General features: G+C 37.1%; 1 protein-coding gene across 1 annotated transcript; it reads left to right on the top strand.

Annotated features, from left to right (window-relative positions):
- Positions 1 to 5,709: 5,709 nt before the first annotated feature.
- ZBBX (zinc finger B-box domain containing) lies at positions 5,710 to 118,243 on the top strand. Its single transcript, XM_060100018.1, has 20 exons — positions 5,710 to 5,741; positions 12,837 to 12,954; positions 16,971 to 17,084; positions 19,721 to 19,811; positions 26,343 to 26,391; positions 27,261 to 27,370; positions 33,659 to 33,754; positions 65,758 to 65,910; positions 71,213 to 71,387; positions 79,191 to 79,311; positions 88,332 to 88,441; positions 88,822 to 88,922; positions 90,333 to 90,412; positions 92,041 to 92,180; positions 97,190 to 97,497; positions 100,942 to 101,095; positions 102,047 to 102,160; positions 107,454 to 107,711; positions 116,208 to 116,346; positions 118,117 to 118,243. Exons 2-20 carry the CDS (start codon positions 12,887 to 12,889, stop codon positions 118,241 to 118,243), a joined length of 2,508 nt encoding a protein of 835 aa, XP_059956001.1. The 5' UTR covers positions 5,710 to 5,741; positions 12,837 to 12,886.
- Positions 118,244 to 243,793: the final 125,550 nt, after the last annotated feature.

Genomic DNA, 243,793 nt, shown 5'->3' with positions numbered 1-243,793 from the left:
CTCTGTCCACTAAATCATTACAAGGATGGGCTGGGTAGTGCAGGAAAACATGGCTGCCAAAGCTCACAGATTGTTGCCAGGCAAAGGGGAGGGAAACAAGGTGCAGATTATTGGTGCACTATAGGTGTTTATTCATCTGTGGATGGAACCAAGAAATACTAACCTCATATTAAATTAGAAGATATAGTAAAAAAAAAAAAAGAAAGAACATAATGTTATGTTCAAATAAAGTGTCTTTCTGGCTCACCTGGAGTTCTATCTTTATCTACTCTGAACCTGTTTACCTAAGTTGTATGTAGGTGTATTTGTATTGGCAACACATGTTTCAGGGACCAATGCCAGTTCTTTTTTTTTTTTTTTTTACCACTATGTAGTCCATGCTTCTCAGCGGTAAATATATGAATGACAGTGAGAATAACTGAGGATCACATTAATAAATTCATTCAGGGTGTCATGCTCATTTGTGAGGATCTTGCAACGAACACTGCTGGATAAAAAAGTCCAAGTATGAGTTTCATACCCATCTGTTTTAGCAATGTCGGATGAATGTCTCTCTCAAAACCACCTCCTCCATAGTTTTTTTTTTTTTCCCCTTATTTTTGTGGTACGCAGGGCTCTCACTGTTGCGGCCTCTCCCGTTGTGGAGCACAGGCTCCGGATGCGTAGGCCCAGCGGCCATGGCTCACGGGCCCAGCCGCTCCACGGCATGTGCGATCCTCCCGGACCGGGGCACGAACCCATGTCCCCTGCATCAGCAGGCAGACTCTCAACCACTGCGCCACCAGGGAAGCCCTCCTCCATAGTTTTTTGAAGGCTCCCGGGACATTTTCAAAACAACTCCTTTAGCTTTGGTTACTCTATATATGCTGATGACACTCTAATATACATGGCCAACCCCATCACTTTCCCAACAACTTGACCTATATTTTACTTTTTATTATTTCCAATTGCTATCTCAAAAGTAAAAACTTCAAAACTGAACTCATTTCTGTGCCATCTCTTCAACCCTCACTCTGTGAACTCTTCCCTGTTCTTCAACAACCATGTTTCTTCAGTCTTCAAATCCTGTTGGAGTTTATGAAATCCCCTTGAATCTATTATCTTTGGCCTGTGCCCTCTGCATTGATTTATTCCAGACTCATCATTTCTATCTCAGACTAATATAACCATATTTTAAACGTGTCTCTTTGTCTCCATTTTCTCCTTTGGCTCTATTTTTACATTACCACCAGAATTATCTTTAAAAGATGCTGTTATAAGCATACTGAGATGATTAATTTCTGTTTTAAAACAATTTTGTAATTTCCATTGTGAACAGTGTAATGTCTGAGGTGCTTTTAAATTTGACCCCAGCACAGCTTTTTATCCTATCTCCCTGCCACACATGCTATGTTTGAACCACCCAGAACTTCTGGCCATGCCACACACGTCTTGCTCCCATACTTTGTGAATATAATACTTGCTATATTACATATTAATTATTTGTTATCTCTCACTTCCCTCAATAGACAATGGGTTCCTCAAGGGCAGAGATACAGTCTTTGTTCCTATTTTTGTCCCTCTTAGGGCAGTGTCTGCGATAGAGCTGGTGTTGAATAAATGCTGGTTAAAAACACTATGCCCATCCAAAAAGCTTATACATTTATTTTTCAACTGGGAAAGGACTGCACATTGCAGGAAGCAGGAATTTATCATGTGCCCTGATGATTTTCCTCCACTTTTGAAACATCAGTGATCATTACCTTGCGTTATGGAAATTTATTTGCTGAAGAATTCTGTGTCATAGGTGACAGCCAGAAATTACAATGCTGAGAAAAATTTTAAAAGGACAATCTTACCTCCTAACTACAAGTTTCTTCTTTTCCCTTTTTAAGTTTAGTCCTTAAGGTATATTTAAATATATTTATATCATACTAATTTACATTTTGAGAAATCTTTTTGTAATTTTATGTTGCCTCTAAAGCTTGGCTATCCTTGACAATTTGAAAAATCCCATACATATGTAATAGGACACATAGTCAGTGTCTGCCAGGGCATGAAGAAAGTAGATGCTCCACTTCAAAGTAAAGCTAAATTTCAGGACGTGTAAAAGGGAGATGGTGGAAAACCTGTTTTACAATCTTGAACTGACCATCAACTTCTAACTATAAAAAAGTTTGAGAAGCCAAGAGTGGAGTGAAGATTGAAAGAGTGTTTTGGGCCAGTTTCTGGTCTGTCTTGTGTCCCATCTCCCTTCAGAAGAGGAAGGCTTGGTACCTACTATCAAAATATAATTTCAAGAGTTAAGAACATGATGTTCTATAAATATAGAATTTACATGTTTCTTTTATTCATTAAGGATGGAACTACCAGGATGGTTCAAAAATCTAGATGCAAATGATGTGAAAATTGTAGATGAAAAAAACCCTACCGATTAACATGTAACTTCACAGAAACAGAGCTTTATGATTAGTAAAAGATGATCACACAAAGGTACATTTTCCTAGAGGATAAGATAACCTTTGAGTGGGCTCTTAGAGTGTATCTGAAAAGGCATGTAGTTATTCCTTTAACTTATTTCCAGGTTTTGGATAATGTCTGTTGACAGTCCCTGACTGTCATTTCAAGCCTGGTAAGATGTACATCAATGGGTCCCTGCAGCTGGGGACACAGTTGGCTGTTTTTTTACTCCATCTGAGGAGTCAGAAGTACAATTGTTAGGCTGGTGGGTTGCTGGTGTTTGATCCAAAGAGAGGTGAGCATGTGGCTGTCCTGCATTCCCACAGCGTGGCAGGGCAAAGGATGAAAGAGCGTTTCTATAGGTCTGACATGGGACATGCAAAAACGTAAGAGAAAGTGGGTCATTCATAACTCTCTCCAGGAGGACCACTGATATCCTACAGAGAGAAGTGAGAATGATCACTTGATGCCTAGGGGCTCAGTAAGCAAAGGTCTGAGGAGAATGTGCCACCTGCATCCAGAGTAATGCAGGTAAGAAGTCCCCACTGGATGGAGTGGAGTGGTCTTTGGAGAATGGTCTGCTTTAAACACCTGGGAGGCTCATACCAGGCAAGTTAAGACTGTTCTGTTTTAACCCTCATCCTTTCCTGTGATCCTAACATAGGCAATCAATAAGACTGAAACATGAATGGATGATGAGGAATGGAAACCCAAGATTTTCTTAATGGTTGCTTGACTCCAGGCTTCCCTGCATTCAGGAGGCCCAACCACTGTGAAACAGAACAGCCTTAATGTTAAGTCACATGCAGAGTTTTGACAATTATGTGGGACTGGACATTTTTATTACTCATCTAAGAACTTTTATTACCTGTGAGTGACAAAAAAGTCCTGAGACCAGCCACAGTTGTCCTCCAGGTAGTGTCTACCAAGTACAAAATAAGGTTACTTGATGAGCTGGGCTTGCTTAATGGAAGTTGTGTGTGTGTGTGTGTGTGTGTGTGTGTGTGTGTGTGTGTGTGAGAGAGAGAGAGAGAGAGAGAGGGAATGTGTCTTTTTAAGCATGACCTTGAAGTTATGTTTTTGAATTCAGTAAGTCTGTGCTCTCAATTTCTTCATGGTTAATTTTTATCTCTTTAAATTGAATTTCTAGTTCAGAAAACTTGCATTCAGATCTTGTCTTCAGACTGACACAATGAAGCATGGATTTGCCCAAGCTCTCAGGAATACTGTCCTCCTGATACAGACGTGGTAACCTGTTTGCACAATTGCTGGTGTGCCAGTTAAATGCATTCTGCTTCAGCAGAAAGGATATTTTATCTCTAGAGGTGTTACTGTTTCTACATGTTTCATTTCATTTTGTCACTAATCATGGTCTTGAAAAACAAGCACTTCATATTTTTCACTTTAATATGTAACTTGGCATGGGATTATTTTTTGGCTCTGCTTTGTTTTGCATAAGTATGCATAAACTAAGATATTTCCCTAAATATAAGTATGATAATGTCCATTTAAGGCTTCTGAAAAGTGCCAGAATAATTTATACAATATTTTTATGAGTTTAATTTTCTATTGCGCCAGTCAATGCATTGTAAAAATTCTTTTTTGAAGCAAAAAAAGTACTGTACAGAAGTGATCAGAGTTTTTATGCAACATACTGCTCTTGATTGAGTCAGAATTGAAGTTCGTTTACTGTTCCCTCTGTCTGGAAAGTTCCTTGCTCTGACTGCCCCATGTCTTCCTCTATCCCTGCATTCAGAGACCTCTCTGACCATCTAACCTAAATTTGGGCTCAATTATTTTCTATTTCTTGATCCTTATTCTTCAAAGCCCCTGACCTATAATTATATGTTTGTTTATTGTCTTTCTGCTGGCAGTAAAATTATAAGATGGACAGCAGGAGGGGCTATGTTTTCTTCACTGCAGTATTTTTGGAACCTGGAACAGTGGACTCTCAATAAATATTTGTTGAATAAATGAATCAAGGGATGCATACTGGAAATACCATTCCTGATCATTCAAAGAGCACAGCTGTCTGAGAAACACAGTCTTGCACAAGAAACTTCTAGTAGTATTACACATCCACTTGAAAGTTGTCATTGTATTAGATTTAAAGGAAAGACTTGGTGAATTTATACCATGAACAGTAAGATAACCACCATAGCCTCAAAACCACCATATTTTTCAAATATTTAGCACATACTGTTGGCCTGGCTTAGTGCCAAAGACTTACCATACATTGTTTCATTTACTCTTCCATGTTACACCATGTGTGAACTAAATGTATCCTTACCTCATTTAATCAATTAAACTGGGTCTTACAGCTTCCCCAAGGTCGCATAGTAGGTGAGTTGTGGCAGGACCAGGACTCAAACTCAGGTCTGCCTTCATTTCAAAGCCCAGTCATAGCCACATGACTATCATTGTCTTTTCTTATCCATGCTGGTTATAATCTTATATAGCTGACTGCCAATGGAAAATATTTGATGTGCTCTTAAATGAGTATTGGCAGGCACATTAATGTGGAAAGCAGTGGTGCAAGAGTTAGTGTCTTAACTATAATACTTGAGATTATTAGTCCAGTAACAAGATAGATTCAGTGTGGAGAAGCATAGAATTTTTTTTGACTGACTGACTGCAGAACCAACGAGACATCCTACTTGCAGCATATATATAAACAGACATTAAAAACTACAGCATATTTAGGAAGCCAAAAATAAGTTCACCACAGGTGACACTCTGGAAAAGTTGGAGAAGTGTGAGTTGATATTCTCTCTCTCCCCCCGCCCCTTATCTCTCTCTCTCTCAACTCTTAAACTCACATACCCCCATGCGTCCTGTATTTGATATAAGGAAAAGAGAGTTCTAGGCTTGTCAAAGACTTAGATTCTAGTCCTGACTTTGCCTATTGTGACCTTTGATGAGTGACTGAACAGTATGTATGTGGGACTTCTGAACTACTTGGGTTAATTCTTCTTGCGTCTGCCATTTGCTAGCTTTGTAATTTTGGGTTGTTATTCAAACTTTCTGAAATATGGTAGGGGCTCAGTAAGTGTTAGCCAAGTGTTACCCACTCCAGCACAAAGCTTCCGGCACCTGCCCTTTCTTTCTCTTCTCCTCCTCTCCCTCTTCCTGCTTCTCTGCAGGGCTCCCTTGCTCCCTCTGCGGGCCGAGAGCCGCAGTACCAAGCCTTCTGGTTGCTATGGGTACCGAGGTAACGCGGTAACCAAGGAGACCAAGGCGGAAGCTCCAGGCAGCTCGCTGCGGCGGACGACGGCGACGCACAAGTCGTCTCCGGGCTCCAGGTGGGTCGGCTGGCTGCGGTGGCGGCGGGCCTCGCAGTCGGCGTAGCGGGCAGCACGCCGGGTCTGGGTGGTGCGGGGAGCGGGCCGGAAGGCGGGAAAGGAGACTGGGCCCCAGGGGAGCTGGGGGCGCCGGCCCAGCGGGTGTTTGTTGAGCTCCTGGCTTGTGCCCGACACAGTACCAGGCCCGCGGGCTGCAGGAAGCGGCCTAGACTCCCGGAGTTGGGAGTCTTCTTTTTTTCCAAAGCAAAGACTTCCCAGCCCTTGATGCTAATGGAGACATGAACGAGGGTGAACCCTAAACAGTGAAACCCGGGCCTTCGTCACATCACTTGTACCCTTTCTACAACCCAGCCTTTACGAATAAAGTCTTTTTTTTGAGGTACGTGGGCCTCTCACTGTTGTGGCCTCTCCCGTTGCGGAGCACAGGCTCCGGACGCGCAGGCTCAGCGGCCGTAGCTCACGGGCCCAGCTGCTCCGCGGCATGTGGGATCCTCTCAGACTGGGACACGAACCTGAGTCCCCTGCATCGGCAGGCGGACCCTCAACCACTGCGCCACCAGGGAAACCCTCGAATGAAGTCTTTTTGAGTCTTATTTGAAAAATTTGGTTCCCTGACAAACTATTATCACACCTTCTTTTGTAGCCTTCTTTCTGCCTGGGCGGCCACATGCATACACTTCATTCTAGAAGTCCACTCCTCCCTAAAGGTCACGGTGAGGGGTGCCAGATTCCTGAGAAATCTGAAGCTGTGGAAGTTTTTTATTCTTCCTCCCATCAGCATTAGAGGAGCTTAGATATACTGTATAGGTTCAGTTATGTATTTTTTATTTGTGGAGTTATCAAGACTCATTAAAAAAATCCTATAAAGTTGATGCCTACCCAGAATTAAAACTATGTAAACTGTATGCTTATGGAAGATGAGAAAACACACAACGCACACACCTCTACTTCCCTCTAGCACCTTATCTTAGAGGCTACTAGAGGTCTGCCCTGACCTCCCATAATATTGCCAGTTGTATTACAAATTAATTATTTGAAAGAATCTCGGTCCTTTATTTCCTTCAAAACATTTAATACTTCCTACAATTATTTTATTTGCTTTTAAATTTTTTCCTACTTCCTTCACCAGAGTGTAAGTTTAGTGAGGGTTAGTACTGTACCTGTCTGGTTCACCTTGTTCCTCAGTGCTTAACCTGATACCTGGCACATGGAAAAAAGAAAACAAAAAGATTTGTTGAATTGGGAAAGAGGGTGTGTTTGTTATAAATTTTTTTTTCATGGAGTTGATTATACAGTAAATTCAAAGCAGTAGAAAAATATTAAATACTAAAACCTAGCACATTATTATTGACAGTACACTATGTGTAGATACTCTACTAATTGCTAGGGATTCAAAGATCAATGGTAGGACTACCCTCAAATATCTGCCATACTTGGGGAAATAACATCTATATAAGCAAAGCAGCAAAAATAACACAAGACAGAATATAGTAGCAAGTGAGTGTAATACACATTATGTCCTTAAAGGAGAGAAGCTCGTTTCTGATGGAAGAAACCTTCATGGTAGAGGTGGCCTTTGAACTGGGCCCTGAATAGAATAAAGCTTGGTGAGCTGAGGCGTGGAAAATAAAGCATAAGGCATAATGGATAATGGAGAATCTTAAGTACCAAGCTGAATGCTGGGTTTTTTTTTTTCCTGTGTTTAGGGGGAACTATTTAGAGGCAAAATTCAGAGCAATCTGACACTCAAAAGGGTTTCAATGGTGTTTAAATAAATTGCTGTAAAATTTAGAAAATAGTTTTGGTAAAACAGTTCTTACTCTAAATTTCCTTTTTATGATAGGTTAAGAGTATGAAAGGGGGGGGAGAATCTGAATGATATGAATTAGTTATTTTAAGTATGTAGAACAATTTAGGTTTTAAATCCTAAGAGGAGCTAACAGGACTGAGAATAAAATTGTAATTTCTGGCTTTGCCACCAATCTTGGATGGGTGCCTTAATTTTCCCATGCCTAAAATATTCACAAGAGAGCACCTAGGATAACAGTAGATTGTATGAGAATGGATGGGAGAAATAAACTATAAATATATAAAAGGACTTAGGTTTCTAAAAGGTATGATTTATAAATTTAAAACTTGTATATATATATATATATATATATATATTTTTTTTTTTTTTTTTGCGGTACGCGGGCCTCTCACTGCTGTGGCCTCTCCCGTTGCGGAGCACAGGCTCTGGACGCGCAGGCTCAGCGGCCATGGCTCACTGGCCCAGCCGCTGCGCGGCATGTGGGATCTTCCCGGACCGGGGCACGAACCCGTGTCCCCTGCATCGGCAGGTGGACTCTCAACCACTGCGTCACCAGGGAAGGCCCTAAAACTTGTATTTTTTTATAATCATATAAAGTTTTTAGTTGATACAGAATAATAATTATATATTACTTTATTATTGTGCCTTTCAAACTTTTTTAAGCTCTAGAAGAGTTTCTTAAGTCTGACCCAGAGGCTCATTATGTAAAAATAGATGAAATCAGGGCAGCTGTGGGTAAAGCAGAGCCTTGATGCTCCTCTCATTTGCTTCTCAAGGTAGTTTCTAAGGCTGCCCCCTTCTCTAACCCTGAACTCTCTGAAGCCCTTTATAGGCCACGAATCAGAGAACTTTTGTTCAGTATTCTGCAAATTAGGGAGGGGGAGATCCCTACCTTTTTATACTGGATAAACAAACTGAAGCTCAGAGACCCTCTGACACAAAGATCTTCTGAACTTAAACCCAGCATCTTTTAATATCACCTATCATTTTTATTTTATTTAAAACAATTTTTATTGAAATATAGTTCATTTAAAATGTTTTATTGGTTTCAGGTGTACAGCAAAGTAATTCAGTTATATATATGTATATATATATTCTTTTCTATTATAGGTTATTACAAGATATTGAGTATAGTTCCCTGTGCTATATAGTAGGTCCTTGTTGGTTATCTATTCTGTATATAGTAGTGTGTATACTTTAATCCCAAACTCCTAATTTATCCCTTCCCCCACCCTTTCTCCTTTGGTAAATGCAAGTTTGTTTTCAATGTCTGTGAGTCTATTTCTGTTTTGTAAATAAGTTCATTTGTGTCATTTTTTTAGATTCCACATATAAGCAGTATCATGTGGTATTTGTCTTTCTCTGACTTACTTCACTTAGTATGATAATCTCTATGTCGATCCATGTTGCTACAAATGTCCTTATTTCATCCTTTTTCAGGGCTGAGTAATATTTCATTGTTATTCTCCATGGAACTACTTATCATTTTTAGTTGGAAATTATCTTAAAAGGATATCTTGCCCCTTGATATTTAAAGCCAAACTTTTTCAGTTGTTCTTAAGGGAACTGGCACATAGAAGGTAAAAAGTGGGTGACTTGGGTACCATTTAGTGCCCTGAAGCAGTGTTTAATTATCAAATATTTTGGTTGGTTGAAAGATTGAATGCAGACTGGATGTTAATCTCTGATTTACTTTCAGGGTCTATGGTAGGAGAAAATGACATATATTTATTTAGTAGGGCACTCAAGCATAAGATGTTATGCTAAGGACCATGTGTCATTAGATTAGTCCTTTCCTTAGATTAAAAAAAAATATATATATACACATATATATTTAAAATAAGGATTATATCAGGCAGAGAAACTGTTAAAATTCTTTTATTAATTTAACTATTTTTAATTAAATTCATTTTCATTTAACTTTTCTTGGTTAGGCCTTTGATTTCTAAGTACTATGGTAAATACCCATCCCCCAAATCTTGCTTATTAGACCCCTTGAAAATATGTGCTAAAGTAAAGAAAAATCCTTATTTATTGGCTTTTAAGTTTTCAGCTCTAAGATGATCTGGGTTGTTAGAAGAATCAACTAACCTTAGATACGTTTTCAGTTATATGAAAACAGTGGTTTCCCAAATATCCCATTCTGCCAATGGTGTGATGGTAAATTCTCTGAGTCTAGGGCAGCTCTTGAATACTCTGAGTTTCTAGATTTATAGAGCATAAATTCCTTGTTTCCATTCTGTTGCGGCAGGCCTTGATGCTTGGGTTGCTTTCCCAAAATGGGAACTTATGTAGAAGGATCATTCAAACCGTCATGGGCAGTTCTGGGTCATATTGTGTGTATGTGTCTGGGGAAGAAGAAGGCTGGGGACAAAAATGATGCAGTCTAATAAATCAGGTAACTAGCAAATTTTCCAAATAACTACTGAACTTTTGGTATTCAATTATAAGAAAAAATTTATTGATCAAGGACACATGGAATTATGAGGTTTGCATAACAGAGAGTATATCTGTATTTCCATGGTTCCATTAAGTGACTAAAGTTTTGTGCCTTGCTATTCTTCCTGCTGACATTGTTATATCCTTGCTGTCCCAAGAACGGTGACTAATTCTCTGTTGGTTTCAGGAAAGGAAACAGGCAGAAGAGCGTGACTCACAATTATAATCTTCCTTTTTTTCTTCATGCAAGAAAATTGGCCTTTGTTTGTGGCTTGATAAAACATTTAATTGAGAAGAAGCCTTACTAATTGCATTCAGTGAAGTGAAATGCCCCCTGAATAAGGCTATTTATTGGCTAAATCACATTATCAGCAGAGCTATAAATCTGAATCATCTCATCCTAATGAAATTTACAGATTTTTCTTTCATTCATTTCAGTCCTTGTGTATCAGTTCAGCTTTAAAATTGTATACCTCAATGCATAAATGAAGTTAAGGCAATTTAAGTTATTTTAATTAATCAGACATATTAACTTTGGGGATTCTTTTATTTTACTTTTTGATGATAATGGTAATGATAACATTATGGAACTTTTCAAGAAAAACTTAACTGACAGTAGATGAGTGTCCAGCTGTTGGATTTCCTGATTTAGATCAAAAAGGGATACATAGACTCTCTGTTAGTCTATGTCCTAGAAGTTTTTAAAAGGTGCCTTTTGTAGTCTCTGATAGAAATGAGACGAAGGTTTTACCTACAAAGAAGGGGCAGAAGCAAACCAAATTTTGTTTTTCATTCCTGTGGCATCTTTGACACTGATTTTGGCTTTGAGAGACAGGACTTGGTGGTTGAGAAATGAATCTGACTTAGACGTCTCTCCTAAGTACTTTCTTCTTGCAGAATGTCTCACGGTATTGTCTTTATTTCCCCTTGACTGTGAGTCCTTTGAGGGAAGACACCATGTCTTATTTACCATTGTGACTTCAGTACCCACAATAGGGCTCACAAAGGAGCAGCTAAATAACTGTTGATTGAAGGCACAAATATACTTTGTCCTATGATGCAGCCATTACATTACTTACAGTATAAAATTATTTTGTATAATTCCATTATGGGATTCTCTTCAGAGAATAAATTCCCTTAGAATTTCCTCTAAGGAATTAAACATCTACCCTTTCAGGCTAAATCTGATTTCTGGAGGTAGAGTAATTTGAAACTAGATTTGAGTGAACAAAGTAGTTGCTTCTGCTGGCCACCATCATTTTTAGTTTTGAATGAGGTATAGCAAAGTGGATTTGTGTGTTTGTTGGATATATTATGGACTCTGCAGACAGTCTCAAAAGAGGCATTCCAAAAATGTTTTGATCAGTGGTTGCATCATTGGAATTGTAAAATAATCTCCCAGAAATTCGATTCATTCGATTGTGTTGACTTTAATGTCACAGTAGACTTAACACTTGATTACTCCTGTTCTGATGTCTTCTCTGCTTAAGTCTTTTAGCATACCTTCTAGGCTTATTTCCTGTTCTTCCTTCTAAAAGTTTCAGTGATTCTCATTAGCTACAGAACACATTCCAAATGCTTTAACTTGGGATTTAACGTCACCCATTATTGGGCCCCAGCCTACATTTCCAAGTTTACACCTACTTTCCCCCCTCCATTCAAGAGCTGTTTTCTTCTAGCAGTGAGGAAAGTTCATCCCATCCATATCTTTATATATATTAGCCCCCCTTCACCTTAAAGCCCCACTTTAAATGCTAGCCAGCTTGAATTCTCTTCTTTTGCTCCCCTCTTATATCTGTAAGTTTTATAGCCTTTGTAATTCCTACCTTGTTTTATGGCTTTGTTTATAGGTCTTATATGCCCTATTTGACTCTACGCTATTTGAGCCCAGAGAACAGATCTCCTTGGGCCTTGACTCCTTCATGTCTCTCAGTACAGTGCTGTGCATATAGCAGAGCCTTAATAAATATTTATAGGGGTTATGAGCACATGGGAGCACATATATAAAATGACGGTATCAAATGGTTTGGGCATTTATGACTATGGACTCTATTATATTGCCTCATATTTAAGAGTGTTTGGAAATTTTTATTCATATAAAAATCTAATAGTTGTGCATGTGATTCAGCAGTTCAACATTACAGAGTAAATTATTATAGAACCGTGAGTAATTGGGATACTCAGGAAATAGGGTGTTCTGAATAATTTAATTTTCTGGCTAACTTGGAGTTAGGCAAAAAATCTTTTTTGTTTCATTTCTTGTTGAAAAATTCTTTCAAAATATGCTAATTTTTGATCTTAGGCAAAGAGCATCATTAAATTTTTCTTTGATAAATGAGTATACTTGAATGCCTTTGGGTAATTATTGCATACCTTAATTCCATTTTACATTACTGTATATGTAAAAAAAAAGGTTTTCAAGTTTGTATTGTGTTTCTAAGGTTCTTTTCACTGCCTACCTAGCTTTGGATATTATTTTTGGCTGGGAACAAATACCTGATATATATTGTTATCATCTTAATCATAGAAAGAGCCAGAATATGTGCTCTATTTGTCTTAAGGAATTCATTCTTCACTTTCAGTTTCCACAGTCTTTTGCTATATAATTATTGGTAAAATTTTAGTTCCATCAGATATGTTATAGTTATAACTATATTAACATATAAATATTTGTATAACACAATGCATTTATCATTTATAATTTCTTGTTGTTTAACCATTGATTCGATTTTTTCCCTCATAATGTTTTCTTGTTTAAAAATTTTCCTGAGTTTTATGTATTTTCAAATTTGTAACGTTAACCACTTTATGTTGACATAATTCTTTTGCCTTTGTTACTTTTTCAGAAGTTTTCGCAAATCACGATAATTTTTTAGACAATACTAAGACATTAATCATGAACACCAAAGATTTTGTGGTTCTTCCATGGGGAAAACCTGGAAATTCTTTAAAGCTAAAATATAAGTAAGTGCATATGTGTTTAGTACTTAAATAGAATAGTTGCTAAAGTTTCTGTATTTTATAATTTGAAGTATTCTTTTCATATGAGGCTGTTTAGAGTTGAGATAAAATTTTGTGAATTCTCATCTCCATTTTCTTCACATTGTTCTATTTTAAGAGAGTAGGTTTGAAATATTATAAATCTATAATGGTTTAAAAATGAGGACTAAAAATACTTATGACACAAGAATCTATGCAAATTGGGTTCATCAACTATTGAAGCAATACAACAGAAAGTTACAAATATTTTTGTAACACTTATACAAAATTAGAAAAGAATCACCCTGAAGAAACTGAAAGAAATTGAAATTTAGGGAGACTGTTAAAGTGAGAGACGAGACCTTTAAACAGGGAATAGAAATCACTAACTACCTTTGCACTTTGCATTGTTAAAGGACTTTATGTTGAATTCACCTTTCCCAGGACAGGTACCTTCTGTCGTAGGTTGCTTTGGAGATGCATTCGGCCTGAGTCAAGCAATTCTGGGTATCCTAGAAAGTTCAGGACATGGTAGGGGTACCAGAAGGTTCAATATATCATTTCCCTTTGAGATCATCTAAAGCCACTGGGAATTCCTAAGGCCTTCCTCTCAAATATGATTCAGGGCCAGCCATCATGGGTTGGGGGCAGACTGTCAATGTTTAATTTTAGTTTCTGAGTTCCCTGATCCAGATAAATAGTCCTGTGGTTACTCAGTGTCTTCATAGCTTTCCTAATTCTCCCTTTACTTTTGAGATACTGTGTGGAAAAGCATTTTGTCAACTGGAAAAATTTATATGGCATTATCATTATTAGGTTTACTAGTTTTTGGTAGGGAGGGGAGCTATCCAATTGCTAGTATTACCACTTTTACTTTTTTAATGCAAAAAGAGAAGGGACAATGCATTTTGGTGATAAGTTTTAAGTCTGTGTGTATATACCTATAAACATTCATCCAACAAACATTTGTTAAGTACACATAGTCTATACACTGTGCTAAGGAACAATGGGTACAAAAGAAGAAAGTCACAATCTTTGCCCTCAGGTAGCTTGTGGAGGATGTGAATAAGTAAAATTACATTTACAAAGTGGTGTGAAACATGGTGTGATATTAAAGCACAGGTAGCTATGAGAACATGGCCCAAACTGCTAGGCCAGGGGTGAGGAGGTCTCCAAGCTTTGCCTGAAAGATGCAGTTAGTTGAGTAGTTACTGGGTGAAACTTGTTCAAAGGCACACAGACACGTAGTCTGGGGACTTTCAGACATATCCAGTTCACTAAGATTTATAGAACAAAATTAGTGAGAATGGCAAGTCATGTAGCTAATAAATTAACTTGTATGCCACACTAAGGAGTTTGGGATTTATCTTGGAGATGAGGGGAATCACTGTTCCCTGGCCTGCATGTCTCCCTGGTCTATCCATGAATCACAACCCATAGAAACTAGGGCGGGAACACCCATTTTATGGTAATTACTCTGGAGTTTCTTTTCTTGCCCTTTCCTTGTTCCAAGTCTTTCTTATTTGACAATTGTCTCAACAATTGTCTTAATGTTGTCTTATGTTTTGGTGTTCTCCAATTCCTCTCTACTCTTTTCCAACCTCCACACCATTTCTGTGGGCTGTTTCTGCCTCTTGGATTTGTTGTGTTGACATGGTCCCTGTGGGATCAACTTTAGTTGCCCTTCTGGCTCTGTGTCTAAGGATGTCTCCAGGAAGAATCTTTTGTCTTGCTCCAGACCCATGGAATTGCACCATCAACTTGACCACTTGGTCAGTAGGCCAGTTGCTTTTCTTCAGTTGCACCCCCTTCCTCTACCGTAGTGGGGACTTTCAAAACATCAAAAGTTTTATAAGCAAACAAGTGACAGAATCACATGTGTGCTTTTGAACTCTTCCTCTGGAGGCCATGTGGAAAGTGTTGTGGGCCACTGAGACTTTGAGCCACTAATCCTGAACTGTGTCCCCAGCCCACCCCAGAGTGAATTAGTTCAGGAAATGGCATCACTGCCCTCTTGGTTGCTCTTGGGATTACCTCAGGTTCCTTCCTTGTCCCTTCCTTGGTCAGTCACCTACTTCTGGTCAGTCTCCAAGTTCAGTTAAGTCTATTTTCTTATATTTCTTAAATGTTCCCATTTTTATCTCCACTGTCTCTGTCCAGTCAGACCAGCACAGTCTCTCTGTTATTAGGATTACTGAGATAGTCTCCTAACTGGCTGCCTTGCACTCAGCCTTACACCCTCTGATTAATATTCCATTATACAGCCAGAGTGATCTTTCTAAAGTGAAAGTATTATCAAGTCTCAATTCTCTTAAAACCTTTACAAATTCTTATTGCTCATAGAATACAAATCCCAATTCCTCATCATGGCCCACACAGCTCTTCATAATCTGGCCACTGTCCACCTCAGCAGTTCCAATTCTTGCCACTCTCCCCATCCTGCACTTAATGCCTGGGCACATGGAACTTCTAGTTCCTGGACCCACACATCACTCTCTTCTACTTGTACCCACACTTTTCTTTCTTCCTGGAACACTGCTCTCACCACTTCCCTTTGACTGGCTAAGTTCTTTCATCCCTTGGAACTCAGCTTAGTCTTCACTTCCACCAGGTACTGTTCCTACGGCCCCAGGGGCTGGGTATATGCCCTTTCTGTGTGCTCAGGTATCTCCCTGTACTTCTCCAATGAAAACACCATTATACTATACTTCAATTACCTTCATGCTTGTCTACATTCTTTTCTATAATGGAAACTCCATTGGGTCTCACATCCTATCACTTATGACAGTGCTTGTTTGTAATAGGGGCTGAATTACTCCTTGTGGAACAGATATAATGAAAATAATGCCTCTCTCAATATCTTCACCAGCTTTTCTGAACGCTCTAGACAGTTTTCGCCTCCTGTCACTTTCCATAAATCTTCCTGGACTGTCCACTTGGGGACATATCTTTGGCCCGCTTGCTCTTTGGTGGATTGCTCACCCCCTCTCAATTATTTCCCTCTCTTATCTTCATTATTCTTATTTTGGTTCCTTGCCATGGCACACATACCCAAGTAGCCCACACTACTTGATTATAATAAGACACTAATGAAATAACGAAGGAAGAGATTTAAACTCATGATAGAGAATGAAAGCTAGAGAACTAGGTTGGTTTACTTCTATGAAAGAGAGACTCAGTGACTAATGCTGACAAGGGACCAGAATTGTAGAATGAAGAAAATAGCTTGTGTCAAAAGCTTGATGAACTTCAGATATTATTATGAAAGCTCTTGTACAGGAATCTGTAAGGGGGTTCTACCTTGTCCTCAGAAACTTTTCTTCTTATTGCTTTCCTTCAGTGGAAACAATAGGTGATGCTTGGCTCAGTTCCCATTTATCCCTTTGATGGCTCCTGTTCCAAAACACTTGATAGGTGTTTTCTTCCTAGTAGGCTCCAAGCAGGCCCTTCTCTCTCTTTCTCTCTCTCTCTTTCTCTTTTAGTATTATAGATACATGGCATAAAGGTAGAAATTTATCGCAGTTTTCCAAGATGATTAATTTAGCAAAAATGTGTATTCTGCCCATACAGAATAGTTATTTTAAACACTATGATTCAAAGTATTAATACCTGAATCCTTTAAAGACAGTATGAAAATTAGAAAATAATTTTTATTTTATTTTCTATTTGTGTGTCATGGATATCTGTACATATATAAAGACATAGCTCATGTATAACGTGAATTATGATTTGAGACCTCTAACAATGTAATAAAACAAAAGTCTAAGATTTGAAGTGATACCTTGCTTCAGGAGAATATTAATTGAAGGCAAATGCTAACTTTAGAAACCATATTTCACAGACTACAAAGGAAGTAGTTAAAATAGTTTTTCACATATTTATTATTCATAATTTTAATTAAGGGCAAACCATAATATAAACTTATTTTGCCTTTTATTTTTCTTTTTGAGGGGTTTGTTTGTTTACCCCAAATGAACATTTTGCATTTAAATCTTTTTCAGAAATGCTCAAGAACTGAGAATGGAGAAAGTGCAGTTAGAGTTGGAGAACAAAGAGGTGGAAAAAAAACTACGAGAATTCCAAGCAACAAGGAGTAAAGAAAAGGAAGAAAGAGGGTGGGTGACATTTTTAGAGGATTTTAGAGGAATAAAATGAATTTTATTATAAACTGAAGTCCTTATGTCAAGAACTATTTTACATATTATTGTCATTCCAATGACTATCTGTCCTGAATGAATCATTTCTGGCTTTCTCTGATGAACAAGCAATATTAAATTTCCCCTACTTTTTCTATTTGTGTCCCTTTCCTCTGAAACTTATTTGGTCTTACATGTTCTTATTTCTCTTCTTACATTCCTCTTCTGAACCAGTTATAGTCTGGAATGTTGAGGACAGCAATGCAGAACTTGCCCTTTGCTCCCATAAAATTGCCATCAATAAGAGATTGCCAGTTTATGTGTAGGGCATTTTTATTTATTAAAAGACTTGGGGGGCAGGGGTTAACATGCATATAGATAAGAATCATTCAGACCCTCACATATGTTTGAAATATTTTTAGCAAATGTGCTTTAGCTGAAATTTTATTAATGAGACTTCTCATTATGCTTGTATATCTGTACTAATTTTACTGAGCATTTTGCTTTGTTGTAAAAATAATACATAAATATAATTAAAATCAAGTATAACTGATAGTTATATAATGAAAATTATCTCTTCTTCACTTTAGGCTGACTTCCAGCCCATTTTGTAGTACCACTTTTAACAATTAAAATGTTTCTTCCCACAAATTTCTTGTCTCTGTACAAGCCTATGTATATATAAGTGTTTGAATGTGTGTGTGTGTAGGTTTGTATCTGAGATGTCTTTTACATTTTTCAAATGAGTTCATCTATAAAAGTCTGTGGATGGAGTCACATTCTACTTTTCTACTTGATATATCTTAGTGCTCTTGCCACGTCAGTGCACAGTGATCTCATTCTTTTAGTGGCTGCCTAGTATTTCTTTGTGTGGCTATAATAGCATTTACGTTTCATATCTTTATTAAGTTTTCAGTATTTTGTGATTATATATGCTGCCATGAATATGCTTCTACATATATTTTTGCTTACTTATATAAGAGTATCTATGGGATAAATTTCCACCCATGTAATTTTAGGTCAAAGTATATGGCAGTTTACATTTTGGTAGACATTGGAGAACTTCTTTCAAATAGGCTTCAAAAGTGTATAACTTTCTCCTACAGAGAATGAGTGGGCATATTTCATATGCTTTTGGTGGTACTAAATATTACCAGACTCTTTGTGTATTAAATTTGCTTTTGTTTAGTATTCAAAATGATGATTATCAAATATCTATAAAGTACCCTCTGAACCATTAAAGAAAATTCAAAGGTTTATTATAGTTTTAGTAATGTTTATCTTTAGAGATTAACTCTTTGAAAAAGTATTCATGAGCTATACACACAACCTTTCTAATAACCAGAGTATTGGTTTAATCAAAGTCATCTCAATGTAGTACATCCCAGGTGACAAAGTTTATTCTATATCTTGCTGCTCTTATCCTAATGATCCAATGGCCAGTTCTCTTTTTCTATTGTGTTTTTTTGGTTTTTCCTTTTCTTTCTTTTTCTTATTTATTTATTTATTTTTTTTGCGGTATGCGAGCCTCTCACTGTTGTGGCCTCTCCCGTTGTGGAGCACAGGCGTGGGACGCGCAGGCTCAGCGGCCATGGCTCACGGGCCTAGGTGCTCCGCAGCATGTGGGATCTTCCCGGACTGGGGCACGAACCTGTGTCCCCTGCATCAGCAGGTGGACTCTCAACCACTGCGCCACCAGGGAAGCCCTTTTATTTTTTTAAACCTTCACTAATTTGGATTTAGTTTAGGCTTCTCAGTGGATCATGAATATATCTGTGAATCAGAGTTCCTGAAATCAGCCCCCACGAGTAAGTTTTCATTAGTTGAGGAACCTTTTCTAGATGTTTTCAAAAATGTTCTAAAGATTGACTGGGTTTTCAGAATAGTTAAATGCCTTTCTAAGGTCACACAGATAGTAAATGTCACAGCCAGAATGAGAACCTGCCAGTCACTGGTCAGGAAGATGGAAAGTCCGGTTTTCCAATCTTGGTTTTATGATTTATTATTTCTGTGGCTTTGGGCAAGTTTTTCTCTCATTATTGTTTAAAATGGGAATTGGCCTCCCTGCTCTGTTGACTTCAAAAGATTTTGTGAGGCTGAAATAAAAGTGCTTTGAAAACTGTAAAACGAAACAGTTTGCCTTCTTTGCAAGTTCTGGTACCTTTTGCTGTGGGAGCTAATTTGAAGTCTTAATAAGGAATTCATCACATAGTAGATCTGCTGAATTTGGGGAGGTCTTGTTTTGCTTCCTTTTTCTCTTTACATTTGTGAACACTTAGCTTTTAAAACTGCATGACAATCTGTAAAATTTCCTATAAATCAGTAAAGCTATCTTTAGTCATTGTAAATGTCTAAAAAATGAAATTCTTCATCTATGTTTAGACATTTCACTTTTATTCATTTCTTCTCAAAAGTTCCAAATGTAATAGAGCTATATTTTAGAATTACTGAGGATATTGTGGCATTATTGATATTTCATTTTCATTTTGTGGTGGTCTGTTAAATGTTAACAACTGAATTTCCATTTTCTGAAACAGGGAAAATATATTTGTTTTCATTAAAAGGAGAAATATATTTAGTAATTACATTTTGTCTTCTGTTCATATATATGGAAGGTCAAGTGGATGTCACTGGAAATCTGGACAAGTGGGCAGATTGGGTAATCAATCATGCATGATGTCACAAAATAAAGGAAATGTTATTAAGGTAAGAAAATACCATTTGATTCTTAGGCAGTTTGCTGAGAAGATATAAATTATTTTTTCAGATCTTGCATTCCCTTCCATACTTAAGAAACTCCTATTCTTGTTTTAACAACTTTGCATGTTATTGGATTTCAATTATATTTTATGGGCTAATATGCAACTTTCACTATTCAGATATGTTTTCGTTTTTCATCTGAAAGTTGATTTTTTTTTTTTTTTTTTCTTTCTGTACGCGGGCCTCTCACTGCTGTGGCCTCTCCCGTTGCGGAGCACAGGCTCCGGACACACAGGCTCCGCGGCCATGGCTCGCGGGCCCAGCCGCTCCGCGGCATGTGGGATCTTCTGGGATCGGGGCACGAACCCGTGTCCCCTGCATCGGCAGGCGGACTCTCAACCACTGCGCCACCAGGGAAGCCCCTGAAAGTTGATTTTTAAAAATTCATTTTCAGGTGAATTTTCTAAACTGAATTTTTCCATTCAGTTCTGGTTTTAAGTATGTGAAATAGAACTATGTAGTTCTATATTAAGGTGAAAGCGAAATTATTTGATAAAACAAAGGACAGACTTTTTTCTGCCTTTTTATTATATCACATTTATTTAATGTATTTATGTTCTGCTTGAATAATAATTATTCATAAACTGTTGATTCTATATGTGAAGATACCCAAGGGAAAATGCTTTAAAATTTCCCAGCTATAGAATTGCTTTATCTTTACTGTGTATTGTAAAATATAACATTACATAATATTTAAGGTTAAAGGCAAATGAGTGTCCTTATGTAAAGAAAACTGTTTTGCTTCTGGATTCTTTAGTACAAAATCTGTGACTTTGTAAGTTTTAACTTATATAGCTTTTTCTTTTTTATATGCCTATTATTAAACTTTCATTGGGTCAGTTGGCATCTACAGACATCTTGGGACTTCTAACCTTTTTGGCTTAGAAAAGGCATTTTATTCTTTAGTGTCATTCTCTTACTGAGACATGTTTCTTTAATTTTTGCATTAAAAGTTTTATAATCCACTTTGCGTTTTTCATTATCTTTCTGAGACAATGTTCCATACTTTAGATGTTGTTGTAAATATAATATATTAAAAGTGCTGACTCTTTGTGATTATTGATTTATTTATTCAGTAGAATTTATTAAGTGCCTTCTTTGTCTTATAGTGAATTATCCTTGTTCTCAAGAATATCCTTACCTAATGTAAAAGATTATGCACATATGAAAATATTTATAGGAAAAATCACTATGTAATTTTTGCCATGTAGTGTATGAATCATTTGTGCTTGGGAAATAATAGTTTAGCTCTACAAGTATTTGAGAGTGTACTAGATATATTTGTAAGGAAAAGTGATGAATAAGTCATAATGACCATTCCCATAAACCTCATAATTGAGGATGAAAGCATGGGGGGTTGGGGAGTTACAGAATGTGGGAGTAGAAATAAGATAGGGCAGGAGGGTAGGAGGCCTGAATACCAGACTCAGGAGTGTTGACTTTTTCACCGGGTGAACAGAATTCCCTGACAACTTTGAAGCAGGAGAGTAGCAAGTTTAAGGTAATGATGTATGATGGTTGATCTTGTTAATATCCAGTGCATTTGAAATTTATATAAGTAGAGTATAGAGCAAATGATATTCAAACTCTTTTGATCATGTACCACTGCAATAAAGAATATATTTTGAGCATGGACTTTCTATCCATGAATTTTTTATTTGCTTATAAATATAATTTATTTATATACATACTAATTTACTAATATGTCATGTTCATTGTAAAACAAAATATGGAAATTAATCAAGGATGATATAAACATGAATAGATGCTTCTTTTCCTCTCTTTGATCTTTTCTGAGCTCCCTCAGGCATGCATACATGCTACTTTGGAGGCCACTGATATAGAAGCAGAGAGACTATTTACAAGTCTATTAAAAGCTCAGATGAGAAGAGTCTGATTGAGAACGTAGCAGAAGAAATATAAAGGAAACATGGACCCAAAACAGTGAGAAAGGAAAAGAAGAAGTCAAATATATAACTGATATTCCAGGATGAATTGCTTAGGAGATAGAATAAATAAAGGAGCTGGAAAAAAAAGTTCTGGTGTTTAGATTTAGAGCTAGATAGTTGGCTTCCTCCTTCTCTCCCTCCCTTCTACCCTCCTTCTCTTACTTTCTTTTCCCAGCTTTATTGTATAATTGGCAAGTAAAATTGTAAGATATTTAAAGTGTACAACACGATGATTTGATATACATATACATTGTGAGTGAATTCCCTCTATCGAGTTAATTAACACATCCATATTTACCTTGTTTTTTTAATAAAAACATTTAAGTTCTACTCTCTTAGCAAATTTCAAAGATTTTAGAGTTTTGTTTGCATTCTCATGTGTTAGTTGAAGCTGAGAGAGTAAATGTGCTCCCTAAGAATTTATAAAAAGGATAAGAAAGGTGTAAAGGATAAAGGGCAGGTATGAAGGATAAAGCCCAGAGAATATGGAGGCAAAGAGAACTTGAATATTTATTCACTATCTGTTTTATACCAGTCAACAGTGCTTTTCCTGTTATATCTCATTAAGTGCTCATATCACTCTTAAGAGGCAGTTGTTATTTTTTCCAGTTCCACAAATGAAGTAATTTAACATCAAAAAAGTTAAATAACTTGCTCACGTCAAGGGTCAGGGCCAAGATTTGAAATGCAGGCTTTCAGGCTAGTTCTAAGATAATTTGCCAGCTCTACAGTAAAGGGAGCCTGAGAAGAGAAATAATGGGAGAAATAGAGTCAAAGTAATGTAATTTCATAGGAGATGAAAGTAAAGGAGGACATTTTTAGAAAAAAAATGGAGAAGTCAACCTTGATTGATGTATTCGTAATGAAAAAGTTGGGTTTAGTTTTAGCAGTGTTTCTCAACCGGGGGCAATTTTGTCCCCCAGGACACATTTGGCAATGTCTGGACACATTTTTAGTTATCACCACTGAGAGGGATTTTTTTTGGCTAATGGTGTGTAGTGGCTACAAGCCAGGGGTGCCACTGAACATTCTACAATGCACTGGGCAGACCCCACAACAAAGAATTATTTGGCCTAAAATGTCAGTGGTACCAAGAACAAGAAACCCTTTGCTAGACTATATAGATTAAAATCCTGACTCATCTCATGAGCTTTGTGATTTTAGACAAATGATGTAACCTTTCTTGGGCTACTGTTACCATATTTGTAAACACGCATAACAGTACTTGCTGACTACTTCACAGAGTTTTGAGCAAGGTGTGAGATAATATGTATGAAACCAATTGTAATATTAACTGAAAATCACATTAAAATGTTTATTTATGGAGAATGAGAATTTTTAAAAGCAATATATTTGATTTGATGGTTGGATTGTTATCAGATGTAAAAATATATTTCAAGTGGTTGAAAAAGAAAGGCAGGTGGCAATGAGTAAAGGCTAAAGTTTCAGTAAATGTAAGAACAGAGGGTGATCTCTGAAGGCTTTAATAGGATCAAGGAGACTTTATATATATAATACAAAAATATATAAACAAATACTATATATATAAATACTGTGTATATATATATATATATATATATATATATATATATATATATATATATATATATATAATCAGGGGGAAGATGTGAGCCAATTTGTAGCTGAGGGATAGATTCACTAGTGGAAGAAAGATTGAAGATTCAAATGAGAGAGGTGCCAGTTGCTGAGGGCTTTGAAGAGGTAGCTCCCTGAGGAGGGCCTGACCAAGGGAAGGAGCGCACATTTTCTCTGAGACAAGAAAAATGGAAGAGAAAACAAGTGGCAGTAAAGGTACATTTTTAGAGGTTGTTTTTGACAGGTGGTGAGGCAGGAAGCTATGGAAAAATAATAAGAGGAAGACCTTGACATTCTTAGTAAATTTGAAGGCAAGATCATCTGTTCAGATTAAGGAAAGGAAATGGAGTGGATCTGAGTTTTTTGGAATGGAGAAGATTTGGAGTAGCCAAATCATGTGAGAATCATGTTTGAGGTTTAGTAGCAAATGAATGAATGGATTGCTGAAGAGCCGTAAGAGCCCACGGGGCTTATTCAGCATGGATTTGTATGGGAGCCAGTTGCTATTATTTCATCACGATGGTTGGTAGATAATGGGAGGTCTAAGAGGAAGGAGGTAAGGAGATTGCGGTTTGCACTGAGAAACTCTGAGTTTGGGATTTTGAAAGTATAACCATTCAGATTGCTGCTTAGGTCTAAGGTTTGGTCATCATGGTCAGGTGGCTGAGGAGGCACTTAGATGTTCATAGTAGTCAGCATGTCAGAGGGTTTTCAGCATCAGGATGTCAGGTGAACATGGACAGTAAAGTCTCCACGATCATTACCCAGAAATGTGTTGGAGAGAAATACTGAACAGACTGCTGAGGTTTCAGGTGGAAGAGGATCCTGGGTATTGATAAAAGCAGTAAGTGGATGGTGGGGACCTTCAGTAGAGGCAACTTCGCCTAATGGTGAGAGCGGAAGAGTATTCTGGAAGCAGCACTGGGGAACAAACAGGGAGAACATTTTCCTTCTCTCCTGGTGAGTGAAAGGGGGTAGAAATGGAGCTCTTTCCTCTGGAGAGTTCTGTGGAGAAGGTTGTGTGTGAGGAAAGGTGGGTCCAGTTACTGTGAACTTTTGGAAGAGATATTTTAAGGAAATTTTTAAGGCATAAGATAGTTAAAGGACTCTTTAATAAGGGCTTCATGGAAGGGCAGAGCAGCCTGGACGGAAGGACAAGTAGTGGAGAATGGCAAAGGTTGAGTAGCTAATTGGATTGAGAATGAGGATATTGAAAAGGTGGCTTGTGGAAGGAGTGTGGGCCCAGCACGGTGGATTAGGACATTAGTGGCAGGATGGAGGCATTTGTGAATGCCAGCGAGGCCGATGAATACAACGTAGTCTGACCCCAAGGGCCCAGATGATATATCTGTGTGGTAGAGACACTAAGCTGCCCTGACTCCTGATAGGACCCCTTCAGCATCTCCTGGTGGAGTCATAAGTGGGTTAATAAGGTATAGGCTTCAGTATATTGAATTCCTGGTGTTTTATATATACACACATATGCATATCCATATCCATATATCTTTATGGTGTTTGCCTGTGTGTGTGTGTATCCCTGGTCCAACCCTACTCCACCCTCATCTCTTTCCCCAACAGATAAAAATCAGATTTAGGAGGAAATTCTATTTGCCTAAAAATAGTAAGCTAGCAGTTTGTTCATTGAAATATTTGTATGCAGTTTGATTCATTGGAAGTAAATATGGCTATATTCATAGAGCAGAAAAATATTATTCACAATAACAAGAACAAAGTATAACATGTCCCTAATAATGAATTCATTTTGCTTTGGTATATGCATTCTGCCCAGGTAGCCTATAAACACATAGATCATGTTGCAATTCAGATGTATCATTAAGGTAATAGTATTGCATAATTTGGTTATAAAAAATAGGATTAAATTATCTGCAACTTGTACAACACTGCCAGTTTAAAAATAAAAGTGTGGTTCACATAAAAACTGATTATTTCAATTCTATTTTCTTGTCTGCTGTGTTTGGTACATAGCATCTGAGCAGCTCCTTAAAGAATGGGAACAAACAAATGCCCTTTTGAAGCAAAATCACTAGATTCACTGAAAATAATTAGGCCTAAATTTTCAAAGATGACTGCAGTTGGTACAACCATAGACATAGAGGCAACCATTATTCTCATATTCTTATGTACAAATTGGGCAATTGAGCATGAAAACAGAAAATTGAAAATGAGGCATGAATCGACAGTGTGTGTGTAAGTGTGCGCCATGCTCCGTGAATGTCTGTGTACTTCAGATGTTGGTTTTAATAAGACCAAGGCAAGTATGTGCAATTGGCGAGTCTGTTTCGTTTCTTAAGCTCTTAAGATCCAAGGATTTTAAGTGATCATTTATTTGAAATACCTATCCATAATTGTTACTTACTCAATTTTTTTGGCTACAACTTGGGAAAGTCAGGGATCACAAATAATATATTTGAAGGTTATGCCTATGAAACTTAAACATGTGGTTCTCTAATTTGGGCAATTAAGATAATAATATTAGCTTCTACAGTTATGTGAGCAGAATAGCTTAGTCAGAATTCAGCTTAGATTCAGTCTACACAAATATTAGGCTTTGTGTGTTTCAGAAAGATCAGAGATAGAAAAGGCTTACTGAGCCTTTACAATATTTGAATGCTAGTGCTTTCCTAAAATCATTTCATGGCGATATGTAATTTTTGTTTAAAGATAATTTGTGACATGTTTTTTTAAAAAACTGGTTTATATATATTTCCAAAATATATTTTTCTTTTATGAATTTTCTCTTGATTTAATTAAAATTCCTATATATGCATTAAAGATCTCATATTATTCTTTCAAAATGTTTGTTTTGTTCAAGATGTACCAAAATGTTATGGCTTTATAATATTTTTATTAGTAACTTAAACTTTATTTGAGTTTGTATACCTGACATACAATATCTATTTTATTAATACAGCTTTCTGCTGGAAAAGTGAAATTAAAATTACTGAAGGAGCAGCTTCAAGGTAAACAGTTTACCATTGTATTATTAGATGCTGAAGGTATAATTTCTTTTTTTTACATTTGAATTACATAGAAAATTTAAGTGCTAGAACTGTTCATGCAGCATAAAGATTCTAAACCCAAAAATGGTGACTCTTTATCTTTGATACTCAAAATATATTTTGTCTGTATTTTGGGGAGGGGTGCTTATTTTATGTCAAACATCAACTTAGGATATTATCATAATAATAGTATTTTTGAAAAGTGAGGACTTTCATAGCATTGTTCCTTAAACTCTAGGAAGAAAATGTTAGCAGTATAAAATTATAGATTGAAATTTTACTCTGGGAAATTAAAAGAATATTGAAAATTGCTTTATATTTTAATACATTATTTGAAAACAGCAAAAAACAAATCAATTTTGAATTTACAGTAATTATAAAAGAAATAAGATTTTTAAAATAGGGGATAAACATTTAATTTGGATAGTTAAGATAATTTGATAGAACAAATTATAGAAATATATATAACATTTATTATAGAAGTTGTTCTGTGTGGGCCTTAGTTTGATCCAGAGATGGGGCAGAACGCTATGGGAATTCTATCCAAAGCATAGTTTTTAACATTCTGTAATTTTACATGTCCAGTTCAACTGAGTTTACAGCAGAATGGATATGGGTGGATATGTGGGGCCCTGTGGTCACAGAGGGTGGGAGGGGGACTGTGGGCTCCCTAGTCTACTGGGAAGATTAGACTTGGCTACATGCCATTCTCATTGGGCAACTAATATTTATATACTGTTTGAGAATTTAGAAATGTGCATAATTTCCTTTATCAATCAGAAAACTGAACATCGTATTTTAACATGATTGGTCTTTTTTTTCCCTTTCAGAGCCAGTGAAACAACCATCTAATTATAAAATGGCAAATTCTTCTGAACATGAAAAACCCAAGATAAAATGGAAGGTTTGTGGGCAGTGTGAGAACAAAGCCGCTCTGCTAGTACGTACACTGGAATAAGATCAGACTTTCACATGGGCTCATACACCTGTCCTGACTTAACCTGCTTGGTAGCCATGTCTCTTCCTTCATGACCATTACTAAGGGTGAAGTGTGCAGGCTGCCAGGAAAGGCCAATGCTACACGATACCCTGAATCTCATCATCTCATTCTTGTTTAAAGACACCACCTAACTTTTGTCCTCTCTCCCTTGGATTGTGCCTATCAGCACAAGAACATGCTGCAGTATTTCTTGAACCAAAACTGGAACAGAAATTCTTCTTTGATCCCCACATCTCCCCCTGTACCCCTTTTAGTAACATTTCTAAAGAGTTGTCTACACTTGCTGTCATCACATTATCTCCTCCTATTCTCTCTCTCTCTCTCTCTTTTTTTTTATCGAGGTATAATTTACCTACTGCGAAATGGACAAATCTTAAATGTATACACCCCCATCAAGATAATAGAATACCCCAGAAGGTTCCCTTGCGCCTTTTCCAATTAACTCCCACTACAAAGCCAACTACTATTCTGATTTTTAGCAGCATACATGTAGTGGTGCTAAACCTATTGAAATTTATATAAATGGAATCGTATGGTATGTATTTTTCTGTGTAGGGCTCTGTTGTTTTTCTGTATTCTTGACCCCTTAATGTTGGAGTGCCAGAGGGCTTAGTCCTCAGGCCTCTTCTCTAGTCTGTTTATACTTGTTCTTTAGGTAGTTTCATCTACTCTCTTGGCTTTAAAGCCCATCTTTATTTTGATGGTTCCCAAATTTACATATTTAACTCATATCTCTCCCCTGAACTTTCAACTCAGACTGCCTAATCAACACTTCTACTTGGCTGTCTAACCAAAATCATTAATTTAGTGTGTTCAAAATTCAACTCTTAATATTTACCCATCAAATTTTCTCCCCACAAGGTCTCCTCATACCAATAAAGGTCAACTCAAACATTACCTGTCCTGACAGCTCTTTATAAAATAGCAACAGCTGAGATGACTATAGTTTTGTGAAGCTGCCTCATTCATCTACATAACATTTATCACCCTTTAGTGTATGTTTATTTGTTTATTTTCTACTCACCCACAATGTAAATTTCATGAGCTTAGGGATTTACTTTTGTTCCCTGCTGTGTGCTTACCACCTTGAATTATGCCTGCAGTTTAATAGGTACTCAACAAATGTTTGTTGAATGAGTCATTTCTTTAAAGCCTTTCTGTTATTGAAAACACTGTTATCATTGAAACTAACTGAAAGGAAGATATCCAATGTATTTAGCAATTAAAATATTATACACGGCTTCCCTGGTGGTGCAGTGGTTGAGAGTCCGCCTGCCGATGCAGGGGACACGGGTTCGTGCCCCGGTCCAGGAAGATCCCACATGCCGTGGAGTGGCTGGGCCTGTGAGCCATGGCCGCTGAGCCTGCGCGTCCGGAGCCTGTGCTCCGCAACGGGAGAGGCCACAACAGTGAGAGGCCCGTGTACCACCAAAAAAAAAAAAAAAAAAAAAATTATACATACCTAGGAAGCAGTTTTCCCCAAAAGAATTTAATGATTATAATTAATGTTTGTGGATCACTATAACTAATATTTATTAAATTTCAGAGAATTTAGTTATAATCACTTCTGGTTTAAGATTGTATTACTAGCCTTATTTCATGGCAGTTTTAACTGAGCTCAGAGAGTTACAGTGCTTTAAGTCTAATAAAGCACTAATAATATTAAATGTAAAACCCTGTCTCTTGGTATAATGCTCTTACTTTTACATCATACATCATACTACTTTTCTCCTTACTTGATATGTTGGTGGAATTTTAGCAAGTTATACCTATCCAGAAAAGTTTAGAAAATATAAACAAATGCTAATATTCCTGAAGTTTGAAGTATGAAAGCTAAAAGGGTCTTATGGCAGAATTGAATTGTTGCAGTCCACTGTTCATGATCTGAAAAATCATAGGAGCTATGAGTCAATATTTCTTATTAATCCTCTTCCATGTTGAGCACTTTTTAAAGGCCATGGAATTCAAACAGTATGGCATATGTAGATAAGATTTGACTTGGAAATAAAGGATCTATTTTTCCAGAGAGAAGGAAAAGCAAGCAAAGGACATTCCCAGACAATATAAATGGCATGTGCCTTGGCTGGAAAGCAGATGAGAGTGATGAAGTGTGCAGTGATTACAAAACTGATTTGCCTGAAAACTGTTGTAAATAGAAGTCAGGGTTTAGGCCCTAACCATTCTTAAAGAATTTACTAAGATTTTAAGAAAGGATGTTCTTTGATTTGAAATGAAAATAATATCCCATGATACTTGTTAAAAGCACAAAAATTATTTAAAAATTCAAGCTCGGTAGATGTAATGAACTCTATAGTGTTGAACTCTGAGGTTACCTTGTGTTCTTAGCTTCCACCATTCTAGATGGTCATGCTGACTGGATAATCAGAGTCAACCTTTCTATATCTTATGACAGGACCTTAATCAGGGAAAATTGTACAGGGATGGGAGATGGGGAGTAAGAGCTTACATTTTGGGGGTTTGAATATCAACTTTACCTGTTGTTAGCTATGTGAACTTCAGCAAATGACTTAATCCTTTTGTTTCTGTCTTCTCATTTGTAAAATGGGACAAAACGGGTAACAGTAGTATAACGACCTCAAAGTTAATAAGGATAATGGTTACTGCATGTGAAGTATTTAGCATTGTGCCTAGCACATTGAGAAGAGATAGTAAATTGTATGCCTTTTGTTGTTGGCACATTTTATATATGTTGCATTCATATATGTTGGTGGTAAAAATAAAACCCCAAATTTGCAGATTTCTTATTTTTTTTTTTTTTTTTTTTTTTTTTTTTTTTTTTGCGGTATGCGGGCCTCTCACTGTTGTGGCCTCTCCCGTTGCGGAGCACAGGCTCCGGACGCGCAGGCTCAGCGGCCATGGCTCACGGGCCCAGCCGCTCCGCGGCATATGGGATCCTCCCAGACCGGGGCACGAACCCGTATCCCCTGCATCGGCAGGCGGACTCTCAACCACTTGCGCCACCAGGGAGGCCCAGATTTCTTATTTTTAAAAGAAATTCCAGTGGCTTTAGGCTGTTTCTACATAACAAAAGTGAAATGGATAGTTAAAAATTACATATTAATTTGGCAAATGTGGATAATTTAATTAAACTCAGACGGATTCTGAAGGCTTAGTATAAGTGATCTAGCCTTGAACAAATTAAAAAGATATTTGCTAAAGCAGTACTTTAGTATTCCATCGTCAAAGAAGCATCTGTGGTGGAATGGCGTCCTTATCTACATTTTTAGTATGTTCCTGCCAGTTATACAAACTACCTAAAAAGATTTTCCAGTTGGCAGTCATTTTAACCCAATTTAAATCCAAATATGCTTGTATAACAAAATATATAAGCTTACTCTGTGACTCCAGCTTTGATCTTCCAGTATAACATCCGTTTGACTACTTTCATTGAAAGTCTATTGTTAGCAAATATTTGGCTTAGAATTATATGCTGAAACTGACTCTCAGTCCTCTATATTACATTGTAAAAATGGTGCCGAACATTTATGAGAAATTCATTAAAATATTAGCTGACATGTTGTAGAATACATTTTGAAGTCTACGTTAATACAATAATACTTCCATATGTGTATGTGAAATTATAGCTTTTAATTTTTCACTTAAAAATTATGGATTTAGATTATGTTTGTATCATCATTTCTCTAAGAGACTATAGCTCTTGAAACAGGAGTTGAAAGGCTAGGATTAGTTCCCATACTAGGGATAGTATTTATTTTTCTTCCACTAAAATTATAAATCCAGTTCTGTGTAGCTATAATCACATTTGAAAAATATATTTGGATTTTGATAAATACCAGACCATGCAATCATTTGACATTTTGGATTTATTTTATTGCAGATTTTATGAAGGTTTTCTAATAAATGATTAATACTGAAATTAATGGTCAATGATTATTAGTAATGTGGGTCTTGAGTAAGAGCTTAAGCTTTGAATCAGACTCTGGGGTTGAAATCCTGACTCCGTTAACTGTATGACTGGACAAATTCTCAATCATTATGTTCCTTTGTTGCCTCATCTTCACAATGGAGGTACAATGGTCATGCTAACCTTATGGGGTTATTGTGAGAATTAAATGAGATGGAACATACGAAACCCTTAGAACAATGAGTAAGTGCTCCCTGAATGTTGTGGATATTGTTATTGTTATTTGACCCTTCCTTTTTAGTTTCAGTTTAGTTATGTACCACTTCCTACTCTTTTAACCTATTTTTGGAGTGTTGTCCTAATCATTTGATATTTAATAAGCATGGCTACATTATTGTAGGTAACTGCATCATCATGTGGGAACTTGCAATACAATTTTAAAAAATTAGTGGACTCTTACTGGGTTTTATTTAATTTTTATTGAAGTATAGTTGAGTTACAATGTTGTGTTAATTTCAGGTACACAGCAAAGATATATATATATATGTATATATATTCTTTTTTAAAAAATTAATTTATTTTTGGCTGTGTTGGGTCTTCGTTTCTGCGCGAGGGCTGTCTCTAGTTGCGGCAAGTGGGAGCCACTCTTCATCGCGGTGCACGGGCCTCTCACTATCGCGGCCTCTACCGTTGCGGAGCACAGGCTCCAGACGCGCAGGCTCAGTAGTTGTGGCTCACGGGCCCAGTTGCTCCGCGGCATGTGGGATCTTCCCAGACCAGGGCTTGAACCCGTGTCCCCTGCATTGGCAGGCAGATTCTCAACCACTGCGCCACCAGGGAAGCCCTGTATATATACTCTTTTTCAGATTATTTTCCCTTATAGGTTATTAAAAATATTGAGAATAGTTCTCTGTGCTATACAGTAGGTCCTTGTTGGTTATCTATTTTATATATAGTAGTGTGTATCTATTAATCCCAAACTCCTAATTTATACACCTCTGAGTTTAGTCTCCTTTTCTTCATCCAGTACACTCTAGTGCCTTCTTACTCCCTGTGTGGTCTGCACCCAGCAGCTGCATGGGCATCACCTGGGATCTTGTTAGAATGCAGTATCTTGGGTCCCATTCCAGACTTCCCAAACCAGCGTGTGCACTGTAAGGAAATCCCAGGAGATTTGTATGCATGGTACAGTTTGAGAAGTGTCACTGAATTGCGTATCAGGTCACCAGTGACCCGTACAAGGCAGAAGAACCTGGTCTGTCTCTCCCCAGTCTGCCCCAGCTGCTTTATGCTTATTATACCCTGAGAGAGGGGAGAGGAAGGAGGGGGAGAAGGGTGGTGGGCACCCTAAATGGGGAGGAAATGAAAGAGAGCTAAAGGGAACGTGAGCTCCTTGGCACAGACTTTCTGACACTCTCTCTCCAGGCCTCATGCTTTCTTATTTGTACTACTGGATGTTCTCAACCTAGGCCAAACTCAAGAAAAGGGGGGCTACTAGCCATTTGCACTATTTTTTATCATACTGTAAAGGGTGTTAGAGTGGCTGTACGTCTGCACAGTAGTAATTACTCTTGCAGTAAAAATTCCATTTCCTTTTCTCACTTTCACCCTTGCTTGGCACCATCACAGGTAGAGGTGTATCACATTTTCCAACTTATCCGCAAATTTAAAGAATGACATTTTAGCACCATAGAGAACTTGCGAGACAAATATACACTTGTCTGTAATCATTTCACCAGTCATAAACATTGCTGACATGTTGATGAAGATGCATCCAGTTTTTTTTCTTATACTTTTTTTCCTTTGAGGAATCTTCTAAGAATGCTTTTAAAACCACATTTTGAGAATCACCAGTGAAGTAGTGCCGTTCAAAGAAGACTGTGGGGAATTTTGGACACAAATAGTATACACATCCTTTGAAACTAATTGTGTCATGTAAATCCATACAGAAAGATAAAAGAACTCATAATGAAATAGTTTTGACCCAGAGATATTGCTGTTAATTTTTACCAGGTTAAGAAGTTTGACCTGAGGTTGCCGTTTTTTTAGTGATTTATTCAGAAATTGTACATACATACATGCACCTAACACATATATCTAAAACCTACTTACAGCTATTATATTTATTTTGCTATGAGAGTAATTAAAATTTACAAGTTAATTTTTCTCAAAGTTACATCTTAACTGGGACAAATGTTGTCCCGTTTCCTTGGGCTTCTCAATTCTGCTGACATCTAGGTGTGTAATTGGAGAAGTAAAGATGAGAGCAATGAATTTTTTATGCAAGTATTTTCTCAAAGTCATATTTTATAAGATTGTGTGATTTTTCAATATCTTTTAAGGTATGCCTGGAATGTGGAGAAGATTATTGTTCAGGATGCTTTGCTAAAATTCATCAAAAGGGGGCACTGAAACTCCACAGAACAACTCTTTTACAGGTATGACTTTTTAAAACTCTTTACTTGTAGTGTATTTATAAAATGTTTCAACACAAAGACATATAAAACATGTTTAATTGTCTAGAATTTAGGATGATTTGCGTTAATTGGAAAATTCTATTATCTACAGTCTTTACATATAACTTAAAATTATTTTACTGAATGCTAATCTGGATTTTATTTTGCTGTTTAAACTGTGCTTTAATATAGCTCCTGGAACACTTAGCTTGATTAGAGTTTTTACATTACACATTCTATCTGTGAACTTGACATTTAAAAATTAGACAATATCTTTATCTGTTGTGGTTTCATACGAACACATGATTTGTTTTAAGTATTACTTCTATCTAGTTTGTAAATAGAAATCTCTTGTTTTCTTCTCATGTTTATTTTTTAAAAATTTGTCTTTTATTTGTCCTCCCCCACTATTTTTTAAATAAGCTTATCTTTCAGGTTTCTACTTTTCCTCCTACATATCGCAAACTTTTATTTATCCTCATATAGTTGTTGTTTTTTGAAATGCCTAAACTCAAAACCTGTCAGATGGCTTTAAGATTCTAATACTTAAACAATAAATATGGTTAAATATTGATATAACATTATACCAGTTACGTTTGATGATGCATTGTTTTGTCATAGATTTCATTCATTGTGCAGGGTCAGTGCTAGGCAGTGACCCTACACAGATGAATAACACTAGGATCCTCCTCTTAAGGACCTGGAAATAAAAGTGAGAGTCGAGTACCTTGTATAATGGATTGAAGGATTAAATATTATCTTGTAAATTTTAATATTGATATTATCTGTATTTATAAAGATTACTGGTAGACTTCAATCTTTACATGTTGCTTTAACATATATAAATATTGGTAGCTCTCACAGATGCTGATGACCCACGTCATGATAACCGCAAAGCATAAAACTGACCTTACTTTTTTTTTTTTTTTTTTTTTTGCGGTACGCGGGCCCCTCACCGCTGTGGCCTCTCCCGCCAGGGAGCACAGGCTCCGGACGCGCAGGCCCAGCAGCCATGGTGCACGGGCCCAGCCGCTCCGCGGCATGTGGGATCCTCCCGGACCGGGGCACGAACCCGTGTGCCCTGCACTGGCAGGCAGACTCCCAACCACTGTGCCACCAGGGAAGCCCTGACCTTACTTTTTTATCGGTATTTACCGAAGTCTGTTAACTTTTGAGTGGCTAGTCAGTGTTTAGAGCCTTCTAGCAGAAGTGATGGAGGGAAAACAAAAAGAAATCCACCAACTACTCCCCTGCCTCAGGAAGTATCCTAAGACTGGGCAGTCATAGGAAATGAAAATTAATGTATACAAAAGTGAGTGTAATTGTTAATATGCAAATAATATAGAATTTAACTAAAGGCACTCCATTGTAAGGGTAAGGAGTGTAATTATCCCACTGTGAATTCTTGTCAGAATTTTCCATTCAGTGATTTATTCAGCACATTTTCTGAATTACCGCTCAGTGAATTTAGGCACTGTGCTAGCTGGTGTGGAGGGTACAAAGAAGAATCAGACATGGCTCCTTCCCTCAACTTCAGTATTTGACCTTCAAGATTTATCTAAGTCTGATTCTCTTTTCTCTCTCCCTTCCTTCCCCTCTCTCTTCCAGACCTCTGTCCCTTTCTGCTTCTCTCTCTCAGTCCTCCCCCCCGCCCACATTCAATTTCAAAACACAGTCAGACTTTGCCATGATATGGTTTATTGTAATCCAGAGGCAGATATGACATGGGTCAAATCATGCTTACTAAAAGTAATGTAACATAGCATATGTATAGTAAACGTTGAGTTTTTCTATTCCATGTCATTAAAATGGATATATTCGATATCTTAACATAGAAGAACATGATTTTTGTAAATTATATTCTTATAAAATTCTAAATGTGGAATTGATGCTGAAGTGAGAGAATTAATACTTACTGAGTATAAGCTTCATCTCATCCCAGCATCACATTTTCTAGTTTTGGTTGCAGGGAAGGAAAGGTTGGTAAGCCAGAAATAGCAGAATGGTATTTAAGTTCCTAGTGAATTTCTAATTGTAGAAGATGCATTCATCTCTAGAAATTAACATAAATGAATTTCATAATATGTATACAAATCAAAGAGCATAGCAAGTAATAATGAATCCTTGAGAGTTTTTTTCAAATACAGGGATTCTCTTATGTATATATTTTAAAGTTAAATAATGATAAATAACTATATATCTTCTATATTTATGTTACTCCTCTGGATTGCCCTCTAGTCTGTGGAGACCAAAGTTGCTACTTAGTGCTATCTTGAGGATTTTCCTGAGAATTTCATTGTCTGCTGGGGAAGTCAGATTGTGAGGCTGACCCTTAGAAAAGAGCAAACAGAGACCACCTGTATTGGGAACTAAACATACATGGTTACTACTCTCTTTGTATATAACATCATTTTATGTACCCAGATTGCTAAGTAATGAAATACTTTGAAGGAGTGATCTTTTTTTGGATAATTCAAGTAAATTTGACCCTTTATTTTATTCAACTAAAATTTTAAAATAAAAAAAATGTTTTTTTTAAAGGAAGCTATTTCAGAATATATAACTCCCTCTGATCTTAGTAGTGTACAGTGGACAGAGTCTCACTATATATTGGCGACTCCTGCCCATTACGTTGACCAGTAGCTGTTATAACAGTTAATAGGAGGTCTCAGCTAGCTGATGTAATGTGTGTTGCTACACATTCATCCTCAGAGATTTGCTCTTCCGGTTAGTACTTTATTTTTGCTCCTCTATCATGGCCTTACCCATTCTCTGCCATCCCATCTTGAATTTAATCCATTGTGCCATTAGCTATATGCCATTTTCTTATTATTTCTGTGCACTATTTAGCCCTTTTTTTTTTTTTTTCAGTCATCTTGCTTTTTTTCTTCTTGTTTCCATCATTCTTCCCTGTGCATTAAGGTAAGGTTCTTGATGCTGTTGTGTCTTGGCCTGATGGCCATTGTTCAGCAGCGAGTGGATACCTCTTTCTGTTTAGCTCTTATTAACCAGCCATAGCATTTTTAGTTTTCCATCACTTTGGTAACTGTTAAAGTCATGAGATTTTTTTTTTGTACACCTATAACTTTATAATATTGTAGAGCAACTGTATCTCAATTTTTAAAATATGCAAACTGTGAAGACAAAGAAAAAGAAGTCATGAGATTTTTTTTTGTTGACTGTTGAATTCATACCTAATCTGAGAAGTTAGAGTAGACATCCTATATCTGAATATTAAGCATTACTATATAAAAAGCAAGCATTCTAGGCTAATGATTGCTATACTTTATATTATTTAATCTATGTTGGCATTTCTGGTTATTAGGAAGAATAGCTTATTTTGAGTGTTGTTAATCATTTCAACCCCCAGCCTACGTACCAGTAAGTCTTTACAAAGTTCACAGTCAGTAAGGACCATTTTGTCCTGGCATATCTTGTTTCACTTAAGAGATAAATCCCTGAAAAATTGAAGACAAACTATTACCATTTTCATGTTGACTAACATAATTTCAAAGGGTCTTTCTTTTTATTTATGATTGATTAATACTTGGAAGTGATTTCAGCACAAGTTTTTTTTTTTTTTAACCTTCTCTAACCTCTGTGAAATAGTTAATTATCTGCAAAATGATGTGTAAATTCATGAGGGGAATTACTAAGGATGAAAATTCTACTTCTGTATTTAGAATGATTTTCAACACTAAAGGTAAAACAAAGGGTTTTTTCACTTGGTAAGCCTCACATTGGTGAAAAATAAGGCCTCAATATATCAGGAATTCGTATTTCCTTTTAACAACAAAAGATCAAAGAAGAGACAAGGTTAATCAGAGATAAGGGAAAACGGGTGTGGGGGGGAACAAACAAAAGGCATTTCATTGTGAAGTATGACATGCGCAAGGGGAGGCTGGATTAAGAAAATCATTAATAGATTCTGGTATATATATTTTCTTAATTAGAATGGAGATTTTCTTAACTGGAAAGGAGAGACCTTGGGAAGAGGGGTGGTTAGTAATGAGAGAAGAGATAACTGAGGTGGAATTTCTATGTTTTCCAATATGAGGCATCTATATGCAGCCTCTTCACTTTTTTATCTACGAAGTAAAGTATACCTACATAAATATGGATTATAAGTGGGAATATTTGTTTGCTTGACCATACCTACAGGAAAATAATTACCAGGCAGAACCTCAGTTGTCATAATACTATTTATGCTTTCTGACTTTGGTAGAAAAATGATAGATTTTTTTTCTTTCACTTGACAATGACCAGTATCAGCTTTTAGGCTCACACTACCATTATTCTGTTAATGTTCAGGATAATATAGTAATTTTAGGCCATAGCTGGTCATTTGGATAATATCGTGGTTGCTTACTGGGATGATCCTAATCTACCCATTTTAAATGTTGTGTACACACATAATGTAGATGCTATGTGTGCCACCCAGATCTTCCTCCTTAGAAATGAGATACTCACTACCCTAGCTGCCTGGAATGTTGCCTGCATTTGTATCATAGTTGAGTCTCTCCCCTGGAATTGCCTTTGCCCAAAGAGAACTGCCACCTTCAAGCCTACACTCCATCCCTGTAGGCAGCCCATCCTTTGGGCCAATATCTGGTCTATGTTAGGGTACAAATTCCCAGCTACGTCTTGCCTCAATTGGGGACAACTCTGATGGGCCATCACAGCTCCTCCCTTGGGATTGGCAATTGCATCAAATTCAACTCTCTTCTTTGCCCAGTTCTTCCTTCACTCGCCCACAGGTGTTCTTCTCAGAGAACTCCCCAGTAAAAGTGAGGCAGGCAAATCTCAGAATTTGTTTCTTGGCCAACCTGACTTGTGACAATATGTAATTCAGAATGAGATTACAGTATAGATAATTGTTGGCCAGTTTTAGAGTGTACTGCAATTTTTGAAGGGCAATATATAACATCTCTTTCTTCACTTTCCATGTTCTAAACCAATTGAGAAATAGGTATTAGAGTCAGAAGGTAGAAATCAAAATATCAGTTTTATTATTGATACAATCAGAATTGGTGGTTGTAGCATGGGTGTTCAGACAGATCAGCTTCCTGATATTTCCTGGAACTGAACTTTTTGCCCTCCCCCCCCACCCCAATGTTATAGACTTTTCCCTTTGACAGGGCAGGACCTACCCAGAAAAACTCCTTAATGGAGATCTAGACTGGAATACATCCCTCTCTGGACAGGTAACCCTTGGAGAACCCAGAAAGGGCAGAGGTCAGCACACTCACTTTCTTCTCCCAAAGTCTCACAAATAAGATAGAAATATAAGGATGGGGAGTAAATGTTCCCTCAAAAAGGAATTACCATAAATTCACATGATTTTAGAGTCTAGGTAATGTCAATATCCTAAAAAATTTATAAATTTGCTATTTATAAATATTAGTATTACACATAAGAAAAAATAAAATATTTAAAATATATATAAACAACTGAGTATTGGCATGCTTTTCTTTCTTAAATATAAATAATTCTTTATGATTCAATATGATTATAACTTTGAACTTCTGTCAAAGGATTTTTTTTTTTTTTTTTGCGGCACGCGGGCCTCTCACTGCTGTGGCCTCTCCCGTTGCGGAGCACAGGCTCCGGATGCTCAGGCTCAGCGGCCATGGCTCACGGGCCCAGCCGCTCCGCGGCATGTGGGATCCTCTCGGACTGCAGCACGAACCCGTGTCCCCTGCATCGGTAGGCGGACTCTCAACCACTGTGCCACCAGGGAAGCCCTGTCAAAGGATTTTTAAAACTATATTGTTATTGACTTTTTACTCTTTTATCTCTTCTGATAAATTTCAAATCTTGTAAGGAGAGGAACTATTTCTGTCATGTTCATCACTGTATTCTTAGTGCTTAACATTGTATCTGGCATGTAAAAATCTCATTTTTGAATGAGTGAAAGCATGAATAAAACCTGAATGATATGATCAAGCTCGTGAAATAATTTAAAATTACATTTTAAGTGGCAAAGTTTCTCTCTAAATTTTGAAAACCAAAGATTGGACAATTAAAAGAACGTACGGTATGTTAATATGTTATGTTGGTGAAGGGTTAAGAAAAGCTTTTCCTCTTGTGTCTGAGAATTTGACCTTTAGTTAACTTTCTAGCTCTTTTCCTGGGAAACAGATAAAGGTCCTAATGTCACCTATGTTCCTAGACAACATATTCATGGTAAACATGACTCCTCATTGGCAAATTGCATCTGATGGGAGGATTATAAGTACTTGGGGTAAGCCACAGCTCCCTGAACATGGCGAGCTTTGTAGCTGGCACGTGGGCTGTGGGGCTCTGGAAACCTGCAGATGGGGATTGACTCTGGTGGGAAATAAGGCTTCTAAACCAGGTCTGTCCCTCATCTATCTGAGCTGTACTTCTGCGTGAACTATTGCAAGACTCCCAAGAATAACAACTGATGCCGTCCCATTGATAAACTGTTGTTCTTGTTCTTATCCTTGTAAGCAGACTGTTTCCAAGAGTGGTTTGCTGACAGCCTGGTGAGTCTGAAAGTTTAGTTTACCCAGGTAGACTCCTTGGAGGGCATTGCAATTAAGTCTTTGATTAACTAAAATTTCTAAAGACAGAATGATGGCTTACCCAAAAGATAGATCAAGAGCACTTATAGAGGCATCATAGACAAGAATTTTTTTAAAACAGTTTTATTAAGATATAACTCACATACTATGCAACTTATCCATTTAAAGTTTATAATTCAATAGATTTTAGTATATTCACAGATATGTGCAACTACCACCACAGTTAATTTTAGAACATTTTTATCACTTCAAAAAGAAATCCTCTACCATTTTGCTACTATTCCCATCCCCTCTACCATCCTCCCTGTAATCCCCTGGCAATGACTTATCTACTTTCTGTCTCTATGGATTAGCCCATTCTAGATATTTAATATAAATGGAATCATACAATATGTGGTCTTTTTGACTAGCTGCCTTTACTTAGTATAATGTTTTCAAGTTTCATCCATGTTGTGGCATGTATCTGTGCTTCATTTATTTATGGCCAAATAACATTCCATTGTATGGATATATCACATTTTGTTTATCCATTCATTGTCTGATGGACATTTGGCTGTTTTCACCTTTCGGCCGTTATGAATAATGCTGCTGTGAATATTTATGGACAGGTTTTTGTGGGCATATGTTTTAATTTTTCATTGCTGTATCTCTAGTAGTGGACTTGCTGGGTTGTATGGTAACTCTAATATTTAATTGTTTGAGGAACTGCCAGAGTGTTTTCCAAAGTGGCTGCTCCATTTCACATCTATCAACAGAATATGAAAATTCTGATTTCTCGATGCCCTAGCCAACAGTTATTAATCTCACTTTTTGACCTAGTGGGCGTGAAGTAGTATCTCATTACGGTTTTCATATGCATTTTCCCGATTACTAATTATGTTGAACATCTTTTCATGTGCTTATGGCAATTTTACATCTTCCTTGGAGAAATGTTGATAAGGATTTTCGAGAAGACAGTTTCAAGATGTGAGACATATTTTAAATATGGGACATTTTAATAACCTGCACTTCAGTGAAACCATATCTGTGATGATGATATTTTTAGATGCCAGTACTAGGAAAAGCTAGGGAAAGGGAAAAGACCACATTTGAAAAGTGTGTGGAAAAGTAAGAACAGGGCTTCTGTTACCACCAGTGAAGAACTGGAAGAACATTAATGGTTCAGGGAGTATATTACAGAATCAAGTGACAGAGTTGCAGATGCAGTGGAGAAGGAAGATGCAGTGCTAGGGTTTAATGCAGAGGTGGCCTGAATTCATCTCAAAGGGAAAAGAGGGTGTTTCTGTAATATTTATGCTAAAAGAATCTTTAAGATAAAACTCATATATGCAAGCTCAGAAGCTTGCAGAGATGTTGTGAGGATCTGATTAAATGACAACAAATATAAAAGTATTCTGCTCATAGCAGGTGCTCCATGCATTAGGTTTTATTAGTCAGGATATAGTATTTGTAAAAATTCAATGCAGTTCTTAGACCATCTAAATTTAGAATCTAGAAAACAAAGTATTTTAATGATAATGACTCTAAAGAATTAATTAAATGGTTACTTTTGGTTTTAGGGATTTTTAAAAAGTGTTATAGTAGTACATCTTTTGGAAGACTTTTGTGAAAATACAGTGAGGTAAAATTTTAGAAAAGTACAGACTTCTTCCTTATCCAAATAGAAAATAATAGAAGCTCAATATTAGAGGGGACCATAAAGATCATTAGTCTGAGAACCCGTGACTTGCCAGTAGAATGTGACAAAGGTCAAGAGGTTTTGCAGATGTAATTATGGTTCCAAATAAGTTGATTTTGAGTTATCAAAAAGGGGCTGATTCTGGGTGGACCTGGCTTAATCACATGAAAGCTCTTAAAAGGGAGACTGAGGCCCTCCCTGAGGTCAGAGAGATCCTCTAGTTAGCTTTAAAGAAGTAACCTTCCTTGTAGTGAGAGGGCCTGAGAGAGGGAGAGGGCCACATAGCAAGAAAGTGTGGGCAGCCTCTAGGAACTGAGAACAGCCTCAGGCTGGCAGCAAGCAAGAAAACCGGAACTTCAGTCCTGCAGCCTCAGGAACTGAATTCTATGAACAACCTTGTGAGCTTGGAAGAGAACCCCAAACTCAGGAAGGAATGCAGCCTGGCCCACACCTTGCCTGCAGCCTTCTAAGATCTTGAGCAGAGCATCCAGTTAAGCTGGAACTAGACTCTGACTCATGGAACTCATGAGATAATAAATGTGTGTTGTTTAAAAAAAAATTATTAGTCTAACCACATGTCTGAACCTTTAATCAGTCACACTGATGCTGATTATTTGAGGAGTCTTTATAATTTACAGGTGCTACCCATATTATCTTACAGGTTTTTCATGGAGTCTGACAAATTTTACAGTAGTTTTTTCTTTTTTTTTTTTACTATATTTTATGTTCATTGGTATTTATGGGATAAAAATTGTCAATTGTGATGTACTACTTATACATAGTAGTAACATTACTATGTATAAGAAAATGAATGAAAAACTATTGATTGTTATTTATTAGTGAGTTTATTCTGTTATGCCTAAAAATCTGTTATTCAAATCATTGCATATTAAATCATTTGTTCTTCATGTATCTCAAATATGCATAATTGCTAAAAGCAGCTAACTCATCTGGATGCATTATACATGTAATATTAGTTGAAAACAGTAGTAAGTACTTGCTAAGTTAGTTAATATAGTGCATAATTATATGGCATCAAAACTGCAAATAGAAAGCAGATTGCAGGTGTGAATTTCCTATGTTGTTTTCTTGTTGCTATTCTGGCTCACTTTTAAGATTGCTCTCTAAATAGAATTTTTAAGGTTGTAATAAAATTTGAAAGGCTGAGATCACATTTTGTTATTTTTCTTAATATCAAGTGATTTAAAAATTTTGACAATATATTATTTTTTAGCTATTACATTTATATGCTATATTATCTTATTTTTAAATAGTTTAATGGCATTAAGTGTGTTTTATTTTGTTACTCTCAAGTTACTTTATGATAGTACTAAATATTGAGTCCAGATTACTTTTATTTGACATTTACTGTCTATTGAATAGTCAATTGCATTTATAATCCGAGGCCTGTGTCCAGGTACTTGCTTATTTTTTTATTATCCCTTATGTGTCAAGGAGGAATAATAACACAAATCTTTGATTAATAAAACCTGTGGTTTCCATTAGACCTTTAGAGGAAAGGTAAATCTAAGGGTCCTTTAAGTTCTACTTAAAGTTATATTGAAATGATGCTGGAATAAGCAATCAACTTTAGTCAAATGAATTTCACACTTCCAGGATTTGATTCCTAACTAGCTTGCAATAAGTAGTTCTTTATACCATTGACATTTTTGTACTACTCATGCAAATTTCGTATCTGTTTTTAGAAATATGATGAGCAGAACTGGATTTGAAACATGATTCTGTTGTGAGTTTCTCTGTTGCAATTTTCTTTCATCCTATAAATATTTAGTTTTCTCCTGTTTCTTCATGTATTTATATGGGGACTTTTAGTCAACTCTTTTTCTTTCTGGTGTCTGCTATATGGAAATTCCTGTCCTTTGTTTCTTTACCTTTCAGCTGGCCTGAAGTTGACTTTTTTCTTTCTTTCTTTTGATCCTAACAGTAGACGAAAACTTTGGTCAAGTCCTTTATTTATGGATACCTTTACTTCAACTTTCATGGAAAATTCAGAGTTGACACTATGGTAAAGCCTATTTTTAGGGAATAAATTTGTACTAAGACTATCTGTAAAGGTGGATTCATCAGAAAAGCAAAATAACCATTTGCTCTAAGAATAGAGTATATATTTTAATAATGTGAAAAAATTGAGAGATGAAGCTCTATCTTGATCTCAGAGAGACAGCAGCAGGGTCTTACTTCCCTGCCCAGGAATCAAACCTGTGTAGCCCGAATGAAAACCAGGAATCCTAGCTACAAGGGGCTAGAGGCTAGAAGCAAAGTTCCCCTGGCTCTTGCCCCATTTGAAAAAGCAATTTCTTAAGGAAGCAAAAACTGTAAAAACAGGTACAAAGATTATTATTAGAGACACAGTGCAACATGTGGGGGAGAACACAGAGAAACTGTTTTTTTATTTAAGACAGAAGGCAGAAATACACACCTGGAGAGAAAGGGTGTGGGCGTCCTCCCTAATGAGGAGGAGTGTAGTAAAGAGATGGTTAAATCATTTGTACAGGGCAGTTAGTCCCGGTCTTTGTTTACCTTTGACCAATTATCTCACTTCTCTTCCCACATCTGACCTGTTCTAGGACACTCCCCAACATGCCTGCGCATGTTGCGTTTTACCAATTGGATTCCAGCACAGAGGCTAGTGGGAGGTTTGACAGCACCTATTATGGGGTGGCGCCCCGCCCTTTGGACCCCCAAGGAGCCTTTCTGCACATGTGCAGTTGGGGAGGTCTCCTTGACCTCTAGAGTGGTCATTTTATCTCTTTACTCCAGCAGAGCTCAGCTCCTGTCATTAACCTGGTCCTTGAAGTGTCTAGGGAAAACAAAGCTCCAATTTTACTCCGCTTGACAAATACCATCTGTCCAGCCCGTCCACCTCTTACCTCAGTCTTTTTCATTCTTGTTTATTGAGTTAGGATGTTTATAGTTATGTATTTTTATAAATAATTTTTGCTCTGCAAAGATAGTTTTACTAGGTGGAAATTTCATGGGCTTATTGCATCTTATCATAGATACATGATAATTTGAGAAAATTTATCTGCTTGTTATGTTTAGTATTCCTTCTTTCCTATGTAGCTTCCAACTCAGAGAGATTTAGTCTGGTTTATTATTGTTGATTTTAGTTAACAGGATCCTTACATTATCATCATGCACTGTATTTAATATATATATATATAAATATATAAATAGAAATATGCTAGCAAAATAATCTGCAGAGGTTTCTTTGGATAAATATACCTTGAGTAAATGTTTTGATGAGTTTTAATAAAAAAGTATATTTTACTATAAATTAAAGCACAGTTCTTTAGTGTACATGTATTACTGCCGTAACAATATACAATTTCTGAAAAACTTCCCATTCTGGATAATCCCCTACCTAATAGGGCTCCAGGAAAAATTCGGGTTAGGGGAAGGCCACTCAAATCCCATGGCACTTTGTAATCAGAGCCTTAACAAAAACAGTTAACCATCCTTATAAAACCACTGGCACATGTTCCTTGAGGACTTGTGTTTCCTTCTCTGTGATATAGGTCCTGGTAGTAATTCACTTCTAATGACGTCATTCTTGTCAAAATGAAAACTCTGAATCAAACTGTTGCCTCCTTTATTAATCCATTGTTTTAAATCAGAGAATATCTTTATTACTTCTTTATCTGCACTCACATTTTTTCCAGATAGCTTAACTTAGTGGAATGCATGGTCATTAAAGTCATTAGTCTGTACTTGCACTGTGGGGAGACATTTTTATAGATTTTCAGCTTTTTTTTCCCCCCTAAGATCTTTATATATTGTTAAGATTTTGGCTTTAATTGTGAGACAGCTTGCCCCCAATTGCCTCAAAACAGTAATATGCTGGAAAAGAAAAACTTAAGAATCAATAAAACCCCATAGTTTTATACTGACATAATTCCCCTATTTACCAATTGCATATGAGTTAATTCACATCAAAGAAACCAGAAAAAAACTGTACTTGGGAAAATATTCTCTATATGAGGGGGAAGTGTTTTCTCAAAAGTAAGGCCAAAAAATCCTATATACATACACACATATATATATACATATATATATATATATATATGTATATATATATATATATATATATATTCCTTTTAAAAAAATTCCATTAGTGCATAATTTCATCTTCCTGAAATGATTTTTATAGTTAAAAGCTATCCAAATTCCAACTGTGTTCAACAGTTATTGTAACCAGTGAATTCATAATGTTTCTTGGGTTCTGTGTACATGTAACACAATTTTTTTCTGTGTATGTGTATATGTGTACACCTCTGTCTCTACCTTTATTATCTATTTGCCTAGCAAGTACCAATGAAATAACAAAACTCTTCTACAGGAATTAGAGTTTTCCATTTTTAAAAAAATGTTTATTTATTTATTTATTTTTTTATTAGTCATCCATTTTATACACATCAGTAGAGTTTTCCACTTTTAATACAAGGCTGTGGTTGCAGTAAATCCCTTCTAAAATTTTGCAACTGGAAAATCAGTGAAAGTTAGGACCATGAAAAGAGACATTTCAACATTTTTTTTCAAACTTAGGAAGTAACGTCGATCTAAATCACATGTGAACTTCTTTGAGCTGGAACTTCTGGATCATATAAGGATGCATGGTTATGTCAACATGATTATTAATGTTGCTGGATAGCCAGGGTTTGGGATGATGGTGCTAGAGTTTTGAAACACTGACACCACCATAAAGTATATCATTTTTCTAACTAAGCTAAAACTTTTACTGTTGGACCTTAACTTCTATAAGGTGCCATCCATTCCAAAATGCTATAAAATATCAACCCTCTTTACTTTGATTAATGATACATTGTCAGAGTGATGAATTCTTCTAGAGTGTAATTTGAAAGATAATATCATTCTAGGGAGAAAAAAAAGTTCAGGCGAGAAGTTAGAACAGTTACCAGATGAAATCCTACCATCATGCAGTGTAGTGAAGGCTGTGGGGGACTCTGGAAATGCCAGTAGTAAATCACATTCTTTGGCTTTAGTTTAAGCCTCACTCTTACAGTGAGTTATATGATTTACTATGTGCCCTGAAGGCTGTTTTGTTTTGTTTTTTAAACATTTTTGGCATGTAGAGAAGTTGCACAGGTAATTTTATTCAATTTTAGTCCCCTCCGCCTCCTATTAGTTGCTACCTATGAGTACTGCTATATGTAAATTTTCATGAAGAGGGAAATAAAATTATCTTCGAGTTTTTTTTAATGTTTTTTTTTATTGTGGTAAAAGTCACATAATATAAAACATACTATTTTAACCATATTTAACTGTGCAGTTCAGTGGCACTGAGTACATTCACATTGTTGTGAAACTCTTACCATCATCCATCTCCCGAATTTTTAACCTTCCTGAAAGTGAAAATCTGTCCCCTTTAAACACTAACTTTCCATTCTTCCTCTTCAACCCCACCCCACCCCACCCCCACCCCTCAGCCCCTGGCATTGACCAGTGTACTTTCTAACTCTATGAATCTGACTATTCTAGGTACCTTGTATAAGTGGAATCAAACAGTATTTGTCTGCACCTAATGTATATTGAAATGTATTTCTAAGGTTAACTTAATAAATGTCCTGCAAACAGACTGTACCTTCTTTTTTTTTTCCTGTGCTATACACATTTACCATTGCAACAGAAGAATAAAATACCTAGGAATAAACCTACCTAAGGAGGCAAAAGACCTATATGCAGAAAACTACAAGACACTGGTGAAAGAAATCAAATATGACACAAATAGATGGAGAGATATACCATGTTCTTGGATTGGAAGAATCAGCATTGTGAAAATGAGTATACTACCCAAAGCAATCTACAAGTTCAGTGCAATCCCTATCTAATTACCAATGGCATTTTTTAACAGAACTAGAACAAAAAGTTTTACAATTTGTATGGAAACACAAAAGACCCCAAATGGCCAAAGCAATCTGGAGAAAGAAAAATGGAGCTGGAGGAATAAGGCTCCCTGACTTCAGACTATACTACAAAGCTACAGTAATCAAGACAGTATGGTATTGGCACAAAAACAGAAATATAGATCAATGGAACAGGATAGAAAGCCCAGAGGTAAACCCATGCACCTATGGTCACCCAATCTATGACAAAGGAAGCAAGAATATACAAGGAGAAAAGACAGTCTCTTCAGTAAGTGGTGCTGGGAAAACTGGACAGCTACATGTGAAAGAATGAAATTAGGACACTCCCTAACACCATACACAAAAATAAACTCAAAATGGATTAAAGACCTAAATGTAAGGCTGAACAATATAAAACTCTTAGAGGAAAACATAGGCAGAACCGTCTTTGACATAAATATTTGAGTTTTAAAATTTGAAAATATCTTATAATACATATCAGACAGTGTTATGACACAACATTTATAGTTATCTATTTTAAGTATTTTATAACAATAACCTTTACATTCTTGTTCATTGGTTACTTATTACTTAAAATGATAGTTGATATATTTTTAAGTGAAAGATAATGTGTTTTGTGTTGAAAATCTAGATGTGTTCTTCTAAGCAAAGACAAAAGGCTGCAGGGATATACTCCAAACTGTTAATAGTGGTTACCCGTGAGAAGTAGTATTCATGAATTGGAAGGAACCTCTATTTCTTACTTTTTAGTATGATGGCATGATGATTTATTTTCACTGGGTTTCTGTAATTTTTTAAAAAATGTTGCTAGTGTAAGTCTAGGTCTGTGTTACTATTCCTCAATGGGAATCTCTTGAGTGTTTGGGGCAGGAACTTTTCTTGAGGTGGACCATTCCTCACATTTCAGAATATGTATTAAACCTGGTTATCATCCATTAAATGTCAATAATGCTCTCCAATGCTTGTGAAAACACAAAACACCTCCCCACATCTTCAGGTTTCCTTGCCTCAATTGGGAAGCACTGATCCTTGCATTAGTTAGGACCCTTTACACTAACTTGGTCAAAAAGAATTTTTTCTTGTTATTAAAGACCTCACAGATGTCTCATTGTATGAGAGTAGAGGTCAAGTAACTGAATCATGGTAAGAACCAGGACTGGATTTTGGAAATTGTTGAAAGACTAGGCAGATCCTTCTTCCACTTTTATTATTTTTTCCTGTATATCTACTTCTTTTTCTTGTAATTAACAAATTATGAAGATACATAATAGAGGATCAATGACAGAGAGACCAATGTTGCTTTCTTGATTTCAAATCTAAATCTTCATGAGCTTAACCTGGTGCCCACTTATTGTCCAGCGAACCGTGGCCCAGAGGGCAGAAATAAGTTGAGCAGTTGTATTTTCCATGGTGGGGCTGGTAAGGATGAGCACTGCTGTGGGTCAGGAAGAAATTATGATAGAAGGGGACATGACAAGAGACTGAGCATTCACCCTAATACAAGTCTCTGCTGAAGTCAGCCTAGTCTTGTCTATTGTTTTATTGTTTAGTCTAAATTCCTTTTATTGAGGTTTAATTTACATACTCTGAAATTCACATTATAACTGTACAATTTGATGATTTTTAAAAAATAGATCTATTTATTTGTTTATTTTTTGGCTGCGTTGGGTTTGTTTTTCATTGCTGCACATGGGCTTTCTCTAGTTGCCGTGAGCGAGGGCTACTCTTCATTGCAGTGCACAGGCTTCTCATTGTGGTGGCTTCTCTTGCTGTGGAGCACAGGCTCTAGGTGCACAGGCTTCAGTAGTTGTGGCATGCAGGCTCAGTAGTTGTGGCTAGTGGGCTCTAGAGTGCAGGCTCAGTAGTTGTGGTGCACGGGTTTAGTTGCTCCACGGCATGTGGGATCTTCCTGGGCCAGGGCTCGAACCCGTGTCCCCTGCATTGGCAGGTGGATTCTTAACAGCTGCACCCCAGGGAAATACCAATTTAATGATTTTTAAAGTAAATTTACAAACCCGTGTAATAATCACTACAATTGAGTTTTAGAACATTTCTATCACACCAAAAATTTCCTGGTACTTTTTTGCAATCAATCCTTGCTACCACTTCCAGCCCCGGGCAACCACTGGTCCGTTATCTGTTGCTATAGATTTGTCTTTTCTAGAAATTTCATTTAAGTGGAATCATTCCTGTGCAATCTTTTGTGTCTGACTTATTTCACTTAGCATAAGATTTCTGAGGTTCTTCCACAGTGTTGCATGTTCATTGTAGTGGTTCATTGCTTTCCAATGATGAATAATATTCCATTGTATGGATATATCATATTTTGTTTATTCAATCATCAATTGATGGACATATAGATTTTTTTAAAAGACTTTTGGCTGTTAGGATAATGATGCTAGGGATATTTCTTTGTGTGCAGGTCCTTGTGAAGACATATTTTTACTGCTCTTGTGTAGGTACCTAGGAGTGGAATTGTTGAGTCCCAAGGTTAGTACTTGTTAACTTTTCAAGAAACTATCAAACTATTTTCCAAAGTGTCTGTGCCATTTAACATTTCTTTTTTGTTTTTTGGGGAGTGCTGTGTTGGGTTTTCATTGCTGCGTGCGGACTTTCTCTAGTTGCGGTGAGCGGGGGCTACTCTTCGTTGCAGTGTGCGGGCTTCTCATTGCAGTGGCTTTTCTTGTTGTGGAGCATGGGCTGTAGGGCATGCAGGCTTCAGTAGTGTGGGACGTGGGCTCAGTAATTGTGGCTTGCAGGCTCTATAGCTCAGGCTCAGTAGTTGTGGTGTATGGGCTTAGTTGCTCCACGGCATGTGGGATCTTCCCGGACCAGGACTCAAACCATGTCCCCTGCATGGACAGGTGGATTCTTAATCACTGCACAACCAGGGAAGTCTGCCATTTTACATTTCTCACCAATAACATATGAGGGTTTTATTTTCTCCACATTTTTGCCAAAGCTTGGTAATGTCAGTATTTTGCATTATAGCTGTTCTACTATGTGTGTAATGATATCTTATTGTGGTTTTAATTTGCATTTCTCTAATGACTAATGATGTTGAACATCTTTTTATTTTCTTATTAGCCATTTATATATCTTTGGTGAAATGTTTATTCATATCTTTTGACCATTTTAAAATTGAGTTATTTGTCTTTGTTTATTGAGGTTTGAGTTCTTTATGTATTCTAGGATATATGTCTTTATCAGATATATGATTTTCAAATATATTCTCCTAGTCTATGGCTCAACTTTATTTTTTAATGCAAATTGAAAAATTCAAATTCTAGGTCTTTTACATTTCCATATACATTTTAGAATAAGATTGTCAATTTTAGGATAAGATTGTCAATTACTACAAAAACAAACAAACAAACACATAACCTGATGGAATTTTGGTATAGAATATATGACATTCTCAGATCAAGTTTCATTGATCAAGTTTCATAACAAAGCCTTCATTTATCTTTCTGTCATGGGTCATGTTTTAAGTGTCATCTTTAAAAATTTTGCCTGATCCAAGGTCCTTAAACTTTTCCCCTATATTTTATTTCATAAGATTTATAATTTTAGCCCTTGGATTTAGAGCTACAATGCATTTTATTTTGTATATGGTGTGAGGTAAGTGTCTGTAAGTTCATATTTATGCATATTGCCCTCTAATTGGCCCAGTACTATTTGTTACAAACACTATTATTTCCCATTGAATTTCCTTGGCATCTTTGTTAAAAGTCATTTGAACATAAGGTCTTATTCCTGGACTCTGTATTCTGTTCTTTTGGTCTATTTACCTAGCCTTATGCCAATACTACACTGTCTTGATTACTGTAGCTTTATAAGAAGTTTTGAGATCAGGTGGTATAAGTTCTCCAATTTTTTTATTCTGTTTAAAATTATTTTGGCTATTCCAGATCTTCTACATTCCATATACATTAAAAAATTTTAAATTGTGGTAAAACATACATAACATAAATTCTACCATCTTAATCATTTTTAAGTGTATAACTCAGTATGTTCACATTATTGTGCAATCAATCTCCAGAACTTTTTCTTGCAAAACTAAAACTTCATCCCCATTAAACAACATTGTGCTTTGTTTCTATGACTTTGACTATTCTAGATACCTAATATAAGTGGAATCATACAATATTTGTCTTTTGGTGACTGACTTATTTCCTTTAGCATAATTTTCTCAAGTTCATCCATGTTGTGGCATATCAGTTTTCCTTCTTTTCTAAGGTTGATAATATTTCACTGTATCTATATACCAAATTTTATTTATCCATTCATCCACTGATGGACATTTGCATTATTTCTACCTCTTGGCTCCTGCCAAGAGGTAGAAACAATGCTGCTATAAACATGGGTATGAAAATATCTCTTCAAGATATTTTGGATATATACCAAGAAATGGAATTGCTGGATCATATGGTAATTCTATATTTAATTTTTTGAGAAACCCCCATTTTCCATAGCTGCTGAACCATTTTACATTCCAATTAATAGTGCACGAGTGTTCCAATTTCTCCACAGCCTCACCAACACTTGCTATCCTCTGTTGTTTTGATAGTAGCTATCCTAATGGGTATGAGATGATATCTCACTGTGTCCATATACATAATAGGATAAGTTTGTCAATTGCTACAAAGAAAAATCTTCATGGGAATTTGATAAGGATTTTATGGAGTCCACAAATCAGTTTGGGGAAAATTGCCACTTAACAATATTGTCTTTCAGTCTATGAACATGATTTTGTTTCATTTCTTTAGATCTTATTTAATTTCCTTTGTCAATGTTTTGTGGTTTTTAGTCTTAAGTTGTTGTGCTTTTCTGTTAAATGTTTTCCCAAGTATTTTATTCTTTTTGAAGTTACTATGTATGTAATTCTTTTCTTAATTTTATTTTTAGGTTGTTAATTGCTAGTATATAGAAATAAAATAGATTTTTGAATGTTGATCCTGAGTCCTGTGACCTTGATGAACTCACTTATTATAATAATTATTATTTTAGGTACCTTGGGATTTTCTACATAAAGGATTGTATCCTCTACAAATAAAAGTAGTTTTACTTTTTCCTTTCCAACCTAGATGCCTTTTATTTCTTTTTCTTGTCTTAATGTGTTAGCTAGAGCTGCCAGTAAATGTTAAAAAGAAGTAGTAAGTGTTTACTTCCTGGCTTTGTTTCTGATTAAGGGCAAAGCATATAGTCTTTCGCCATTTCTGATGTTAGTTATAGGTTTTATTGTAGATGCTCTTATCAGTTTGAGGAAGTTCCTTTGTATTTCCTGTTTGTTGTGTGTGTTTCCTGCTCTTACTGAAATAATCATGCTGTTTGTCCTTTATTAACATGGCTTATTACAGTACTTGATTTTCAGATGTTATGATTGAATTACTGGGGTATAATTTCAGTTGGTCATGATGCATAATTTACATGTTGGTGGATTGAATTTGTTAATATTTTGGGAAGGAACTTTGTATCTACATTCATGTGGAACATTAAGCTGTAGATTTGTTTTCCTGAAATATGGTTATCTACTTTGGTATCAGGGTTGTATTAGCTTTATAAAATTCATTTAGAGGTATTTCCTTGTCTATTTTCTGTAAGTGTTTGTATTGGATTGGTTTAATTTCTTCCTTAAATGTTGGATAGAATTTGCCAGTGAAGCAGTCTGAGTCTGGGATTTTTTTCATGGGAAAATGTTCAATTACTAATTCAATTTCTTTACCTTATTATTCTACTTTTCTTCTTTTTCTTGAGTCAATTTTGGTAATTTATGTCTTTCATTGAATTTGTCCATTCAATCTAAGTTGTCCATTTGCTGGCATAAATGTTTCAAATTCCACTATAATCCAGAAATTACTGTAGGTCTATAGTGATGATTTTTATTTCATTATTGATTTTGTTAATTTGTATTTTACTCTGTTTTTTTTCTTGGTTCATTTAGCTAAAAGTTTATAAATTTTTAAGTCTTTCCAATTTTAGTTGCCTTGATTTTTTTGCAGTTGTTTTTATTTCATTGATTCTACTCTGATCCTTATTTTGTGAATTCTACCTCCTTTTGAACTTTTTTCTTTTCTTTTTCTGCCTTCTTGAAGTGAAGCTTAGATTATGATTTTAGATTTTTCTTCCTTTCCAAAATAGCACTGAAAGCTATGACTGTCACTTTAACCACTGCTTTTACTGCATACCATACATTTCTATATGTTGTGTTTTATTTCCAGTCAATTTTCTAATTTTCCTTGTGACTTATTTTTCATCCAAAGGTGATTTAGAAATGGGTTGTTCAACTTCTAAATATTTTATTATTTCCCAAAACTGTTTGTTCCTGATTTATATATTTTTGTTGAGATCAGAGAGCATACTTCATATGATTTCAATTCTTATGAATTTATTAACACTTATTTTATGTGGAGCATATGTCTGTCTTGGAGAATGTTCCATGTGATCTTGAAAAGAATTCGTAATCTGATGTTGTGAGGTTGAGGGTTCTTTAAATGTTATTTAGGTCAAGTTTCTTGGTGTCATTAAAGTTTTCCATGGCCTCACTGATTTTCTGCCTAGCTGTTTCATTAATTTCTGAGAAGGAGGTATTGAAATTTCTAATGGAACAGCTAGGCAGAAAATCAGTAAGGCCATAGTGTTAATGATAATGCTAATGATGTTGCTATATATGATTTTATGCTTTTCAAAGAAATTAAGAAAATAAAAGAGAAAATAAATACTTAAGCATCTTTTCTATTCACTCATGTATTTATGCTTCCAGGCCTCTATCTTTCTTCTGGTAGATTTAATACCTTTCAGCCTTAAAACCTTTCTTTAGTATTTCTTGTAAGGCTGATATGCTAGAAATGAATGATCCTCTTTCTGTATATAAAATTATCTTTGGCAGTTTTTCCTTTCAGCATTTTGTATCATTCCATTACCTTCTGGGTCTCCATTTTTTCAGATGTGAAATCAGCTTGTTATTCATACTGATGTAGCCTTATATGTAGTGAGTCATTTTTCCCTTTTTCCTTTCAAATTTTTCTATTTGTCTTTGGCTTTCAGTAATTTGATTATGATATGTTTTGATGTGGATCTCTATATGTTTATCTTTCTTGGGACCTGTTTAGCTTTGTGGATTTTTGAAGTGATAATTTTTCATCAAATATGAATATTTGGGGCCCTCATTTCTTCATATTTTTTAAGCTCATTTCTCTCCCTCTGATATTCCCACTAAATGTATGTTGGATGCTTGATGCTGTCCCATAAGTCTTTAAAGCTGTGTTCATTTTCTTTAATCTTTTACATTTTTCTTTTCAATTTAGATGATTTATCTTGGTCTGTCTTCAAGTTGATTGAATCTTCTTCCTTTCATTTCAAACCTATTGTTAGATTATATAAGTCATACTCAAGAATTTTCACTTGGGTTTTTTCTGTGATTTCCATTTTTTAATCAGCACTTATATAGATCTCATTTTCAGGATCATTCCATTAAGTGTTTGTCTGGTCCACTGCTCTTCCTCACTGGGACCAAAACCTCAGGCTGTCAGAACCGAAGGTTTTCCCCATTCATTTATAACCAAATTTTCTAGTTCACTGATAATGCCAATGTAACTTCAAGACTCTGTCCTCCCCTGGGAATCAGGCACACTCCCTGTTCAGCAAGGCCAGTCTTGCCTTAGTAATTGACAGACTTGGGAAGGGACATTTAATATAAGAGTAGCCCCATGCAGGGAAGCCTTACTACTGTTCTTCATTAATTTCAGCATAGTTTTTCTTGAATAAATATTTCTGAATTTGTTTGCTTTTGGTTGGTTTCCAGAGTTCTGAAATGGTTTTTAACAAATTTAACCAGTTTAGCATTTGTTTTATGATGATAGAATTATTTACTGACCTCTTCATTATACCGTAGTCAGAGGTCTATTGAATTTGGCAGGAATTCTATTTTCTGGATATTTAAACTATTTATCTTATTTACAGAGAAATAGTATGCTATCATGATCTAGATAAAATGATAGCAGTCATTTGAATGCATTTCTTTATGTCATCACTCTGCTAGGTGTTTTTCATAAAAGATATGTATTCACAACAGCCCTGCAAGGTAGAGATTGTCTTCATTTTACAGGTGTAAACATTTAGGCTTAGAGAGGTAAATGATTTGCCCTTTTGTGCTGTTATTAATAGTGCCACTTATTTTGCCTGTGTTGACATTGACTCAGATAGCTTGGGTATAAGGAATGAATGTTCAAATGGAATTTTTAGTCATTTTTATCTCAGTAAGTCAGTTAAATTAGATTCAACCAATATTTCTCAAGTACTTACCAGCATCAAACAATGTTCTAGTTGCAAAGCATGAAGGACAGGGCTGCAGGGAGGAGAATTATATATATATATATATGTGTGTGTACACATTTATATATATGACATGGTCCCCTCTCTCAAGGAATCAAGGAATTCATCATCACAAAAGAGAAGATAGATATTTTCACACAACTGTAACACAGTTGACTAAGTGTTCTGACATAGTGATTCTCAAACCTTAATGTATGTCAAATTACATATTAAACTGAAGATTCTGATTCAGTGAGTCTGAGTGGGACATAGATTTCATATTTTTAGCAAGTTTTCAGGTGATGATGATACTGTTGATATATGGATCACACTGAAAAGCAAAGATCCAGCATAGATGTAAGCTGGGAGTTATAAGAGCACCCAGAAGATGTGAGGTTTTTTTTTGCTGTGGTTAGTTAAGGAAGAAAACATCATCTCAAAAGGATAAACAGTTTGCTTTTGGAGTGATGTCAACATCATGGTAGCATGAGATGCTCTGTCTCCTTCAGTCTACAACTAGTAAAACATCCATAACTCAGCAAAGCTTCCTCTGTCCAACACACTAGGATGCCAGAGAGTTCCACACATCTGTACATCTGGAAGTGAGTGGACTGGAACACAAAGAAGAGGCAGAACTGTTGGAATAGTGGAGGTGGTACCCATGATCCCAGCCTGTTGACCACGGCAGGTGATCCCACAGCCCCAGAGAACCCAGTAGCAGAGCACATAACTCCAGAATCCCAACTGCAGTGGCACCCATGGCCACAGGGGACCAGGCAGCAGTGCTGGCGACAAGGACCCACTACCATGGTCCCTCCATCCATGGTGGGTGCCTGTGATTCTGGCCTCCCCCTGCTTTTGGCAGTGGCATCCTTGAACCTGACAACCCCAGATGCAGCAGGGGTGCTCATGACCCATGCTACTCTCCCCACAATCCGGGTGACCTTGGATGCAGTGTGGTGCCCACTACCCTGGTGCCCCCAGTGGCAATGCTAGCAACAGCGGTGACACTGGCACAGCAAGGCACCAGCAACCCCAGAGACCCAAACAGTGACAACTTGGATACTGAGGACACTTCTGACAGAGGCAGTGGAGGGTGGAAAGTGTCCATTCTCAAACATAGCCAGAGGCAGCTCAGGTAAGAGAAACCAAAAACTTGTGCTGTAGTGCCACCTACTGAAAAACAAAAGAAAGGCTTCTAATATATACTAACTTGTTTAACTGTTAGAATCAAAGCTAAAAAGCTTTATCTAAATAAGACAGGTGTTTGCTACTTCAAATGAGCTGGCAGAGGAACAACTCCTCAAGCACCATGAAAAACCACGATAACACAGTATCACAAAAAGAGAATGACAATTCTCTAGAAATCGAACTTAAAGTCATAGAATAATACAATCTAACTGATAGAGAATTCAAAATAGCTGTCATGAGGAAACTCAGTGAGTTACAAGAAAACTCAGAAAGACCATTCAAATGAGCTCAGGAATAAAATTAATGAACAGAGGGAATACTTTAACAAAACTGAAACTCTGAAAAACAGAACAAACAGAAAATCTAGAGCTGAAGAACTCAATAAATGAGATGAAGAAGGCATTAGAAAGCACTGGAAATAGAGACCATATGGAAAAATTAATTAGTGAACTCAAAGATATAAATATAGAAGTGATTCAGGTAGAAGAGAAGAGAGAACTAAGATCTTTTAAAAATGAAGAAATTCTATGAGAGATATCCAACTCCATTAGGAAAGGCAGCATAAGGATAATGGGTATCCTAGAAGGAGAAAAGAGGGAGAAGGGAGCAGAGAGTTTATTTAAAGAAATAATAGCTGAGAACTTCCCAAATCTGAAGGATCTAGAGATACCAGTCCAGGAAATTAAGAGAACACATTATTATCTCAGTGCAAAAAGACCTTCTCTAAGACACATTATATTAGAACTGTCAAAAGGCAATGATAAAGAATTTTTAAGGCAACCAGGAGAAAAAAGATAGTAACTTACAAAGGAACCCCCATCAGGCTATCAGCAGAAACTCTACATGCCAGAACAGAGTGGAATGACATTCTCAAAATATTGAAAGATAAAAACTGTCAGCCAAGAATACTCTACCCAGCAAAGTTATTTTTCAGATATGAAGGAGAAATAAAACACTTACCAGACAAACAAAAGCTCAGGAAGTTCATCACCATTAGACCTGCCTTACCAAAAATGATAAATTAATTAGGTTGTTAAACAATTATAGCATAGAGGTTAAAGGGGAAAAAGCAGTAAAAATAAGTATAGACACTTCAATTTGGTTACAAACTCACAACATAATAATGGATAATTTTAGACAACAAAAACATATAAAGGGGAAGAGGACAAGAATGGAACTTGAATAGGCAAATGAAGATAATATGCTATCAACAGAAAAAGGACTATTTTATCTATGAGACTTTTATATAAACCTCATGGTAACCACAAAACATAAATCTAGAGCAGAGGCATAAAATATAAAACAAGAGGAAACTGTGAAAAACATTGTAGAAAACTACCAAAGTAAAGTGGCAGACAGAAACGCAAGGAAAAAAGAAACAATGGAGATATAGAGCAACCAGAAAACAAGATTAAATGGCAGTACTAAGTCCTCATCTGTCAATAATCATCCTAAATATGAATAGATTGAACTCAGCAGTGAAAAGACACAGAGTGGCTGGATGGATTAAAAAACAAGAACCAACTCCATGTTGCCTCAGGAGACTCATCTCAGCTCTAAAAGCAGACATAAGCTTAAAGTAAAGGGATGGGAGATGATATTCTAAGGAAATGGTAGCCACAGGAAAGTGATTGTAAACATATCAGTTAAAATAAACCTCAAGCTAAAAAAAGTAACAAGAGACAAATATGGACATTATATAATGATAAAGGGAACAATTTATCAAGAATATATAACATTTATTAATATATTTGCACCTAACATAGGAGCACCAAAATATATAAAGCAATTATTAACAAACCTAAAGGGAGGAATTGACAGCAACACAAAAATAGTTAATAGTCGGGAACTTTAACACGCTGCTTACATCAGTGAATAGATCATCCCAGTCAGAAAGTCAACAAGGAAACAGCAACCTTAAATGAAACATTAGACCAGACAAATTTGATATATTTGTATAGATCATTCCATCCAAATGCAGCAGAGTACACATTCTTCTCAAATGCACATGGAACTTTCTCAAGAATAGACCATATGTTTCGGCACAAAACAAATATCAATAAATTTAAGACAATTGAAATCGTATCAAGCACCTTTTCTGATGACAGTGGTATGAAAATAGAAATTAATTATAAGAAGAAAGCTGGAAAAGTCACAAATGTATGAAGACTAAACAGCTTGCCGATGAACAACTGTTGGGTCAATGAAGAAGTCAAAGGAGAAATAAAAAAATACCTGAAGACAAATAAAAATGAAAATACAACCTACCAAAATCTATGGGATGCAGCAAAAGTGGTACTATGAGAGAAGTTTGTAGCATTACAGGCCTGACTCGAGAAACAAAAAACCTCTCAAACATTCTAACCTTACACCTAAAGGAACTAGAAAAAGAAGAACGAATGAAGCCCAAAGTCAGTAGAAGAAAGGAAATAATAAAAATCAGAGTGGAAATAAATGAAATAGAGACTTTAGGCAATAGAAAAGATCAATTAAACAGAGCTCATTCTTTGAAAAGATACAGTTGACACACTTTTAGCTAGATTCACTAAGAAAGAGAGGAGGTTCAGATAAATAAAATTAGAAACAAAAGACTAAAAACTACAATGGATACTACAGAAATACAAAGGATCATAAGAGAATGTTACAAATAGATATACACCAACAATAGTACAACCTAGCAGAAATGGACAAATTCTTAGAATCAAACAATCTTCCAAGACTGAATGATGAAAAAATAGAAAATCTGAATAGACCAATCACTAGTAAGGAAATTGTAACAGTAATCACAAACCCTCCAAAAAGCAAAGGTCCAGGCCTAGACAGCTTCATGAGTGAATTCTACCAAACATTCAGAGAAGATTTATTACCTATCCTTCTCAAACTCTTCCAAAAATTTGAAGAGATGGGAATGTTTATTTTACAAGACCAACATTACCTTATTACCAAAAACCAAACAAGGACAGCACAAAAAAATAAAATTACAGGCCAATATCTCTGATGAACATAGATGTAAAAATTCACAACAAAATATTAGCAAACCGGATATAATACATTTAAAGGATCATGCACAATGATCAGGTGGAATTTATTCCAGGGATACAAAAATGATTCAACATTCACAAATCAATCAACATGATACACCACATTAACAAAATGAAGGAGAAAATCAAGTAGTCGTCTCAAAAGACGCAGAAAAAGGACTTGGCAATATTCAACACCCATTTATGATAAAAACTCTCAATAAAATGTGTATATAAGTAATATACTTCAAAGTAATAAAGGCCATATATGACAGATTCACAGCTAACATCACACTCAATGATGAAAACCTGAAAGCTATCCCCCTAAGATCAGGAACAAGACAAGGATGCCCACTCTTACTACTCTTATTTAATATAGTAGTGGAAGTCCTAGCCAGAGCAGTTAGGTAAGAAAGAGAAATAAAAAGCATCTAGGGCCTCCCTGGTGGCGCAGTGGTTGGGAGTCCGCCTGCCGATGCAGGGGATGCGGGTTCGTGCCCCGGTCTGGGAGGATCCCGTGTGCCGCGGAGCGGCTGGGCCCGTGAGCCGTGGCCGCTGGGCCTGCGCGTCCGGAGCCTGCGCTCCGCAACAGGAGGGGCCACAGCAGTGAGAGGCCCGCATACCGCAAAAAAAAAAAAAAAAAAAAAAAAAAGCATCTAAATTGGAAAGGAAGAAGTTAAACTGTCACTATTATGGATGACATGATTTTATTTACAGAAAACCATAAAGACTTCATTGAAAAGCTATTAGAATAATAAACAAAAACTATAAATTTGCAATCAATATTAAAAAGGTTGTGTTTCTATACACTAGCAACAAATCAGAAGAGAGATATATTAAGGAAACAATTCATTTACCATTGCAATAAAAAAATAAAATATCTAGGAATAAATTTAACCAAGGAGGTGAAAGACCTGTGCATGAAAACTATTAACAATATTGCTGAAAGAAATTGAAGAAGACACAAACAAATGGAAAGATATTCTGCAATCATTGGAAGAATTAACATTGTTAAAAATAACATATGAGTGATATATTTTTCACATACATAGGAACTTTTAAGTATTATAAAATAGCATGTTATAGTATTGTGGTGAATTTCTAAATCTTAATGATTCTGTTAAATTTTACACCTCTTAGTTAGGGGATAGATGGCTTAAGTTTGTTGTATAATTCTACTCTTATAGAATATTTTTAACTTTGTTGCTCAAAAGTTTTGTTTTTTCAAAGTTCATGTAGCCCTCCAATTCCCCTCTCTCCTGCAATATGTAGGTGAGATGAGTGAAAGGAGTATCTCTATTCCTCCCTTCAATGTGCTAGCACTTGGTCAAATGAAAATAAATAAGCACACTAAATGTAATTAAAAACAAGAACTCAACAATCTAATCTCTGCACAAGCAGTTGTATATATCAATGTTATATATGAAAGTTAAGAGAGTAAATCATAAGAGTTCTCATCATAAGGAAAATTTTTTTTCCTATTTCTTTAATTTTGTATCTATATGAGATAACAGATGTTCACTAAACTTATTGTGGTAAACATTTCACGATATATGTAGTTTTGTTTTGTTAAATGGAAGGAACAATGTTCACATCCATTATTAGAGATACAATTGAATAATTTTAAGTTTCAGAAAGTCAAAAGTAAAACACATTTTCTGTGTTAACATAATTTGGTAGGGAAAAGGGATTAGGCTGGAAGAAGGAAGACCTTGATTCTAACTCAGGCTGCAGCATTTTGTATCCACTTGGCTTTGACCTAAGCTTTATGAGCTTGGGTTTTCTTGTCTAAGTAATGGGGATCATAATTCTGTTCACTTTCCTTGTAAAATTCTTTTAAGAATGAGAAAAATAGAGTATACATATACACTCTAACAACCAAGAAGAGTAATATTTAAATGTAAGGTGTCATGGGAAAAGAAATTCACATTTATTGACATTTTATTTATGTTGAATTAATGGAATCTTAAGACATTTAGATATAGGATTCCAATTTATCAGTTATTCATGATATTTATCTAATTTTTTAGCACTAAATTTATTTATTTGTTTGTTTTTATTTTTGGCTGTGTTGGGTCTTTGTTGCTGAGTGCAGGCCTTCTCTAGTTGTGGTGAGCGGGGGCTACTCTTCCTTGCGGTGCACAGGCTTCTCATTGTCGTGGCTTCTCTTGTTGCAGAGCACGGGTTCTAGGCGCTCAGGCTTCAGTAGTTGTGGCATGTGGGCTCAGTAGTTGTGGCTTGCAGGCTCTTGAGCACAGGCTCAGTAGTTGTGGTGCACGGGCTTAGTTGCTCTGTGACATGTGGGATCTTCCTGGGCCAGGGCTCGAACCCATGTCCCTTGCATTGGCAGGCAGATTCTTAACCACTGCACCACCAGGGAAGCCCACTAAATTTAACTTAAGAATAAACTCATTTTTTTGGCCATTTAAGGGTATCTTAATATGCTACATAAAACTGTTATAAAAATTACTGAATCATTGATAGCAAGATTCATTTGAGGACAGAAATAATCTTTGTTCTGTGCTATTTAAATATGTATATATATATTTGAATGTTAATTCTATCTTGATAATTTTATATAAAATACTATTGTTTTTTGATATTTTTAAAAATATAAAATATAAACTAGAAATTTTAACCACCTTTGAAGTCAATAGTACTTTATTCTAGGGAATTTAAAATCAGGTTAAATTGGATTACTTCTCTTAAAAAAATATTTGTTAAAATGCAGATGTTTCTGGAAAAATGAAACGTTACCATTGGCTTAATTTCCTTTTTTTTCTTGATAAATCAAGTTTATTCAGGTTTAATTTATGAACAATAAAATCACACATTATTTCTGTGTCCACATTGTTTAAAAATTGTGGTAAAATACAAAAAATATAAACATAACCATCTTAACCATTTTTAAGTTCAGCAATGATAAGTATGTTCACATTGTGTAAAATGCACTCCTTTGAAGTGTGCAGCTTGATTAGTTCTGAAAATACATTACAATACACTTGTGTAACCTTCAGTATAAATAAATACACAGTATTTCTATCACTCCCCAAATGTTCCTTTGTGCCTCTTTATAATCTCCACTAACCCCAAACCAAGTAATGTCCTCAGGAAGACAACAGGTGCTGGCAAGGATGTGGTGGAAAGGGAACCCTCGTACACTGTTGGTGGGGATGTAAATTGGTGCAGCCACTATGGAAAACAATATGGAGTTTCCTCAAGAAATTAAAAATAGATCTACCATACGATTCAGCAGTTCCAGTTCTGGATATATAGCCAAAGGAAATTAAAACAGGATTTTGAAGAGATAGATACACTCCTATATAGCATCATTCACAATATCTAAGATATGGAAACAACCTAAATGCCCATCAATAGGTGAATGGATAAAAAAGATGTGGTATATATGCACAATGAAATATCATTCAGCCCTGAGAAAGGAGGATATCCTTTTGCCATTTGTGACAACATGGATCGACCTTGAACACATTATGCTAAGTGAGATATGTCAGACAGAGAAAGAAAATACTGTATGATATCCCTTATATGTGGAATCCAAAAAGTCAGACTCATAAAAAACAGCAAAATGGTGTTTACAGGGGATGGGGCCACGAAGGGGATAAGACTGATGTCGTTTAAGGGTACACACTTGCAACAAGTAGTAAATAAGCCATGGCACAGTATAATGAATATAGACAACAATTTTGTATTATAAATATGAACTTCTTTTAAAAATAAGGACTGCTTAGGTCTGTAAAGGCTTTTTGATGATCTTTGGGAAAATTTGGAGCAGATGCCATAGGTTTGTATATGGACAACAATATGTGTGCATAGGTCATTTTAGTCATTTTTCATAGATAAGTTTATTAATTCAGTATGAAGTAACACTAGTTAATTTGATGTTCACTGATTTATTCCAGAATCAGATTGCAGTGAATCTTAATAGATTTATTAAAGATCATAACTGGAAAGTAGTCTTAGCTATTTAAATAGGTAGCTAGATAAAAATTTTAAAATAGGCACATTTTCATGGGAGAGTATAAAATAATCATTTCTGATCCCTGCTGAAGTTTTCCTCTATCTTGAGAACATTTGCTAAGAAGTAAGACCTATTACTTGTGTTCCTAATGTCAGATTTTCAGAGAGTCTCTGAAGTGCCTGCATCTTCCCTCTGGAGTTTGTTTGGTTCAAGCTCAGATGGGATCCAGAATCCTGCAGGGTCTCCTTGGGCAAACCAGGCTTATTGCTGATGGGAAGTCCTTTAGAAAATAGGGCCTTCCTGGATTTGCCTGTTCTTTTCCGGCCACTCTGAAGGCACTTGAAAAGGCTTTTTAAATTCTTGTTTCCCAGTTATTTATTTTAATTCTGTAATTCTCCCTCTCCCTCCCCCAACACCTTATTTTTATGTTATTTTGCCATATGCTATTTACCAGGCACTGTGGTAGCCACACAAAGATTGAAGAAGACGTGATGTTTTTCTTCTGTGAACTTTTATGGTGTAGACAGACATCAAAAGATGATATAAAATCAATACTGTGTGGGCTGGTAGAGATCTCCTCAGCGTAGGAAGAGGGTGCAGAGAATGGGCGCCTCATGCATCTGTGGGAGGGCGGCAGGGAGAGGTGCCTGGACCCATGGGAGTAACTTGGGGTAAATCTAGAAGGTGAGGTAGGAGTGTGCCCGGCAAAGAAGATAATAGAGAAGGGAGGGCCTTCCTGGTAAGTGAAACTCATGAGCAAAGGCATGGCGAGAAGAACAACTTGGAGTTTGCTAGGGCACTTCTGGATGTGCACTTTTGAGTAGTTGATACCTTCTAAAGATGTTTTATCACCAACAAAATACTGATTACTGCTTATTCAGGCTCCCTCTAGATTATATTTAGTTCTTTAGCCATGATGTGCGCAAAACAGCACACCTACCTATTTAGGGTCGATATGATGGAAGGGCTAGGAGTCATTAGAATTATACACACCTGGGGTCACTTCCCAGCTCTGCCACCCACTCACCATGTGACCAAGGGCAAGTTATTTAAACCCTCAAAACTTTCCTTTCTTTATCCCTAAAACAGTGATAAAAATAGTTATGCTTTAGAGTTGAGGATTAAATAACATGTTTTTAAGATACTTAGGATAGTATGAGCTCAAACTAGCCCTTCAGTAGATGGCAACTGTCACTATTATATGGTTGATATAAATGGCAATTTGTATTTTTAAATATTAAATAAAATGCATTGAATTTTATTAGTCATAGAATAATGAAAACATGATTTAATATATCTAAATTACTTAAGCTGACATATTTAGGCTTTTTATTCCTATTTTGTTTATAGGCAAAATCTCAATTATCCAGTGTATTGGATGTTGCCCATCAGTTTATAAAGAAAGTTAATCTGGATGAACCCAAAGGGGAGAATCATTCTACAGAAGAGATTAGTAAAAGTCAGCATAAAACCAAATTTCTTCTTCAGGGGAGCAGCTCTGAGGTAAGCTGAGGAAAATACAGTAGACATTTTCTGTCATACATGATCATGGAAACTGTCATTCATATACTCAACTAGAGCTGTAGAGTTTTGGAGATTATTTGATCACATTGTTGGTTAATATGAATTTGTTTTTTTATTAATCAGAAACACTTTCACTGTAAAAATCCTTTTAAAGAGATTGATTTCTCTGGCTACTAGTTTTTTGATGAATGATCCTTTGATCATATTGCTTTCCAGGCATTTTCACCACATCAGGAAATGAATATTTGGGAGAAATAAAAAAAAAAACCACAGTGCAATATAACAATTTTATATTAATCAGGATCTCAGAGAGGCTAAAAATACAAAACCTTGCCAAGTGTTTTAGGTGACAGGCAATTTCACAGTTATTTAAAAGCAGATTTATACCAAATTGTGTGATCATTCAGATTGATTACTGATCCTATGATGTACTAGGTAAGCTTTCATCAGCTCATGTTTGTGTTTTAATAATAGACTTGTTGTATTGATTCTTTAGCAAGAAAGAAACTTCCTCAAATTTTGATCCTTGTAATTAATAATCCTCATTCTTTTAGATGCCACTTGCCTTTTCACTGTAGTTCAGAAATAGTAACTTGGCCAGAGTCACACAGCTTGTTACTTTGTGACAGAATCAGACTTGAACTTCAGTCCCGTGAGTTCCTAACCCTTGATCAGAGAACATAAAAGAAAACATGCTCTATGGTAGTAGGACCTCTTTACAGCGGAGAAACTATACTTGAATTGTCCAGGAAGGTTAGCAGTTTGGCATGAATTTCACTAATAGACCTGCCAAGGGTGCTTGTGAATAATCACTGAGTGAGTTACAGTCTTATTAGAATAATAATGTACTGAGGACCGACTATGTGCCAGACACCATCCTACATATTTTACGTGTATTATCTCTTTTTACCCTTTAAAATTTTTTCTTTTTTTCAGATGAGAAAATAGTGGCAAAGCAGTTTTTTTAAATTGCCCAAGATATCATTGATAGTGGAACTTCAGTTTGAACCCAGGCCTTATGACCCCAAACTACCTGCTTTTAACCATTACCCAGAGGCTGTGGTTTTAAGGGTTTCTCCTTCATGCCTGCCATTTTATCTAATTTATCCTACCAATAAAGATAGTGATAAATCAACAGCTAACATTTATTAAACACTGTATACTAGGCTTAATCCTTTAATTGCTTTATCTTATCCAATAATCAAAATAACCATATAAGTTTTACATTATTTTTATCTCACTTAACAGATGAGAAAGCCAGAGAGGATTTAAGTAACTAGCTCTACTAGAAAGCTATAGAGCTACTCTTTTGCCTGCTCTTTTAATCCCTAAAATAAATGCTGCCTCTTGTCCCCATTGGTAACTGTGTATGCTGTATAGACCCTCCACCCCTGGTCTTAATTTAAAGCCATTAATTCAGTGGTTTCATCCAGGAATGCACATTATAATCAACTGGAGAAACATTAGAGAAACACACATGACTGAGTTTAGCATATCTCTGGGTGGGTCCAGACATGTGGTTTTAACACCTGCTCAGTCATTCTGGTGAGTAGTCCTGGTTGGGCATCCCTCCTGTGAACCCTCAGGTGTGCACCTGTACACAGTGCACACACTAAAGAAGTATCCCCCTCATATGCTTGGTACTACTCTGTGCTGAAGAGCAGAGGTTCTCCAACTGCAATAAGCATCAGAATCACTGGGTAAGTTTGTAAAAAATGTGCATTCCTGGCCTGCCACTCAAACTTCGATTTTTTTTACATCTAAGTTGGGCCCAGGAATCTGATTTTTAATTGGCTTACCAAGCAATTTGAATGCCTGGAAGAGTCAAAATGGTGCTAAAGCCTGATATTTGTCTTAGGACTTTTCTTATGGATTCAAGCCAGTGGATATCCATGGAAATGGGTGCAGCTCATGAAAGAACTTTCATTTTAGAGACTGAAACCTGGGTTTGAAATCCTGACTCTGGTTTTCTAGCATTGTAACATCGGGCAGTTTACTTTAGCCTTTTGATTCTCTGTTTCCTTTTCTGGAAAGTGGGGATATTAAAACGTATTTTGTGGGGTATCATGTAGCCTAGAGGGGTAATGGATGCACAGCATTGGATTCCACGTGCTTCTTCAAATTTCCTAGCCCCTGTAGAATCGGGCAGGGTCCTGATGTGCTCTGAGTGGAAGTGACATGTGACAGTTCTGAGCTGAAACATTTAAGAGCCAATGTACTATCCTCTGGCTTTTTCCTATCTTGCCACCGCTGCATGGAAGCCAAGTATTCCATAGACACAGCTGTAAAATGCAAATGTCTTATGTCTCTGATTCATTGCTTAGAAAGGAGCTGCCCTGGAAAGCTGCTAGAATCACCGGAATACTTGACTCATTTTGTATTAAGCACTGAGTTTTCAGTGCATCTTCATGAGTGCAGCATACATATACCCACACATTCACATATTGCTTACTGAATACCTGTAAATACCTTCCCACATACTTCTAAGACTCAGTATTTCCAAACGAGATTCATCATGTCTTCTCCAAAACCTATGGATGTTACTGTTGGTGGCAGCCTCTCTTCTAGCTTTCCAAGCCAGCAGGAACATTTATTATTATTATTTTTTGAGGTACGCGGGCCTCTCACTGTTGTGTCCTCTCCCATTGTGGAGCATAGGCTCCGGACGCACAGGCTCAGCGGCCATGGCTCACGGGCCTAGCTGCTCTGCGGCATGTGGGATCTTCATGGACCGGGGCATGAACCTGTGTCCCCTGCATCAGCAGGCGGACTCTCAACCACTGCGCCACCAGGGAAGCCCAGGAACATTTATTTTCTATAGTCATTTCTCTTTCTCCTTTGCATATCCAATCAGTTACCACATCTCATCTTAAAACTATCTGAAAACTCATGAACATTTGGTCACTTCTATTCTTATTGCTATTCCAAATACTGAAATTAGCTTTTGCTTAAAGTGCATTTTCTTCTCTCCCCTTCTAGAAGTTAATAATTATTCTACTTTTGTATGTATGTATTTCTTAACACAAATATTAGTATGTTGCATACTACTCTGCAAACATGCTTTTTACACTAAACAGTAGTTTTGTTATCCATATAAGTGTATTCCACAGCCTTCTCATACTATATAGTGGTTGTAAAATATTCCATGTATTGGGTATAAAATAACTTTTTTTTTTTTTTCCTGCGGTACGCGGGCTTCTCACTGTTGTGGCCTCTCCCATTGCGGAGCACAGGCTCCGGATGCGCAGGCTCAGTGGACATGGCTCGCGGGCCTAGCCGCGCCGCGGCATGCGGGATCTTCCCAGACTGGAACACGAACCCGTGTCCCCTGCATCGGCAGGCGGACTCTCAACCACTGATCCACCAGGGAAGCCCTAAAATAACTTTTAAACTATGTTTTCTCTGATCAACATTTATACTGTTTTAATCTTTTGCCAGTATAAACTATAGTATAAAAAATAATTTTGAAAAATATTGTTTTGCATATATATGAGTATATCCATATGATAAAATCCTAAAATTCTTAGGTGAAGAGGGTTTTGCATTTGTAATTTTGATAGATATTGAGAAATGGATGTAAATTTTAATTGGTTTCCTTGCATCCAAACTCACTGTTCTCCAATTTCTTTCTCTCCCACACTACTGTGTGGGACTCTTAAGTAGGTCTGCATTTCCAATATGTTTAAGTGTAATTTTCTCTGGGTGGCAGGCAGGATCCTTTACAATCTGCCCCTACTTGTCTTTCCACCCTTTATATTTTCTCATATCCCACTTTTTGCTATAGCAACACAACTGCATACAGTTCCATGCCACTGTGTTCTTTAACTCCATGCCTTAACATATATACCATTCTCTCACTCCGGAATACTGCCCCTGCCACTTTTTGTCCATAGGATTCTTGTTTATCTGAGTTAAATTCCTGCTCTTTTCTCCTATTTCTATTTCTGTGTTTCTGTGTCAACGACTAGCATAGTGTCTGTAGGTTCCAGATGCTTTTTGTTTATACTGAATTTTATATATGCATATATTTAACGATTTTCTCTCAGTTGTCCTCTGACAATATGCCTGGTTATTTGCAATTAAGGGCTGAACGTAGAGGATTCTACTGTTGTATCTAGAAGATACACAATGGAGATTTAGCAATTTTATCAGTGTAGGTAATCCACATTTGATAATTCAGCATTGATGCGGAACTTATTTTGCTTTAGTTTCCTAATTTGGCAGTTTTCTCTGATTCACTGGATAACTGCCAAATCCTACCTTTATTTTCTTCTGTGTGTTCACAGTGGATCTATATTTTGTATGGAATTCGTCCTTTCCCCCCGTCATTACATTGAGAAGCAGGCAGTTTTTCATCTGCATTCATTAATTTGTCCATTCATTCAGCTAACTTTTAATGAGCACATACTTTGTGCCAGGCACTACTCTTGGCACTGAGGAAACAGACAACATTCCTGATCCTATTACATTCTAATGGGGAGAGACCAGCAATAAACAAACATGTAGAGTAAATTCCCATGGAGATAAGTTATTGAGAGAAAAATAAAACAGATAAGGGATTGGAAAGTTGGGGAGAAAGGGACTTTGTTTTTAGGGTCATCAGTAGCGTCATCACCTATTCTCTGAGTAGGTGACGTTTGAGCCAAGACTGAATTAAATGAGTGGAATGGCTGTGTGAAGATATGAAGAGGGACCATTCCAGGCATTGGATATAGCTAGCGCAAGGCCCTCGAGTGGAATATGCTTGATGGGTTCCTAGAACTGAAAGAAGATAAGTTTAGCTGGAGCAGGGGAGAATTAAAGGAAGTGAAGTGAAAGGCAGGGGGGGTACAAGGTTGTGTACAGCCTTGTAAGTCCTAGTAGGAACTGAGGGTTTCACAGAGAGTCATTGGAGGGTTTGGAGCAGAGAAGTGACATCAGATTTACATGTTAAGAAACTGTTCTTTCTGCTGTGTGGAGGTTGCAGGGAACAGGCAACTGGAGAAGTAGGATTAGATACAAGGCTATCACTGCTTTCCAGGGAAAACACTGGTGGATAACATAATGCTAAACCCTCAGTCCTGTAGGCTCTAGTTTTAGTACTTTCTGAAGAGACCATTTTAAAGCTGTCTATAGTTTTAAAGAAATCAGTAAAGCACATAAATAAGTACAACTTAAAAACATTCTATTCTGAGTTTAAAAATAATGTGTGATTCACAATGCTCAGTAATTAATGCTACCTGTATTGTAAGATACAGAACATTTAGTAAAGCATACTTAGATACACTATTAATTGTTTTAGGTAGAACTTTCAACAACAAAAAAAGAAGAATGTGCAAATCCAAGAGACAGGCTCTTGTGTGAAGGGCCATTTGTTGAAGAAGCTTCTGCCCAATCCTTTCAAGAAGTTCTAAATCAGTGGAGAACTGGGCATAATGATGACAATGAGAAACAGAAGTTACATGCAGCAAAACCAGGTACCGCTTTTTTTTTTAAATAATAAAATGAATGCTTTAAAATAAAGCTGAATTTGTTTTATCTCCATTCTCCGTGAATATAAATGCAGTGTTCAGAAACACTGAAACATTGGGATAGTAGTTTGATATAACTCTTCAAAGGAGTAGTCACTCTATGACCATTGGTTTAGTGGTTTAATATTTATAACCCCCTGAATTGGGCATTGGGGATATATTTGCCTTTGTTTCCTACGTAAATTCAGGCTGTCAAATGAATAGAGAATTAGACTCTCTGCTCCTCTTCTAGCAGAAAGTTTTGTCAGAACAACTATTCCTTTATTGAACTGTAATTACAACACATAAAACAGGAGGATCTATGAGATGAGAGGAATAGAGAATTTTCTTGTATGTGTCTTGAGAAATATATTTCAGGGACTGCTGTGAAGTTCAGGGGGATAATTAATTTGTCTTTTGTTTTTCTTTCTTTTTGAAGAAATATTTGTTTTTGTTTTTCCTTGGTAATTTTCACACCCATATTCTAGACATTGAAGATCTGGATGACCGAAGTGTACAGTATCTTTTCTTTGTTTCCCAGTACCTTTTGAGGGAAATCATACCTTTAGAAGTATTCAATTTATTAATTTATTACTCAGAATCTTGTTGAGGCTTCCAATTGTTTTTCATTAAAAATAAAATATTAGATAATAAACTTAAATCATGTAACTTAGTTGACAGCATTCAATTTTATGATTTTTATTTCATTTTTTTCCCAGTGAAGGACCTCTCCTGATTAGTCCTCTTTTGTAACATAGTGTAATTCCTAATGTCAAGATATCACACACCTTATTCCCAATTAACATCTGATTTTTTACTAAATAATGTTCTCTCGTTCAAATATTTTTCCTACATTTGTTCATGATACATCAATTTTGTTAATACTTCCAAGACTTTATTTGTATACCCTGTTTTAGCATGTACATCAACATAACTCTCATTGACTATGTTATTTTATGTGCTCTTTTATTTGTGCTTTCACATTTTGATGTATTTTTTACTTTTTTACACTGAAAAGGATTAAGTCTTCTATAGAAATACCTTTTTGATTGTCCACTTTGAAGACATAGTATTTAAAAATAATAGAAGAACTGATATGTTGTAGCTTTCCTCTATAGGCTGAAGATTGTGGATAAAGATGCTTAAATGGAATTGAACTGCCTGATTTCAAAGGAATCATGGAAACCTGGAATAGTAGAGGCCAGATGTTGGCATATAATTATCAAAGTTATAGTGGAAAAATTACCAAAATAAGGGGCAAGGAAGACTAGTAATTAGATTGTTTCAATTCACAGAGATCTGTGGTACTAATTGGAGTATATAAGAATTAAAAAGTTTGTGTAGACTCCTGTTTTTCCTATCTGAGTAGAAAATTTCCATCCTGATGCACAGAGACCCAACTTGAGCTACCATACTGGGGATTCAGAGTTTATTATAAAGTTCTCAGCCCTAAGCCAGACCACAAATCTGAAGCCCCTCGAGGTAGAGTCTGGCTCCCTTTGCAGGATTTTGTAGTGTGGTCACAGGGTACACTATGAATCTTCCTCTAAACTTTCACTACAGAACTTATGGCTATTTACCAGGATAAACATGCACTGAGGAAAGGCAATGCCCAGACCTTCAGAGGGGTTATTAGATTCTGGGTCTGAACTGACAGTTAGAGACCCTGGAGACCCTAAGTACCACCATAATCCACCACTCAGTCTTAGAGATTTATGGAAGTGGAATGATAGATAGAATCTTGTCTTTATTCTGTCTCATAGTGCATTGGGACTGTGGGACCATTATGTGGTTATTTTCCCAGTCTTGATTCTTGGGAACAGATATACTTAGTAACAGGAATAATGCCTATGTTGATGGTCTGACCTGTGGCATGAAGGTTGTTATGGTAGTATGTAAGTAGAAGACCCTAGAACTGTCTCCCTCCCTTGCCAATGTCCATGCTAATAAAATACCATGCCAGAAGCAATACCTGGAGATTGCAAAGATTAATGCCAGCATCAAAGACCTGAAAGATGCAGGAATACTGCTTTTTATTATATTTCCATTTAACTTAGTTATTTGGTACAAAAGCCAATGATCTTGGAAAATAACTACAGATTAGAGTAAACTTGATCCGATGATGATGATACAGGTCACAGTTGCTTTTCTGGATGTAGTGTCTTTGCTGGAGAAAACCAACACATTCTCCATGGTTGGAGGACGGAGACAGCTATTGACCTAGCCTAGGGGTTGATTTTTCTGTAAAGTGACAGATAGTAAATATTTTAAGCTTTGAGGGCCATTCAGAAGAGCCATACAACTCTGCCACTGTATCATGAAAGACAATATATAAACAAATGAGTGTGACTATTTTCTAATAAAACCCTGTTTATGGATACAAATTTGAATTTTACATAATTTTCACATGTCACAATATATTATCCTTCTTTTGATTTTTTTTTCAGCCATTAAAATATGTAGCTTGAAAGCCATACAAAAGCAGTAGGCCAGATTTGGCCCAAGGGCTATAGTTTACTGCTCCTTGACATATCAAATTTATTCTTTTCTATTTCTATTAATAAATATAGTCAGAGATAGTTTGATATCATATGGCAGAGGTTATAGTATACCTTCACAGTCTTGCTTCAGACCTACATTAACTCTCCAGCTTTCTAGCATTATATAGTCCCAAAGAACCTTGATTGTCTTGCTATTGCACAGAAGATAATGTTTGCCCATTAGATTGATGGCATGATGCTAAGTGGATTTTGTGAACAGGGAGTATCTGTTACAGAATGATTATATTGGACCCTTTCCATCATGGGTAGGGCAGTAATTTTTCCTCATGGGAAAAGCTACATATTTCAGAAAAGGATTTGCCTTCTCTTCCTGTAGTGTATCTGCCAGCAGAAGCTTTATTTGTCACTGTGATGTCTTACACAATGAGTGTCTTAGATCAAGACACTCATTTTATTATGAAAAAGGTATAGGAATAAGCTCATACTCATGGAATTCACTCATCTTACCATGTGCAGCACTATCCAGCTAGCTTAATAGTTTTGTGGAATGGCCTGCTGAAGGTGCAGTATGGGTTCCAGCTGAGAAACAACATCTTGTGAGTTTGGGGTGCTTTTCCTGCCAGGGGCTCTATATTACATGAAACTCCGGCAAAACTTCCATTAAACAGGAAGCTGAGACTACCCACTGCCATTTGGGGCTCATCAGCACTGAGTTAATAGCCAGGAAGGGTCACTGTACTGACCATGTTTTTTGAGCACAAGTATGAAGGAACAAGTAGATTGTTATCATACAATAAAGAAAAGATAGACTTCATCTGCAAACCATTCAGTGGCATACTTAATTTTTCTGTGTCCAGTAATAATGTTCATTGGAAAAATGTGGCAAGCCAATGAAAAGAGGGCTTCTATGGTCTTGAATCTTTTGAGAATGAAGATTTTAGTCACTCTACCAGGTAAAAGGGGGTGGCAGACAGTAAGGTAAACAGAATGGGTGGTGAGAGAAGGAAACTATGGTAAACAAATCAAGGTAGGCTTCGAAACCAACTACAAAATGAAGAACCATGGCAGCTAAGTTTTATTTATTTATGAGTAATTGGGGTTTTTTTCGCCTCTCTTTTTCCTGATACATAATATGACACATACTACTGGTATCTAACATTTAAATTTAGTTGGGAGTATCACTAAATTGAAATCTCCCTGTGATACATAGTGGCTCTAGAACTTTGTGTTCCCTGTGCTTCAGACATGAGTTAGTTTTGTTTTGTTTGGTTTGGTTTTCAGAGGAAGAGACAGACAGACAAATGGATGCTTAGATGCAAACTAAGAAGACTCTGTCTCTCCAGATCCGTTCTTTCCCATTTCTGCCCTACTCTGTGCCCCTAGAGGTTGATCTTTAGAGGCTGCATCACGTGAACTCCCTTGTTTTCTGGCTTCTGGCTGGGTTTGACCAGTTGGAGACACTAGCAGAACATTGAAGGGTGAGAAGAAAGAGGTAGAGGTATTCACTCTCCCTCTCCTTTATGTGCTGAGATTTTGCAGTTACTGCTTTGTCTGCATATATCATTAGCTCCACTCAGATGACCTTTCATCCACAGCCATTGCTTTCCATGACTACTTACAACACTTGCCTTACTTTGTCCTCTCAAGCCTAGGGTTAGTAACAGCTCTCCACTATTTTTAGTCTCTGAGTGCTTCAACATCACTTGTTCCCTTAACCTTAACATGATTATAAGTTAGTTCCTTCATTTGATCTTCTTCAAATTACCCCTTTGAGTTTTTTCTTTCCTGTCAGTACCCTGATAATTAAAAAGGGATTTCTAAGAAGCCAAGATTCAAGTTGAAGTCTAGAAAATGAGCTGGAGAGTGGAGACAAATTAGAATGTACAAAGGCTCCATGATGAAGAGAGCATATTGTGTTAATGGAACTGAAGGTAGATGTGCATGGCTGGACCTCAGAGAGCAAGTTTGTAGCACAACAATCTAGAGAGGAATTACATTTAGTGGCTTGGAAAGACAAGGCTACAAACAAGACAAAGAGTGGCATAGATATAGGAGGAAAGTTGGTGAAGTGTATTATCATAAAAACCCATGGAGGACAGTGTCTTTAAGTAAAGAAATGAGGTCAACAGTGTGGTTGCCATGGAGAAATCATTAAGATGAGGACTTCTGTTATAATATGTGATTTTATTTTGCCTCAGAGTATTATAAATGTGATTGTTTATGTGCGTGTATATTATATGTATGTGTTCGTAAATATTTTCCTTCCCCTAAGATATTAAGTAGATAAAAAGAACATTTATAAAATTTATATACCTTATGGAGAAAAACAAAACAATAAGAACCTGTTCTCTTCCTCTTCCCTCCCCTCTAAGTGATTATCACTAGCCTGGATTTGTATTTTTTCATTCCCTTGATTTCCTTGCAGTTTACTGCATGTGTGTATCTCTAAACAATATATTGTTAAATTTGCATGTATTTAAACATTGTGTAAATGGAAAACTAGTATGTGTACTCTTTTTCAACCTGTTTAACTTATTCAACATAATTTACTGAGATTTACCCATAAAGATGTGCATAGTTGTATTTCATTCATTTTCCCTGCTTAAGAGTCTTATGCTTAAAAGTCTTCTTTATATGACTACACCACTGTTTACCTGTTTAAATATTGATGTTTGTTTAGGTTGACTCCCATTTGGGGCAAGAAAGAGGTAGAGGTACTTACTTTTCCTTTCCTTGATGTGCTGAGATTTTGCAGTGACTGCATTTTCTACTTATGTTACAGAGCAGCACTTAGATGACCTTTCATCCACAGCCCTTGCTTTCAATGACTTCTTACAAATTTCTCCTACTTGGTCCTCTCAAGCCTAGGGTTGGTAACAGCATTCCATTATTTTTAGTTTCTGAGTGCTTCAACATCACTTATTCTCTTAACCCTACCCAGCAAACACTGCTGTTTTGAATATTCTTGCACAGGTCTCCTAATACACATGTGTACACATTTCTAGGTGTCTCTTCCTGGGAGCAGAATAGCTGGGTCATAGGGTGTCTGTGTCTTTTTTTTTTTTTTTTTTTTTTTTTTTTTGCGGTATGCGGGCCTCTCACTGTTGTGGCCTCCCCCGTTGCGGAGCACAGGCTCCGGACGCGCAGGCTCCGGACGCGCAGGCTCAGCGGCCATGGCTCACGGGCCCAGCCGCTCCGCGGCATATGGGATCCTCCCAGACTGGGGCACGAACCCGTATCCCCTGCATCGGCAGGCGGACTCTCAACCACTTGCGCCACCAGGGAGGCCCTGTGTCTTTAACTATACTAGGTAAACCTGAATTTTTTTACCAAAGTATTTGTGTTACTTTATACTCCTCTCTGCAGTATATAAATGGTTTGGCTACTTCCCATTATCACCAACACTTTAACTGTCAGTTTTTAAAAATTTTTGCTGGTCTGTTAGAGATGAAATTGTATATTTCATTTGTGTACCTCATTACAAATGACATTGAGTATGTTTTCCTGTGTTTCTTGGACATTAGCTTTGAATCTTCAAGTGTTCTAGTGATTTCTGTTATTGATTTCTAACTTGATTACATTTTAGTGAACTGTAAAATTTCATTTCCTTCAGTGTGAAAGGCAAATACTTACAATGGCCTAGAAGGTTCAATGTAATCTGAAGTCCCTATCTCTGTGATCTAACTTCCTATTACTCTCTCCCTGGCTTGTTCTGTTTCAGCCACACTGGCCTCCTGGCTGTTCCTTAAATACCTAGGGCAAATTTACCTTAAGACTTTTAAAAGCATTGTCTATTAAGGAAAATACCCATCATCCCTTCAATATGAACAATGGGACGTCTTACACAACTTCACACAAAAGGTAGCTAGGGAACCATTAAACAAGGGAGCAAACCAAAACCTCAGTTCCATAGCTTGTGTGGCATTGTTCAGGGAGACATGACTCATGAATCCACATGTTCTGTTTGTTTTATGTAAGCAATTTGAAACAAAGGTTATCCTGCTGAATGAATTATGTAGCTAAAGACTCTCATTCTAGAAAATATCATTAATCTGTTTGCCAGAAAGTCTAGTTATTAGCATATTCACAAGCACGTTAACCCAGGCCACCTGCCATCTTTATTTCCTGGGAACGTGCCATTGGTGATGGGAGAAGAGTGGGTCACAGGTCAGCTGCTTCATCTCCTTCCTCCTCATCACTCTTCTAGACTTGGGGGTTATCTCTCAAGCCAAGTGACTCTTCTCCATGACCTGGACAGAAAAAAAAGTGAGTGCTCATTTTTTTTCTCTTTCAGGTTCCCTGCCGAGAAATATTTTGTTTTCTTATGAAAAGGAGGACTCACAGTGGAGGGCTCTCCTTTTTTCTATGACTTGCTCTTGTCCTTGACTCCTACTCTTTCAGTTCATGTGATCTGATGGTGGTTCTCAGAACATCCTCCAGTTGCTTTCTTCAACACTGCTGTACACTTTGGGAAGAATAGGAGTGGATGACTTACATTCTTTTGGTTTATTTCTATTGCTGGCATTTGGCTGTTTCTAAAAGCTATTTATTAAAGGCTGCAGTATGAGCTTGGGATTATTCTCTAGTTTCCGTCTATAAAAAAATAATTGTTACCCTCTTCACTACTTCTCTATCTTCTCCCACATTTTTCCTCCTGTTGTGGTCATTATGGAGAGAGGGCTAATATCTAGGAGGGTGGAGAGACTAGTAACTCTGTATTTATGCTGCTTTCTTTCCCAGAAATCTCCATCAGTTTTAAATATCTTTGAATGGTGGTTTTAATTTAGTAGTACTTCAGAAACATCTTAAGCATCTGGAAGTAAGTTGCCATGTAGATATAAATTCATGAGGACAGTTGTCTCCTCCAGGTGCCATTTTGAGTTATTTATTTTCTGTTTCCCATATGTGTAAATATTATTGTCAGTGGCTCTAACACATACCTTTATGTGTGTGTGCATTTATGGAATATATAATGAATCTATTTGTATTTATCTTTATCGTGTAAAATAATTAGTTGCTTTAAACAACCTTGTGAATCATAAGATGTTTTTCATTTCAAGAAATTATTGAAGAAAACTATCTATACAGTAATATAATAAATCATCAATATTTAACACTTTTGCATCATTTAAGCTTAGAACTATTGATTATACAGACAAATGTCAAAGCACATTTGCCTCCAAAATGGCGAGTTCTATATCTTGAGAGAAGATGTGGTAATCTGTAGACTAGTTTACCTTAATTATGCATATTATGTTTATTTTTATAGAGTCATTGGAAGAATGTGAAGTACAAACTAATCTGAGAATTTGGACAGAACCACTTAGGATTGAATTTAAAGAAGACAGTCTATCCTACATGGAAAAATTATTGCTTAAAAAATACAGAAGGTATTTTCTGATTTTTTGCATTATTAATAAGAAATGTAAAAGCTATTTACGATCTGTGTGTGACATGCTTTTTTGTAGCAATGTTATTTATGCACTTCACATTTGCATAAATAATTTTAAAGCAATATTAAACTCCTGTGAAGCTTCTACCGTTCTGATAAGAATTTTAATTCTATTTATGTATGTAATGTGTGATTGATTTAGGGTTTGCCTTGAGAAATGGAAATGTGTACGTGGGAAACAAGGCACAAATATGGTAAAGAATTTAAAAATAATAGCAAAAATAACGTGATAAATGAAAGCTTACTTTGGAGAGGTAATTTTTGAGGCTGTACTCTTCAGAAACTTTTAAGTTACTTCTTAAGTTACTTTTAAGTTAAGCAGACCTTTGATTTTATAGTTTTATTAATAGTATTCAAATATATTTTATTCAAAGACCATATCATTAGATGTAGCATTTCGTAAATGGTTTAAAAGTTGAATATCAAACCAAAATGATGACTGAGTACATGTTGGAGTCATTCATAATTTTACCATGATATAAGAACCACATTGGGAGGCACCTTTAAAGGCCATGGGCTCAGTTTGCCCTACAGCAGTGCTACTCACACTTCATTGTGCCTATGAATCAGCTAGAGACTATGGCAAAATACAGATTCTTCTTCAGTAGGTATGGGTAGAGCCTGAGATCTTGCATTTCTGAATTTCTGATAGCTCCCATGTGATACTGCCATGCATAATGCTAGTCTCTGAACCACATTTTGAGGAGCAGGGTGTTACAAAACCTGTCTAGAATGTACCTGAGGAGTGGTTTTCGAGCCCTTGCTTCACTTCCAGTATGGTTCCATACAAAACCATCTCCCGAGATGGCCCACTCCATCCTTGGAACATTCTGCCTCCTATGATATCTCCTAGTGAGCTGTAATTTTTTCTGACTAATTGCTAACTTGGTCCTAATTCTACCAATTAAACCAATACTGAGCAAATTGAATTTCTTCTCTTCATGGTATCCCTTCATATTTTTAAAAATCACCCTCATGACTCCCTTGAAGCTTCTGTTTGACAGGTTACCATCTGCCCCCACACCCCTTCAACTGTTTTTCATGGGCAGATTTCTTTTCTTTTAATTTTTTTTAAATTTTGAAATAAGACATGCAATCAAGAGTTGCAAAACAACATGAAGAATTTCCACTTGCCATTCATTCAGCTTTTCTAATGGTAACATCTTATATAATCATAGTGCGTGTATCAACACCAAGAAATTAACTTTAGTACAATATAAATCACTAAACTACACACTTTATTTGGATTTCACCAGTTTTTGTCACTAACGTCCTTATTCTGTTTCAGGATTCAATTCAGGATCTCACATTGCAGTTTTGTCCTATCTTCTTATCCATTGCAATTCCTCGGTCTTCCCTTGTCTTCATGACCTGGACATGAGTACTTGCTGGGTATTTCATAGAATATACTCAGTGTGGGTCTATCTGGTGTTTTTTCATAATTAGATTGAGGTTGTGCATTTTGAGGAAGAATGCCACAGAGAGGATGTACCCTTCTCATGATATCACCCGATCATACTATCAGTATATCTCATCACCTGGATGTTAACCTTGAACACATGGTTAATGTGGTACTCACCAAGGTTCCTTGCTGCAAAACCACTCTTTTCCTTTCATAATTAACATTGTGGTCTGTTCAAGCTGTCAGAGTACCATAGACTGGGTGGCTTATAAACAACACACATTTATTTTTCACAGTTCTTAGGGGTGGGAAGTCCAAGATCAAGGTGCCAGCAGACTTGGTGACTGGAGAGACCCAGCATCCTGGTTTATAGAAGGCTGTCTTCTCACTGTGTCCTCACAGGGCAGAAGGGGTTAGAGTTCTCTCTTGGGGAGAGACTAATCCCATTCATGGGGGTGCTACCCTCTTGATCTAATCACCTCCCAAAGGCTCACCACCTAATACCATCAGCTTGGAGGTTAGAATTTCAACATATGAATTTTGTGGGGACACAAACATTCAGAAGAGAGCTTTCTGCTCCTTACCCTCCACCAGTTTATGTCCTGCTCACATGCAAAATATGTTCATTCTATCCCAATAGCTCCAAAAGTCTTAACTCCTTCCATCGTCAACTCAAAATTCTAAAGTCTTAATTCTAAAGTCTTATCTAAGTATCATCTAAATCAGATATGGGTGAGATTCAATGTATGATTCATTCTGAGACAAATTGCTCTCTAACTGTGAATGTATGAAATCAAACATGTTCTGTGCTTCCAAAATACAAAAGTGGGACAGCCATAGGATAGATATTCCCATTCTAAAAGGGAGAAATTGGAAATAAAAAAGAAATAACAGGTCCTGAGCAAGTCTGAAACCTAATGAGGCAAATGCTATTAGACCTTAAATCTTGAGAGTATCCTCTGCTGTCCAGGCCCACTGGGATGGAAGCCCCACTTCTGGACACACTGAGGCAGCAGTTCTGCCCTGAGCTTTGCCTGGCAGGGGCTGGGCCCCCAAGGCTCTGGTTGGTTCTGCCCTGTGGCTTTGAGTGGCCCCATTCCTAAGATGACTCTGAGCTCGGTGACATGCCTGTGACTCCCCTGGGCTTGAATTGTGTGGCTGTTTTAGTCTGGGGTCACAAGGGCAGCCTTGCCCCCAGGGATTTACTGGGCTGTTGCTCTAATGGGGGCTCTCTGTGATGGGAGAGATAGCCCTGATGATTTCTGAATTGCCTTCAGGATCATTCTTCCATTGTCTTGGATAATAGGTCATATCTTCTGTTTAGATGGCTAACTGATCTCTCTGTGAGATGATCCTTTGGCCATATACTTCCTATTCTCTCCTGTATAGGTTGTGTCATACTTTTCAATATAAATATAAATAGGCTGAGAATGTTCCAAATCTTTAAGTTTTGCTTCTCTTTTGATTAATTCTGTCTTTAATTCATTTCTCTCTTCCTTGCATTTTGTTATGAGCAGTCATGAGAAACCAGGCCTCTCCTTCAACACTTTGCTTAGAAATTGCCTCAGCCATATGTCTAATTTCATTACTCACAAGTTCTACCTTCCATAAAACACTAGGACATGAATGCAATTCAGCTAAGCTCTTTGCCACTTTATTAGCAAGGATTGCCTTTCCTCCACTGTATGATAAATTGTTCCTTACTTCCATCTAATACCTCATCAAAATGGCATTTACCATCCATATTACTACTGACATTCTATTCAGGATTACTTCGGTATTCTTTAAGACTATTGAAACTTTTTCTACAGCTCTCTCTTTTTTTGATCCCTCACCAGAATTGTCTTTAAAGGTCTATTAATAGCAATGTAGCCTTTTCCTAGCATGAACTTCAGACCTCTTCCAGCCTTTACTAATTAGCCAGCTCCAAAGCTGCTTTCACATTTTAAGGAATTTTATAGCAGCACCCCACTTCTGGTACCCATTTCTGTCTTTGTCCATTTGGGATGTTATAACAGAATACCATAGACTGGGCGGCTTATAAAAAACAAACATTTATTTCTCAGTGTTCCTGCGGTTAGGAAGTCCCAGATCAAGATACCAGCAGATTCAGAGTCTGGTGATGGCCTGCTTCCTGGTTCGTAGGAGAAATCTTTTTATGGTGTCTTCACAGGGTTCTCGTGGGCCTCTTCTATAAAGGTGCTAATCCCATGTGGGAACTCTGCCTTCATGACCTGATCACCTCCCAAAGGCCTCATCTCTTAATACCATCACACTGAGTGTTAGAATTTTAACATATGAATTGGGTGGGTGGGGACTTAATCACATCATAGTAATAAATATTTTAGGGGAGATACTTTGAGATGATGCAAAATTCTGTTTTTATTTAAACTTTCATCTACTAATTTTAGCATTTGTCAGTGGATTTTGCCTGTAGCAGTTATTACTCTGCTGCTCTAGTGGGGATTTTCTATTTCCTCTATTCCTTCTACATTTATTAATTGGAATTCTTCAAGGAAGAATATCTCTTTTCCCACTTTGGTTTATTTATTCAGTTGTTTATTTATGTGGACTCATGGATATTTATTTTATTTTGGATTAATAGCCAATACGATTGTCATTTATTTTTTGACTCAAGTTCCTGCTTTGATCATTGAGAGCTCTTTCGGGGTTGACTTCTTGCTCCTTTCAATACGTTCTTGCCATTTTTTGTTTGTTGGTTGGTTTGAGTTGAACATCTCTTTATTTTTCTAGCACCTGAGATTCATTTTCCTATCCTAACCCGGGAATCATTTTTCCAAGGAAACCTGATTCCTTTTACTGGAGACTGTTATTCAGAAACCAAGATCTCAACTTAGGTGTGCACCTTGCTACTCAGGAGTCACAGATCCTAGGTTTTCTCAGAGAACATCTAGGAGATACATGTATATATACTAACCCAGGATACACACACAACTAAATTTACTTCTGTACCTGTCTACCTGGATATCTATTAAAGTAAACATGAGTTCATATTCATACATCCAAACCAACATCAACTGGTTCATTTACATTCTCCTTTTGCTTATTTGTGGTTTCTTTCACCTGCAGTGAGAATCCTGGCTCTCAGTATCTATATTTATTAATTTATCACCCTTAATACATGTGTAAAGCAGTTTCAGAATCTCTAACTAATATCACTGTGAGAAACAAATTTACCAATTAGAGTACACTGTGTATAGTGCTTTCTACAGTATCCAGTTAAAATCTTGTTTTCCAGAGTTGCTTAGGCCATGGCACTCATTACTTTCCCATCTCCTTTAGAGTGGTTCTACCATTCTTTGGGGTATGCCCATATCCTGAGTACTTTTTAAAATTTGAATAAACTTGTGTACAGTTCTATGGGCTTTTGCCAATGCCTAGAGCCATGTGTTCACCACAGTACTGAAGAATACAGTTCCATCACCCCATAATCCCTCATGCTTCCTCTTTCTTTAGTCAACCCTTCTTCCTCAACCCATGGCAACTATTGGTCTGTTTCCATCCTTATACATTGGCCTTTTTCTGAATGTCATGTAAATTAAATCATAAAATATGTAGCTTTTTGCATCCTTCATTTAGCAAAATGCACTTAAGATTCAACCATGTTCTTGAGTGAATCAAAGTCTGTTCCTTTTTATGGTAGAGTAGTATTTCATAATCATGGTATATATTTTATCCATTCATCTGTTAAACAACATCCTGCTGGTTTCTAGTTTTGGGCAATTATGACTAAATCTATTATAAACATTTGCATATAGATTTTTGTTTGAATATAAGTTTTTAATTCCTTGGGTAAATACCTGGACCAGGATGACTGAGTTATATGGTAAATATATGTTTATCTTGATGAGAAACTGCCAAACTGTTTCCAAAGTGACTGAATAGTTTTGCATTTTTTTCTGCAATGTGTGAGAGTTCCAGTTGCTCCACATCCTTGCCAGTGCCTGGTATTCTCAGGTTATTTTTTCTTTTGATGGTTGTTTTAATAGGTGTGTAGTTACATCCCATTGTGGTTTACGTGGCAGCATTTTAAGTTCATACATAGACTATTCTGGTTATTCCTATGTAACTATTGTCCAAGTTGTCTATATCTCTTTTAAAGTATTATGTCCATAACAGTCTTTCAGGTGTGAAACTTAGTAGTGTATATCTGTCAATTGCCTCTTTCTAGCTTAGGAATTAGTATGTAAAAGTAATCCCAAGGTCACTTATCTTTTTTAGTGGCTGCCTTTCAAGGCCCTTCACACTGAGTTTCCTATACAGTAAAATAAGAACACTTTTGTTAAATGTTAAATGACTGACTTCATTTCTGCCTATAATTGTCATATTTTATAAAAGGCTTAACAGGCTTATAAATATATGTTCTATTGCATTTGTTTTTATATCACTTTTCTGATTTGGATAGTAATGATTTTTGTATTTTACCTGCCAGTACATAAGTGTTGATAGACCTTAATAGCAATCTTAATATCTCCAGTGGTTCTTTTTGTTGTAGTTGAGATAACATTGGTTTATAACATTATATATCTGTTTCATGTGTGCAGATTATATTTCACACTGCAACCTGCTCACGTATACACTGCAACCTTCTCACGACCAAAAGTTTAGTTTCCATTCGTTACTGTGCAGTTGACCACCTTTACTCATTTCGCCCTTGTCTACTCCCCTTCCCGTCTGGTAACCACTAATCTGTTCTCTGTATTAATGTGTTTGTTTTTGTTTTGTTTTGTTTATTTTTGATTTTTTTATATTTCACTTATGAGTGAAATCGTTTGTCTTTCTCTGACATTTTTCACTTATACTATCAAGGTCTATCTATGTTGTCACAAATGTCAAGATTTTATGTTTGCTTATAGCTAAGTAGTATTCCATAGTGTGTGTGTGTGTGTGTGTGTGTGTGTGTGTGTGTGTGTGTGTGTGTAACCACATTTTTATCCATTCATCTGTTGCTGGGCACTTAGGTTTTTTCCATATCCTGGCTACTGTAAATAAAGCTGCAAAGGGGTACATATATCTTTTCAAATTATTATTTTCATTTTCTTCAGATAAATACCCAGAAATGGAATAGCTAGATCATATGGTAGTTCTATTCTTAATTTTTTGAGGAATCTCCATACTGTTTTCCATAGTGGCTACACCAAATTACATTCCCACCAACAGTGTATAAAGTTCCCTTTTCTCCATATCTTCTCCAACATTTGCTATTTCTTATCTTTGTGATGATAGCCATTCTAGCAGGTGTGAGGTGATATCTCATTGTGGTTTTCATTTGCATTTCCTTGATGATTAGTGATGTTGAACATCTTTTCATGTGCCTGTTGGCCATCTGTATGTCGTCTTTGGAAAAATGTCTATTCAGATCCTCTGCCGATTTTTATTTGGGTTCTTTGGGTTTTTTGTTGTTGATTTATATATCTTAGATATTACTTAGATATTAGTTCCTTATTAAATATATGATTTGCAAATATCTTCTCATTTGGTAGGCTGTCTTTTCATTTTGTTGATGGTCTCCTTTGCTGTGCAGACGCTTTTTAGTTTGATGTAGTCCCACTGGTTTATTTTCTCTTTTGTTTCTAGTGGATCTTTTAAATGCTAGGAAAGTTTCATGAAAGAGATCATACAATTTGGATTTAGAGTATTTTAAGGGTGGATATTAAAAATTAGCTGGTATTTCTACTCCAGTTCCCCTACTCTTTTTTATTATATGTACTTCTCAGTTCTAGCTGATCATCAGAAGCATGGGGGGAGGTTTTTAGAATGCTGATTTCTCCTCCCGGCCCCAGACAGACCTAAAAATCAGTGTTTCTAAGGATGGGTATGAGACTCTGCATTCAAAAAGATCTTCTCTGGTGATTCTGATGCAAACAGCCTAACACTGATTCACAGTGTTAGAACCACTCATCACAAGAATGATTTGGTCAATTTGGTTTCCCCAGATGAATTGGTCAATGCTCAATACATATTTGTTTAAATTTTAAAAGAGGAAAATCTGGTGAGGTAATCCTATTCTAAAGCATATGTCATCTTTTATTTATGTGGCATGATCTTTTGACAAAGCAATTGTGTTAGGGTCCCAATCCAGAATGTAGAGTTAGTTTATTGACTAACTAGTTGTTTATTCATGGACAAATCACTTTAATTCACTTGGTCCAAATTTTATCACCTGAAAAACATTGAGTTTGGAATAAATAATCTAAGGGACCCCTTCAGCTCCAGTGCTCTATTAACTGGACTCTCTAAGTCTTTGGTTCAAGGCTTTCCTCCTAAAATTAGGTAAGTTTTCACTTCATGAAGGAGTATCTGGATATTAGTACATTTATGTGTATCAGTGATTAAATTTTTAGTACAGTATATCTATGTCAAACTGGAAAGAGGTTTCTGGTGACCAGATGCCAGTTTGTCTTTGACCTTTACTCATTAATATTTTCCATCATTTAATTAAATTATGGATGTAAGATGACATGCTCTTCAAAGCTGGATAATATATAAATATTTTGGAATGTTCTGATATATACATTACATATACTGGGGAAATGCACATAGTCACAGTTTGCCAGGAGATCATTAAATTTTTAGTACCTTTGCAAATTGTGAGAGAGGCAATATAGAGTAATGATTAAGAGCATGGGCTTAGGGAGGCAGACTGCTTGAGTTCAAATTGTCGTTGCTGCATTTACTACCTGAATGACTGAATAAATTGGTTTACTTCTTTGTGCTTTAATTTTCTCATCAAACTTAGATAATATTAGCACCTATTTAATATCCCTGTTAAGATTCGGTACCCCAAATTGTTTAGAACATAGCCTGGTACATTTTTTGTATTATTGTCACCAGCTAATATTATTAAGAAGGCCCTGACTTTTATATGGGCACTCAGTGAGCATGCATAATCTAGAAGAGCTGTGCGGTTTAAGGGCAGTTAAAAAGTGACTCCCTTCCCCATTGTTCGGGACTATCCTTTGGAACCAAATGCACAAGACCTCTAAGAATTCCTGTGCTTCATTGCCTTGTATGTGAGACAGGCCACATCAGACCTCATTGTTAATTAGATAATAGATGCTACAGCCGGAACACCTCACATTCTTATCGTGGAAGCCTATTTTATTACCCAACTGGCTTGGTGGAAGTTCAGAAAAATGTCTTCAGTTCTCTTATCAACATAATGCCAAGTCTGTGAGATACAACACACATTTGTAAATTAGCTTTTTAAACAGTGTGATATGTTTCATGGATTCCATGTGTTTTTTTGCAAAAATACCGAATTCTATCATAACTTTGATTTTCATCCTAAAGGAAAAACAATAAGATATGAAATTAAAAACCTTGTGTGATGTTAATTTGTTTTACAAAATTATTTTAGTGGATTAAGATTATGTTATACAGTTGTACCTTTCTTCTGTGAATTAGAGGTATGGCTATGGTTTTCATTATTAATTTTGTAGACTCACTTGTTTGTGAAATAAAGCAAGATCTTGTGTGGAGAAATTTCAGATAATGTACTTTAGGCTTTTAATTGCTTCTTTCTTGTTTTGTAGAACTCCACAGGAGCAACTTCAAAACATGCTACTGGACACCTTTATACCTCAGTGTAAAACCAGTAGTGAGGCACAGTGTTCTCAGAATGAAAATGATGAAGATAGTGATGGTTAGTTAAGCCTTAATTAGATATTTTCAAATTTACTATTTCAAATTATATACACTGAGCATTAATCAGCATCTGCTTTTCATTTTCCTTACTGTATCATTCTCAACTGCACTGTGTACACTTTATCTCCAGATCAAAATCATGCACACTCTCCTTGCCATTCTCTAGATTTACTTTGCCTTAGTTTAAATAGTTTCATTTAAAAATCGAATGTTAAGTAAATGTGTATTTTACTTGAACTGGGAAAATTGACAGTATTTATTCCTTTGTGTGGATGCACAGGAGAACATTCTTCTTCTATTGTTGCCTATGTTATTTGAAGATGAATTATCAGGTAAGGTATATGCTTTGATGATATTATTTTTAATCTTATTTTCTAGTTGAAGATATCAAAATACAACCCCCAGCTCTTTTTCTGCCAGTAGAAGAATTAAACATAGAGAGACCTGAACCATCTCTAAAAATAGTCGAACTGGATGATGTAAGTTCATAATGACCACTCATATTACTTAACAAACAGGAAATTCATAACATACAGTTACAACTACATGTTATTTTCAACAAGATTTCTTGTTGCAATAAATTTACAAGTATATAACAAGTATTATAAATTTACAAGTATTTGAATTTAAATATGCTGACAGGAATACAGCAGACTATTATTTTAATGTAGACAGTAAATTTGTGAGCTAAATTGATATTGTGTCATAGTATGGGAGATGAGAAGACATTTCACTCTTTTAACTTGTAGAAATGTAGTTTAGTGTTTGTTTTATTTAGTTCTCTGTGTTATCAGGCTTTTTAGCAAAGACTATTCTCATTATATGATATTTATTTAATAAAATTTGTATAAATTTAGTTTGTTGAATGTCATTTAATATTTTCTATTTAAAGGAAAAATAGTATTAAGATTTAAGGGACTGGGCTTCCCTGGTGGCGCAGTGGTTGCGAGTCGGCCTGCCGATGCACGGGACGCAGGTTCGTGCCCCGGTCTGGGAAGATCCCACATGCCGCGGAGCGGCTGGGCTCATGAGCCATGGCTGCAGAGCCTGCGCGTCCGGAGCCTGTGCTCCGCAGCGGGAGAGGCCACACCAGTGAGAGGCCCACATACACCCCCGCCCCCCACAAAAAAAGAGATTTAAGGGATTTAGTATAATAATAAATTGAATACAAACCTCTAGAAGACACCAGGTAGCATAAGCTGGAGCTAGAGCCAGTCAGAGCTAGAGCTCCAGGCTGAAGGGTTAAGTTGTGATAAACTCAGTGAATTTCTGACTTTCTAGTCCTCTAGTAGCTGAGTATACCCACTGTCCTCAATGTTTCTCTTACTATGGTTGTCACAGAGAAGGACTACAATGAGGAAGTACCTTTTTAAGTACTACTTTCTTCTTGAGGTTAATAGCTTCTGCTGTGTGTGTGTGTGTGTGTGTGTGTGTGTGTGTGTGTGTGTGTATGCCTGGCAACATTTTTATCTCTGCTCTGGATAAATTGAAGATTCTGAACAAATAAATACGTACATGCATGTGTATTTGTGTGTGCTCTTCATTAAATTGTTGATGCATATGGTATGACATGCTGGCCAGAGAATGAAAAACATCTTAGTCACTGATCTACTTGGCACTTAGTAGTTGCAAAATAAAACCTAAGTTGTTATATTTGGTTCTGGGTGTGATAGTAGTGATAACTGTACTGACACAGCAAAAACCCTCAGCAAATATCTGTTGAATTTGTTTAGTTCTCCTAGAACTAATGCTCTATGGCATATAGTCAGAGAGCTCATGATATTTCTTTGTGAGAAAAAAAATTCTCTAAATATTATGTACAAATTAGCTGGTTAATGTATTATAAATTTGTTGAACATACTAATATTATACAACATGTGTTTAATAAGACTGATGAAGCAGAATTTGAAGAACCGGGAAATGTCGTGCCTTATAAAGTTGAGTTAGCAGATGCAGACAGTCAACAAAGGTAAGATCTTTCTAATTCACTTTTGATACTTATTAAAAACTCACAAAAAATTAACTCTCTCTTGAGAAATTCACAACATAAAAAAATGTGACTTTAATGTTAGAATATATTTTATTTAAGCCATGTTTAAATTTGGGTTCAATATTGCTAATATTTATCAGCATTCAGTAATTAGAAAATTATCTATAATGATATGTTTATACTCTTACCTAATATCTGGATTATTTAATAGATGCTTCTGAATTTAGGAATTGTTATTATTTGAAATGGCCTCCCAAGTCATATATTTCATATGAACTTCCTTACTTTCTCCAAAGATACTCTTTGGATTTTTCTTCAGTTTGTTATGAACCCTAAATAAAAACAGGTACATTAATAAGTTGAGAGACAAGAAAAGCCCCCAAACTATAGATTACTTCCTAGGTAGATTTTACTGTGTGATAAATTAAATAATGAATTATAATGATTCAACTTGTAAATTTTTTTTAGAATTTTGTCACTTCCAAATAAAAATAATATCTAGCTGTATCTGTTAGTAATGCTAAAAATTATTCTAAGTCCTCTTTGCTGTTGAAACTTTAGCTAGGATTTCATGTTTTGACTACAAAGCATTAAGTTGGGTAAACAGCAGAATTAAGTTCCTATTAAGTAGCCCCTACACCAATTCTTTATTTATATGTTCAGATCACCTTAGGCCCCTGTCAGCATTTTGGAGCATCAGTGGGCCTAAGTGATGCCCTCAGACCCGAAAAGCCCCACGTTTGGACACATAGACCCAGATATTTAGCAGCAAATGTGCTTTTGGCAGGAGACAAACTTCTGGTCAGTATATAAGAGGTTTATATGCACTACTATATCCCTAAGGAAATGGATTTCTACTCTCTAACTTGATTCTTTATCACAAGTCTTTGCTTTGACCTCCATGTTAGACAAGGCAGAGAAAGTTTCTGATTACAGTTTGGCAATAGTTTTGCATCTTGGGTTTGGAGGTGCCCATAGAGCTTCTTTTCTATGAGTCATAAAGCATCATAAGTGACACAAGAGGACCTTTTTGGTTAAGTATAATCCATGAGTTTTTATGTGGTACTATGTAGAGCTTACATAAATATCAAGTATTATTAAATATATTATTCCATTCATAGAAAATGTTATTCAATTGTAATTATGCTTGTACATGGTAATCTTCATTAAAATTGAGATACAAATACCACATAAGGCTTTTGAACTCATATAGTTCATGATGAACAAATAAAAAGTTTATTTAAGCAATAAAACCTTGATTTCATGAGCTTGATGAGATCGAAAGATAACTCTCCATTTTTAGAAGAAAGACCATGAGAAACCAAACTTATTTCAGAATATTTTTAACAAGAAACTGTCAATTAAAAATTTGTAGTTAAATCAGGTTTGTCCCAGTTGCCTATTTCCTTTAAATTCATAATACTGTTTAGTTACTTGTAGTTTAGAATTGTCCACAGTACATTGAAGCAAATATTAAATTAATGTGAATAACCCTATTCCCTTAAGGTTTTACTGTATTTATTTTAATAAGCTGGGTCTTTTAATTTAACTTTTTTATATATAATTTCTTTCAACTCTATTCTTTTGCTTGTCCCTAAACATGAAAGTTGCACATTTCATGATTATCAGAATACTTTTCTATATGAAAATGACATCCATCAACATCATATTTTCACCAAGGGAAAAACACACGTCTTACATCCTCATCTGAGCAACAACACTTCTTATTGTAAAGATAACTCAAAAGGTAACTTTTTTTGTTGTTGCTTAATATTATTAATGGTGAATGTTAGTAACTTAATAAAACCAATAGATATTGCAGTATATAAAAGCTTTGCCTAGTTTGCTGTTCATTTTAAACCCAGAAGATTTAGTCCTCAGGTGAAAATTGGTTGAAAATATATAATTTTCTATCAAATACTCTTTTTGGTCAATGGACAATGGTATTTGTATTCAGAGGAAAAAGCAGCCAGTATAGGACTACTCTAAAAGTTACGGACTGAGCTAGCATTTAAAGGATTGCATAGATGGGCTTTTAGTGACAAAAGTCTGATTGACACTCTTTTGTCCTCCCTCCCTTGCACTAAATCTTTTCCTAAAATATTTAAGTTTGTGTAAAGTTTACATTAGTGATAAAACCAAAGCAAATCATCTGTTTATATATCTACATTGTTATTACTAGTAGTACCCTTGGGATCTATAGATTAGAATACCATGTGCTAATGTCTGGTTTTAATTTCTAGATGCTGAGATCATCATTTAAAGACAGTCATAGCAAAGTATCCTGGCCTGCGAGTCAGATTTTTTTTTCATTTCTGCCTTAAATTGCTGTGTGACCTTGAACATGTCACTTCCTTTCTTAGATCTCACTTTCCAAAACTAAAATATGGGAACTAGATTATTTCTAATCTGCTTTTACCTACTTAGGATTTTATTTTATCTACTTAGGATTTTCAGAAAAACCAATAAATATATCTTATGTGAAGAATTTGAGAGATGCCAGAGATCATTATTTAAAGTGACTAGTTGTAAAACTGATGATTACCTTTTCATTGGGAAACAGATGGTAGAGAACAATGATTTGTAGTAATCATGCTGGTTTTAACATTTTCAGCTACGAAGCCTCTAAATCATATGACAATGAACTATACCCACATGGGAATTTAGGACTTTACAAGGCTCCAGGTCTAAGCCAGAAGGTATTTTTAACCTACTGGGAGCATGGAGTTCCAATTGCCTTTGGGAAAATGCTGAATACAAATGCCCATTAAGTGTTACTTTAAAGATACTTAGTTTATTTGAATAGACTTTATTTTTTAGAGCAGTTTTAGGTTCATAGGAAAATTAAGCATAAAGTACAGAGTTCCCATATACCCTCAGACTCCACAAACTCATAGCTTCTTCCACTATCAGCATCCCAAACCAGAGTAGTACAAATTACTTAACAATACTTTGTTAAAATCAATGAACATAGACACATCATTTTTACCCAGAGTCCACAGTTTACCTTAGGGTTCACTCTTGGTGCTGTACATTCTCTGGGTTTGGACAAATGTATAATGACTTGTATCCAACATTATAGAATAATACAAAGTAGTTTCAGTGTCCGAAAAATCCTCTGTGCTCTGTCTTTTCACACAAACTTCCCTGCTAACCCTTGGCAACCACCGATCTTTTTACTGTCTCCAGTTTTGCCTTTTCCAGAATGTCATATAGCTGAAATCATACAATAGTCTTTTCAGATTGGCTTCTTTTACTTAATAATATGTATTTAAAGGTGCCCCCATGTGTTTTCATGGCTTGGATAGCTCACTTCTTTTTAGTGCTGAATAATATTCCATTGTCTAAATGTACCACAATTTATTTATACATTCACTTATTAAAGGACATCATGGTTGCTTTCAAGTTTTGGCAATTATGAATAAAGCTGTTATAAAAATCCATGTTTGAGTTTTTGTTTGGACATAAGTTTTTAACTCATTTCGATAAATACCAAGGAGCACAATTGTTGGTAAGAGTATGTTTAATTTTTTAAGAAACCACCAAACTGTCTTTCAAATTGACTTTACCACTTTTCATTCCCACCAACAGCGAATGAGTCTTCCTGTTTTTCAAACCCTTGCCAATATTTGGCATTGTCAGTGTTTTGGATTTTTGCCAACCTAATAATTGTATAGTGATATCTTGTTTTAATTTGAAATTCTCTAATGATGTATGATGTTGAGCATCTTTGCATATGCTTATTTGCCACATATATCTTATTTGATGAGGTGTCTGTTAAGGCCTTTTGCCCATTTTTTAATTGGGTTGTCTGTTTTCTTACTGTTGAAAATTTTGGAGTTCTTTTGTATATTTTGGATAATAGTATTTTACGTATGTGTTTTGCAAATATTTTCTCCAAATATTTGGCTTGTCTTCTCATTCTCTTAGCAGTGTCTTTCACAGAAGTCTTTGATTTTAATGAAGTCCAGCTTATCAATTATTTCTTCCATGGATCCTGCCTTTTGTGTTGTATTTTAAAATGTCATTACCATAACCAAGATTATCTGGATTTTCTCCTATCTTCTAGGAGTTTTATAGTTTTGCATTTTACATTTAGGTTTATCATTCATTTTGAGTTAATTTTTGTGAAGAGTGTAAGGTCTGTGTCCAGATTTATTTGGGGACGTGTGGATGTCCACTTGTTGAAATGGTGTTGAACACCATTTGTTGAAAAGACTATCTTTTCTCCACTGTATTGCTTTTACTCTTTTGTCAAGGATCAGTTGCCTATATTTAAGTGAATCTATTTATGGATTCTCCATTCTGTTCCATTGATCTATTTTTATATTTTTGCTAAAACCACTTTATCTTGATTACTATAGCTGTATGATAATTTTCAAAGTTGTATAGTGTCAATCCTTCAATATTGTGTTGCCTATTCTGGGTCTTTTGCCTCTCCATATAAATTTTAAAATCACTTTGTCAATATATACAAAATAACTTGCTGGGATTTTGATTGGGATTGCATTGAATCTTTAGATGAAATTGGGAAGAACTGACATCTTGACAAATTGAGTCTTCTTATCCATGAATATGAACTAGCCCTTCACTTATTTAGTTTTTTGATTTCTTTCATCAGAGATTTCTAGTTTTCCTCATGTATATCTTACATTTTAAAAAAAATTTATACCTAAGTATTTCAATTTTTTGTGTGCTAATGTAAATGGTATTGTGTTATTAATTTTAAATTCCACTTGTTCATGTTGGTGTGTAGGAAAGCAATTGACTTTTGTATGTTGACCTTATATCCTGCAACCGTTCAATAATCACTTAGTAATTCCAGAAGTTTTTGGTCAACTCTTTTGGATCTATACATAGACAATCATCTAATCTGTGAACAAAATCATATTTATTTCTTCCTTCCCAACCTGTACACCTTTGACTTCCTTTTCTTGTCTTATTGAATTAGCTAGGGCTTCCAGTACAATGTTGAAAAGAAGTGGTAAGAGTGGACATCTTTATCTCATTCCTGATATTAGAGATAAAGCTTTTAGTTTCTTATCATTAATTATGATATTAACTGTAGTTTTTTTTAGGTAGTCTTTATTAAGTTGAGGAAATTCCCCTTTATTTATAGTATGCTGAGAGTTTTTATCATGAATGAGTGTTGGATTTTGTTGAATGCTTTTTCTGCATCTATTGATATGATCCTGTGATTTTTCTTCTTTATCCTGTTGATGTGACAGGTTAGAATAATTGATTTTTGAATGTTGAACCAAGACATCTATTTTTTATGACTTAAAAGGGCTTCTGATGAGACTAAATTAAATCATATCTGTACTTTCTGTATTGCATTTTAAACGTTATTAAGAGGCTGTGTTCTCACCTTCTTAGCAGCAATAAATCCTAATAATGGAATTTTACAGTCTTGCAAAAATATTGTAGAGGTTCGTTGTAGACATTTGTACCTAGGAAATGGCAGCTCTATTGGCAAAAATATTAGATTCAGATAATTTCTTTTCAAGTTTAGTAGGAAAGTACAGCACTAAAGTTTCATTAAATTGAATAGCTTTTATAAAGTTTTTCTATAAAATATTTCTCTGACATACAACTTATTGCATTTCTCACAGTAGTTGTGCAATTTAAGAGGTGATATTGGAAGTGGAAGTTCTAAGTACTGTGTGTAATTGCTGAATTGTATAAACATTTGATTGCAACAAGTAAGTCCTTTGGGCTGTAAGGCAGAGTTTGTATCACTGGAGACTATTTTAGTCGTAGCCTCTACTATTTTCACAGTCTATTTATAGAGATAAGACATGTATATTGGAAAGAGAATAAGGGATAATCAGATGAAGCTATATTCAGTCTGGATAAATATGTGTGTGTGTGTGTGCGTGTGTGTGTGTGTGTGTGAGAGAGAGAGAGAGATAATCAAAGCAGTATAGTACAAAGCTTTTTAAAGAATTTTTATTCTTAAGAAAATCTAGAACAATGTTTCATAATCCTGGTTGCACATTATAATCACCTGGAAAACTTGGTGGAGGGGGAAAAAAACAAAAAACAGTGCTTAAGTCCCACTGTCAGTGTTTGATTTAATAGGTTTGGGGTCAGGCCCATACGCTGACAGTTTTAAAGAGTACCTTCAGATGATTCCATTGTGCAGCCAGGTTGAAAACCAGTGATCTAAACCAAGTGATTTTTTAAAGCAGACATAATGAGGTGGGTGACTAATATAATTTTGCTCATTTTGTAGTTTTTCAGAGGCAGGTGTCCCAGCTTAAACATTTCTGTGCCCCTAAATGCTGCTGTTCTTTCATCTGACAGATTTCCCTTTGCTCTCTCCTCATCATTAGTCATGCTAAGCAAAAGAGGTAAAATGTGGGAAATAAGGTTTCCTCTGTATTATTTCTCATAAATTGCTGATATAAAACTTGAGTGGGAGAGAGAGTAGGAAAGTGGGAATTGAACCACAGGCTGAAATGAAAATTTGCATCAATTTCAAGACTGAATTACAAAACAATATCTTGTCTCCCTCCATTACTCTAAATAATTTAGGCTTGAATATATATATATATATATATATAATTATCATTTATGAACATGAGCCATGTAAAAGTATTTTAACACTGAGAACTCAGTAAAGAAGCATTGGTTAAAAAAATAGTGTTTAATGATAAAAGTTTATAGCACAGAACTTTTGGTTAGTGAACAGTTTAATCAATTTATTTGTTTATATTTATTTATTTAACTTTTGTAAATATGTGTTTTCAACAGCAGGAACTTCAAGTGCAGATTTTGGTGACATTGTGAATCCTGATGCTTACTCTCCTGCTGTTGAAAAATTAGAGGAAAACAGCTTTTTTGAGAGAAATTTCAAAGAAGACAGCATAGATATAGAAAGTAGTCAAAAGTATGATGATTCCTGCATATCACTTGAGAGCAAGTATTCTTTGCCAAGTACAGATTTAGAAAAAGCCTCCATTAAGGGGAAACTATCTCAAGAGGACAAGGAATCCTTGGAATTTAGCAATCTCCATGAGAGGCCAAACTCTGAAGATTCTAAAACTACAGAGTCACCACTGGTAAATATCAATTATGTTTATTGTATTAAAAATTTAAAATAAACATAAAAAATTCATATTGACACAATATATTCTTAAATGTTACTTCCTATTGAATTTAAAGTGTGCGACATTATAGTTGAAGAGTAACTCACACGAGAAAGAATATAAATGACTTGCAGAACAAATTCTAATATGGTAAATGCCATTATAAGAAATGATTTTCTATGACAGATAATTTAAGGCCCACCTCATGCACTATAGTAAGAGTGCTGCTACTTTTCTAAATGAAATTCATTATTATGAATAATTTACTGTAATAAATCCTTTCTAGCTTTCTACTCTATAGTCACTGGTTAAAATGAAAAAATAAATGCAGTTTTGTAGATAAAACCAGTTTTTGTGCCTTAATGTAAATATAAGGTTGAAAAGGTAATTCTTCAGGAATATGGCTAATAAAGAAATAGGGGTGTAGTTTTTGTTTCTTCTTAGAGAAAAAAAGATAAAGCGGTTCATTATTGCATTATTGCCAAATTTAAAAACTATATTTGAATCTCTGTTCTATGTACTAAAAATCTTAAGTAATTATGATTATTAATAATAAGTTATTTAGAAATTGGACAAGTCAAATGTTAAATTATTTGGAAACTGAGGAAGTCAAACACTTTAACAAGACTTTACAGTCATTTGTAATGAATCTCCATGGTGCCTAAACTGAAGGAGGTACCAAAAAAGTTGAAGAATGAATATTGAGTTGCTACTACTTCTGCTTAGGGGTTTGGATTTCTATGCCCACTTAGTGACAGGTCTTTTTCCTTTTCAAAGTGAGAAATTAGAATTGAGACCTCTGCAAAAACCTTAGGTCCCTAAAAGTCTGCTCAGTCTCTGAAGGAGTACACAAGGAGACATATTCACAGGTACAACAAGATGAAAGGAAACTGATTTTTGCAGGGGATCTGGCCCAAGTCAATAAATATCTTATCTGAAAAATGGAAATCTTGGACTTTAATCCAGCTTTGGTTTAGAGTTTGAATGTACATTCCTTACTTGGAATCTGCAAGCCAATAAATTAACACTAATGTTGATCCATGTCTATTGATGCCCTGATGTATCTGGCAAAAGTAAACCCCAATCCCTTCTAGGAAGACATTCCCACAATTTAGCCAATAACAGATTCCCCAAATCAATGCCCACGGCAGCTGAGCTTCTCCCTTTCCCCCAATGAAGAAAACAATTAATCATAGAATGAATTTCTGCAAACAGAACAAACAAGGACTCTGATTTTCCAGTTTCCACAGGGCATCATGCGGAGGGCTAGGTGACACCTGCACATGCTGTGTGCTGTGTTATAAGAGAGGAATTCTGAGCATATAGAGCCCAATTCTTTTATACTGGGTGTCAGCCTGCCTGACTTCTGCCCTGGGGGGGACATTATTTTCTGTAACCTAATAAAAGACATTTGGCAAAACTCACAGGTACATAATTTGTGGTAATTCACTTAATGGAAAGCAATGTAACAATTAAAATGAATGAAACATAGCTACTTATTAACGTGGATACATCTCAAAAATGTGATGTTAAAATTTAAATATGAAAGGATACATAGAGTATATATAAGTCTGATAGCATTTATGGAAACATTTAAGATAATTGGAACTTTTTATGGGTACACTCAGATGAAATAATAGTCAAAAACTTACATTGTAATAGTGTATGTCAACTTCAATACAATAATACAATAAATTCTACTTATAAAGTCTAATATATATATTTTTGGTATAGATATTTGAAGCAAGTCTTTTAGATTACTGATATTGTGTGAGAAAGTTATATTATGTGTTGTACACATCTATATATTTAAAGTATTTCATCATTAAAATTGAAATGTTAAAAAACTACTAATTTTGATCTCTTATACTACTATTGTAAAAAAAATAAGTGGTAAATGATTATATCCTAGAACCACAGTGCTTTACACTTAGTGGTAGAATCTACTTTCTTTTCATCCCTAATGACTCTACATGAACTGCTTTTACTCTTCCCCTGCCCTAGTAGAAACCATTCCCTGAGCAGAAACTATTTAGAAATCAGTTATGCTCCAGTAGAAAATTCAGGAGTGGACAGTAGGGGCAATTTTAAGCAATGGCATTACTTGACTTCAAAATGGAGTATAAGACAGTACATTTTGCACTTCAGTTTCCAGAAATTGAGTTCTTCATAAAGGTGTAGAATTGAGTACTAAGTTGTAAAGCAGCAGCAGTGAGGTAGGGGCATGTGCCAGGAGGAACATGGACTAGGCAGGGGCTCTTTGTTTTGAATCTGAAACTTCCAATAGTTAACTTGGTGACATTGGGCAAACAAGCAAATTCACTCTCGTTGTTCTCTGTTAGCCTAGGCTCTAAAAGAAACTTCCATATTTTCAATTGTCTGATCCAAATATGAGCTCCACTAGAGCTGAAGGGGTCCTGTGAATTTTTGATCAGTGTCTGGGAGAGCCAGTGAAGACGTCATGAGTAGGGTGGACTTGGACTTGTCTTTAAAGGAAGTGTTTTATTGGTCACTAGCTTGGTTTTGTAATATCATTTATATGATTTATACATTTGAATAGAGTTATCGTAATTTTCTTTGTGTGATTACCACCTTGAAACAGACTGCATCTGGGCATTAGTTAGATGCTTTAGGGAACTGTTAAATACTGATAGCCAGTCTGATTATATTTTAAGTCCATCCAGAGCTCTCACTGGTACATCTCTAATTTGTTTCCTACTAGACCCATGTACTTTTTTAATCCCATATTTATATTCTTCCCTAGGATGAAAGCATATCAAAATATGAATTCATAGGGTGGTTGAGTAAGCCTAGGCTTCAGATCAGCCAGATCTATATATTCAAAATCTAGGTCTGCTAGTTTCTACCTGTATAAACTTCACAAATTACTTAGCTCACCCTTGCCTCAGTTTCCTACTTGTGTATTTTATTCATGGTGAATGTTTTGTTAACTTGGACTTTCTCTGTGACCATGATCAGATCAGATTTGTTTCCATCAGTATTTTACTTTTTCTCTGAATTTATTTTATGTATAGACAAAGACACTACTAGTACAAAAGCAGAGCATATGAGAGAGACTCTATTTTCCAGAGTAATTTATGTTCAAAGACAGTGAGGGAAGAAAATAAAGGAAAGGAAAGAGATAGGAAAACTTTACTTTTTTTTTTTTCATGAACTTCTGTCCTCCTTAGATTTGATGGCAACTTTCAGATTATTACTGTAATTGTGGTTTATGCATTTTTCCGAATTTACTCTATATAAATGTTGTGTGATTACTTATGTCTCCACAACTAGAACCTAAACTTGATGTGGGCAGAATCCATGCCAAGAACATAGTAGGTGCTCAGTGAATGAACATGCTGGTTTGTGTGGATGAGATAAAATAAACTTAACTTTGTTGAATATTTTGTTTCCTAGTTATTACAAGAAATAGCCCTCAGAAGTAAGCCCATAACTGAAAAATATCAAGGACTTGAAAGATTCTTTGTTTGTGATAAAAATGAAAGACTCAACTTACTTCCTTCTCATAGCTTAGAATGCAGCTACTCCAGTACTAGGATTACAATTGCAGGTAAATTCAGACATAAAATCAGACGGCCTGTGGACCAAGCTAACAGTTTTCTGACACCTTTTTTTAAAACAGTTTGTCAACATCTTAGGAAATATTGGGCAATTCTGTTCAACAAATAAATCATTTTTTTCTTTTCTGGCTGGAATTATTAACCCTGTTTGAGTTGCCATATATTTATATTTAAGGCTATTGTCAGAAAACATGGCTATAATGAGACTGAGAGAGATTATTTTTGTATTTTAGAAGTGTGGCCCTTAATAAATTAATAGTAATTCTTCAACTCACTTGATTGACTAGCAATCAATCAATGTTAAGTATTGTACGATAATTCTTAAATGCCATCTTAAAATCTTAGGATCTGTGAGATTTCTGAGACATATCCATAATTTCCTTTTAAAGCCATGTCTTGGTGTCTCCTGTATTCTTAAATTTCCTATGTATTCAAATATATTTTTTCACATACAAATGATTATATTTTATGTTATATTGCTGTATACTTTTTTTTTTTTTTTTTTTTTTTTGCGGTATGTGGGCCTCTCACTGTTGTGGCCTCTCCCGTTGCGGAGCACAGGCTCCGGATGCGCAGGCCCAGCGGCCATGGCTCACGGGCCCAGCCGCTCCGCGGCATATGGGATCCTCCCAGACCGGGGCACGAACCCGTATCCCCTGCATCAGCAGGCGGACTCTTAACCACTGCGCCACCAGGGAGGCCCTGCTGTATACTTTTTAAAATATTTGTTTCTGTTCAAACTTATATGTGTGTATGTGTGCAATATCTTTGCAATTTAGAATTTATTCCTTTTGTTTTCTTTCATAATATATACCTCACTGTTAAAAATGTTTTTTATTTAGCTAAATATTATCCAGTAAGGCAATACGTATAATAAAGCAACAATATGGATGTCTCCTCTTTTTCAACTTTATATAATTTTACCATTTTTCCATTTTTAGGAGACAGAGAATGGATCCCAGACCATAGCGTAAGTGCCTATGCTGATAATGCAGTTGCCTTGGGTGTTCTGAAGAGAGCCCAGAACCCATCAAGGAGAACACAGCAAAAGACTGGTAAGATTGGCTCTAAGACTGCAGTGCCATATTGGTGGCTCACTTCATTTATTAGTTTGTCTCTTAGCAGTCTACTAGGCACCTGAAAATTAGTTTTTGCAGTTGCTTAATTTAAACTTACTCATTTAAACTGTCCTGGACTTTTCTTCCAAAACCAAAAAACCAAGAGTAGTCTTTATTCTTCTCAAAAACATAAATTTTACAGTCTTAGCTCCTTTCTGTAACAATGTATTAGAGAATAATATTTTTAAAATGTAGCTCAGGATATGGCATATATTTTGAACAACGCTTATAAAATACATGCTGGGTTTCATTACACTTTCAGGAAAGAGTATATCTATACTAGATTTTGCATACTCCTCTTTTTGATTCGTATTATGATCACACAAAGCCATAAGATTGCTACTTGCTGCTGTGGTTAAGAAACCTCTGCTTTAAACCTGATGCTTAATATTTTGGCCCTGGAATCTTGATTTCAGTTCATTAACTCTATTTTCTAGCCAAAATAATTTCAAGATTTTCTATAGGATAACTCTTTCGACATACTGAATGCTCATTGCAGTATTTTCCTAGTGAGGGTATGCAGAGAATTTTGGCATGATTTAAATCAATACTATTATTAGATCATTATTGTTATCCTAAAATACCTTCTGAAGTAGGTTTGCTTTGTGCTGAATTTCATATGAAGTTGTAATAGATGACTGAGGAATTAAGGCAATTCAGTACACGTGTTGAATATGACAGTACTGTGCCGGGCCCTGGGAGAAAATGGTTGCATAAGGCACGTTCCCTGATCTTCGGGAGCCCATGGTTTAGGAGAAACACTTGACAAAGGGGACTGTTTGCCTTCGTCTGAAGGCCAACTTCAAGCTAGAAATTTAATTACATATGATTTTCCCAAATATGTAAGGTTTATATGTCTCTCTTGCCCTAAATCCTGTGATTAAAACTACTTGGCTAGCTGAGATTCTTTCCATGTTCATTTATGTTGAAAACCTGTCAGATTGTTAAAGGTTTTTTTTTTTTTAGTGGAAAATCCATTCATTTATGATAAATGTTTTTTGGCTCTATAATTAGATACCTATTCTCACATCAAAGTCTAGGGCAGCTTTAAATACTCTGGCTGCTTCCTTCTGAGGCAGTCAAAGATACTTTTAAAGTCACTATATATTGATTAAAAACAAGTTCACATGCATGCTATGAGAATTTGTTACTAAGACAAATCTTTATATGTAAGTAGCCAAATGCCTTTAAGTATAAACTTAGAGTGATCTGTTGAAGTCAATAATTCACTATAAAAAACATTTGAAGGAGCACCTGCTTGAGGCCTGGTGCTGGTGATATAAATTAAGCCTTCTTCCCAGAAGCCTGAGAGCTTAGAGTCCAGTTCAAAGGCTCTCGAATGTGAGCATGAGCATAATCACCTGGGAAGCCTGTTGCAATGAGGATTTTTCATTGTCACTCTTAGAGATTCTGATTCATTAAGGCTGAGATAAGGTCCAGGAATTTGCATTTATTTTATCAACAATTCCATGTCATGCTGATGTAGATAGTCCAAAAATCATACTTTGAGAAAACTGCTGTATAGACATGTAAATACATAAATTTCACCATATGTATTAATAATAAAAGATTTATGAAAGATCCATGAGTAAGTAACATGCTTCTGGAGACTGATAGGTAACTAATAATAGTACATATGATCAGTTATAATAGAGGTAGATGCATGTGCAGTCTTTTAGGAATGGAGATAGTAAAATAATTGCTTTGCCATTGAAACATGTTGATATTTAAGATGTTAGAGAGTAGGTGACATTTCAGCTAAATCTTAAAGCATTATTAAGACTTCCCAATTAGAGGTGGAAAGAGATGGCTTTCTGGACAGAGATAGTGGCCTGAAATAAAAATGAAATTTTCCTGACTATGCCACAAGTTACAGAAATCTTATGTTCTGAACTGATGTCAGTATATAAAGGAATGCCTCTTTCTGTAAGATTTTTAAGTTTGTGAATATAAAAACATGATAGCTATGAAATACATGTGTGTTGAGCAGAAAGTCCATTGCTTCTCCCCACCCGCTGCCCAAACCTACTGCTCCCCGACTCCGACTTCCTATCTCTGTAATCTGAGGAAATTATAGATTAACACTGATCACAGATATACTATAAATATAACAGAAGAAATTGTCCTTGGTATTAGCTCAAGAATATAGGCTATGATTAGTAATAAGACCAGTGAAATATTGGGAAAATAATGTAAAATGGTGCTTTGGGTTACATTAATGGGCATAAGAATGCCGATATATATAACATTGACGATGGACTACCAGGGGAGAAGCACAGGGGAGGCCTTTGTGCAGTTTGCTTCAAACGAGATAGCAGAAAATGCTCTGGGGAAACACAAGGAAAGAATAGGGCACAGGTATATTGAGATCTTCAGAAGTAGCATGAGTGAAATCAAAGGATTTTATTAAATAAATTATAATACTAATTATATTTATTTATATATATATTTATTTATATATATAATAAATTTATATAATTTATATATATTATATATAATATATATAATATATATATATATTATATATACTTATATATTTAATATTTATTAAAATATTAATCACTCACTGAAGAGTCTTTAATACAATAGTAATTATTACTATTCTAAATAAAACATTAGAATTGGATGAAACATAAGCAGAGCAACATGCTTTTTGCATACTGTTTCAATAACAAGTGACATTCTGACCAAAGGACTCAATATTTTTTCCCTGGATAAAGGTCACAAAACATTACTGTCTTTTGATATTCTTGCTCCACTGTGTAAATTACTGAGAATTTATACATTAAAAAATGTATTTTCTAAGAGTTCCTGAAACATATATGGGAATATTATTTACATTGCCAATGATAGCATAAGTTACTTCCAAAAGGAATTTCTTATGTTTTATAATCTACAAATTGGACTTTTAAAAAAATATGGGATGATCCCTTTAGTCCTGGCATTTTTCATTAGTGCCCATCTTTACTGGTTCTCTAATCTTAACCCTAGCAATAACATTAATAAGCTTATACAGGAAACAACAGAGGAAATGACGTACCTAAATGAACAAAATAAATAAAATCAAGGACCAACCTGAAGCCTCACTGTCTTTCTATGTTTTAGGTACTTTAAATTACACTTTTGAGTATATGTCCAGTAAGAAAGATGGTCTGTCTCTTTGTTGTGTGCTAAGCATAAGTCTGATCCAACCCCAGTGTACTATTTTTTTTCTCAGCTGGGATCAATTAACCTCTAATACTGTAGCAGCCAGATGTTGTTATAAGAGTTCAGCAAGCGTTTGTACTCTGTGTTAAATTTTTCTCACCTCATGTTTGCCTGTGTTGGCAGAAGTCCAGTTCTTCCTAATAACTTCTTTTGTTTGTTTATTTTTTAATTTTTTAATATTCTTTTTTTCTTATTAGTCATCCATGTTATTCACATCAGTGTATACATGTCAATCCCAATCTCCCAATTCATCCCACCACCATCCCCCCCGCCGATTTCCCCCCTTGGTGTCCTTGTTTGTTTATTTTAACGAGTTTTAAATTCCTTTTAATTTTGACTGAGACATAGCACAATACAAATAGAAGGGTGTGGTTTTCTCCATAGATCTAGAAGTTTATATTTATATAGCTGAATTACTGTTATACTCTCTGACCTTTACTTCCATCCTTACTGTTCCTACTACTACTTCACTCTTGGGAATGGCAAGTTTGCTTTTCTTGATGGCTATAAATAAAATATTGATTCCTTACATATTACAGGTAAAATCATTTCCAAATTCTAGTCATTAAAATAAATCTTAGGGATATTTACATTTATTTTTTAAAAAACATAGGCACGTTTTTGTCAGTTATGTTTCTTCAGAATTGTCTCTGAGCACAGACTCAAAAAGGTCAGAATCTTAATTTATTCACAATTTCACTCCCACAAAAATTGTTTTCAAAATTGATTTCTGAAATGTTCATTAAAATTGGTGCCCTTTGGGACTTACCTTAGTCAGTTTTAATTGCTTAAATAATTACATACTGCATTAAGATTCTTCTTAGGGTACTAGCTACCTTCAAAATAGATCTTTTAAGTTAAAAATAAAAGACAGACTCAATAATCATTAACCGTTTAATACATGACAATTGCCTGTAGCCACCCTTCTAAATCTTACATTTTCCTTTGAGTCAATAGAGTGGGCATAATGTTATATGGCATATGTTAAGTCAAATCATGAATTTTATGATAATGACAATAGCACTTCTTTAAAGAATCCAATATTTTACACAAAGGCAATTTATATTAAGAGAATGCAAGATTATCTTATAAATTATTTACATTTAATATATATTTATCTAAATCAGAACTATGATTCAGGATATTAAAAATATACCTGCACTATGCATTTCCAAATTTATGCCTTGAATATTCATTCCCTTGGCCTTTTTTAAAGAAGCTTGTGAGCAGTACCAAATGATATATATAGTTATGTTCTGTTAGTATGTTTTGAACAGATTATATTTTCCTACTATGAAAGAAACACACATATTGAAGAAACCAACTAAGTCAACCTTTGAAATAGGTCAAGATAAAGTGGTCACTACCCTACTGGAACAAAGTGATAACCTGACTCAGATCTGTGCTTCTGGAACTTTTCCGCTGAAGCGCCCTATAAAGTGGCTGAGAGTGAACTCATATTTAGCAAAATTAGAGATGTGCTCTCAATTTCTTTAAAGCCTGTGTTTTTCTAAAAGATTTTGCATACTGGTCTATTTTGTCTCCATATCTGTTTTAATAGAAGAATGTTACACACCATCAAATAAAATTGGTTCACTAGGTACCTTGTTTATCCTATCCTCTTACAAAGCACAGTGTGGCATTGTCCTAGAATTTAAGATACAGGGCACAGTGGTTGGCTATGGGGTAGATGATAAGATTGGGGTGTTGAATTGTTGTGGAATTGACTGGGTTTACAGACGTTTTGTTTTAGTTAATATTAAAATTAGCTTGTCTTTCTCTGAATGTAGAAAAAATTAGGGAAGAATAACCCAGAAGTGTTCTCTATGACATAGGGAAAGTAATTTGGGATTCACAAATTGAGGTAAACCAAAATGGGTGATAATCTAAAGTTCATTTTCTCATAAACTCTGTTGCATGAATTTAACTGTTCTAAGTTCAGGGGACTGGTCTTTTATATCTTTAAGCACTCATTCAGAATTTTAAAAACAGTTGATTTAAATTTTTTTTTTTTTAATTTTAGACTGGACATCACAGAGACCTTCAAGAGCAAATTTACCACTTTGCAACTCTGTGAAAAGAAGTTCCAGCCGCCTTTCTTCTTCTCATCCCCAGTCAAGAAATACAGCTGCTCAATCACTCTCTAGAGCTGCTTCTGAAGTTACAGAAATTGAATATATTGATGATACTGACCATGACGAGCCTTTCTTAGATGACACTGCTGATCAACAAAACTTAGACAATTTGGAAAAAGAATTAAATGCACTGAGAAATCCTGCAGGTAATGCTATTTTTTCACCCTAGACAACATTAACTCTGCCTTCTACCTGATTCTTCATATCATGCTCCAAGAAAACAAGCCTTTCCCTTCTCTTTTAACCATCAACCTTTGTGTCTGTTTTCTTGACTATCCCCCGATGTCACCCTGAAAATGTTATAAAACATGTGGGTGCCCAGCCATATCAGAGGTAGTCCCCTTAGCTCACATAATACACAGTTAAATTGTGGCTAAAGGACCTTCATCCTTCATGCGCACAGAAAAAAAATTTTTTTTTCTCCTTCCTACAAACTCAGTGAGTGGCTAATCTCTGTTGCTTTATAAAAGCCATTGCCCAACACACTTTGAGAAGTGAGCTGTTCGATTTTTTTTTTTTTTTTTTTCGGTACGCGGGCCTCTCACTGCTGTGGCCTCTCCCGTTGCACAGGCTCCGGATGCACAGGCTTAGCGGCCATGGCTCACAGGCCCAGCCGCTCCACGGCATGTGGGATCCTCCCAGACCGGGGCACCAACCCGCGTCCCCTGCATCGGCAGGCGGACTCTAAACCACTGTGCCACCAGGGAAGCCCTGGTTTGATCTTTTGAAGCAATGTTTCTCAAGTTTCAATGTGTACGCAGATCCCCCAGGGGTCTTGTTAAAATGCAGATTCTGATTCTTATGTCTGGGATGGGGCCTGAGATTCTGCATTTTTATAAGACTTCCCCATTTTGAACCTTTTATTTTGATTCATTTCTAGAAGTTTTGATTGTGGCATTCTGGAGAATGTCTGAGTTTTATCTTTATGGTCAATTGGCAAGTTAGCTAGATTAATTTAGTGGATCACAGCTTTTCTCCTCTGCACTCAGTAGACATTTCTCCAGTGTCCTCTGTCCCTGGATATGGTGCTATTTAGTCCTTTGGTGTGGTTTTTCCATTTAACTTTTGTTTGGTTGAATTTAATTGTCAAATACTTCTGTCCCTCAGGTAGAGCTCATGGTAGCTCTATTACTGGAGTCCTGTCATGTTTGAGAATGCCTGCTACCTTTGTATTTGAACGGCAAATTGACTGCGGGTAATTTCCTTGGGTCACTTTTCTCTTCAACCTTGAACATACTGGTTCATTGTCTCCTGGGTCTGAATTTGCTGTGAAATAGTCTGAGGTCTCCAATTTTTTACTTCACCCTCTCTCTTGCATGTGACTTGCTTCTTTCCTGACTGGATGTTAGAAGAATTTTTTTCTTAATCTTTGAAATTTAGTTACTGGACCAGGATTATGTTTCAGTGTCAGTAATTCAGCATTCTTAAAGCACTTAAGTTCCTCCTTATTTTCAGAGAAATTGTCTGCTATTGTATATTTGAGTTGCTTTTCTGTTCCATTTGGCTTTCTCCTGCTGAGACCTGTTTTGTTTATGTTGGATCTTCTTACATTTTCTTCAACTGTTTTAACCTGTTTTTATCTTCCTTTGCATTTACTGACATCTTCTATGTCAGAATTTCAATGTTCAGCTGGTTTTAGTCCATTCTTTATTGATTGACTTAATAAATTAGCCCTTTACAGGTATTGCTTTGACTTTTTTGGGTAACTTTTACTTTGATATAATTTCAGATTTACAGATAATTTGCAAGAACGCAAGGATAGTACAAGGAACTGCCATATACACTTTACCCAGTTCACCACCTGTTTGTCTTTTACCTCATTTGCATATATGTACACACACACACACACACAAACACAACACTTTTTCTGAACCATTTGAGAAGAAGTTATAAACATCATGACCCTTTTCCAAAAAATACTTCAGTGTATTTTCCACAAACAATAGCATTTTCTTATATAACCATGGTACAATGATCAAAATCAGGAAATTTAACAATGATACACTATAATTCTCTAATCCACAGTGCGTATCTAATTTTTTTAAATCGTCTCAGTGATGTTCATTATAGCTTGTTTTTTTCTGGTGCAAGATACAGTCCAGGAAAAAGTGATCATTTAATTTATTATCCTTTTTGATGTCTGACATGCTGTTGTTTGATCTTTGATATTAGTTTTATTCTTTTTAAAAATGTCATTTTCATTATTTCTTCTGTAGCCCAAGGACTTACGGGGGAATTTTGTTATAGTCTTGATCTGTTATCTATAGGATTGGTCTTTCATTTAATCATTCTTTGTGTGCTATGGATTCTTGGATTCCAGTTTGTTTGCATAATTAGTTGCTGTCAGTTCCATGTATCTTACTTGCTCACATGAATTGTGGGTGTCTTTGCTCATATCTTCTGTCTTTTCTGATATAGTGAGACCGCATTCTCCCTGAAACTCTCTCCACTTGTACTGAGATGTGTTAATCTTCTCTTTGGAGCTATTATTTGGGGGTTGACTGTTGCACTCTTTTCTGTATCCTGCTGGCTCAAAGGCACAGGAAGGATACATGAAGGACTGGGGAGTTTAACCTCTTTTGTTGGAGGATCTGGGCTCTTTTGTCTTTTTTTCTGGATTTTATTAAACACCAAATTTTACTGGACCTGATTTCAATTGTGTTCTGTCCCTGGGGGGACACCTGCGAGTTTGCAATTTTCTTGCCTCTGCTGAGATCTTCTGGTGGATGTTTTAGGGCTTAAAAATATTTATAATGTTTTCTCCTTACTTCCCCTTCACACACATTTCTCTAAATTCGTGTGGTATTGGTGAGACTTGTCAGCACCTTAGATGATTCTCCTTTTCCTGTTACTAGTTTGTGTGCTTACTGGGTGGGGAGGGGAGGGGGTGGACAGCAGTAGCCCCCAGCTATACCTTAATGAATCTTCTGTTTATTCCTTTGGTTGTCCCTTGTCAAAGTTTATTATGTGAACTTGCACCTCTTTCTTTGGTTCTTTTTATGATTTTATTTTATTTTTTATTTTTCTGCTTTTTCCATTCATTTCATTAGGGATTGGGGAAGGAGAGATTGTGATCCATCTTTACCCGTCATTCATTTGCCTGACTCCACATTACTAAAAATCAAATGGAAATATCCTTGGAGGTAATTCTCACATTAAAAGCCAATTCTAAAATGAAGCATGTCAGGTCTGAACTGGATCAAAAGAATAATCATACAATTTTAAATCAGAAGGTGAAAGGTTTTTTATTTTGATAAATTGATAAGTTCCATTATTTACAAATGAAATATTTTATAAACAGTAGTCTTTTTTTTGTTTCTAACCTCTCAGCTTTTCCATTTCCTCTGTCAGGTTTGTCCTTACATGCTTCACTTTTTCTCCATGTCACTTATTTCCTCGTACTCCAACACCAATATTTTCACTAGAATACATAACTTTTCATATATAAAAGCAAGCACCCACTATGTAGCCTGTGAACTGCCAGGCCTTTCTGATAGTTCAGGAGCAGAATGCAATCACTTATACATACTCTACCCAGGAACAGCTCTCTTTCTATCTGGGAAGATTGGCCTTGGATGAGTGCACAGCTTTGGAGACACTCACCTGGAGCTGAGGAAGGAAGAAGACAGCACATCAGCTGAATCGTCCCAACAGTCAGTGAGGGGACAGATGCTATGGTGCAATCAGCCCTTATTCTAGAAAATTCACTGATTCAGCACAGGCTTTTGTGTTCTATTCAGCATCACTGGGCAGAAAAATTCTGCCTACATGTCACTACTCATGGTGCATTCTGGAAAAACTTCATGAGGTCTGGTCTCACACAGACACAGCTACACAATTGGACTCTTAAGCAAATATATATGAGTTCGCATCCCTGTGAAACCTGCCTTTTTGTGAGCAGCAAACCTTCTGGCTTGTTTTCTGTTAGCTCTAGGATAGATACATCAGCTTCCTCTGAGCTCTAGGAAAAGAGCCAAGGAGCCTGGAGAAGAAAAGACAGAAAATAACTATAATACATTGAGTAGTTTCTCCTTTGACTCTGATTGCTGAAGCTGACAGTAGAGCCATTTCAAAAGGAGGTGGGGCTGGCAGGGGGCTAGGGATGTGCGCGCGTGCACACACGTGTGTGTGTGTGTGTGTGCGCGCACATGTATGCAGGTTGCAGATACAACTTCCTGCTGAATCAGGAGACAAGGGGCAGCAAGGCAGGGTGGTTGAGAATCAGGCTCTGGGGCCAGGGGTCCAGCTCTGAAACTTAGAACCACCAATTCCTACCTTCTTGACATTGGGCAAATTACTTTCTTAAACTCACGCTGCATCAGTTTCCATGTATGAAAGATGAGTATGATAATAGGCCCTATCATAAAATTGTTCAATGATTGAATTTGAGTACAGGTATATATTAAATATTATATTTATAAAAATTTTCTCTCTCCACACACACACATGCACACACACATGCATTTTAACATTTAAGTGCCCAGCACATAGTCTGTCCTGAAAATACTGTTAAATTATATAAGAAACCAATGGGTGGTGCTTTTGACATACAGTAAGGTATGGTGCACTTGACAAGTCCAATTTTTAGTCAAAAACATATAAAAGCTGTTTCTGTTCTAGAACTATGTTTTTTTTCTGGGCACTTTGAGGATTATAGTTAGCTATAGTTCAGGCCGTATTTTTACTCCCTCCACAAATATCTTTGTAAATAAAACTATAGTCACTCCCTTAATGAACTCAACATATCAGTATAATTTACTTACCAAGGCACTTTTTCAGTTTTTGGATATTGTTATAGCCTGAAGAATTTGGAAATATCAGAAGATACGCATTACAAGAAAGTATCAGTAATAATGCACAGTAAAGCATTCATCTTTTCAATAGTTAAAAATGATTCATTTGTTTTAAACTCATTCTGATTTGTGGTTTAAGAGTTTTTGTGGTGCTTACATTTCCATGGCAATCTTATACTTGTATGAGCCCAAAGGTACTGAGCCAAGTAATTAAAGAGAGGAAAAGACTTTTTCTTAAACAAGAAAGAATAAAAGTCTACCTGATACTAGCAGATGTAGCCATACTGCCTGTGAAGTAAAAGAGTGAGGCAGTAGTTTCCTGAGTAATTAGAAGGTTGACCATCAAGTAAGATATTAAACTGTAAAAGGGCTAATCAGGATTTATAGTTAGCTAATTAACTAGATAACCCTTGTAAAGACAGTCAGGTTAAGTTGGGTTAGAATGGCAATCTGTTTGCTTTAGGGCATCTGAATTTCGGGAAAAAAAAATTGACACATAAAAGTGAAAGTCAACATATTAAATACATTCTGATGTAAGGAATATGAAACCATTCAGTGAGTAGTAATAATCACTGTTTATTCTTCCATGAAATGTTGCTCCATTTGATCTTCACAGCTACCCCGTGAGGTAGATGGGGCATGAGGTAGATGGGGCCGGTGCTGCTTTTAGTCTCCCCTGTGTGGCTACAGTAACTGAGGCTCTGGATGGTGCAGTAACTGCCTCCCCTGGGTGCTCAGAAGTCCCCAGGCACAAACCCAGGCAAGTCTGCCCCACATTCCTTTGTCTTACCACCAGACCACAGTGCCACTTAAACAGTGTGAAATCCTTCCTTCAAATCACTATTGTGATGACTTGAGAGGGAGAGGGTGTGGGCAGAGTGAAGGCAAAGGAGAGAAGGGATGGAGGATAAAGAAGGCAAGACAGTGGGTGAGGAGGAAGACGCTGGCAGGCTGGACACAGGCTCACAGGTTACAGGGCGAGGGTCCTGGGTGTCACACCTCCCGAGCATTGGGGTGCCCTTTGTATGTGTATCTAGTTCTTGTTTTTGTTGTTGGTGATGAATTCCTTATTGGGAAATAGCCTGTCTGCTTTGTTTTTGTTCTTTGAAGTTTTTAACCTGTTTCTTTGGTCCTGCCTTTCTTCTTTACTTCATTTCTTTTTTTGTTTTAACAGCTTTATTGCAGTATAATTGCTTTACATTGTTGTGTTAGTTGCTGCTGTATAACAAAGTGAATCAGCTATATGTATACATATATCCCCATATTCATATGTGTTTATTTCCCCGTAGAATAAAGTTTTATGTACATGTTTTAAATGACCTGAGTTTTAGAAATACACTGTAGAACTTTGTATTTAGTCAATTTTCCTCCTTGGCCATTCTTTATTATTGCATTTAAGAGATTCTTCAGTGATCAGAGAACATACACTCTTACTCCAGGGATAGAAAAGATTTAATTTCAGTCCACTCCTCAACAATCAGCTGACTTGACAGTTATAAAGTAAAATCTCCAATGTAAACATCAATGCAGTCTTCCTTGGTCCTGTATGAGGAAAATCAGAAGACTTAGGTTTTTGTACGGTTGACCTCTTAGGTTTTAATGCTAACCTGCAGTAGGGTTTTTGTTAGCAGTTTTATTTTTCTCTGCCTTGAAAGTCAAGTGATGTCACCTTTGTTCCTGCTAACTTCACAAGGTATTCTGAAATATAATTGTGAGAATGAATAATTTTACAAAAATAGTCTCATCCTATTTTCACATTTTGAATTAGCTCTGCACTCATTCAGTTAGGACTCAAATGCCTAACAGAGGTTGAATATCTCTCCTGGTGGGATTCCTTAGATCTAAGTATCACCATTGGGTTTTAGCACTGTGGTTCTACCAATTCCAAATTCTGAATTGACTGCTTTCCCACGGGTAACATTCTCTATCACTGGAGTATGTGAAGGGACCTTGCCTGCCTGTTTTCTTTCATCTTGTGGAAAAACAGGAGAGAAGATAGTAGCCTAATGCTAAAGAATTAGATTCTGGAACATAGTGATTTATTATTTTGGTGAGCTAAAAGAGCTTAGTTTGAGTTCCAGTTCTTCTGTTATGTAGTTACATGACTTTGAATAAGTTATCAATCCCCGGAGGGCCCTCAATTTCCTAATCTCCAGCAAGTGGGGATGGGACAAAAATTATAGCTGAGGAATCTTTTGTTTTTCTCAAAATTAATCAAATAGAGAGTTCCCAAACATAAACGAGACCAGGGAAAGCTGTCGGGCTTGCTTTGGGGTGGTGGTGGGAGCCGCAGCCTTATCCCTCAACCTACTGAATTTCTCCACGTATCGTAATTTAGAAGTCACTGGGATTTTAAGGACACTTCCAGTCGTAAATGTATTGAGCTCTATCTTGCAGGAGGAATAATCTAAGTTACCTTCTGTAGGGGAAGCTCTGCTTGCTTAAAAACTTCAAGTTATTTCTAACCAGCCCCCCACCACAAAAGTATCTTTTGTCAAGTGTATAATACTCGCAATTTGGTGTTTGGTCCTTCTGATCTTGGCGCTTTCATAAGAGTGAAGGGAGGAACAGCAGCCAGTAGTTTTAACAGTTTAAAAGTCTGCATAACATAACCTCATGTATAAGTTAGATGGCTCTTACAACTTTATCAATGACAAAACGAGGGCATTATGACCTAACATAGCAATTGTATTTATTTCTATAGTTGACTTTTTGGTAGTTCATATAAAGATGTGTTTGCTTATACGTTTGCTTATTTAGCTTGCACTATTTGTCCTTACTCAGGCTGAATCACCGGCCAGATTCATGAAAAGGAAGAAGATTTAAGGCTTCACCCCTTTCACATACACATGGCTATTACCTACCCAAACAAAGCAAGGAAGTCTAAAAAGAAAGGGTAGCTTTTCCAAGACTAACCATTGCCTCAGACTGTGTGTGGGGAAACCTTTTAATTCTTAGAAGATAAAAAGATATGATAAAGTATTTAACATTCAGGCAAGTTTAGGAGTTGCCCAGTATTGTAACTTTAAAGAGGCTCACTTGATTTTCTTTGGAATTTTGGGAATTTTCAGGGCATTTGACACTTAAAATGTCAAAAAATCAAAATTCGTATACTAAAAAATCAGTGTGGCTGGGTAAAGTAAGTCAGATAGAGGAAGACAAATACTGTCTATACTACACTATACAAGTACTATACAAATATCACTTCTATGGGGACTCTGAAAAGGCCAAAATCATAGAAACAGAGAAAAGTGGTGGTTACCAGGAGAGGAGAGTGGGAGAAATGGGGAGATGTTAGTCAAACAGTATAAACTTATAAGATGAATAAGTTATAAGATGAATAACTTCTGGGGATCTAATATACAGCATAGTGATTATAGTTAGTAATACTGTATTGTATACTTGAAAGTTGCTAGGAGAGAAGATCTTAAATGTTCTCACCACAAAAAAGAAATGGTAGTTATGTGGAATGATGGAGGTATAAACTAACACTATGGTGGTAATCATTTTACAATATATGTGTCTCTAATCAACACATTGTATACCTTAAACTTACACAATGTTACATGTCAATTGTATCTCAACAAAGCTGAAAAAATTGGAGAATTTGCTAAAAATAAATCAGTGTGATTAAAGTGACGATACCCATGCCCTCATTTGGAATCTCAGATCAAACGTACCTCACATTCAGCCCACCCCACCAACACTAAAAAATTGAGATGATTGAAAATCTGTACTGACCATCTTTGTACTGCTTGTAGTTTACTTTGAGTAAACTTCCAGCACCATATGCTGTACATTTGTTTCTTGAATTTATGTGTTGACAATGCATGAAATAAAATATTTCAGATCCTTCAGAAAAACTTTACAGCCTAACCTCAGAAGAGTTACCAGCCTTCAACAACCATTTGCTGAATACAAGTCAGACTACCTGGAATTTCCGTAAGAGCTCACGTGTGAGGGGCCCATGTGGAGTTGAGGAACAGAGGTAGGTTAAATCTGCAGCTTATATGTACAGACAGTGCATAATAAAATTTTTGACAAGCCCCAACTAGTTATCTTTACAACAAAAAGAAAGGTTGTCCTCATGTGTATACTTTATATGGCCATTCTTTGTAAAATGTTTAGGTCCTTTGCTGACCTATTATCAGGATTTAGTGAAAGGCTTATGAAGTTCTTACTTTAACGTGAAGAGATAATTCTCTGCTGCACAATGTGTGTCAGGAAAATGAAAAAAAACATTTGGAATTTAATAATCCTTCAGCATTTCTTCTTATATTGAAAAACAATTGCCTTGCTTGCATTCATTAACTTACTGAATTTCAACACTTTGCATTAATAGCCTCTTACTCAATGTATAGAATAGAATATTGAGAAGTCTCCTTGAAATCAAGCCTAGATCATTAATGGTAGCATATTTTAATCTGTATAACTTCATTGTTTCCTTACATAAGAACATTTATTTAGAGATGGTGATCTGTTTATAAGGAACATGGGTTATACTAATAAATCTTCAGAAAAGTAATCTATCATGTCAGGCTACTTTTGACATACTGGAATTCCCTGAAAAAGGAAGAGGGATTCTTCTAAAAAGACTGAGATAAATGTAAAATAAAACTCCCTTGAATTGTAAATTCCTTTGATTGGTTGAAGTCTAATATTGCAGTAAAAGGGAATCAAGAGTCCATTACTTTGTCTTTCTGAAGGAGGAAATCATTTAGCTGTGGTCTGAGGATTTTTGCATTTCTAACACCACGAATATTTTTTTTAAGGGATCAATATAAAGTTGCTATTTTTTTCCCTAAAAAAATCATTAGGAACAAAGTAACTAAATCAACTTCATGCTCTCACCATCATTTCATAAAAGGAAAGACATTTAGTACTAAATATAAAGAGAATATACTAATAGAATAAAGCACAGTTCTTTAAAATTAAAAATTTCATGAAAAAGTTATTACCTTGTCCTTCTTTTCTCAGACCAGTGAAAACTTTTTTTTTTTTTTTTTAATCATAGTTAGATATGAACTGGTCTACCGACAACAGTTTAGGAAATGCTGGTTTAGCCTGTGTTGGGCATAAAATCCAAAGAAGAGTTCTATCTGTCACAGGGTGAGCTATTGGATATTATTTAATAGCATACATCGGCTGAAATTCTGGATAACTTGGACCAAAATATCTGAACTATGCAGGCTCCTCTCTGTTCCCCCATTCTACATCTTTCCCCAAATCTCAGACAGCAACACACTAGAGTTTCCACGAGTTCCTTTCCACCTTAAAATGCAACAAAATAACTATAAAATTGCTGTTCTGAATTTTGGCTTTGGCATATCTTGACTGGCTATCCACATAGTCCTAATTTACTGTACACAAAAGAGGTGATTTATCTGGCAGTCTATTCACCGGGATTCTGTTAAAGAGCCAATGTGATGATGAATGTTCTTAACGATGACCCGGAGGCTCTGTAAGTTTGTGAACTACCTTCTGAATCATCAGTGAACGACACAACAAGAGACCATAAAATCTCTCCTTGGTTCCACTGTGGCTTTATTTCTTGGGACAGGGAGAATGATGGGGATCTCTCACTACAAGGAGGCTTGGTGTATTGGGCACATTGAAAATTATGGTCTCAGTCTAAGACGGCCCCCTCACGTCTGCCTGCCTTCGATGACTTCAGCGTGTGTAGTATTGATCAGAAGATAAATGAAGAGTTGAAACCTGGTTCTGTATATTGTGTATTGATCTTTTAATGTATTTCCAGCTCTTCTGAAAGAGATACTGAAACCCAGTCCTGGCTGACAGTTTCTGAAAGCAGTACGGATGAGGAGGAAGAAGATTTTCTTGACGAGCAACATGTCATTACACCCCCGTGGTCAAAGAGTACCTAATGATCATTTGTTCATTACTGTTTCCATTTTGTTCCCAGAATAAATCGAACAACTGAAAAAAGTAATCAAGTGATTATGTGTCCAGGTGCTGGAGATTTTGATTATTGTCTCTGATACTTCAAGGTTTGGAGACTAATAAAAGTTAGTGAAATTACAAGTTTAAGGGCTTTTTCTTCCAAATGGTATATTGTATGTCAAATACTAATCTATATTGCAGATCATATTAGTAAAATTTAGTGAAATTTAAAATAAGTGGCGGGGGTGGTGGTGGTGGTGTGATGAATTGGGAGATTGGGGTTGACATATATACACTAATATATATAAAATAGATAACTAATAAGAACCTGCTGTATAAAAAAATAAATTAAATTTAAAAAAAGGAAATTGATAAAAAGTAAGTTATAGCTATGTCTCTAAGAACTTATAAGATAGTACATGATTATCTTTTTTAAATTAACTTATTTTTATTGAAGTACATTTGATGTATAATATTATATAAATTAGTACATGATTATCTTTAAAGTAACACTAATTGTTAAATTACATTTTAAATAATTATGTCATCAATGTACATTTGATGGCCAAGTTATACTTGGCAGTATCATTAATTGAGCCTGGAATCCATTTTTTACTTTGGTGATTACACCTTTTTTTTTTTTTTTTTTCTTTTGGTGTTTTTGACATTTATAGAAGTTCTGATAACATCAAAAGTTTCTGCTGGAAGAGAAAAAAGGGACCTAAAATAAAGTGGACATAATACTTGCCATTCTCTGTTCTAGTAAAACACAGAAAAGATCCCCTAAGTATCTTATTTGGGGAGGGTCAGTGTGATGGTTAATTTTTTGTGTCAACTTGACCAGGCTAAGGTACTCAGATATTTAGTCACACTTTATTTTAGATGTTTCTATGAAGGTATTTTTTAGATGAGATTAACATTTAAATCAATAGATTTTGAGTAAAGCAGGTTACCATCCATAGTGTGTGTGGGTCTCACCCAATCGTTCGAAAGTCTTAAGAGAAAGAAGACTGAAGTCCTCTAAGGAAGAGAGAATTCTGCCTTCAGACCAACTTCAGGTTCAAGGTGCAACATCAACTCTTCCCTGGCCTCCAGCCTGCCGGCCTGCCCTATAGATTTTGAATTTGCTAGCCATCACAGTTAGTTCTGTTTCTCTGGAGAACACTGACTAATTCAAACATAGTTTGAAGGACTGTTGTGGTAGCCAAAGAAAATAACACATTTGGAAGTGTTTTGCTAGTCTTGAGTGGTAGTGGATCTCGGGGTTGGTAGGTGTTCAAGGTTTTATGTAATTTTATAATGCAAGGGCTTTAAAAAGAGCAGAAGACGACATGGGAGGATAGTTTTATGGATGTCTCTTTGTGACACTTTAGGACACTTTCCCCTTAAGGAGTTTGTTGACCTATCAGAAGAACATCCCTACAGGTTGGTTATGCTATCACCACAGCATAGTCATATCTCAGGGTTCAAACCCTTCTGAGTAGTACTCCAAGATTCTAAATTCTGAGATTCTGGGTAGAAACCCCTGACACAAGACTGATGCTTGTTTAGTGTAAATCGATCTTGGATACTTTTTTCACAGCATCAAAAAATTGTACTGGCATTCACAAACATCATCTACTGACAGGATAGAAAATGATGGTGAAGAGAACCTATAGCCCTTTCTATGTCTTTTAGCATAAAAATGCCATTTATTAAAAGTGATTAACATAAGTGAACAATAAGTAATCAGGGAAGCCAATCATAGTATCAGACTAAAATTTTTCAGAAGAAATATCTTAAAATTAAGAGCGTGACTCCTCTGTAATTGTTACTGTTCTCTTAGTACTTCTACTGCAATCCCATAGAAAGACAGCAGTGAGTCACCCTTGAATCTTTGCCATTTGTGTCAAAAGCCATTCTGGCCTCTTATCCTGAGGCTGCTAGCTTTCTGAATTTTAGTATCTAAGTTTAAATGGAGATTTCCTTTTCATCTGTTCAGAAAGGAAAAGATACTGTTTTTCTTTTTACCATGTCTGCTCAGGTTTAAAGTTTCTTGGCTTTCCCTCTCCTCCTTTGTTCTAAGACATCTTCCTTTTCCCTTTTGATGGAAAAGAAAATTGTTCCTCTGGGTGCAATTTATAAAACTCCAATGTTTTTTCTCAGACAAAATGACAGGAGATGTTGTCTTATTCTCATTAGGAAAGTAGAACCACTACTATTCCTTCTGTGTATTTGGCCATAGCTTGAGTCTTTTTATAAACTAGCTCAGAAGGAGATTTTATAAGATGCCATTACCTTTTACAATATAAGAATTTTGAAATAAAAATTAAGCTGGTAATTGGTTGTTGTCAGTACATTTCTGGCCAGAATTTGAAATAGGGAGTGTACCAATGACTTTGTCATTTGACTTTTAATACGACATTGAAATTAAACATGAGGGTCCTCTGGGGCAGAGCAGACCCCCTTCTGCCTTTATTTGCTTCCCATAACCAGACATTTAGAAAAGTTCCTTAATTCATTTGCCATTAGTCTAATGAGGAAGTAAAAACTAAATAAGATTAGGGACTTTGCCCGAAGCAGCTTCAATGTGCTCTCTCATCTTGGAGATCAAGCTTAAAAATCACTGTGAAAGGCACGCACCTAGTTCTGACTGTGGAATTGAGAGAGTGACAGACATTCTAGAAGAATCACAACCATATTCCTAATTCTAGAGTTAGTTTAGTGTGCTTCTAGCAACTATTGGACAAATAATCATATGATTTTACATGCATGTTAGGATTTAGCAGTTTATATGCAGATTTGTCTCTGGTGTATAGCCATAGGAAATTCTATAATTTTATAACTCTGGCCATACACATGATGGAAACAAATTGTAATTAAATTATATTTGATAGTTTTAATATGTTGTTTGATATTCATTGAAGTCATTCACATCTGGTGCACTCTGAGTGTGTCACACAACACAGGCCAGTGGCACACCCCACCCTTAAGACCACCTAATTCTGTGTTTTATATGTGAGGTACACAGAAATTTTTTCTTAAACACATGAATGTTACACAATGGCTCCATCTCTGAAATAAGGTGCTCAAATATTTTAAATCATGCCTTGATTCAGAAAAACTAGTTCTCTTTGTCCCTATGATTCAGTTGTTGGAAAGATCTCGAGCAATGATTAGCTCATCTTGGTTTTGGGCACGTGCAATTTCTCACCTCCAAGGTCTCAGAATGTACCTTCTCAAGAGACTCTCTAACGTCTATCTAAATTAATTTCCCTTGTTCCTTTTATTCTTTCTCACAGCATCCTACTTTTTCCTTGTAGCACTTATAATTATTAATTTATTTGTGTGGGTGTTTTTTTATGTATGTCTCTCAACTAGATGATACACTTCTATAGAACATGGATTACATCTGTTTTGTTCACCACTCTATTAGCTTAGCCCCTATCATGTGCCTGGCTGAGACTGGGTGGTCATTAGTAACAAATGAACGAATGAATGAATGTGCAGGATCCAACTGATAAGCTGTCTCAGTCCCTAACTTTTCCTGAGGGGAGACAGCATGATATATGTAGTGTGAGAAACACAGGTTGTCAGGTTACACTGTTTACTAGACGGCAGATCACTTATTTGAATGTGTTTCTTCATGAATTGGAGAAAAAAACTGTCTTGACTTAGCTCAAAAGATGGTGTGGGGAATTCCCTGGCAGTCCAGTGGTTAAGAGTCCGTGCTTCCATTGCAGGGGGCACAGGTTCGATTCCCGGTCAGAAAACTAGGCTTCCACATGCCACGTGGCACAGATAAAAAAAAAAAAAAAAAAAAAAAGATGGTGTGAGTATAAAATGCAGTAACGAGTGCAAAATCCCTTTGGGAACTGTAAAGGGCTCTGCCATGCTTATTATCATCATTTCTCATGAGTTTACCCTACAATCATGGAATATACAGACAAATTAAAGGATGGATTAGTGAATTTAGAACCAAGTTGACATAAATGATCCATAAAAATCACTCACTATCAAAAGTGAAGGATGCATTCAGTGAGTTGGACAATTAGATTGAATATTGTATAAAGCTGGTGTTTTTGTTAAAATCTAAATATCTAATTTTGTTAAAAATCTTTCTGAAACATTATTTCCCTGTGTTTATAGATTTCTTCTATCATGCAAATTCAGAGTTTTTGAGTATTATAATTGCACTGGTACTTTATAAACACCCTGTGCATCATACTTCCAGAAAGGAGAAATTTAAAAAACATACTATTTATACCTCCCCAAATCTGTTTTTATAGAGTATTCTGTTTCATCATTATTTTCATCCCTGTTATTTATTACTAGCCACATTTGCATGAAAACAATCTTTATTTTCTCAGAGTTCATCTGTGCCTGTAGTTTATCCCCTACCTAAAGTCATAATTCTTTGTTAGTGACACCCTGATTGTTTGCTGGGTAAATGATTATGATGTTGCAAACAGGATTATGGCTTTAGCTGGGGAATAACCAGCAGGCATAGATGAACTCTAAGGAAATAAAGATCCTCTTCTTTTAATGCAAATGTCTTTCATAGTTAAGAAAAAGGAGAGAATCTTCTTAATATTCTCCACAAGGTGACAGTTATGTTTAAAATGAAAAGAATTGATTGATGGGATTATCTTGTGGGTTTTTTTTTCAGATACATATACTATACAATAACAGTTATGGAAACATCAGTGTGAAAGTGCTTTCTATATGCCCTTATTTCTCCCAGAAGGAAGCAATATGTGAATTGTTTTCTATCCAGAAAACAAATACGCATTATTCAACATACAAGTGCTTAGAAAGATTTCTAAGAGGGGAAATGTATTTTATCCCTATTTACAATTAACTAAACCTTATATATTCGAAATTAGTTAAGTATGAAAGAGATGTTTTAAGGTGAGTTTGGATATAATTTCACATTATTTAGGTAATTGTAATACTTTTATAGGATAACGGTTTGTTGTTTATTCAAACGATGGCAGAGTTCTTAAACAGCTTCTGTACTTAAAAGAAGGGAGCTGCAAGTGGAGGCATGAGATAAACAGATGCACATTTTATTCTTCAAAAGTAATCATCACATCTACTTTCTCCTCTGACCTCCTATGCTGTAGCCCTGGAAGAATATCTTGTAAGTTAGACTACTGGATCAATTAGGATTTGGTTTAATTTTATATTATAGGAAACATCAAAGAACAGTGGAATAACATGGGGTGTTCCCCTTGTATGTCAAGTGTGGAATTAGGCACTCAAGAGCTCCTCGGGCAGTACATCTCACTATGTTGTTTCCATCCTCAAGGTCCCCTCGTCATAGGAGAAGGTTGTAGATCTTTGGCCATCACAATCTGAGTTTGAGGCACCGAGAGGGCCGTCAGTGGGGAGAGAAAGATAGGCACCTCCTCGCTGAGGCAGCTTGCTTGAAACCAGCCTTTTTGGAAATCTCACACAACACTTCTGTTTACATCTTATTGGCCAGAACTTAGCCACGTCTAGACGCAAGGGAGCTTGGAACTCTAGCTGCTTAAGTGGTCACATTGCTGCTCAGAATAAAACTGGGGCTGTGTTGCTAGGGAAGATGGGGAGAGTAGGTACTGGGGCAACTGGCCTCTCTGTTAGAGAATGTTATTCTCATCACTGATCCACAGCTTCTTACTTTCAGAATATATGGATTTTGAAGTTAATGTGGTTTGAAATATGTGGTAGAAACCACTTTTTGAGATTTAAATAAGTCAAATTTAAGAGACACTACTATGCTTATAGCATTCAATTTCTTACAGAAACCGTACCTCTTTTTTAGTCTGAAAGACATACTTGAGTTACACAAAACAGAGACGTCATTATTGTTCAGCTTCAAGTTTTCACCTTAGGACTTCTTGAAACACATTCCACGTCTCTTAAAAGTTCAGTCTTTGGGCTGGTACCCAAATCCAATCTGCTTTAGCAAAGACTTTCAGTGCATTCTGTTAAAAATACTGTGGTAGGAAATATTTGTCTCAGATGAATGTTCCAATATTAGCCTATTTTGAAACCTATGATGTTGGAAATTTTCAAAAGAACACATAGAGAACAAATATAAAATAATTTCTTCTTATAGGACTGCTGAATATTTGTACAGTAGAGCCAGAGATTACAGATGGTTTCAGAGGTAAAGCCTTGTGGTTATGTTCCCATAGGGCGGTGCTTAAATCCTTTATAGTCCACATATAAAATGAGAGGTTAATTGCTTTCAAACTGAGTTCTGGGGACTGTTAGCATTTCTTGATCTGGTGGGGGAGTATCAAGGGGATGCCCAACAAAAGCATCTGTAGTTGGATATTTTTCTTTATATAAAGAGGTTCTTTGTAAAACTGAAGAAAGAATTCTGTGAGAAAAGTTAGAGATCCTTGGCCTAGTGTCCTAGAAGGTCTCTGGGCCCTCAGTCTGGTATTCTGAGATTTATGTTGTCACAGAATGTTAAATGTTGTTAGATATGTGACTGGATTTTTATATCTTTGGTTTAAGACCAGACCCCAGAGAACCACAGAGAGAAGATAGTTTCTCCTCCTCAGTTCTTTGGAAGGTATCCAAACATTATCCAACCTTAGCTGCCTGTATTGCCAACTGACTTCTAGTTAGAATTTTTTCCTCATGTATGGAAACCCACTCAAAATACTTAAAGTGGGCTTATTTTAATGAGAAGTGGAATTGTATGGTAATCCAAGAACAGGAACTACAGAAGAGTTGGCCTCACAGGGATTTACGGTTCCTGGACCTGAGACAGTTCTCCACCAGGATGGTCATGGACACACATGGATCCTTGATTTTCGGGGGCACGTTAGTTCTGTTTCTCCCTACTGACTGACTTCTTACGTTCACTTGGCCTTTCTGCTTATGCCCAGGGATTTAATTTATTAATGTTCATGCAGGCCTCTCATCCTGCTCACAGCCTCCCTCTCAGCACTACTCAGACAGCTAACAGTCTCAGTCTCTTGAGTTGGTTTTTCAGTTCCAATTCTAGAGAGAGAAGCTAGATTGGTCCAGTTTATATTTGCAAACCAGGTAACGTGGTTGCCTAAGGAGGGCCCAGTGCTGGGTCAGGCTCAAACAATTGTTGCCAGGCCATGGTGAGGGAGTGGAGAGAGGGAAGGGCAACTTGTTGCATGGCCTTTGCATCTCAACAGGCCCAGGGCTATTATTTAAGGCAGTTTTAAAAAGTGAAGTGGGTCTGGTAGGCCACAGACCTCCCTGAAAGACCCACAGGGGAGGAACACAAAGTCAAGGAGAGGAGGTTTGTAGGACCGAGCTGTAAAAAGTTGGGGTGGGTGTGAGGAGAAGGACAGTAAAGGAGAGGGTATGAAGGGCTGGTGGCATGTCAGGATCACCCTGATGTATGGGGACAGTGCAGGTGGTACCTCGTCTCAGACAGCATCAACCTGAAGTGCAGGTGCTCTTACTAGACCTCCTCCAGGCCATCCTCCCACACATGACTGGAGTGTAAATATTACTCTATTCTCAAAAAGCCATTGCTGGAAATGAGTAACCTGGAGCTTCATTCTAATTTTGTTCCCTAATGTCCTCATCACAGACACTTTTTCATTTCCAGGACTGATCTACTTGACAAATATGAAAGGAAATTTCACACCAAATTCCCCTTGGGGCAGAGTATTCTCTGGAGGTCCCAGCGGACTCTCAAAAGCAATGGTACAAATGTGGCAGGTGCCTCACCTTGGCTTGCCTGCCATCCAGGGCCAGATGAGTCTGACAGCCTGTCTCACACAGATTCCCCTTTATTGGTTTTTTAAATGGCCCCATTTTCTTCTTTATAGAGGAGGAATGAAACCTCAACCAGATGTTTGTGATTAAAATAAGGAATAATGATGACAGAACTTTTAGCAAGGATATGTCTCTTCCTGCTATCAGCTAAATACCAAGGTGAAAACGAGCCATTTATCCACAAATAAACATTGCACTAGGGGTAAATGGTTTATTTTCCAAATTTGAGACAATTATACTTTGACAGCATCACTCTCCTCTCAAGATTTTAGGTTTATTATAACATCATTAAAAACATATTTAGTTGGTATTAGTGAAACGGTTCATTGCACTGTTATGTAAAAGTCAAATTTGACATAAAGCTAGTTAAAAAGGTCTCAATTTAATTTTTCATATTTCCAAAAAATATTTCCTATCTTTTCATAAATTAAAGTATCTGACTCACTGAGACTTCTTTGGATAGATAAAATTATATTTTATTTTTCTATAAACAAGAACGATAGATTACAATCATACCAAATGGTCAATTTTTCACTGTATGGTATTTTCTGGTCTAGAAATAGAAGTGCTTCAGTTTTTCAATTAGATTTAGAGAAATTATTCTACTTGATTATACAACACCAGTCAACATAAGTTATACTTCAGAAGAAGTGTTTTTGCATTGTCTTCATGGAATCCCAACTGTACAAAGTTTAAATCCAGTTTAAGCATCTATCTTTTTTTTTTTTTTTTTGGAGTGAATACCCTTTTCAATACCCACCACAGATTTGGTGTGAGATTTGTTAATAAAGGAGATAGAATTCATCCCATCTCTTGCTCAATCCAAAAAGTTATTTTTATTTTTATTTATTTATTTTTTTTGCAGTACGCGGGCCTCTCACTGCTGTGGCCTCTCCCGTTGTGGAGCACAGGCTCCGGACGCGCAGGCTCAGCGGCCATGGCTCACTGGCCCAGCCGCTGCGCGGCATGTGGGATCCTCCCAGACCGGGGTATGAACCCGTGTCCCCTGCATCGGCAGGCGGACTTTCAACCACTGCGCCACCAGGGAAGCCCCCAAAAGTTCTTTTTAGAGAGAGGACAGCATATTGTTGTGAGTTCCATTGAAAAATAGATTTCTTTGAACCCATATCCTCATTAACCATTCCCCTCACAATCACTTTTGCTGCCTCTGTAGTAAAATTTCTCGAGAGATATATCTGTACACACTTCCATTTCCTCACGCCCTGTGTTCTCTTTGACCCATGAAATTAGGCTCTTGTTCTCACCATCTGATCATAGTGTTCTTGTCCATAGCAACCTCCATATCTCTCAGAGCTCACCTTAGCCTCTCAGCAACGTTTGATGTGGTTGACTCCTCCAACCTCTATGAAACTCTTCTTCACATATCCTTGGGGACACAACATTCTCATGATTTTTCTTTTCAGACTGCAGCTTTACAGTGTTGTCTGAAATTCCTTCTCCTTTTCTCAGTTTCTGAATATCGATGTGCTCAGGGAACAATCTTGTGCCCTCCTATATCGATACTCTCCCTAAGTGATCCTTTCTAACTCGAAATTCATAATTTCACCTTAAAAATCACCCCTTAGGGCTTCCCTGGTGGCGCAGTGGTTGAGAGTCCGCCTGCCCATGCAGGCGACGTGGGTTCGTGCCCTGGTCCGGGAAGATCCCATGTGCCGCGGAGCGGCTGGGCCCATGAGCCATGGCCGCTGAGCCTGCACGTCTGGAGCCTGTGCTCTGCAATGGGAGAGGCCACAACAGTGGAGACCCGCGTACTGCAAAAAAAAAAAAAAAAAAAAAAATCGCCCCTTAACTCCAGATTAGGATACTGCTAGGTCCAAAACAGAACTGTTGAATTTTCTTTGCAAACTGGCTCCTCCTTTGGTCTTCTTCATTTATTTTTCAGTGACAGCACTGTTTACTTAATTGTTTGGGTCAAAGATATTAGGAGTTTTACCTTTCAGTCTTCCTTTTCCTTGCAGGTGAATACCTATTCTGCAGTAATTTCTGTTAACTCTCTCTTGAAATATACCCTGAAAATGACCCCATCCAACTGCCTCCACCACTCTCATCCCATTCACTCCTCTCACACTTGAGCCAAAATCTCTACTTCACAAAACAGCCAGAATTATTTTTCAAAACTGAAGACAAGATCACATTCCTCCCCAGTTCAAATTCTTCCTCGCATTACAGTTAGAGCTAAAGCCAGAGTTTCCCAGTGTCCACCAAGGCTTCATATGATCAGTCCCCTGCCTCACTTGAGGACCTCACTGCCCGCCCTTCTTCCTTGAGCTCCCCATGCTCTGACCACACCAATCTGATTGCTGTTTTTTGAACTTAAGAAGGTTCTAGCTTTAGGACCATTATACTCACTCTCCCTTCTGTAACACTCTCCCCTTAGATCCTTGCAAAGCTCCCTCTTCAGGTTCAGATCTCACCTCAAATATCTCTCAGAGAAGTTTCACTGGTCTCTGTATACAAAGGAGCCATATACCTCTTCACTCTATCTCCTTGTACATTAAATTTCTTCTCACTATTACCAGAGCATTGGCTCACCTTTTTACCCATGTCCTCAGAATATAATTTCCCTGAAAGCTGTCTCATTCATAACCATGTCATCAGCGTGTATCTGGCACAAAGAGCATTAATTAGTGAATATTATCATTCATTAGTGACTATTGATTGAATAAAAATTTTTTTCTTTGCAAAGATCTGTAGAGAAGGAAGTTGATAGGAGAAACCTTCTATAGCAACTTCCTAACACATTGAGCTTCGTAATGTATTGTAAACATTTTCATGGCTTCACAACAACAATGCATGGTAAATATTACTGTTAATTCCGGTTTTGCATATGAAACAGTGGAGTCCCAGAATGATTAAATAACATGCCCCAAGGCTACTGGGCTAGTGGGAGTGTTGGATTACAAATATAGGCCTCCTGATTCCAGACTCTACACTTGCCAACATGTACAATACTTCCTTTGTACTTCTTTCCACTTTAGTAAACTTTTAAACAATAGCTTACTATTGATTTATAGAACAGATCTTAACTTCAGGTGCTGGGATTGGATTTAGGGTTTCCTTAGTAAAATATATGAATATAGCTGTATTGTATGTCAGTTGTTGTTTAATTCTTTAAGATGTGCTTCCTTGGAAAAAAAATAAAGAAAATCTCCTACACTGCCTTGAACCTAGTAAATACTCAATAGGTCTTAGTTGAATAAAATATCAATAGCAAAATTTAGATGTGTGGAAATATTTACTCTTAGTATCATAGTGGTCATTTTTCTTCCAGAGGTGGGGTATGTAGTTTTGTCAGTGGATAGGAGGTGGCTGGTGGGAAGGATAAAGCTGATGTGTGGCCTTTTGGTCCTTGGCTGTAGGTTCAGGTACCACTTTGATCTTCAGATTCATAGTATGCCTGCCTACAAAACAATTCTGTGAGGCACCTCATTTATATCAGTAGTCAGTATTATCCACTTAAACATTTTTGACAATCCATTATGTGCTAGGCCCTGAAGTAGGCTCTGGGGCTAAATGAATAAAGTGTGAATCCTACCTCAAGGAATGTATGGTCTGATCAGGAGGATACACACATGAATAATTGCACTAATGAATGCAGATTGACCTCACTTCTCTGAGATTTGTGTTAAGGACATCTTCACAGATGAAGTGATCTTCAGTTTGGGTCTTGAGAATGATTTAGGTTTTGTCATCTCAACCAAGATAGTTGGGTAGAGGTTGAACAGCAGTCTTGGGCAAACTTGTGTGACAGAAATAGCCCCCATAGAGGGCAACAGTTGCCTTTTGGGGTTTCTCATTAATAAGTTCAGTAATTATCATTCTGTATTCAGACAATTTATAGCTTGAAGATGGAAGATTCTGAATTTTCATGTGCTAAGGTTATCTTAAGTTTTGACATCAGGGATCAGTATATTCTTCTAAGCTCTAGGGATTTGACATTCTGTCCTAAAGGGACAGGAAACAATGGAATCTATTTTTCAATTTATACATTAAGTAGTGATGACAGGATGGAAAAAGAGCAAGGGGGACCTCCACTGATACATGGGGACAAGCTGAAGCCAGCCATACATGGCAGGAGTATGTCATTCAGCAGAACAGCAATGCACTGATTTGCCTTCTTGAATTCCTGGAAAAATAGTCATCACCAGGAAAATCTAACAAAATGATTGACAGTGTCATGGGCTGTCTTCCTTTTTTTATTTTGTGGAAGATGGGAAGCATTATCTGTACTGTTTCTCCTGTATTGTCATATGCAGCTTAGATTCAACTCAACAGAAAATATTTTATGTCAATATGCTTCAAACTCTGCTCCATGGAGCACTGGTGGTTCTAAGAAGACCTCTCAGGGTGGAGGGCATCAGGGGGCAGGGTCACAACCCCTATTTACGTTTCAGTTCAGAAACTCTACTTCTGTCTTTTCCCTATCACTTTTTTGTGTAAGATTTTTCTCTACCAAAGATTTCTCATCTGAAATATTTAAATAGCATTGCTCAATCCTAAGTGTGCTGTAATGAGAAAGGAGCCCTTCTTATGGGTGCTATTCTAATTGAGTGGAATAGTACTGTGTACATGCTTAGGGCAGCATAATGCACAAATCCATAAGAAAGACTGCAGAGCACCTTGTTTTGGAAAAACTCAGCTTGACTCAGAAGTTGAGTCATTGTTCTGATGATGTACTTTTATCAACTTAAGAAGCACTTTAACTCTGTAGCCTCTGGTTCTGCTGAAAGGAGTTTAAGAGATAACCTCTTAACGTGTGAAGTGACTCTACAACCTATTTTTATTCATTTATAGTTGTAAGGAACTGAACAAATAAGAGAGATTTTAAAAGTCTTTTCATTTAAGAGATAGTCAATATCAGAGGATTTTTTTTTCTACTTTTAGAGTGTTTGAAAATGTTTTCGGGATGGGCCTGAAGAGATTGGAAGGGTCCAGGACCTAGACTAAAAACATATTCCCTTGGTGGGACATGCACTGGGTCTCAGGGAAGGTACCATTATCCATCTATAAGTAAGGAGAATGGTCCAGCCTTACAGAAGACACACTGGAAATAAAGGGGAGGAGCAATTAGCCGAGCCCCTGCCACCCACCTGGTATTCAGGAGAGTAAACAGAGTAAGATCAGGGCAGAACCCCAGCAAAAGAAGATGCAGGGTGTTGAACAGATCATCAAAACAGAGCTCAGGGCCTCCCTGGTGGCTCAAGTGGTTAAGAGTCCGCCTGCCGATGCAGGGGATACGGGTTCGTGCCCCGGTCTGGGAGGATCCCATATGCCGCGGAGCGGCTGGGCCCGTGAGCCATGGCCGCTGGGCCTGCGCATCCGGAGCCTGTGCTCCGCAACGGGAGAGGCCACAACAGTGAGAGGCCCACATACCGCAAAAAGAAAAAAAAAAAAAAAAAAAAAAAAACAGAGCTCAGAAACAATGAGATACATGGGGGCTTGATCAGATTGAAGTCCATTTCTTACCTTGAGGTCTCTGGAAATATGGGAGAAGGATTCCCTGAAGAAGCTTCAGGGAGTTTGTGAATCCTATGAAATCATAAACTTGCATGATTTTGTACTGTGGAAAGAGTCCATGGCTTTCTTCCGAGTTTTAAAGGAGTCTACATGTGGAAAAGTTTGTATGGTGTATGGTACCCAAGAGTAGATTGGACTGAGGTAAAGGTAGACTTGAGGATGAGATATCTGAATAACAAACTGCTTCCCAAAAGGACAGGGAAGGACGCAGAATGTGTGTGGGAGTCAGCCTACCAAAAGGGTTAGCTGGCCTCTGCTTTGAGAGGAGGTAGGGGAAATTAGGCAAAGTGCAGCTCTGTCTTTCCTGAAGATTCTCTCTAGCCAGATTTAGGGCAATTAACAAAGACTACCACTCCCAGCTCATCAGGGGAGAGATCTGTATGCTTCCTTTCCAGTGAGCAGCATCTCCCAGGACCTAGGTTCTCTCCTGCATTCATCAAATGCTTATTTAGCACTACCATGTAATCCACCCCGTGTAGGCATAGAACAGGTTCCAGCTCTCATGAAACTTATATTCTAGTAGGGTAATCCAACTATAAAAATAATAATTAATTATAGATTGTGGTTAGAGAGATAAAGGAAATAAGCAGGGTTCTGAGATTGCATTAGTTAGGACAGACTGAGTTATGCAGCAATAGCAAACATCCCCCTAAAATGAGTGGATTAATACAACTCATGCCATGTATCCATCGCTGGTTCACTGAAGCTTTACTCTTCATCACTGTGGTTTGAAGAGTAAGCTTATGACATCTCTCCCATCTGGGACATTATTGGTTACTATGGCACAGGGAAAGAGGATGAGGCAATCAGATAGTCCCTCTTTAAACTTTTGACCAGAAGTGACACATGTCACTTCCATTCATATTTCCTTGGTTAAAGAAATATAAAGAATGATTGGGGGGGCTACTTTAGATTAAGTAGTCAAGAAAGTCCTTTATGAAGAGGTGATATATGAGTTGAGATCTGAAGGATAAGGAAAAAGCTAGCTATTTGTATAAGACAATGAAATGAGGAAGGGAAGTAAGTTCTAGTCAGAGAGAACAACGTACACAGATAAGAGTGAACTTGGAGTTTTCTAGTGTCACCTACAAATTGGCACTTGCCATCTACCTCTACAGTATCAAATTATGAGCCACTGCAGCTGCTGACCTTCAGCACCCTCTGAAAGGTGTTCAGGGTGGAGATCAGGAATGAGGCACTCTGTGCTCTGGGAAAAACTGGCAGAACAGGTCTTCAGATAGGTATTTTCAGAAGATTTTATGAACCCAGTGTTTGCACCTACTCATATCTAGAAAAGCACTAAAACCTTTCATGGTGACGTCTGCTCCTCATGACTAGAAGTAGCTTTCTGCGAAAAATATATGCTTGATTGCATATAATCCTTCTTCACCAAAATCAGATATATACTGACCTTCCCCCCTTTCTCTTTGGAGCAATTTCTCAGAGCTACCTGAAATGCTGTCTCCTGGGCTATAGTCCTCATTTTGCCCCAAATAATATTTAACGTACAACTCTCACGTTGTACATTTTTTTTTCAGTTGACACTAGGGACATACAGAAGATTGGTGTCACCAGAAAATAACAGAGAGTAGAGGAGAGTGGTTGAAAATGAGGCTGAAAAAGTGGGCTGGTAGTTACCTTTCATTCTGATTGCAGTAGGAGGCCATTGGACGGCTTTAAGGAGTCAAGTGACATGATTGAATTTAGGGTTCAAAAAGCTCACTCTTGCTTCTCTGTAGAGAATTTATTATCATAGAGCAAGACTAAGTGAGGAAGAGTGGCTTAGACTCTTTTTCCTGGACTAGTTTAGATATAGACTCTAAACCACTTGACTTCTTAAAACCCTCTGTGGGGCAGGAAGGGGTATAGAAGTTTTGTGGAGGATGTTATAACTCTGGTGGTGGAAAGAAGGTACCATTAGGCTGGACTGGCAATAACATGGATGTCACGGATAAGAGAAAGTAATGGAAGGTGGCTCTCAAGTTTTAAGTCAAATTGGGAGATGGTGCTGACATTTACAGGAATGTTATGACAAGTGACAAACTTCAGAAGGAACATTTCATATAATTAAATATTTCTATATTTAATCTACTATATATTTAATCTATACCATAACATTTCTCAAATGTATATTTTTGGTCAGAGTTAGAACTTCCTACTCCCACATTTAATGATGATTTTTAACTTTTATAAACTATGAAATTAGATTAATTTGAGATTCACACTGTTTTCTTCTGTGGTTTGATAGCATTCAAAAGTGATATCTATCATATCTGCAGAACAGCAAGACCTTTGGTATGCCAGTTGATCAAAAATACATTGAATTAAACAAATATGAATCAATTTACTTATGAGAAGTCTGAAAATAATATAATAAATATCTTCAATTGATTTACATGGAATGTGATAGCTGGTTAATTCAGAGGCTCGTTGGGAAACCAATCTAGCCCTGATGTGGAGATAATGGACTGCTAATTGGCATACATTTGAGCCTGTTAATATCTTGTTTCCCACCTGCTATGTTCCCTCCTGTTGGCATGTCTGCCAAAGCAGATCAACCTGAGTGGTTGGAGAAGGTTAAAGTGCTGAAGGCATTAAAATCTCCAGCCATTTCACTCTCATCTACTGCTAAAAAAATTTTTAGTACTTCATAAAAGAAACGTTGAAACAATTAACTATCATAGAGAAATCATTCTCTTTTAATGCCACATAATTTAGGTAGAGTTACTAGTTATAAGGATATACAAGTTTGACCATGGGGCTAGCTAAGAACACATTTGGCAAGAATAACAGAAGAGAAGTTGTGAATTCTCAAGGGCTGTAAATATTTGATCTTGGACCAAGAAAACATAAAATAATGATTTAAAGCAGACATTTTGCCTGAATTTTCAAGTTACCTATTTTCAATGGGTTATAAGGTGTGTTTGGTCATTAATCATATTTCTGACAGAGGAGAAAGAGTGTTAATAGAAAGTTAAAGCTAAAATTGACCTGAAAGATCAATTTAACCCAAACCAATGATTTTATAAGGGAAACTTGAAGACCAGAAGAGGTTAACTAACTTGCCTAAAGTCATGGAGCAAATTAGAATCAGAGCTAAAACTAAATTTTATCTCTCGATTCTCATACAAAATCTCTTCCAGGATGTATGACTTAAGGTTTCCTAACATATCTCTCCCAAGAAAAATCCATTTGGTTTTTTTATTCCTTCATTGAAAAAAACCTTTTTATTGAGGACCTACTGTTTTCCTAGCATTTTGCTGGACATTTTGGAATTAGGAACCAATAAGCTCTTGGCTTCAAGGGGCTTACATACAAGCAGGGCTGGGAGGATGGTATAGAGTGTGGTGAACTCAAGCAGAATGCCAGATTTGGGCATGCAGTGAGGAGTCTGAGGGGAAGGCCATATTAGGGGTGGAAAGGGAGTCTACTGATGAGTAGATGATTGTTAGGTTGAGAAGAGGAGGAAGTGGGACCTACTCTGGATGGCAAGCATCTTTGTGTAAAGTTTCAAAAGGTGTCCTCCTTGGGAAGATGCAACCCAATGGGCACATAGTTTGAATAATGGCTACAGGACTGGATTTCAGCCCCAGTTCCTCCCTGAACCTAAATTCTTACATCAGGCACAATCTCCACAACATAAGCAGAAGAATGTTCCATGCCGAGAGATCATACTAGGAAAAACTCTATGACCTCACATCTGTGAGGGCGTTATTAATTTAAGAGAGATGGGATAAATCCTACACACTTTTCCCACTCTTTCCTTTCCTAACTCTAACTCCCTAATCTGTCTAAATGCCAGAGTGATACCTTGTATTGCTTGCAATATACTTTAATTTACATAAATTATTATTCTGGGCTATAATAGTGTATTTATTACAGGTTTTGAATCCTGGCTCCACCAATTACTCATTAGCTCTGTAAACCAGGGATAGTTACTTCTGTCCTATAAAACGTAGACAAAGCTTGCAGTAGGAACTTTCTGCCATTCTTGTGAGTGCTTAAGGGGTAAAAATATCTAGAGTGCTCCTCAAAGGGCTTGGCACACAGTAAGTTGTGTATAAATGTTAACTATTATCATCTTATTTGATTAATACAGTAATTCTATAAAGTCAGCAGTAGCACATGATTATCCCATTTAACATATGACCCACATATGACTTGAGATCTCAAAACCACTTAAGATCTTCATGAGATTGATCATGGGCTGTGGAAGCCCAACAATCTTCTTGAAGTTTTTTTGCAGTCATCATGGCTTGCCTTCTCATGGTTGCCTTTGCTCCTTCACTCTACTCTAGAGGTGGACTCACCCTTTCTCATTGAGTCACCTCTTCTCCCTCCATGTCCCCTACTACTTACCATCAACTATCAATATACTGTAACTATATTACTCTTCAGTGTAATAGAACTTCCACTGAAATTTGAAAATTTTGACGAGTGGTCAAATTGGACCTTACACAGCTAACAACTTAAAATTGTATATTATTCCATGCTCCTGCCCCACTGCAGAAATTCCCCATGCTTGTGATATCTTATATTGTGTCCCCAGACTCTTGCCATCTTGCTGTCATATTTCTCTCCTTCTATTTCCTCCTTGATTTTTCTTCCTCTTCTCACTGTCCCTTTAAAAGTAAGAACCAAATATATCTCATTTTCTCATGTAAAGAAACAACTAAGCTATCTTTTTTTTTTTTTTTGTCTTGGTTCCTGTTCTCAGGACCTTATTTCTATTGCAAGTGCCTTATCACAGACTTTTTCTAAATAAAGGCAATTCTCTCCCTGGACCTAGACCAGCTGTTAAGAAAATTGATTTTTCTTCTGCATTACCACCACATGAGGAAACCAAAACTCAGAGAACTTATGTGGATTGATGAAAGTTACCCATATGATATGCAGCAGAACAAGTACTTGAACTGAATTGCTTGCACTTAAATCCAATACATTTTCTGTTGTCTTCTTATTTAAGAAATAGCTATGAGATACTTCAGTGTCTTGTCTTTTGATATATTTATTGAGTATGTGTTCAGATGAAGGCACTATGCTATGGATTAAAAGTTTCAAAGATGAATAAGATTTAGTCTATGCTCTTAAAGTACTTAAAAATTTACTATGGGCAACAGAATTCTTTATAGGATACAAAGAAAATGGCCTTGCATTAACTAGAGTAGTTTTGCTTTTTCCAACATTACACCTTGGGTGACTGTCTAAGACTTTTGCTGAAGAAATAACTTATAGTTTAAAAAAAGGAAAAGGAAAAGGAAAAGGAAAAGAGAAAAAGATAAACACTGACATAGATAGATTAGTGTAGAAGTACTTTGGTTCACCACTGTAACACTTCCTTAAGGAGATGCCCTGATATTTCATGCAAATAATTTGGTTCCTTTCTCTTTAAATAAACATGCATTGTTTTAAAATTTAGAAGAATATAAGGATGAAAATAAAATTAACCTCATTTACCCTACTCATTTGTTTCTGTTAACATTTTGTCATATTTCCTTTTTGTTTTTGTCATAACATACACATACATTTAACCAGAGGAAAATCGTTCTGCATATGATTGGTATAATGGACTAAATTATGTCCCATCAAAATTCATATGATGAAGTCCCAAACCCCAGTATCTCAGTATGTGACCTTATTTAGAGATAGCTTTTAAAGAGGTGATTAAGTAAAAATGAAGCTGTTAGGATGGGACCCTAATTCAATATGACTGGTGTCCTTATAAGCAGAGGAGGAGACACCAGGAGACAGCATGCACAGAAGAAAGGCCAGGTGAGGAGGTAGCCATCTGCAATCCCAGGAGAGAGGCCCCAGGAGAAATCAGCTGCCAACATTTTGATCTTGGACTTCTACCGTCTAGAACAGTGAGAAAATTAATTTCTGTTGTTTAAGCCACCCAGTCTGTGGTATTTTTTTAAGGCAGCCCTCATAAGCTAATTCAATTTATATCACATCTTTTCCACAGTTAATATTAGATCATGAGCATTTTGCCATGTCAATAAAAATTCTTGATGAGTTAATATGCCACCATAGGGAAACATCATATTTTAATTAACTGTTCCCTATTGTTGGATATTCGGCTTTTGTTCCTGTTTGCTAAGGAAGTTTCAAAGTTCAGAATTAATGAAAACATGGGTCCCTTAAGATGATCTGAATAAGAAGTTATTGGGTTGATTTTCTGGGGTATAATAACACTGACGGTTTATTTCAACTAAGAATGGTAAAATAGGCATCCCACTTTCCACCACAAACAATGTTGCTTGATTACAGAGGCACCTCCTTATTGCTAAAACAGTTAAAGTCCTGTCAAATGAACCTCCATTTTCAGGGTTTTAATGGCTATTAAGACTTTATTTGAAATGAAACCCTGCAGAATCAATTTTCACATTTTCTTTTTTAGACCCTTCATTTCTGAGCTTTCATTGTGACTTGGTTTGAATTTCATTAAAATGATAAAGGGGCTTATGAGCAGAAGCTTACTAGTTTCAGATTTTATCTGTGGATTCTTTAATCTAACAGCTTTGCTTTAAAATAGAATTTCATGGACCATTATTTGATCATGTTGATTAGTTCAGCTTACTAAGTTATTTTAAAACAAAATCACAGAGACATTAAATCCTAATAAAGGTTGCATATCTCCAATATCTTCTTCTCAGCTATTTAACTCACATCCTGATAATCTCACAAATCTGAGTCGGAGAGAACAGTTGCCCATTCTCTGCTCTGGTACATTATTTCATGAGGATAAGCTTTTCCTGAAGCAGTTTGGAACATCCTAGCATGATAGGAAGACCACTAGACTGTTAGTCAGGGTTGTGAATCAGGTTCAACCCTGCTTCTCTAACTAAGGAGCCATGCGAACTTGGCTATCTCCAGGACATCCTTAAGCCTCACACTGATAACCTGTATGATAGATGTAGCACTGACAGTAGCCCTTGTCCCTCCTCACCACAACTGTTAGGGACCAAATGCCACCAAGCGAGCCCAGGTGCTTCACCAATCACAAATGTCATTTATAATTGTTAACTGGTATGTAGATGAGAACTATGTTGACCTTTTCAAAGAGGTAATACATAATTTGTGCTTGGTGCTTAAAATGCGAGGCCTCCCTAAAACAAGGAGAACCAGACATTTCCTCGTTAAAGACCTTAAGCATTTCTCATACTGTCAGGGGAACATCTCTCTAGAAGTTTGCATTCCTATGTGGAGAGTTGCATATTTTTTCTGTTTTGATAAGTTCTTTTTTTTTATTATTATTATACACATTATTTGAAATGCAGAGACACAGCAAACTACAGTCTGCATTTCCTGGAGTTTGACTCACACTGTTATTTTTAGTTATTTAAACTGTTATTTTCAGACAACTATTTTGGTGGTTTACATGAAAAATTAGCCATTTCCTCTATTTTAGTGCAATTTTTACCTTAGGATCTCCTGACTCGTTTATACAGTAACGTAAAATAAATCACCAATTAGTATAGTTTTGTTCATGTTTAGAACTGAGAACATCCAGTCTTCATTTTATGTTACTAATTGGAAATCATTAGTAATGGGGCATTTACAAATTAGTTTGGAATGTGAATTATTCTTTGACTTCGTTTAATGAGGAATGAGTAACATTTCAGAATGGGTGGGATAGCAACGAGTTCAAGTTCCTTCCACTTTGCTTATACATCTTTGACAGTACATGCCCTATTGTTATGTGGGAGGTGTCTTTCTTATCAGTAGAACCAACTTGTAGGTTCTCTGAGGGCAGGGAGCACATCTTACTTCTCTTCCTCAATTATGAGAAGAATGTTTTAGTATATGTGAAAGGAAGGAAAGAAGGGACTTGTATTAATGAAAAATCTTCTTGGCTATAAAATTCTCTACTCAAACTACTGAGTAGATCTAAAAATAACTTCTGCTTTGGAAATACAAAATAGTTTTCCCCTTTCAATCTACTTTTACCAAACCCAACCCTAGTCTACCACATGGACCTTGGACTGTTATGTGAACCAAATATAAACTTAAGTTGTGTTTGAGCTATTGCACATTAGGGTCTATATTGTACATTGTGATTCCTAGGGAAATTTTTTAAAAATTGAACCATCCTGGGCCTACTGAATCAGCACCCTTTGGGATGAACTACATACGTGCAGAACACAGGGGATTCTGACAGACAACAAAGTTAGGGACCACTGAATTAGATGACTCATCCTTAAACAGGCTAATGACTCCTTCCTTTGGTCAAGTTATTCTCTCTACCTAGGACACTCTCTCCAGCTTTTCCATCTTCTAAGGCCCAGTTCCAAAGGTACCTTTGTATGAAATCTGACCTGAACCTTCCAGAATGGGTGGGATAGCAATGAGTTCAAGTTCCTTCCACTTTGCTTACATATCTTAGGCAGTACATGCTCTGTCTTGCAGCACTTGTGGGGGAGGTGTCTTCTCATCACTAGAACTAACTTGTAGGTTCTCTGGGGACAGGGAGCACATATTAATTCTCTTCTTCTATCATCTGACTGAGGGCACATACTCATTTTTCACATGTATTCTTATATATCGTGAATAACTCAATAGATATTTATTAGGAAGCATTCATCAAGAATTTAGACTTCAAGAGAAAATGTGACAAAAGGAGAGAAAGGTTACTTATGCAAATATGTAGATAAAGTGGATTAAAATTCAAGTGCAGCTGAGTCTGTCCAAAAGACTGGTAGAAGTCAGGTGATGCTGAAGAGCCTGAATACCCTCCAGGCGTATTTTTTCCAGATAAAATATAGAACATCCAATTAAATTTTAATTTCAAGTAGACAAGTAATTTTTAGTGTGAGTATACTTCCTGCAATACTTTGGGGCAATATTCATTGTTTATCTGAAATTCAACTTTAACTGGGTGTACTGAGTTACATTGTGTTCCCCCAAAATTTGTGCCACCTGGAACCCATGAATATGATCTTGTTTGGAAATAGGGTTGTTGCAGTTGTAATCAAGTTGAGATGAGGTCCTACTGGAGGAGGGTGGACCTTAAATCCAATCACTGATATCCTTATAAGGAGAAACACAGACACACAGACACAGAGGGAAGAAGGCCAAGTGAAGAAGGAATCAGAGATTGGAGTGACATATCTACAAGCCAGGGAACACCAAGGAGTACTGGCAACCACTAGAAGCTGGAAGAATCAAGAAAGGATCCTTCCCTAGAGCCTGCAGAGATAGCCTGGCCCTGCTGATCTGTGATTATAAACTTCTAGTCTCCTAACTGTGAGACAATACATTTTGGTTGTTTGAAGGTGCCCAGGTTGTGGCACTTTGTTATGGCTGCTGAGAAAGCAAATACACTGGGTGTCCCATATTTTTATTTGCCAAATCTTGCAACCCTGTGGAGGATCTCTTCAGCCTCCTAAGAATATTCATTTGGTCATATTACCCATCTCATGATAGCAGGATGTGTTGTGATTATAGCTATATATTTGTAAAATGAATATAATAGACCATAGTTTCAATGGAAATTTGAATTGATTATAGGAAAAGATGACTTTTTGATAAACTCTAACACATCAAAAAATCCACTGGTTTCATCCATAATCATAATCATATGCATATAACAAAACCTTTTAGAAATTTTACTGCTAGCATTCCTCTACTCACTGTGAGAGGCATGATGAAAGAATGTGTCTCTACATGTGATTCCCTGGGTCAAAGGGCATAGCAGAGGGCATCAGTGCCCCACTGTTGTCCTCTTTGCCTACCCAGGAGGTCACCTGCATACAATTCCTATACAGCCTGATGGTTTCCTGAGTTCTTCTGCTTCAAAGTATTCTCTGAATGCTGTAGTTAGCCTACTTGGCAACATAAGGCCAGATGAACTGGAAAGTTCATGTCCTTGAAGTGATCTTCAATCAACAAAGGATGAGTGTTGGTGGATAGATCTTCCAGCTCCATCAGTTCTCAGTGGTACACTCATGAGGTGTGTTTTATAGTCTCTCAGATGGTTCCCAGTGGGTTTGGGACCAAGTTATCCACAGAGGTAACCTGCTCATCAACTCACCCTTCATTGGCTTCCCCTGCTTCCCTGTCCTGCTTCCCCTGAAATCACATGCCAATTTATTTGTTTTTTCTTTCTCTTTCTGCTTTTAGAAAACTCCAAATAAAAACAAAGTGAATGAACATGTTAAAAGGTTTATGTTTTAAAATAAATACCATTAAGTTGCTTTCCAGAAGGATTAAATCTGCATGCATTCCTACTAAATGGGCTTTACTTTCATTTTTTTAAAACCAAATTAAAGACTTGCCCAAACTTCTGAATCCTGTGTAACAAAGATAACCCTTGGCTGCCTGACAGGTGTAGGGCACTTTTGAAGGTACATTATGTCATTAACAAGTCCAGCAGCTGAAATTTTAATGAGTTGCTCAAAATGCCTAAGTCAAAAACCAGTTATGCTTTTGCCCAGTGGTTTTTAAAGCCTTGTGTTTCCGTTCAGACCTGATAAGTATTTTTATCTCTATCATGTGGCTGGAAACCTGTCATAATTATAAACTGGACCATTTACATAAGACCCTTTCCACTTAATCTTTCACCTCCTAAAACACAGCCTCACTATTTTATGGCTTTCATTTTTTTAAACTTTCTTCTTTTGAAATAGTCGCAGGATCTATGCTAACAACTTTTTAATTGACCTTTAAAAGAGCTATGCCACCTTCAAATATAGTACTGTTGATTTTCTTGATTTCACAACACTAAATATGTTTCAAGAGTATTATAAATAAATTTTTACATTATTATAGTAGATACCCATGTGTCTGTGACAATAAAATAGAAAAGGAAACAGAGGCCTTTTTAGGGTTAATAAAGCCCTTATACAAACTCTACCCACATTCATTGACACATGTAAAAAAATACAGCAAACCGAAAGGGGAAAGTATAGGGATGATTCTGAGAAATTGTTTCTGTAATGCTGGATATAGACTACCAGGACATTCTTCTTCAAATAACTAAGATGCCTGGAGAGGGTTATTATGTTTTCCTTCCCTCTTCGGTCTTGGCTAATTCTCAAATAATATGATAGAAAAATCAGTGTCAATCTTCTAGAAGTGATCTTTCAAATGGCCCTGTTTTTATCAAGCAATGAATCCTGGGAATAATTCCTTCAGTGTTGATTAATGAGATTTTTCTAAAATAGCCTGTAAGTACAATGGTACTTATGTGGTACTTACAGACTGAGCTGCGAGACTCGTATCATAAACACACACATTTACCTTCGTCCAGCTCCAGCAGTCCTGGAAAATGAGAAAAGATTAACTCTTGTAAAAATGACAATGACAAAGAGGTAAAGGCAGAGAAACATCTAGTTTATATCTGTGTTTGTGTGTGTATGTGCAAGGGTGCATATTTATATATATGTCTTGTAAAGTCAGCTCAGTCTGGGTAAAGATGATTGAGGCAAATATAGAGATACCATTTGATTAGTAATTCAGTAGGACTGATTAGGGTAACTGAACAAAGAATGACATGTTGAGAGATGGAAAGATGAAAATTTTTATTACTTATTTCATCTAACAATGTACCTTGCCTTTGTAGACTGCTTTAGATAAATGAGTCTTGACCGTGATAGCTCAGGCAAGATTTCTTCTGTTAAAAATGTCTTTAATTGTGGTAAAAACAGTTCTATTAGAAATAATGATGTGTAGAAAACCATAACATATTTATAAGAGTCAAGAAGTTATTTTTTAAAGAGATCAGATTTGTGGTTACCAGAGGTGGGGATGCGGGATGAGGGAATTGGATGAAGGTGGTCAAAAGGTAGAAACTTCCAGTTATAAAATAAATATGTACTAGGGGTGTAACTTACAACGTGATGACTATTGTTAACATTGCTGTATGGTATATTTGAAAGTTGCTAAGAGAGTAGATCCTAAAAATTCTCATCACAAGGAAAAAAGTATTTATTTATTTTTCTTTTTCTTGTATCTATATGATGGATGTTAACTAAAGTTATTGTGGTAATCATTTTACCATATATGTCAGTCAAGTCATTATGCTGTCATTAGATGTATACAGTGCTATATGTCAATTATATCTCAGTAAAAACTGAAAGAAAAAAATTTTAAATAAAAATATAGTGGAAAATTAATTTAAAAAAAGGTGGAAAACAGACAATTGGCTAGAATGATGGTTCAAGATCAAGAAATGAAATAAATCATGATTAAAAATATTTCCCTACACATATACTAAAGAATTAATCATTTCATAGACATAGCTGAGATAAACTTGAAAATAGCAGCTCATATAAACAAACAAAAAATTTAGTGATATTACTTGACTCCCTTGTATGACATGAGGCTGTCAAAGAAAATAATGGTGTAAAAAAAGAGATTTTTGGAGGAGTCCAAGATGGCAACAAAGGAAGACCCTGTAACCACCTCCTCCCATGGACACACTGGATCTACACCTACATACAGAGCACTTTTTCCTGAAGGAGACCTGAGGGCTGATTGAACAGCTTCTGAACATAGAGGGACCACACAGAAATGAATAGGAAAGATGTAGACATGGTATCCACAGGAAACCCACCCCTGCCACAGTGTCCTGCAGTAAGAGTATAACTGAAGGGCCCAAGTGCAGACTTGCCTACTCTGGGATATAGTGAAAAAATAGCAGTTAAATGGGCACCTAGACTATATGGAAAGGAAATCCAATTACTAAGCTTAAAATATTTGTCAAGATGCATGGGGAACTGCTGGGACTCTCTCCAATGTTGGAGGCAACAGGCAAGTGCCGTTGTTTGAGTAGCCCTAGGACTGATCCCATCCTGTGCCCACCCCGGCTCCAGCCATCTTGCCAAACTGGCCTAGGTGTAGCACACCTTGGACTCCCTCTGGTCACACTCACTGTAGGTCCAGTCATCCCGACAAGGTGACCACAGGAAGGAGCACCCCAAGACTCTCCTGCAGCCCAGGCCCACTCTAGAACCAGCTGGCTGGCCAAAGCCACCCAATATATGCATGCAGTCTACACAGGGGAGGCTCCTAAAGAAGTCTACTCTTTTAAGACTGGGAGAGGTAGCTGTTTCACCAAATTCACAGAAACTAAACAGAAAGTCTAGGGCTTCCCTGGTGGCGCAGTGGTTGAGAGTCGGCCTGCCGATGCAGGGGACACAGGTTCATGCCCCGGTCCGGGAAAATCCCACATGCCGCGGAGCGGCTGGGCCCGTGAGCCATGGCCGCTGAGCCTGTGCGTCCGGAGCCTGTGCTCCACAACGGGAGAGGCCACAACAATGAAAGGCCCGCGTACCGCAAAAAAAAAAAAAAAAAAAAAAAAAAAAAAAAGTCTAACAAAATGAGGAGACAAAGGAATATGTTCCAAACAAAAAAACAAAATAAAACTCCAGAAAAGGGCCTCCCTGGTGGCGCAGTGGTTGAGAGTCCGCCTGCCGATGCAGGGGATACGGGTTCGTGCCCCAGTCTGGGAGGATCCCATATGCCGCGGAGCGGCTGGGCCCGTGAGCCATGGCCGCTGAGCCTGCGCGTCCGGAGCCTGTGCTCCGCAACGGGAGAGGCCACGACAGTGAGAGGCCCGCATACCGCAAAAAGAAAAAAAAAAAAAAAAAACTCCAGAAAAAAATCCAAATGAAATGGAGATAAGTAATTTACTTAATAAAGAGTTCAAAGCAATGGTCAAAAGCAAACGGGAGAAGAATGGATGAACTCCATGGGTACTTTGAGTTAGAATCTGTAAGAAAGTACCCATCAGAGCTGAAGAATACAGTAATTGACATCGTGGGGAAGAATGTATAACAGCCATAGTAACTTTAACAACAATGGGGAGAGAAATGATTGAAGAATTGCTTTCAGACAGACCACGAGAGTTGCAGTGTGCATGTACCACTTTTTACTGATTGCATGTACTGTGCAATCCCAAAATGAGCTAATCTAGAGAGAGTGAAACTCCTGAACTTCAACGTTAAGTGAAGACTTGGGTTTATGGGATACAAGATGGTGTAAAGTCCTGTGACAGCTCTTGATTAGTTTATATTGGAAACCACTGCTTTAGATTCTTCGAAATGTAGAGATAGCTTGAGGCTCTCTGTAGGCCATTATAAACATGGGAATTGATGCATTTAAAGGGTACCAACGAGGCTTCAATTTTAACAGCATACATGGTGATTTTGTTCTCTAGGAAATCTCCAAAATATTATTGTCACAGCAGATGGTATGACTCTCAATATAAGAATTACTACATATACTGGAAGAAAATTTGTTTTATTAAGTGTCAGTCTGATTAAGACTGATGCTGATTAAATGTATACTTTCAACAGTACCATGTGACTTGAATTTCTATGTAAAATATTATTTGGGAAAGGATTAGTTGGGCATGTGTTTTGTCTCCAGGTTATTTAGAATATTCATGATTCTTCTGAGGATTCTTCATATTATTTCATTCTAGATAGGAAGGAAAGCTCTCAGTTCATAGTTACTCAAAAGCAGATTGACTAACACTAATTTCTTATTGACAGGCTCCATGTCAATTTGAATGATTAACCTAAGAGTTAATAATGAATTTGAATTCAATGATATTGATGAACTTTATTCTTAACAGAGTTCTTTTCTCATTAGGAAAATAATGCTCTGTTAGACAGGAAAAATAGATGGGAGAAGGAAAAGGAGTTGTCAGATTGTCCTTTAGCATAGGGACAATTTCAGGCAGAATTCAAAGGCCAATGTACAAAAGAGGAAAACCATTCACCTAAGAGCCACTGACCTCACATAACAACTACCATCTGGGACTTTAATGGTAAATTTTGGGAATCTGGTACTCCATATTCTTGTATGGTGGATTAAAAATGTCTACAAATTATTTGTCACTCTTTCTATTGAGAGGTTGACTAGATTTCCCCTTCCAATATGGCAGAAGTGGTGCTGTGCTAGTTCCAGGCCTAGCCTTTATGAAGACTGGACATTTCTGCTTTCTTAATCTTAGAATGTCACTTTCAGGATGCTCCTTAGACTCTGAACACCACACTGAGAACTCAGAACACACAGAGAGACTTCGTGAAGGAGCTCTGGTTGATAAGCCAGCCAGGTGAGCTGCTAGTTGGTGCCCATGGGATGAGCCATCTCAATGGTCCAGTCTAAGCAAGCTCTCCTAGGACTAGAGTCCAGCCCACATTTCCTGGCACAAAAGAATCACTCAGTTGGGCCCAGTAAACCCACAGAAATGTGAAAGATAAAATGATTATTAAGCCATGAAAAAATAAATCAAAGCAAACTATAAATTTTAAAAGGTTGACAAAATCAGAACTGCCACAAATCAGTAAAATGACACATTTATTAACTACTTGGTACATCTCTAAAATATAATTTTTACACTATTTGGCATGTGTATGATTGCCTCTTAATCTAACAATGCTTTTTTAAAATATTATTTTTAATATTGAGAGGAGAAGTAAATTTATTACTGCTTGGTTAATCAAAATGTGTTTATTATCATTTTCACATCTCATTATTGGTAATCCCACATTTGTAACTTCTGTAGTTAGTTGCTGGGGGTTCTTGAACAAGGCAAACCCTCAGGAAACTTCAGGCCTTCACTATTCCTTGGAACTACCTCTGATTCTACAACTGGTCCAGCTCAGCCAGGTCCTTGTTGCTGGTAACTGTCTCAACACCATCACCTCCTCATCTTGGGTCATTCTTTAGGGAGGAGGTTGCCATGGAACAAACAGCATCTAATTCACATTCTATTCCTTGGGGTAAAAGATAGAATCTGGTTGCTCAAAGAGGTCTTCAGAGACAGGTTGTTGCTGGGGACTGAGTAGAGATAATGCTAGAAGCTCGTTGACCCTTCCTATTGCCCAGTACCTTAAAGGATAATCTCTAGGAAGGCAGAGTGTCCTATAATTCTGGTGCTTGGCCAGGGTCATTTGTTCCTCCCAGTGTTTCAGAGAGAGAAGCCACTGAAACCTTGGGAAGTTCCTGTGCAAGGGAATGAGCTTCATTAGCTCCACAGTGAACTTGCCTCTAGTCTTAAAGGTTAGACTCAGGTTCCCTTAAATCTTTCCTACCTAAGATCAGTCCTGGTTGCTCTGTGGAGCCCAAGCCAACAGTCAAAATAGTAAAAAAAAATGCCCACCTGAAGGAAATGAGTGCTGGAGGATACGTGGAAACCAGTTAAGTTTGATAATGATGTCATTGCCTTTCTTTGGCTTCAGCCTAAACAATGTGGTCATTGACAGCTCCCTGGTTGATCATTGCCACACTCTTTGTGTTTGTTCAGCTTCATACACATCTCACTCATTTCCAAATTCTGAACCAGATGAGAAATTACACACAAGAGTCTAAGACCAAGACATCCCTTTTATTCTACCAAGTATTTTTGGGAAGCAACCTTGGACTTGAGATCAAAAGTGGTCCTGTTTCCTTTTCCATGAATTGATTCACTCACACAGTCATAGACAGAGAAGGCAGAGAACTCAGGTCTCTCTCCCACTGCTGCACAAGCTACTCACAGTGTGGAGGAGTGAACAATACATGTGGCCTGTGGACAGACTGGATCTTAAGGAAAGGCAGTGTGGACTGGGCTTGCTCTGCCCTGTGCTCCATGTGCCAGTTTCACCAATCAAGAGACCACACCTTCTCTCTTGGGGAGAGGTAAATGCAGACCTTCGCAACAAGATCACAAGATCTCTTCCCAATATTGCTGAGATGGAGGAAGATGGAGGAGTGTGGTGATGGGGAGGGAAAAGCTCCCCTAGAGTGGCAAAGCCCATGCAGGGTCCTAATTTATGAATTTTCTATCTCCTCTGCAGGAATCACACACATAGCTTGAATTAGTATGTGTTTTCTTGTCAGCAAAGGCAGCCTCTTTCTCTTTATTCTTCAGAGACTGGATGTGACAAAATCTGTTTGATCTCCCCCTACCCCTTACTTCTAGGGGAGACACTTCTAGATCTCTGGATTGGGTTTTCCATTTTAATAACTTAGTTGAAAAAAAAATCAACAGACCTCTTTAAGGCTCCTGCCTTTCAGGATTTGTCACATTGGAACCACCATATTTATTTTGGCAGCCACTGCTTCTAGGACAATGCTGAGAGCTGTCTAATGCTTCCTGTTGCCTACTCTGCTTTCAAACTGAGCCATGCCTTCATGAAGAGACGTACAGTTCCCAATTCCTGTAACTAGTCTAGGAACTTCCAGTAGACTCTTTGCACCGGGATGTTCTGAAGTTCACTTCAAAGGCTGACCAGCTCACTGGCATCCTCATTTCCCTATTCTGCACCCCCACCCCAAATCTTTTTGGTGTGAATTTCAGTGAATAGCCTTGCTTCAGATAAGTGATAACAACTGACAAGTTGATATTCTCACAACTGCACAAAACCTCTAGCAATAAAACCATATGCATTATTTTCAGTTTCAAAAATAAACTCTATATATGTCATTCTAGCTTCAGAATCCTGTGACGAGATTATCATTACCACCAATTTATTGATGATGAAACTATAGTTTCACTTGGTCAAAGTTGTTTAAATTGCAAATGATGTAATTGTAATTGAAAGCAAAATATTTATGGTTCCAAAGACAATGATCCTTTTACTGTACTACTTAGATGTTATACATATGATCTCCAGAACTTTGTACATGAAATGGTAATATATACGAGCAAGAATATTTATTGTACCCTTTTCATGATAAAAAATGTAGACCAAAAAACTAAATGTTTATCAACAAAGTATTTCTAATTAAAGTACAGATGTTCATGAAATTCTATAATGTTATCCAAATGTAAGGTGGATTTATATGGACCTAAACAGATATTTAGTGAAAAAGGAAATTACAGATGACTATGTAAAATAAGAAAATATCTTTTAAATGTATCTATTATAATGATGGACACATGTCATTATACATTTGTCTAAACCCATAGCATGTACAAGAGTGAATTCTAATGTAAACCATGGACTTTGGAGTACCTGGGAACTCTCTATACCTTATGCTCAATTTTTCTGTGAACCTAAAACTGCCCTAAAATATAAAGTCTTTTTTTAAAAAAAAGTGTTTTCAAATATTTATATATCATATATCATTACATATATATCTATATAAGATGGACAATATTCTGGAAAGATTTATACCTATTTATAGTTATTACTCTGGGATGTAGAATTCAGGATTTGGTATGGGTGTGTGTGTGGTTGGCATTCACTTATTAGTATACTTCAAAATTGTGGTTAAAAAAAGAAAGAAATTGTGGTGAAGTAATTGTTGGTTTTTACTTTTTGAAACTTTTTTTTTTTTTTTTTTTTTTTATTTTTTTTATTTTTTTCTGTACGCGGGCCTCTCACTGCTGTGGCCTCTCCCGTTGCGGAGCACAGGCTCCGGACACACAGGCTCCGCGGCCATGGCTCGCGGGCCCAGCCGCTCCGCGGCATGTGGGATCTTCCGGGATCGGGGCACGAACCCGTGTCCCCTGCATCGGCAGGCGGACTCTCAACCACTGCGCCACCAGGGAAGCCCCTTTTGAAACTTTTGAAGAATATGGTACATTCCTCATGGGCTTGTTAACGTCTTTCAATACAGAAAGCTGAAGTGGGGTGAGCATAAGAAAGAGTCTCTAGATGTCAAAATGGAGAGAGAAATTTTTGCAAGTGGCTGCCTTGTGTTCATATCACAGAAATCTGTTTTCTTCTCTAAAACCTGAGGCCTTTCTATGACTTCCAATCTTCTGGAATAATGTGATCTGAGACTATAGGGGACAGGGACTTTGCCCTGCCAAAAATTCTGGCAACTTAATTGGACTCACAATGTGACATTTGCATATCAGATGATATCCTAGACCAAACTTAATTCTAAGAAACAGACATTCTAAATATCTTATAACCTCCCAAATTGTAATTTTCTAATTGTAATTTTAGTCCCATTCTCCAACACATCCCTCAATCCAAACATGTAACAATCACCTTCATAAGATTGAGAGAGTAAAGTATGAAAATCACTTTTGTCCAGCAAATTCTTAATTTGTCCTTTAAAATTTCAAGGGGTTCCTCAACAACTTCTTTCAGGGCTAAAAATCAGCAGCCCTGACCTTATACACCTGATAGAGAAAAGCACACACACATTACCTTTTCCACCACTGTCTTGTTTAACCTGGAGACTCTAACCTGGGCCATGGCAGTGAAAGCACCAACTGGACCTCCAGGTAATTCCTGAGAATCAGACTCGTTTACACAGGTTTTTTTTTTTTTTTTTTTCTTTTTGCGGTATGTGGGCCTCTCACTGTTGTGGCCTCTCCCGTTGCGGAGCACAGGCTCCGGACGCGCAGGCCCAGCGGCCATGGCTCACAGGCCCAGCCGCTCCGCGGCATATGGGATCCTCCCAGACCGGGGCACGAACCCGTATCCCCTGCATCGGCAGGCGGACTCTTAACCACTGCGCCACCAGGGAGGCCCTACACAGGTATTTTAACTCAAACAGCCAGGCAGTAAATGAGCAAAGGAAAACCATGTTGGAGATGAAAAGTTAAAGTCATCAGGTCTTCAAAGTCAACATAAGGATGAGGAAATAGTTTGTATTCTTAATATCTCTTATCATAAATATTAGATGTGTGTCTGACTCTCAGTATCATAATAATGAACATTTAAAATTACATTATGGATCTTTTTTTCTTGAGCTGATCACATAACATTTATGCATCCTTTAAGATTTAGTTTACGGGGCTTCCCTTGTGGCGCAGTGGTTAAGAATCTGCCTGCCAGTGCAGGGGACACGTGTTAGAGCCCTGGTCTGGGAAGATCCCACAGGCCACGGAGCAACTAAGCCTGTGTGCCACAACTACTGAGCCTGCACTCTAGAGATCACAAGCCACAACTATTGAGCCCATGTGCCACAACTACTGAAGCCCGTGCGCCTAGAGCCCGTGCTCCACAACAAGAGAAGCCACCGCAATAAGACTGCTCACCACAACGAAGAGTAACCCCTGATCACTGCACCTATAGAAAGCCTTCACGCAGCAATGAAGACCCAATAAATTAAAAAAAAAAATTTAGTTTAAGCATCACAGTCAACCAGAAGAGGTTAGAGCTGCTCTTAATAATGATTTCCTTGTACATAATTCCCTTGAAGGACTTTCACATTGTTTTACTCTCTCTCTCCATGTTGTCTTCCCACTGAGTTATGAAATCTTTTTAAAATGTATATTTTATATTTACCTGTTTATTTCTAGATCTTACCAGACAGATCAGAAGCATTAGATACTCAAGAAATATTTTGACAAATGAATCTGTGAGTAAATAAATAAACTAAATCTTCCCCAATACCACCCTACTTTCTTGTGTCAAAAAATTCTTTGGTCTCTTCCCACAAGGTTTTCCTCCAAATAATTTCTTTTATAGTAGTTCCACTGATCCCACAGAGTTAACCACACTGTCTTTAACCTCAGTCATATTTTTTCTCTATTTTTTTTTTTACTATAATCCCAAATTGTCTTCTTTGTCTTTGGGGTAAAGTTTGGAAAGTATGTCATTCTGGAGATCCCTGGGATTCTCTTGTGCTAGTTTTCTACTTTGAGACATTCTACCAGTTTTTATAACAATGGAATATATTGTCAATATTAACTCATTTCTTTGAAAAGTTCCTGTTCTGTGATTCAATGCCAGAAATGGAAATCATAAATCAGTTGCAAATTATCATAAATATTGATGAATGAAATACTGGACAGTTTTATGCTGAACTCCAACATTCATTTGTATCCCTTGCGACCTTGGATGGTAATATTCTTAAGAATATATTTTCCACTATTAGTCTGCTGCAGACTTGGTATTTGTTGGGCTCATTTCAATTTATTATTCAAATGCAAATTGGAGCTACAGAATTTTGCATGACTTATAGCTAATGTTCCAAATAATGTTTGCTTTCATTTTACAAAGCTACAGCACAAGGGGATTTAGTGTGACAGTCGAACGCAAAGCTCCATCATTCATAGTAAAAAGAGAGATGTTCTTTGATTCTGGCCTTTCTGAAAACCTTCAATGTCAGTCACCAATTATCATTTTCTAACTTGTCAGGATTATTCCAGCTTTGCTCTGATGCACACGCCATCCTCCTGCATTTAGCAGAATTGGCTCTGAGCACTCAATATGGACCACCAATATCCCAGGAGCTATTCTTCTGGAGGTGGGGTGGGAGAAGATGTTTCTGTGTAGTACAGTTCTCACATGTGACCACTAATCTGTGATTTTGCTATTCTTTATCAAAGATAGCTTTCTCACTATTTTCACCCTTCTGCTGGAAATGTATTGTTAGATTTGTCATCTCACTTGGCAAACAAAAATGTCTCATCTGAATAAGACTGGTATCATAAACAGTATAATGGCAAGAGAGTGGAAGTTAAAACACAAAATGCAGCAAAACTGAGCATTTTGGGTCTAGTAGCAAACCTCCCCTACTTTTAGCACTTTTTCCTCTCTACAAAATAAACAATGAAAACCCCGAAAGCCAAATACCTGGAGTTGTTACTTTTTGCTGAATAGAAATGTAGTATTCCAGTTAGAGATGACACTTCATGCTCACCTTACCAGAAAAAATACATTTTAAAGTTGAGTAGGTCAACATTTAAAAGGGTGAAAATATGGCATCCTAATTCCTCTAATGAAAAGAAAGCTCAAATCAGCAACATATGGTAAGCTAGAGGAAGTTTTGTGACTATGGCCACCTGCTCAATGTGACTTTACTCCTCCATCTGTATCAGCAATATATTTGAAGGTGGGTACTACTTTTTCATTCTTCAGTTCCAAATTATCTGCTTCATTTTATTGATATTGTTGGCTGAGAAACCCTTTTGTATATATTTCACTGTTAGAATGAAAATTTACTGAGGTCAGTAATTTATATTAAGTTTGTGCTTCTCTTTGTAATTGTTCCTCTGAAGCAGAGAAAAGCAGCAATACAGTTGTAGCTACATAATAGAAATATTATGGGATTCAGGCCAAGGGGACTCATGAGAGAATAAGGACCACATAATTTTCAGTGTTAGGGCTTATCTCAGAAAGACTTCTCCCAGACCTGCCTGTTAAGATGATTGGTACTTGTTTATAATTGCTTTCTCCTTGAGTCCTTCTTTCCTTCCTTCTTTCCTATCTTCTTTCCTCCCCTCCTTCCTTCCTTCTTTTCAACAAATATTTTTTGAGCATCTGGTATATGGCAGTCACTATGCAAGTAACTGATGAACAACACATGGCCCTTAGCTTAATTTTACTTAGTAGAGTTTCCCAGTGTAATTTGACCAAAACCCAGAAGGGAACATTTAGGGAAAGACTACTGATTCATGGCAAAATTGCTATGCTTATATATTAAAAATGTGTATGGACAAAGGCCATCGATAGACTATACCTCAAATGGATAAAAGTTTGAAGCAAACTTTTGACATAATTTGATCAGTAATGCATAAGAAAAATGAAAATTAAAGCAAAATACCCCATTTCATACATATTAAGTTTAAAATGCTATACATAAATCTATGCTATATAAAATATATAATGTGTCATCTCTATATATAAAACATCTATATACCCCAATGAATATGAGAGATTAAAAAATTGTTCAATTTCCACTGTGGATGGAAAAATAAGTAAAAATCTTTTTATGAAAAATGGGCAACATTCATGAAGAAAAATTAAGGGCTTATGGATATAATTCCATGCACTGACATTTACCCTGAGGGTAAAAAAATCTAAAGAAAAATTGGTTATGTATATCAAGATGTTCAATGGATTTTTGCTTATAATACTAAACAAAATTTAATGCAGCCCAAATGTCCACTACCGAGGAAAGGTTAAGTCAATTATAATTTAACTAGATGGAATAATGTACGGATGGAAAATGATGATTATAAATATTGAATATATTTGTATTGAAAAATGCTTATTTCTATGTGGGAAAAGCAGAGTATATGTTGAATTCAGTTAAAGAATTATAGTAAACATAGGTGATACATGAAAAAATGAAAGAATGTAACATCCTGGGATGGCAGGTTTGTGGGTGATTTTAAAGAATGCTACAATTGCACTTTTAATGTTTTTATAGGCTTCATAATGGGACCACATTTTATGATCACAATCAGTATTGCATATTCAGGGGAAACTAATGTGGCTTCTTTGTTCCATTTTCTTTACTTAAGGTAAAGTTTACATACAACAAAATCTATCCTTATAGCAAACAGTTCAGAAAGTTAAAAAAAATACAATTAAATAAAATTAAAAAAGGAAAAGATAGGAAATAAAATAAAGTTCTATCCCCCCAAATTCTATCATGCCCTTAAGAGTCAACTGCTACTCCCATGCCCATCTTTGGATTTTATTCCCCCATAGTTTTGCTTCTGAAAGGACGTTATATAGGTGGAATTATAGAATATGTAGCTTTTTGAGTCTTGCTTATTTCACTCAGCATAATGCATTTGTGATTTTAAAATGTTATTGTGTGTATTGGTAGTTCTTTCCTTCTTATTGTTTATTGGTTTCCCATTGTATAAATGTACCACCATTATTTTATCCATTCTCCGGGGGAGGGTCATTTGGGTTGGTTGTAGTTTAGGACAATTACAAATAAATTTGCTATAAAAACATTTATGTATAGATTTTCTTTTTGTATTTTAATTGTTTTGAGATATTATTAAATTCACATGAATTTGTAGGAAATAATGAAGAGACTTTGAGTTTTCCCTAACAGTAACATTTTGAAAAACTATAGTACAATAGCACAACCAATATTTTGACAATGACTTGGGGTCCTATTTAAATCTTTTAACAGGCAGTTACCCTGTTGTATTTAACATGTTAAGTCCTGGCCTATTGTGGGCTGTGTTTCCAAAGACACTGTAATTTATAGAGCCTTTGACACGTTGTTTTGGTCTGCTTGGTTTATTTATTGCCACTGGGACTCCTACTAATTCTTGTTGGTGCTTCTTCCAGAGACAGAAGGGCTTTCCCCAGGCAAGGGCACTGGATGTTTCTGGATGGGCAAGAGGGATCTCATGCCCATGGAGGCATCCAGGACCTGGGTGCTTGATGTGACTGGTACCTTCTTGACTATTCTGCCCATCCACTCTATTATGTATAAGGTTTTTTGTGAAAATGTTTTCATTTCACTTGGGTAAATACCAAGGAGTAAGATTGTTGGGTCATATGGTAAATGTATGCTTCATTTTATAAGAAACTACCAAAATATTTTCAAAAGTGATTCACCATTATTGCATTCCTACCAGAAAGATATGAGAGTTCTAGTGGCTCTGCATCCCCACCAGCACTTTATATCTATTATAGTTTAGCCATTATAATATGAGTGTAGTGGTATCACAGTTTTGTTTTTTGTTTTTTTCCCCTTTTTGCGGTACGCGGGCCTCTCACTGCTGTGGCCTCTCCCGCTGCGGAGCACAGGCTCCGGACGCGCAGGCTCAGCGGCCATGGCTCGCGGGCCTAGCCGCTCCACGGCATGTGGGATTTTCCTGGACCAGGGCACGAACCCGTGCCCCCTGCATCGGCAGGCGGACTCTCAACCACTGTGCCACCAGGGAAGCCCACAGTTTGGTTTTAATTTGCCTTTTTCTATTTACTAATAATATTGAGCGTCATTTAAAGTGCTTATTTCACATCCTTATATCTTCTTTGGTGAAATTTTTATTCAAATTTTTTACCCATTTTGTTTCTTATTATTGACTTTTAAGAGTTCTTAATCTATTTTGGATATAAGCCCTTTATCAGTTTTTATCAGTGGTCTGCAAATATTTTCTCTAGTTTATGGCCTGTCTTTTTATTGTTTAACCTTGTCTTTTGAAGAGCAGATGTTTTAAAGTTTGATGAAGTTCAATTTATCAATCTGTTCTTTAATGGGTCTTTTCTATGAATCAATTTTTATTTGATTTTTTATATAAGGTAAGATGCTTAAATGAAGGTTCTATATTGTCTTGCCTATGGATAGGCTATTTTTCCAGCACCATATATTGAAAAAACTATTCCTTCTCCATTGAATTCCTTGCACGTTTACTGATAATTAATTGAACATGTATGTGTAAATCTATTTTTATTTCTGAACTCTCCATTCAATTCCATTGGTCCATAGGTTTATCTTTATTCTAACACAAAACTATTCTGACTGCTGTTATACAGTTAGAAATCAGTTATTGTAAACCTCAAATTTTTTTTTGTTTCTTAAAGTTTTTTGGCTAATTTAGTTTATTTGCTTTTAAAAATCATCTTGTGAATTTCTACAGCAACAACAAAAAAGCCTGCTTAGATATCTCATGGTATTGTCCAAGGACACACACAGCCCCAGGATTAGAAGGTTATTTTTTTGTTTCCTTTCCCCAGCTGCAGTGGTTCTTCAGCTCTAAAGGCAACAGGCTTTACTGCCCTAAACCCAGATGTCTAAGTCTTTTTCCATAGGAGAGATAGATGAAAAGAGTCTGGGGAAGGACTTTGTGCTTTTTCTACAGCACTACTGTTATCTTCTTTAACACCCTCACAGTGAAGGAGGTTTTCTCAGGCCTTGTCATTGCTACCCAGTCTTCCTTGTAAGCATCATTTGAAGTCTTTGAAGAATCTTTGAACTGATGTGAACTCTCCCTTGTGTTTTGGCCCCCAGGGATTCTCATTCCTGCCTACAGTTGGCCTTTAGAAATGGGTTAACAATTTTACCTTAATTTTTCTTACCATCTTCTTTGGCAACAGGTAGATTGTCTCCTGGGTAAACAAGTGTTCCTATACTGTTTCTTCTTGGAGGCAACTTTTCTCCTTAGATTTCAGGTCAGTTGTTTGTTCTGAGACCACAGCTCTCTGATGGGTTCAAGAAAGTTGTGGATTTGTTGATTACCTGAGTTTTTGGTTATTTTTGTTATAACAGTAGAAGCAATGCACTTTTCAGCTTTCTGCATCTTAAACAGAAGTCACCAATCTCTCTGGTTTGTTCTAGAATATGGCAAATATTTGAGTAGAATTTCAGCTTTCACTTGAATGTGATTTTGGGGTTAACCTCTCTAGCTGGATTGATTTGAATCATGGACAAAATCATAGCCACACACAACTTGTCCATAGCTTTATAATACTAATAGCAAGAGTGAGTCATATCTTTAGTTGCTTTGGTCAGTTGTGCATAAACATATGGTCAAAGTGAAACTACCTATAGACAGGGTTAGAGGATACTATTACTGACAATTACAGGGTGAGAAACTACTGTTTCCTTAATCTCCTACAGGTTAACATTTTGCATACATTAGCTCTAATTTCTGCAGCACTGCTTTAGGGTAAGGGTTATGGTCTGCCTTCTACAGATGAGAAAACTCAATCTAAGGAAGATTAAATTATATCCTCAGGTTCCAGAGGCAGTAAGAGACAGAGTCATAATTTAACTGTAAGTTTAGCTCCAAAACAAGACTTTTTTCTTTCTCCTCAACACTTGTGTAACCTCAGATTTCACTGTATTATCATACATTTTCTTGACACTTGGAGGGGCCATTAGAGTTTAATTTCTTTGGTTAGATTTAAAAGAAAACAAACAACAACAAATAAGTTGCCATTAGGTCTCTCGGAACCTAAGGATTCCAAAGGGGGAGGTGATGGTTAGATTTCTATAATGATCAGGTTTTACCTTAATGCTCAGTGATTTTTTTGTTCATAATAAAGATTTATTTTTCAGCATGATATTTATCTCTGGCAGCACTTGACCTGTTTTCCACATTGGAATTGGTTGTAATCCTTAATTTTCAATCTGTTGAAATGTGATAGAAGATTTAATATGGATTAGGTGATTTTACCAGTTTAAAATAAGTATATAGATATGCTTTTAGTGAATAGTCAGAGTGAGTTTGCCATGAAGTTAATAAATAGGAAACTGTAGGGCTCCTTACTAGCTCCTTCCTTGGCCTAATTCTGTGTTTGTAATATTGTATTTATTAGAGCCCACCCCAACCCCAATTGTATAAATTTTAGGCTCTACAAAACTGATTCCTTCTTCCTTGGGCACAATTTTTAATCTTTCAAAGTTTTAGGTGTTTGCTACAGTTTGGCTGAGAAAGGTTTGAGACATAGTTTTATTTTGCTTCTGCTAATTATAAAATCTCACAGAAATCAGACTGCTCTTTAATTAAAAGGAGACAGTATTCCAACCAGCTATCGTTTGCAACAACAAAGCACTTCTGAAAAATGAATTTTGGCAAATAAATGCAAATATATTTTTTAGATAATTACCTATCTTGGTTCCACATTAAAAGTTTTGTGTTGCAAAAATTAAGTCAAACATCAAGAAATGTTCCGGTATATTGCTTTAGAGATAATATAGGAAATGAGGTCAAGAAAATCATCTGAAATAGAGGAACAAAAAACATAAATGAGCATCTTTTTAAGATTCTGAGTAAATGTGAATGCAATAAACTATTTTTAGGTTTCATCTTTGTTGAAGGCTTTTCTTTATGACTGATAATTTTGGGAAAATATGCTGTACAATTGATCAAAACCTATCATAAAAGTAATTGTTGCACATTAATTTGGGTAATTCTCAAGCCTATTTCTGACAATTTAAAAGACAGTTATGATGTTCAAGACTTTAATTTACAATCTTGTTTGCAAGTACAATTCATTTTAAAATACAAATTAAAATTCTCCTAACTGTATTAGATAAGAATCACCAACTTAAATTTTATATGCTGAATGAAATGTGTCTGTTTTGAAAGTCAAAATCACTTTACTCACTATGCATTTTGAATGATGAGTTTTCTCCTCCTGAGACATATTTGGTTCTATAATTTTAATGATATTGACCATATTTAGATGATTTTTTTTAGAAGATGTTGGGGGTAGGAGTTTATTAATTAATTAATTTATTTTTGCTGTGTTGCATCTTCGTTTCTGTGCGAGGGTTTTCTCTAGTTGTGGCAAGCGAGGGCTACTCTTCATTGCGGTACGCAGGCCTCTCACTATGGCGGCCTCTCTTGTTGTGGAGCACAGGCTCCAGACGCTCAGGCTCAGTAGTTGTGGCTCACGTGCCTAGTTGCTCCGTGGCATGTGGGATCCTCCCAGACCAGGGCTCGAACCCGTGTCCCCTGCATTAGCAGGCAGATTCTCAACCACTGTGCCACCAGGGAAGCCCTAGATGATTTTTTTGATTTATTAAGCATACCATTCCAGCTATTTGTACGTATAAATCATCATACTATTCATTACACTCTTGGACTTCAGGATGAAAAAGAAAAAAACAAAAAGAAATAGGGAGTCCATAAAGCAAAAACATTCCTTTAAAAAAAAAATATTTTTGGCTGTGTTGGGTCTTCGTTGCTGTGCGTGGGCATTCTCTAGTTGCGGTGAGCTAGTGGGGGGCTACTCTTCATTGTGGTGCACAGGCTTCTCATCGGTGGCTTCTCTTGTTGTGGAGCACGGGCCCTAGGCATGCAGGCTTCAGTAGCTGTGGTGTGCAAGCTCAGCAGTTGTGGCACATGGGCTTAGTCACTCAGCAGCATGTGGGATCTTCCCGGATCACAGCTCAACCTGTGTCCCCTGAACTGGCAGGCAGATTCTTAACCATTGCACCACCAGGGAAGTCCTTGCAAAAACGTTCTGAATTAAAAAGTATATTGTTACTCTCATTATTTATCACCATAGTTTTATTTGTGGTAGATAATGAGAGTAATCACCCTCAAAGGAGAAATTGGAGGATTATTCTAGTTTGGGATTTTACCCCAACATATATGACTTTATTTATAATTGGTTTTATTTAAAAATTAATTAAACAAGATTATCTTATGCATTTTTAAGTGACATTGTAAGTAATAATGACCAACTGGTTCTTGATAATGACTATATGATGGAAATTTAAGGAACCATATTAATGCATTTCCACTTGCTCAACAGAGGTGTATGAGTGTGTTCGTGCATGTATGTGTATATATTTGTGTGTGTGTCATGTGTTTCAGTCATTCAGATGAGAATCTTTGTCTTGCTGACTCTTTAAGTGTTGGGTTTCAGTTTTTAAGAAAAAAGCATGCAGATTTATGAATTACCTCCCTTAATTAATTGACTACATTTCAACAAGACTAGAAAGTTAGTTTAACATACTTAATTTTCACTCTTAATCCTTTTTATAGGTGGTTTAATATTGGAGCTATATAAACCTCCACGTGCTTTGATTGTTTTCAAAATATAGATATTCCAGTGAAAAAGCAAACTATTTTATGGCTCTGTGTCCTCTATCTCTGAAATTGTAGAGGGTAACACTCTTGTTAGCTCTCCCAGCTCAGCTATCGAAAGTGTCTGGCTGGGCTTCCCTGGTGGCACAGTGGTTGGGAGTCTGCCTGCTAATGCAGGGGACGCAGGTTCGAGCCCTGGTCTGGGAGGATTCCACATGCCGTGGAGCAACTAGGCCTGTGAGCCACAACTACTAAGCCTGTGTGTCTGGAGCCTGTGTTCCTCAACAAGAGAGGCCACGATAGTGAGAGGCCCGTGCACCGCGATGAAGAGTGGACCCCGCTTGCCACAACTGGGGAGGGCCTTCATACAGAAATGAAGACCCAACACAGCAAAAATAAATTAATTAATTAATAAACTCCTACCCCCAACATCTTCTTTAAAAAAAAAAAAGAAAGTGTCTGGCTAAAAAAGCTAATTTTCAGAATTTTCAGTATCTACATCTTAGCTTTATTGAAAGCTCTCTTTAAAATGTAGGATGTACTTTTAATTAACCACACACAGCATGCAGAATCATAGCTTCATGATGATTTTTAAAAAATGGGATACATATATTTTTATGAAGTTATGTATTTTCTATTTGGAGTTTCCTAGTCATTTTGATGGTGTGTCTTTTTGAATTACAGTTTTATGTGTCATGTCTTATATTTAGGTTTTAAACCGTTTTGAATTTATTTCTGTATATGTTGTGAGGGAGTGTTCTAATTCTTATTGATTTACAGTTAGCTGACCAGCTTTCCCAACACCACTTGCTGAAGAGACTTCCTTTTCTTCATTGTATATTCTTGCCTCTTTTGTCATAGATTAATTGACCAAAAGTGTGGGTATTTCTGTTCCAGTGACCTATATGTCTGTTTTTGTGCCAATATCACACTGTTTTGACTACTGTAGCTTTGCAGTATTGTCTGAAGTCTGGAAGAGTTACAGCTTCAGTTTTCTTCTTTTTCCTCAGGATTGCTTTGGCAATCCTAAGTCTTTTATGGTTCTATATAAATTTTAGGATTAATTTGTTCAAGTTCTGTGAAAAATGTCATGGATATTTTGATAGGGATCACACTAAATCTGTAGATTGGCTTAAGAAGATGTGGTTTGTATATACAATGGAATATTACTCAGCCATAAAAAAGAATGATATGCTTCTTTTGGCAACAACATAGACTTAGAGGTTATCATACTAAGTGAAGTAAGTTAGACAGAGAAAGACAACTATCATATGATATTGCTTATATATGAAATCTAGAAAATATTACAAATGAATCTATATACAAAACAGAAACAGACTCACAGACATAGAAAACAGACATGTTTATCAAAAGGGAAATGGAGGTGGGGAGTGATAAATTAGGAGTATGGGATTAATAGAAGCAAACTACAATACATAAAATAGATAAGCAAAAAAGATTTACAATATAGCATAGGAAATTATATTCAATATATTGTAACAAACTATAATGGAATATAATCTGAAAAAATATATATATAACTGAATAAAATCTACTAATGTAATTAAAGAGTATTAATCCTTTAAAAAAATCAAGCTCATTGTCATTGGCTAGCTGTTGATTAATGTTAATATCTGAGAGATGGAAGTGTTCATTTTTAGCAGAAAGCTGGTCAAACATCATAAAGTATGTATTAGAAATCAAATGACAATTTATAGCTAATAGATAAGGCATATATCAAGAGAGGAGATAAAGAGATATAAACACAGCATTTTAGATTTAAAAGGTGATGATAGTGCAACATAAATCTAGTACTTAGAGTTAAAATTAATAAGCAAATAATGAAGAAATTATTCAATAGCCTTAGGTGTTTGGTAAAGTGAAAGAAACTGAGTCAATATAATGGCCTGTACTTACTGCTTAGTAAATAAACTAGATGTTGAGGTTTTATAAATGGGTCCTTCCATCTGCTTTTCCATTGTTATTGAGGCTGAAACCCTGGGAAACATCTCTGCAGGTTTAGTAATAGTGGATAAAGTAAAACTCAGTGGACTGGTCATTAGCACATGTAAAATGGACCAATTCTAAAAAGACCTTTATAAATTACTATGGTATAATCACTACCTAGCTCCTAAATCCATCTTCTCAGGGATGTGAATTGGAAATAATGATGAGTTTCACATAGTGAGGAGGCTTAGTAGATAATGGTGACAGAAAAAATTGGCTGAACATGTGGAGAAATAACAGAATCTGGGAATATGGTACTGAATTTAAAGATAAGACTCTAAAATAATAATTAAAAATGTTCCTATGAGGATGTGCTTTATATCTCAAGGCACAATAATAGTACATTTAGATTGGTTTATTAAAAAATTTACATGGGAAAACTTTAGCAATTTTCTGATTTCTAAATGACATTTATAACTGTGTAAAATGATTATTTTTTCTCTGCCCTGAATGTGACACCACTGCTATTTCAGGTGCTTAGTAAATAAGGTATAATATTTTGGTTTTTTTTTTTTTAAGAAAACTGCTATTTTTTCTTTTTACTGGCTAGATAAACTGTTTTCAAGTTTTGGATTTTGGTTCTTTAAAAATAAGGTCAACAGAAATAGACACACAGACATAGAAAACAACCTTTTGATTACCAATGGGGAAAGGTGGGGGAGGGATAAATTAGGAGTTTGGAATGAACAAATACACACTACTGTATATAAAAGAGATAACCAACAAGGACCTACTGTATAGCACAGGGAACTATAATCAGTATTTTGTAATAACCTATGTGGGAGAAGAATCTGAAAAAATTTACTTATATATACTATACTATATACATATTAATATATATTTGAATCACTTTACTGTACACCTGAAACTAACACAACATTGTAAATCAACTATACTTCAATTTAAAAAACTGAAAAAAAAGGAAATAAAAATAAGACTGTTCTCTACTTCTCTAACAGTGCTGGATGGCTGCTTCTCCTATGTTGATTAGTAGATTTATGGAGGTACTTGGACAACCTAGAATCTTAGAGTTGGAATAAATTCTACAGGCTTTCAGTTCACATGGTATCATCATGTGGCCATTTTCTCCTGTGTGGCTGATGTGTGAACAGGCAGAGGTTCTGTTTGACTATACTTAACCAGTGAACATGGAAAAATGACCCCTCCCCCTCTTCTTGGCCTTCAGTATTTCCATGAAAGCATATGATTCTTGGGGTCATTTTGCAACCATGAGTGGAAAATTTAAAACAATCATAGAGATCTGGCGAAGTATCTCATCCTGAAAATGACTACCAGGGGCTATCTTGTTATTGAAATATTGGAAGTTTGTTTAGGCAAGTAGTCTGATGCTTTCTAGCTAAACACATCTTAAATGATAGAACCTTCTCTTGTTCAGTGTAAATATTCTCAGAGCTTAAAGTTTTTCATATCCCATGTGTTCTATATCCTCATTGTATTAGTCAGGGTTCTCTAGAGAAACAGACCAGTAAGATACATATGTAGAGATATGCAGAAAGATATTTATTATGAGGGATTGGTACACAGTTATGGAGACAGAGAAGTTCCACCATCTGCTGTGTGCAAGCTGGAGGCCCAGGAAAAGTGGAGTCATAGCTCTAATCCAAATCTGAAGGCCTGAGAACCAAGAAGGCCAATTGTGTATGTCCCAATCTGAGTCCAATGGCCTAAGAACCAGGAATATCTGAGAGCAGGAGAAGATGGATGGTCTAGCTTAAGCAGAGAGCAAATTTGCCCTTCCTCTGCCTTTTGTTTCCTATTCAGAACCTAAGTGGACTGGATGAAGCCCAGTTGCATTGGTGAATAGGATCTTTTCTCCTTAGTCTAACAATTCAAATACTAAGTTCCTTTGGAAACACCCTCACAGATATACCCAGAAATAATATTTTACCACCTATCTGGGCATCCATTAGTCCAGTCAAGTTGATATGTAAAATTAACTACCACATTGATTATTCCACTTCAGAGCCACTCTGGTTATTAATTTTCCTCATGGAATGTGGTACCCAAAATGGAAGATTATACCCTACACAGGATGACCAGTGCTGCTTGAGAGGATCTTTCTGTTTTTGCCAGTGCCCTATAAAATTAAATTAGCATTCTAGATAATTCCAATAAGCTGTTGGCTCTGATGTGGTTGTTTAGTAACAAAAAAACAAACATAAATAACACAACAGGTCTCCATTTTTCATCCACTGTGAGGCCAGACATTTGTCTTCTTTTGCCTCTCCCGTTGCGGAGCACAGGCTCTGGACGCGCAGGCTCAGCGACCATGGCTCACGGCCCCAGCCGCTCCGCGGCATGTGGGATCTTCCCGGACCGGGGCACGAACTCTTGTCCCCTGCATCAGCAGGCGGACTCTCAACCACTGGGCCACCAGGGAAGCCCGACATTTGCCTTCTTATATGCTGTTTAAAATAAATGCACAGCACTTAAATAATTTTCTCTGAAATAGTTCAAACAAATAATTCAAATAAAGGTAAAGTGAGTACAAAAGAAAGTGTCCTTTTATTTCCATTGCTCAAACATACATCGTTCTCAAGAAGTAAACATTTATGGCAAATTCTTTCAGAATTTTTTCAAAGCATTTGTTTTCATTAAGAATTATTTACATAGGGCCTCCCTGGTGGCGCAAGTGGTTGAGAGTCCGCCTGCCGATGCAGGGGATACGGGTTCGTGCCCCGGTCTGGGAGGATCCCATATGCCGCGGAGCGGCTGGGCCCGTGAGCCATGGCCGCTGAGCCTGCGCGTCCGGAGCCTGCGCGTCCGGAGCCTGTGCTCCGCAACGGGGGAGGCCACAGCAGTGAGAGGCCCGCATACCGCAAAAAAAAAAAAAAAAAAGAATTATTTACATGGTATGTGTTTTTTGCAACTTTTTATTTTTCACTTGCAATTTATATTGATAAATTTTTCATATTGATGATTGCCATTTAGATCTAGACATATTTTTAACTGCTGCTAGTATTCATTCCATAGAAAGTTTCAAAATACATTTAACTACTTCATTATTAATAGATATTTCAATGTTTTCTAATTTTTGCGATTACAGTGAAACATTGAACAATGCTATCCATTTTCTTTGTGTACCTGGATGGGTATTTTTTGTAATAGGTAAATTAAAAAATAATTGAGTCAAAGAATCTGTGCTTTTAAATTTTAGATTTGTATCAGTCATAGTTCAGTCAGGAAAACACAAGTACCACAATCATTATGAAAATAAGGGTTTTATTATAGTGATAACAGCTTATATCAATGTGGGTTGGAATTTTATTTTATGGCCAGTTAAGATTTGTTCTTCAGGAAAATGAATTTTATTAGCAGTGTGTAAGGTTAATGCGATGGAGAACATATATAGGAATAATTAAAGGTGCTTGAAAAACAGAACTAGGACTTGATATGTTAAATTTAAAATTATGAAAGAAAATATATATCACAATGGCTAGCTGTGGCTAAATAACTGATTTCGAACAAAGGATTATATAAAAATATATTAAGTGGATTAATCATGAACAAAAGCACTGAGCCTGGAATGCAGTGGGTATAATCAGGAATTAGAAATTATTCCACTTTGGATGGAGCATTGATCGTTTGGATGGAAACAGTAGAATATAAATCTGAAAATGAGCTCATATCATGAAGGATGAGGTGGAAGGCTAATTCTGTTTTCAGGCATAAGAAACAGGGTGGAGAAAGGTAGCAGTAATGGCAATGAAAATGCTGGAGCCAATCTGAGATTGCAGAGGTCGAATCTACACAGTCTAGCATGTGAAGGAAGTTAGAATGTGAAAGAAGAGTCACATTTTTCTGTGCATCTGTTGATGCAAATTTGCCTTAGCCAATAGTGGTTAGCCCGTAAGTGAGCATCTTAAAACATTACAAACCATTGCCTTCTGTTTATAAATCTGAAGGTGCTATCAAAATAGTTGAGCAGAAACCAAATCAGAAATAAGGGTTAAGAACTTTATCTGTTGTCCAGACATCTGTACCCTCATCAAGCTGTCAGAGGAAATGCTGCCTTGAAAGCCAAAGTCACCCAGGGGGCTAATCAGCTTAAACACATGACAAAAGTCATAGACAGTTCCAAAGTGCTAATGACATTAACTGATAGTGCCGCCTGCCAAGGAGCTGCACATCACTGCCAAAATAAAAAGAATGGTTCCCTCTGCCGAGCTCTTGGAATTCTTTTCCTTTTTTTTTTTTTTTTTGCCTTTTTCAATTATACTTGGAGAAGATAGTAGTAGAGAGGAACTTACGAACACTCTATCTGGTGAGAAAGCCGAGTTCACAAAGTTTGGCTGGTTTAGGTACCAAGGAAAGATGGTTAAAAAGCAAGTCAATGAGTATTTGGGGATATAATGCTTCTTCACAAATGTTTTCCCAGCCCCAGCTCACTTTTTTAATTTGCCTTCTTTTCCATGGCTGGCAGTGTGAGGAATTAATGATCATTCAAAAATTATTTAAGGATCACTCTTCTCTCTGACTTCTGATCTCTCTGATGTTCATAGGACAAGCTCATAGAGGTCTTGTGTGGCAGGATTTCCCTCTTATCTTTCTCTATCATGTTTTAATGTGAAACTGGTAAAGAGCAAGCACAAATTGACGTGTGTGTGAGTCATTACTGTGGAGCTATTATTCCCTTGTCGTCTTATCAGTCTCTTCGCTAGTGTTCCTGGTTAAATTTTACTTAATTTCCTACACTTCTCAATTGACAGGAACAATGAAGTCATGACACTGTAATCTCGATTTTTCCGAACATGACATTTTGTGTCGGTAACTTTTATTAGTTGCTCTGTTTGCAGCACTTTCTATTCGCAGTATCTGCATGGTTCATCTTATGTCTTTGTTCTTCTGTGAACTCTCAGTTTGGCCATTTAACAACTTTAAAATGTGCTCTTGAGAGATCTTTCTGTCCTTTTTAATTTAAAATTACCTTAAGGTTAGTCTTTATTTTTACCTAGGTTTGTAGATCATATTTCCCATTTACAGTTCAAATACATGTTTTTCCAGTTTGCTAATAGAATATAGTCAAGAATGGTATTATAATGTGCCTTGTGGTCTTTGTGAACACCATTCACTCATTTATTCTCTTCTATATATTTAACAAGAATTCATTTAGTGCCTAATATGTGTTGTGGACCATTCTAGGCACTCGAGATTTGTACGGCAAACAAAATAGACCAAAAATAAGCCCTTCTCTCGGAGATCTCAGTTCTCATGGAGAGAGAGATGGTAAGTGAAATATAATACATCAGATGGTTGTAAGTGCTGTGGAAGGTGTTCAGTGAATGCCAAGAGAAGTCAGAAGGGGATTGTGATTTTAACAAGGTAGTCGGGCCTTCCCTGGTGGCGAAGTGATTGAGAGTCCGCCTGCCGATGCAGGGGACACGGGTTCGTGCCCCGGTCCGGGAGGATCCCACATGCCGTGGAGCGGCTGGGCCCGTGAGCCATGGCCGCTGAGCCTGCGCGTCCAGAGCCTGTGCTCCGCAACGGGAGAGGCCACAACAGTGAGAGGCCCGCGTACCGCAAAAAATAAATAAATAAATAAATAAATAAATAAATAAATAAATAAAAAGGTAGTCGGAGAAGGTCTCATTTAGAAAATTGTAGTTGAGCAAAAACCTCAAGGAGTTGAAAGATCAAGCCATGTGATCACAAGCTAAGAGCATTTCAATGTGAAGAAATAGCAAATGCAGGGGCCCTGAGGAGGAAGAGTGTGTTCAGGGGACCATGGGGGAGTGAGTATAGCTCTGTGGGAGGGATGGAGGGAGAGGTAGAAGATGAGATCAGAGAGAGAGGGGGTAGATGGTGTGGAGCAGGCTGGGGAGAGCTTTTATTCTGCCTTTTAGTATGAGGGAGAAAACGTTCGAGGTATTCAAGCCAGAGGAGTGACATGATCAGAGTTATGTTTCAAAGGATCATTTTGGCTGCTGAGTTGACAGTAGCTATAGATTTGCAATGGTGAAAGCAGGGAGAGCAATTAGAATGATCTCTGTGCTCTCGTTCTAACATGGGACCTCCTCTGGATTCACAAAATTAGTCTGGCTCTGAAATGTTTGGAAGTGTCATAAAATTTGAATGTATATTTTACTCAAAAGAAAGTATAGCAGAGCAACTTAGGACTTAAAATCAGAAAGCCAGAGATTGAATCATAATTCCATAAAAAGCTGTGTTTTTGACCTTGGGCAAGTTATCTAATTTCTCAGTCTGGTTTCTTCTGGTAACATTTCCTTTTTACATTATGGAGACTGAATGAGATAACACATGTAAAGTTCTTTGCATGGTGCCTGCAAATAATAAGCACTCCTTTAATGTTGTCTGTCATTATTGCTTTTTATTTTACTATTACATTTTCACATCATCATTTATGAAAGAATGCACAATATTACATTGTTGCTAGTTATTGAAAAGGAAATCATGAGCCCCCATTTCAGTCAGTTTTGTAAATAGTGCACTTTTCCCTTAAAGGGTATTGAAGGACACGAAGGACTCTCCTTGGCTGGAAGTTTCAAGAGTAGGATAGATTCTCATCTGTCAGCTGGTGGCCATACACCATTCTTAAAGCTCTGATTCTGCTTGAGAACAGGCTAACGCACCAGATTAGCCCTACAAAGCCATTTTACCTTCTTGCTGCGAGTGGATGATAAGCTGAGTCAAGTGCCTCTGAATATCAGTTTCGCTCATTCCTCTCTCTGCACTTGGCCACAACAGGGATGTGTGGGGAAAAACATGTGCTTAGACAGGAAAGATTTTTGTATATATTAACATGCCTTAAACATTTGACTGTTTAAGATCCATACCAGCCTGAGAACATTTGGGAGAAATAGGGTTTAGATTCGAATGCTATGTTTTTAAAGCAAGATGAAGGGGAGAAATGAATCTATCTGAGTAATACAGACACAATTTTAAATGTCTGGAACTATCAAGACAATCAAGCAGTCTTATACTGCCATTCCAATGTGTGGATTTAGAGAAGGTAGAGAGACAATGGATCTCTTGGATCTAGTGCATGCTATTATCCTAGCCTAAAGTACTTCCATTCAAAAGTAAGCTACCAGAGAGACTCATGACTTTTAAAATTTTTGTGGGAATTATTTTCTTGGGGTCTTTTGAGCTCTTTTGGTTGAGAGCAGTAATTTGTGGGATGCCCACTTGGAGAACAAGGACTGTGCTCTCTTTTAGAGTAGGGTTTGACGCTAGACAGTTAAGAGGCTAAAATAAGACCTGGAAGAAAAGCTGGGAACCATTTTGTCTTTTTACAAGGTCAGAGGCTCTGCAGGAGAAAGATGAGAGTATAAAAACATATGTATTGGATTATTCTGGAGAGTCATAATTTCAGCTACTCCACCGCATTGTTTTAGAATAGGTGTGGTTTAAGTTTGGAGAATGTAGTCATGTTAGGTAGAATTGCTGATTCCATTATGGTACCAGGTCAGAAGGAAAGGGTGTCCATAGGCTGCAGTGGTGTTTTGGTCTGTATGTGGCAGAAGTGACAGTACAGAATGGGATTAAGAACATTGGTTCTGGTGTTGACCACAATGGGCTCAGGTTCTGCCCAGCCACTTCCTAGCAGTCTGATCCTGGGCAATTTTCTTCCTTTTTCTAAGTTGTAGACATAAAGTGGAGAAATAATGGTACTTCTTATTTTTAATAGGGGTTAAATAAGATAGCACATTTTACAGACAGAATAATGTCTGGCATGGGATAGGTGTTGATGGTGTCACCAAATCATCATCATCATCACCATCATCAGGGAGTAAGGATTCATAAATTCTACAGGAGCAATGGAATTTTATTGGGAGATTAATCTGAGAAGAAAGGGAATCTGAACTCTTTACAATATGAAATCCATGAAATATTTGAAATATTCCATTGCAATTGGAATCTTTCAGTGACAAGAGTCATTGTGAGCTTTATTAGTTTCTTAACTAGCTTATATTTTCTACATGGATTGACCTACCAATCTGTGTTGCTATTTTTAAATTTAGTAAAAGGTGTACTCTCTTGTTTGAACTTGACCTGGAATTTGTAAAATATCTAAATTGTAGTATTCCCCAAATTTTATTGATGAGATATAAAGTGCTTTCCAAGTTCATCATACGTTTTGCTATGGAGCTTACCATCTAGAAGAGGTACAGATATAAACAATACCACAAATACCACTTCAGGGTATTAAGTGCTAAAATAGATGTATGAGCAAACTTTGCGATCGCATAGAGGATACATCAAGTGACTCTGCTTGGGTGAGTCAGAAACAGAAATACAAAATTACCTGCGCCATTCTATGAGTTTGCACTTCATTCTTTAGGGAAGAAAGGAGTGGCAGTATAGGGAGTGAGAGGACTTCTAACTGACACATCATTACAGCAAAGTGTAAAAGAAAAGAACACAAGTTTTGAGGTCAAAGGTCCTCAATGTGCATAGGTTTTGGTATAACTTGCTTTATTACCTTGAAAAAAATGACCTAATTTCTGAGTCTATTCTCTTAGCTGCATTTGGGAAATGTCTTGCCTAGTTTATGTTATAGATTATTGCCATAGGGGTCAAATTAAATACATGTTATATTAGTCACAGTATCAAAATACCCTGCAATCTCAGTGGTACACATCCAGCACAAGTAAGGCTCTGCTCTACACAGTCATTGGAGAATCAAGCTGAGGGTGGCTATTTTGTCTTCTAGATAAACTTTTTGATAGGTGTGGCAGGCAGCTTCTAAGATGGCCTGCTAGAATACCCATTTTCTGATATTCATGGCCATGTGAAATCTCCCCCGCCTTGATTAACTTCCCTCTAACCAGTAGACTATAACAATGTGGAAGGCATGACACTTTGATTATTGGGTTACAAAGAGTTGTGGCTTTTGTATTACCAGTAGACTCCCTCTCTTCCTGGCTTTGATGAAGCCAGAGGCCCTGTTGAGAGATCCACATGGGTGGCCTCCAGCCAATGGGCAGAAAGAGACTGAGGCTTCATTTCAACAACCCTCAAGGAACTGATTTCTTGCCAGCAACCACATTAGTGGGATTAGTAGTGGATCCATCACAAGTTGAGCTTTCAATTGGGATCCCAGTCCTAGCTGATATCTTTACTGTAGTCTTGTGAACAACCCTGAAACAGAAGACTCAGCATCAAAGGGGATTCCTGACCCACAGAGACTGGGAGATAAAGAAATGTGTGTTGTTTAATGCCACTACATCTTGGGGTGATTTGTTATATAGAAATAAATAATACAGTAAGGGAAGAGGTTACTGGAATATTGAGTTCTAGGACTTAAATCTTTCCACCTTGATGTGACATGGGTCCTGTCTACTGAAAGCCCCTTTCCACAGCTAATCACAAAGACCTACCTGACTGCAAGAAACTAGGGAATGTGGGAGAGTCCATAGAATGTTTGATGTGCAATGCTTTCTCTGTCACAGAGAACAGGAAAGCCACACACACACATTGAAGTTTTAATAAGCATATCCTGGGCCCCATCTTACTCTATATGTAACCATTTAAGTAGGAAGTTGATATAATCACTAGCCAATGATCTTTTTTCTTCTCTATTTGATATGATATTTAAAGTATTTCTATGTTTATTAGCAAACTGTCATTTAAATTTTATTCTCTCATAACACTACTTTGAGTTACATAAGTACTTTCACCCATTTTAAGGACACTGAACATGCCTCAAGGGGTTAAAGATTCTGCTCAGATCATAGAATCAGGTAGCGAAAAACTGAGTCTTAAACTTAGACCTTCTTCCACGAAATCTTGTACTTTCTACTTCCTGAAGGATATATTTTTATTTGCTGGTCATTTTTTTAGTGGTAGATTGTATAGTGTAGTCTTCCAAACAGGATGTATGCTTACCAAAGGAAGCCACGCTGCTGAATATTAAAATTGCTAACTTGGACGTGTGGTGTGACAGATGTTCTAAAATGATGGCTATTATGACTGCAATCTTTAGTCAAAAGTGCAATTTTAACAGAAGCAGGGCTGCAGTAATGCATGTTTAAATATAGAATTAGTAAAACAATATCCATATATAAAGAAGGCTCATGGCCCACTGCTTTCAAGGAGAATTCTTGGATTTTATTGCTGGACCAGACTCTAGCTTGCTGTGAGACATTTGGCTTCACACTTGATTGACATGTACCTCGTCAATCCAGATGGAAAAATGGAGAAAATGCCAGAACTCACTGAAAACCAGATGCTGCATCTGAGCTGTGATTTCCTAAGTAAATGAATTACAAAACATTGTAGAAAAAAGTATGCTTTTGAAATATTTTGGCAAGACTCAGTCTTGTCCCATGTTAAAAAAAAATTAAATTTAAATTAAAACAAATATATATATTTGAGAGTGAGAATTTGTAGATCCTATATGGCAATAATTTGAACATAATGGCAATTGCAACTCAAAAATGACGGGGGCCTCCCTGGTGGCGCAGTGGTTAAGAGTCCGCCTGCCGATGCAGGGGATACGGGTTCGTGCCCCGGTCTGGGAGGATCCCATATGCCGCGGAGCGGCTGGGCCCGTGAGCCATGGCCGCTGGGCCTGCGCATCCGGAGCCTGTGCTCCGCAACGGGAGAGGCCACAACAGTGAGAGGCCCGCATATCGCAAAAAGAAAAAAAAAAAAAAAAAAAAAAAAATGACGGGACTTTTTCATTGTTTTGAGTTCCTTAGTGAGACAAGTGTTTACTTAACATTTGCTTTGGTGGGGAGGGGTAAACTTACTGCCAGAAACTGCCTTTGTGGAGGTACTTAGCAGGTGTTAACATATATAGAAAAAAAAATGACAATTAAGGCACTTAACATGAATTATGTACTATTAATCATTAGTAAATGTATTTCCTAACCAAGAAAAAAATGAACAAATCTAATTCAGAGAAAAAAGGAAATCTATTATTTTCAACAATAGAACTTTAAGAAAATTTTGCACTTAAAGATCACACAGAGGATAAAAACAAACACAATGCCATCATCAACAAGTGACATTAAAATCTAGCTGCTCTTATCTTTCTCAAAATTACACTGGGAACACTGGAATGTCTAGTAACTGGAATTAGAGGAAAACTGTTGCACATAATGGAAATTCAAACCACATGAGTTCCAGGACTAGAGGCGTGATGATCGTGACATGCCAGATTGGACAAAAATAGTAATACCACCTACAGCTTGAATTACATGATACCAGCCAGAGATTCTGTGAGGAAAAAAGTAAGAGAAAATTTTGTTCTCAGGGCAGCTGCATTGGGCTCAGAGTTCCAGAGTGAGCTGATATGGAAATGGGAAGCTGGTGACGGCTCAGGAATATTTCCAGAGTTCCTAAGAGATCATAATATACTAGTTTAAAGTAACATGCTATAGAAATTCATAAGTCACCAAAACACAATTCTTTTTGATTTCCATTCTCTTTTCATGTGAAGAACCAATCTCGTTCAAGCCACAGTTCTCCGTGATCTACCCTGTTCTATACCTAACTTATACTCTACACGAGACAAATTAAATTTTGAAAATGCAAATCTGATATGTCATTCACGTGCTTCCCATGGGGTAAACTGAACCCCATTACCATGGCTTTTGAAGCCCAGTCTGGTCTCCTCTTACCTTCTCCATTCTCATCTGTGACAAGACTGTCCCGACCACTTCCTCTTTCTTTCCAATCACTCTGACTTCCCCGTCCATCTTCCATAATTTCTCTCAGCCTTCTCTCCTCCACTGGAAATGCTTCATTCCCTGCTCTTGTACAACACAAGGTGAAGGCTTCTTCTGGCCTCCTAAACAAGGTCAATCTTTTTTCTCAAAATCTCTTGTAACACTTGAAAGTACTTGTCATAGATGTGAATTGAAATTCATTTGCACGATTTAAGTAACATCTTTAAGCCTCCTCTAGATTCTGGCTCTGTGAGAACTGTGTCTTTACCGCCTACTCAATGTTACTCAAAAATATTGGTTGAAAAATGAATAAATGAGTCGATATAACCATATGTAATATGGTATGCTTGAATAAAATGTGAAACGGATCATAGGACAGTAGTTATGCAGGTGACTCAATAAACATGATTTGGGAAGGATCTCTTTAAGAATAATCATATTTTCCAGTTGATGTATGGTTAATTAGGTAGCACAAAGGAGGAAGCTAAATTATTTGCTTATCGGTTAAAATCTACAGGCAGCGTTAGAGAACTGCTTTAGAAAAAAACGCTTTCTCCCTTCAAATGCTTTATGTAGGTGTAGCGACAAGACTGCAGCCCATTTTCACCTTCTTTCCAGACTGTGTCATATAGCGGAAATAGAAAATGCTTCATGTTTGGTGTTATGTCTTGTGGGAATTTTATTGCTGATTATATCTAAAACACACACAACAACTCAGACACCAACTGTGCAAGACATAATAAATACCTTCTCTCAATGGAAGATGTAGCTTGTTGTGAAAATATATATACCCCTCCACTGTTAGGCCAAATGAAATGTGGGGTCCCTTTGTTATAGAGACCAGATGGCACTGATTTCTTTCCTATCCCTTGCCTTACTTTACAAAGCAAAAATATCGCCAGTGGTAACCATAGTCCTGATCTCGGAGAGAGCAAAGTTATTTGGAAGAATTGTTTACCTCAGCTTGTGTCCTCCTAAACCCTTGTGGCCAACCTAATCTGAAGCATGCAAGGATGCTTAAACTTACTGAATAATTATTTTTTTCCTGCCTTTTTAAAAGGAGTGTATCTCTTGAGAAGACTCCTGGGATCCTGACAGCCATAATGAAGTTCAATTTTATTTTTCAGAGGATGCATTTCCTTTCTTTCCTTAGAACTTCTCTCTTCACTGGTCCTAATCATAGAACACAATAGCCAGTTGCCCTGTCCCAAGAAGTCTTCCTCAGCGATAAGCCTGTCCTCTGCTTTATACCTGACATTCACTCAAGTGGGTCCTAAACAAATCCCTAGGTCTCACACATGTTACCGCTATATTAAATTCTAAGTGTGTATCTCACGAGTAATGGTAGAGAGAGAAGCATGGTGTGGTAGTAAGACCACTGAGCTGACCATCAGAAAATGTGGGTTCCAGTTCCGGCTGTGGTAAGTTCACCAGATAAAGTATTTATTTCAGCTCCTGACACAAAGTAAGAAATGAATTATCATTAGCTAATGTAAGTATCACTTTATTTGTCTATAAAATTACCAGTTTTACTTCAATGACTAAAACACTGTAACTCTTGCCAATAAAACAAGGAACCTGTGGGAGATAAGTGAACGGTGCCAGCTACTGACAACTAGAGAACTTGTAGATTACTATCAAGTGGCAAACAGAGGGGAACATCCTTCAATCAGTTCAAGGTGATTTTGGAAATCAACAAAATGAATAAGAGGAAATTATTTTTCTCATAAACAAATTAAATTAGGTGACATAATTTAACCTGGGGTTAGGAAAGCTATAAACAAATTTAGTAACTATATATAGACAGTCACTAGTTGTATACAACCTGTACATCTTCTCTCACAGGTTTTCACAGCCACAGTGACCGGGAATTTGTATCCCTTATGAGACAGCCTCTTCCCCTTGAGTGCTTTGGCCACCCTGCTCTTCTTTAAATTTCTCAAAGGCATATAGCTTCTTTGATGCCTTTCCACATGCGAATCTCCCCTGCCAGGAAAATCTCTCTCTTACCCACAATCATTCTCTCTACCTAATTAAATCCTACTTACCTTTCAAATCTCAGCAAAAATGTCACTTTCCCTAGAAAGCCTTTTCAAATGACCTCAGAAAAAATCAGGTCCTCTCACTCTGGGTTTATGGCTTCTTATAATTTTCCTTCATAGTAATTACTTTTACTTTAAAATGTACACCTGATGATCATTTTATCACAGCCTATTTTCCGCTCCTCTGTGCAAGACAGAAAGCTCCATTAAGGCAGGACCCCTGTCTGTCACGCTCACCTTGTCATCCCAGGATGCCTTGCCACAGGGCCTGGTGGATAAAAGGCGCTGAATATGTATTTACTGAGTAACTGTATGGATGAGTTTCAGAAATCAAGATGATAATATCTGAGTACCTTCATATGCTGGTGTTTTGTATAACTGCACACTGTCACATAGTACTTACATATTTTAATTCTCAAACTGAAGAATAACTAAGTGAAGTCAGAGGCCATAACCATTCTATAAACCAAACATGGACTCTCTAGTTCAGCAGTGGCTTTCCATACAATGTGTAGAGGTGGTAACTTGCATTGGCTTTTATGTCTTTTGAAGCTCTTATGTTTTGAATATTTATGAAATATCAGTAAAATCTGACTTTTTGGATCACAATTGAAGATCTGACACTCAGAGGGATTCGCTGACTTTGCCAGATAAAACTGTAATGTACAGGGTAGAAGTGAAAGGACAATCAGATTCCCCAATGCCAGTTCATATTGCTGACTTATGCAGTCCCCCGCAGAGAGAAGACTGCCTGTCAGAGCCCGACCACTTTGGCCCGAGCCAGGATTGGAGTAAAGCACAGAAATCAGGCTTTTGACTGGAGAAATGCAGGAGGAGGCAGTTCAGAGAAGGGGGCCCCAGGTACCCCCTAAGGAAGCAAAATCTAAGTATGAGCAAGGATGCAGGATGAGTCACATACTAGAAATAAAATAGGGGTTTCAAGTATCAGAAGAACTGTTGAACCAGGGTGCCAGAGGAAATAGAAGTGGGAAAATAAGGGGTGTAAATAGAGTCAGTGGGGAAAAGGCAGACACAAGTAGGTTTTGGAAAGTTTGTAAATTTAAAATTTTGATTTTGCTTGTTTCCTTGGGTCATATCTGTTGGATTTTCCTAGCTCTTGACCTGCTATATACTTGTGCCAAGCCTGGCTCTGAGGATCCCAGTCATGTCCTAGAAGCCATTTTCTGTGTTATATGTGATAGTCATTGAAAAAAGAGAAGTTGAATCACATAGATAACTGCTAACTTCTGCATGATTTACCAGGTCCTATCTCACAGGCGTAAACCTTGCATAGAATCTTAGATTGGATTTATTATCTAGTGATCTTTGAAAGGGAAGTTATACAAATTCACTGCAAATAGGTTTTAAATTTTATAGTGAACAGTGAGGTAGATCAGTTGTCATAGAATCAGGATCTTAGTCACTGTTGTGAAGTTAATGTTCCTTTAATAAATTTCAATAGTGAGATGCATACTGTAATATCACAAACCCCTCATGAATCCAACCCTAACATCAATATTTATCAGCATTCCATCATTTGTGCTTCACTGACTATTTTCTTTAGCATTTTCTTTGGGATTGCCCTGGGATCTTTGCTATGACCAGTGCTAAATGTGAGTGGAGCAGCCCTGTGAAAGGGGACTTCCTTCTCTATTGTGCAGAATGCTCCAGCGGGGTTTACTGGAATGAGCACAGTGCCTCTTAGATGAAGGCAGGATTAAGGGATTTTCTTCAAAAGAAAGAGCCTCTGACATATTGAATCATGTACTTTTGAAATGTGTGATACCAGGAGCAGAAAAAAGCAAGGGTGTTGCTTTTGGTGAAGTAATATCCTCTCTAATAAACACCAATTCTGTGTATTTAAAATAATACAACAGGAGGAATCATACCTATTTCTAAGAATTAAATCTGTTCCTGCAAAGCTAAACACAAAATCCAAATTCCAAAAGTAATGTCTTTTGTGGAGGGTAAATATTTCTTCTATCTATCTATCAACTATCTATCCATCTATTATCTATCTATCATCTATCTAATCTCTCTCTCTCTCTCTCTCTCTCTCTATCTATCTATATCTAGTTGTCTACATCTAGCTTTTTTTTTTTTTTTTTTTTTTTTTTGTGGTATGCGGGCCTCTCACTGTTGTGGCCTCTCCCACTGCGGAGCACAGGCTCCAGACGTACAGGCTCAGTGACCATGGCTCACGAGCCCAGCCGCTCCACAACATGTGGGATCCTCCCGGACCGGGGCACGAACCTGTGTCCCCTGCATCGGCAGGCAGACTCTCAACCACTGCACCACCAGGGAAGCCCGTCTAGCTATTTTTAAGACAAATCTCTACTGAGCCCTTTAGGACATCACCATTCCAAGGAATAATTTCCATGTTTTTGGATATCTCACTTCTACGTTCTTTTGTGCCTTTGCCAGTGAACACAGAGCATGGTACACAGCAGGTGCTTTGTAAGTGTCAGCTGAAATAATTCAATTTGTTTTCTTGAACTGAAATGCCTTTCTTTCTCAAATGATTCCCCCAACACTTGCTAGACTCCTTACTACCCTATCAAACAGGACCATAGCATTCAGTTACATTCTCCCCCATACAAAACAACATGATGGTGATGGTGGTGGTGGTGGTGATGATGATGATGATGATGATGATGATGATGATGATGATGATGATGACAATGACAATGTCATAATCCCCTTTCCCCTTGATCTGTTTTATAAGGGAAGTACAGACAATGAGAAAGTATTCATAACACAGGATCTTTGAAAGATTCCTTTCCACTAATACAAAAACTTTTGTTGTACTGCTTTACCTAACTTTACTACCTCTTCGAAGTTACACTGAGATCTGTCATTGTGGGACATGTTGAAGCCCTGGAGGAAAGGGGCCTGTTTCAATAGGTTCCGCTCAAAATGACATTTTTCTTTTGAACATCGCTGCGTGGTAGTGACCCTGACAAAAAAGGAGAATTATTTCCATTCGTGTTCTTTTTAATGAGGTGTAGGTGGAATAACTTATGCACGCTAGAACATAGAAATTAAGATCTTTTTCCTCTCCATCACTCTTTGTAGTCAGAGAAGATAGATATTTGGTTGAATGAGAAATAAAAGAAGGTCTCATTTATAATTTATTTGATATGGAGATCAGGACTTATCCCTACTCTCCCCCCAGCTCTAAGCCCAAAGGGTTACTTGTTCAAATTATTTTAAAGTGGACAAGGAATTAAAAAAAAAAACTATAGTAATCTGTACTAATGGATTGCAGCATGTAGAATGAGACATTTTGAAAAAAGCTGTGAAGACAAGTGATTACTTATACTTGATTACAAATGCTGATTTTCTAAAAATTCAAGTATTCACTGATCCTCATGAAGGAAATAATGTCTTCTATTTGCAATTAACATGACTAACTTTGAAAAATCTAGCTAATAGCAATTTTCCAAGAAGCACAAGTTACAAGCTTCTATAAATTAGGCCCACTGAGATTTTTACGGTACTTATAAAAAAGATTTTGTATTGGAAACATTAAACTTATTTCTTAAAGCTGGGAATTTTAATGTACTTTATGTTAGAGTATTAACAAAAAAAAAGAAAGCTCTTTCCTTTCGATTTTTCTTTCTGTAGATGTCACTGTAGCACAACAAAACGAAAGAACACTTTTCTTCTGAAATTGTATGACTTCTACATGCAAATGAAAGAAAGTGGTAATTTGATTTATTATGCTATAGTTGTCATATCAACAATAAGGTTTCCAAGCCACTAGCAGAATAAATTATTTTATAGATTTATTTGCTTAGCCTCATAAAATGGACCAAATAGAAGATACTTTTTTTCACCCGTGATTATGTGGTAATTAAAAAATGTCATTACAAAGAAATTATGCATTAAATTCACATTATTAAGAAGAGTTCAAAATGAATCATGCGAAAGTAATCAATGCCAAAAGACTTAATGAAGATTTGTTTTTTACAAGAAAGCATTGTTGCTTTAAGTTTATGTATTTTCGATAATTGGTTTCCAGGGTCTGTACCATGATTTGCGTAAAGTTGTTCCAAATTTACTTACTCTTCAAAGGGGCTAAGACATGCGGCCTTCACTCTTTCCGTGTGCCCTTTAAACACTCTTCAGAATGACCTCCTCACAGAATCCTGGAGCTCCTGCTAATAGACATAATGTCTTAGAATCCTCTGCATATGCAAACAGCTTGTGCCATTCTTAAAAAGACTTCCAAAAAGTAACTTAAACATATTAGAAAATGAAGCATTGCCCTGGGGATGTTAGAAACTTGTTAGACATTCACAATCACTGTTCCCAAAATATCATTGTATAGTTTAATTTTCATTGCTATTTTTGAGCTGCTTAGGTATCTACTTGGGATAAGCCTGTCCTGAATGTGACAGATCTGGTTTTCCCCCAGTCTCTTTACTTTTATTAAAACTTAATCCAAAATTTTTGATTTGCTTATATTGCTGATATCATGAAAAAAAGACATACCGAACTTCTCAGCTTAGGCAAGGGAAGCAAAAACCTACCATTCAGTCCCAGGATAAAGTATTTTGTATCCATCTATCACAGACACATTTATTGATGGAGAACATTATCAGTGCTTATAAAAAGCACCCTTTTTCCTTTGCTTTACCGAGAATGGCTTTCCTCTCACTTTGTTTGTATTCCTCTGGCAATGTTATTTCTTTCAAAAACCCCTAGGCTGTATACAGCCAAAAAATGGGGGGAAAAAAACCAAACTTACACTGAAAAATTACTAAGCAAACCACAGCATTCAACTGGATTTTCTTATTTGAAACATTTGAGGAAAATATAGCTCTAATTTTCTGAGCTATGTGCGGTGGGGCATTTTCTCTGACAAATTCAGATGCATCTGCTCCATTATTACTCACATTTTATACCCTTATAGACATTTCAGAGACTCAGCAAGTGGAAAGAGCATATTTCTCCCTTCAAGTGATATTGTCCTAATATCATTAAGCAACACGGTTGCCAAGTAGTGCTGCTTCTGCATCTCATTCCAGCTTTGGACTATGAGTGTTCTCTTCCTTTTTATTTTGTTTTATTCAAGTTACCATTGCCTCAGAAGAAAGGAAAATCGACTTTGGGATTCATAACAGTGTTACATATACCCAGGCATTACAATAAACATCCTTCTTACACTGTGCTTGTTTTCTTGTTACCTGTCAATGCTCTCCTTCATTGCATCTGTATCTTATTTTCAATAGCATGCTCTTAGGCAAAATTTCCCTATTATCTTTCTGGAGAAGTCAATCTATTTTCATCTTCTCCTGTCACAGAAAACAAACGGGCAAATTTTCAAAGAACCTTACTCAGTCTTGCTCTTTCTTTTTCTTTACGTTTTCTACACAATTTTTGATTATAAAACCATGTCTTTTATTTCTTAATTGAACTCACAAGTGGCCACATGTGCTTTCCCAGAGACAGACAACCTGGGGCTATAATTATTTCTGTGAAATATGTGGGAGATTTTAAAATGCAGAGGGAAAGTTTCCATCTATTTTTTTTTTTGTTTGTTTTCAGTACGGTTTCCTTCAGGTCTTGGGGAAAAACTGTCGTGATCAATGCTTGTCAAACTGGAATGTACCAAACAATCACCTGGGGATCTTATTACAAGATATGCTCTGATTCTGAAAGTCTCTGGAGGGTGGAGGCCTGAATGTCCCTGTTTCCAACCAGCTTCCAGGTAATGCCCATGGTGCTGATTTGCAGACTGCACATTGGGTAGCTGGCTCCTGGAACATTCCTATCCTGCAGGTCAAGAAGCTGAAGCCTAGCAGCTGATCAGATGTACCAAATGTCTTTTGTTTGCTTTGGTACTTGATCTGCTTAGAATTTCAGTGTCCCAAAGCAAGAAAACAAATGAATTTTCCCATGTAGGTTACATAAGAGATGGATGTCAACTTTCCTGTGCTCGGAACCCATTCATTTTTCCCTTCTCTGTATCAGTGGTTTAGGATTCTTTCCTCATCATGAATGTTTCCATGTTTATTCATCAATAAAATCGACATAGAAGAAAATCAAAATACAATATCTTTGACACTCAATACTATCATTTTTTTTTAATCTGAGAGACAGAGGCTTGGGAAAAATAAGCAAAGTTATCTTCCAATAATCACAAACCACTTGATAGCAAAGGCAGGAATATTTTAACACCAAGGATTCATCACTATGTTTTAGTATAAGCTGTTTATTTTTTTAAAATATGAGCTTTCCAATAGTAAAATAAATGAAATAAGACATTGATGGTGCAACAATTAATTTTCTTTGATGATTCATTTTGCTATCAGGGAAAAACTGGTAATTTAAAGGCATGAATGTTGTTCTCAGTGTCAATTAAAGGAAACGACGTCTTTTTGAAAATCAAGAAAAAGGAGGAGTTTCAAGCTGGCGGAAGAGTAAGACGCGGAGGTCACCTTCCTCCCCACAAATACATCAGAAATACATCCACGTGTGGAACAACTCCTACAGAACACCTACTGAACGCTGGCAGAAGACCTCAGACCTCCCAAAAGGAAAGAAACTCCCCATGTACCTGGGTAGGGCAAAAGAAAAAAGAATAAACAGAGACAAAAGGATACGGACGGGACCTGCACCAGTGGGAGGGAGCCGTGAAGGAGGAAAGGTTTCTACACACTAGGAAGCCCCTTCGCGGGCAGAGACTGTGGGTGACGGAGTGGGGGAGCTTCGGGGCTGCGGAGGAGAGCACAGCAACAGGGGTGCGGAGGGCAAAGCGGAGAGATTCCCGCACAGAGGATCAGTGCCCTCAGGCACTCACCAGCCCGAGAGGCTTGTCTGCTCGGCCGCCGGGGCCGGTGGGGCTGGGAGCTGAGGCTCGGGCTTCGGTCGGAGCGCAGGGAGAGGACTGGGGCTGGTGGCGTGAACACAGCCTGCAGGGGGTTAGTGTGCCACGGCTAGCCTGGAGGGAGTCCAGGGAAAAGTCTGGACCTGCCGAAGAGGCAAGAGACTTTTTCTTCCCTCTTTGTCTCCTGGTGCGGGAGGAGAGGGGATTAAGAGCGCTGCTTAAAGGAGCTCCAGAGACGGGCGCGAGCCGCGACTAAAAGCGCGGACCCCAGAGACAGGCATGAGACACTAAGGCTGCTGCTGCTGCCGCCGCCACCAGGAAGCCTGTGTGCAAGCACAGGTCACTCTCCACACTGCCCCTCCCGGAGCCTGTGCAGCCCGCCACTGCCAGGGTCCCGGGATCCAGGGACAACTTCCCCGGGAGAACACACGGCGCGCCTCAGGCTGGTGCAACGTCACGCTGACCTCTGCCGCCGCAGGCTCGCCCCGCGCTCTGTACCCCTCCCTCCCTCCGGCCTGAGTGAGCCGGAGCCCGCGAAGCAGCTGCCCCTTTAACCCCGTCCTGTCTGAGCAAAGAACAGACGTACTCAGGCGACCTACATGCAGAGGCAGGGCCAAATCCAAAGCTGAACACCGGGAGCTGTGCGAACAAAGAAGAGAAAGGGAAATCTCTCCCAGTAGCCTCAGAAGCAGCGGATTAAATCTCCACAATCAACTTGATGTACTCTGCATCCGTGGAATACCTGAATAGAAAACGAATCATCCCAAATTGAGGAGGTGGACTTTGGGAGCAAAGATATATAAATATTCCCCCTTTTTCTCTTTTTGTGAGTGTGTATGTGTATGCTTCTGTGTGATTTTGTCTGTATAGCTTTGCTTTTACCATTTGTCCTACGGTTCTGTCTGCTGTTCTATGTTTTTTTTTTTTTTTTTTTTTTACTTAAAACACTTTTTTTCATAATAATTATTTTTTATTTTCTATTTTAATAACTTTATTTTACTTTATTTTATTTTATTTTATCCCCTTTCTTTCTTTCTACTTTTTCTCCCTTTTATTCTGAGCTGTGTGGATGAAAGGCTCTTGGTGTTCCAGCCAGGTGTCAGGGCTGTGGCTCTGAGGTGGGAGAGCCAAGTTCAGGACACTGGTCCACAAGAGACCTCCCAGCTCCATGTAGTATCAGATGGCGAAAATCTCCCAGAGATCTCCATCTCAACGCCAAGACCCAGTTTCACTCAATGACCAGCAAGCTACAGTGCTGGACATCCTATGCCAAACAACTAGCAAGACAGGAACACAACGCCACCCATTAGCAGAGAGGCTGCCTAAAATCATAATAAGGCCACAGACACCCTAAAACACACCACAAGACGTGGTCCTGCCCACCAGAAAGACAAGATCCAGCCTCATCCACCAGAACACACGCACTAGGCCCCTCCACCAGGAAACCTACACAACCCACTGAACCAAACTTAGCCACTGGGGACAGACAACAAAAACAACGTAAACTACGAACCTGCAGCCTGCGAAAAGGAGACCCCAAACACAGAAAGTTAAGCAAAATGAGAAGACAGAAAAACACCCAACAGATGAAGGAGTAAGGAAGAAACGCACCAGACCTAACAAATAAAGAGGAAATAGGCAGTCTACCTGAAAAAGAATTCAGAATAATGATAGTAAAGATGATCCAAAATCTTGGAAATAGAATGGAGAAAATACAAGAAACGTTTAACAAGGACCTAGAAGAACTAAAGAGCAAACAGGGGAGCCGGAGGAAGATGGCGGAAGAGTAAGACGCGGAGATCACCTTCCTCCCCACAGATACATCAGAAATTCATCTACACGTGGAACAACTCCTACAGAACACCTACTGAATGCTGACAGAAGACCTCAGACCCCCCAAAAGGCAAGAAACTCCCCACATACCTGGGTAGGGCAAAAGAAAAAAAGAATAAACAGAGACAATGGGATAGGGACGGGACCTGCACCAGTGGGAGGGAGCCGTGAAGGAGGGAAGGTTTCTACACACTACAAGCCCCTTCGCGGGCGGAGACCGCAGGTGGCGGAGGGGGAAAGCTTCGGAGTAGCAGAGGAGAGCACAGCAACAGGGGTGCGGAGGGCAAAGCGGAGAGATTCTGGCACAGAGGACCGGTGCCCTCAGGCACACACCAGCCAGAGAGGCTTGTCTGCTCGGCCGCCGTGGCGGGCGGGGCTGGGAGCTGAGGCTCGGGTATCGGCTTTCAGTCGGAGCGCAGGGAGAGGACTGGGGCTGGCGGCAGGAAGAGAGCCTGAAGGGGTTAGTGCACCACGGCTAGCCCGGAGGGAGTCCGGGGAAAGGGTCTGGAACTGCTGAAGAGGCAAGAGACTTTTTTCCATTTTGTTTCCTGGTGCGCAAGGAGAGGGCATTAAGAGGGCTGCTTGGGGAAGCGCCAGAGACAGGCGCGAGCCGCGGGTAAGGCGCGGATCTCGGAGACGGGCGTGGGCCGCCGCCGCCGCCGCCGCCGCCAACCGCCGCGGCCCGCCGCCCGCCGCCGCGGCCCGCCGCCCGCCGCCGCGGCCCGCCGCCGCGGCCCGCCGTCGCTGCCGCGGCCCGCCGCCGCCGCCGCGGGGCCTGTGTGCGAGCGCGGGTCACTGTCCGCCCCGCCTTCCGGGGGACCTGTGCAGCCCGCCACTGCCGGGGTCCCGAGACCCGGGGACGGCTTTCCTGGGAAAGCGCACGGAGCGCCACGGGCTGCTGCAACGTCACGCCAGCCTCTGCCGCCGCAGGCCCGCCCCACACTGCGCGCCCCTCCCTCCCCTCTGCCTGAGTGAGCCAGAGCCCCCGAATCAGCGGCTCCTTTAAACCCGTCCTGTCTGAGCGAAGAACAGACGCCCTCCGGCGACCTACGGCGCAGAGGCAGGGCCAGGTCCAAGGCTGAGACCCGGGGAGCTGTGAGAGCAGAGACAGGGAAATCTCTCTGTGCAGCCTGGGAGGCAGCGGATTAAAGCTCCACGGTCCATTTGATGTGCCCTGCGTCTGTGGAGTGCATGAATGGACAGCGAATCATCCCAAATTGAGGAAGTGGACTTTGAGGACAAGATTTAAGACTTTCCCCCCTTTTCCTCTTTTTACAACGAATTATCCCAAATTAAGGAGGTGGACTTGGAGAGCAAGATTTTTGATTTTTCCCCCTGCTCTCTTTTTGTGAATGTGTATGTGTAATCTTCTGTGTAAGATTCTCTCTGTATAGCTTTGCTTCCACCATATGTCCCAGGGTTCTATTGGTCCTTTTTTTTTTTTTCAATAATTACTTTCTAATTTTAATAACGCTACTATATTTCATACTTTATTCTATTTTACTTTACCTGCTCTTTCTTTTTTTCCTACCTTCCCTTCCTCCCTCCCTCCCTCCACTCCTCCTTTCCTTCTTTCTTTTTCTTTCCTCCCTCCCTCCCTCCCACCCTTCTTCTTTCCACTTTCTTTTTCTTTCCTTCCTCCCTCCCTCCCTCCTATCTTTCTTTCTTTCTTTCCTTCCTCCCTCACTCCCTCCTTTCTTTCCATCCTTCCTCCCTCCCTCCTTTCTTTCTTTCTTCCTTCCTTCCTTCCTTTCTTCCCTTCTTCCTTTCTTTCCCTCTCTCTTTCTTTCTTCTACTAATTCTTTCTTTCTACGTTTTCTCCCTGTTATTCTGAGCCGGGTGGATGAAAGGCTCTTGGTGCTGCAGCCAGGAGCCAGTGCTGTGCCTCTGAAGTGGGAGAGCCAACTGCAGGACATGGGTCCACAAGAGACCTCCCAGCTCCACATAATATCAAGCAGCGAAAATCTCCCAGAGATCTCCATCTCAACACCAGCACCCAGCTTCAGTCAACGACCAGCAAGCTACAGTGCTGGTCACCCTATGCCAAGCAACTAGCAAGGCAGGAACACAATGCCACCCATTAGCAGAGAGGCTACCTAAAAACATAATAAGGCCATAGGAACCCCAAAACACACCACCAGACGTGGACCCGTCCAACAGAAAGACAAGATCGAGCCTCAACCACCAGAACACAGGCATTAGTCACCCCCACCAGGAAGCCTACACAACCTACTGAAACAACCTTAGCCACTGGGGTCAGACACCAAAAACAACGGGAACTACGAATCTGCAGCCTGCAAAAAGGAGACCCCAAACACAGTAACATAAGCAAAATGAGAAGACAGAAAAACACACAGCAGGTGAAGGAGCAAGATAAAAATCTACCAGACCTAACAAATGAAGAGGTAATAGGCAGTCTACCTGAAAAAGAATTCAGAATAATGATAGTAAAGCTGATCCAAGATTCTATTTCCAAGATCCATAATCTTGGAAATAGAATAGACAAAATGTAAGAAACAGTTAACAAGGACCTAGAAGAACTAAAGATGAATCAAGCATCGATTAAAAACACAATAAATGAAATGAAAAATACTCTAGATGGGATCAATAGCAGAATAACTGAGGCAGAAGAACGGATAAGTGAGGTGGAAGATAAAATAGTGGAAATAACTGCTGTAGAGCAAAATAAAGAAAAAAGAATGAAAAGAACAGAGGACAGTCTCAGAGACCACTGGGACAACACTAAATGCACCAACATTCGAATTATAGGGGTTCCAGAAGAAGAAGAGAAAACGAAAGGGACTGAGAAAATATTTGAAGAGATTATAGTTGAAAACTTCCCCAATATGGGAAAGGAAATAGTTAATCAAGTCCAGGAGGCACAGAGAGTCCCATACAGAATAAATCCAAGGAGAAATACACCAAGACACATATTAATCAAACTGTCAAAAATTAAACACAAAGAAATCATATTAAAAGCAGCAAGGGAAAAACAACAAATAACACACAAGGGAACCCCCATCAGGTTAACAGCTGATCTCTCAGCAGAAACTCTACAAGCCAGAAGGGAGTGGCAGGACATAATTAAAGTGATGAAGGAGAGAAACCTGCAACCAAGATTACTCTACCCAGCAAGGATCTCATTCAGATTTGATGGAGAAATTAAAACCTTTACAGTCAAGCAAAAGCTGAGAGACTTCAGCACCACCAAACCAGCTTTACAACAAATGCTAAAGGAACTTCTCTAGGCAAGAAACACAACAGAAGGAATATACCTACAATAACGAACCCAAAGCAATTAAGGAAATGGGAATAGGAACATACATATCAATAATTACCTTAAATGTAAATGGACTAAATGCTCCCACCAAAAGACACAGAGTGGCTGAATGGATACAAAAACAAGACCCATATATATGCTGTCTACAAGAGACCCACTTCAGACCTAGAGACACATAGAGATTGAAAGTAAGGGGATGGAAAAAGATATTCCATGCAAATGGAAATCAAAAGAAAGCTGGAGTAGCAATTCTTATATCAGACAAAATAGACTTTAAAATAAAGACCATTAGAAGAGACAAAGAAGGACACTACATAATGATCAAGGGATCAATCCAAGAAGAAGATATAACAATTGTAAATATTTATGCACCCAACACAGGAGCACCTCAATACATAAGGCAAATACTAACAGCCATAAAAGGGGAAATTGACAGTAACACACTCATAGTAGGGGACTTTAACACCCCACTTTCACCAATGGACAGATCATCCAAAATGAAAATAAATAAGGAAACACAAGCTTTAAATGATACATTAAACAAGATGGACTTAGTTGATATTTATAGGACATTCCATCCAAAAACAACAGAATACACATTTTTCTCAAGTGCTCATGGAACATTCTCCAGGATAGATCACATCTTGGGTCACAAATCAAGCCTTGGTAAATTTAAGAAAATTGAAATTGTATCAAGTATCTTTTCCAACCACAATGCTATGAGACTAGACATCAATTACAGGAAAAGAGCTGTAAAACATACAAACACATGGAGGCTAAAAAATACACTACTCAATAACGAAGTGATCACTGAAGAAATCAAAGAGGAAATTAAAAAATACCTAGAAACAAATGACAATGGAGACACGACGACCCAAAACCAATGGGACGCAGCAGAAGCAGTTCTAAGGGGGATGTTTATAGCAATACAATCCCACCTTAAGAAACAGGAAACATTTTGAGTAAACAACCTGACCCTGCACCTAAAGCAATTAGAGAAAGAAGAACAAAAAACCCCCAAAGCTAGCAGAAGGAAAGAAATCATAAAGATCAGATCAGAAATAAATGAAAAAGAAATGAAGGAAACGATAGCAAAGATCAACCAAACTAAAAGCTGGTTCTTTGAGAAGATAAACAAAATTGACAAACCATTAGCCAGACTCATCAAGAAAAGAAGGGAGAAGACTCAAATCAATAGAATTAGAAATGAAAAAGGAGAAGTAACAACTGACACTGCAGAAATACAAAAGATCATGAGAGATTACTATAAGCAACTCTATGCCAATAAAATGGACAACCTGGAAGAAATGGACAAATTCTTAGAAATGCACAACCTGCCAAGACTGACTCAGGAAGAAATAGAAAATATGAATAGACCAATCACAAGCACTGAAATTGAAACTGTGATTAAAAATCCTCCATCAAACAAAAGCCCAGGACCAGATGGCTTCACAGGTGAATTCTATCAAACATTTAGAGAAGAACTAACACCTATCCTTCTCAAACTCTTCCAAAATATAGCAGAGGGAAGAACGCTCCCAAACTCATTCTACGAGGCCGACATCACCTTGATACCAAAACCAGGCAAGGATGTCACAAAGAAAGAAAACTACAGGCCAATACCACTGATGAACATAGATGCAAAAATCCTCCACAAAATACTAGCAAACAGAATCCAACAGCACATTAAAAGGATCATACACCATGATCAAGTGGGGTTTATTCCAGGAATGCAAGGATTCTTCAATATACGCAAATCAATCAATGTTATACACCATATTAACAAGTTGAAGGAGAAAAACGATATGATCATCTCAATAGATGCAGAGAAAGCTTTCGACAAAATTCAACACCCATTTATGATAAAAACCCTGCAGAAAGTAGGCATAGAGGGATCTTTCCTCTACATAATAAAGGCCATATATGACAAACCCACAGCCAACATTGTCCTCAATGGTGAAAAACTGAAACCATTTCCACTAAGATCAGGAACAAGACAAGGCTGCCCACTCTCACCACTCTTATTCAACCTAGTTTTGGAAGTTTTAGCCACAGCAATCAGAGAAGAAAAGGAAATAAAAGGAATCCGAATCGGAAAAGAAGAAGTAAAGCTGTCACTGTTTGCAGATGACATGATACTATACATAGAGAATCCTAAAGATGCTACCGAAAAACTACTAGAGCTAATCAATGAATTTGGTAAAGTAGCAGGATACAAATTTAATGTACAGAAATCTCTGGCATTCCTGTACACTAATGATGAAAAATCTGAAAATGAAATCAAGAAAACACTCCCATTTACCATCGCAACAAAAAGAATAAAATATCTAGGAATAAACCTACCTAAGGAGACAAAAGACCTGTATGCAGAAAATTATAAGACACTGATGAAAGAAATTAAAGATGATACAAATAGATGGAGAGATATACCATGCTCCTGGATTGGAAGAATCAATATTGTGAAAATGACTCTACTACCCAAAGCAATCTACACATTCAATGCAATCCCTATCAAACTACCACTGGCATTTTTCACAGAACTAGAACAAAAAATTTCAAAATTTGTTTGGAAAAACAAAAGGCCCCGAATAGCCAAAGCAATCTTGAGAAAGAAAAACGGAGCTGGAGGACTCAGGCTCCCTGACTTCAGACTATACTACAAAGCTACAGTAATTAAGACAGTCTGGTACTGGCATAAAAACAGAAAGATAGATCAGTGGATCAGGATAGAAAGCCCAGAGATAAACCCACGCACATATGGCCAACTAATCTTTGATAAAGGAGGCAGGAATGTACAGTGGAGAAAGGACAGCCTCTTCAATAAGTGGTGCTGGGAAAACTGGACAGGGACACGTAAAAGTTTGAGATTAGATCATTCCCTAACACCATACACAAAAATAAGCTCAAAATGGATTAAAGACTTAAATGTAAGGCCAGAAACTATCAAACTCTTAGAGGAAAACATAGGTAGAACACTCTATGACATAAATCACAGCAAGATCCTTTTGGACCCACCTCCTAGAGAAATGGAAATAAAAACAAAGATAAACAAATGGGACCTAATGAAACTTCAAAGCTTTTGCACAGCAAAGGAAACCATAAACAAGACCAAAAGACAACCCTCAGAATGGGAGAAACTATTTGCAAATGAAGCAACTGACAAAGGATTAATCTCCAAAATTTATAAACAGCTCATGCAGCTCAATAGCAAAAAAACAAACAACCCAATCCAAAAATGGGCAGAAGACTTAAATAGGCATTTCTCCACAGAAGATATACAGACTGCCAACAAACACATGAAAGAATGCTCAACATCATTAATCATTAGAGAAATGCAAATCAAAACTACAATGAGATATCATCTCACACCAGTCAGAATGGCCATCATCAAGAAATCTAGAAACAATAAATGCTGGAGAGAGTGTGGAGAAAAGGGAACACTCTTGCACTGCTGGTGGGAATGTGAATTGGTACAGCCACTATGGAGAACAGTATGGAGGTTCCTTAAAAAACTAAAAATAGAACTACCATATGACCCAGCAATCCCACTACTAGGCATATACCCTGAGAAAACCATAATTCAAAAAGAGACATGTACCAAAATGTTCATTGCAGCTCTATTCACAATAGCCTTGAGCTGGAAACAACGTAAGTGTCCATCATCGGATGAATTGATAAAGAAGATGTGGCACATATATACAATGGAATATTACTCAGCCATAAAAAGAGACGAAACTGAGCTATTTGTAATGAGGTGGATAGACCTAGAGTCTGTCATACAGAGTGAAGTTAGTCAGAAAGAGAAAGACAAATACCGTATGCTAACACATATATACGGAATTAAAAAAAAAATGTCATGAAGAACATAGGGGCAAAACGGGAATAAAGACACAGACCTACTTGAGAATGGACTTGAGTATATGGGAGGGGGAAGGGTAAGCTGTGACAAAGCGAAAGAGAGGTATGGACATATATACACTACCAAACGTAAGGTAGATAGATAGTGGGAAGCAGCCGCAGAGCACAGGGAGATCAGCCCGGTTCTTTGTGACTGCCTGGAGGGGTGGGATGGGGAGGGTGGGAGGGAGGGAGTTGCATGAGGGAAGGGTTGTGGGAACAGATGTATATGTATGACTGATTCACTTTGTTATAAAGCAGAAACTAATAAAAAAAAAGAGCAAACAAACAGTGATGAACAACACAATAAATGAAATTTAAAATTCTCTAGAAGGGATCAATAGCAGAATAACTGAGGTAGAAGAACGGATAAGTGACCTGGAAGATAAAATAGTGGAAATAATGACTGCAGAGAATAAGAAAGAAAAAAGAATGAAAAGAATTGAGGACAGTCTCAGAGACCTCTGGCACAACATTAAATGCACGAACATTCAAATTATAGGGGTCCCAGAAGAAGAAGAGAAAAAGAAAGGGTCTGAGAAAATATTTGAAGAGATTATAGTTGAGAATTTCCCTAATTTGGGAAAGGAAATAGTTAATCAAGTCCAGGAAACCCAGAGTGTCCATACAGGATAAATCCAAGAAGAAACACCAAGACATATTAATCAAACCATTAAAAATTACATACAAAGAAAACATATTAAAAGCAGCAAGGGAAAAAAAAAATAACACACAAGGGAATCCCCGAAAGGTTAACAACTGATCTTTCAGCAGAAATTCTGCAAGCCAGAAGGGAGTGGCAGGACATATATAAAGTAAGGAAGGAGAAAAACCTACAACAAAGATTACTTTACCCAGCAAGGATCTCATTCAGATTTGATGGAGAAATTAAAACCTTTACAGACAAGCAAAAGCTAAGAGAATTCAGCACCACCAAATCAGGTTTACAACAAATGCTAAAGGAACTTCTCTAGGCAGGAAACACAAGAGAAGGTAAAGAACTACAATAACAAACCCAAAACAATTAAGAAAATGGGAATAGGAACATACATATCGATAATTACCTTAAATGTAAATGGATTAAATGCTCCAACCAAAAGACATAGACTGGCTGAATGGATACAAAAACAAGACCCGTATATATGCTGTCTACAAGAGACCCCCTTCTGACCTAGGGACATATACAGACTGAAAGTGAGGGGATGGAAAAAGATATTCTATGCAAATGGAAATCAAAAGAAAACTGGAGTAGTAATTCTCATATCAGATAAAATAGACTTTAAAATGAAGACTATTACAAGAGACAAAGAAGGACACTAAATAATGATCAAGGGATTGATCCAAGAAGAAGATATAACAATTGTAGATATGTATACACCCAACATAGGAGCACCTCAATACATAAGGTAAATACTAACAGCCATAAAAGGGGAAATCGACAGTAACACAATCAAAGTAGGGGGCTTTAACACCCCACTTTCACCAATGGACAGGTCATCCAAAATGAAAATAAATAAGGAAACACAAGCTTTAAATGATACATTAAACAAGATGGAGTTAATTGATATTTATAAGACATTCCATCCAAAAAGAACAGAACACACATTCTTCTGAAGTGCTCAGGGAACATTCTTTAGGATAGATCATATCTTGGGCCACAAATCAAGCCTTGGTAAATTTAAGAATATTGAAATTGTATCAGGTATCTTTTCCAACCAAAATGCTATGAGACTAGATATCAATTACAGGAAAAAAGCTGTAAAAAATTCTAACACATGGAGGCTAAACAATACACTACTTAATAATCAAGAGATCACTGAAGAAATCAAAGAGGAAATCAAAAAATATCTAGAAACAAATGACAATGAAAACATGATGATCCAAAACCTATGGGATGCAGGAAAAGCATTCTAAGAGGGAAGTTTATAGCAATACAATCCTACCTTAAGAAACACGAAACATCTCAAATAAACAACCTAACCGTATACCTAAAGCAATTAGAGAAAGAACAAAAAAACCCCAAAGTTAGCAGAAGAAAAGAAATCATAAAGATCAGATCAGAAATAAAAAGAAATGAAGGAAACGATAGCAAAGATCAATAAAACTAAAAGCTGATTCTTTGAGAAGATAAACAAAATTGATAAATGATTAGCCAGACTCATCAAGAAAAAAAAGGAGAAGACTGAAATCAATAGAATTAGAAATGAAAAAGAAGTAACAACTGACACTACGGAAATACAAAAGATCATGAGAGATTACTACAAGCAACTCTATGCCAATAAAATGGACAACCTGGAAGAAATGGACAAATTCTTAGAAATGCACAACCTTCTGAGACTGAACCAGGAAGAAATAGAAAATATGAACAGTCCAATCACAAGCACTGAAATTGAAACTGTAATTAAAAATCTTCCAACAAACAAAAGCCCAGGACCAGGTGGCTCACAGGCAAATTCTATCAAACACTTAGAGAAGAGCTAACATCTATCCTTCTCAAACTCTTCCAAAATATAGCAGAGGGTGGAACATTCCCAAACTCATTCTACGAGGCCATCATCACCCTGATACCAAAACCAGACAAAGATGTCACAAAGAAAGAAAAGTACAGGCCAATATTGCTGATGAACACAGATGCGAAAATCCTCAACAAAATACTAGCAACAGAATCCAAGAGCACATTAAAAGGATCATACACCATGATCAAGTGGGGTTTATCCCAGGAATGCAAGGATTCTTCAATATACTCAATCAATGTGGTACACCATATTAACAAAATGAAGGAGAAAAACCATATGATCAGCTCAGTAGACGCAGAGAAAGCTTTCAACAAAATTCAACACCCATTTATGATAAAAACCCTCCAGAAAGCAGGCATAGAGGGAACTTTCCTCCACATAATAAAGGCCATATATGACCAACCCACAGCCAACATCATCCTCAATGATGAAAAACTGAAACCATTTCCACTAAGATTAGGAACAAAACAAGGTTGCCCACTCTCACCACTATTATTCAACATAGTTTTGGAAGTTTTAGCCACAGCAATCAGAGAAGAAAAAGAAATAAAAGGAATCCAAATCGGAAAAGAAGAAAGAAAGCTGTCACTGTTTGCAGATGACATGATACTATACATAGAGAATCCTAAAGATGCTACCAGATAACTACTAGAGATAATCAATGAATTTGGTAAAGTTGCCGGATACAAAATTAATGCACAGAAATTTCTAGCATTCCTATACACTAATGATGAAAAATCTGAAAGTGAAATCAAGAAAACACTCCCATTTACCACTGCAACAAAAAGAATAAAATATCTAGGTATAAACCTACCTGAGGAGACAAAAGATCTGTGTGCAGAAAAGTATAAGACACTGATGAAAGAAATTAAAGATGATACAAATAGATGGAGACATGTTCTTGGATTGGAAGAATCAACATTTTGACAATGACTCTACTACCCAAAGCAATCTACAGATTCAATGCAATCACTATCAAACTACCACTGACATTTTTCACAGAACTAGAACAAAAAATTTCACAATTTGCATGGAACCACAAAAGACCCCGAATAGCTAAAGCAATCTTGAGAAAGAAAAACGGAGCTGGAGGCATCAGGCTCCCTGACTTCAGACTATACTACAAAGCTACAGTAATCAAGAGAGTATGGTACAGCCTCAAAAACAAAAATATAGATCAATGGAACAGGCTAGAAAGCTCAGAGATATACCCACGCATATATGGTCACCTTATGTTTGATAAAGGACGCAAGAATATACAGTGGAGAAAAGACTGCCTCTTCAATAAGTGGTGCTGGCAAAACTGGACAAGTACATGTAAAAGTATGAAATTAGAACACTCCCCAACACCATACACAAAAATAAACACAAAATGGGTTAAAGACCTAAATATAAGACCAGACACTATCAAACTCTTAGAGGAAAATAGAGGCAGAACACTCTATGACATAAATCACAGCAAAATTCTTTTTGACCCACCTCCTAGAGAAATGGAAATAAAAACAAAAATAAACAAATGGGACCTAATGAAGCTTCAAAGCTTTTGTGCAGCAAGGGAAACCATAAACAAGATGAAAAGACAACCCTCAGAATGGGAGAACATATTTGGAAATGAAGCAACTGACAAAGGATTAATCTCCAAAATTTACAAGCAGCTCATGCAGCTCAACATCAAAAAAACAAACATCCCAGTCCAGAAATGGGCAGAAGACCTAAATAGACATTTCTCCAAAGAAGATATACGTTTTGCCAACAAACACATGAAAAAATGCTCAATATCATTAATCATTAGGGAAATGCAAATCAAAACTACAGTGAGATATTATCTCACTCTGATCTGAATGGCCATCATCAAAAAATCTACAAACAATAATTGCTGGAAAGGGTGTGGAGAAAAAGGAACCCTCTTGCACTGTTGGTGGGAATGTAAATTGATACAGCCACTATGGAGAACAGTATGGAGGTTCCTTAAAAAACTAAAAATAGAACTACCATATGACCCAGCAATCCCACTACTGGACATATACCCTGAGAAAACCATAATTCAAAAAGAGTCATGTGGGCTTCCCTGGTGGCGCAGTGGTTGGGAGTCTGCCTGCCGATGCAGGGGACACAGGTTCACGCCCCGGTCCGGGAAGATCCCACATGCCACGGAGCAGCTGGGCCCGTGAGCCATGGCCGCTGGGCCTGCGCGTCTGGAGCCTGTGCTCCGCATCGGGAGAGGCCAGAACAGTGAGAGGCCCGCGAACCGAAAAACAAAACAAACAAAAAAAGAGTCATGTACCAAAATGTTCATTGCAGCTCTATTTACAGTAGCCAGGACATGGAAGCAACCTAAGTGTCCATCAACAGATGAATAAATAAAGAAGATGTGGCAAATATATACAATGGAATATTTCTCAGCCATAAAAAGAAATGAAATTGAGTTATTTGTAGTGAGGTGGATGGACCTAGAATCTTTCATACAGAGTGAAGTAAGTCAGAAAGAGAAAAACAAATACCGTATGTTAACACATATATATGGAATCTAAGAGAAAAAAAAAAGGTCATAAAGAACCTAGGGGCAAGATGGGAATAAAGACACAGACCTACTAGAGAATGGACTTGAGGATATGGGGAGGGGGAAGGGTAAGCTGTGACAAAGTGAGAGAGTGGCATGGACATATATACACTACCAAACGTAAAATAGATAGCTAGTGGGAAGCAGCCGCATAGCACAGGGAGATCAGCTCTGTACTTTGTGACCACCTAGAGGGGTGGGATAGGGAGTATGGGAGGGAGGGAGACGCAAGAGAGAAGAGATATGGGAACATATGTATATGTATAACTGATTCACTTTGTTATAAAGCAGAAACTAACACACCATTGTAAAGCAATTATACTCCAATAAAGATGTTAAAAATAAAATAAAAAATAAAAATAAAATTAAATAGAATTAAAAAAAAAAGTTCTGAAGAGAATCTGCTTTTGACACCCCCTTCCATCTCTAATATTTCCTGCTGTGGTTAGTTAGGGAAATGCTTCCTTACTCTCATGTTATTCAATGTGTATCCCCTTTAGAATGTTATGGTTGCACAATGGGGACAATTTTTTCAAATGAAGTAGAAATTTCTATTTTGGCTATGCTACCTGGGTTACATTAGGACTTTGCACCAGAGAACTTTGGTATTTGGCATATGTCCATTCATCAGTCATTAACATGTTACCTTAGTTCTAAAAATGAAAAATAATAAGATATTACAATTTCCAAGGTGAATAATTTGTCATAGTGAATATAAATTCGTGCAGCTGGATCATGTGGGACCATGAGCAATGATGGAAGAAAAAGAGGATTTTAGTGAGTGGAAACCAAGACATACAGATAAATACCATGAATGAGATGCAGTTCAAAGTTGAGGTGGCAGCCTTGCAGCAATGCTAAAGCAGGCTGTGCAGGTGGGAACAGGCTAACAGAGAAAAGAGAAACCTCAAAATAGGGCCTATTATAGCCTCCAACAAAGAATGTAGAGACATGCTTATTTAGCAATTACAAATGAATGGCTTTCCTAAGGTGGGGTGTGGGTCTTGACTTGAGCAATGTCTCCTAATTGTATAAAGATTTTGTGTATAGGTGTGGTTTGCCTTGGAGAAATCTGTAATTTTCAATAGATCCTTTTAAAGTGGCTCATGACAACCAAAAATGAAGGCCCAAAGCCTTATAGTAAAATGTTCACACTCACAGCATTTGGTGAAGAAACTCTCCTTGGCTCCAAATGTATTTTAACTCTGTTTTAGATTATTTTTCTGTGTAAAGAAATGCGGACAGACATATCTTCTTCTTTTACAGAGATGAGTTTTACTTTGTGTCTGAGGCCTTGGACCTTTTCTATTTAACTTAATATAAACCATATCAGCTCTTAAGAAACTTTATTTTAAAATGTTCTCTATGGAAATAGTGAAAGTGTGAATTTTAGAAATGTGGAGAGAATTAATTATTATTATGACCAAGTTCTGTGAATATGAGACATTTTACATATGGTCTCTAAATTTACTGCAGTCAAGAAGGAGAGCTTTTATTTATACAGTATTAACATAGAAAAATTAAAACAAAGTAAAATACAGTTTTGAATAGTTTTTCTGTCTAATTATAATTAATTACCCTGATTTAATTGAATAATTTAACTGCAAAGAAATAGAGCTCTTTCTCAATTTTAATAGCTCTTTTTCTGGACAATCTGCTCAGTGGTTTGTGTTTCTTTTTGTCTGACTCAACCCAGTGCAGTCCATTTATTAATTTATTTGTTCAACAAATATTTCTTGAAAGCTAACTACAAACTTAACACTGTTTTAAACTCTTAGTGGATAGGGAAATTAACATTCCAATAAGTAAGATACACTGTTTCACCTCTAAAGCAGCTCATGGTTTATTTATGGGGAACACCCTATGTTAAATAACAACAGTATACGGCAGAAAGTATATGATTGTCATATTGATGCTACAGAAAGAAAATGTAGTAGGATTTCACAGCAGTGCTGGAGCCCTGCAAAATGGTTCCATGAATTAATGAGGAGTTATGCTAGTGTTTGGAGAATGAAGAGCATTTGATCACCATGTGAAATGTGTATTCTTTATTTCTCTGTTGTTTGCTGATTATGTTTCTTTCATAAGTTACCAAACTTTCATATTTCTGTTTCTGAATCTGGTGTGAAAGGGGCACCAAGGGCATCCTTATTCCTGATGTTATGAGTGATGATCAGGGAGTTGATTGCATAACAGATCCGCAGTGGAGATGGCACCCCAAATGTTGCCATCTTCACAGGATAAACTGGAATTAACTGCACAAGGCTTTTGTACTTCAGTTTTCTCACCCACAAAGGGAAGACTTCATTTGTAATTGGACACACACACACACTACTAACATCTAGTTTAACTCCATAATAAAATCCATATTACTAGGGCTTCCCTGGTGGCACAGTGGTTGAGAGTCCGCCTGCAGCTGCAGGGGACGCAGGTTCGTGCCTCGGTCCAGGAAGATCCCACATGCTACGCGGAGCGGCTGGGCCCATGAGCCATGACCACTGAGCCTGTGCGTCCGGAGCCTGTGCTCCGCAACGGGAGAGGCCACAACAGTGAGAGGCCCGCGTACCGAAAAAAAAAAAAAAAAAAAAAAAGCATATTACTAGAGTGTCATTTCAGTTACGATCAATGGATCCTTTTGCCTTTTTTGTTTATTTATTCATCCATCGGTTAAATCCACAACTAACTTTTGAGTACCTATGTTACTGGGCACTGGGGATAGAGGTGACTAAGTCAGGCATATCTCTGCTCTCATGGACCTCAGCTTTTAGTTAGAAAAAATGTGATAAGAATAATTACTCTGGAGGAAGAAAAAGAGAATACTAGGTTACAGAGTTGGGGATGGGGATAGAGTTGGGAGACTGGTTTTGATAGTTTTTTAAAAGACATGTCCCTGAGGTTGTAGGGTCCTAGAATAGAGGATGCTTTCTATATTTTCACAGGGAGATCTCTGAACTGGGTGGTGGGCACAGATCTTTAAGTTTTAAGGTAGCTGAAAAATAGGCTGAAGAGCTGGATAAAATAACAGATTCCTGAGCCTCTTCCTGGGTAGACTTCAAATCTCTGGGGATGAGGCCTAAGACTCTGCATTTTTTTTTTTTAAAGCACACCAATGATTCTCATGCAAGTAGTTCATGGACCGTAGTTTGATAAAACAATTGTTTAAAATTGTCATAGATTTTGCCATTTCTGGTGACTTTTTTTCTATGGTTCAACAAATCAGTGACCCTCTGAGTGAGGCAGGATATTGCAGAACTGATTTGTGCCTTTGCATGAGTAATTTTTTAAGTTTCCCGTTTGAATAATTCATGAATAGAAAACTCCTTTAAATACCATTTTCATTTGTTTTTAAGTTTGGGGGTTTCCTTTACCTGTCTTTTCCTGTTCTGAGTGCCAGAATCCTATATTTTTAGGTGATAAGCATTCAGTCCTGATTTGGGGAATATGCAAAACTAAAGAATTATTTGAGTATGACTGAATCCACAGTGACATGATACGCATTTTTCAAAGTGGGTACATATACCTTGAAAATTTTAAATAAAATGCATTAAAGATGTTACCTTGTGAGTTTCTATTCTGTTAACTGTTGCATATTCTAGTCTTGGCTAGAGACCAGTGATATCACTAATTTATAAATAAATTTTTTTTTCATTTCATCCCTACCCTTTTCCCCTAACATTCTAATATTATTCCCTCCATATAATCTATAGTTTTCTAAGAGGAGTTATTTCCACTCAAGGTAAGAGTATGTATCTTTTTCTAGGTGGATGAAGGTCTTTTACTGGGAACTGTCGTAGCCTACCGCTAATTCAAGGTCCCAGTAATTAAGACATGAAGAAGTATATTTCTTCTTATCTGAAAGGTTCCTGTTTTCTCCCAAATGTCAGGAAGTTCTTTCTCCTTCCAAACCAGTGTATCTGGGTGGGGTTACTCCTTCCTTCCTCCAGAAGCTCTTTCTTTCCCACCTCTCAATAGAAACCTAGGCATTTACAGATTCCAAGGAAAATAAGATTGGTTCTTTTGCAAAGTAATAGGGGAGCAGGAAAGAGGTGAACGTATTTAGCCAAGACCACACAAGTATGAACAACAGAAGAAAACAAAGGGAAAATGTGATAAAGCCCGAGGAAACTCAGCCTGATTGGGAATCATAGTTCTTAGAAATAAAGGCGTATGCAGTTTAACACCTGTAAATTTGCACATACGTTGCTGTATAGAGGATTAAAAAAAAAAGCAAACAGCCTTGCATTAGAGAAATCTGTTTATTCTGATATGGTATATAAACACTGAAAAATAAACTAAGGGAAGAGAAAAGTTATAACCTTGACTTTTGTATTAATTCAGGCTGGGATAGAATATTACCACAAAAGAATAATAGACCAAGAAAAACTGCCCATCTGGCCTAAGAAATCCTTTTGCACACTGGTGAAACAATGTCAACATGAAATGTATTTACTCTTTTTGAAAAATGTCAATGCACATTATGTTAATTATCTTTACATTTGATTTGATGTTGAAATCTAAGCTTTTTGTAGACTCAGGTTATGGTTGCTGTGTGGCTTGTTTGCCTACCTGAGACAGGAAGGGGGCATGGCACAACCTTTAAAATAATGACATAGCCTGAGGACACAACATAAACTGGTTAGAAACAACTAGGTCCAAAATAGTGGACAAGTCGACTTCCACTAGACCTTGAGCCTCAGTATACTCATTGTAACACAACAACATTGTAACACATCAGCATGACACACCCACAGGCGCCATGACAGTTCCAAGGCTGACCACAAAAGGTCAAAAAGTGGGCAGTGGCCCAATTCCTGGAAATCCCCACTCTTTCCCCAAAGTAGCTGGAATATTCTTCCCACTCATTAGCCTATGAAATTACCCACCCTTATAAAAACTGACAACCCCATACCCTGGTGCCGCTCTCACCTTCCGCGATGGTCCACACTGTCTGTGGCATGTGTTTCTCCCTGAATAAACCTTCTTTCACTTTACTATGGCTCGCTCTTGAATTCTTTCCTGTGCAAAGCCAAGAACCCACACTTGGCAGCCATCCCAGGGACGTGCTTGAGACCTGGGACATGACCATCCTCTCGTGCCCCACCCTCTTTCCTGCAACATACTGATACAACATGGCTGTTGGTGAATGTTGTTTCATTGCAGTGGACTTTACAGTAGTCATTGACGAATTACGTCATGCCTGACAGAGCAGATGATCTTCAAGAAACTCAAGAGAACACTATTACATCTTTTTGTAACATCAGAACATTTCCTCTTGTTGAAGCTGAACAGAAAGAAACAGACTAGGCTAGGGAAAGTTACATTTTGAAATCTTTGCACAGAGTAATGGAAAGACACAATACATGCTACATTACCCAATTTTGATGGATAACAATATTTTTAAGGGATTAAGAAATATGTAACATTTATATTTTAAAAATGACCTTGCATTATGTACTGAATTTGTGCTAGACTTTTTTGACTGAACAAAATTTATGAGAAGCAGGAATTCAAGGAACTTGATTTTTCTATTTCTTGAAAGCAACAAAACAATGAATGGTTATATGATTACTTTATCTCTGTTCATCCCAGCAAGGCATTAAATACTAGTCAGCTTAGAGGTATTAATCAGAAATATAAGTATATCTTGGAAAAATCTAACTAGCTATCAATCCTAGTATTTTATGTCTAGTGTTGGCATTAAATGCTTTTCCTAAAGGGACAGAATAAAATACTGTAATTACTAAGAGCTTCCAGGAAACACATGAAGTAGTATTGGATACAAAGGTAGAGCATTAGTTTAAAAGATTATCTGCCTATATGGGATCCATATGGGTGATATCTCTCTGTTCTTATAGATAACAATGGATGAAACATGCTATTCACAATGGCAAAGTGAAGACACCTTTAGAACATTCCAGCTATCTTTGGACAAATATAACAACAAATCATACATTTTAAAAGTGAATCCCTATTGAATGGACAAATATGGCCACTGGATCAAGTCTATTTTGATAATTTCAATAAGACAATTCTTTATTTTTAGACAGTAAGAATTGAACATCTTTATCTGGACATTTCCTCGGGACAAATAGGGTTTTTGTTGCCCTAGGAATTCTCTGTAGATTAGAGCATCACACCAAATTCTGCTATATAGCAGAGTGCTTCTGATTTGTCATTTAACACCTCTGGGATTCAGTATTTTTTGTTTTTTTCTTCTACTTTAAAATGAGAAGGTTAAAACATCATGATCTCTCAAGTCCTTTACTGCCCTAAAGTGCTACAAAACTCTATGAATATCAACTGCAAATGCTAAATATGTGTGTGTGTGTGTGTGTGTGTGTGTGTGTTTTCTGGTTAGAATGGTAATTTTTAGAAATATTACCAAGGAGAATTTTAAAATCAATATTTTTAAAATGCCTGTATTCCCTGTATGACTTCATTGAAAGGTGCATAAAATAAACATTAGGATAAATTGTCATCTTTCGAAGAAGGATATTTGCTAAGTAGAAATAATTTTCTATGGATTCTTACATAATTTTGATGTTTATTATGTTATTCGAAAAAAATCATTGTATGACCTTGACTTATTAAAAAGTCTGATTAAAATTTTGGTAGTATATGCAGTGTCATGGCTGTTTGAACTAGAAGTGTCCCTAACAAATCATCTGCTGTAGCAGTAGTTCTGGAAGGAATTAATGTCCTGATATTTCTAGTAGGTAACCAAGGCTCAGGGAGGTTAAGGGACTGCCCATGGTCACTTAATAAATGAAACTGAGGAAATGGGGAATTCTGGCTGTCTGATGTGACATTCATTCTGTCACCCAGGCTGTCTCTCATAATGAATAATATATTCTCATTGAGAGGAAAGAGTAGAAAATTTGTATAAATGTTGATAAAAGGGAATGAGAGCCCAATAATAGCATTCTTAATCCAAATATTTAAGTTACATATATTTGAAAAGAACATACTTTTAGCAGTAGCTCTGATTGGAGAGGGAGGCTACTCTTTATTGATTGAAAAGGAGTGTTATAAATAACAAGGTAATCTTCTGCCACTGAATATATAGTCTCAAAAGATATGGTCCTGGTAAACAATCAGTCCTCTAGAATATATTTTCAAATATTGCAGAGACATAACTTAGTAAGGTACAAAGACTTTAAAATTGAGATATAACTGATATACACCAAATTGTACATGTTTCAATTATGGAATTTAATATGTTTTGACTTATGTATAGCCCATAAAGCCATCACCACAGTAAGGATAGTAAACAAGTTGATCACCACCAAAAGTTATCTCATGCTCCTTTGCTCTTTTGTAATCCCTTCCTCCTCCCCCTCTGCCAACTAGGCAACTGCTAGCCTGCTCTCTGTCATTAAAAAGTAGTTTGCACTTTCTAGAATATCATATAAATGGAATAAGAGGATATGCACTCTTTTTTGCCTTTTAAAAATTTAGCATAGTTATTTGAGATTCATCTACATTGTAGTATGACTTGATATTTCATCACTTTCATCACTGTTTGTTACTGAGTAGTATTCCATTGTATAGATACACCATGATTTGTTTCTTCATTCACCTATTAATGGATATTTGAGTTGTTTCTACTTTTGGATGTGCTACTAATAAAGTGTCTATGAATATTTGTGTATAAGTCTTTGTATGAATATATGATTTATTTTCTCTTAGGTAAAGAAATACCCTAGGAGAGAAATGGCTGGGTCAAGAAGTAGTCATATGTTTAATTTTTAAGAAAATAGACTTTGGCATGGCTCACACCAAGGAGTACTTCCCAGAACTTCTGCTGCCAGTATCCTTGTCCTCATGGTGAGACAGAGCCACCCCCCAACTCTGCAGGAGACCCTCCAACACTAGCAGCCTCTCCCCTCCTCCAGAAGGTCAGAAGAACTTTCTGCACTTGAGCTAGACTTGAGGGAAGGAGATAATTTTGATTAGCAAAGAGGAGGACAGACTGGGAAGCAGAAAGCAGGACCCCATGGGATCTTTCACCTGCACAGAGCCTGACCTCAGAAAACCAGCACATCTAATGAGCCACAGCTGGTGACAGTGTCGCCTAAGGAGCCAGAAAAAGACATCATCCTCAGAGCTGTTCAAAAATAGGCTTCAGGAGCCTGTGGAACAAAAGCCACATTCACAGAAAGATAGACAAGATGAAAAGACAGAGGGCTATGTACCAGATGAAGGAACAAGATAAAACCCCAGAAAAACAACTAAATGAAGTGGAGATAGGCAACTTTCCAGAAAAAGAATTCAGAATAATGATAGTGAAGATGATCCAGGACCTCAGAAAAACAATGGAGGTAAAGATCAAGAAGATGCAAGAAATGTTTGACAAAGACTTAGAAGAATTAAAGAACAAACAAACAGAGATGAATAATACAATAACTGAAGTGAAACCTACATTAGAAGGAATCAATAGCAGAATAACTGAGGCAGAAGAATGGATAAGTGACCTGGAAGACAGAATGGTGAATTCACTGCTGTAGAACAGAATAAAGAAAAAAGAATGAAAAGAAATGAAGACAGCCTAAGAGACCTCTGGAAAACCATTAAACACAACAACATTTGCTTTATAGGGGTCCCAGAAAGAGAGAGAGAAAGGACCCGAGAAAATATTTGAAGAGATTATAGTCGAAAACGTCCCTAACATGGAAAAGGAAATAGCCACCGAAGCCCAGGAAGTGCAGAGAGTCCCATACAGGATAAACCCAAGGAGAAACACGGTGAGACCCATAGTAATCAAACTGGCAAAAATTAAAGACAAATAAAAATTATTGAAAGCAGCAAGGGGAAAACAACAAATAACATACAAGGGAACTCCCATAAGGTTAACAGCTTATTTCTCAGTAGAAACTCTACAAGCTGGAAGGGAGTGGCATGACATAATTGAAGTGATGAAAGGGGAGAACATACAACCAAGATTACGCTACCTGGCAAGGGTCTCGTTCAGATTCAATGGAGAAATCAAAAGCTTTACAGACAAGCAAAAGCTAAGAGAATTCAGCACCACCAAACCAGCTGTACAACAAATGCTAAAGGAACTTCTCTAAGTGGGAAACACAAGAGGAGAAAAGAGCCTACAAAAACAAACCCAAAACAATTAAGAAAATGGTCATAGGAACATACATATCGATAATTACCTTAAAGGTAAATGGGTTGCTCCAAGCAAAAGAAATAGGCTTGCTGAATGGATACAAAAACAAGACCCATATATATGTTGTCTACAAAAGACCCACTTCAGACCTAGGGACACATACAGACTGAAAGTGAGGGAATGGAAAAAGATATTCCATGCAAATGGAAATCAAAAGAAAGCTGGGGGGCCTCCCTGGTGGCGCAGTGGTTGAGAGTCCGCCTGCCGATGCAGGGGATGCGGGTTCGTGCCCCGGTCTGGGAGGATCCCATATGCCACGGAGCGGCTGGGCCCGTGGGCCATGGCCGCTGAGCCTGCGTGTCCGGAGCCTGTGCTCCGTGACGGGAGAGGCCACAGCAGTGAGAGGCCCGCGTACCGCAAAAAAAAAAAAAAAAAAAAAAAAAAAAAAAAGAAAGCTGGAGTAGCAATACTCATACCAGAAAAAATAGACTTTAAAATAAAGACTATTACAAGAGACAAAGAAGGACACTACATAATGATCAAGGGATCAGTCCAAGAAGAAGATATAACAATTATAAATATATATGCACCCAACATAGGAGCACCTCAATACATAAGGCAACTGCTAACATCTATAAAAGAGGAAATTGACAGTAACACAATAATAGTGAGGGACTTTAACACCTCACTTACACCAATGGACAGATCATCCAAAATGAAAATAAATAAGGAAACAGAAGCTTTAAATGACACCATAGACCAGATAGATTTAATTGATATTTATAGGACATTCCCTACCCAAACAGCAGATTACACTTTCTTCTCAAGTGCACACGAAACATTCTCCAGGATAGATCACATCTTGGGTCACAAATCAAGCCACAGTAAATTTAAGAAAATTGAAATCATATCAAGCATCTTTTCTGACCACAACACTATGAGATTAGAAACGAGTTACAGGGAAAAAAATGTAAAATACAGAAACATGGAGGCTAAACAATATGCTACTAAATAACCAAGAGAACACTGAAGAAATCAAAGAGGAAATAAAAAAATACCTAGAGACAAATGACAATGAAAACACAATGATCCAAAACCTATGGGATGCAGCAAAAGCAGTTCTAAAAGGGAAGTTTATAGCTATACAAGCCTACCTCAAGAAACAAGAAAAATCTCAAATAAACAATCTAACCTTACACCTAAAGGAACTAGAGAAAGAAGAACAACCAAGCCCAAAGTTAGCAGAAGGAAAGAAATCATAAAGATCAGATCAGAAATAAATGAATTAGAAACAAAGAAAACAATAGCAAAGATCAATAAAACTAAAAGCTGGTTCTTTGAGAAGATAAACAAAATTGATAAACCATTAGCCAGACTCATCCAGAAAGAGGGAGAGGACTCAAATCAATAAAATTAGAAATGAAAAAGGAGAAGTTACAACAGACACCACAGAAATACAAAGCATCCTAAGAGACTACTACAAGCAACACTATGCCAATAAAACAGAAAACCTGGAAGAAATGGACAAATTCTTAGAAAGGTATAATCTTCCAAGACTGAACCAGGAAGAAATAGAAAATATGAACAGACCAATCACAAGTAATGAAATTGAAACTGTGATTAAAAATCTTCCAACAAACAAAAGTCCAGGACCAAATGGCTTCACAGGTGAATTCTATCAAACATTTAGAGAAGAGCTAACACCCATCCTTCTCAAACTGTTCCAAAAAACTGCAGAGGAAGGAACACTCCCAAACTCATTCTATGAAGCCACCATCACCATGATACCAAAACCAGACAAAGATACTACAAAAAAAGAAAATTACAGACCAATATCACTGATGAATACAGATGCAAAAATCCTCAACCAAATACTAGCAAACAGAATCCAACAGCACATTAAAAGGATCATACACCATGATCAAGTGGGATTTATCCCAGAGATGCAAGGATTCTTCAATGTACATAAATCAATCAGTGTGATAAAGCATATTAACAAATTGAAGAATAGAAACCGTATGATCATCTCAATAGATGGAGAAAAGCTTTTGACAAAATGTAACACCCATTTATGATAAAAGCTCTCCAGAAAGGGGGCATAGAGGGAACATACCTCAACATAATAAAAGCCATATATGACAAACCCACAGCAAACATCATTCTCAATGGTGAAAAACTGAAAGCATTTCCTCTAAGATCAGGAACAAGGAAAGGATGTCCACTCTCATCATTATTATTTAACATAGGTTTGGAAGTCCTAGTCATGGCAATCAGAGAAGAAAAAGAAATAAAAAGAATGCAAATTGGAAAAGAAGAAGTAAAAGGGTCACTCTGCAGATGACATGATACTGTATATACAGAATCCTAAAGATGCCACCAGAAAACTACTAGAGCTAATCAATGAATTTGGTAAAGTTGCAGGATTCAAAATTACTGCACAGAAATCTCTTGCATTCCTATACACTAATGATGAAAAATCTGAAAGAGAAATTAAGGAAACATTCCCATTTACCATTGCAAAAAGATGAATAAAATACCTAGGAATAAACTTACTTAGGGAGACAAAAGACCTGTATGCAGAAAACTAGAAGACACTGATGAAAGAAATTAAAGATGATATGAACAGATAGAGAGATATACCATGTTCTTGGATTGGAAGAATCAATATTGTGAAAATGACTATACTACCCAAAGCAATCTACAGATTCAATGCAATTCCTATCAAATCACCAATGGCGTTTTTTATGGAACTAGAACAAAAAAATCTTAAAATTTGTATGGAGACAAAAAAGACCCCGAATAGCCAAATCAGTCTTGAAGGAAAAAAATAGAGCTGAAGGAATCTGACTCCCTGCCTTCAGACTATACTACAAAGCTACAGTAATCAAGACAATATGGTACTGGCACAAAAACAGAAACATAGATCAATGGAACAAGATAGAAAGCCCAAAGATAAACCCACGCACCTATGGTCAACTAATCTATGACAAAAGAGGCAAGGGTATACAATTGAGAAAAGACAGTCTCTTCCATAAGTGGTGCTGGGAAAACTGGACAGCTACATGTAAAAGAATGAAATTAGTACACTCCCTAACACCATACACAAAAATAAACTCAAAATGGATTCGAGACCTAAATTTAAGACTGGACACTATGAAACTGTTAGAGGAAAACATAGGAAGAACACTCTTTGACATAAATCACAGCAAGATCTTTTTTGATCCACCTCCTAGAGTAATGGAAATAAAAACAAAAATAAATAAATGGGACCTAATGAAACTTCAAAGCTTTTGCACAGCAAAGGAAACTACAAACAAGATGAAAAGACAGCCCTCAGAATGGGAGAAGATATTTGCAAATGAATCAACAGACAAATGATTAATCTCCAAAATATATAAACAGCTCATGCAGCTCAATATTAAAAAAACAAACAACCCAATCCAAAAATGGGCAGAAGACTTAAATAGACATTTATCCAAAGAAGACATACAGATGGCCAAGAAGCACATGAAAAGCTGCTGAACATCACTAATTATTAGAGAAATGGAAATCAAAACTACAATGAGGTATCACGTCACACCAGTAAGAATGGGTATCATCAGAAAATCTACAAACAGTAAATGTTGGAGAGGGTGTGGAGAAAAGGGAGCCCTCTTGCACTGTTGGTGGGAATGTCAATTGATATAGCCACTATGGAGAACAGTATGGAGGTTCCTTAAAAAACTAAAAATAGAATTACCATATGATCCAGCAATCCCACTACTGGGCATATATGCAGAGAGTACCAAAATTCAAAAAGACATATGGGGCTTCCCTGGTGGTGCAGTGGTTGAGAGTCTGCCTGCCAATGCAGGGGACACGGGTTTGTGCCCCAGTCTGGGAAGATCCCACATGCCTCGGAGTGGCTGGGCCCGTGAGCCATGGCCACTGAGCCTGCGTGTCCAAGGCCTGTGCTCTGCAACAGGAGAGGCCACAACAGTGAGAGGCCCACGTACCGCAGTGGGAAAAAAAAAACATATGCACCCCAGTGTTCATTGCATCATTATTTACAATTGCCAGGTCATGGAAGCAACCTAAATGCCCATTGACAGATGAATGGATAAAAAAGTTGTGGTACATATATACAATGGAATATTACTCAGCCATAAAAAGGAACAAAATTGGGTCATTTGTTGAGACGTGGATGGATCTGGAGACTGTCATACAGAGTGAAGTAAGTCCGAAAGAGAAACGCATATATGTGGAACCTAGAAAAATGGTACAGATGAACCAGTTTGCAGGGCAGAAATAGAGACACAGATGTAGAGCACAAACGTATGGACACCAACGAGGGAAAGCAGCCAGGGGTGGGGGTGGTGGTGTGATGAATCGGGAGATTGGGATTGACATGTAAACACTGATGTGTATAAAATGGATGATCAATAAAAAAAAAAAAGAAAGTGCCAAAGTGTTTTCCAAAACAGTTGTGTCAATATACGTTCTCAGGAGAAGTTGTGCATGAGAGTTTCAGTTGCTTCACAAACTTGCCAGTGTCTTTAATGTTAGTCTTTTAACAGAAATATGTAGTGACATCTGTAATAAGTATATAGTGATATTTCATTATGGTTTTAATTTGCCCTTCCTTAATAATGAATGTTTTTGAGCATTTTTTATGTGTATATTTGTCATCAGTATACCTTCTTTCATGAGGTGTCTACTTTATTTTCTGGTTCATTTTTTGTTTAAAGTTAGTTTGTCTTTTCTTAGGATTGAGTTCTTAAACTTCTTTATATACTCTAGAAAAAAATCATTTTTTAGATATAGGCTTTGAAAATATTTTTTCCCTCTCTGTGGGACACAAGAGTCTCTTAATAGTGGCTTTTGAAGAGCAGAAGTTTTAAATTTGTTGTAATACTATTTAACACTTATTTTCTTTTATAGATTGTGTTTGTTGTATCTAACCCAAGTTCACAGGATTTTATCTTATATTTTCCTTTAGAAGTTGTGTGGTTTCTTTTTTTATTTAAGACTATGGTCAACTTTGAGTTAAAATTTTTTATGTGGGGTGAGGTACGAATCAGTCATTTTTTGGCATACGCAGATACAATTATTCCAGCACCATTTGTTAAAAAGAAAAAAGCTCTATCTTTTCTTCACTGAATTGCCTCTCTTGGATGGTCAGAAATTGGTTGATTGCATATGTTTAGGTCTATCTCTAGACACTCTATATTGTTTCTTTGATCTTTTGGATGCCAAACATCTATCTTTATGCTAATAGAGCACTTCTTGATTTTTTATTGGGAATATAACAAATCTATAGTTAATTTGGGGAAAACTGACTCAAATATTGATTATATCAATGTAATTAATATTAACATTAACATTGAGATATACCCTGTGAGCAGGTATGTCTCTCCATTTACTTAAGTTTTTAATTTCTCTCAGCAGTATTTTGTAGTTTTTACTATACAGATCTTTGTCTCTAAGTATTTCATATTTTTGGTGCTATTTTTAATGGCATTATTTTTGCTTTTAACTTCAGTTTCCAATTGTTCATTATTAGTATATAGAAATGCAGGTAAATTTTGTATATTGATCTTGTATCTGGAAGCAAGAAGCTCAATGAACCTTGCTAAGTAACTATTACTAAGCTCACTTATTAGTATGAATAGCATTTTTGGGTAGTTTTTTAATCAATTTTTCCACATACATTATCATGTTGTCTATGAATAAAGACATTCTAAATTCTGTCTTTATTATATAACTAGGGTATTTTATTTTTATTTCTTGCCCTATTATACTGGCTAGACCCCCTAGCACAATGTGGACTAGAAGTGTGATAGTAGGTATCTTTACTGTGTTCCTAATCTTAGGGGGAAACTTTTCATGGTGAGATGTTAGTATTAGGTTGATCATGGATGAATTTTATTGATATTAGACTGAGGAAGTTTTCACCTATTCCTAGCTTTCTGTCTGTTTTTAACAGGAATGAATGTTAGATTTTGTCAAGTGCATTTTCTAGTGGTAGCTTTAGGATTTATGGTATGCATCTTTAACTTATCACAGACTACTCTGGAGTGATATAACATTTCCCATGTAGTGTAAGAACTATATTTTATTTTCCAGGGCTGTTGTAACAGTACCATAAACTGTTTGACTTTAAACAACAGAAATTTCTTCTTTCACAGTTCTAGAAGCTAGAAGTCCAAAATTAAGGTGTCCGCAGTGTCATGCTCCCTCTGAGACTCCAGGTAGAATCTTTCCTTGCCTGGCCTTGGCTTCTGGTGGTGGCTGGCAATCCTTGGTGTTCCTTGCTTATAGCTGTCTCATTCCAGTTTCTGCCTCTGTTGTCACATGCATTTTTCTTCTGTTTGTTTATCTCTGTGGCTCTTCTCCTCTTCTTGTGAAGACGGAAGTCATACTAAATTAAGATCCCACCTACCCTACTTACTCCAGTATGATCTCATTTTATCTTAATTAATTAAATGTGTAACAGCCTTACTTCCAAACATGGTCATATTCTGAAGCTCCAGGAAGAACATGAAAACTTGGGGAACACTATCCAACCCAATACAAGAACCTGTCAACAGTGTACTTCCATTTCTTCCCTATAGAACTATATAGTGCTATTGTTTACATACAGGCCACTCAAGATGGCTCCTCTCTTGCTCTTGGTACATCCCCTGCTGACCAGTCCCTGCCTTGCCCACACCTTACTCAGCTGACTGACCTTTCCTCTTAGTCATAGAGCCTAATCAGTAAATGCTTACATACTTGCCCTGGGCCCCAGCTAGTGATTGTCCTAATCTTTAGGTCAGAACTATCTCTACGATGATATTTTATCAAAGGGGCATGCCCCTCTGCTTGTTTCCCTGGTAACGGGTGAGCCAACCAGATGTCAATTCCCTCTATAACTGGTAACCTTCCCCTCCCCCTCATCCTGCTAGCCATCTGCACTGTGGGGTATTGCTCCAGAACCTTGCTTCAGACATGTAAGATCCCCTATCCATTAAGCCATTGATGTCTCTGTTACTGACTCAGGCTCTTCCTTGTGTCTTGAAGATGGACAAGTATAGGGCTTGCAAGCCTGCAGGGTGCAGCCCAGCCACCCATTTTATTGGATTATCTGCCATTTAAAAAAAATTGACTTGTAAGAGCTTTTTTTCCTCCTATATATGTATACATATATATACTATATACAAGCCCTTTGTTACTTATATGTGTTGAAAATGTTTTCTCCACTCTGTGGCTTGTATTTTCTCTTTCTTAAAAATAGTGTTTTTAGTTGAACAGATGTTCTGACAATGTAATCCAATTATCAATTTTTTCTGTTATGGTTAGTGATAATGAAAAATGATTCTTGCCTATCTTGAGTTCATGAAAATATTCTTCCCTCCTAACTTCTGGAAGATTTAATGTTTTGTACATTACATTTAGAGTAACAATCCACCTGGAATTAATTTTTGAGCATGTTTGAAAGTAGGAGTCAATTTTATTTTTTTCTTTTACATGTGGGTGTATAATTGACCCAATACCATCTTTTGAAAAGGTCATTTTTTGTCATTTCCTTTTCAATCAAGTATAGGCTTTGTCATTAATCATCTATCTATATATGTGTGTCAGTTGTTGGACCTTCTTTATTGTTCCACTGGCCTATTTATCTATTTTGCAACAATGCCACACATATTACTTTAGCTTTATAATAAATCTTAATAGCTGGTGGAGTAAGTCCTCTGTTTCTTCTTAATGTTAGTGGTTTACAACCAAGTCATTAGTTTTTACAAAAGCATCTCATAGATTGTATAGCACTTGCTGAAGTTAAGCTATAACATTTAAACACATATTGAAAATTTTTTCGTTTCTTCTTAAAATATTTTTCTAAACTTCTGAAGGTTAATCATTGTTTCTTTTCTCATCAAGAATATATCAATAAAATTCTTGAGCATTAAAGATAGAAGAATTATCTATTTTTGTCTCATGTTGCTCATGGCATATTATAAGTAATTAATCTCAACAATTTTTAGCTTTAGCAGTTGCTATTAGCATAATTTCTTATTAGAATATTCATAAGAAATATCTATTCAAGTACCTTTTGTGGGTTTAAAAATTCATTATTTCAAGACTAAATGGGCTCTAAATTCTTAATCTTTGGCAGTAAGTTATGTATTAGGAGGATAATTAAATCTTTTAGATGACTTTGCCAGTTAGTATAGGAGTAATAATAATAGCAATCTCTGCGCCCTCATGCAAACGAGGCCATACATGGATTTATAAGTTCACATTAATATGTGGAAGTTACTTAGAGACAGGTTTGGTGAACTTTTTCTCAGACTCTGACATACTCCAGTGGATTCATAAGAAATACTAACTATGAGGAAAAGGAGTGCCACATGTCTGAAAAAAATAAACAGAGGTGATGCCAAGTCACCATACATCTTCAAACTCTGCCTGATAGGCTCTGTTCACTGCCTCGTGAGTGAGTTAACATATAAAACATAGGAGAAATTGAATAAGGACATATCTGGTAAGTTCGAAACAGAACTGCCTAAAGACAAGGAAGCCTGGAATGTATGCTAAATAGTGAATCAAGACTAATATCCATGAATGGAAAAGGGATTTTGAGTATGTTCCTTTACAAACACAAAGATGGAGCCTCCTTTTAAGACATATTCCCAAGCTATAAATTGCCTTATGGTGGCTTTCTTTTTCCTTCAAAGTTTTGTGTGTCTCTGTGTGTGTGTTTGTGTGTATGTTTGTTCACTTTAACCTGTTTCTGTCTGCATTTGTTTGGCTAGAGCCTTGCAATGTGATCTGTTTCCAGGTGGCCCTTGCTCCATCATTTACTAGAGAGGGCCCTGCCAGATTCCCAAATATCATGCAGATTGTTGCTAACCACTTATTCAAATCTTCCAATCAAATTATTTATGTCATATTCAACATTCCATAAACTAGGAATTCAAATATGTATATAGGAAGATCTATAAATGTGTATAAAACATTTTGGGCTACAAAGAGTTATTGTTTTAAAGTCAAGGAGGATGTGATCTCAGAACCATATTTATGACCACTGAATGTCTTCTTATACATGTAAAATATGGCTATTATAATCTTATATATACGAGTTTTAAACAAGACTTTGTGTCAAATATCATTTTCCTTTGTTTTACTTTGTAAATCATTTGCTCAATAAATCCATATATAACATGTTTAAAATGAAGCATTTAATTTACATAATATACAATAAAGGTAATTAATTACAAAGTAAACATCATTAATTTTTAACCATGTAATCTTAAAATAGCCAATCAGATGTTCATATTTTTGTTTCTTTATAAGTAAACAAATTTTATATTTATCATTTTTGAAAGTGCTGATGATGAAATCACATCAATGGCTTTAAGGCTATTTTAGGTTTGAAAAATAACTGATAGGATAATATGAGTACACAAAATCTTATTAAGGAATAGCCTATATATTTCCAGATTTTTTTATATTATAGAGTAGTATGATTTTAATTAAAAATTGATTTATACAACATATAACCACACTTAAAATTTTGTCCAGGGAAATAAAGAGAACACATAGGCATTGAAAGGGAAAAATAAAGTATCATTTGTTCTCACTATAATTTCATAAGAAAAATGATATTTTAATACTAAAAATACAAGACAGATAATTTCAAATTATAGTTCTTGAATCCAATTTTTATAAATCTCACACAAGTATGAAATTATCATTTTTTTCTTCTTTTACCATGTACTGGTAAAAACTTAGTTCTAGACCAGCACTCATCTATAAAACAACATCTGGGAATTGATGCCATAGGGAAAATCTTTGCATTTGGTGGCAGAATAGGTACAAAACTCTTCTCACTTTTGGGAAAATAAGACTGTCTGCTAAGCCAGTCATGTGTTCAAAGTGCTTGAGTATTCTCAACTCAAATGAATTGTAACATAGTTATTCAACATTAGTCCCATGTTACCTGGTAGAAATAAAGAGCAAGATGTAGGTTCTGCTTACAAGGAATGTTATAATTTAGCTGGGAGTTTGTAGCAGAGTCCTACACATATGTCCTTAGCACAACCATTTCTGTACTTTGCAGATCCAACTCCCAATGGAAACCACAGAAACCTGCCCTATTTGCAGGGCCAACTGGAAATGCCAAGTAATAAACATCTCCAACCTATCTCCACCCTCCCCACCACCGCCCCCAGGAGCATTTAGTAGTTAAATACTCAGACTCCTTGGCCCATTGATGGAGTACTCTGAGGTGTGTATTTCACACTCTTTCCTGGGTCTCCAAGGAACCCACTCCAGGCTTCTGCAGTGGTAACTTGCTAGTTAACACATCTTTTATTTTCTTCATTCTTTCCCCCATCTCAGCACTGCTCCACAGTACTACTGTTTTCTGATATTTCCTCTCTAAGAAACTACTTGTACTTGAATCCTTGTCTCAGAATCTGGTTCTGGGGGAACCTGAATAAGACAGAGTTATTACAAATTATGTTGTAAATTTAAGAAAAAACAACAAAAACAATAAAACAACTCACTTAAATGGCACTTAGTTGGATTAATATTAAAATTTCAAAAAATAATTGACATCAGGAGACTTCAGTCTTGTCATTTAATAGCTGTGTGACTTTGGGCAAGTCAATGATTTTTTTCTCTAAAGTTTTCCCCCATGTCTTTATTCTCCTTTTAATTTATTGTTATTATTATTATTTTCACTGTGGTAAGAACACAACAGGAGATTTACCCTCTTAACAAATTTGTACATAACAATACAATGTTGTTAACTATAGGCACAGTGTTGAAGGGCAGATCTCTAGAATTTATTCATCTTCCATAACTGAAACTATATATATATATATTTTTAAATAAATTTATTTATTTTATTTATTTTTGGCTGCATTGGGTCTTCGTTGCTGCACGTGGGCTTTCTGTAGTTGCGGCGAGAGGGGGCTACTCTTCGTTGCGGTGCGCAGGCTTCTCATTGCGGTGGCTTCTCTTGTTGTGGAGCACGGGCTCTAGGCACGTGGGCTTCAGTAGTTGTGGCTCGTGGCCCTAGAGCGCAGGCTCAGTAGTTGTGGCGCATGGGCTTAGCTGCTCCGCTGCATGTGGGATCTTCCCGGACCAGGGCTTGAACCCGTGTCCCTTGCATTGGCAGTTGGATTCTTAACCACTGTGCCACCAGGGAAGCCCAAAACTATATTTTTTGAACAGCAACTCCCATTTCCACCTTCCCACAGCTCTCAGTAACTGCCATTCTACTCTCTGTTACTATGAGTTTGACTATTTTAGCTTCCTCGTATAAGTGGAATCATGCAGTATTTGTTTTTCTGTATCGGACTTATTTCACTTAGCATAGTGTCCTATAGATTCATCCATGTTGTTTTATATAGCAGGTTTTCTTTCTTTTAAAAGGCTGAATAGTATTCTGTTGTGCTTATAGACCACACTTGGTTTATCCATCCATCCCTTGCTGTTTCCATGCCTTGGCTATTGTGAATAATACTGCTGTGAACATGAGACTGCACATATCTCTTTGAGATACTTATTTCAGTTCCTTTGGATGTATACCCAGGGATGAGATTGCTGGATCATACAGCTGCATCATTTTACATTCCCATCAATGGTCTACAAGTGTTCCAATTTCTCCATATCTTCACCAACAATTGTTACCTTTTTTTTTTCTTCAATCTTATGTAAGAATAACAGAATCTTTCTTTGACATTGTGATTTATAGTAATATATTTGTGTATTTGGTTTTTTGTCTCTGTTTCTAGTTCAGAGCTCCTAAAAGTCTTGGAACTTCCTGTGCTGAGAGCAATAAAGGTGCCTTTTGTTATGTTAATGAGCTGACTGGGAAAGCACCTAAGGGTGGGAGCTGGTTGCCAGGGGAACCGACCTTGAATAGAAGGTTGGAACTTTCAGTGCCACACCTGCTTTCAGGGTGGGGAAGAAGGGCTGGAGTTTGAATCAGTCACCAATGGCCAATTATTTCATCAATAGTGCCCGTGCATAATAAAGGCTCCAGAAAAACCCAAAAAGAGGGGGTTTGGAGAGCTTCCAAAGCAGACTGCTTCCATGTACCACTGTGCCAGGTCTCAAACCCCAGGCGGACAGAAGCTCTTTTGTTCGGGACCTTGCCTTCTGTATCTCTTCATCTGGCTGTTGATTTGTGTCCTTGGCTGTTAATCTAGTGAGTAAACTGGTTTCTTGAGTTGTGTGAGCTGCTCTAGCAAATTAATCAAACCAAGGAGGGAGTCATTGGAATCTTCTATCTGTAGCTGCACAAGTGACAACCTGGATTTGTAATTGGTGGCTGAAGTTGGGGAGGAGTCGTCTTGTAGCTCTGAGCCCTAGACTGAGGTATCTGATGCTATCTTTTGGTACAGTGTGTCAGAACTGAGTTGAATTGTAAGACAGCCAACTGGTGTTAAAGAGAATTGCTTGGTGTTGTAGGGAAAACCCCCCCACACTGGAATTGGTGACCAGAATCTTACTTTCTTAAGTATTGTTAGGCACAGATAAGACAATTAATAAGAATATATTTTTTATAAACTAAGTAATTCACCAATATAAGCTATTAATATTATCTACATCACTTTAGACTTTTTCTATAACAAGGTATTCATGAAAAATACTATGAAATAATGTATGTTAAAGAAATATCAAGTGATGTAAAGTTGTATAAATTAAAATGATCTCACTCCTCACTGTCCCACTCACGAGTCCTCTTCCCCAGTGCCCAGAGGCAACCACTGAGGATTTCTGAATTTGGTTTTTCTAGTAATTGTCGTTAATTTGACACTATACCTACACCTACACCTAAATGGATCAACTGCCATCATATCTATTGACTCCTCATCATGAAGTATAAGAAATTTGGTATCATTATTTTATATCCTGTACTCTTCTTCATTACATAATTTTTAATAATTATATTTTTAGTTTTAGGGGTTCTTTTGTGGTTGTTTACCTGAACTTTCTTGAATCTATGTGTCTTGACTTAACAAATTTAAGCACTATTTATTGACTCCTGTTCTGAAACAAGGAAATTAGCACATCTACCTTTTTTTCTGCCTCTTCTGCTTCCCATTCTTGTTTCTGTTATTATTTTCACATGGTCAGAGCTGAAGACAATGCATTACGTTCTGTAATTCTAACTCATCATCCATTCCTTTGTCAATAGGTAGATTCTAAACACAAAACCCCAATACCTCCTTTGCAATTTATGATTATATAAATATTATAACACTGTAGTAGAACAAGTAGACACAGATGTAAGAAAATAAATTCTTGTACTATTAATTCTTTTTCTTCAAAATAATATTCTAACTGTTGTTCTAATAGAATCTGTTGATCAGGAAAAAAAATGCCAAAGAAATGAAACTTTCTACAGCTCTTCAGTGTCATATTGCCACTGCTTCTTATGTCTTATGGCATTCCGATTTCTAGATTCCTTGCTCTTATTCTGGAACATCTCTTTGAACAATTTATTTTGTAAGGAATTTTAGAATCATTTTTGCATTCCTGATAATGCCCTCATGCATACCTGATAATTTCCCTGGTATAGAATTCTAGTTACACAAGATGATCTTATGTATCATTTTGAATGTTATTAATGGGATATCCAATAAAGTCAGTTAATTATTAAAAAAAAACTTTTTTGTACTTTGGATTATGAAATTTTACCAGAAAATTTCCTGGTATAATTTTGTTTTTGTTGTTGTTTTCCTCATTTATTCTGCTTGGTACTAGGTGGGTTTAATCAATCTGAACACTTTTGTCCTTTTTTGGCTCTGAACATTTTTCTTAAATGGTTTAATTAACATTTATTGAATGTTTACTTATTTCCCATTATAGATTAAATTTTTGCTGCATGCGGGGGTTAGAGATAGAAGATGAGGTAAAACAATGTCTGGCAAAACCTCTGGACATTGATATCAAGTAAGGATTTAAGACACATTTATTAAATATTCAAAACAGGTAGAAAAGAATTAGTTTGGGGAGTGGGGAGGTGGAAGAGAGGGAGAAAGTGATTCTCTTCTTTAAAAATTTTTTTCTTTTATATATAATATCCTTTAAAAATTTTTTTTGCTTTTGTCAATAGAATATTACCTCTAATATCTTTAAATCCATTAAACTAAAATTCATGAAAATCTTCTGCTCCCTAAATTAGCATTGTTTCCTTTAGTGTCATGAATTGTGTTGTTTGTGTTGTTTGTTCATCTCAGCCTTTCACTAACATGATACAAATGTCCAGTGATCTCTTTGTGGTCTGTTATGATTATGATGAATCAGTTTGAATAGTATGTGTGAGATTTTCCTCTGCAGAGTGATGATTTGTTTCTCTATTGGGCCTTTCCACCAAATGTGAGGGGGACTGTAAGCTTGGTGTGAGTGAATGGAATGTATTGATAGGTAGATTTTCTGAAGTGTACATGGACGAAGAGCAGACTGGCAGCTGTTGTTCTTTCTCAGTTGTTAAAATAGCTAGAATTCTTTGGGCTTGTTTACGCCTAGAAACATCATCTGTTTCTGCTTCATCAATTTTTTAACTGCTAGCATTTTAGATACAAAAAGAACTTCAGTTCAATCTTCTTATTTTACATGTCAGGAAACAGTGTTGGAAGGAAGAATGACTTGCATAAACTCAGAGAATAAATAGTGGCAAAGGTGAGTCTAAAAATGAAGAACTCCTGATTATAAATCCTAATATTTCCAATAATCTCATGACTTCAACTCCATTTGGGAAGTATATATTCTCATTCATACATAACCTTTTAGGGAACCTTGACAGTAGCAGAATTATTGCTCTGATGGCAGTTAGGTATTATTCAAAGCTATTTAAGGAGTAAAACCCTCTGTATGGGATAAGGAGATATTAAAATGTATTTGACTAGGGACCTAAGAGGCTGAATGTCAGTCTTGTTCTACACCAATTTTTTATCAGTCTGAGAAGTCCCAGAGGGAAACATATAGACAGAGTATAAGTCTATTTTGAATAGTCATTCAAAAATAAAATATTTAGTAAGGACAGTAACCTTCTGAAAGGCATTATATGTGGGCACGCTCAAAGCCTGAGAAAAACTGGGGATAGCTCAGAAAAGCAACAACATCCGATATAAACACCGAATAGACAGAAGAGGCATTTTATAGTCATTTGCTAAATGCATTTTAGACGTTATGCCAAGTTATACCATCTTCAGGCAGCCTTATATAATCTTCACCTCAAAGAACTTCAAAAAGAACAATCTAATGAACTTTTCACTGCTCATCCTGTCTTCTTACGCACAGGTAAGACTAATTTGCTATTTGGCATGCTGAAGTTAAAAAGAATTTTGGGAATAAGAAAACTTCTGTTTGCCTTTGAAAATAAAACTAATTCAAGGTAGTTCCGCAAATTGTAAAATGATGCTCTTGGTAGACATTGTGAAAAATGTCTCTAATACCATGAGAGAATAAAATCTACTATTTTTCAAGAAAATTTAATTCAGTTGTCAAGTCATTTCTTTAGCTATGTTTAACTTAAAAGTAAGGAAATTAAATTAAAATTAACTTTTAACATGTCTTTATAGTTAAATATGCTTATACTGCAGTTGCTGCTAATGAGATGTATAGAGAAAGAGTCAGACACTTTTGGTGGGCCACCGTGGGTCCACAAACTGTCTCCTAAAGTAACAGGATCAAAAAAAAAAAAAAGCAAAAACAAAAACAGGGCTTCCCTGGTGGCACAGTGGTTGAGAGTCCGCCTGCCAATGCAGGGGACACGGGTTTGTGCCCCGGTCTGGGAAGATCCCACATGCCACGGAGTGGCTGGGCCCATGAGCCACGGCCGCTGAGCCTGCGCGTCTGGAGCCTGTGTTCTGCAACAGGAGAGGCCACAGCAGTGAGAGGCCCGCGTACCGCAAAAAAAAAAAAAAAAAAAAAAAAAAAAATTGTTTAAGTATTCTAGATAGTATCAATTTCTGAATGACTTACACAACAGAAACACCCTAACGGGACTGATTTATAAATTAGAGCATCAAATTATTATTGTAATGGGAGATATATCTTAGGAGATGACCAATATTTGACATTTGCTGAGGAAGTCTCCCTTTTGTTGGGGCGGTACACTCAGGACTCCATGAGCACAAGAGTTCAGATGGACAAAAAACAAATTAGGATTTTTTTTTTTTTTTTTTTTTTTGCAGTACACGGGCCTCTCACTGTTGTGGCCTCTCCCGCTGCAGAGCACAGGCTCCGGACACGCAGCACGGCAGCCACTCTGCGGCATGTGGGATCTTCCCGGATCGGGGCACGAACCCGTGTCCCCTGCATCGGCAGGCGGACTCTCAGCCACTGCGTCACCAGGGAAGCCCCAGGATTTTTTTTTTTTTAAGGGATGTTTCTCTCAAACTATAGTAACTGCAAATAAATCATTCTTTATGCTAGTGATATTATAATTAATAATGAATATTGGTTCTTTAGAATCCACTCCCTTTTTCACATGGAGAAAGTAACATGTAGGAAATTCTTAAATGTTTACTGATTGCACAAAAGTGAGGGAGAGAAATGAAAAAGATCTAATGTTTTCTTTCCTTTTTTTTTTTTGGTCTCTAAGTTCTTTGGCTGTGATCACCCTTTGCTTCAGAATGTTATGATATGCTTGAGCAGAATAGAACTTTTTTTCCTTCAATTAAATTTCAGTCACCTTTTCGTTGTGTTGTTTTTGCTTTTGTTTTGAGACTATAGAGACACTCTGATCCCAGAAGCAGCATGTTGAGCTTGGAGTCAGAGTGCTTGGATTCAAATCCCCTTTGTATTTCTTGCTAATTGCCTATGTCTTGTTTTTTCTCATCTGCAAAATAGAGATAAGGCAAAGGAGACTGTGGTGAAATGGGATAACATATGTAAAAACAAGGGGCATTACTCCTGGCACATAACGTGCATTCAGTAAAGTGTTGATTGAACCTGAGTTCATGCAGATCACCTTTACAGGATGTAGGAAACATCCTGTTTTATCTTTAATATATTTAAGAAAACATCTCCCTTTGATAGATTCACTATCTCAAATGCAACACACATTTATACCTTCTCAGTTCCTTAGTGTTACCTATGTAGATGTCTAGGTTCAACTAAGTCTATATTGAATATTATTTACTTAGGTTTTACAGGGCAATGTTTTCTTCCTCTGTCCCTAAATTATAGGTATGTCTTCCTTTGGAGTTTATAGACTGTACTAGACATGGTGTGTAATGGTTGAGAGTCAATTCTCCTCATGTTTTCCCAAGTCCCAATTTAGTAACTTCATGTTAAGAGCTTGAAATAAACCATGTTGGGAATATTCACACCAAGGAAATTAACAAATGCTATAAATCAAGATTACAGGCTCATGAAAGTTCTACCATTTTGTATCTGTGTCATGGTACCTTAGCCATGGCAGAGAAAGAACAGTTGGAAGATTGTGTATTACTTTTCTATGCATTGGTTTCCACTCACAGCCATTGTCCTGAATTAAGTAAGTGGCTGAGCTTAAATGCAAGAAAGCAAGGGAATAATGAGGATCACATGGTATGTTTTGTGAGCACCAAAGTTTATGCCATGGATAATGGTTAAATGTTAAATTTAATAACCCTTAATTCTTATTTATAGATTCTATTGCTTTTGAGAAAATCAGTTTGCTAATAATCAATAATGATTATTCTGATGCAGTGAAATTACCTGTAATCTAACTCATATCTACTTCTTGGATGAAGATGGCTAGTCATACATCCTGAATTGATGAGATAGGTCCACTGAGATGATGTTTTCCAGGTGAGCCTTGAGCCTTGTGACAAAGAACTTATCCTAAGGGAAGAAGGAATAAGTCCTCGAATTTGGCCAAATATAGAAATCCTTGATCTCAAAAAGGAGCTTTTAGAGGAAGAACAGGGAGTTTGTTCCTCAGATATGACTGTCATCTCAGGCCTGCCTGCACTCATATTTATGGTTTGCAGGAAGGAAGAAGAAGAATAAATAAAGCCAATAAAAGCTTTTTTTGTATCAACACTGTATAAAATATTGGAACACAAACTATGATGCCTTAGATTCCTGCTAAGGGAGTAAAATGCAGAAGAGGAGAAAAGAATTTTACCCACTTTGTGACATACCTCTGCAATAATTCTTAACCTTTGGTAAAAGTAATAAACCTATGCCAGAGTCATATACATGCAGATATATTCAACATATGAATTTCAGCAGTCCATGTTGTCCCATGTGACATATCCCTGCTAACGCTCTAATGGAACCAGCACTGCTGCCTGGCAGAGGTGATAGTCTTAGTGGAAGTAACTGTAAGCAGGACAAGTAGAAATTGACTGAGAGTGATGCATAGAAGGTGAGCATAGTAGCCAGTGGAATTAGCCATTAGCTAGTAGGAAAGAGCACTGTTGTGGCCCAAGATAGAATGGTACCTTCTCAGAACTGCAGAGCCATTTGAAGTCTATTGTAGGCATTGCTTTGAGTACTGAGATTGTGGAAGAAATAGTGGACCCTGTGTTGTGAGTTTCACAACTGTTTCACAAAGAATGAAATTTGAACAGGAAACTCTATAAAGATCTGTAGTACCAACCTTATAGGAGTAAATCAGTTAACATATGTAAAAGCCTTATTTATTTATTTTTATATTTTTTAACATCTTTATTGGAATATAATTGCTTTACAATGTTGTGTTAGTTTCTGCTGTATAACAAAGTGAATCAGCTATACATATAAATATATCCCCATATCTCCTCCCTTTTGCGTCTCCCTCCCACCCTCCCTATCCCATCCCTCTAGGTGGTCACAGAGCACCGAGCTGATCTCCCTGTGCTATGCAGCTGCTTCCCACTAGCTATCTATTTTACATCTAGTAGTGTATATATGTCAGTGCTACTCTCTCACTTCATCCCAGCTTACCCTTGCCCCTCCCCGTGTCCTCAAGTCCATTCTCTATGTCTGAGTCTTTATTCCTGTCCTAACCCTAATCAAGACAGTATGGTACTGGCACAAAAACAGAGCTATAGATCAATGGAACAGAATAGAAAGCCCAGAGGTAAACCCATGCACATATAGTCACCTTATCTTTGATGAAGGAGGTAAGAATATACAATGGAGAAAAAACAGCCTCTTCAATAAGTGGTGCTGGGAAAACTGGACAGCTACACATAAAAGAATGAAATTAGAACACTTCCTAACACCATACAAAAAAATAAGCTCAAAATGGATTCAAGACCTAAATGTAAGGACAGACACTATAAAACTCTTAGAGGAAAACATAGGCAGAACACTTTATGACATAAGTCACAGCAAGATCCTTTTTGACCCACCTCCTAGAGAAATGGAAATAAAAACAAAAATAAACAAATGGGACCTAATGAAACTTAAAAGCTTTTGCACAGCAAAGGAAACCATAAACAAGATGAAAAGACAACCCTCAGAATGGGAGAAAATGTTTGTTAACGAAGCAACTGACAAAGGATTTATCTCCAAAATATACAAACAGCTCAGTATCAAAAAAAAAAAAAAAAAAACCCACTCAATCCAAAAATGGGTGGAAGACCTAAATAGACATTTCTCCATAGAAGACATACAGATTGCCAATAAAAGCCTTATTTAAATGCTTGGCACATAACAAATGCTGTATAACTGTTAGTTGCTATATTGTTATTATTACTATTATTACTATTGTTATAGTTCCTGTACCATAATCATCTTATTTCTACATAGTTTAAAATTAAGTTTAGTATTCTAAGTAAAAGAAAGGCAAAATGAATAGGTTTGGGGGTTTAGGGCACTGTGGATGGGCATGAATGTCTACTAGTAATAAGGAAATTAGTAGAGAGAAGTGATACTGAGGTCATTTTTCTGCATTGAATTGTAAAGTAGAAAATAAGGATATACATTTTACATCTCAGTTCTTTAAATCTAACTTTATACCTTATCTATATGAGAGTTAGATTTCTATAAAAACTTAAGCTATAATCAAGTTATCCACAGGAGGAGAATTTAGAAAATATAGACATTATGCTTCACTACAGCAACAAGGTTGGAGACAGTACAAGGCACACACCATTAGGCACTGAGCATGGAAAGACGCGGGAGGGCTTATTTCAATCATCTTGAATAGCTCATGCTATTAAATATAGTGCATCCTTTCTCCACAGATGTCACTAGTACAAGGGAATATCAAAAGCACTTGCACGTAAGTAAAGCATTTCTGCTTCTTTGGAATATATTTCGAATATTAAGTCATTAATGGTGTAGCATAATGCAATTGCATTTTAATGCACTTTGCATTGTCACAGGTGGTGTGACCATAAAAACAAAAGAAAATTTCATCAAGGTCTTTTTTGTGTGTGTGGTAATAAGCATGTTATTTCATGGCTGAAAGATAAAACTGGCTTCTGGCTATACATTCTTATCCACTACAGAATGGCCACAGAATGCCATGGTGTATAAACTTAAAAAAAATCTTGCAAAGGAGCAAACTGAAAAAAGAAAATTAGAATCAGAAATTTAAACTCAAAAGAGATAAAAAATTTAGGAAAAACTTGAAAATGTAATAGGAATAAAGAGCTAAACAGCAAAATAACAGAAATCAAGTAATGTTATCCTGGCATTGAATGTTAATTTGCCAGATTTATTCACATTATATATTTATAAATTCAGAGTAAAGATAAAATGGGTAATGAAGAGGGGTGATTCCCTTTTCTTTTCTTCCCCATATTGTCCCTAGGGATAAAATGAACATTCTCACACACTACATTAAGCTAGGAACTAAAGTACAAAAATAATGCAAAATGATTTTTCTTTCATATTTCAATTTGATATTAAAGTCATGCACTAGTATGCATGGACTTTTATTGAGCATATTTATAACATTTTAAGGTGTTATTTAATTGTATATCCAAATTCCTAGTTCTAGAACAGTTTATCTAGTTGAAATTATTTACTTGGTGAGGAGGAGGAAGGTGAGAGATCTTTCATGTGTGATCTAAGTGTTTTGTTCTTTGAAAATGACTTAGTCTTTTATTTTAGTCTTTTGTACATACATAGATGACTGGATTATAGCTGGCTCTTTGTAAAAGAGTCTGTGGAGGGAGTCTTCTACTGTCTGCTGAGTTCAGCTATTCTGGGTAATTGGAAGGAGTTGTGGCTCTCTCATCCTGTCCTTTTAGAATCAGCGAACTAGCATAAATGCCAATATGTCACTTCCAGTGGGAAAGGAAGGAACAACTCTTGAGGTCTTCTATTATACATGCAGGGAGCAGATAGGCATACAGGAGGCTGGGGTGGCTGATCTTGCTGACTTCTGGTTAACTTTCTCTCTTAAGGCTAGAAGGAGAGCACTCAGGCTTTTCTCCTGAGAAATGCTGGCACAAACCAGACTAGCGTCAACCCATTTAGGAAAGTTGTGGTGATTTCTCCTAGGGAAGAGATGTAGGGGAAATTGAGAAGCAGGTGAATTGTCTTTGGTGGCTATAGTGTTTCCATTTCAAATGCCTTGGCTTGTTAATTTGCAGACCCTCTCTTTAGAAGTTCCGAACTCTTGTTTCCTCCCTCTTTCCCTTCCTTTCTTCTTCTAACCATATAAACAATTTAGCTGGTTCTATAGTAGACATGTACAAACCAACTACATGAACACAGAAAAGGAAGGGGGTGATTCTCTCCAGAAGTTCAGTCTTTCCAGGAAGATACTCGTTGGCTAGAAATTTGCTAGTTAAACTCCTTGGCAAGTTGTGTCGTTTGAGAATTACAGGCCAAGGGAGCAGTCTGTGCAAAGGCACAGAGACATGTAGTTTGTTGTTGTATCACAGGTAATGAGCACAGAAATGCTAAAGGATAAAACTCTATCTGACCTTGTCCCCTTACTAGAAGGAGTAGGATAGTCCTAACAGTGGAGTATTTAGATGTATAGAGATTCCAAGGGAGAGTTCTAATTTTTTTTTTTAAAGACTGTGCCACAAATTAAAAACAGCTATAATAAAATCTCACGTTAGATCTAGATGTACATGGGGCTAGGAGTGAGAAATTCCAACCAGGAATCCTAGACCTGGATAATATGCAGGGGGAGACTGAGAGAAGAGGAAAAGCAATAAAGGGAGAACATCTGGGATTTCTGAGCCTCTCTCCATCCAGCTGCCATCCTCTTTCCCTCCTCAGAACTGTCCAGGGCTCTATCTATTGCCTGGAATGTTCTTTCCCCTATTCTTCTCGACTAACTCCTACTCATGGTTCTGTTCATTTCTTTTTTTTTTTTTTTTTTTCATTTTTAAGCAACTTTATTACTTTTTTAAAAATATTTATTGGAGTATAGTTGCTTTACAATGTTGTATTAGTTTCTACTGTACAGCAAAATGAATTGGCTATACATACACATATAGACTCTGTTCATTTCTAAGGAGACACTTTCCCTAAAATACTTGTCACAGTGAGGTTCCTGGGTTAGGATGCTGAAGTCCTGAACCATGAAAGTTGGGTAAAGAGCTGGCAGGTTTTTAGGTTAGCTTAGGAGGTAGAATGGACTGGATGGTAGCTAATTTCATATGACAAATGAAAGGCAAAGGCTGGCTAAATATTTTGTGGGGCCCAGTGCAAAATGAAAACACAGGGCACATTGTTAACGAATGATTAAGAAGTTCAAATGGTGACATTGAAGCATTTGATCTAGTGTGAGGCCCTTCACTGAACGGGGTCCATTGTACCTGCATAGATCACATACTCCTGAAGCTAGCCCTGACGAAGGGAGGGCATGGAGATGAGGGTTATTTTCAGCACAAGGGTAAGATGGGAGGTACCTATGGTGGAGAAAACTAATCGAGAGAGAGGAGCAGACTTAGGTAAATGTTGGAACTGCTAAAATTTAGTTATTTGTGACACTTTGATCAGGTAGTGTCCAGTGAGCATTTGAATATCTGTCTGGAAAAAAATCTGCTTTTATTTTCTTCATTACCTACCTGTTCCTTCTCAGGTCCCACATCCACAATCCCTAGTAACTTTTATATTTTAGGATGAATCAAAATTTTAAACCAAAGAATAATTGAATCTGCTTAAAAGTAACAAAGAGAAGGCTTTTGTCTCCATGAGGATTACAGGGTATATTGTGCTAAACGCTGGGAAAGAGAATCCAGTTGATTATTTTAAGGCACTGAAGACAGTAACTGTTCTCCCAGGCTGAATCCTGGAGACTTGAAATCGATAATAATCTTCTAAAGGTACCTTATTTATTGATCTACCCAACTCAGGGATTTTTATTTATTTTTACCTTGTACTCCTTGTGGTTGACTTTTAGTAAGCCATTTATTTCCATAACAGTCTTAATGGCATTTTTTTCTGAAATTACATGAAAGCCAATTATGAGGGCTACAATATAAAACCATCCTACGCAACCCAGCTTCCTGATTCCTGACATGGGTGTTTGTGGAAAAAAGGTGACTGGTGTTTAGCTATTGTGTTAAGTCTATTGAAAGATGACACGGATGATGGTGCTGCTGAGTGCTCTCCCATGACTCATAGACGGAGTTGCCTAGTAACTAACCCAAAATAACACTGCTGATGCACATCAAACCCGAGAGCCATGAGCTGCTGTGAATCAGGACAAAGGTGTCCCAGTCAGGGGCTAACTTTTCTTCTCATTCATTGTTTTAATTTGGAAATTTTGTGGCCTTTGGTCAGTGATCCATAGAGTGAATAAGAACTTCTGGGTCTATGACATCAAATCTAGTGGCTTTCTCTTTTTTCTTTACTGACTGTGTTGGCTTCTTTGAAAGGTTGATCCAGTAATGAAAGATGTGGGGGTCGGCTCAAACTAAATAGAGTAATAAACCAGCTCAGCCTTCAAAGGAGAACATGAGTTTATCATACTTTTTTGGGCTTTGTTATCTGTTTGGTTTTTATTTTATTTTTTTTAAATATCAGAATTAAGACATACTTCACAATTTAATTTAAATGTCTCCTTGTTATATGTTCTTCCAAAAAATACATGTATATATTTTAATGCAATTGATTTTAATTATGTTATATTCAGTCATTTTTACCATGTATAAATAAATAAAGGCTCGAATGTCAACTGTAAAAACAACAACAACAAAAATTCCAAACTCTATGTATGTATGCAGGTATGTGTGTATATGTGTGTTTACATATACATTCACAGTGTTGAATTCAATAAAAGGTAAAATGTGATGAAGGTGCAGAAAAGTTCATTGGACTTGCAAGTTAGGTCAGCATTGGTGATCTTTGTCTCAACAGCTTCAGTGAGCTTTGTCTGAACAGGCTCTGAGAGGGACTGAGAGAAGCTATGTATTGCTAATGAAATATGAGTGTCATTGTGAATATTATTCTTAGAAGAGGTTGAAAAATAAAAGATGTCTCTTGTCCTTATTTAAAAATTTGAGAGTATCACATCAGCTCTGATCTCAGTGCTTTAAAAAATCTGCACGCTCATTCTGCTTCCCCAAATTCCCTTGCTGCAGTTTATTGCACTCCCTGTCATTAGTAGCCGTCTTTACATGTAGACTCTGAGGAGTGTCCCTTTGTCCTACAGCACTTACTGTAAGGGCAACTGACTGTTCATTTCTTCTTCATGGAGGAATGTGTGTATGTATTGGGGGAAGGGCTTTGTTCATTCCTACTGTCTTTTGCACAATCACTTAGAGAGAATTTTCTGCATTTTTGGTTTGTAGCCATGGTTGGCTTAAGATATATGAGTGGTAGTAATTCTACGTAAATCCTAATTGCATTTGTTTCAATGGGGAGCAATAATAATAATAATAAATCATTTTCAAAATAGCATATTTATTTATATATTTTCAGAAAATATTTCAGCACAGAAAATAAATTCAGAAGAAACTTTGAAATTTTAATCTATTTCTGTAATTTAAATGTAACACCAACTATTGCAGAAAATCTCTTCTAGACAGCAATAATGAGATATGTGATATTAATGAGACTGACCAAAGGACAAGGATATTTGACTTTCTCAAGTGCTCTTTGAAAGCTTGAGTTCTCATTCTATTTTTATAGAAATGCTAAGACGAGAGGAAATCTGAAAAATCCATGTTATTAACAATCCACATCCTGAAGTCAACACAAGTGGTTATGAACAAATTGTTTCTTCTATTTTCACTTTACTTTTTCTGTTTGTGTTGGAAATCGTGTTTAAGCTATATAGGGTTTCAGGATGCTCATCTTTAGCATTTCTCCCCATTTTAAATTTAGAATTTGGCTTTCATTAATGTCATGCTAGGACCAATTTTAAATCACAATAACTACTAAAATAAAGAAGTTCTGGTAAGATGTAAGGGTGATTGGCATGCTCCACCCAGGAGCCCCTTTGGCACCTAGGTACCCAATTCCTCCAGCTCTGGCTAGTATTGACAGCTAATGACTCAAAGGTAAATCCTTTACCAGGAATTACCTCACTGGAAGGCAGCTGCTTCACCCCGGCATGTGTCTCCCCAGGGACAGCCAATATTCAATGACTTGACCATGTGGGGGCATAAAAACTTGGCCCCTCGCCTCCATTATGGAAAACTTTGAAGGCACTTCCAGCTTCAAAACTCACTGTAGGTTTGGCCAAGGTTCTGATGCAACAGCTTCACAGATTGACCTCTTCCTCTGCCTAATTCATCCTTCACAGGTATTATTTCCACATCCCTGATAACTTCTGCATTAAAGTCTTAGCGTCACAAAATATATTTCATATGACCTATAATAAAGGGATAATATTTGCATATATTGTGTCAACATCTTTTTTTACACAATTCATTTGCTAGAAAGATAAGCCAATTAAGAGTGACATTTCCCTCATCAATGGGGCCTGTAGGCATAGGCAGAGCCCAGAAGATAATGTACAACATATAAGATACCTGTATTTTAGACAGCGAGCTCTCCAATACTTTTAAATAATTTTAAAGAGGAAGTAACAGAATATGATTTTAGAAAAATTATTTTGACCACTAAGGGTATGAGGGATTAGGGAAATACAGAAGTACCAGTTCAGAGGCTGCTTTTCCCCAGGTGAGAAATGTTTGGGTTTGAAAGACAGTTGATGCAGTGGTGGTTGAGCCACTCTCCAGAGCCATGCAGGAGAGAGAACCACTGGACTTAGTTGGTGATTGGATATGACACAGGAAGGAGAGAGAGGAATCAGAGAGGAAGTGGAGTTCTCCAAATCTGTTGGCTGTCTGAGTGAATGGTGATGTTCTTCACCGGATTGGGATAACTGGGGGGAAGTAGGCTAGAGAGGAAAGATAAATCAGTTTTAGACAGCTGAATTTCAACAAAAGGTGCTTAGAGGGAATGGAGTGATTTTGAATGAGAGAGGAGAGATTACTTTGACTCGTGTATTAGAAACAACAAGGTATTTTGTTTATTTTCTTTTGTAAAAAATAAGTAGTATTACTCAGACTTGACATAATATCTTTTCTATCTATCTCTTTGTTCCCATTCTCTATGGTTCCCAAACTTGCTGTCTTCAAACCAGTCAACTCAGATGGGAACTTTATTTGAGTACATGTATCAATTTTCCACAGCAAAAAGATTCTGGTCTAAAATGGGTCCCCAGAAAAGCACTGGGAAGACCTGATTATCTGGTTACTGACAGTCACATTTAGTAGCATAACTAATTTCAGTTCCAAATAGGAACTGAAGCAGTAAGAAAGTTAGGCAATAAGGTAAAAGGTATTTGGGGATATTGACTGCACTGCCTCAAAGAAAACATCATTCAGTCTTGAATTAAATTCTCTTTAGTTTACCAAGGGGAACACTGAACAAGATTCTCTTTCTTTCTCTCTCTTTTACATTCTATATCTCTATAAAATGTATTATCTATTATATATAATATATTTTATATTATATATTACAAATGAATATATATGTATTTCATAAATTCACATCTGTCTATTTGAAAAATATGGGCAATGTATCTTCCCTCATCATTTTATAACTTGGCATATAAATACCGAATGAATTAAAAGAAATTTTTTTTTGGCAAATATCACACTTTAAGGGTGTATACCAAGGGAAAGTCTACAGAATATGGATTACTACAAGCAGAGACTTGTGCATCTGCCCTGATAGTGCTCTTCTCAACTTCTGAACCTCAGAGGGACTCTCTTCCTTGTTTCATAAAAGCAAGTCCTACATGCCCTGATAATGAATTGAGTCAATTACTTTAGTATTTATAAATGAACTGTCAGCATGTGAATGCATCCCCTCATTGGGGTAGACAGCCATGGAACCAGGAATTCTTCTCTTAACCACTTTTCACACTAGAAAAATCATACCAATAATTAAACCAGCTTGCTTTGGATGAGATAAACTGCACATCACTATTAATTTATGCAAAAACAATAATTGCAGTCAAAATAATCAATTTTACCATATTAGACACATTTTTTCAAAAGGGTTTAAAACAGATCATCCAGAAGTTAGATATTTTGATCACCTCTGCTTTAGATTTTCTGCCATTTGTGTGTGTTGACTGTGTGTTTTTTCTTTCTTTCTTTCTTTCTTTCTTTCTTTCATTCATTCTTTCTTTCTTTCTTCCTTTCTTTCTTTCTTTTTTTTTTTTAAACACAAATAGGCTCTGTAAATGCTGGAAAAATATTAAAAATCATGGAGCAACAAGAAAATTATCTTTGTTTCCCTGTGAGTTATATATTCTAAGTGTAATTATAGAGAGGTGGCATGAATGACCTTGCTTGTGGACTGATGCCATCTGCTCACCTGTGGATTTCTGTTTCGGGGCATAATGCCTACTTGCAGATGCATGCTGGAGCTGTAGAATGTGACATACTCCTACCTGCTCCTACTCTTTCACTGCCCTTCTGTTCCCAGGAATATTTATTTATGCAGAATTAGGAGTAACTGGGAATAACATGAAAAGGAAAACACTGTTACTTGTAACTATTCATCGTCTCAGCCTCTCTAGAATTCATTTTTCTGCAGAAGCATTATAAATCCCCTTGGATCATATGTCAAAAGAGAAGAAAACATTCTATTTATGGAGCACTGAAGTATCACTTCAGTTTCTTTAGTTTTAGCTGAAGAAACATGAAGTAATTTCATTCAAACTCTTTGAAAAGTTTCATAGATGACTTTCAATTTTGACCTACTACCAGGGCGAAACCCATATCTATTTCATTAAAAGTCATGAGGTTTATTTATTTAGTTTTTTTGGTGTAAAGTAAAATAAATGTCAAAGTGTAATTAAAAGTGACTTTTCCAAGATAGGGTGCTGAGTGCCATCAAAGGAACTTCTATTAGATGAAGAATCGTTTCATCTTCCTGAGTCCTGGACCCTACTGCTGGACATCTAAGCAAAGGCAATGAAGTTAGTTACTGAACATATGAAGCTTAGAAGGGTATCAGTACAGGGCCGCCAAACCTGGAAAGTATTGTTTTTTAATATATTTGGGATTTCACATCAGGTTCTAAAGTAGAGAACTGGTTCTTTTTTTGTGTGTGTGATACACGGGCCTCTCACTGTTGTGGCCTCTCCCCTTGCAGAGTACAGGCTCCGGACGCGCAGGCTCAGCGACCATAGCTCAAAGGCCCAGCCGCTCCACGGCATGTGGGATCTTCCCGGACCGGGGCACGAACCCGTGTCCCCTGCATCGGCAGGTGGACTCTCAACCACTGCGCCACCAGGGAAGCCCAGAGAACTGGTTCTTAAACTCAACCCATGAAAAGGGAAATCAGAGACTTAACTTCCTCCTAGGAGGCAGCAGGAAGTAGAGGAGAGTTGGATCTAGGTGGGAACACCAGATTCCTGACTTAGTAGCTGAGAATAATTGCACATGTAAAAGAATTCTTTATGTCTTGTTAATTTTATAAGAAGTTGGGAATGATTCTACCTACCTCACATGGTAGGTAGTATAGGGAAGTAACATAGGGAAAGCTCCTGGCACATGGTAAGTTAATATTCACTTCCCCTTGCATTTTTAAATCATACCTGTTATTTGGAGAAATGTATTGCTAAGTACATATTTTTGTTTGTTAGTTCTTTTAACACTCTTTTTGAGCTAAAGCAAAGGATTTTATTTTTGAATCTGACTCACATGAACCAAAAATATTGCCTGTTATTAATCTTAAAGATATTTGGGAGGCTCAGACAAAGTAGGGAGAAGTCTGGGACATGAAGGGTGGCTTCCTAGGTCCTTTTTGTTCCAGCATAAGACATGTGCTCTGACATGTGCCCTCTGGCCAGAGTTGACATGGTCTCCAAGTGAGAGATTATCCTCTCACACAGCAGAAGGATTTTAGTTCTCTCCGTTTTATACCATTGCTTATGTAATATTGTCCAAGCTTCGTAAATCTGTAGATTCTGGGTTTATTAACTACAAGCAATCCTAAGCCATGGGCTTCCTGTAAAGAATATTCTATGAATAAAGATCTTCCTTTTACTAAATATTATCATTCTATTTGCCTAGAGGTGCAGAAAATTGTTGGCAAGGACGTTAGACTAGGTGTCCTGCCTTCTTTTATTTCTCTCAGGAGTATCTCACCGGTTAAGGGAGTCGGTGGGTCACAGCTGATTTGACTCCTTCCCAAATCTCCTCTCTGTTTAACAACATGTTAACACAGCAACTTGTACCTGGACATGTCAGTTTCCTCTGTTCTTCTCACTGCACCTTCATGTAAACTTCTGATAAACTGATCCTTGTGAAGTAATGGAAAAAGTGTTGGACGAGCATTCAGGAACAGGAATCCTTGTGCTTGTCCTGACCTTGTGCATGTTAATAAAAGTCTTTGAGGTTCTGTTGAGGATTACATAAGAAAGTGTAATCTAAATATTTCTCAGTCCTTTCTTTATCTATTACATTGGGATTATACGTGTCCTGGGTAGTCAGAGGATTTGGGGAGTTATATAGCAGAAATATATGAAAAATAATAGAAGGTGTATTATATATTGAACACTTATCATCTCGCTTACTGTTCAATTTTCAGAGAGATGTACACTAAATAAAAATTTACTTTTTCCACAATGAAAAAAGCATTGCATTTTTTGGTATATGAACCATGCTTGTTGTAAAGTAAACAGTTATAAGACAATAAAAAAGAAAGTACAAATATTTCTTAGTTCTATTCCCAGAGATAGCCAGTTAAAATCTACAGCATATCTTTTTAGACTGCATATATATACATGCAGACTTGCATCATCTCTTACTCTTTCTCAGGATAATTTTCTATATGTATATAAATACTATTATATTATCAATTATAATTGGCAACTTGCTTTTTTCCTCCAATATTTTGTCTATATGTGAATATAAATTGATCTAAATCCTAATTTTTCATTCCCAGGGAGTCTAAATTTATATTCATATGTAAACTTAAGTATTAACAAAATGTCTGCACTAAATCTTTGGAGTTTATAGTTATACTAATTTTACACATGATAATTTGTAGTACAAACTGCATTTTTATTATAGCAGTGTTAGGAGACTTTGTTTTGCATAACTATCAATGGCAAAATTATTATGATGCTATATCCATAACACATTTTATATACATGACAGCAATAGCTAATAATGATTGAAAAGAGACTATATTGTATGCCAGACAACATGATAAGAGCTTTATATACATTATCACATTTAATCTTCACAATAATCCTATAAAATAGGTACTATTAATGTTTTCAGTTTACAAGGAGGAAAAGTGATACATAGAGGGTTTAATATTTACTCAAGGTCAAACAGCTAGTTAAAGATCTGATTGAATCCAAAGTCCAAACTTAAATACTATGCTAAACATCAAGAAAATCAAGGTTCCTCCAGACTATATTGTGATGGGAAGTTAAGTTTCAATTTCTCCCTTCGCCAGAGTTCCCAAGCATACTCAAATGGGTGCTTAGAGTCTCTGGTTTCTCTTGGTACAAGAGATTTCAGCTTGCCCCTTAATCATCTTTCTTCTTAAATTAACTGATCTTGGGATAAAGGGTGACAGAGGGAGAGAGGGGCTCTAACCAGTAAACCAGTCATATTTTCATCTGATTTCCAGCAATATTGCTGCTGCTTGCAACTCAGCCACACAAACTGCCAATATTTTCAGTTTACTCACAGCTCTATATGGGGCAGCAAGGTCTTTATTACTTTGGGGACCCTTTGGCTCAGCAGCCAAAGTCACATTGCTTTCTGGCTGGGGCTCTGGGCTTTGTCGCATTTGGCTGTCATGGGTTTGATTGGCACAGTGGTTATTTATTTTTAACACAGTCCACCTTAAAATCTGAGGTGTTTTCTTTCCTATTGTCATGAGAACAACTCTTCCTCTTCAGTTATTGCCTAGTTTTTACATAAGGGCAAGCTAAGATTTCCAGGGTGGTGAGACTGACAGCAAAATTTTATCCGGATTTCTTTGAGTCAGTTTCTCACTCTCTAGTGGGTCATCCTCATCTACAGTTAAACTCAATCCGTAGCAGTACGAACTTAGTATTCAGTGCCTCATCTATGGTTTACCATGGGGGTTTTCCTCAGGGAAATCTGAAGGTCAAAGGTTTCTTAAAGCAGCCAATATCTACTGCAAAAGTGTTGGAGAACTTTTGCTGACTTCTGCAAGTGGATTGAAGGTTAACATGATAGACTGCAGGAGGGGTTGAATCCTAAAATAACCTAGCTGTTACCTTCTTTATATTACACGTTCCACTCCCTCATCTTTCAGGCAAACCAACCAAAGTTCTAATGATTCACCTGTCTTCGGCCAGTAGTGGTCATAGATTTCCCTTCTTGCACTCTTGGTTTAGGTATGTTTCTCTGTAACTGTTTTCTGAAGGGCGTCAGAGACTTCTGTCCGACCCCCCACCCCCAGGACAAATGTTAGTACTAGTTTTTACAGTGTGGTGGTCCTGAGACTGACCACCATATTGGTGAGGAAGTACTGCCACCTGGAGGACAGTTACAACAATGAATTGGAAAAACGGTTATTGTGTGGTTGACAGTACGATTTGGTCAACATATGTGTTGGGTTAGCCAAAAGTTTCCTTAAGTTTTTAAGTGAAAATAAAAAACACATTTTTCATTTCCACCAAGAACTTTATTGAACAACGTATTCACCATTTTGTTCACTACCTTCTGCCATTTTTCAGGCAACTTCATAATTCCATCTTCCCAAAACTTTTTTTTTAAACATCTTTTATTGGAGTATAATTGCTTTACAGTGGTGTGTTAGTTTCTGCTTTATAACAAAGTGAATCAGCTATACATGTACATACATCCCCGTATCTCTTCCCTCTTGCGTTTCCCTCTCTCCCACCCTCCCTATCCCACCCCTCTAGGTGGTCACTAAGCACCGAGCTGATCTCCCTGTGCTATGTGGCTGCTTCCCACTAGCTATCGGTTTTACAAAACTTTTTGTCTTTTTGAGCAAAGAACTGTTCTAGGTGCCTTTTACAGTCTTTCAGGGAATTGAAATTTTTTCCATTAAGAGAATTTTGTAAAGACCGAAATAAATGGAAATCCGAAGGTTGCAGTATCTGGTGAATATGGCGGATGAATGAGAACTTCCCAGCCAAGTTGTAACAGTTTTTGCCTAGTCATCAAAGAAACACTTGGTCTTGCGCTATCCTGATGGAAGATTATGCGTTTTCTGTTGACTAATTCTGGACGTTTTTCGTCAAGTGCTGCTTTCAGTCTAATTGGGAGCAGTATTCGTTGGAATTAATCGTTTGGCTTTCCGGAAGGAGCTCATAATAGAGGACTCTCTTCCAATCCCACCATATACACAGCATCACCTTTTTTGGATGAAGACCGGCCTTTAGTGTGGTTGGTGGTGGCTCATTTCACTTGCCCCACGATCTCTTCCATTCCACATTATTGTACAATATCCACTTTTCATCGCCTGTCACAATTTGTTTTAAAAACGGAACATTTTCATTATGTTTAAGTAGAGGTCGCATGCAGACCTATGGTCAAGAAGGTTTTTTTCCCCTTAACTTATGTGGAACCCAAACATCAAAGCGATTCACATAACCAAGCTGGAGCAAATGATTTTCAACGCTTGATTTGGATATTTTGAATATGTCGGCTATCTCCCCCGTTGTATAACATTGATTGTTCTCAATTAATGTCTCGATTCAATTGCTATCAACTTCAACTGGTCTACCCAACCGTGGAGCATTGTCCAGCAAGAAATCTCAAGCATGAAACTTCACAAACCACTTTTGACACTTTGGATCAGTCATGACATCTTCTCCATACACTGCACAAATCTTGTTTTTACGTTTCAGTTGCTTTTTTACCTTTCTTGAAATAATAAAGAATAATATGCTGAAAATATTGCTTTTTTTCTTCCACCTTCAATATTAAAATGGCTACACAAAAATTCACCAATTTTGATTTTTTTTTTTTAATGCAAGCTGGTATGACAGCTGTCACAATACAACCTGACAAAACTGTTTTGAATGAAGTTAAAGACAACTAAGTGCTACTACAGCCATCTTATGGAAAACACCGAACGAAACTTTTGGCCAACCCAATATTACCAATCCCCATGGGCTTGCCTCAAATCTCATTTATTGACTTGAAAGATCCTCGTTTTTCCCCTTCTAGAAAGCCATACCTCTATCAGCATCTCATCTTTGTTGATAAAATTATCTAGAACTGGTAACTGTCAGAGATTTTACCTCATTTACAAGCTAACAAGTTTGCCTGCCCATGGAGGTGGGCAGAAGACAGGAGATTCCTGTGTCAGGCACAAAAGGCTTTATTACCCACAACAATAGCAATTATCAGAGTTTTAACATTTTCTTGTTCTAGTCCCCTGGTGATGGGAAGAGGAACAAATGATACATGTTCAAGCAGTGGTTTGAGGCATAGGAGAAGAACTGTGAATTCTGAGAACTCAAATCATTCACAGCAGCAAACCTGCTTGCCTTTTGCTCTAGCAGGAGACATTAACTTTATCATACAAGATAGTAAGTATTCCTGCCTTTTTCTCCAAAAGGAAACACTATCTCTATCTTCCAAGGCTGTTCACTATATAGATATATATATCCATTGAAAAATAATCTGGAACAAAGGTAGTCAGTGTCTCTGCTCATAAGGCATGTGGAAATGCAAGAGAATGATGGAAGATTGTTTCCTGACCGGGTGGTTGGTTATACCCCAACTGGCAAGGGAGCCTCAACATTTATAATTTCAAAGTTTTCAGCCTTGTCTATGACTGCCCACGTGTTTTTTTTTTTTTTTTTTTTTTTTTCCGGCACGCGGACCTCTCACAGTTGTGGCCTCCCCCGTTGCGGAGCACAGCCTCCGGACGCGCAGGCTCAGCGGCCATGGCTCACGGGCCCAGCCGCTCCACGGCATGTGGGATCCTCCCGGACCGGGGCACGAACCCGCGTCCCCTGCATCGGCAGGTGGACTCTCAACCACTGCGCCACCAGGGAAGCCCCTCCTTTGTGTTTTCTTATGCCCTTGAAGCATTTTGGTAAACAGTTCCTTTTCAAATTATCTCTAATTACCCAATTTGAAAGTGCTATGTTTCCTGTTAGGACCCTGAAGATACATCCACTCCACCATATTGCTTCCCTGGCTCCTTTACTTCTCTCAGCAGCCTGATGAAATAGGTTATTATAACTCTTTAAAGGTAAGGATACTGAGGGTATACAAGAAATTGGTACATTTCTTTCTAGCTTTTTATTAATTGCTCTTTAAACAAGTTGAAATCACATAGTTTGCACAAATTTCATGTTTTCTTTTTCTCTTATCATTTTCTCTTTGCTCGTGTCATGAAGTTTTCTTCATAAATATAATTTTAAGGACTACATGATAATCTATTTTGTGGGTGTGACATGATTTACAAACTCATTCTCTTATGCCAAACATTTGGATCATTTTATGTTTTTCACTACTCTGAATAAAACTGTGATAAATATTTTTGAGGGTAGCACTATCTAATCTGATTTGCTCATTCAGATACATATATACAAATATATATCTTATATATATAAATATATATTCATAGGTAACATGTAAAAATATATACATACATATATGAAAATATATAAATATATACATACATAATAATAGATACATATATTCAATTTGAAATATTCTCTCTCTCTCTCTCTCTCTCTCTCTCTATATATATATATATATATATATATATATATATATAATGTAGTCAGCTCCAAGAATAGTTTAGTCTAGGAGGGCACTCATTGCCTGGACCCAGAATAAGAAACTCTCTGTATAACAAAACATGTATATAATATATTATATACAAACATATATATATATATATATGTTTAGATATCTATATTTCTATATATATAGATTTATTTATTCACTTATTTGGAACACATATATGTATATATGTGTGTGTTTTGTTGTACAGAGAGTTTCTTATTCTAGCTTTTTTGGTCCAATTTTTTCTCTCTAAATTTTGCCAAAGATATGAGGAAACTAGTACTGTTTCCAGGCAATGAGTTCAGTCCTAGAATAAACTCTTCTTGGAGCTGGCTTTATGTAATTATTTTGAGCAGATTAGAAAGAGTGGTAATGATAATGTCTTATATTTGAACAGAACTGTAGAACTTATAAAGAAAATCTCATATGGCCAACCAAACTTCCCCATATACTAGACTGGACACGTGGAGAAAACAAAGCCACAAGGTCTAAGATTTTCCACAATGTCAGTTTGGTCATTCATATACTGACACTGAGTCTGGAAAATTCTGACAACTCCAAAGTGATTCTGATGAACGCTAGCATCCCATGAATTGTATTTTTCATGACTGAGAATGAGTCAAATAGTATAAGGTTGGGATCTGCACACCCAGCCCCTGCTTTGCTACTTACCAGCTGTACAAGAGATTTGATTTCTCCGAACTTCTGATTTTTCATCTGTAAGTGGGGCTAAAAATACCTTCCTGACATGGCTGTTGTCAAAATGTAATGTGCATTCATATTTAAAAATTATTTGAGGGACTTCCCTGGTGGCCCACTGGTTAAGACTCCATGCTCCCAATGCAGGGGGCCTGGGTTCGATCCCTGGTTGTTGAACTAAGATCCCACATGCCACACAGGACAGCCAAATAATAATAATAATAATAGGATAAATAAATTATTTAAAAAATTATTTGATAAAATGTTAGTGAGTACTAATGGGCTAGAGACATAGTTACTGGATATAGCAAGGGCTCTATCTTTGGACTATATTACCAGGTCGTTTATTAATTTTCATTGATCTTATATAATATAGGAGGAAGAGAAAATATGTTCCAGCTGCATTATGTAATTAGTACTGAAACAATTGTCGTATAGAATATCCCCTGTGCTTATTCTTTATGATCCTAGATGCTACTGCTCAACCTTGACTCTGTTCTTACTCTGCTCTTACCTGACTCTGCAAGTAGGCTGTTGCCTCTTGCTTAGTCTTGAAATTCCACAGTTACAGTCAACTCTTTGTGTAAAAATTGCTCTTACTTGCAAGAAAAACATGGCATAGGATCTTATAACACAGAATAGTTGCCCTGGAAAGGATCTGAGAAAACATCCATTCCCGGAATTATAAATTCAAATTTCTAGGCATGAGTGAAGAATGATGAATATAGAGTCTTGTGACCCTCTTGCCTTTAATTTTCTCATATGTGATAGAAACTTGAATATGGATATTTTAATTTTTTTTTTTTTTACTATGAGGAAAACAAGAGTGGGAGAGTGTTGATAAATAGAAATGGAACTTTAGTTTCCATAACTAGGAAAAGTTAGTGTGTGGTGGCAAGTTGGGCAAATTGGAGATGTATGCCTTACACTGGATCCCTGGAAACAGACTCTGAGGAAGAGAATGACATGTAGGTTCACAGGGGTGTGCTCTTAAGAGATGCATTTGTAAGAAAATGAGGAAGGCAGGGCTGAGCAAAGATCTCATCTGGTTACATGGAGAGTTCTGAGGGGCTGGGATGGCCCCTTAGAATTGTCCTCAACTAATGTAAAGGAGCCAGTCAATAGCTAAGGGCCCTTACTGGGAGGGAATACAGTCTTGAGTTAGATAGTTCCTTGCAGCTGGTCAAGGGCAATTCTGAATATGGGACACAACTATGAGCTGTCAGCAGTTGACATTCCCAGTGGAGACTGAATGCAGGGTGAAGAGGTATGATGGTTATGTCAACTGCAAAGAGGGACTCTGAACAGTGCATCATCATAACACTTCTGTGCTGCTACCCAATTTCAGCTGGTTGTTGTCACATGGAGAAATGAAGCCAATAATACCATATCTTCCAATGTTTCAAGAAAATTGTCTAATTTATATTATTGAGTTAAATCTACCAATTTAAAATCTTTGTCAGGGCTTCCCTAGTGGCGCAGTGGTTGAGAGTCCGCCTGCCGATACAGGGGACACGGGTTCGTGCCCCGGTCTGGGAAGATCCCACATGCC

Source organism: Mesoplodon densirostris, chromosome 5, assembly GCF_025265405.1.
Source record: "Mesoplodon densirostris isolate mMesDen1 chromosome 5, mMesDen1 primary haplotype, whole genome shotgun sequence".
NCBI lineage: Eukaryota > Metazoa > Chordata > Mammalia > Artiodactyla > Ziphiidae > Mesoplodon > Mesoplodon densirostris.
This window is presented reverse-complemented; position numbering and strand designations above follow the sequence as displayed.

What these genes read in the sequence shown, in the direction of transcription:
- ZBBX (XM_060100018.1), top strand. Translation starts at nt 12,887, where the DNA reads ATGAACACCAAAGATTTTGTGGTTCTTCCATGGGGAAAACCTGGAAAT. An exon ending in AAATAGTCGAACTGGATGAT is followed by an intron (nt 88,923 to 90,332) that starts GTAAGTTCATAA and finishes GTGTTTAATAAG; the next exon opens with ACTGATGAAGCAGAATTTGA. An exon ending in GAGAACACAGCAAAAGACTG is followed by an intron (nt 102,161 to 107,453) that starts GTAAGATTGGCT and finishes TTTTAATTTTAG; the next exon opens with ACTGGACATCACAGAGACCT.